At 36.9% G+C, this 202,524-nt stretch overlaps 2 protein-coding genes and 1 pseudogene across 29 annotated transcripts; 2 read left to right on the plus strand and 1 right to left on the minus strand.

Annotated features, from left to right (window-relative positions):
• The first annotated feature begins 1,264 nt into the window (after positions 1-1,264).
• On the plus strand, positions 1,265-7,543 carry LYSMD4 (LysM domain containing 4). 5 transcript variants are annotated; one of them, XM_077869685.1, is made up of 3 exons: positions 1,265-1,372; positions 2,559-2,851; positions 5,108-7,543. In XM_077869685.1, the coding sequence occupies exons 2-3, from the start codon at positions 2,567-2,569 to the stop codon at positions 5,717-5,719; spliced, it is 897 nt and encodes a 298-aa protein (XP_077725811.1). In that variant the 5' UTR covers positions 1,265-1,372; positions 2,559-2,566; the 3' UTR covers positions 5,720-7,543. The 5 variants fall into 5 exon arrangements, with proteins under 5 accessions (XP_077725811.1, XP_077725817.1, XP_077725822.1 ...); XM_077869691.1 differs by lacking the exon at positions 1,265-1,372 and adding an exon at positions 1,407-1,516; XM_077869699.1 differs by lacking the exon at positions 1,265-1,372 and adding an exon at positions 1,726-2,026.
• A 22,349-nt stretch (positions 7,544-29,892) lies between these two features.
• MEF2A (myocyte enhancer factor 2A) lies at positions 29,893-201,526 on the minus strand. 24 transcript variants are annotated; one of them, XM_077869801.1, is made up of 14 exons: positions 200,926-201,524; positions 169,419-169,505; positions 127,333-127,523; positions 99,185-99,388; positions 97,260-97,412; positions 93,447-93,585; positions 65,221-65,370; positions 62,889-63,108; positions 62,117-62,176; positions 51,108-51,295; positions 42,946-42,969; positions 38,964-39,090; positions 35,283-35,409; positions 29,893-33,965 (listed from the first exon to the last, which is right to left on the minus strand). In XM_077869801.1, exons 7-14 carry the CDS (start codon positions 65,254-65,256, stop codon positions 33,602-33,604), a joined length of 1,146 nt encoding a protein of 381 aa, XP_077725927.1. In that variant the 5' UTR covers positions 65,257-65,370; positions 93,447-93,585; positions 97,260-97,412; positions 99,185-99,388; positions 127,333-127,523; positions 169,419-169,505; positions 200,926-201,524; the 3' UTR covers positions 29,893-33,601. The 24 variants fall into 24 exon arrangements, 23 of the variants coding, with proteins under 23 accessions (XP_077725927.1, XP_077725841.1, XP_077725965.1 ...); XM_077869715.1 differs by lacking the exons at positions 93,447-93,585; positions 97,260-97,412 and adding exons at positions 161,807-161,908; positions 199,470-199,669 and having other exon boundaries at positions 200,926-201,523; XM_077869839.1 differs by lacking the exon at positions 65,221-65,370 and adding an exon at positions 65,436-65,567 and having other exon boundaries at positions 200,926-201,522.
• On the plus strand, positions 143,844-144,376 carry LOC144289863 (large ribosomal subunit protein uL22 pseudogene; annotated as a pseudogene).
• Positions 201,527-202,524: the final 998 nt, after the last annotated feature.

The raw sequence follows: 202,524 nt of genomic DNA on the forward strand, positions 1-202,524 counted from the left end.
TCTGCCACCCTTTTGTCCTACTTCTCCACACCTGATTCTTTGCAGCCTTGCTTACTCCTCTCTATAAAAGAAAAGCCCTTTCTACCTAACTCTTGAGATGCTTACAGACCTTATAGTCAGAAGGTTTTCCCTATTGCAAGCCTTTTTCTCCCCTTGGAATAATCTTTTTGAATACAATCTCTCCTAAATCTGGATTTGTAAAAACATAAAAAAATAAAAACTAAAAATAAATCTGGATTTGTTTTCATCTTTTTGTTTTGTGGTTTAATTTGATTACTACTGAGGTTTCATTTTTATTCCCTATTAACCATTTGTATACTTTGGCGAAATGTCTGTTCATGGTCCCCACTCATTTATCCACTGGGCTGTTAGTGACTTTCTCATCAATTTGATGAGGTTTGTCTCAATAAAGGATTTTTTGTGGTGTTTGTTGCATTTACTTTTCCCTGGTTACAGTTTGCTTTTTAATTTGGGTTTGCATTTTGGGTTGAAATTTTAAGCCTCTGTGCTTTAGTGTATGAGAATGTTCACCCCTTACTATTAAGCATAAGGAATCCCCCATCATCGACATTTGGTAAATTGTGTTATTTGTGCGGTGCTTGCGTGGCTCAGTGAAGGAGTGTCTGCCTTTACTCAGGTCATTATCCCGAGGTCCCGGGATGGAGTCCCTGCAGGGAGCCTGCTTCTCCCTCTGCCTATGTCTCTGCCTCTCTCTGTGTATCTCAAAAATAAAACAAAATAGTGTTATTTGTGGTCGGTGTTGTCGTGGTGTAGTGGTTTACACTGGTGGACTTCCCCATGATGGTGGGCAAGGAGGAGCAAACTCCTGTGGCGGTAAGGGCTCCTGTCGTGGAGACCCCCGGCCCACCAGGCCCAGCGCGGTGGGGGCTTCCAGCGGGGGGCCTCGGCAGGTGGCAGTCACTCTCCTGGGAACCCGCCCCCTCGTTTTACACCGTTGATAAAGAGGGCTAGGCCAAAGGCCTCTTCCACAGATGAGAAAGCTGAGGTTCACAGAAAGGTGGGGGAGAGAGGTAAGCGGTTTCGTAGCAGAAGCCAAAGCTGCCGCTGGGACGAGCGGATCCCTCGGCGACAGTCGGATCCGGGAGCTGGAGCCCCGCCCCTCCCGGCCCCGGCCCCGCCCCTCCCGGCCCCGGCCCCGCCCCTCCCGGCGCCGGCCCCGCCCCTCCCGGCCCCGCCCCGCCCCGCCCCGCGGGCCGCGTTTCCTGCGCTGACCTCTCAGCGGGCCCGCACGGCGCTGATTTCATTGGCTGCGTCGCCGTCCCCGCCCCCTGGAGACCTGCTGATTCTCGCAGCCAATCAGCAGGCGCGGTGGCGGCGGCGGCGGCGAGTCTCGGCGGATCTCGGCGCCGAGGTACCGGGGCCCGCAGGAGGGGCCGCGGGCCTGGGAGGGGGACCGCGGGGGCCCTCCGCGGCGTCGTGGCCGGGCGGCGTGAGCCTCCCCTCGGCCTCGGGGGCGGGCCGCGCTCCTGCGTCCGGAGGGGCGGCGACCGCCACGGTCCGGGGCTGGCTGGGGTTGCTGGGATGGAGGGCGGAGGGCGGAGGGCGGGGTCGTGCCTTGGCGGAATGTGGGGGTCGCGTCCGTCTAAGTCTGGGGGCGGCCGCCGCCCTGCGCGGGAGGGGCTCTGAGGGAAAGCGGCGGGGCCCCTGGCGGGCCCTGAGCCCTGACGGGGAGGCGGGGCCCTGGGGCGCCGGCCGAGAGGGGAGAGGGGAGAGGGGGCGGGCGGCGCGGTCGCGCGGGGGCGCCGCTGGCTGCTCCCGGGGCTCCTACGGGCTCCACGACGGCTCTGGCGCGGCTGTCAGTCCCTGAGCCGGAGGTTTCGTGTTCCGGAACCTCATTCGGACAGTTCCAAGGGGGGAAAGCGGGTCGTGAGGCTTTTGCACTTGGCTGGAGGTGAACATGAAAACCAGACGTGGGATGTAATGAAGGCAAAGGGACCGGTGGAAAACTGGACGAATGTCTCAGTTGGACGAGAATTTTCTGCCCAGCTGGGCCCCCAATACTACGGTAATTCAAGCTTGCCTGTATTGGAAATCCGAGTATTTTATTCTCCTGGATCTCATAAGCAAGCGCCCTCAGTCTTGACCTTCTTGGTGAGGATACTTTGCAATGTGTAAAGTATTGAACAAGAATTGTTTGGCACAAAAGTTCCGAGTTGCGAGGAAGCTGGGAACAGCCCTTCCCTCTCATTGCAAAGGATCCCAGCAGCTTCTTTACCCCTCTGAGACCAAAAAGAGAAGTTGTTTATCTGGTGGGTTTCGGGGAGGGACCAGCTATGGATGAGGGATAAGGGGGAAAGGAGGGATTCTTTGATTTTTCTCTGTAAGAAGTCTGCAGTCAGGGAAAAATGCTATTTGTACATGCTTCTCACCCTCCACCCCAACTAGCAGAGAACGCCCTTTCTGTACTGATGGTGTCTGTTGAATATTTATAATGGGTCAGGGAAAGGGGTCATCCCTAACCGGACACTTCTCTTTAGTGTAGCTGCAGAGGAATGAACGTACCTTATGTGGAATTAACCCTGGGGTTTGGTTTTCAGTTAAGAAAATGAGGCAGAAGGAAGTATTAACCAAGACCCTCCAAGGCCCCGCCATTGTCTGTAGGACTCCAACCAGCCACGTTTACATGTTTGAGAACAGTGGTGGGGACTCGGGGGACTCCTCTGAGGAAGAGTCCCACCATGTGGCTCTGCGGCCCCGGGGCAAGGAGCGCCACCAGAAGAAGGGTGCCCACCACCCTCGCCAGCCAGGAGCAGGGGACGTGGTGCTGCTGCAGCGGGAGCTGGTCCAGGAGGACAGCCTCAACAAGCTTGCTCTTCAGTATGGCTGCAAAGTAAGAAACCTCGCAGGTGAAGGTGTTCCCTGCCCCATGGTTCCTGTGTATTTCAGGAACTCACTGAAGCATGGGGGCCCTTGCTGCCCCTTCCTGGCCGCCTCTCCCCACCCCCAGCAAGGTGGTTTGGAGAGGCCTGTTGTAGCAGTAGAAGACTCTTCCCACCTAGCCAGAGCTGGAAGGCAGGTGGAAGCACTTTCAATTCTGAACCTTGGGATCATGAAAAGTGAGGGTTAGGAGTCTCATGTGTTGGAGCAGTTCCCAATCTACAAAGTACTTCTCTCCCTGTCCCTCCAAACTGAATTCTGGAATTTTTTTTTTAAGTAGGCTCCACACCCAGTGCAGGGCTTGAACTTGGCGACCCTGAGATCAAGACCTGGGCCGAGATCAAGAGTCAGATGCTCAACTGACTGAACCACCCAGGTGTCCCCCAAAGACAAACTTTTTTTTTTTTTTTCTTTTTCTTTTGAGCACATTTTATTTAAGACCTACTAGGGTCAAAGATGCCAGGCAGAATTTATCCAAGATTTGTTTGCTAGGCTTGCTTTTCTCACTACTTCTCATTTTCTGACCCTTTCTTGCTGGTTGTACCTTATTTGGTCAAATTTTACAGTCTCTCACTTAAAACTGCATGATCTAGCCTTTGTACACTGTGTATCTATATAACCCTGTTTCTCTCTTTAATTATGTTTTTAGCATTCAGAGTGATTAACATGGCAAAGTAAGTAGGAAAAGTATTTACAGAATTGCTGCATTTTCTCCTAGATTGAAACTATTTATTTCATTTTGCTAATTACGCTGTTACAACTTTCCATGGCCTCCCCTAAGGCTGTCTAACCAATTTATTTTAAAAATCTTTTCCTCCTTAGTTTCTTGTCATTTATCTAACAAGGCTCAAATGGTTAAACACATTTTATAGGATGTTGTGGTATTTCCCAGAGGAAATAAACAGGCTGGTCTCTAGGGACACATAGTGTCTCAATTGTACTGAGATTTATATTTGACTCTCTTAATAAGCTTCTGTAGGCATACTATATGGTTTATGGAACATGGGCTGAAAATGAATCTGACCCTACACTGAGTGGATGCAGTGGGCTTCTTGGAATAGTGACGTTTAATAAATCTGTGAAGATTATAATATATATATAATGCCTCTGATAAGTAACCATTTTCCAATTTAAAGTAAATTTGGGTGTCATTTTATTAAGGGAAAAAAACAGGTCTCAAGAACCTTATGCTTTAGTTTCAGGACATGATAAATTAACAATGTCCACCAGCCCAATTCAGTTAGATGATAAAAACAATTACTCAAGTGAAGTAATGGAGATGATTGATTTGAATCAAGTGCTACCTAAAGGTCTTTTGATTTTATTTACACTCTAGTTAAAGTGGGCTCATGAGTTAAAACCCATTTCTGATGCTTTCAGTAAGTTCCAAACGTTAGCTTGAGGGAGGGTTTATCTTTGACTTACATTCTGCACCACCCCTCCCTCAAGATTGTGGAAGGAATTTGTTAGTGAACTTTGTTACCGTATAAAACTCTTAGTGGTGTTCCTTTCTCTTCCAGTCCTAATATTGGAACAGAGGGTTTCAGTCCATATTTTCCAACTTCATTTGTGATTCTCTGTAGGTTTCTAATTCTAAGTATTGTGAAATCCTCAGTGTATTAACTCTAGATTGCATTTATTTAAACAATAAGTTTATATGCCATACAGTACTTCTGGGCAAGAAAACATGGTAGAATCACGAGAACATACCTCTTAAAACATTATTACTGTTAAAGTAGGTTCTGAGTGTCTGTGGAGCTGCCTGAGGCTTCCTGTTTGGAGATTGCCAATGTAATCAGCTACTAAATTGGGTCTTGTTGTGGGGAGGGAAGTCAGCCAGATGGGGGCACTGTTGTCTCAAAAGTTAAAAGAAATACAAAGGACTATTGCTTTTTCAGTGCCCTGGTTGGGTTTCACCTAAAAACATTTTTGTTGCAGTCATACTTTAAACAAACACTGTTTTCCAAAACTGATTTACGTTATTATACTTGTTAATATGTATGGAAATGTGATGATTAAGCTATGCATTTAGGCTGAGTTAAAGCCAAAAATCAGTTATTCAGCCTAAACTGATTTTGTGTATAGGTGCAGTATTCATCAGATTCCTAAGCGGGGTGGGCTTGGATTGTCTTCCAGAAAGAGCTGCTTTTTTTTTGATATTCTAAGGAGTTTACATATTTTGTGATGTTTGTCTTCATGGCTTCCCTAGGTCGCAGATATCAAGAAAGTCAACAACTTCATCAGAGAACAAGACTTATATGCTTTGAAATCTATTAAGATTCCGGTGAAAAATCATGGGATCCTAACAGAGACCCACAAAGAACTCAGACCCCTCCTGAGCCCATCCTCAGAGACAAGAGTGACCTTCGAGGAGCAGCCAGATCCAGACAGAGCGGCTGTAGGCACCGGTGCCCTGTCCAGCCCACTGACGGATTTCTTTAAGGGCATTGACCAGAATATTGAGCGTGCAGTGCAGTCAGAAATCTTTTTAAATGAAAGTTACTGTGTAGAGACCTCCAGTCAGCCGCTGCTTCCAGCTCCTCCAAAGACCTTGACAAATGGTGCAGACTGTGGAATTCAGTGGTGGAATGCTGTTTTTATCATGCTTCTAATTGGGATTGTTTTACCAGTGTTTTATTTGGTCTATTTTAAAATGCAGTCTACTGGCGAGATCCCCAGTAGCTGGAACACAACTACTGTCCCCAATGGCTCGATGGCTATGAGTGCAATTCCAGGGCAAGCCCCCAAATTAGCAGTTCCGGTGCCAACCATCCCCTCTTCAGATGGCCATTTCAGTCCAACCACCCGGGCAGGGAACTAGCTCTTGTCATTTCTAAAGAATCAGGCCAGAGTCAGCATTTGACTTTCTGATGTGTATCACCTGACTTCGGCCATCTCCTAAGGTGCTGCATTTCCTTTTCTGTGACCTATGGACACATCTCAGAAGCCACTATTGTGTTCCCCATAACACTCACCTGGGGAATAGGCTCTCCTAATCCAAGGCTGTGGGGACCAAAGCACCAGCACCCTCGGCCCTCTACATCCAGAAGGTACAGCAAGAGAGACACTTACACGTGACACATGGCATTTCTTGAAGGTACCTAGTGGACTGGCACTGCGTGGGTCCCCACATTCGATTTATTTAGAAGTTGAGGAGCAGCATTGGACCTTCAGTGTGGGAGCCTCTGGGGTTCACTTTAGTCACTTGGCTGCAAGGTCTCCTGCCTGCTGGGAAGAGATGACTGGCTGTGACAAATGATGTTCTTTGTCTCCCTGGCAAAGGTGCTGTCCAGTAGTGGTGAACATCACCCTGTTTTGGAGTATACAAATTATAACAAGCTCTGTTTCATAGTTGTCCCACCAGTTAGCCTTTTTGAGGCCGTGTCACTTCCAAAATTTCAAAAGCCCTAAATCCGAATTACTCTAATGTTGTGTAAATGGCAGTTCTGTTCCTTGTACTTCTAGAACTACTTAGCGATCCACAGGCCTACTTTTAAGCTGCTGCATATCGTGGCCAGCACTTCCTGGCCAGAACATTTGGAGGCTGTTGCTCAGTTTCACCAGAGGTGCATCCCCACCCCAGTGGCTAACCAGATTACCTGTTAGCATTTTTGGAAAGAATTCCTGTTGGTCAGTGTCTGGAGCTAAGTAGATACAAAGAGAAAGATGAGTGTGCCTATCACCGAGATCCCAACATGTGACACTTCTGGATGAACAGTCATCAGTCCAGCATTGCTGAGAGCAGCAGTCTTGAGTGTACCTGTAAGGGAGGTACAGGGAGAATGAGTGTGCTTCCTCCTGCTTCCCTGACTAATCTTAGGAAGTCTAGAGCCATTGCCCCAGAAGGGGGCTCGGTGTTTTTCCTTGGGTAAATACACTTTAGATAGTGTAGCTCATGGTGTTAAAAGACCAAACCACTTAATGGAGGTGACCCTTGCTGTGAAGGCCATAAATAGAGAGGTCAGGCTCCCATCAGCCTGAGGTTTTCCCATCTCCTACACTGCTGCAGTCATGCTGGAGGCTCACGGGGGGTGTGGGTCAGCCTCTGAAGCCATGCAGGGCAAAAGCCTGTTTGGATAGAGCCCATCTTGGTCCCATGGAAGCGTGGAAATGGGCTTACATGGCTGATGGCTGAGGCTCAGAGAAGCCTGCCACCAGGGAGGAAAACACACTGCACAAATGCTGAGCTTTGAGCGTGATTTATGTCATTCATCAGGCCTAGAGATAAATTGAGAAGATGTCATGTAAGAGGAGGCGAGTAGGGCAGAAGAGTACTTAAAATGGGCTTCTGGTTTTTCTCTTCTCAGCTATGTGAAAAGCAATTTGCTCTTGGTTTGATTAGTAAATTTAAAGAATCTTCAAAAGTAAATCTTTTCTTCAAAACCAAAATGATCTTCAGGATAAAATGACTTTGTTAATCTTTGCTGCAGGAAATGTTTTGATCATGTGAATGCTTTTCCAGCCAAATGTTTGTACTCCCTGTGCCCCTGGAGGCTACAGGTTTCTCTAACACATCACCATTAACTTCGTTCGCCAGGCAGAGCTCGGAGTCTCATGGGAAAATGGCTTCTGTCAAGCTAAGAATAAGTATCTGTATCCTTTACTTTTTAAAATGAAATAAAATAATTTCTTCTGTGAAGGAAAATTGATTTTTTTTTTTTTTTTAAATATGGAGAGGGTGGTAATTCAGAATTGAAAGATGGACAACAGTGTTGGAGAATATGGAGGTGAGGCCTGCCCAGGGCTTGTGCTCAAGGTTACCCCAACAGGTGAAGAACAGAAGTGGTAAACAGCACAGTCCTGTGGATTGCTCTGTATAATGTGCCTTAAAGTGGTTTTATTAAGTATGTGTAAGAGATACTGTGAAGCTCACTTTCTACACATTTTGCTACATTTTTGGTGTCTTAGGAGTTAACGTTTTAAATAAATAGATTTGATAGGTAGTGTTCGGTCATTTTGACTGAACTATAGTACCCAATGTTGTGGACACTGAGGGAATTTGTCGTCAGGCAAACGATGCTCCCTTTTTACTTTGGGATGGCAGAGACTAAGCAGAAGTCTCAGGTTTAGAGCAGGACTGCCCAGCCAAGGCCATGACACAGTCCTTCCTCGGGAGGTAGTTCTTTAAATTGCCTCTGTTAATAGTGAAGTAGGCCTGAGGTTGAGGGAGAATGATAAAGGTTCTTCTTTCTCTGCATCCACACCAGCATCTGTCATCTCTTGTCTTTTTGATGAGAGCCAGTCTAACAGACATGAGGTGATGTCTCATTGTGGTTTTGATCTGCATTTCCCTAATAATTATGGTAAGCACCTTTTCATGTACCTGTTGGCTGTTTGTATAACTTATTTGGGAAAATGTCTATTCAGAAGTTTTGCCCATTTTTAAACTTTATATATATACACATATATATATACATACATATATATAATTTACTGCTGAGTTGTGTGAGCTCTATATATTTTGGCTATTAACTCTTTATTGGATACATGATTTACCAATATTTTCCCCCATTCTTTAGGTTGTCTTCATTTTGTTGATTGTTTCTTTTGTTCTGCAGAAGCTTTTTAGTTTGATATAGTCCCACTTGTTTATTTTTGCTTCTGTTTTCCTTACGCTTTTGGTGTCATAATCCAGAAAATCATTGCCAAGACCAGTGTCAAGGAACTTACCACCTATGATTTTTTTCTAGGAGTTTTATGGTTTCTGGTGTTACATTCAAGTCTTTTTTAGTTAATTTTTGTGAGTGGAAAAAGGTAGGGGTCTGCTTTCATTCTTTTACACATGAATATTGATTTTCTCAGCACCATTTATTGAGGAGAGTGCCTTTTCTCCATTGAGTATACTTGGCTCCCTTCTCAATATGACTATACATGCATGGATGTATTTCTGTGTTCTCATTTCTCTTCTGTTGGTTTGTATCTGTTCTAATGCCAGCACCATACTGTTTTAATTACTATAGCTTTATAATATAGTTTGAAATCAGGAAGTGTGGTGTCCTGCTTTGTACTTCTTTCTTAGGATTCCTTTGGCTATTCAGAGTCTTTTGTCCTTCCATATAAATTTTAGGTGTTTTTTTCTACTTCTGTAAAATTTGCCATTGGAATCTTAACAGGAATAGCATTGAATCTATAGATGGCTTTGAGTAATATGGAAATGTAAACAATATTCGATTTCCCCAACCCATGAACACAGGATACCTTTCTGTTTATTTTTATCTTCTTTCATCAATGTTTTGTAGTGCTCAATGTAGAGATCTTTCACCTCCTTGGTTAAATTTATTCTTAAATATGTAATTGTTTTTGATACTGTAAATGGGATAGCTTTCTTTATTTCTTTTCAGATAATTCATTGTTAGTGTATAGACAAGCTACTGGTTTTATATGTTAATTTTGTATCCTAGAATTTTACTGAATTCATTGATTAGATCTAACAGGTTTTTTTTTATGGTGTCTTTATATAAAAAAAAAAAGGTAAAATTGTATCTATTTGTAGATACATCTATTTGTAGATGACATGATCCTAAATGGATTTTATATATATAAAATCATGTCATCTACAAATAGATGTATCTACAAATAGATACAATTTTACTTTTTTTTTTTTTTTCAATTTTCTGCCTTTTATTTATTTATTTATTTATTTTTCTTGCCTGATCACTCTGGCTTGGGCTTCCAGTACTATGTTGAATAAGCACCATTGTTTTGTTCCTGAGCTCAGGGAAAAAAAGCTTTCACTCCATCATTAGGCATAGTGTTAGCTGTGGAGTTGTCATATAGGGCCTTTATTATGTTGAGATACCTTCCTCTTATACCTAATTTGTTGTTAAGAATTTTTATCATGAGCAGATGTTGAATTTTGTCAAATGTTTTTTCTCCATCTATTGAAAGGATCATATGATTTTTGTCCTTCATTTTATTAATAAGGTATACCACATTGATTTGCGTATGTTAGACTACCTTCCATCCCTGGAATAAATCCCACTTGATCATGGTGAATGATCTCTATAATGTACTGCTGAATTTGTTTTGCTGGTATTTTATTGAGAATTTTTGCACCTATATTCATAGGGGTATTGGCCTATAGTGTCCTTTTCTGGCTTTGATATCAGGTAATGCTGGCTTCTTAAAATAAGTTTGGAAATGTTCTCTCCTCTCTTAAGTTTGAGAAGGTTTGGCATTAATTCTTTAAATGTTTATCTTTTTCAAACAAACCTTTTCAACAAACCTTTTAAAGGTTTATCTTTTCAAAGAACCAGTTCTTTTATTAATCTTTTCCATTGTTTTCCTATTCTCTATTTCATTTATCTGCTCTAATCTTTATGTCCTTCTTTCTGCTAACATTGTGTTTACTATGTTCTTCTTCTAGTTTCTTAAAATGTTAAATGTTTATTTAAGATCATTCCTGTTTCTTAAAGTAGGTGCTTGTTGCTATGAATTTTCTTTTTCTTTTTAAGATTTTATTTATTCCTGAGACAGAGAGAGAGAGAGGCAGAGACACAGGCAGAGGGAGAAGCAGGTAGAGAGAGAAGCAGGCTCCATGCAGGAAGCCCGACATGGGACTCAATCCCAGGTCTCTAGGATCACACCCTGGGCTGAAGGCAGCACTAAACTGCTGAGCCACCCGGGCTGCCCTGAATTTTCTTTTAAGAACAGCTTTTGCAGTTGTATTCCATAAATTTTGGTATGTTGTGTTTCCATTTTCGTTTGTTGCAGGATACTTTTTATTCCCTTTAATTTCCTCTTTGATCCATTTGTTGTTCAGAAGAGTGGTATTTAATTTTCATTTATCCATGAATTTTCCAGTTTTCTTCCTATTATTGATTTCCAATTTCATACCATTATGTTCAGAGAAGATACTTAATATGATTTTAATCTTCTTGAACTTGCTTAGACTTGTTTTGTGGCCTAATATATGGTCTGTCCTAGAAAATGTTCCATTGGTGATTGACAGGAATGTGTACTCTCCTGTTGTAGGATAATAATGTTCTGTATATATGTTAGGTTCATTTGGTCTATAGTGTTGTTCAAATCCAATTATTTTTTATTGATTCTCTGGATCTATATTATTGAAAGTGAGGTATTAAAAGTCTCCAACAATTACTGTATTTCTGTTTATTTCTCCTTTATCCTCTGTTTTGCCTTATATGTTTAGGTGCTCCAATGTTGGATGCATAAACATTTGCCATTTTATATCTTTTTGGTGGATTGACCCCTTTATCATTACGTAATGATCCTCTGTGTCTCTTGCCATTTTTAGTAAGTCTCTTTTGTTTGGTGTAAGCACAACTATCCCTGTTTTGTTGTTTTTGTTTGGTTACTGTTTGCTTGAAATATCTTTTTCCATCCTTTCACTCATAGTCTGTGTCTTTGAGGCTAAAGTGAGTCTCTGGTAGGCAGCATATCATTGGGTCTTGTAGTTTTCTTTTCTTTTCTTTTCTTTTCTTTTCTTTTCTTTTCTTTTCTTTTCTTTTCTTTTCTTCTTTTCTTCTTTTCTTTCTTTCTTTCTCCATTCAGCTATTTTATGTCTTGTGGCTGAAGAATTTAATCCACATATGTTTAAGGCAATTATTGATAAGTAATTGCCTATTTCATTAATTGCTATTTCATTAACTATTTTCTGGCTATTTTATAGATCCATTATTCCTTGTTTCTTATCCTACTGTCTTGTTTTGTAATTTGGAGACTTTTGGTATCAGTATGCTTTGAATTCTTTATCATATTATTTTTTGTGATAACTACAGGTTTTCCTGTTGTGGCTACCACAAGGCTTACATACCTTAGAATTATAACACCTTGGGGCACCGGAGTGGCTCAGTCAAGCATCTGCCCTCAGGTGAGGTCATGATCTTGGAGTCCTGGGATTGAGCCCCACAATGGGCTCTCTGCTCAGCAGGGAGTCTGCTTCTCCTTCTCCCTCTGTGATGTCTCTCACTCTTGCTTGTGCACTCTCTCTCTCTCTCTTTCTCTCTTTCTCAATCAATAAATATATATATATATATATATATATATATATATTTAAGATTTTATTTATTCATGAGAGAGAGAGAGAGAGAGAGAGGCAGAGATACAGGCAGAGGGAGAAGCAGGCTCCATGCAGGGAGCCTGATGTGGGACTCAATCCCAGGTCTCCAGGATCACGCCCTGGACTGAGGTGGCGCCACACCACTGAGCCACCTGGGCTGCCCTAAAATATTTATTTTTTTATTTTTAATATTTTATTTATTTATTCATGAGAGAGACAGAAAGAGAGAGGCAGAGACATAGGCAGAGGGAGAAGCAGGCTCCATGCAGGGAGCCGGATGTGGGGCTTGATCCCAGGACTCAAGGAACCTGAGTCAAAGGCAGACACTCAACCACTGAGCCACCCAGGCGTCCCTAAAATATTTTTTTTTCCTAAAATATTTTTTAAAAAGAATTATAACACCTTATTTTAAACTGATAACAATTTAACTTCCATAACATTCCTAGGCTACACTTTTACTTCTTTCTTACATTTTAGGTTATTGATGTTAAGATTTACATATTTTTATATTGTTTAACCAATAACATCATAATTATGGTTATTTTTACTATTTTTTTTAATCTTTTAGAGCTGTAAGTGAATTATGCATCACAATTACTGTTTTTTACAGAATCTAATTTTGACTATACATTTACCATTACCAGATAGTTTTGTGTTACTTTCTTATTTTTTATCATGTTAATCAGCTCCTTTTAATTTCACTAAAGAAATCCCTTTAACATTTCTTGGAAGGCAGGTTTAGTGGTGATGAATTCCCTCAGCTTTTGTTTAGGAAAGTATAGCTCTCCATTTCTGGAGGACAATTTTGCTGGGTATAGAATTCTTGGCTGACAATTTTTTTCTTTCAGTATTGTAAATATATCATCCCTGGCCTGAAATATTTCTGTCGAGAAATCTGCTGGTAGTCTTATGGGGATTCCATTGTATGTAACTTCTTTTTATTGCTGCTATGATAATTTTTTGTCTTTGTCTTTTGACATTTTATTATAATATGGCACAGTGTAGTGAACCTATTCAGGTTCAACCTATTTTTCATCAAGTCTACCTACTTAGTTTATTTTTGGGTTGTCCAACATAGTTTATAAAAATTTTTATTGTGGTAAAATTTTGTAACATATACCATTTAAGTGTACAATTCCATTTTATTAAGTACATTTAGTCTTGTGCAACCATCACCACTATTCATTTCCAGAACTTTCATCTTCCCAGACAGAAACTCATTTATTAAAGACTCTCATTTTCCCCTTCCCCCAGCCCCTGGTAGACCTCCTGTCTCTATGAATTTGTCTATTCTAGTAGTCAGTTCCATATAAGTGGAAACATATGCTCATATTTGTTTTTTTGTATGTGTGCCTAGCTTATTTCACGTAGTATATTGTCTTCACAGTTCATCCATGTTGCAGCATGTGTCAGAATTTCATTTTTTAGATGGAATAATTCCATTGTGTGTGTGTATTTATATATATATACACACATATTATATATTATATATATTATATATATATTATATATATTATATATATATAATTCCATTATATGGATATATATATCCATTATATATATTATATTATATATATTATATATACATATACATATATATACATATTATATATATTATATATATAATATATATATAATTCCATTATATGGATATATATATCCATTATATATATATAATATATAAGATATATAAATATAAATTATAAATATAAATATAGGATATTTATAAAAATTATATTTATAAAATATAAATACCACATATAAATATTTTTATATATAATTTATATATATTTTATATATAATTTATATATAAATACCACATTTTGTTTATCCATTTATGCATTGATGTACATTTGGATTGCTTCCATTAACATAGCTTTAAAGGGATCCATTTAAATAGATTTGCAGTGTTTTCTTCTTGCCCTTCATCAGAGAGCCAGAAATCTCACATTTGAATATTATTTTTGATAGAAAAAAATTTAATTGCCAACAATTGTTACCTTTCTTCCTTTCTCCCTCCCACCTTTTTTTTTAAAAAAAAATATTTATTCATTAAAGACACAGAGAGAGAAAGGCAGAGACATAGGCAGAGGAAGAAGCAGGCTCTGGGCAAGGAGCCTGATGCAGGACTCGATCCTGAGACTGTGGGATCATGCCCTGATCCAGGGGCAGATGCTCAACTGCTGAGCCACCCAGGCGTCCCCCTTTTTATTAAAGTAAATTCACAGGACGCCTGGGTGGCTCAGTGGTTGAGCGTCTGCCTTAGGCTCAGGGCATGATCCCAGAGTACCAGGATTGAGTCCCACATCAGGCTCCCTACAGGGAGCCTGCTTCTCCCTCTGCCTGTCTCTCTCTCTGTGTGTGTCTCTCATGAATAAATAAATAACATCTTTAAAAAAAAAAATAAAAAACTAAATTCACTAAGTGACTCGTTCATTCATTCATTCATTCATTCATTCATTCATTCGACTCTATGTTGACTATATGCCTGGCCCTGTAGGAGATACAGCTGTAGGTAGGGACAGTGTCCCAGCCCTGGTAGAGTTTACCTTTCAAAGAGACAGTAAACAATAGACAATAAAACAATCATTTCAGATGTGAAAAGTGCTATGAAGATGTTATCAGGGAATGTTGGTAGGTATACATGTATGGGGGCAAAACGGGGAATATACTTTGGAGTTCTGAGGACGTGATATTTGAACTGCATCCATGTCAGAATCCTGAAAGATCTCATCAAGTAGTCCATATTCCCTTTTTAAATTTTTTTAAAGGCTTTATTTACAAAAAATAAAATAAAAATAAAAAAAATAAAGGCTTTATTTACTTGAGAGTGACACACAGCAGAGCAGGGGGAAGGATAGAGGGAGAAGCAGACTTCCCACTGAGCAGGGAGCCTGCTGGGCTTGATCCCAGGACCCTGAGATCAGGACTTGAGTGGAAGGCAGATGCTTAACTGACTGAGCCACCCAGGTGCCCTTAATGTTGCTTTTTAAATGAGCAGAGAAGCTTCTACTTCTTCTCCTGGCCTGTTTTCTACCATATTTTGGAAACTTCTTCCTTTTTCCAGGAGCTCTTTGTGGAAAAGTTTGTCTTAAAGAGTTATAATCATTTGTATTTAAGACAGGGTTTTAAGTTTTTGTTTTCTTCTAGCAGGAGAACAGGGTATTTGTGCCTGTGTTTTGGCAGGTCCACCACTCCCCCATACCTAGTGTCCTAGAGGGAGTGTCAGAGAAGGCAATGGGATGACCTCCCTGTAGACTAACTTATCCATTTATTCAAACAACGTATTTGGAGCATTGTATATGCCAGACACTAGCTGAGGTGGACCTCAGAGGTGAGGAGGGTTTGCCTGGAATATATCAAGTAATCTGATAATTGCAATGCAGCAAGCAATAAAGACTGTGTCTAATAGCTCTAAGGGCTGCATCCACATGGGGCCCCCAGGCAATCCCTTCAAAACAAAGGGGTCTCCAGTTCTAGCTTTGCTAAGGACAAGCTTTGTGAGCTTGGGCAACTCACCTCACTTCTCTGGGCCTCACTTCCTCAACTATGAAATGACATAATAAATGAGTCTATTCTTTCAACAAATACTTATTAAACACCTACTTTGTGGCAGGCCTTGTGCAAGGAACTGAAAATCTTTTTAAAAGGCTAGATAGACTCCTGGTCTCAACGGGCTTTGAAGTTTAATGGGGGAAAATATGCATAACAAGGGAAACCAGTAACAATATAATATTTTTAAGCATTCTACTGGTGCAATGGAAGGACAGAGGTGGAAACAAGTTGATCAAACTTTAATGTCTGTGTGTGTGGCTTTCTTATTTGTTTGTTTTGTTTTGAGATGGTCACAGGTCCATGTAAGCCCTAGGCTGCAGTAGAAAGGAGGAAGGGGAGAAGTGGGAGGAGACATGTCTAAAGTCATTGAATTGAATTGAGACAATAGCCACTTGGCTATTGTCAAGGCAGGAGGCTGGGCTTGGCTATCTAGGAAGGACCCAAACAGATGTGAAGATTTCTCTTTGGGAAAAGACTGGGGCGCAGTGCAGAATAAAAACAATCTTCATTTAATCCACAGCACTCATTAGATGCTAGAAAATGCTCTAAGAGCTTTATACACCAACTCATTTCACCCTTACAGTAATTTGGGAGGTTGCCACTTACTATTCCTGTTTTGTTAATGGAAAAACTAAGCTAAGATCATGTAACTTGTAAATGGAGATGCTGGGAGTCCCACCTCCCAGACTGGGACCCTATGCTCTTTAACCCCTTTGCTTGGAGCCTTGCTGTTTTGTGCCTCGCAGCGCAGGGTTTTAGGACGAGGCAGACTTGAGAGAAGAGAAGAAAGAGAAGAACTGAGAAAATATCTTTGGGACCACAATGCAGTACTGGCCATGCAGTGATAAGAAGTCAGATCCACTGCCTTAACCCTAAGGAGAACTGTAGAATCAGCATTTACCTGCTGTTCTCTGGGTGGTGCCACTGAGCCAGGCTCCTTGACTATGAGAAATTAACCTCATTTGTGTTGGTAAAGTAGCCCCCCTTAGCCCTTTCCCTCAAGTACTTTGCACCTCGGGACAAGGTTCCTCCAAGCTTATTTCCAGAGAGGAGGGACTGCTGGTTTCACCAGGCCAAGAAGAGGCATGAGGGTGGCAGAGAAGACCGGATCCATCTTTTTTGCCTGTTCCCCAGGAGCCACTTGAGTACAGCCAAGCTGCTGAGGAGAGACGGGGCCACCCTCCCTGCCCTCCTGCACAGCCAGGTCCCACAGCCCTGGAAAGGACTGACGTGGTGGTGATGTGCAGATCCAGCTTATGCCCTGTGCCTTCTTCCATCCTCCTTCCATCATGCAAGAGCTGGGAGGGACTGCCACAGTAGTGCTCTGGGAAGAGGGTCTTATCACAGGGGGATTTTTCCCAGATCTTTAGGAAACACCATTGTTATTTTAATATTCACCAGCCTGAGTAAGGAATTTGTGCTACCATCCATTCATTCACAAACCTTTCAGAGCACCAATTACATGTCAAGAGGCTACGTGAAAAACAAGACATGGCCTCTCCCCTCAAGGTACTTAAAATCTGGTGAGAAAAATAAAACTTGCATAAGGGTAGTGATGTGATAGAACATGCTGGGCCCTGTGAGAAGGAAGTGGATAAGATGAAACATGGTTGATAAAACAAGAAAGGTTTTCTAGAGAAGGTGGCATTTCCTTAGTTGACACATGAAAGGAGGGGGGATATAATAATATGGTAATGGATTGCTCTCCACTGTGAGCAAAAGCCTGGAGGCTGGAAACCAGGGGGATCATAGCCTGGAGTGAAAGGAGTGTGACCGGAAATGGGGGCAAATGCTGCAGTAATGGTTGGGGCAGGTGGTTATACACAACCCTGAATTCTAAGTGATTTGGACATTGTTTGATGGGCAATGGGAAGCTATTTGGACAGCAGAGATGAGCATTGACTTGAAGAATAGTAATCCTGTAGTTTTGGAGAGGAGAGACCTTAAAGAGGCAATGTAGGTTGGAATTAATTTGATCCTGAGGAGCTTGGGAAAGTTGTTTTTTTAAATAATTCTTCTGTTTGGGGTTCATTAAGCTTCTTGGATCTATAGGTTTATGTGGTTCCATGTAACTTGGAAAAATTCAAGCCATTATTTCTTCAAATATTTTTCTTCTGATTATACCAATCCAATTACATATATTTTAGGCCAGTTGATGTCTCAACTCACTAATGCTTCTGCGTTTTTCATTGTCTTCCTCTTTGTTTTATCTTGGACAGTTTCTATTGCCATTTCCTCTGTAATATCTAATTGGTTGGGATATTCTGTACATTTTTTTATTACCAGTATTTTTCATCTGTAGAAATTCTATTTGGGTTTGTTTGTTTTTGTTTTTTGTTTTTTGTTTTTTTTTTTGTCTTCTATTTTTTCATCATTTCTCATATCTTCAAACATGTGGAATATATTTATAATAGTTGTTTTAAAGTCCTTATATGGTAATTCTTTTTTTAAAAAGGATTTGTATTTTAGAGAGAAAGAGAGCATGAGTGGGGAGAGAAGCAGAGGGAGAGGAATAGAATCTCAAGCAGACTCCATGCTGAGCACAGAGCCCAAGCACAAGTCTCAGTCTCATTACTCTGAGGTTATGACCTAAGCCGAAACCATGAGATAACCAACTGAGCCACTCTGATGCCCCTAAAGTCCTTATCTGAGAATTCTATTATTTTTGTCATTCTGGGTCTGTTTCTATTTATAGATTTCTTTTCTCTGCTTATGGATTCTATTTTCTTGTTTTTCTGTATGCTGAGTAATTTTTGGTTGGATGCTAGACATGATGAATTATATGTTGATGGGTGCTAGGTTTTTGTTATTTTCCTTTAAATATATTTAGGTTTTGGGGAACGGAATCAGAGGCATGCATGTAAATTCCACATGGGCAGGTCTAGAGTAGCCTTTAGGGCTAATTCAGCCCCACTACTATGGTGATATACTTCTGAAGAAGACTCTACTTGTTGCTGTGGTGTTGAGGTCTCACTGCTCTGGCTGGTGGGAACACCGGTTGTTCCTAGCCCTGGGTAAGCATGGAAATAGTTCCACCTACTTTTCTCTGTTTATTCTTTTCCTAACTTCTGTGATTGTCTCGGATGCATGTACAGCTCATTTCTCAGAGATTTAGAGAATCTCTTTACAGTTCCTCTTTTCCCCATACTCTGTCCCCACAATTCTAGATGCCTTGGCTTCGTTGAACTCCAAACTCCATCTCCTCAACTTAGCAAGATCACTCTGTTCTGTGCTGTGGTCTGGTAGCTCCCCAGGCAATGAGGTGGGGGTACTTACCAGTTTTACCTGCTTTATTTCTCTTTTTTCAAAAATCACTCTCCTGTACTGCCTTTTGTCCAATATCTTGTATCTTTTATTCAGCTGTTTGAGGTGAAAGAATACACCTGGTCCCCGTTACTCTCTTATGGCCAGAGGCAGAAATTCACAGGCCAGAGGAGAGGCAGGCAAGGTGATAGCATAAAGGGGCAAGATTGGTTGAGGCAGATTCAAGAGAGCTGGCCTATTGGACCCTGAATTTGTGACGTAGAATCCATCATGGAACAGGAAGTCAGGAGAGGCAGATTTTCTTGGAGGGGCCTGAAAATAAGTTCACTAAATTCCATATGCTGCAAGACAGCTGTACTAGAGGCCTGTAGTTGATTTGGTTTGAACGTTATTACATTTCCTATGTGTCAAGTGCTAGGCTCCCTGTCTTTCAGTGTGTTATCTCAGCTGAGTAGTTGGAAAGGAGAGACAATTCATTAGTAGTCCAAGCAGTGATGGTATTGTCCTTGTTCCTTATTGCCACTTTGAAATCATTGTTCCACCCTCTTCCCTAAATCCTCTTGTTGCTTTCAATTGTGCGTCATCAGGGCAGCCCGGGTGGCTCAGTGGTTTAGCACAACTTTCAGCCCAGGGCGTGACCCTGGAGACCCAGAATTGAGTCCCACGTCAGGCTCCCTGCATGGAGCCTGCTTCTGCCTGTGTCTGTGCCTCTCTCTCTCTCTCTCTCTCTGTCTCTCATGAATAGTTAAATAAAATCTTAAAAAAAAAAAAAAAAGAATTGTGTGTCATCAGAACTCCATACCTGCTACCCTTTTTTATTGCATTATCTACAGATCTTCTGGTCTCTCCCTCTCTCTCTCTCTTTTTTTTTTTAAAGATTTTATTTATTTATTCATGAGAGACAGAGAGAGAGCAGCAGAGACACAGGCAGAGGGAGAAGCAGGCTCCATGCAGGTAGCCCGACGTGGGACTCCATCCCCGATCTCCAGGATCACACCCTGGGCCAAAGGTGATGCCAAACCACTAACAAACCACCCGGGATGCCCTGGTCTCTCCCTCTCATCCACTGAAGACTTCAACACCTGTCTTTATTCTTGGATCCATGTAGATCAGTGCCTCCTCATGTTTTTTTAGGTCATATCATATAGAGAAAAGAATAAAAATATGTACAGCACCTTGAAGGAAATGGATTTGATGATCTTTATGAGCCTACTGTTATAGATAGAGGGGGTAGGAGCTGGAGAATTTAGTTCTTTCAGGTTTTTGAAATGGGTAATCAAAGGCATGCTTTCTTTCTTTTTTTTTTTTTATTTCATTTATTTGTTCATGAGGCACACATAGAGGCAGAGACATAGGCAGAGGGAGAAGCAGGCTCCTTGTAGGTTGCCCAACGCAGGACCCGATCCCTAGATGTGGGACCACACCCCAAGCCAAAGGCAGATGCTCAACCACTGAGCCACCCAGGTGTCCCTCAAAGGCATGCTTTTATGGTGGTGAGAAAGATCTAGGAGAGAGAAAGAAACTGATGCTACCAGAGAGATGGGATAGTCACAGGGTGACGACTTTGAGGAGGAGAGGGGTGATGGACTCCAATATACAACATGGAAGGCTTGGCCATAGATAAGAGCAGACAGCCCACCCATAGCTCCTGGAGGAAAGGTAGAGCTCATGGGTACAGATGTAAGCAGATTCCTGGATTTTATTGTGGGAAAAATAGGTAGATCTCATTTGTTTGTATCCATTTTCTCAATGGAAAATATGAAAGGAAGTAATAAGCTGAGAAGAAAAGGAGGTTGTCTTGGAGGTTTGAATAGAAAGAGTAAAATACAGTTGACTCTTGAACACTGTGGGGGTTAGAGATGTCAACCCCCTGCAAGTCGAAAATCCTTGTATTATGTGACTACCCCAAAACTTAACTACTAATAGCTTACTGTTTTACTGGAAGCCTTACCGATAACATAAATGGTTGGTTAACACACATTTTCTTATACGTATTAGTATATATACTGTGTTCTTACAATAAAGTAAACTAGAGAAAAGAAAATGCTAAGGAAACCATAAAGAGAAAATACAATTACAATATTGTACTATATTTATCAAGAAAAGTCCATGTGTAAATGGACCTCCTCAGTTCAAACTCGTGTTGTTCAGGGGTCAGCTGTAGTGATGTCAGAAAATGAGTATGTCAATGATACTAGGGGTTTGATGTTGCATTTCTAGGCAGTGTTGAGAGCCTTTTAAAAGTTGTGGTTATAGTGAAATAAAAATAGAAAGTGCAGAATTAAACCCAAATACATATGGAAACTTTATATATGATGTAAAAGTGGCATCTCCAATCCATGGACTAAAGATGAACTTTTTAATAAATGGCTCTTGGACAACTAGATAGTCATTTGGAAAAATATAAAATAAGACCCATACATAAGAATAAACTCCAAATGGATTAGAAATCTAAATGTAAAAGATGAAACCATACTCTTGCTAGAAGAAAACACTGGTGAATTCCTCCTTAACTTTGGTGTAGGGAAAGGATACTAAGTTTAACTTAAAACTCATATCGATAGGGGTGCCTGGGTGGCTCAGTGGTTGAGTGCCTGCCTTCAGCTCAGGGCATGATCCTGGAGTCCCGGGATCGGGTCCCGCATCAGGCTCCCTGCATGGAGCTTGCTTCTCCCTCTGCCTACGTCTCTTCCTCTCTCTGTGTGTGTGTCTCTCATGAATAAATAAATAAAAATCCTTTTTTAAAAAAAACCTCATATCAATAAAAGCTTGATAAATTTCACTATAATAAAGTAATAAAATTTTGCATGATAAAAGAACCACCGGGACACCTGGGTACTTGAGTGTTTGCCTTCGACTCAGAGCATGATCCTGGAGTTCTGGGATCGGGTCCCACGTCAGGCTCCCTGCATGGAGCCTGCTTCTCCCTCTGCCTGTGTCTCTGCCTCTCTCTCTGTGTCTCTTAATGAATGAATGAATGAATGAATGAATGAATGAATAAATAAATAAATAAATAAATAAATAAATAAATAAATAAATATTTTTTAAAAAGTTAAAAAAAAAGAACCCCAAAGTTAAAAGTCAACTGACAAACTGGGAGAAAATATTTATAACATAAATCACAAAGGGCTTATATACCTAATATAAAAAGAACTCTTAAAAATTGAAGGATAGAGACCAAAACCCCAATAGACAAATGGGAAAAAGACACAAACAGATACAGAAAAGATTAAAATAGCCCTCTAATATGAAAAAATGTTCAAATTCACTCAAATTAGATAAAGGCAAATTAAAAACTGAGATATAAAAATCTCACAAATAAATGGGTAAAAATTTAAAATGACTATGATTGTAGCATTAGCTGTTATCTCCATCACATCACATAACCATCATTTCTTTGATAAGTACATAACTTCTAAAATGTGAGAACATTTAGATTAAGATCCAATCTCTTAACAACTTTGAAGTATATAATACAATATTGTTAATATAATCAAAATGCTGTTAGAGCTCTAGAACCTACTCATCTTCTAACTTAAGTTTGTGCTTTTTGACCAACATCTATCCAATTCCCCCTGGTAACTACCATTCTATTCTGTTTTTATAAGTTCAATTCTTTTGAGATTCTACATATAAGTTATATCCTACCGTATTTCTTTCTCTGATTTATCTTCCTTAGCACAACGTGCTCAAGGTCCATCTGTGTTATCCCAAATGACAGGATTCCTTCTTTCTCGCGGCTAAATAATATTCCAGTGTGTGTGTGTGTGTGTGTGTGTGTGTGTGTGTGTGTGTGTATCCCCCCTCTTCTTTATCCATTCATCCATTTTTTTTATCTAACTTACGTTGTTACAATATCTTGGCTATTGTGAATAATGCTGCAATAAATGTGGGAGTACAGATATCTTTTTTTTTCCAGATATCTTTTTGATATCCTCTCGTTTCCTTTTAATATATACCCAGAAGTGGGATTGCTGCGGCATGTGGTAGTTTAATTTTTGAAGAACCTCCATACCATTTTCCATAGTGACCAAAACAATGTACACTCCCACCAACAGAGCCTACGTATTCTCTTTTCTCCACACCTTTACTACCACTTGTTACCTCTTTTTGATGAGGTGAGGTGATCTCTCATTATGGTTTTGACTTACATTTTCCTGATGAGTGGTGATGTTGAGCATCTTTTCGTATACCTGTTTGTCACCCTTATGTTTTCTTTGGAAAAATATCTATTTAGATCCTCTGCCCATTTTTAAATCAGGTTGTTTGTTTTTATACTATTGTATAGTTTTTATATTTTTAGCTATTAACCCCTTATGTGGTTTGCAAATATCTTCTCCCATTCTTAGGGAGCCTTTTCATTTTGTTGTTTCTTTTGCTTTTTAGTTGAATGTAATCCTATTTGTTGATTTTTGCTTTTGTTGTTTGTGCTTTTGATGTCATATCCAAAAGCTCATTCCCAAGACCAATGTTAAGGAGCTTTTTTCCTATGTTTATTTCTAGAAGTTTTATGGTTTCAGGTCTTATGTTTAAGTCTTTAATCCATTTTGAGTTAATTTTTGTGAATGGTAGTAAGATAGAGGTACAATTTCATTCTTCTGCATGTTGTCATCCAGTTTTCCCCACACCATTTATTAAAGAGACTATCCTTTCCCCGGTTAGTATTCCTGGCTCCCTTGTCAATATTAATTGACTCTCTGCCTGGTTTGGTTTGTTTGTTTTCTGGGCTCTCAATTCTGTTCCATTGGTCTATGTGCCTGTTACTTTGCTTGTTATGGCTTTGTAGTATAGGTTGACATCAGAGAATGTGATGCCCCCAGGTTTGTTCTTCTTTCTCAGGATTGGTTTGGCTGTTGAAATTCTTTTGTGGCTCCATTATAGACTTTAGGACTATTTTTTTCTATTTCTGTGAAAAATGCCATGGCAATTTTGATGCAGATTACAACTGAGTCTGTACATGGTTTTGGGTAGTATGGACGCTTTAACAATATCCTTCACATCCATGAACACAAGTTATTGTTCCATTTCTTTGTGTCTTCTTCAATTTCTTGTGTCAAAGTCTTATAGTTTTCACCAAAGAAGTTTAACCTTCTTGGTTAGATTTATTCCTATTTTCACTGTTGTAGATGCTAGTATTAGCATAGATTGTTTTATTTCTTTTTCAGATATTTTGTTGTTAATGTTTAGAAACACTGTTTACTGCATGTTTATTTTGTATACTGAAACTTTACTGAATTTGTCAATTCTGATAGTTTTTTGATCATGTCTTTAGAATTTTCTATATATAAGATCAGAGCAATATAAGCAAAGACAGTCTCACTTCTTATTTGGATACCTTTTATTATCTTTTTCTTAACTGATTGCTCTGGCTAAGAGTGGTGACAGTATGATATCTTTGTCTTGTTCCTGATCTTAGAGGAAAAGCTTTCAACTTGTCACCATTATGATGTTGGCCGTGGGTTTGTCATATATGGCCTTGGTTGTGTTGATGTGTCTTTCTCCTATACTCAATTTATTGAGCATTTTTATCATGAAAGGTTGTTGTACTTGTCAAATGCCTTTTCTGCATGTGTTGAAATGATCATATGATTTTAATCTCATTCTATTACTATTATCACATTCATTGATTTGTGTGTTGAACCACCTTGTGTTCCAGGGAAAAATCCCATCTGATGATGGTGAATGATCCTTTTAATGTGCTGTTGAATTGGGGTTGCTAATAGTTTGCAGAGATTTTTGCATCCATATTAATCAGGTATATTTGTGATTTTCTTGTCTAGTAGGCTCCCTATCTGGCTTTGGTATCAGGTAATGCTGGCCACATAAAATTAGTTTGGGAATGTTCCTTTCTTTTCAATATTTTGGAATAGTTTGACAAAGATTGTCATCGACTCTTCTTTAAATATTTAGTAGAATTTGCCAGTGAAACCATCTGGTCTTGTACTTTTCTGTGTTGGGAGATTTTTTGTTTGTTTGTTTTTGTGTGTGTGTGTGCATGCATGTGTGTGTGTATTGGGAGGTTTTTGATTATTGATTCAATCTACTTACTTGACACTTGTCTGCTCAGATTTTCAAATTCTTCATGTTTCAGTCTCGGCAGGTTGTACATTTCTAGCAATTCATCCATGTCCTATAGATTATCCATTTTGTTGTAATAAAATTTATAGTTGTCTCTCATGATCCTTTGTATTCTTGTAGTATCAGTTGTAATGTCTCCTCTTTCATTTCTTATTTATTTGAGTCCTCTCTGAGTCACTCTGGCTAAATATTTTTTTCAATCTTTGGTTTTTTCTTTTAAAGCTCTTAGTTTCATTGATCTTTTTAGTTATGTTTCTGGTCTCCATTTATTTCTGCTTTGATCTTTTTATTTTCTTCTTCTTACTGAAAGCTTAGTTCTTTTTTTAGTGCCTTGACATGTAAAGTAAGGTTGTTTATTGATGTTCTCTTTTGTGTCTTAATATAGGCATTTGTAAATAAATGATTTTCTATAGTGGTATCATTGTTTCCTTTCTCCTCATCTTACGTGTACCTGTTAGAGATATTTATTTTTATAAACTTCCCTCTCAGAACTACTTTTGCAGCATCCCATAGCTTTTGATATGTTGTGCTTCTATTTTCCTTTGTTTCAAGATATTTCCTGGTTTTTCTTTTGATTTCTTCTTTGGCCTATTTATTCAGGAGCATGTGTTTTAGTCTCCATATATTTGTTATTTTTCCAGTTTTCCTCCTGTTATTAATTTCTGGTTTCATACCACTATAGTCAGAAAAGATACTTGATATTTTTCAATCTTTTTAAATATGCTGACTTTTTTTCTATGACTTACATGTGATGTATTCTGGAGAATGTTCTGTGTGCACTTAAGAAGAATCTGTATTATGCTGCTGTTGGCTGGCATGTTTGTATATGTCTGTTAGGTCCATTTGGTCTATAGTTCAAGTGCTGTGCTTTCTCATTGTTTTTCTATCTAGATGATCTATTGTTGGAAGGTAAGGTATTGAAGTCCCCTTCTATTATTGTGTTGTCATCTATTTTTTCCTTAAAGTCTGTTAGAATTTGCTTAATAGAATTCAGATGCTCTGAAGCTGAGTACATATATATTCATGATTTTTATGTCTTCTTGATGAATTGCCCCCCTTATCACTATGCAGTGACCATCTTTGTCCCTTTTAACCATTTCTGGCTTAAAGTCAATTTTCTCTGATATTAGTATAGCTACCCATGTTCTTTTGGCTTCTATTTGCATGGAGTATCTTTTGCCATTCTTTTGAATTTATTTGTGTTCTTGGAGCTGAGGTGAATCTCTTGTAGCATATAGTTGGGTCTATTTCTTTTTAATCCAGCCAGCCAGTCTGCTTTTTGATTGGAGAATTTGGTCCATTAACATTTATGAGAATTATTGACAGATAAGGACTTACTAATGCCATTTTATTTTGGCTGTTTATAATTCCATTTTTCTTTTCCCCCTGGTTGCCTTCCTATGGTTGCCTTTTACTGTAGCAGCACACTTTGATTCCCTTCTTCTCATCTATGTGTTGCAGATTTTGTTTTGGAGTTTCCATAAGGGTTTATATGAAAAATCTTATAGATACCACAGTGTATTTTATGCTAATAACAATTTAATTTGGTTGCATATAAAAAAACCTCTGCCCTCTTCTACCCCTTTTTTACATTTTGGATGAGACCATTTACATTGTTTACTGTGTATTCATTAACAAACTATCGAAGCTATACCGAGGTTTCATACTTTTGCCTTTTAATCTTTGGTGAACTTTACTAGCATATCACCACATTAACAGTGTTAAGGTATTCTAAATCTGACTCTATGCTTATCTTTCCCAGTGAGTTATCTCCATATGTTTTTAAGCTACTAATTAGTATCCTTTTGCTTCAGCTTGAGGAACTCCTTTTAGGATTTCTAATTTAAAAATTTTATTTAAAGTAGGCTTATTAAAATAATATTTTATAATATATTTTTTAAGTTGGGCATGGACCCCAACATGGGACTTGAACTCACAACCCTCAGATCAAGACCTGACCTGAGATCAACAGTTGGATACTTAACCCTTACCTTTAGTATTTCTTACAATGTGGTTTGGTGGCAATGAATCCCCTCAGCTTTTGTTCATCAGAGGATGATTTTATTATTTCACTTTCATTTCTGAAGGACAACTTTGCTGGGTAAAACATTTTGTTTTTTGTTTTTTTTAATTTTTCTTTATTTATGATAGTCACAGAGAGAGAAAGAGAGAGAGGCAGAGACATAGGCAGAGGGAGAAGCAGGCTCCATGCACCGGGAACCCGATGTGGGATTCGATCCCGGGTCTCCAGGATCGCGCCCTGGGCCAAAGGCAGGCGCCAAACCGCTGCGCCACCCAGGGATCCCTGGGTAAAACATTTTGGTTGGCAGGTCTTTCCTTCAGCACTTCTTTGAATATATCATCCTACTATCCCTTTGCTTGTAAGATATCTGGTGAGAAATCCATAAAGCTTTATGGACGGTTCCTTTGCATGAGAGAGTAAAAGTTTTTCCTCTTCAGCTTTTAAAATTCTGTCTTTGGTTTTAGACCATTTCATTTATGTGTCTTGGAAACCATTTCAGGTTGAAATTTTGTGATGACCTATTAGCTTCATGAACTTGGATATCCAGTTCTCTTCCCATGTCTGGGAAATTCTCAGTCATTATTTCTTTAAATAATCTTTTCATTCCATTCTCTCCCTCTTCTTCTGGGACTACAGTAACACATACATTGTTTCTTTTGATTGTGTCCCATAACTCCTATAGGCTTTGTTCCTTTTATTTTTTTTAATTGCTCTTCTAATTGTTTAATTTCAACTCATCTGCCTTCTAGTTCACTGCCTTGCTCTTCTATCTGTTCAACTATACTGTTGAAACTATTAGATTCTTCAGTTCATTGTATTCTTTGGTTCTTTTCTCTTTGAGCTTCTCATTTTGTTCTTGTATTGTTTTCCTCATACTGTTAGATCATTTATGTGTTCTCTTGTAGCTCTGAGCAAAATAACTGCAGTTATTTTGAATTCTTTGTCGGGTAATGCCTGCATCTCCATTTCTTTGGGTCCAGTTATGGGACTCTTCTTTGGGGAGAGACATGGTACCCTCCCCTCTTCTAGACTTTATGGACTGATTTTGCTTAGAGAAGCCTTTCACTTGCAGGTAGGGGCACACTGAATCGTGTTGTGACCCAGGCCTAGTGGTGCAGGGCAACAAATGCAGGGGTGAGTGGTAGCAGTAGGTCCAGTTGGGGCATGAGGTCTCTTTGGCTCAAGCCACTGGGGTCCACACTATTGGTAACAGTGTATTACTTGATGATCACTGCAGGGGCCTGCAGTGCCTGTGAGGGCTCTTGGGCTTCTCAGCCATGCCTCTAGAACCAGTAAGTAGCAAGGGTCCAGGGCAGGCAGCATTGGTGGCTGGGGCCAATGGTGTGCACACACCCCACTGCATGGGGCCAGCTGTAGACACATAGGTAGTGGCAGAGGTCACTTGCAGACAGAAGTTGTAGCAATAGGTGTCAGGGCAGGTAGCAAGGGCTAGGGTCAACTATAGGCTCCCTGGCATTAGCAGAGGCCCTGAGTGTCAGCATGCTGTCCCAGGACCTCACATTCTACCCCTGAGCATGCATACTGCAGTGGAGGTCGGCAACAGGCATCAGGTTGCACAAAAGGGCATGCAGGTCCTCGGCTGGGCAGACCAGCTCTAGCTGCAGTGGGCATGGTGGTGCTGGCCAGGGACATGAGGCAGGGCTTGGTCTTGACCTGCAAGCAGTGCTGTCTTCTGTAGCTGGACTGGGGGTGTGCACAGCTGGAGGGGTAGTTACAGGGAAGTGTGATGCTGGCCAGTGACAGAAGGTGGGGCTAGGTAGTCCTGTAACTGTCAGTTTCGTGGTTCTGACAGCGGCACGGTGTTTAGGGAAATGTTAACTCTTGGCAAGGCCAAGTGAAGGGTATGTATGTGGAAACTAAGATTTTTGCAACTTTTCTCTAACTTACAAATTAGTTCAAAGTAAAGTTTAAAAAAAGCTTGAAGAGGTGGGAGGAGTATACAGTGGAAACCAATTAGTACAACTGTGATTTTTTTCTTCCCCAGCTGCCTTCAGCTGCTTTGGTACGAGTAAGCAGGCAGATGATGTCAGTGACTCCAGTCTAGGACACGTTCTCGAAGGCTGGGCGAGCTGCATGTCAGTTTGGGTCGTCTGGGAAGCAGACGCAGATGGAGTTGGAGCGCAAAAGCTTTCTCACAGGCAGGAAGGGGCGCACCCCAGCTGTGTGCAGCCATCGGCTGGGGGCTGGCGGAGAAGAGCTTGTCCTCAGCTCATACCCTGACAGCCGGAGATCAGGGCTCACTCTGGTCAGCTGTGTGACGGCCTGAGGGACCCCTCTCCTGGTGCTCCTGGGACCCTATTTGGAAACCCCTCCCTTAATGTGGGGGATGGGAAGGCACCCTGTGGCGCTCGGGCCCCTACTGAGCAGCCGGCCAGGCACAGGACGGGCTTCAAAGTGGGCTAGAGCCTAGTGGGAGCCGCCCGTGGAGCCAACTACGAAGTCACAATGAATTGATTTTAAGGAGCTGCAGCTGTGATTAGACTATTTTTAGCCACAGGACTCAACCAGCTTTCAAAACCTACTAATAAGAGCCTTGCTGTAGCTGCGAGTAAAACCGGCACAAAAATTTGGCTTTTGACTGCAAGAATCTGCTCTGTAAGAAGCTGGCTTAAGAGGCCAGTCCAAGGAAGAGAACACTTTCCACTGACAAGGTGAAGATCAACTAACACGTCTGTCATTTTTTAGAGTAATTCATGTAGTAAATCTGTCTTCTGCTGCTGCTTAGTGTGAGGTATGCCTTTTGGGTAAAACAAATCCTCTTCCCCCCCAAATGCAACTTGGTATTATTAGATTCTGCTCCACGGTATCCCCCCCACCCCCGCTCCCCAATAGTGCAGCCTGCGAGCAGCTATTCCCGGAGCCTGGAGGGGCTCACCTGACCCACACTTACTGCAGTCGAGGCCAGGCTGGCTGGCGCTGGGCCCTGGGTCCCTGCTGCGTCCTGAGGGGCCATGGGCGGCCCAGGAAGAGAAGGGAACGGAGAAGGAGGGATGGAGGGGACGACTGGCGGCAAACATGACAGAGTCGGGAGTACACAGGAAAAGCCAGTCCGTCTTTACTGTAGTGAGTGCAGGATACAAATAGTTTACAACAACCTCTAGCATTTTCTTAACCATTTGATAAAAAGTTCACTATAATATTTATTGTATAATGAAGAAAAAACAACACATTCAGGGAAAAATTGAGATTAACTTATTTTTCTTAAAAGGTTCATCTCAAGGATGGCAACAAAGTCCAGCTTGTGCCGCCAAACGGTTTACATGATCAAACCGTGTACAGCTTCTTGTGTGAACTGTTGACTACAAACATTTACCAAATACATAAATCTCTTTTTTAAAAAAGCCATTTTAAATATAGCAAAGCAGTGTCTTCTTGCACAGCAAAGTGAAGAAAGTTTCTACAGAGAAATAAAAGTTTTACATTTGTAAAATCTTTTTCACATTCTAATCATCTAGCTTCTTATGATCCAATGCCAGGAGTTTTCTGGTTCCTTATTTACTATGTATTTCTTGTGCGCATGATGGTTAATACAGAAAATGTGTTAATGCTTTATTAGTTGTCCTTAGCGTTAAAGGAAATGGTAAAACATGTATTGTTCTTTTAGAACAAACCCCTGATTTAGTCTCGAACACAATGGACATAATTAGGGCTCAAAGGATGGAGTTTTGATCGGGACCACCTGCAGACGTACAGTGGTGACTTTCACTCTCAATGTAGGACCGGTTCAGCGCCCCGCGGGAAGGACAGCTGTTGGAAACTGTACTCGAACCAGTGCGGTGTCCTCTAAGCTTTTTTTGTTTTTGTCTTTTAGTAATAAAATACTTCATCTGAAGGATAAAATTTTCTTGTGATGGTGTCATACAAAACACACAAGTCTAAAACGGTAAGAAAAGTCAGTTCTAAAGGAACACCATCCGTGTCTTCCCCGCTCTGAGCTGCTTTCCACCCGGAGATGTGCGTGTGGATGTGTTTGTACATGGAGTCTGGGGGAGGGGTGTCTGTCACGTCCGTGCGCTCCAGGTCACACTGGGCAGACAGGGAAGGGTTAACAGTCAAATATTCACTTCCTGAAAACGGAATACATTGTTACTTGGTCAGTGTAATTGAAATACAAACTCCGAGCCTCGTGGAATAGTATTTTAGAAAACAGTAGTTGTACTGATTATAAACCTGCATAGAAAGAAAGACGATTGAGATACAGTCAGAAAAGCCATCTCATAAGGCACACAAGAAAATAGACAGTAAATGCGAATGTGGTAACTCCTATTCCAAGGTACAGCAGAAGTTCATGAACGTGCATGAAGAGGAACAAAAGAATCACTTAACACTTTCAAAGCTATAAATGGTTTACAAAGTGGTAAGGATTATCTTGGAAGTTCAGTGTTGGGAGACTGTCTTGTTTCAATCAGGTGTGACCTTATGAAGAAACGTGCCTGTATGCAGTTCAGGAAAGTAAGGACATTTTAAGGAGCAACTGATCCTTTCAGAAGGAGAGCCCGACGGCCATACTGACAAGAGGACAGGGCAGGCTACCCTCCCATTTGGGGCCTCTGTCGAAATCTACTACCCAAACTGTTAACTAAAACCGAATTCCGTCTTGTTGCTTTGAATACCACAGGTTTATCCTGTACCTAATACCTATGTGTCAGTCAGGAAATCTGGCTGATGATTTGTCACAAATAGCAGATGAGGAAAATGTCAGAAGAAGGCAATTTAGGGGGAAAAGCAAAACATAAGTAAAAATTGTAGGTAGCTGCTCGACATTAAGTTGAAAATACAAAATAGCAGCAATTTTTAAACCCTTATTTTGAGTTGCTCAGGAAAGGGAGTATTTAAAAACCTATGATGAAAGATATACAGGACTTTGAATTTTGTTTGTGGCACAAGCCCACGAAACAGACGCTTCGTTGTCTTCCCGGAGGAGGAAGGCTTTTCAAAGGCTCCGCTGAGTGCAACCGGGGAGCCGGGCCAGCCAGCGATGTGCCTGTGAGAGAATTTCTCCCCACACCAAAGTGCCACTTCGATGTGCAGAGAGTTCAGATGGTAGTATTTTATAACCAGCTGCATCATTCTATTTGGGGGGTGGGGGGAGCAGGAAAAAAAGATGCCTTCCCCCACAAATATTTTTCCCTAATCATTTACCACTTATAAAACCTTTGTGCTCATCTACTATTTTGCCATGTTCTCTAATATTAAATTAGTTCAGCTTTTTCTACTATATTTTTTCCTCACAAAAGGCAAGTTTTAAGTAATGCCTTATAAAATCTGTAACAACACATTTTATATTTATGCAAGATGAACTTAACACCAGTTTTTTTTTGCCACTTTGCTATTTATGTACACATATAAAATATATAATGATGCTCAACCCATACAGCACAAAGATTACAATGTAACATCACACATTCACCACCAGTGAGGGGAGAAACCCCTTTATACAATCCTCTGAAAAGACTGGGCTAATAATTAAAATCCAAAGTACAGTATATTTAACAAAATAGTAAATGTTAAACAGTGAATACTCTACTTAATAAGGATCTCGCCTTTTCCCCCCAAATTGGCGGCAATCCACAAAAATATACTTTTTAATCTGGTGACCGTACAATACATAGGTACTTACATCAAAGGTGATAATATATTTAAGATGCTATATACACAAAAGAGTTTGGCTCAACTTTTAATTTACATATAGAATAATAAGTGTTCATGGCTTTTTTTTTCCAAGGTTCTGCTTGCAAGATATTTTTGTTTTTTTTTTCCCCTCTTAAAATAAAACTAAAAAGTTAAAACAAGATAAAGCTATTCTCTTAAAAAAAAAAAAGTTACAACATACAGCTTTGGCTTATATAAATAATTCATAGCAGAATGTGTTCAAAAGTAGTGAATATAATTTTATATATAGTCATCAATTCATAAGGGTGTTTTCTTTCATATAAAATATACATGAGCTAAAATCAGTTTCTTTAAGATATGAATGTAAAAAGAAACTTCTGACATAGTCCAATTATAACTTAATATATTAATTTATTTTGTTAATGCTCTATATTTCTAGGCTAGTATTTTCTGAATATCTCATGCGTGTTTTCTACTCTCTCTCTTTTTTATTAGCTAAAGATCACTTCTTTGACCCAATACATTTTTGCACGTGCAAAACATTTATGTGTGGGGCTTTTTTGTTTTGTTTTTTAAAATATCAACAGCCCTTCCCATGCACCCCTCTGCAACAGAGACCCATGCCAGGCTGGGTAATTAGTATAAATGACATTTTATGTACAGTATTGCTTTCTTGATTCCTGCTTTTCTACTGCTCTGTTCTACAAAGCATTTTTTCTTAAGTAACTACAGTCACTGCACAGTTAAATAAAACAAGTAGGGGCCCTCTAGGTTTCTGCAAGCTAGTGTGGGAGAATTATATATGGGTACACGTTTCTCTGCAAAAACTGGTTATCTTATGAAACAAGTAGTCCAAGGAAGTGCCAGACTAGACTCTGCCTACGGGGTGCTTTGTTTGCCATGGGACGCACATCTGCAGATCTACAAGGCAGGTAAGTGCCTGATTCTGTATGCAACACACACCCACACATACACACACTCACACCCACATACATATATATATATAAAGGGATATATATGTATGTATGTACATATAAATATATTTAACTCATGTCCTTATTTACCAATTTAGATATGTAGGGCAGTTCACTGCAGTAACACGAAGTATGAACACCAGCCTGGAAGCCTTAGGTCACCCACGCGTCCATCCTCATTCGCTTTACAGAAGGGCTTTCTCTGTCCTCCGTGTTTGGGGGTCGGCCAAGCACAATTGGAGAATGGAAGTCACCCCGTGGATCCTCCCGGTCACTACCATCATAGGAGCTGCTTGAGCTGCTCAGACTGTCCACAGGGGAGCGCCCCATTTCCTGTCGGGGCTGGGGGGGCTGGGAGGGCTGGGGCGGTGGTGGCTGCTGCTGCTGTGGCTGCTGCTGCTGAAAGCCTGATGGGGTCATTCGATCCCGGGGAGGTGAAATTGGTTCTGATTTAATGTTGATGTTTTGGTTGGTATTAATGGATAAATTCGAACCCTGAGATAACTGCCCTCCAGCGCTGCAGGAAAGAAAAGATGTTAGATGGTTTCTGAGTGCCTTTGCATAACCGGAATGATACGGCAGACACCCCCTGACTGACACTATCAGAATTCCCCCATACTGCTTTTAACGACCTCTCTGTGGAAGGAAAAAAACAGGACTGTCCGAGAGCTTTGGTGACTAGTGTCCCCACCCACCCCCTTGGCCCTTCGGCAGGTGAAGTCTCCGAAGCAGTGTGTCTAATGCTGCATATGGACCAGAACAGGAGAGGAATGACTCGGCCTCTGAATCTGGCTTCCTCTCATCCTTGCTTTCTTCTCTGCTCTCATCCTGGGACAGGCACATCTCATCTCCTCTCACAGCAACTCTAAGAAGGCAGTTAGTCGCCTGGCTGTCTTTCCCAGGTGAGGAAATGGCACAGACAGGCCACCTCATGTAGAGTAGCAGAGTGCGTGGAAAGGCTTCTCCCTCAGGCTGAGCGCCAAGCCATCTCCACTCACTTCTGCACGGCTCTCTGAGGGCCAGTGGGCAAAGAAAATCAGAGAAGGAAAATAACCTTGGCTTTCTCTGCAGACAGGAGGGGAGAACAGCAGAGGTTGGGTATCTGTGTGTGAATCTGGCTACTGGGGTCCATGTGGTTGGTCGAAACATGCTGCACACACTGTACCGCACGAGTTCAACAATGAGAACATTCCTTATGGGCAGGGTGAAGGGACAGGAGTGAGAAGACCTTATGGTGGTGCCCAGGGGGTATCTGACAGCACTAGTAGGAGGGGAAAGCAGGATGACGGAAAGCCTGCTCAGGTAGAGGACAGCATCTCAGAAGGAGGACAGAAGAGCACTCCCAGTTGGCCTCCAGGAGGGTTGGCTGTTTATTTTCCTGTTGCCTTCGTCTACTGATAATCACCAGAGGGGAAAAAAAAAAAGTGTGTGGGGTGAATACCTCTAAGCTGCCTTTGTTCCAACACTGGAATCAGGTACAGGGGTGAGGAAGGAGGGGGGACTGGGTGGCTTAGTGGTCAGCTGGTAGGTAGAAGGGAGGTGCATATGGGTGACATCTTGCCTCAGTACCCCTTGGTTACTATCTGAGTCTACCTCCACAGAAGAGAAGCCTTGCCTCCCAGATCTCCTCAGGGAATGCTTACTTTGATCAGTATCCAAGCTATTACCTAGAGTCACATAAAGAAAATATTTTCTCCAAACACTTGTACCATGTAAAAAAGAATCCTTCTCAGATCGTCACATGAAAGTAAACAGTGCAAAAGACCATAACCGATGGAAAAATAAAGTGCACAGGCTGAAAGGAGAGATTTGGAGACAATTTCTAGTTACTCACACCAGAGAGCTGAGGGCTGCTTGTCCTAAATGGTGCTGTTGCCAGGCTGACACCTGTCCCAGAGACAGCATGCCCGGGGAGTTGAAGCCCTGCAGGGCCGACAGGTCCGCACTAGTCAGCGAGTAATCTAGGACAAGGAAAGAACTGTTGCTCGTGTGTGTAAGGAAGGCTCAAGTAAAATGTTTTTCACAGAGTAGCTCCAAAGGTTCCCAAGTTGAGAGAAGCCAGGTACTTCCTAACATAAAACACACAGGTCTAAACCCACAATAGTTTTTCTTTGGGAGGTTTACAGGTCCTCACTGTATCTGCTTGTCTGGGATTATTTCACTAAAGTCAGTCTCAACTTTGTACTATATGTTTACAGTTTCATGTCTCACAATAAGTTGAGATACTTTTTCCAGACTTGTAAATAGAAATAATGACACAGCCATTGCTAAGGGATGTTCATACACAGCTGTCATTTTACACATGCCCTCTGCTACCCCCCTGAAGAAGGAATGACAGATCAGATGGAGCCTCGAGCAGCAGATCTTCTATTCTTGATGTACAAGGGGAGCAGGAAGGACACAGCACCCTTTCCCAGGCAGTGGCCAGCTCAGTGGCCCAGAGAGGACATTATCATTATCACACAACTGACAAACTGCAGTTGTTCACAGTACAGGGGCTGTCAAAGATCCTTGTGCAACATAACTTCAAGTTCATGAAAAACCTTATGTGTTTACAAGAGTATAATATAGAATATAGCTCATTGTATCTGAATGCCTCAGTCATAATCACTTTGGCCAATACTTGGGACATTACGTATCATTCACACATCGGTTTATTTCAGTTCTTCATTAACACTTATCTTTTCCATTTAGTTTTAAAGAGAGGTGGCAAAAACTCTTCTACTTTTAACTGCTTTTTCATGTCTCAAGAGACGTATTTAAAGAAGCTGGTCTTAGTGAATTAACATTAATAAAAAAAGGACTGAGTGGAAAGAACATAGCTAGTGCTCATGATTCTGCCTTCCTCTACACTTTGCTCACGCTACAGTCTCTCTGACCGTTTCATCCACTCCCACGGCAGGTGGCGCAAGGGGTCCCTCACACTGCGGCCTTCCACAGTGCCTCCTGCCACCCCTAACTCTCTACCTCTGGGTCCTCCCAACTGCCTACCCGATATATCCATTGTCCATGTGGATGTCTCTCCAAACACCTCAAATTTGACACCCAAACCAGACTCCTCTCTCCTCCTCCAAACCTGCTCCTTATCTTGATAAATGGCACCAACATTCACCTCATTGTTCATACCAGAAACCTGTGGGTGTTCCTGATTCTTCTCTCATACTTCCACCGCCAATCACCAAGACTGATCGGTGCTCCATACGGTCTCAAACCCACCCACTTCACCAGCTCTCCTGCCACTGTTCTCAGCTATGCCACTGGGATCCACTCCTTGGGCCACCAGGCTCGCCTCCTGTGTGGTCTCTTGGGATGCTGTTTTGCCATGAACATTAGCCAAAGTGATCTTAAAATAACAAATATGGTCACCAAATCTCTCTCCCTAACAATCTGGCTTCTTGGTGCTCTCAATATCCAAAATCTTCAACATGGCCTACAAATTCTTACTTACCTCTACAGTTTCAACTCTGAGCATGCTGAACCATCCCCATCCCTCCCGCCAGGCTCCCATCTCCTGGCCTTTGTACACGGTGCTCTCTCGCCCTGGAACACTCTACCTGCTCCGTCCGACTGGGTCACGTGTGTCCCTTTAGTGTAGCCTCAATGTAGCTCCTGCCACGACTGTACTCAATTATTCCCAGGGCTGCTTGTCCTGTGTCTGTCTTCCCGGGCAGGCCCTGACTTCTACTGTGAACCATATACTCTTGTGTGCCTGGCCCAGTACCTGCCACATAGCAAGTGTTCCATCTGACCTGAGTCTGACTCTCTGTACAGAAAAAGGCAGGTGACACACTACAGAAGGATGAAAAAGGACATGTGTCTAAAAAGGGCAATGAAATACAGTAGAAATAATATGGTAAAATCAAGCCAAATACACGCTTGCAAAAGAGCACAGGGACCAGGTCAGGTTAGAGACGGAATGAGACTGAGGCCAAGGGCTGATGGTTTTGACAGAATTGAACTCCATCTTTATGTTTTGGTAATTCCTTCTGGACTTCAAAAAAAATAAGTTCTTGCTAATCCATACAATAGCATTTCTAAAAACAAGCACAGTGGAACTTCCATGGCTATGGCTATGGCTACAGGAAAGCCTATCAGGAAGGGTTCAGGAAGCTGCTAGCAAATCAACACCAGGTGCAGCCCCTCACTACGCCGCTGCTGCTTGCCTGCATGTCTGTACCATTGAGCTCTTTGCTCCTGCTCCCCCAGCTCAGAGTGCACGCTGCTTGCCTCGGCCACTCAGGTACATCCTGTCCCCCGAGCTGGTGTGAATTTGGAACAAAAACTCTGTCCCTGGCCTGCTGTCACTCAGAGAGCTGGTGATCAGTGCAAGGACACAGAATTTCTATGAATGTGTAATCTCTTGCTTTACTCTAGATTTGCACTTAATAGATTTGGACATTTTTTTATATTGATTGTTAGATAAGGTAGTGGCCATTTGCTCTCTTTTTTAACAAAACCTTTTAAACTTCTGTTTTAAATGAACTGAGTGGAATTAAAGTAACAATAAAATATATCAGTGGCCTCAGGGAGCTCCAGACAGCAATTTGAAAGCACCATGCTAGAGCATTTACCCTGAAGTCTAAAATTAGATGATTATTTTTTTTATTATAGTCTACTTATAAGAATCATGAGAGAGACTGAATGCCCTGCACTGTAGTCTGAATAACTGACAAGGTATAATTTAACTATTTCCTTCTTCCTTTGAAGCATCACCCAAAAGGTCTTGGGCTCAGCTGGTGAGAAAGGCAAACCGCCCGCGCCAGCCTTCTCCCTCCCCTCAGAAAGGCTAATCTGAAAGAAACCTGCTGCACACCAGGACCCTCGGACACCCTGGATGGCTAAGAGTGCCCCTCCAACCACTCAGCAGTCATAACTCTGCCTCACAGACTCCTGAAATAGGGTATTTTAAAATAAAATGTCTACATAAACATTAACGAGTGAGAAGTTCCTCTCAGAAGTAAGGAGTGACTGGCTCTGAGGAGAAACAAGAAAGGTCCTGGTTTTGCTCCGGAGACACAAACAACAGAAACTAAAGGTGGTTACACAGAGGAAAACACACCCTGCGTGGCGCAGCTACACATCTGCCACATTCTGCAGGCCCGAGTTAAGGGGATTCTGTCTTTCCCCCCAGGGGGTCAACATGGCATAAGGAGAAAAACTTCTTATGCTTCAACAGCTGGGAGGAGTGGGATACTGTGTAATGAGAAGTGACAGAGAAAATGCCAAGCAGCATCTATCATCCTCTCTGGTTTGATGCACAGGCTGTAATTCTGGTAACAGCTACTTGTTTCTTTGTCTGGGCGGGGAGTAAAAGTTGATGCTGGGAATCATTCTACAATTAATGTATTTTTTTGTACATTTTTCAAAGCTAGCCTCTGTTTTTTAATACACCCAAATGTGGACCTAAAGAACTGGAAATAATTTATTTCAATATACTTAAAAAAAAATCACAAAAGCACATGTTGATCACAAAACAAAGAACTAAAATCCACAGAAGGCCAGAGAGCAGGCTTACCAGTGTTGTAGGCGGTTGGCATGGCTGAGTACACGAGTCCCTGTGGAGGCAAGCTTGGGGTGGTCACAGACACGACTGGGGTAGCTAGAGGCTGAGTGGCTTGAGAACTGCTTATCCTCTGGGTATTCTGTGAGAGAGCAGGAAAAAAAAGTGTCATTATTTGAGTATTTATATTCAAACTTAGTATTTTAAAAATAACATTCAATTTAAAAGTGACATTTTTCACAGTTTTATGATGTGAATATCATTATTTCTTAAAGCAGTGATGATATGAAAAAAAACTTAAAAATATAATGGGAACAACTAAATATTTAATTTCAAGGGATATAGTTTTACATTAATTATTCATTTCCCTTTCATAGTGTTTATTGATGTCAAAGATATATCCTTAAAACAGAAACTTGCACCATGGGTGGTAACACTTTTATGTGTTACCATAAATGAGGACTTGGTAGTACTACAAATACTGCCAGGCTGCCCCAAATCAAACATCTAGGTTTTAGAGACTTGAGGATAGCGAAAAGTCATGTGTATACTGGGAATGTAAGTCGTCCATGAGTTTAGGCATCAAAACTACCTATATCTACAGCATTCACATGTTAACATGCTGTTAAGTCTTGGCTTAACCAAAGTACAGTTTGCTTTCAGATTTCTTCCCTGGGATCCTGCAGTTGAAACACACACATACACACCCTATGTGCCCCACCCTCATACTTGCTCAGCCTCCCCCACTGTCAACACCACCTACCCAGTGACCTATTTCTTGGCAGCAGGTTCAGATATGCATCCCTGCACAGTCTCCCAACTCTTCTGAGAGGCTTTGTGCAGAGAGCTTGTGACTAACGTACTTTTTGTAGGACTGTGAATGGAGCAGTATTAAATGCTTGCTGACCGAGTCCATCTATACAGTAATGAATCTACACTGGGAATGAATTTTTAAAAATCATCTATTGAATGATCAAGTTAGCTTAAGATGTCTACTCCTCTACATGCCAGGGGATGACAGCAGTTTCTTACCACAGTGGCTTCAGGGGACGCTCCAAAACCAAGATCAGAGGAAGAGAACAGACTCCATGATCCATGAGATCAGCACCCAAGAAAGCCAAAGCAGAACTACTCCAGGGTTTTTACATATATAATTATTTTTTAATGAAGAAGTTACAGCCTGAAAACTGACATTTGGGGGCCTAACCCATATCACTAAGAGTACAATTCAGTGCCCTTGAGATTATAAAGAATCAGAGTATGATTCAGTTTTCTCTCTCACCACTTCCAAAGGATAATCAGATGAAGGCCTTGTGCTAGATTTAGATACTTGAATGTTGATCATCTGATAAGGATCCAAATCTCAGTTTATTTCTTTTTAGTTTGTATTTTTCACTCAATCTTAAATTTGTTTTCTTTCTCTCTCTCTCTCTCTCTCTTTCTTTCTTTCTTTCTTTCTTTCTTTCTTTCTTTCTTTCTTTCTTTCTTTTTTTCTTTTTAAGATTTTATTTTTATTTATTCGTGAGAGACACAGGCAGAGGGAGAAGCAGGCTCCATGCAGGGAGCCTGACGTGGGACTCAATCCCGGGTCCCAAGGATTAGGCCCTGGGCTGAAGGCAGCGCTAAACTGCTGAGCCACCCAGGCTGCCCAACAATCTTAAGTTTCTATTTTAAATAAGAAAGACCATTTGGAATGTGGTTATAGCACCTGGGTTTTGTCCCAAATCCAGTACTTCGTAAACAGGGGGGAAATCAGTTCACCTCTCTGAACCTCTGTCTGTACAGCAGGAAGATCGTGTATCTTATCTTATCTGTGCTGCCTGCCTTGGAGGATTCCTGTGAAGCTCTAGTGAGCCAAGAGATGAGAAGTGCTTTGGAAACTCAAGTACTACACAAACGTATGATAGTATCCTTAAATGATTATCCCAAGAAACGCTCTGGCCCAAGATATCTATGTAACCGATGAGATAAATGTATTTATTACTTCTCATCCATATGTATGCCCCTGGAGCTACCATAAAGTTGTTTTAGAACAGCAAGGCTTCTCAAGGAATCTCCATGGCCTAGCCCTTCCCAGAAGAATTTTTAGTGTAGGTTCCAAGGCACCTGTTCTTCCTCTCTTTAGGTCAGAGCCATCCAGGATTATATCTGAGAGTTCAAACCAATCTGAAAAACTTTCTAAATGCTAACAGATTGGGATTTTATTTTGGTGATCACAAAGCTTTGCATTAAAATTGATTAAGTTTCAGAGTTTGAATCAGCTTAAGTTTTAAAGAATATACATTGTTGATGGTTTTTGGTTATGTATTTATTTCATAATTATAAATATTTTTGATGTCTTCATCTTGTAGTTTTCAAAGATTTAGAAACATACCTTTGAGACTCTGAATGGGGGATGAACTTTAAGTGGGTGGAGGTCAATGTATGATAACTGAAAATACACTTTCAGCATCAAGTTAATAATTTTAATGAATTTTTGAGGTAGACCTATACTTTGGACTTATCTATCTAAGCTTTGGTCACTGGAACCCCAAGAGTCAGACAGTAGGCAAAAGAACATAGCATGACACAGTTTGGCCTGGCTCTATCCATGCCAGGATTTCATCTCCATGGCAATCTCCTGGGATTACCTCAAGAAGGGGTGGTTTTGTGTGTGTGTGTGCACGCGCACGTGCTCATGTAATAGTGAATGCCAATATATAGGTTCCATGCATCAAAGCTTCTAATCTCACTGGCATTGATTTTTCTGAGTAAGAGACTTGAGAGACCACTAGAGGGCAACATATTGCAAGAGAATTGAAAGGAAGCATTCATGACAACTTCCTAAGGGTAAGTAGTCTGAGACGAATTATTTTATCTTGAATTATAAACTTCCATTTTCTAATCATTACTGTATCAGTAAGTAAAGTATTTCCCCAGAAGAAAGTCTAAATCTGCATGATATAATCCAACACTGCAATTAATGGCAGACTAGTATATTTTAGTTTACTAAATAAAAAACCACATCTAAAACTGTGAGTGATCACAAAGTTAAAGAATGATCTCTTATTTTAAGGACAGAGCACAGACAACCTTATCTAAAAAGACACAAACTGTGCAAAACACACCAGCATGCATATATTTATATATAGCAATAAAATATAAACAAAACCAATAGATGCCTTCCCCCCATGCTCTCATGCAATCTGAACCCTTGTCCATGCTACGAACTAAACATTTTCAAGCTTTTCCCCCTTAGAGTCACTAGTTAGCAACTGACTTTGAATTTATGTGATCATTTCTGTGAATTTTGAGCTTTAGTTCCCAAAAAAGAGATTAAATCAAAGTTACTTTTAGTCAGATTTATTTTCTAGAAGAAAAGCCAATAGAAATTATTTGTTTTAGAAAAAAGGTAATAGCTACTTTTAGCAACAGAGTTATGTCCTGATAGAAAAAAGTAAATTTATGTATGTTAAATTACAGACATTCCTTTTAGCAAACAGGGAACCCCCTTATGGTTCAGATCGTCTCATGCAGTATGAAATAATTCCAACTCTGAAAAAGGTGACCTCACCAAAAATGATGTAATCTTTTTGAAAGAAAGAGAAATAACACAAGACCATGTGTTACAATCTGAGGAACTTTGAGGGTGAAGTCATTTTCTAAAAATATATTAATAATTTGGGGAACTATATAAGGTATTTTGTATCTTGCCTTAAAAAAAAATCTTTCATAAGTGTCTTACAATCATTGACAGCTATTGTTTTTAAAAACTCTGTTCCAATGTTCCCTCCAACAAACAAAATGGGTCAAGATATACAATTATAAGTAGAAAAAAATAAGATGGACTCTTGTAGGGCCAGTAGATCAGTTCAGTTATTGAAAGTGCCTGGATAGTGTTTAATAACAGCAAGAAAAACTGTGTAACAAAGGGAACACTGGTTAGATAAATACATTTAATAGAATTAGTACTTTCTAGATCTTTTGCAACTCCCTTCAAGCAGAAACACACACTCACCAACTCCAATTCCTCTTCCTCCGACTGCACTCAGCATATGAGAGGGATACGAGAGTTACTAAGACTGTTGGTACTCAAAAATAAAATATTTCTTTAGAAAACATGTCATTTGGACACTAGTGGTTGCCTGGAACCCTAAAGAGATGATTATATGCAACGAATACAAATATAAATTTTTTATAGTCTTGGCACGGGTAGTTGATTTCAGAAGATTCTTTAAATCCTCTCAGGTCAGGCTTTAAAGAAGCCCCTGTCCTAGCCTAGCCTAGTTCGCTCCTATGCTGGTCTCACCTGCACACCACCAGGCCCCTGCACCCATGTTTAAAAGGAGTTCCTAATCATACCAGCTTATATCTGAAACCTTCAGAATACTTCATCCTCCCATCCCTAGCCCGCCTGGTCAAACACGTCCGTTATTTATCTCCTAGATGTGTGCTCTTCAGTCAGCAGGAATTATTTCCGACTGCAGCTAGCACAGTGTTATGAAACAAGAACTCAAATATTTATTAACAGTTTTAAATGATATAGCATTACTGGCAATCTATAGAAGGTGTTTTTATAAGCATCAATGATACAGGAAACCCCAATCTGAAAGCCAGTTTATCTGCACACAAACTATAAAATTGGGAGGCTGGTTATCTACTCTGAAAAACAATCACCTTGCCTACAATTGCTATTTCAAATGTGGGTAAAAGGCTCTTCAGTTGTTGAGTTCCAGAGACCTTCACAGGTCTCTACTAACAAGATACACATGGAAATACAATAGGTGCGTGCTGTGTAGTTTTCCCTTGAACCTGCAGGGACAAGGGTGTAAAATAGTTTATATGGCAAATTCTGACTCTTCTACAGAGATGCTTCATGATCTCTGAAACAAAGATCAGAGATAACCCTGACCAGCTGCTAAATGCCTAAATGCAGTTTTGTCCTTAAAGTCTTCAGTTTACTAATAATTCTTATCAATATATTTCTGACCCATAAATGAAACTTTCTGTAGTTTGTATTTCTGAAAGATAGTGGCAGATATTCCACATCCCATTCCTAAAAGGTGAGCCAAATGACTATCCTGAATGCCTAAATGGTTTTCTTTTGGGGTTGTTATACCTATATCAATTTTTAACTTTGTATCCTAAAAAAATTTTACCCTTAGAGAGCAGCTGCAAAGAGAGTATACTGTCACATACCACACTCCAGCACCACTCCACCAGTTGTACATCCCCAAAAAAACATGATACAATTGTCAAAACTAACAAAGTAACAGCAGTACCTAAAACTATAGGGGATCTCACTTAGCTTTCACCAGTCTTTGACCAACGTCCTTTTTCTGCTACAGGACCAGATCCTGTGTCCTACATGCTCTTAGGTGTCATGTACCCTTCGTCTCTTCTAGTCTGTGACAGTTCCCTCCATCTTTCCTCATTTTTCATGACATTAATAACTTTGAAGAGTACTGGTTGGATATCTTATCCAATGTCCCATAATTTTTTTTAAAGATTTTATTTATTTATTCGAGAGAGAGAGAGTCCACGCACAAGCAGGGGGAGGGGGAGAAGCAGATTCCCTGCTGAGCAGGAGCCTGATGCAGGGCTCTGTCTCAGGACCCTGGGATCATGACCCAAGCGGAAGGCAGATGCTTAATCAACTGAGCCACCCAGGAATCTGCCATAATTTGGGTCTTCTATTTTCTCAGTTAGATATGCAATGATTTCCTACAATTTTTTTTTGTTTTCTCTATTTAGAGTTGAACGTTTCCAAAGTTATTGTGAGCTCCTTCCTCATCCTCTTCCATATCATCATGTCACAGACTTGAGATATAGTTACATTCACGTGTCACGGTCTATATTCTATCTTCAGTTCCTCTTGAATCCTCGTCGATTTTTAATTGCATATAGTAAAAACTAATCTTGGTATTGTACAGTCTTATGGGTTTTTAACAAAAGCACAGACTCGTATGTACATCCAAAAACACAGGATCACAGAATAGTTCCATCACCACAAAAATTCACCTCAAATTCCCTTTGTAGTCAACTCTTCTCTCCATCCCTGGCAAGCACTGATCTGTTTTGCGTTTTCCAGAATGAAATATAAATGGAATCGCATGCTATGTAGTCTTTTAGATCCAGTTTCTTTCACTTAGCAAAATTCATTTAAGATTCATCTGTACTGCTGTGAATAAATGGCTCATCCCTTTTTATTGCTGAGCAGTATTCCTTTGTCTGGATGTACCACAGTGTGTATATCGATTCATTCATCTGTTGGAAGGACATCTAGGATGCTCTCAGTTTTTGGCAACCATGAAAAAATACAGATTTCTGTATAAGCACAGTTTTAAATTCATTTGGGAAAATTCTTTAGGAGAGGTTGTATAACAAGTATATATTTAACTTTGTAAGAAGCTGATGATCTGTTTTCCAAAGTGGTATATGATTTTGCTTTCCAAGCATGAATATATGAGAGTTCTTATTGCTCTGCATCCTTGTCAGAACTTGGCATTTTAGTATCTTGGGGTTTTGTTTTGTTTGTAAAGTAGGCCAACACAGGGCTTGAACTCACTACTCTGAGATCAAGACCTGAGCTGAGATCAAGAGTCTGAAGCTTAACCAACTGAGCCACCCAGGCGCCCCTGGTTGAGTACAGCTGACACATAATGTTATATCAGTTTCAGGTGTGCAACACAGCAATTCAACAACTCTATACATTATGCTATGCTCACAAGTGTAGCTACCATCTGTCACCACATAAGGCTATCACAACACCATTGATTTTATTTTTTAAATCTTAGCCATTCTAACAGATATATCGTTGTATCATCCTGGATGCAAGTCCTTTCCCGGATGGATATGTGATTTGCAAGCAGTCCCGATCTGTAGGTTGTCTTTTTATTCTTTGGATAAGGACCTTTCACGGAGTAAAACTTTTTTGACAGTGAAACTATTCTGATAAGCATCAATGTATCAAAATTTTCTCTATCAATCATGTTTTTGATGTATTGTTTTTCCCAATGTTTTCTTCTAAAAGTTTCAGAGTTTTTGTATTTTATGTTTGAGTCTATAATTTTTGTAGGAGTTATATTGTGACATTTTATTTTTGCATATGGATGTTGAATTGCTTTACTGCATTTGTCAATAAACAACTGAATATATTTGTGTTGGTCTATTTTCTGGGCTCTCCATTTTGTCCATTGATCTATGTGCCCATCTTTTTGCCAGTACCTCTTTCATTCTTGATACTGATAACCTATGCCTTCTCTTTTAATTTGGTCAGCAGGGCTAGAAGTTTAGCAATCAAAACACTAGGCTGTGGTTTGATTGCTTTTCTCTGTTTTTCTGTTTTAAATTTCATTAATTTCTGCTCTTTCTTTTCTTCTGGTTACTCTGGGTTAAGTTTGCTCTTCTCTCTTGAGTTTAAGTAAAAGCTTAATGATTTGTTACCTTTCTCTTTTCTAGTATAAACATCTAATGCTGTAAGTTTCCTTCCCAATACTACTTTTGCTGGTCCCCCATATTTTGACAGGTTTTTTTTTTTTGACGGAATATATATGTATATATTAATTATAATTTCTCCTGAGATTTCCTCTTTGACTTGTGGGTTATTTAAAAGTGTGTTAATTTTTCAATATATAAAGATTTTTCCTTTCTGTTATGGATTTCATTATGATCAGAGAATATACAATCTGCAGGATTTCAATTCTTTGAAATTTGTTGAGGGTTACTTTGTGACACAGGAAAGTGCTATCTTGGTGAATGTTCCAAGGGCTCTTAAGAAAAATGTTATGTTCTGCTGCTGTGAGATGTTCTAGAAACGTCTCTTAGGTCGAGCTGGTTGAGTATTGCTCAGGTTGTCTAGATCCTTACAGATTTTTCTGCCTACTTGTTCTGTCAATTACTGAGAAAAGAGTGTTTTAAGTTTCCAACTACGGTTGTGGATTTTCTATTTTACCTTTTAGTTCCATCGGTTTTTGGTGTATAAGTTTTGAAGGTCTGCTGTTAGATGTGTATACATTAAAGATACTTATTTCTTGGGAAATGGACTGTGTGAAGTCCTTCTTTATCCTTGATGAAATTCCTCACTGTGAAGTCTACACTGTTTGAAATTAATATAGCTACAATAGTCTTCTTGTGGTTAATGTTTGCACTATATGTTTTCTGTATCTGTAAACCTATGCCTTTATATTTAAACTAGGGTTTCTGTATAGTATGATCTTCCTTTTCTTAATCTGACATTTTGTCTTTTAACTGTCTTAAAAGATCACATTCAGAGTGATTACTTGTATGGTTGGATTAAAATCTACAATCTTGCTAGCTATATTTATTTGTACCATCTGTTTTTATTTTTTCTCTTATATCTTGGGCTTTTTGAGCATTTTTTATAATTACATTTTATCTCCTCTACTGACTTTATACCTCTCTTTTTAAATTGTTTTCGGTAGTTGCACTAGGTTTCATAACATACTCATAACATAAGGTTAGAGTTCACCTTCAAATAGATATCACATTAGGTGTAGAGTAAGGACTTACAACACTGTATTTATAATTTGCCTGCCTTTTATTGTCATATTTTATTTTTACATGTGCTATAAGCACAAAATTCTTCCCACTATTTTTGCTTTAGAAAGCCAGCAATCTTTTAGAGCAATTAAGAAGAGAAAGATGCTCAGATTCTGGTTTCTAATACCTTTCCCAATAAAAAGGAACCACAGTTCCTTAGAGAAATGACTGATTCTAGGACTAGGGCAGAAAATATGTAAGATGAGTCTAGGGCATTTCGTAGTAACTGAAAAATTTAAAAATAACCTCCGCCAATTACTCCTCCCAAAAAAAACCCCAGAAAGATGACGTGCATGCAAGAGGCACAGGAACCAACTGAATAGTCCTCAATGGCTAACGCCGGAATATGAGCAGTAGAATAAAATAGTATTGATAGAATTATATATTAACAGAATTTAGTATTATAACCCCAAATATAAATGTCCATAACTCTGTATTAATATATTAGATAAATGAAAGCAAACAAGTTTCTTTACCTTTGCTGAAGAACTCCAAATAATTTATATAGATATTCTGCCCTCAAGGAGGGATAACCTAACTCCCCACTCCTTAAGTATGGACCTTGCAGAGGGACTTCTTTCCAAAGAGGACAGTATAGAAAGGAAGAAGCATAACTTTGCAGCAGAGAAACCCATGGAACACTACATCAGCAAGGTAACCAAGGTTAACATCAGTAATAATTACTCATAACAACAGTATCTATCTTTTGTGTGGTGTGATAAAACTGGTAATTTGCTTCTGTGGCCTTCCTTCCTAAAACCCATAACTCCAGTCTAATCATGAGAAAAACATGAGAATAAAATCCCAATTCAGTAATATTATACAAAACACCTGACCAGTACTTCTCAAAACTGTCTAGATGATTAAAGCAAGTAAAGTCTCAGAAACTATCACAGCCAAGAGAAGGAGTCTGAGGAGACATGGCTACTAATTGTAATGCTGTCCTAGATGGGATCCCAGAACAGAACAAGACATGTGGTTACAAATGAAAGAAATCTGAATAAAGTATGGACTTCTGTGAATAATGATGTATCAGTACTGACCCGTTAGTTCTAACTTATGTACCATACTAATGTGAGATGTTAATAATCCGAGAAACTGGTGTGAAGCATTAGCAGAACTTTCTGATAATATATTTGTAATCTTTGTATAAATATAAAATTGTTCTAAAATAGAAGGCTTCTAAAATGTAGGGGGAAAACGAATTGTGCTTTATTTTATTTTCATTTATTTCATTTCGATTGTTTGTATAGATCCAAGTTTTTGCTGGCATCATAGCCCTTCTGCCAAATGATTTCCCCTAGTGTTTCTTGCAGAACAGGTCTTCCAGCAATAAACTCTCAAGATTTTTTGCTTGAGAAAGTTTTATTTCTCTGTCATTTCTGAAAGACATTTTTGCTGGATACAGAATTCTAGGTTGAGAAGTTTTTTTGTTTGTCTGTTTTGAATTCCAGCACTTTGTTACTCCATTGTTTGTAGCTTGCACAGTTTCTAGAGAGAAGTATAGTATAAATTCGTATCTTTCTTCTTTTTTTCCTCTGGCTGCCTTTAAGATTTTTACTTGTCTTTTGCTTTTAGCAGTCTGAATGTGTATTTATCCTACTTCTGTTATTTCTTCAAGTATTTGTCCTGCTCCTTCTCTCCTCTTTTTGGAATTCCAATGACAAATATGTTAAACCACCTGATAAAAGTCCACAGCTCTTGGAAACTTTGTTCTGCTTTTTATTTTCACTCTTCTTTCTCTTCATATTACAGTTTGGGTAACTCTACTGACCTATAGACCAAGAGGTCTTTCCTATTGCTAGGTCTTTAGTGCATGGTATGAGTTAAATTAGGAACTGCAGCTTCACTGCTGCAATCAATGGTCACCCTGAGTGCATCTACCATGGGCTCAAATCCCTCCAGGAGGAAACAAGTGCTAGTTTGCCAGAGGTTGTTTGCTTTTTCCCCAGTGACTGCTCCACTGTCAGTCTGAAGCCTTCCCCTCTTGATGCTGTGCCCAGAGCTGTGGCTCCTTGGTCACCCTGTCATGCTTCTGGCATTGTTCCTGCTTTTCCACCATGGCTTTAGATATTTTTCCTTTTCCATTTCTTGAGATACAATGGGAGATCACCAATGCCCTAATGGTGACAGTTTTTGTTGTTCATCTCCTTACAGATTGAGGCTTCTAGTCCACAAGAGAGAAAGGGGAGAAGGGTCCAGGGAGAACATTTTGTCCCTACTGTAGTGGGTGCTCTTCCCCTTTCCCAGCCATATACCACAGCAGAGACTTTTTCAGGACATTCCCTATCTCTTCTGTGAGCACCCAGTGGGGTTTGTGGAGAAAAAGCCTATAAAAGAACTGACTCCCGCTATGCTCCTGCCAGTGAACAGCTGGCCTCTGGCAATTCATCCATCATCTGAGCTTAACTCTTATTACCTGGGTCTTACTAGATAAGCTAGTGCTCGAATGTGTCCTCTGCCTGCAGTATGTGTCTCTACCCTAGAGTCTGGGCCACTTGAATGCCATGAAATCTCAGCACTATAATCTACTCAAAGAGAACTGTGAACTCATCATTTATTCAACTCGTTTTCATTGTAAGGCTGGGGGCAACACAGTTTCCAGCTTTCTACTCCAAATGAAAAAGTACTTGTTTCTTGACTTAAAAAGTTTTGGTCCTGGCTCTCTTTTATATTACCTTGGATAAGTATTAACTTCTCCTTCAGTTTCCTCATCTCTACCTAGCCAAGGTTATAGTATAATTGACAATCAAATGCGACGATGCATATGAAGATGTTTGGGAATCTATAAAGCATTACACATACGAAGATTATCTAAAGCCTGATAACATCAACTTTCATTTAGGCAAAAAATCAAATAGTGGGTTTAGCAGCTGCACTGTAGAGAGAACACCTGGCATATCACATTGCATGTTAGTCAAGCTATGTGATACTAGGAATGGTTTTAAAACTTGCATACATAATCTAAGTTTTTTCTGTAAGAAGCTCAAGGGATAAACATATTCTCCTCTTCTTCATAAACACAGGATTCAAAAGCCTATGAAGCTGCAATTATGAATACACTGCCAAGGAATTTGGGGGAAGACCTATATTCTTTATAGAATTAAATGGGAAGGTTACTGGAGAAGGAATAAACAAAGGAAAATGATTTGGAGAATAACTCATTCAGGTTTTGATGCGTTGTTCCCTATTCTACAATGGTTTTTTTTGGTATGCAGAATTTTCTAACGACTAATATAGCGTTTCTTCTACAGAAAAGCATATGTAATCGATTACCGAAAGTATGCAAAGTAGAGACAGAAAAATATTTAAGTCAGGTTTAATTTATCAATTTGGTGATGGAATTTCTGAGCTAAGATCCCAGCCTGATAAAATTAAGCCTAACAACCTCTCCTCATTTAGCTTTAATTTTAAATAACCACTAAGCATATTAACATCCTGTTTCTCCATAATCAGATTTCTGTGTATTTAAAATGGATCTGTCTCTTCAAATGCTGACTTCAAATAGAAATACTCATTAAGAAAGGGTCTAGATTCTATGGAAGTACAGAAAATTCCAAAGAAAAATACAGACTGGCTGTATTTTAAAGAATGAAAATGAAGAAAAATTTAACATACCAGTGGAGGCATCATGCCCTTGCTTGTAGGAGGGATGACAACTCGAAGATCTGGTTTTCGACTATTCATTCCAAGATTGCCACCACCTGGAGGAGGGGGAGACTTTGTAGGCATAACTTTGCCTAAACTATTTGCACCAGTAGTTCCAATCAAATTTGGAGAAGCTCTTGAGTTTACAAATCCATTCCCTGGAAAAAGGAAGTATCATTCATTAACATGAAAACAGTCATTAAAACACTTTGGTACAAATATGAAACAAGTTTTCCCTAGTCCTAGTTTCAAGTAAATTTTGTAACAAAACTCAGTAGTTAACCATGTATCTTTAGGAATATTTTTTTTAAAAAGCAAAAATATCAACCCAATCTGAAATACACATAAAACTTAAGACTTATGCCACTACTTTCCAGTCTTACTGCTTGGAGCTACTGAGAGATACTTAAGACACAAGATCCAGGGCATCTCCTACTGGGGACCGAGATAATGGCGATATTATAAGAAACTGCCTGAGATTGGCCTATTCCTTCATTCCTGTGGCAACAGAGGCAACCTTCCTAGTCTGGGCCTGAAGGAGCTACCAGGGCAACTCCTTTACTGCAGCCTCTTCAGCACTCAGCTCTAATGCTTCATTTTCACCAAGTATTTCTTCCTTATTGCTCTACCTCTACCCACACTGTTTCTTTGGCTGCCAGTAAGGTCTTCATTAAGTATCTGTGGTCTGACTTTAATCATCTTAATTCCTGTTTTCAACTTTCTCTAAAAGAACAGTCTATAGGTTGTCGTGTATATTCTATAGCTGCAGTACTTCTGGGTGTCAGCTGGGCTAGGAGATCACCCCTATTTTCATGGATGCGGCCGTCCTTCTAGTCCTCCTCAGGTGTAGCAGTCATGTGGTTTGAGTGAGCGGACTCCACTTCAATTTATGACTGATGACAAACCCAAGCCAATCGGTACAGGCATTCTCCCTTCCCACATTGGACACAGGAATGTCCAATCGGATCCTAAGTAAAGCAGCTGTTACATGATGGTGAGGGAGGCTCTTGCATTCCTCCAAATACAACTGAGGAAGCATTTGATTCTCGACCATTTTGAGACTCAGAAGAAAGCCAGAATGAGGAAAAAGCTGACAGGGAAAGGAGAAATGCACCCTGAAAAGACTGTATGCCAAGAAGTAAAATGATGTGTCTCAAAGAATTGCAATGAGTTACTGACAAAAAACAATTATGTACTACATATTTTTCACTTTAAGAGCATTTGTACTGGGGTATCACAACATTTTAAATCTATAGAAGCTTCTTAAATGGAACAGAAATATTATTTAAAACAATCTGTATAGTAGTTGGTGGCTTATAAAACGCTTTTAGGAACAGTATTATAATGAATAGAGGCAACTGATCAATAGGAGAATCCTAAAATTTAAAAAATAGAACTAGAAAGAGAGGGATTAAGTACTTGAAGATAATCAGCTGAAGAAAATGGCTGCTTCAATATATCTGCTTCTAATATAGAGTTTGAAAAACATGTTATTTGGGTATATTATTTACATGAATAATTAAAAATGGATGTTTGACAATGTGATCTAATCAACTTTATGGATTCTAACCAGTATATTTCCAAAGGACAAAGCAAACAGTGGTGAGGTGTGACAATCAGGAACTGGCCTGCAACTCTTTGGCAGCTGCCAAACTGTCAGGATTCCACATAATCAGTTTTCCTCTTGCGCAACCTCACCTGACCCAACTCCTCCTGTTTTCTCTGAAATTTTTACCAAATGACCTACCAGTTTTAATTCATTTATGTGATTTAATTTTTTTTATGTGATTTAATTTTTGATGTGAGGACTGGTATTTCAGTTAACATTATGAGGCTATTTCCTGCATTCTGCTTCCATTATCTTGAAGCAGTATGTATTAAATCTGGGTTGAATCTCCTTTCCACACCTCAGAGAGCAATTCCTGCATTCTGTTAAGCTTCAGAAAGCAGTGCTTTTAAACAATCTCTTCACCAGGCCATCCCCTGTGGAGTAGAGCTCATCCACGCGTTGGGCAGGGGGAACTGCTAAGGCAAGTCATCTGAATATAAAATGCATATCAAATAATTTTTCAAAGATAGACTTAATAGAAACCAAAAAAATGTTGGATTAACACTAATAAGTACAGATTAATATTTCTCTTATAAGGCACAAACATATGTTTGTAATTTCTTTGATTACATTTAGAAGATTTTTATTTACTTCATTTATACTCCAATCTGAAGGGTAAGGCAGTATTTCTTCTCAAGTACATTACATGATGATGCAAAGTTGATACAGAAGAATGCCATTATCAAGAAGCTCTAATACTCCTTTCCCATGTGGAGTCTAGGATGCTTTTCAGCTACGTAGAATACCATAGTAACCCAGAGTGAAGGGAATCTAAAAGCATTGTATTTTTTAGTGTGAAGTCGGGAGCCTGCAGCAGGTAATTATTACAGGATGCTGTAACTGTCTGGTGACTTGCCAGGCTGAAAGAGGATAACCTTATATGCACTATTTGTTATATTGTGGAGTGTAGTGATATACTATCTAATATACATACTTCTTACCTCCCATTCACTTTTTTTTAAAAGATTTATTTATTTATTCATTCAGAGAAAGCGAGAGAGAGGCAGAGACACAGGCAGAGGGAGAAGCAGGCTCCATGCAGGAAGCCCGACGTGGGACTTGATCCCGGGTCTCCAGGATCACACCCCGGGCTGCAGGCGGCGCTAAACCGCTGCGCCACCGGGGCTGCTCCTCCCATTCATTTTTTATGACAGAAATATACTTTCAGTATCTCATCTTGCCATAGCCTACACATTTAAGAATTAAGTACTAACTGTAAATGAATAAACCCAATGTGATTATTATTAAAATGTATTTTCAGGTTTTAAGGTAAATTATGCCCTGACACAAACATGATAAAAATGCCCTTGAGCAAACTGCATACTGATGCATCCGGAAACCTAACAAAGGTAATCTCACTTATGGTCCTACAACTCTAAGGCAGATATTTCAATTTTATCAGTCTGGCTCATATTTCAGAATATTCTATCACCTGGAATAATGTATTCAAGTGGCTAGAAAGCTCTCCATGTCCTTAATACTACTCTTTTAGGGCTAAATTGTAGACAACGATGTCACTAATGTTTTATTACTATGCATCTTATTCAAAAGTTGAACTGACATGCAAAGGATTTTGAAAATCTCAAAGGATTCTGAAAAATCCGTCCAAAGCAAGGTTCAAGAATTGATTTTGTTATATTTGACAAGTTTTCATAAAATGTGACAAACTTTCAGCTGATTATTCAATATATTTAAAAAGTACATTTTAAAAGTCTGAACAATTATCTTTTGTGTATGAAATCAATGAGTTTCTAATGAAAAAAACCATGGTTTTTAAAATTATAGCTGATACATTTACTTGATTCAGTGGAAATTCTTGTATGACAGACAACATGGGTTCTGCATGTGTTATAATCCACAGCAGACAATGCTCATGAAATCCTATGCATCTCTTCCTGAGTAATGTATTCACCCTCTCAATCTATACCGCGTGCGCAGCCCCAAAGAGTTTCTCCTCCTTCAGAGACTCCATGCACCCCCCTGGCTTTAACCATTGCCTCAATATGAGTCTTAAATCTGTGTCTCTCCTAATTTCTAGTCCACATGCAACCATCTCATCTGGTGTCTTTTCCCCACAGATACACCCGTCATCTCAAACAACCTGTTTTATTTTTTTTATTTTTTAAAAAATATTTTATTTATTTATTCATGAGACACACAGAGACAGAGAGAGAGGCAGAGACACAGGCAGAGGGAGAAGCAGGCTCCATTCAGGGAGCCTGACATGAGACCGATCCTGGGTCCCCAGGATCACACTCCGGGCTACAGGCAGTGCTAAACCGCTGCGCCACTGGGTCTGCCCCTCAAACAACCTGTTTTACACCCCTGCCACCCCTGTCACTCCCATCCGACTTCCATAGAGCTCTAGCTTTGTTACTTTATAATGTTTTTCATTTCTTCTATCTCTCTTTAGCTGATACTGCCTCTGCTACAATGCAAGCCCTTATATATTACTTTCACTCACCCCTAGACAATTTTAAGAGCTTCCTGAGTCCTTCTATTTCTAGTCCAGTGTATTTTATTCTTTCTCAGCATGTTTTTAAAAAGTGAAGTTGCTGGATATTGGAAACTTTATTTTATGCTTGATCTTTAAACACAGGCCCAAAGTTAAAAGGAGTTCCCAAAGTCATCTGAACTACAGTATTATCTAAGTATTAAATGTCAACTTTCAACAGAGAAATTTATCTAATATGCCTTATCAGATTGCCACTATGGAAGATGTATACAACTTACAGCATGTATAAAACTGGCAGGTTTTACTTGGACAATGACAGATTGAAAATAGTCATGTTTCAAGGAAACAAAAAATGACCATGTTTCAAGGAAAAACAAATGAATGCTCTAATTTACTAAAATAAAAATGTTATGCCTGTGGAAGTACCGTATCAGTATAGAAAGTTTAAGAACTAGAAAAAGAGAGGGAAAACTATTTCCACCATCCCAACAGAACTATGGATAATCAGTTTGCGTTTCCCCTCCTTTTTATTTTCCATATGCATATTTTTTGCATACTTTCAAATCATAACTAAAAAGGAATTCAGTTGAAAATTTTTGTTTGCATAATTTTCATACTGTTGAATAGGTTTCTTCCTATTATTCACTACTATAAATAAAGCTGCAGTGAACCTTTGCATATTCTAGTTTTTTAGGAGAGATACTCAGGAATGAGATTGGTGGGCTCAGAGGCACAAACATTTTTATGACTACTGAAACATCTTGCCAAAATCTTTTCAGAAAGATTGTTCCTAATATACAATGCCATAAGCACACAGAAGATTATCAGTTTCCTCACACCTTTATCGGCTCTCCATGACACAACAGAAAGTGGTAATAGTTGCCAATTAGTGAGCTGTGGGTTTTTTTGCCATTTAAAAAAAAAAAAAAAATCTCCTGGTACACCCTTTCACTTTTTAAAATATTTGTTGGGTTTCTTTTTTGAAGTGTACACTTGGTACATTAAAAACCCATCTACTTATTAAATATTCCTCTACCTATGGCTTGTATTTTATCTTACATTTCCTGTAAAGAATGAGAAAATCTTTTATCTTTTATAAGACGACTGGGGAAAAGTGGTTGCAAACTCAGCAGCTTTAGCAGCTAAATGTGGAGGACCCAGAGCTTTTCAGCTTTCTACTCTGCCATCCTAAGCTTTTGTCAGCCAGTCTTCTTATACGGTCTTGTTTCATGATGTCAAGATGGGGCTGTACACCTAGCTGCCACATGCAGACAATAATGCCCAAAGAATCAAGTCTTTGCCCAATGACTGCTACGTCTTTTTGTGAGTGTGAATATTGTGTGTGTATTTTTCTCTCTAGATTTCGGAATTAATAGTCTAACACCTATATAATGTACATTACATTCTCTTATAATTTTAAAAATGCCTCCACATTTGTGGCTTATAATTCCTTTATAAAATCAAATCTATTTATTTAAAACCTCATATTAATGTAGCACATGATACAAAACTGCACAGAAACAAAAATTTAAAAGATCAAGGATTTAGCATAAAGTGAATATCCATATAACCATTAGACAAGGAAAAAGAATACTGCCAAAACCCTGAAAGTCTCTAACAACAGACCCTCCAAAACATTCCTATTGTCCCAAAATAACCAGTACCATGACTACTACCAGTGACTTTTCTTTATCTTTTTATCACCTATCTACACATGCATCCTTAGCACTATAATTTTATTCAGCTGTTTTTCAAGCTTTATTTAGTTCAATAGAATCATATAGGCATCCACTGTCTTTCATTCATCATAATTTGGTGAAATTCAGCCACTCTGTTAATTAATGCTGTAGTTTCTTCCTTTTTGTTGCAGTATAGTATTCCTTTATATAATAAATTATCACTTATTTCATTGTTGACAGAAATTTGGATTATTTCTAGATGTTGGCTACAACAAATAATGCCAGGCACATTCCTTTACATAACTCTTGGTGCTCATGGTACACACATGCATTTCTCTACAGTATGTAAAGATGAATAAAAATGGTGGGTTGCAGAATACATATATATACAACTTTAATGGATAATGTCAAAATGGCTACACCAATTTGAATTACCATCATCAGTGAATGAGAGTTTGGATGTTCCCATAGGCATATCAACCCTTGGTATTATGCCTGTTCTGCTTTAACCATTCTGGTAGGTGTATAATGCTTTCTGTGGTTTTAATTTTGCTTTTCCTTGGTTACTGAAATTGAGCATCTTGTCACATGTTTACTGATAACTTCTTCTGTGAAGTATCTATGTTCTAATGCACATTTTCAAAAATCAGATTTTCTTTTTCATGATGATCTGTACATATTCTTCATAAAAAGCCTTCTGTTTATAGTCTACATTTTTCTACTCTGTCTGCCTTTTCATTCTCTTCATAGTGCTTCTGATGAACAAAGTGTCCTAATTTTACACAAGCAAATCAATCTTTCTTTAATGGTTAGGCTTCCTTTGGTTTCCTACTTACATGTCTTTCCTACCCTCAGTTTGCTCAATGCTTAAAAACCCCAAAGATCTTTCTGCTTTCACGATTAGATGGGCCTGAAACATCCTATCTTTTGGCAAGAAGACTCAATAAAAATTAAAATAAGAGTAAGACCAATGGAGGGCTCATCTATAAAAAATATTATGCCTTTGAAAATTACAGTATCAGTAAAGGTTAAGTGAAACTATTCATAAGTGGCTCATGACAAATTCCTAATTCCTAAACCTAGACTGACAAAAAAAATAATACGTTATTATACAGAATATGTATTAAAAATTTATTTTAAACAAGTACCTTTGGATATTAATTGCTAGCTGAAATATTTTGTCTCCAGAGAGCTTATCTCCATGATTAAATTCTCTGAAATCTGTTGATACTTTTTTTTTTGGCCCAGCATATGTGGACAATTTTCAGGTTTTTTGTACACAAAGAACATTTTTTTAAATACAAAAGAACACAGATACTAGAAATGTTTATTCTGTCCTCTAAGTGTGGATGAGCACACACTAATTTCAAGAAGGCGGATGGTGCAAATATTGGATGTAACTACTGCAAGGGGCTATTAACCTCTGATTCATTCTACCGTTATGGTTCAGCCTTCTAGGGGCTTGACACACAGTGAAAGGAGCACACTGGACCCTCCCCTTAATTTCCCCTCTCCATCCCCCTAGGCCCCTGCGGCTATCATACTCTACCGTGGAAGTGGCAAACTCCACCGGAGGAAAAGCAGTCATAGATACTGGGCCCACCCTCTTTGAGGCTCTGTCTCAATTATTGCCTGCATCTTGAGCCAGAAATCCTTCATTCTCTTGTTAGTTTCTCAAAAGCTTTCAAGCAGATTTTTAAAATATTTTGCCTAGCATTTCTAGGTGTCTTCAGTGGAAGGGCTGGTCTCACTGACCAGATCTGCTATTACTACAGCACAAGCCTAACTGTCTTGCTTGTCTTTTTTTAAACCTCAATTTTAATTTCATTTATGGAAGTTTTCATTATTCAAAAACTTTTCTATGTATCATCTTAAGATCAGAAGCAAGATTTCTCAAAATGTTTTACATGATACTAATTATGAAAGATGCTTTTCCACGAAGAAAAAAAATAAGGGTTCTATTACAAAATCACTTTGTGTAGCCATATGTTATATACTAAGTTTAATGATTCACAAAATAGATTAGCATTTTAAAGGCTCCCTTAAGTTCTACAGTGAAGAAACCTGTTTAGTTTTGTTTAACGCAAGGTTTACCAAATATAGAAAAATCCTTCTCACACAGTTCTAAGAAACATATCTTGAAAAATATAGATTAGAAATCATACTGATAACTTTTGATTTTTTTTCCTAAATTTCTCTGGGAATTTTAACTGCTTGATCTTTTCATTCATAAAGACTATGTTTGGGTAATAATTATGAGTTTAAACTATTTTTTCCAAACTACTAAACCAAAATGGCACCATTGTTGAAATGTGCTAATATATTATCTGACTCTTCCCCACAAAAATAACATTTCTTTTTTTTTTTTTTAATTTTTATTTATTTATGATAGTCACAGAGAGGGAGAGGCAGAGACACAGGCAGAGGGAGAAGCAGGCTCCATGCACCGGGAGCCCGATGTGGGATTCGATCCCGGGTCTCCAGGATCGCGCCCTGGGCCAAAGGCAGGCGCCAAACCGCTGCGCCACCCAGGGATCCCAAAAATAACATTTCTAAAATGCCTGTGACAGATCATTTATTTTAGGGAAAATTTATAGCAAGAAACACTTTCAACCCATGTATGCTCTAAGAATGCACAGAAATAACTGCTTCTAGTTACTATCTGAATTAAGTGATATAAAAGGTCTATTCAGTTAAATCTAGATTCTGTTAAAAAGCAGTTAAAATGCACATGCCATTTAGAATATAATCCAAACAAGCAGAGTAAGTAGAATTCCACGTAGTATAGGCAAAATAGGCATATAGGAGTATGAACCAATGAAAAATCAGGACATCCAATCTTTATGTGTTACGAGATGCTGAGTCATGCCCTAAGAAGCAGGATTTATCTCTGTGTATACAAAATAATGGAAATAGACTTTTAAATAACTCGCTAACGGGGCGCCTGGATGGCTCAGTTAAACATCTGCCTTCAGGTCAGGTCATGATCTTGGGGTCCTGGAATCAAGTCCCGTGTCTGGCTCTCTGTTCAGCAGGTCAGCAAGGAGTCTGCTTAACTCTCTCTCTCCATCTGCTCCCCCGCCGCAATAAATAAATAAAATCTTTAAATATATAAGTAACTCACTAAGCACTTAAAACATATTAATACTTAGTTGAATGTTAAGTTTTAAAAGAAACTCATGTTCACTAATCATGATTATTAACACTATTTACACTAAACACATTAAAGTGATTGCCTATGATGGGGGAGGGAAGACATGGAAGTGGAATTGAGATATAAAAAGGATTGATGCACAGCATACTGAGATGCTTTGTGTAAACTTAATGCATCATGATGTACCATGATCCAAGGGGTATGACTATGTAGCCCTCTAAACATGAGGTTTCCAGAAAGGGAGAGGAGGCTTATAAAAAAAAAAGAAAAAGAAAATGAATCAAAAGAACAAAACAAACAGGGTTACACACAGAAAGTCAAATCAGGTTGATGACAAAGTCTGAGTTTCGAATTATCAAAGTCAACACCAAAAATCAAGCAGCAGAGACAAAGTCTAGATTTACAGTTGCATGGCAGATAAGAGCAGTGAAAAAGTTTTTAGGAAGTGTAGAAAGTACAAGAAAAAATAAATGAGAATTGAAACACTTCTCTGACAGGGGGAAGAACTGTGTTTATGATATGTCAGAAGGATAAAAAAAAAGTAAAGGCAAGAGGAAAATGTATTAGAAATCTTCAAAGGGTTATGGGAAGAGGAAAATGTATTAGAAATCTTCAAAGGGTTATATTCCATTAAATAAAACTAATTTTGTAAATAAACCAAGAGGTAGTTACAATTAACATTAAATGAAATAGAAATTTTTGATTCTATCCTTAACCAGGCTAGGAAGTAGAAGGAAAAGTAAGATGGACAGTACTGGGGGCGGAGGTGGGGAATAAAAGCATAAGGGAAAATTTAACACCAAAAGAGTATGTATATGGGAATGCAAATAACTAAAATGGAGCTGAAATAAACTATAAATACTTGGAAATACACATACAAGTATAGCAGCCCTAATGTATAATTATTAAGACCATTATGAATTTTTCCACAATTATGTTTTAAAAAATCCTACAATGAGTCTTATATATTTAATTCCATTAAAACAGCAATTAATACAATGGCAGACATAATTAGGCATTTATTCTACTTTAGGTCATTATGGTTTATAACTTGTCTCAGCAATTATCTGTTTCTTTCTCATCACTTTAGTATATGCGCTGCCAAGCAAGCACGTCTTTCTCATCACTTGAATTTATTCAATCATCTCTACAATTTTCTTGAGGCAGAAGCTCCTCACATTTTTATAGAATGAATAAGTTGAATAGATTAAATTATGAATTTTTCTTAAAAGTGATCTGTGTTCAGAGGTCTCCAGGAATACACAATAGCTAAAAGCAGCAGGGAGGAAATTCCTGCCCTTGTTTTCAGATAACAATGATGACAATTGTGCTTATCACAGATTAAGAGACTAAGACCACTTAATGTGATGATAATCCAAAGGAATACAGTTACTCTTATAACTCTTTCACATATATACCATAATTTTTGATGTTCAGTTTATAATCTATCTTTGCCAGCACTTCAAGGTTGGGCAGATCTTGTGTTTAAACTGGCTAGTCATCTTTAGAAAGGATCCCAAAGTAAAAACAAATAAACAAAAACAAAAACACCCAATTTGGCTGTAACAAAATGTGAATGTTCTACATGTGGCCAACAAAACAGATCTTTTGAAGACAAACTTCTCAACAATCTTTGCAGCTCTAGAAGTAGGCCCACCATATCTCTGTATTGCAACCTCTCTATAAAAACATTTCATGCTATTAGAAGATGTATCAGTCTGCTAACAATGTAACTTTGGTGAGAATAAATACAGAAAGCTTCTTCCTTAAGAAACTGGCTTGATGTACAAACCATATTAAGACAATTTTAACTTTAGCAAAGAACAATAACCGCTATTAACCGCTATAAAGGAGGCACTCAAAGCCAAGGTGTAAAAAACAGCAGGACTGTTATTAAAAAATGGTAAGTATTAGTAAAAGTATCCCTCAGAGGAAAATTAAGTTTACAAAGGGACACATCTACTCTGGTCATATATCCATTTTTTCCTCTTCATTTGGTAAAAGGCCTTATTTGAGGGACAATATTCCTTCGATCTCATAGGATAGATGCCTACAAAGTGAAACAGAAGTAATTTCACGTACCCACTGGGCTGCTTCCAGCTCCATTTGGCACTGTGAGGTCTGAAGTGCTCAACATCCCACCTAAAAACATTACAGAGAGAAAAGAAGGTAAATAATGAATATGAATGGGTTCTCTTTATCTGAATGAAGTAATCCGCACTCCTCTCCTGAAAAACAAAAACTAGCCTAGACTGAATTTGCATTACTGTGTAATATGATATAGTTAAACATACATATAAAAGCTCACCTATCAAGCTCTGAATGCATATGCCTTCCGGTATCAATATCAAATCATATATATTGATAAGAATGGGGGCAGTGCTAATGGAGTACTATTAAATTTAGGACTTAGAGGAGAGAAGACACTGCATTACAAAGAGTAAAGCCATAAATGCACTGCAAATTTCTGGATTAATGAACTTTAACTCCTGGCAGGTACATCTATTTTCTGTATTTTTCACATGAGTGAGTCACACCGAAACTTTAAATCTTTGCTCATGATATCCTAATTAAATTTTCTGTCTGTCAAAGTATGGCTTTCCCATCATAAGGAAACTTACAGATGACAGATTCTGTACATCATTCCACCATGCCTGAGAGGAAGCTAAAGTACCACAGCGAATCCTCAAAAATATTCTTTAAAACGGAGCCAATTATGTAGCAGTGACTCTTGCTCATCAAAGACAGAATCTTAAAGAGTAGCAAAATAAGAAACTGCTTATATTAGCAATTATTTTTTCCACCCTTTTATTAAAGAACCAGCAGAACGGATATATACAGAATCACTACCTACCTGCACTACCAGTACTTGGTGGTCTCTGAGGAACTCCAGGGGATACATTTCTATGTAATGTGGCTTGAGGTGGAGACAGCATGCTTGAATCTGCCAATGTTGAGCTGGCTGCCAAAGATGGGGACACAAGGGAACTCCCTGGATTAGTGTAGGACAAAGCATTAGGGCTGGTCACAGGGACTGTGACAGACATTGAGAAGTTTTGAGGTGGCAAACCAGGCTGTAAATAAAGAACAAGGAAAAAAAAAACCTGTTAGTTTCATTTTCATCTATATTAAATGTGATAACTTATGAACTTTAATTTGATTAGGTAACTCTGGTTATTAAAAGTAGAGGATGGGGATAGTTTCTTACTAAAATTGGCAGATTTAAGCTGCTTTCTTTAGAATTATATTTTAACATGAGTATGTTTGACATGAACCTTTTCAATTTTCATTTTTACATATTAATACATATATATTACTATAATGTATATATTTCAAATATTCAGAGATGAAAATTAGATGTCAGAACCTGATATTAGTGTTGTCAGATTTAGATATTACAAAATATATTATTGTTACCTACTAAGCATAAAATTAGCACTCTAATAATCCAAACATTACATTTCTATTGAGAGATTACAAATATAACAAAAGGGGAAAAATATGTACACAAATTATAAATTTAATACACCAAATATGGGACATTTTAAGTAAGCCCTGGTTTAATTGACTGACATTCTTCATGAACAAAACTAAAAAAAATATCAAGTTGTATATACACGACACAATGCAATCTGAGTATAATGAAAATGCAAAGAAACAATCTAAACAATAAAATTAACCATTGACAACCTATTTTTAAATTGTATGAAGATTAAATTACAATTATAAATGCTATCTTACTTCCCTCCTAAATATCTCATACCCCTTTAAAATAGTATTTTCTATCTCTTCTTGTATTTCTTCCACAGAACACATGCAATATGCTTGTTAATATGAAAATAACACTTCTCTTTGTAATATCTCCATCATAAAGAAAGAAAAAAGCTTTCCTCTCCCCACATTTTAAAACAGTGATTGCAAAGAGTGGTAACACTGCTAATTCAAAGTTGGAAGAATATGGTTTATGTACTCTCTTCAACAGTAGTTTATTTTAGAAAGAAAATTTATTAACATATAAAACAATGACTATATGATAAAAATGTTTTCAAAGGTAAAGCAATTTTATTTACATGATATTTTTGCAGCTTAACATTAACTACAAAGTTACCAACATCCGTGTGAGGTCAGAAGGGATTTTATTTAGTTTGCTATTGTTTTGGGATTATTTTTTAAAAATAATAAAGGTATTAGCACAAAAATACTTCCTTAAATCTATTTTTCATGAGCTTCTAATAGTAAAGGATTACTTTGGAGAAATAATCCATGATGTATGGCACAGTTTTTAAGAGAATTAATTCTGACCATGAAATAAATATCAGCATTGGAACCAATTTGTTCCATGAAGCCTGCAAGACATATATAGCATTAGAAAATCAGATCCAGAATAGCTGTTTTAAGCAATTCTTGGCCAATGAACTTCCCATGAGAACTCTTTGATGAACTCAAAAAAGTACTGGTTTTCATGACAGTTAGATGTTTGAGCATAGGAAAATTTTAAACCAACTATTTGTTTTGCAACCAATTTAAGAACATTGATTTCTTAAATAAATATCAAGCCAAGGGGCTCTTCCTCAATACCTATGTGTAAGAAAATAATAGGAGTTTGGAGGTTATTTTGCCAAATAGTTTGGGACACTTACAAAGAACCAAAGAGTAAGCTACTACTATTACAGCCACTATACAATAATAACTAAACATAATTGTGAAACACCAAACTTTGTATAAATCTAACCAATTTATATTTTATAGTCTCAAGATCTATTTACATACATGTAATACTTCCTAAAAGCCATGAGAGGGAAAGGGAAATCCTATATGCACCCTATATATTTACAATCATGGAAATTTAGAGCTAGCAGGGACCTTAAAAATTATGTAAGTCAATTCATTCACTTTCCATAGGAATAATACTGGAATCCAGGAAGGGCTTATGTGCCCTATCCAAAGGTATAGGATACAGTAAGTAGAACTTGGAATAGGATGTTTTCTCTTCACTTTCATGTTTAAGACACTGAACATGTATTATTATTAGATTGCCAACAAATTTATTTTGAAATTCTATAAATCCAAAAAAAAGACTAATGAAATTTTCTCCCCTTCTACTTATTAGTATTATCACCCACTGTGAAAATAAACAAGAAGTGTAGCCAATCTCTTCATGCACAAGATAAAAGCACAAACCATACTTTAGTACTCACTGCGATTTTATGATTCCGCATCATATTATCAAATTCCTCATTAATTTTTTTATATTTTTCTTCTGTATGTGGAGTTAGCACATATGAAGTATCAGGGTCTGGGCTGTCGCACCCTCTGTGTTCCTTCTTGTTCAGAGCCTATATAATGAAGTTAACAAAAAGGATCAACAAATAAAAAGTAGAGGTAAAATAAAAGTACTTACAGGGCCTCGTTTGAAAATAAAATCACTATCTTCATTTAGTTTGCTGAATCTGTCCTCCGAGAGTGGACTGTGCTCAAAGTAATCGTCAGCATCAGGGCTCTCACAACCATTAAGGCCTTTCTTTCTTAAAGTCTGAAATACAATTGGAAAATTCACACACAAATGATACTAACTTGCCATGAGTTTTTTTTGTTAAATTTATTAAGAGAGCACAGACTGAATGAACGGAGTTATTACAAGAGCCACTGAAATGATTTTAAATGATCACAAATGTACTCTAATCCTTCAAATAAGGTAAACTTTAGACACAAAAAAAATTAATGTTCCCCTTGTACATTAAGAAAAAAAGGAATGTTTACTTATTTGGCTTATTTCTTCCCAAACTTCCTAGAGAATATACTAAATTACTCACACCTCTGACAGTTATAACCTGAATCTGATTACAGCTTGATCAACATATCTGATAGGGCCAATGAGTGTGAGAACTGATATAGAAATGTATCAAAATGATGTTCTGGGAAGCTATCATAGTACCTTTACAAAATGAACATTTCAGCAACTTCATCTATTGAAACTGTTTTTCACCTGAGTTTATCCTAGCCACCAGAAAGAACTGGCACCATATCTGAATAACTTTATTCCTAATTTGTCCTTAAATACTATACTTTTCCTACTAACTGGGAAGCATAAAAACTCAAATACTTATTTACATATGATAGTAATGACTCTTTCCTATGTAGAATGTACATAATATTATGACTTTATTAGTGACGCTGAACATGTATTATAAGATTGCAACAAATTTATTTTGAAGTTCTATAAAACCAAAAGAAAGAAAAACTAATGAAAATTTCCCCCTTTTACTTCTTTCCAGTATTTTTAATAAAACATTCAGCATGTATCTTTTTCCCCCTTTGCTTTCTCTTTCTATAGAGCTTCGTCAGTTGATCTAATCCACTGAACTTTCTGGAGAACTTTCTTGAGTGTAACAAAAGTACCTCCTAGACCATATGTTCACTTTTTTTCCTTCTTACTTTGGGGTAAAAGTATAATGAACGGTTGGCTTTCTGTTTTTTTATATTTTTCATTAAAATCACCATGAAATGACTTGTCCAATATTTAGAAGAGTAACCTTAAAACCAGGGGCTTAACAATCTGTGGAATATTAACTTATTTGCAGAATGTCTACATTTTTAAAAACCTTGATGGATCTCTTTAAAAAGAATTAGAGTTCAACAGCTCAAATAGCTTTGGGACTTATTGATTTTCTAGCTAACCACTGAGCATACTAACTAACAAAGTAAACTAACAAAGTTTATTTAATTGGAAAACAAAGTTTGATCAATAGATTAGTACTATATAAGTATGTTAACTTATATTAATATATTAAATGATTAAATTAGATTTAAGATAAACTTTTAATTAATTCATAATAATAAATCTTGGTATCCTTTAAAATATGATTTACAATCAATTTGAATGCTTATTTCATATCTTTTTCCCCTAAAAGAATGTAAACACACAATAGATTCAGATTTGAGAATTTTTTTCTTAGTTTCTCTAAAGTCAAATTATTTTTAAAATCACTTTAGTCTATTTGATTTTTTTGTGTTTAAAGAATCATAAGAGGGATCCCTGGGTGGCGCAGCGGTTTGGCGCCTGCCTTTGGCCCAGGGCGCGATCCTGGAGACCTGGGATCGAATCCCACATCGGGCTCCCGGTGCTTGGAGCCTGCTTCTCCCTCTGCCTGTGTCTCTGCCTCTCTCTTTCTCTCCGTGTGACTATCATGAATAAATAAATTTAAAAAGAAAAAAAAATTAAAGAATCATAAGAAATCCTAAGTACAGATATGTTAACTTCTCAAATTACTTGGCATTCACTAGGAATCCTACATACAACACACCTGAAACCATCACCATAATACAATCACTAAACATAAGCATAAAGCAAACACTACACCTACTTCCCCAACACTGGCACTATGGCTCTAAGTTCCTTGGATCTAACTAATGACATAAACTTTTATGTGTACTTAGCCATAAAAGGTTCTGTTATTTAGAACTAAAGGATGGAGACATGTATTCTCCCCTGTTCATGGCAGCAAGTTCTGCTTGCCAAAACTCTGCAAGTTGCTATCAGCAATGAAGACGTTAACACTCAGAATACTGGAACACAATGAACTCTTATAACCTACACAGCCCTAGAAACAAAACAAATATAGTAAGTGCCTAACAAAGATTTCATCATGAACTTGTTGACTTATTCTAGCCTGAAATCTCTAGGTATTTTTCCATCCTATTCACATATTTTAAGACCAGGAAAATCGTAGTCGTGTTCTTCCACTAACAGCAACCAGTAAGTATGTATCTCCTTTTAAATTACTGAACAAAAAGAATATGACCTTCTAAGTAATTACACAAAATTTTTATTCTACAACAACAGGGTTAACCCTACTTGTACTCATTGAGGAAGAACAGTGCTCTGGCATCTCCAGCTCTGCAAGTCTTCACTTCAGATGGGGTTCCTGTCATTGTGAGGGAATTTAAGAGGCTCTATCAGCTCTGGAGATAACAAGCCCATGTACCTCCACTGGATATCCAACTGTTCTTCTTATCACCAGAACACGAAGAGTTGTTGTTGAGGACCCAACTACCATAAAAAGACTTTTTCTGTCTTCTTTATCGTTACCACATAGCTTAATAGTAAAAGCTTCTCCTGTGTCACAGGTACTAACAAATGGAATGCTGCAATCTATTAACAAGGCTAGGTGAGGCATGAAAGAAACAATCTAGCTTCAGTTTTGTTTTGTTTTTTTTTTACATGCTTCAAGTTAGCCACAATAAAAACACTTGTTCAATGAAGAAAACACAGTCTGAAAGGCTACCATTTTGAGGAATCTGCTTTTAAGTAGATTCCTTAAGGGTACAGGGTACTAGCACAGTACACAGTCTATGCTATTAGTGATGATTATAATGTTCCATTCTGAAGTAAACAGCACCTCAAAAGTACTTTACTCTTGTACATGCAATTGAAAGTTTTCACAGTGACATGGCAAACTTAAGGGGAAAGCTCAATTGTGCCAAAATACTTTCAAATTTCAGGGCTATGTATCATGTAAGTTGACTAAGTTGATTTTCTTAAATAATTAAATTATGAATTTAAGCTACCTTGACACAAACTGTTCTATGTTCTTTTGTACCAGTATTCCAAACATGTTTAATGATTCCAACTGCAAAGATTACTTAAATGAAATCCTAAAATGAATGCACCCACAATTTTCATCAGTGTATCTATAAAAAACAGAAATTTTATTTTTGGAGGGTCAGCTAAGCACCTTTAAAAAAGAAACATTTCTACTTCTCATAATAAAGTTAAACTGTGTTAGGAGTTTAATGTTTTTATATTTTCATTAAATATTTCCATATTTTGGGCCAATTCAGTCAGGTACTTTTTTGCATAATTTATGGTATAAAATGTAAGTTTTAAATAATCAATGAACTTGGCTAACATTCACCTTCAGCATTAGTTATGTAAAGATAAGTTTTTGAAGATTTTTAAATGGATCAAAATACAATTCCAAAGTGTCTTTCTGGAAAACTATGTATTGTTTAGGGTACATTCTTCCAAGTCAATCCGATTCTATGGGGTTTGTGCCTTTGAGCTATTTTATAACTCTGTAGAGGTAGAACTGATTTTGTTGAAACTGAGAGTAATGGAAATAATTAGTGTTTGTAGACATGTAAATAAATGCCAGCTGCTGGAGGTTCAATTGAATTCTGTCCTTACTACGGAAGAGGTCAGGTTCTTTTTGCCTCTATGAAGCAAATGTATTTTGCCTTCCTGATAGGCTTATATATTTGTCTAATCTTAGGATTTACCTATTAACTACCTATAACATTCTTTTCCAGTTCCCTCAGTCACTAATGAGTTAAAATCTTTGATTCATGTTCATTTTATATCTGAGAGTCATGACTTAACCTTTTTTGAAGATTATTGTTTAACAGTTATGAGAATAAAATTACCCTTAACTAATGATTCATAGTAAATGTAAACTCAGGGTAAGAGAGCTTCATAGTACCTCTTGTTAGGACTTAGTATTAGACTGAGTATTGGCTTTTAAAAGAAAAAACTCATGTGTTGTTAAATTTTTTGAAAATATTTGGTCAAATGATTAACGATCTGTATTAATTTATCATACTTTCAAAAATTAAAGATATATAATCAGAGAAGGCTTGTGACTTGTCAGTACTCTTCAAGAAATAAAAGAGAATAATCCTTAATTTTGGTGACAATTCATAAATTAAATGCTATTCCTATCACAGTATTGAGAGTACGAAGGTCTAAACCTGCAAACCCATGATCTCCTGATGCAGGGTCCTCTCCATCTGAAGCAACTGAGCTCTAAGGTGAAATTCAATCTGGTGGAAGGAGAGTGGGTAGTGTTTTACCTTTACGAATTTCCAAGGGAAAAGGTATGCCTATATTGCAGGATATAGGAGAGGACCTGGAGATGCCCAAATAAAAGAGAAGGTTTTGTTTTCCTTTGTTATTAAATGAGTTTTAGCTTAATGAAGAGGAACTTAAAACCTCCTGTCTACTGATTAAAGACCCCATCAATAGGAAGGCTCTGAAATTTAAAAATTTTTATAACAATTTAAGGAAAAAACAATGAAAACTATATCCTGGCTATAACTTTCATTCAGGTTTTATCTACCTTTGTTCTTTAACTAGGCTATTTTACAACTCTGAAGGGATGGATGTTGACTAACTTGCAGAAAATGAATAGTAACTGCAAATAATTCCTATTTATAGAAATTGTTTCCTGTGGGATGTCATTGATTATCGCCTTGTGAACAGTGACCTGTTTTCTTGCATTTTTAAATTCACATCAGCGTTCTTTAACTATTATTACGTGGTATTTTGAGTTCTTTGAACTGTGACATCTTATTGGTTCACTCATTACTTAAATAAAGTCTTTGATGCATGTTCATTTTATAGTTGTATGAGTAACAATTATGGTTTCTTTCACACATCTAATCTGAAATTTGGAAGACCGATACTCCCAACTGCCTGTTGCACATTATCATGTGGATAGCTGGCTACTCTATCTCAATTTAACTAAAACGGAACTCATTATCTTTCATTAAATAGATCCCCTCTTCAGACTTAACCTTATCTAGTCAACACAGCAAGCAATCTTGCTGCTCATGCTTTGTTTTCTTCCCCACAATCACACGGAATACTAAATTTCATAGATTATTATTTCCACTGCCACCATAGTCAACACAGGCCTGTGCTGCCTTATGTCTATATGCTTATTATATCTCCCCCTTTTACTTTTCTCTCTTTTCTAATATGCTCCATAAGCTGTTAGAGATTCCAGTCTCCTCAATGCCACTTCCTATTTGTCACATTTGTTTTAAATCTTAGGTGGCTATGATCTACAGCACTAGTCTCTAAAATTCAGATTATCTACCCCATCTGGAAACATATTTTATGTACAGCCTTCAACGTATGTGTATATTTTGCCATTTATATGCATAAATTAATCTTTTTAATATTAATTAAATGCATTTTAGGGTAAAAAGAATTTCTATTATTTTCTTCCTGAACCCCAGCAGATTCTTTTATATACCTTACATCCTTCTTTTGAAATAACAGATATAGAATACAAAACCATAATTCCTTAGCCTAAATGCAGGTCTCTAACAGCCTAGCTCCTATGTATCAGTTCCCTTGTTTGAAATCCTGCTCTTGTCCATATGACTCTTTCATAGCTTGCTGCGGCCTAATTTTAACCTCATCTTTCATGAAACTTTTCCCCCACTACTTACCTATGCTAAAATTTTAAGAGCACTTACTCTACAGAGAGAACATTCATTTAATATATATATATATACACATTGTATTTACCTATCTACTGTACCTTCAAGTAATCTATGAACTTTGAAATCAAAGAATGAATTCTAGATTGCTTTACATCTTCTGAGTCTACACAAGATGCTATACAGACATGAAATATGGATTTATTAATACTTGCAAGATAAAAAACATATAGTAAGAAGAATGAGATCAGGATGCTGTGACAAGTTACCTTTGAAGTCTTCTAAAACACAGCTATGAATTTGTTAAAATGTAAATAAGGCAATCTAAAGACATTAGTTTGTACTAGACTGATCTACAGAAGTTGTTGATATTTGCTTTTGAACTACAAAAATATAATTTTTTATGTATAATTTCTTAAATTCATACATATATTTAACTTACAACAGCCTATATTCTGAAAGCTGCTGGGAGATGCTCCAGTGGGCTTTTGGATAGAACTAGCAGGCAAGAAACATCTCTTACACTGAATGTGTCTAATTATTAACAACCAAAGGTTTTGATTCTGGATTTTATTTTGAGCCCAGCAGTCTTGGAGTACAAACTCCGTAATCTAAAAAAAAAACAAAAAAAAACAAAAAAAACAGCCAAGCTTTTCTAGACTAAGGAAAATATCGTACCATCTATAAACAATACAACCCAGCAATTATATTAATGCTAATATAACCTTTTCTCCTACTGAGACAAAAGACTACATAACTGAAGCTTTTTTTAAATCTGGAAATTAGAGGGGAGGAGCAAGATGGCTGAAGAGTAGGGTCTCCAAATCACCTGTCTCCACCAAATTACCTAGAAAACCTTCAAATTATCCTGAAAATCTATCAATTCGGCCTGAGATTTAAAGAGAGACCAGCTGGAATGCAACAGTGAGAAGAGTTCGCGCTTCTATCAAGGTAGGAAGACGGGGAAAAAGAAATAAAGAAACAAAGGCCTCTAAGGGGGAGGGGCCCCGCGAGGAGCCGGGCTGAGGCCGGGGCGAGTGTCCCCAGGACAGGAGAGCCCCGTCCCGGAGACGCAGGAGCTGCACCGACCTTCCCGGGCGGAAAGGGGCTCGCAGGGAGTTGGAGCAGGACCCAGGAGGGCGAGGATGCCCTCGGGCTCCCCGGGACAGTAACAGCAACTGCGCGCCCAGGAGAGTGCGCCGAGCTCCCTAAGGGTTGCAGCGCACGGCGGGACCCGGCGGGACCCGGCGGGACCCGGAGCAGCTCGGAGGGGCTCGGGCGGCGGCTCTGCGGCCCCGGGAGCAGCTCGGAGGGGCTCGGGCAGAGGAAGAGGCTCTGTGCAGAGGGGGCTGCGCGGTTCCAGGAGCAGCTCGGAGGGGCACGGGCGGCAGCTCCGCGGAGGGGGTTGCGCGGCGGCGGCCCGGGAGCGCGAATCCAACAGCGCAGGCCCCGGAGCACAGGGCGCCGGGACACAGCCCAGGATCCCGCCTCCCCCGGGACAGGCAGAGGCCGGGAGGGCCCAGGACAGCAAGGACGCTCCTGCCCCAGCTGAGCAGATCAGCGGCCCCGCCCCGGAGCCTCCAGGCCCTGCAGACGGAGTTCCTGCCGGAGCTGAATCCAGGTTTCCAGAGCTGCCCCGCCACTGGGGCTGTTGCTCCTGCGGCCTCACGGGGTAAACAACCCCCACTGGGCCCTGCACCAGGCAGGGGCACAGCAGCTCCCCCAACTGCTAACACCTGAAAATCAGCACAACAGGCCCCTCCCCCAGAAGACCAGCTAGACGGACAACTTCCAGGAGAAGCCAAGGGACTTAAAGTACGCAGAATCAGAAGATACTCCCCCGTGGTTCTTTTTTGTTTGTTTTGCTTTTTGATTTGTTTCCTTCCCCCACCCCCTTTTTTTCTCCTTTCTTTTTCTTTCTCTTTTTCTTTTTTTTTTTTCGTTTTTTTTTTCTTCCCTTTTTTTTCTCTTTCTCTTTTCTTTCCTTCTTTCTCTCCTCTCTTTTTCCCAATACAACTTGCTTTTGGCCACTCTGCACTGAGCAAAATGACTAGAAGGAAAACCTCACCTCAAAAGAAAGAATCAGAAACAGTCCTCTCTCCCACAGAGTTACAAAATCTGGATTACAATTCTATGTCAGAAAGCCAATTCAGAAGCACTATTATACAGCTACTGGTGGCTCTAAAAAAAGTATAAAGGACTCAAGAGACTTCATGACTGCAGAATTTAGAGCTAATCAGGCAGAAATTAAAAATCAATTGAATGAGATGCAATCCAAACTAGAAGTCCTAACGACGAGGGTTAACGAGGTGGAAGAACGAGTGAGTGACATAGAAGACAAGTTGATAGCAAAGAGGGAAACTGAGGAAAAAAGAGACAAACAATTAAAAGACCATGAAGATAGATTAAGGGAAATAAACGACAGCCTGAGAAAGAAAAACCTACGTTTAATTGGGGTTCCCGAGGGCGCCGAAAGGGACAGAGGGCCAGAATATGTATTTGAACAAATTCTAGCTGAAAACTTTCTGAATCTGGGAAGGGAAACAGGCATTCAGATCCAGGAAATAGAGAGATCCCCCCCTAAAATCAATAAAAACCGTTCAACACCTCGACATTTAATAGTGAAGCTTGCAAATTCCAAAGATAAAGAGAAGATCCTTAAAGCAGCAAGAGACAAGAAATCCCTGACTTTTATGGGGAGGAGTATTAGGGTAACAGCAGACCTCTCCACAGAGACCTGGCAGGCCAGAAAGGGCTGGCAGGATATATTCAGGGTCCTAAAGGAGAAGAACATGCAACCAAGAATACTTTATCCAGCAAGGCTCTCATTCAAAATGGAAGGAGAGATAAAGAGCTTCCAAGACAGGCAGGAACTAAAAGAATATGTGACCTCCAAACCAGCTCTGCAAGAAATTTTAAGGGGGACTCTTAAAATTCCCCTTTAAGAAGAAGTTCAATGGAACAGTCCACAAAAACAAGGACTGAATAGATATCATGATGACACTAAACTCATATCTCTCAATAGTAACTCTGAATGTGAACGGGCTTAATGACCCCATCAAAAGGCGCAGGGTTTCAGACTGGATAAAAAAAGCAGGACCCATCTATTTGCTGTCTACAAGAGACTCATTTTAGACAGAAGGACACCTACAGCCTGAAAATAAAAGGTTGGAGAACCATTTACCATTCGAATGGTCCTCAAAAGAAAGCAGGGGTAGCCATCCTTATATCAGATAAACTAAAATTTACCCCAAAGACTGTAGTGAGAGATGAAGAGGGACACTATATCATACTTAAAGGATCTATTCAACAAGAGGACTTAACAATCCTCAATATATATGCCCCGAATGTGGGAGCTGCCAAATATATAAATCAATTATTAACCAAAGTGAAGAAATACTTAGATAATAATACACTTATACTTGGTGACTTCAATCTAGCTCTTTCTATACTCGATAGGTCTTCTAAGCACAACATCTCCAAAGAAACGAGAGCTTTAAATGATACACTGGACCAGATGGATTTCACAGATATCTACAGAACTTTACATCCAAACTCAACTGAATACACATTCTTCTCAAGTGCACATGGAACTTTCTCCAGAATAGACCACATATTGGGTCACAAATCGGGTCTGAACCGATACCAAAAGATTGGGATTGTCCCCTGCATATTCTCAGACCATAATGCCTTGAAATTAGAACTAAATCACAACAAGAAGTTTGGAAGGACCTCAAACACGTGGAGGTTAAGGACCATCCTGCTAAAAGATAAAAGGGTCAACCAGGAAATTAAGGAAGAATTAAAAAGATTCATGGAAACTAATGAGAATGAAGATACAACCATTCAAAATCTTTGGGATGCAGCAAAAGCAGTCCTAAGGGGGAAATACATCGCAATACAAGCATCCATTCAAAAACTGGAAAGAACTCAAATACAAAAGCTAACCTTACACATAAAGGAGCTAGAGAAAAAACAGCAAATAGATCCTACACCCAAGAGAAGAAGGGAGTTAATAAAGATTCGAGCAGAACTCAACGAAATCGAGACCAGAAGAACTGTGGAACAGATCAACAGAACCAGGAGTTGGTTCTTTGAAAGAATTAATAAGATAGATAAACCATTAGCCAGCCTTATTAAAAAGAAGAGAGAGAAGACTCAAATTAATAAAATCATGAATGAGAAAGGAGAGATCACTACCAACACCAAGGAAATACAAACGATTTTAAAAACATATTATGAACAGCTATACGCCAATAAATTAGGCAATCTAGAAGAAATGGACGCATTCCTGGAAAGCCACAAACTACCAAAACTGGAACAGGAAGAAATAGAAAACCTGAACAGGCCAATAACCAGGGAGGAAATTGAAGCAGTCATCAAAAACCTCCCAAGACACAAGAGTCCAGGGCCAGATGGCTTCCCAGGGGAATTTTATCAAACGTTTAAAGAAGAAACCATACCTATTCTCCTAAAGCTGTTTGGAAAGATAGAAAGAGATGGAGTACTTCCAAATTCGTTCTATGAGGCCAGCATCACCCTAATTCCAAAACCAGACAAAGACCCCACCAAAAAGGAGAATTACAGACCAATATCCCGGATGAACATGGATGCAAAAATTCTCAACAAGATACTGGCCAATAGGTTCCAACAATACATTAAGAAAATTATTCACCATGACCAAGTAGGATTTATCCCTGGGACACAAGGCTGGTTCAACACCCGTAAAACAATCAATGTGATTCATCATATCAGCAAGAGAAAAACCAAGAACCATATGATCCTCTCATTGGATGCAGAGAAAGCATTTGACAAAATACAGCATCCATTCCTGATCAAAACTCTTCAGAGTGTATCTCCCTCTTCGCCGATGACATGGTACTCTACATAGAAAACCCAAAAGTCTCCACCCCAAGATTGCTAGAACTCATACAGCAATTCGGTAGCGTGGCAAGATACAAAATCAATGCCCAGAAGTCAGTGGCATTTCTATACACTAACAATGAGACTGAAGAAAGAGAAATTAAGGAGTCAATCCCATTTACAATTGCACCCAAAAGCATAAGATACCTAGGAATAAACCTGACCAAAGATGTAAAGGATCTATACCCTCAAAACTATAGAACACTTCTGAAAGAAATTGAGGAAGACACAAAGAGATGGAAAAATATTCCATGCTCATGGATTGGCAGAATTAATATTGTGAAAATGTCAATGTTACCCAGGGCAATATACACGTTTAATGCAATCCCTATCAAAATACCATGGACTTTCTTCAGAGAGTTAGAACAAATTATTTTAAGATTTGTGTGGAATCAGAAAAGACCCCGAATAGCCAGGGGAATTGTAAAAAAGAAAACCATATCTGGGGGCATCACAATGCCAGATTTCAGGTTGTACTACAAAGCTGTGGTCATCAAGACAGTGTGGTACTGGCACAAAAACAGACACATTCATCAATGGAACAGAATAGAGAATCCAGAAGTGGACCCTGAACTTTATGGTCAACTAATATTCGATAAAGGAGGAAAGACTATCCATTGGAAGAAAGACAGTCTCTTCAATAAATGGTGCTGGGAAAATTGGACATCCACATGCAGAAGAATGACACTAGACCACTCTCTTGCACCATACACAAAGATTAACTCAAAATGGATGAAAGATCTAAATGTGAGACAAGATTCCATCAAAATCCTAGAGAAGAACACAGGCAACACCCTTTTTGAACTTGGCCATAGTAACTTCTTGCAAGATACATCCACGAAGGCAAAAGAAACAAAAGCAAAAATGAACTATTGGGACTTCATCAAGATAAGAAGCTTTTGCACAGCAAAGGATACAGTCAACAAAACTCAAAGACAACCTACAGAATGGGAGAAGATATTTGCAAATGACATATCAGATAAAGGGCTAGTTTCCAAGATCTATAAAGAACTTATTAAACTCAACACCAAAGAAACAAACAATCCAATCATGAAATGGGCAAAAGACATGAACAGAAATCTCACAGAGGAAAACATAGACATGGCCAACATGCATATGAGAAAATGCTCTGCATCACTTGCCATCAGGGAAATACAAATCAAAACCACAATGAGATACCACCTCACACCAGTGAGAATGGGGAAAATTAACAAGGCAGGAAACCACAAATGTTGGAGAGGATGCGGAGAAAAGGGAACCCTCATACACTGTTGGTGGGAATGTGAACTGGTGCAGCCACTCTGGAAAACTGTGTGGAGGTTCCTCAAACAGTTAAAAATATACCTGCCCTACGACCCAGCAATCGCACTGTTGGGGATTTACCCCAAAGATACAAATGCAATGAAACGCTGCGACACCTGCACCCCGATGTTTCTAGCAGCAATGGCCACGATAGCCAAACTGTGGAAGGAGCCTCGGTGTCCAATGAAAGATGATGAATGGATAAAGAAGATGTGGTTTATGTATACAATGGAATATTACTCCGCTATTAGAAATGACAAATACCCACCATTTGCTTCAACGTGGATGGAACTGGAGGGTATTATGCTGAGTGAAGTAAGTCAGTCGGAGAAGGACAAACATTATATGTTCTCATTCATTTGGGGAATATAAATAATAGTGAAAGGGAATATAAGGGAAGGGAGAAGAAATGTGTGGGAAATATCAGAAAGGGAGACAGAACGTAAAGACTGCTAACTCTGTGAAACGAACTAGGGGTGGTAGAAGGGGAGGAGGGCGGGGGGTGGGAGTGAATGGGTGACGGGCACTGGGTGTTATTCTGTATGTTGGCAAATTGAACACCAATAAAAAATAAATTAAAAAAAATAAAAAAAAATAAATCTGGAAATTATGCTCTATTATAAAAATGTATAACTGAGAAGGACCCAGAACCTCAATTATTTTTACATAAAGACCACCCATGGTGCCTTCACAAAAGTCAACCTGCAAACCAGCCTTGGTGGCAGAGATGACACACCATGCAGATCTTGAGATGGAGCTCCTGATGTCAAGCCTTTAGGAAACCAGGTATTCCTTCCTGTCTTGGGTGCCACCTGCTTGTATTCTTTCAATAAATTCTCCTTTAGGGGCCAATTCTCTGGGTGGCTCAGTTGGTTTTAAGTGTCTGCCTTTCGCTCAGGTCATGATCTTGGGGTCCTGGGATAGAGAGCCCTGTGCTGAGCTCTCTGCTCAGGGGGGAGCCTGTTTGTCCCCCCCTCTCTGCCCCCCGCCATGTTCTCTCTTAAATAAATAAAATCTTTTAAAAAAAAATGATAAATTCTCCTTTAGTTTGAGTTACTTTAAGTGGATTTTACCTCTTATAATCAAAGAACCTTGATGAAGAAAACTGTCATAATCCTTTAGGTCACATATTAGTAGTGTCCTTATCTAAGTCACATAATTCCCAAAACAAGTGTGGCTAGTGCCTCCAGAACCCTGAGCCCAGAAAGGATCCCAAACCTGGAGGTAAGATAACTGAGGATTATTTAGTTTCTGGCCAAAGATAATTGATTCAAATAATGGTACATATACCAACAAAGATCTTTAAAGTCAAGTGTCTTAAAAAAAAATAAATAAAGTCAAGTGTTGTATTGTTCTACTTATAAAGATAACCTTATCTTTCGAGTTCAAGGAAGCATGTATAGAATTCTGGGTATATAACACTGCTTGGCAGGCCCTGTACTTCATTTTATAGTCTGTACTATTAAATCTGTTGGTGAAAGTGAAGATGGAAAGGACAAGGAAATGGTGGAAAGGAGATAAGAAACTTGAGGCATAAAAAAAAATAATTAAAAAAAAAAAAAAGAAACTTGAGGCAAAAATAATGCTAAGGTTTAGACTTTTTCCCCTAAGTATACCCAAAGAATTTTTTATAAACTTAAGAGCAAAAATATTTCAAAATGGATTATAAATTAAAGGTGGCTAATTTTAAATAAAATTTTTAGCTTATATTCTTATCAGATAAAATAATGTATCTAAAATTTTAGACATGCTTATGCTCCATAGACATTATATATGCACATGTGTATAGATATAAACAAATACATATATATACTATCACATATATACATATATACTACAATCTTTTGTTCTTTTAATAAAGAAATCTAGTATTCATAATATTTTTCACGTAAATAAGTTTAAATATTTAAACTACACAAAGTCTGAAGTAACTGATAAAAATCCCAGGGTTTTTTCTGCATTTTCTGAAATTTTAAGATGTGCCACTAAATATTAGACTCAGGAGTTTGTACTGCCTGAGTGTTTACAAGAGCCCACACCTGACAAGACTGTGTTTTTAACTACTGCCTACCAAGACTGAAATGTTTGTTAATGTATGCTCAATTTTATAACTATCGAATTCTATTCCAAACTAATAGAATCACAATACTGAGAAGCAAACTATGAAATTAAAAGTACTCAAAAGGTATATATACATAGTTTTTAAATGCATGAGGAGCTAATTAATCAATCTATAACTAATCACCACCCACCTTCAATCTCATTTCTGTCAAGCACCTGAGCAGTAAGTGTTCCATAAATACTGGATTAATGGATAATTAGATATAACATAAGATATGACACTTCTAAAATAAAGGAATAATATGTCTTGAGTTTTAAGGAATTTAAACTAAATAGAACTTTTAAAAATTAGGAACATTCTCCTTTTCCTTTTTAATAATAGTTGCTAATTTTGAAAGACATTTTCTTCCTAGACAATTTGGAAATGCATAAAAACATCGAATTTTTTAGAACTGTGAAACATTCACAAAGAAAAGGGCATCAAAATTTATTAAATTGAACAATTATAAAATGAATACCAGTAATTCTAACCAAATCAAAACACAGACTAGAACTAGAACCTATATATCTCTAATTCATTTAATGCTCTCCTCTCTCCTCTCCAGGAAATACCATCCTACTTCTGTGATGACAAAATTTTATGGATTTTCTTTATAGGATTACCACATATATGCATATCCCTAATTATATTATTTAGGTTTTTCTTTTAAATTTTATGTGAATGGAATATAGGTAATGTATTATTTTGTCTTGCCTCTTTTATCATACATTTTATTACATTCATTCTTAGAGTGGCATATATTCCAATTTGTTCATTTTCACTGAATGTTGTATTACGTTGCAAAGGGGAAAAAAAACTTTATTCATTCTACTGCAGACAAACACCGGAGGTGCTTCAATCTTTTGGCCATTATTAAAATGAAAATGGTGCTATGCACACTTCTGCATGCACACATAGCCTACTGCATATCTGCACACACTTCTCTAGGGTGTATTCTTGGGAATGGAATGGTTAAGTTTATAAAATATGTGGATCTTATACTAGATAATGACAAACCATTTTTAAAGTACAGTTCATCTTTGAACAACACAGGTTTAAACTATGCAGACCCACTTAGATGCTTTTTTTAAAATGCACTTTTTCTTCCTTGTGATTTTCTTAGTAACATTTTCTCTTCTCTAGCTGACTTTAATGTCAGAATAAAGCATATAATACATATAACATACAAAATGTATGTTAACTGTTTATGTTATTGGTAAAGCTTCTGGTAAGTCTGGGAGGAGTTTGGGCTCAGCGGTTAAGCTCTGCTTTCAGCTCAGGGCATGATCCTGGAGTTCAGGGATTGAGTCCCACATCGGGCTCCCTGAAGGGAGACTGCTTCTTCCTCTGCCTCTGTCTCTGCCTCTCTATGTCTCTCATGAATAAATAAATAAAATCTTTAAAAAAAAGTTTTGGGGGAGACAAGGTCAAACACGGATTTTCAACTGCAGAGTTGTTCAAGGGTCAACTAAAATTGTATCAAAGTACATTTCTACCTGCAATAAAGAGTTAATTTGCATTCCCTGATTACTGAGGAAATGAAGCACATTTCACACCTATTAGCTATCTGAATTTTCCTAGAAGTGTCTGTTCAAGTCCTTCCCAAGTTTTCTACTGAGTTGTTCGTCTTATTGCTTTATTGTCATTTTTAAGTTATCAATGTAAGTCTTTTGTTAACTTTATGCATTACAAAAATCTTTTCTCATTCTGTGTTTTTAAAAACAAACAAACAAAAAAACCCACCTGCCCCCAGATAAAAACAGGTTAATTTTAACAAAGTCAAATTTATCAATTTTTTTCCTTTATAGTTTTTATGTCTTGTGTAAGAAATCCTGCATTACCTCAAAATCATGAAGACAGAGGTCTCCTATATTATCTTCTAAAAAGCTTTCAGTTTTGCCTTATGATAAAATTATAAGTCTATAATCTTCCTGGAGGTTGACTTTATATATGGTATGAGGTAGGTTCCCTTAATTGTTTTCCTATATATCCAATTGTCCCAGCACAATTAGAGTTTGTTTTTTCCCCCTATGGTTATAGATCACATCCACTTATGCACATGATTCTGTTTCTGAGCTATTACTTCATTGATATGGTTGGCAATTGATATCTGTACCATTGTCACAGTATCTTCGTTATTACAACTTTAAAATTAGTCTCAATATATTGTACAGCACACTCTCTCACATTGTTATTCTTCAGGCTGTCCTTCTTTTCCCCTTCAACTTCCCTTTATTTCAGAATCAGTTGTTAAATTCTTAAAACAAAACAAACAAAAAAAACCCTTGGGATTTTGACTGGCAGTTTGACTCTACGAAGATTATTTTCTGTGGTACAGATGTATAAATATTGAGAATTCCAGTCCACAATAATGGGATAATTCTGGTAAATCAACCTTGCATTCCTGAGATCAATCCTACTTAGGCTGTACTATCCCTTTTATATTTTTTTTAATTTTTATTTATTTATTTATGATAGCCACACAGTGAGAGAGAGAGAGAGGCAGAGACACAGGCAGAGGGAGAAGCAGGCTCCATGCACCAGTAGCCCGATGTGGGATTCGATCCCAGGTCTCCAGGATCGCGCCCTGGGGCAAAGGCAGGCGCCAAACCACTGTGCCACCCAGGGATCCCTTTTACATACTGCTGGATATAATTTATTAGTTAGCAGAAAGTAACATGAGATGCTTTAACAAACACAAATTTCAGCGGCCTAATACAATGAAGCTTCTTATTCTTACAAAGCCAAAAGAGGGTTTCTTATCTCAGAGAGACTTGTATGAGATTATCCAAGAGCCTAGACTCATTTATCTTGTGCTTCCACACACAAGACGTCAATAGTTCCCCTCTTGGGGCGCCCCGGTGGTGCAGCGGTTTAGCGACGCCTGCACCCCGGGGTGTGATCCTGGGGACCCGGGATCGAGTCCCACGTTGGGCTCCCTGTGTGGAGCCTGCTTCTCCCTATGCCTGTGTCTCTGCCTCTCTCTCTCTCTCTCTCTCTCTGAATAAATAAATAAATAATCTTAAAAAAAAAAGTTCCCCTCATAATTCTCTGTACCTGGCTGGCAAAGAGGGAAGTATGAAGATCATGTGGGAGGTATTTTACAGATCAGACCTAGAAGCGGCATGTGTCACTTCTACTCACATTCCATTGGCCAACTCAGCCACATGGCCACTCCCATGGGGAGGCTGATAAGTCTATATGTGTGCCCAAGCAGTAGAGAAAATGGATCCATGTGAAAGTAACGGTCTCCACTAAAAAAAGATGTGAACTCAAAGAAGTGGACTGATATTCTGTTTAGGAGTTTTATAATTATTTTCAGTGAGGCTGACTTCTGATTGTTCTTAGAACTCTCCTTCCTGGGATCCCTGGGTGGCGCAGCGGTTTAGTGCCTGCCTTTGGACCAGGGCGCGATCCTGGAGACCCAGGATCGAATCCCACGTCAGGCTCCCGGCATGGAGCCTGCTTCTCCCTCTGCCTGTGTCTCTGCCTCTCTCTCTCTCTCTCTCTGTGTGACTATCATAAATTAAAAAAAAAAAAAAAAAAAAAAAAAGAACTCTCCTTCCTGGTTTTGCTATCAAGGTTAGGCTAGCTTATATAATGGGGAAAAGAGTGTTTCTTCTTTTTCTATTCTCTGGTAGAATCTGTGAAATACTGGCATTATTTCTTCCCTAAAAATCTATTAGTCCTTGCTTATGAAGCCACCTGGATTTGGAGTTCCTTTGCGGTAACCTTGACAATAAGACTTTTCAGTTTGTCTATAGTTTCATGATTCCATTTGTTAAATTGTATTTTTCTGAAAATTTGTCCACTGAGGCACTTTTGTCCTCAGTTTTTGTCCTCAAAAACTTTTGAGGCACAACAGGATCCTGAGATTTTGTGTGCACAAAAAAGTATATTAAAATAGTTGATTAAAAAAGTTAAATGGTACCTTTGTAATCTAGTTTGCTTCTTACCTTTACAGAGGAGAATATGAAGCTTAGGAGAGACCCAAGTACTACTCCCCCTTCAACCATACTACATCACATAGCTATTAAGTGGCAGAACTGGACTAGAACCTAAATCTTCTGATGTCCAGTCTAGTGCTCTTCCCACTATCCTACTTCACTTGGTTCAACAGACTGCATTAATCAGTCAACAAATGAAAGGAAGAATGCAGAGAGGCTTGTGATCAGGAACCACTTCAACTTTGGGAAGATACCATATTACTTATGCAGGGAGTTGCAGGCACTGCCTTCATGGTCCTTCTCCAGTTCCTCCATAATTTTTTTCCTATCTTCCTCAGAAAGAAGTATGTGGTATTCAAGCTATGGCTTCTCTGAATTTTAAGGCCTTATCCAGTTGTATGATATTCCTACGTTTGACTGCAGAGATTGCAGCAAATGGTAATGGTATACCTCCTCTCAGCCCTGAGCAAAACCAACAGTTCTGGGGGACCGTTAACTCCCAGAAATTAGATATTGGACTAGCCTCAGCTTATGAACAGGGATAATGCAATTCTGTTGTAAATCTCCACACATAAATATTTTTATAAACTTGGTCCTCAATGCACTGTAAAATCAGGAAAGTGTGTCTTCAAAACTCTAGGCTCCCGGTTTTCATCATCTGTTCCTTGTGTGTGCCATTTTTTAAATTGTACAAATGACTTAATTTACCTTCTTTGTTTTCCTTTTAATCCAACAAAACTTATTGAGAGCATCTACTAGGTTCTGATGTTCACTGATGACATGGACATAGGTCACTGTCCACATGAAGCTTGTGAAGGTTACTTGATGTTCCCATGGAGACTGCTTTCTTAGTAAAGCAGTCTGACTTGGGTTTTGAACCCCTTCTCCAAAATCCTGATGTGGTTTAGTTGCAAAACTGATACACAGGTATTTTGCTTTTATTTTTTAAAAACAAATGAGCCAATTTATTAACCCAGCATTTGTTCTAATGCTTCTAGGAGGCAGTTACCACCTGTCCAGTGATTCTTCCCAGATCTCTCTGTCCCTGATATCAGTCTGCAGGACCATCTTGGTCCTTTTCCATTGTTTTCAGCCCCTCACAGGGTGTGGAGGACCTGTGGGCCACGCCCCTGGAGCCTCTGCTTAAGTGGCTGGGCATGACCCCGTTTCTCTGACATCCCACATAGATCTTGGTCATGGAGCTGACCCAGTACTGCCCTGGAGGTACAGGTGCCATGCTGTCAAAGCAGCCCATGTGTAGAACCAGTTCTCATCACAGGGAGCAAGCAACTTCTTTATGCTATGGTGTCCACCCCCCACCCATTTAGGGACTTTCAGTTTCTCAGACTTGAGGAAGACTGCCAGAGCTCTGATGAACTCCTGCTGGTTCATGTCTTTTATAGTAAATCCAGCCATAGTGTGGCCTCCTCACTGCCAGCCAGGGGAAAGGGAGCAACAGGGTTTCCCGAGGACACAAGTCAATTGTCCTGTCTTCATTGTTGAAGATGTCTTCTCTGGGTATAGAATTCTAGGTTGGACTACAAATTCCATCTTCTCAACATATTCAGGGTATCATTTCATTGACTATAGATTTTCATTTGTTGCTATTTAGAGTCAACACTTCTTTGAAGATTATCTGCTGTGTTGAAATTATTCTTTTTTTGTTTTCTGTAGTTTCACTATGTCTATGTATAGTTTTATTTTTTCTTTTCATTCTGCATGAGGTTTGTTGAGTTCCTTAAATCAACTCTGGAAAATTGTAATTATCTCTTCAAATATTGTGTCAGCCCCATTCATATTCATCCTCTCTTCCCCCTCCTTCTAGAATGCCAAGAAAAATTTAGGTTAGAATATCTAACCAATCTTCCTTTTCCTCAACAACCTGTATCTACCTTTTCATCCCTTTGTGCTAAGCCTCCATAGAACTTCTTTCAGTTCACAAATTCTTCAGCTATGTCAAATATAATTCCAGCATGCCAACTAAGTTCTTCATTTTGGTTATTGTGTTTTTTTCATTGCTCTAAGTATTTCATTCAAATCTATTTATCACCTCTCTTATAATTTCCCATTTCTTGCACACGTTTGCAAGCTTATTAGAAGAATGAAATTATTTATAATCTATGAATATAATAAGAGTATCTGAAGTATTCAGACATCAGTATCTGCTATTTCTTCTGCATTTTGTTTATGCCTTATTTTCTTTTATGGTTGATCATCTTTGTATGATGAATACTCTATAGTTTTGAAAGGTTATCTGAAAGACATTTTTGATGCCTTGAATAAGATGCCTTTCTTTAAAAAGTGTGTCAATTTGCTTTTGCTTCTTCCAGGTACCTGTGGCAAATGTGGACTTCTTGTGTTAAAGGACTTTGGACAGTGATTCCACACAATGCTGGTACTTATTTTACAACCTCTGAGACACAGGTTCTCTTTCTTTTATTATTCTCCTCTTTCCCTAATTTGTTCAGTACAATAGACCCCTCCTTGCAATCTTTTGCCGTAGGGAAAAGGCAGTGGATTTTTCCCTCTTCCTAAGGTCCCAATTTGATATGGGAAGCAATCTATTAGACTCAGAAACCTAGAAGTAATGAGGTTACTCTTTGCCTCTCGATCCACCAAAACCTGAAGCTTAGTTTACAACTGTTTTATCCTGATGGGCAAATGACTCAGGGTAGCCAGACTTTAAATACTTCTTTACTTTTTAGGTTCTCACCTTGTCTTAGATTTTGGTCTGGCATGTCCTTTAACAGATCTTTGATGCTATAAAGTTTTTAAACAATTTATCTAGTATTTTTAGTTGTCTTCACTGAAGAGTTGGTCCAGACAACTTGGTCCAACACTACAGAAATAAAAAAAAAAATCAATGTTTTTGGGAAAAAAATGAACCAAATATTTTCTAACATCCACAAAGTTTTCTGATGTTTTTGCTTTCTCTTTAAGTTAAATATGGAAAAGAGTTCCACATTTTCCACAAAAATTCCACTGTCAAGTTCCTCAAATAGTTCAACAGAGAGCTATCATGCAACCCAGCAAATTCCACTCCTAGGGAGATTACCAAAGAAATGAAAGGATCTCCATACTAAAACTTGTACACAAATTTCAGACACATTTTTGTAACAATCAAAAAGTAGAAACAACCCAATGTTTATCAACTGATGAGTGGATAAACAAAATGTGGTATGTCCATACAATGGAGTATCATTTAGCCATGGCATGAAATACTGATACATGCTACAATATGGATGAACCTTGAAAGGATTATGCTAAGTGGAAAAAGCCAGACACAAAAAGAGAACATTTATATGAAATATTCAGAATAGGAAAATCCACAGATGCAGAAAAAAAGGTTAGCAGTTGCCAGGATGAGGTGGTAAGCGGAGTTGAGAAATGACTGTCAATGAGTACCAAGTTTCTTTTCAGATTCATGAAAATGTTCTGGAATTAGTAGTCATAGTGGCACAAACTTCTGAATATACTAAAAACCACAGATGTATAATTTTAAATGATGAATTTTATGGTCTGTAAACTATATCTCAATAAAAAGAATAGAACAAAGTTAATCTCAGATATGTCTATAATACCCACTGTGGTAGCCACTAGCTACACTAAGTTGCCTCACTGAACATTCAATTTCACATGATAGTGAAAGATATTGGGAGCAATGATTTATAAAGATACCAAATTGTATGAAAGTAATTATGCAGGTCATAGAAAACACTGGAAATCTTTACCATGATTATGAATAAGCACATTGGAATCCATACCTATTGAGTCCTATATCCAGGTATATTATGACCAGTGAACCAACCAAATGAAACAAAAGCCAACAGAATCTATGAAAGAGCTTTTATATACCCTAAAAGAAGACAGCAAAATAATACAACTTCCCCTCTCTGAATAATCTTTATATAGCAGCCACTTATTCAGATGAACTTTTATGTTCATCTGAGCTGAAGAATGTGCTTTTAAAAAAAAAAAAAAAAAACACTTTCTATGATTAAACAATACAGCCTGCTCTACTATAATGTGTTTTGGAATGTAAATTAGGTGCTATGAAACTGGTAAATACAGAATAGTGTCAGTATAATAAAGAAGTCTCTCTGGTTCACTGGGGACTTTTTCCTAGGCAAAGGGAACCAGGAAAGTGGCAAGAGAATTATAACCTTTAGCAGAAAGGAGAAAGTCCTCCCGAGAGCAGGAGTATTTTTAAAAAAATGAATTAACTGCATGCAATTAAAAAAAGAAAGAAAAAAGAAAATTAAAAATGAAGGCTTCAGAGTATTCCCAGCCTTGAGCATTCCCATGCTTGCTTTAACAGCAACCTCCACCACCCTCCACTGGTCTGCTACACTGCCATCTGCACTGTCCTAAGATGACTATCTCCATTCTAATTCAAGTGTTGCCAACATTTCTACTCAAGTAATGAATTTTGTGCTTTTGTAACACCCATGGTGGTAGCCACTACTGAGTTGCCTCACTGAGCAGTTCAAGCTCTCTTTTTAATTACAATTATGTTTTAGTTTGTGTTGCTCAGAACACAAAGTTGTACAAGTTTTGGAGTTGTGAGATTTTTCAGAAATGTCTAAACTACATGAAAGCAAAAGAACCTGTACTTTTTTTCTTTGTACGTCTGTTTACTTCTCTAACGGTTAGAAATAATATATACTGGGAATCATGTGGAAGATGGGGCAATACAGCAATAAAGGCAGTATTTCCAGTGTTACAGAGTGGAGAGAATCACATCCCCTTCATTCGTGAACTTCCTTTCCATTTAAACATACTCTATGCTTTTGTTCCTAATAGCTTTGGGTAACATTTGATGAAGTTTTTGCTTTTTTTTTTTTTTTTTTTTAAGATTTATTTGAGACACAGAGTGTGTGCATGAGTGTGGGAAGGGCAAAGGGAGAGAGAGAATCTCAGACGCCCTACCGACTGAGCCACCCGGGTGCCCCTGATGAAGTTTTATGGGTACAAATTTGTTAACACTGAAGTAAGCAATACTGCTTTTAGTTCAATTTTAAAGGACATTACTAAGCTGTGTGCTGATCTTTGGGAATCTACTGGGAAGAATATTCCCTCCCTGGGCCAAAGGCAGCGCTAAACCGCTGAGCCACCCAGGCTGCCCTATAAACAACTTTTAAAATGCTGACAATCTGCTGCCCGATAAATATTCTGGTAACTATTATTTGACTACCTAAGCTTTTTAGCAAAGACTTTGCCTCAAAAGTTCCACAGTCTTTCTGAGATAGACCCAGGGTCTTTAAGAAAACATTATTTAAATCTTGGTTTTGTCACTGCATACTCATAGGATCTTCGGCAAGTCCTTTGCTTTGTTTTGACTCCTGCTTTCTTATCATTTAAATGAAGTACAGAACTCTATCAGGGTTTCCAAACCTTCTTCTAACACATAAACTCCTTTTTACAATAATTTTGGTCATTTAGTCTTTTTTTTTTCATAATAAATAATAATGATTTTAAGTAAAAATACTTTAAATTGTGCATTAAATGAGATCATATTAAAGATTATTTATAAACTAATATTTGATCACATTCACATTATGGTTAAATTCTAAACATTTCCTTTTCTACAAATGACATGCTCTTAAATTTCTTATAAATCAATTAAGAAAAAGCATGACATGTCAATATACCATAATCTTTAGAACCTAGCCTAAACTTCCACTTTAATCCCCCTTACCCATTCAAACCAAGTGGAATAGCATTCTCCTTCATAAAATCTCAACATTACTAAAGCCTATTATAATTAAAAGATTAAAAGATGAAATCTTAGTCTATTTTTACAAGTTATAAACTTTTTTTTTTAAAGATTTTATTTATTTAGTCATGAGAGACCAGAGGGGGGGGGGGGGCAGAGACACAGGCAGAGGGAGAAGCAGGCTCCATGTGGGGAGCCCGATGTGGGACTAGAACTAAATCCTGGGTCTCCAGGATCCCGCCCTGGGCCAAAGGCAGCGCTAAACCGCTGAGCCACCCAGGCTGCCCGATAAACAACTTTTAAAATGTTGACAATCTGCTGCCCGATAAGTATTCTGGTAACTATTATTTGACTACCTAAGCTTTTTAAACACCTCTAAAGGCTGCCCAATGCCCATAAGACAAATGTCAAACACTCTATACTCCGGGCACCCTATCAACCACACCCAATCTGTCTGTTCTTCACCTTTATTACTCACCTATACATACTCCTTATTCCACAGAAATGGGTATGATGTGTACTAATATTGAGGTTTATTTTTCTCTATGTATATCCAGTTTTTCTAGCACTATTTATTAAAAAGATTTTCCTTTTCTTATTGATTTACCTTAGCACTTTTGTCAAACATCAATTAACTATGAATGTACAGGTCTATTTCTGAGTTCTGTATCCTGGTTCCACTGAGCTACATATCTATCCCCACCTATACAGATACAAACTTTCTGGATTACAGTAGCTTCATAGTACATCTCAGAGGTGGAACATCTAGCTAGAATAAGACAAGTATTTTCCATCTTCTTACCACCATGATTAGTGTACTACAGGAAGAAGTGTGAATGCATGTTATCTAAGCCAGCATAACAGAATTAATTTTAGAATGTTTGGTAGAAACTCTAGTTTCTAGATCACACAAGTGATCTCTGAAGCTTTGTATTGGTGCTTAACAATATGGTAGTCACTAGCCAGCCACATGTGGTTACTAATTAGTTAAAAATATAGTTCTTAGTTGCACTGGTTATATTTCAAGTGCTCAACAGCTACTACATATGACTAATGGCTACCGCACTGGATAGCACAAAGAACATTTCCATCTCCACAAAAAGTTCTACTGGATAATGTTGCTATAGATGATGCCATGTGCAGCTGTAAAGTTGGGAGCTGCCACTGTCAAAATGCAGCAGGCAGCATCAGGACAAAGATGATGCCCAAGGGAAGGCAGAAACCTGGAACCCACTTTAATAGAGCAGAGCCTAATCTCTACCATACTGCTTCATTTTTTTTGTTATGTAATATATAACAAGTATCCCTATTTTAAAGGTGAGTTTGAACCCGGTCTTTCTTGTTTGTAATCAGAAACAACCTAATTTAATTGTTTTCAAAATGCTTTCACAGGATGCCTGGCTGGCTTATTAGTTAGTAGAACATGCAATACTTCATCTTGGGCTTGTAAGTCTGAGCCCCCATGCTGGGTGTACAGATCATTAAAATAAAAAAAAAATGCTGTGCATACATTATTTTAATTGATCCTTCAAATCCACAAGATTTAGAACATTAATATTGCTCTCTTTTCCTATTTAACAGGTACTATAAATATTCAATAAATAATGATTAGTATAGCCAAGAAATACTAATTATAAATACTAAACAGCAATTACTTTGGATCATATTAAGTGAAGTATCAAATAGCAGAATTTGAGAATTATTAACACTTTTCACAAAATGTCAATCCTCATCTAATTTATTTTCTGCTGTCCTACAGAACATAACTGGTAGATTTTTTTATACCCCAAAGTAACAGAACAATTTAAAAACTTAATGCAACTATAACAAATATTGAAAATAGCACCAAAAATATTTTAATTATATCATATAATGAATGGAACTATCCTTTACGAACACTGGTAGTATGAAAAAGCAAGCTGATTTTTAAAATTCCTGTACAAGTACTAGTTGTTATTTCTAAGGTTTTGGAGAACACAAACATTTTTGAGGTTTTCAAGACAGACTTTGGAAATAACAACTCAAACCCAGAAATTACCACAAAATAACAAACCGGTTATATGAAAAGAAAATTTCTCTAAAAACATAGCATCACAGAAAAATATTCCCCAATGAATTATAAGAGGTAAATTTCAATAGGAATTCAAGTTTTGGTTTATTTTCTAAGACTCAAACTGGTAACTTGTTTATCAAGTTTCAAGAATCACTAACATTTAAAAAACAATCTTAAAACTATAACTTCTGATCTTTTACTGCTAATAAATTAAAATAAGCACTTATAGGAAATATTCTTTGAGTAAAGAAATATAATCACATATCAATGTGCCTACACATAATATTCTTCATATAATACACTTAGAATACACAAGTATCAAAACACATATCAAAAATTGGTTTAATTCACAAATCAACCCACCAAACAAAACCTACAAAATTATAAGCTCTAATTACTTTTCCAAAATATAAGAAGTTCATACTACCATTTAGAATGGTTTACAGATCAAGCACTGATTATGTAATTATAAATTTAAAAGTAGAGTTATGACTAATCTACGCTAAGAAAATACCTGTCTTTCTTTAGATTCTAGATCCCTAGGAGTTTCTCTCAAAAAAAACTTCAAAATAAATATGAAAACTACACCACTGTCTCCTTAATTTTAAGGAGATGTATGTATGAATGGCTAGCTTTTAAAAAACTGCATATCTGCATTTGCTACCTCTTTATAAGAGAATTATCACTTTATCTATAGATATAGATAGATATAGAGGTGTGTCTATAGATATAGAGGTATATCTATAAAAACAAAGCATCACAGAAAAATATTCCCCATTGAATTATAAGAGGTAAATTTCAATAGGAATTCCAGTTTTGGTTTATTTTCTAAGACTAAGATATAGAGGTATATCAATCTTATCTATCTATATATAGTGTATATCTATCTTATCTATCTATCTCACAGGCATACACAGGACATCCTAAAACATGGTAAGTACCCTGCATCTTTTGCACTAAATAAGCTTGCAGCTCTAATACTAATATAGTATTATATGCTGAATGATTAATATATGGTAGGAAAGCTTAAAATCTTGGGATTCTAACTATCTTAAATCTATATTAAAATGTAACCAACAAAGAAACTTCTGTAATAAGATAAAACAGCCAACACATCATCTTTTTAGGAAAACAGCAGAAATAGGCCAGTTATTCCCAATGTCTTGCACAATGCCTTGTACACAGTATGATAAATATCAGTACAATAAATTAAAAATGTAAAAATAATGCATTATATTCAACATTTTTACCCGTTCCTCCTCCCTCCTTTTCAACCCCTTTCAAAAAACATCACAGGGCAATTTGGAACACAATGTATTGCTTGGGAAGTGCAAGACAGTATAACCTAGACAGAGCTCTTTCAATAGCTACCCAAGCCTTCAGGATAAAGTTAAGGGCCTGGGATCTGGTTTACTTCCCATGTCAGTCATGGCTATTTCCACTCTTCACACTATACTACTACAGCTATACTTAGTGGACTTTAACTCCATAAAATAACTGTGCTGTGTCTCATTTCCTAATTTCCACATAAGCTGCCCTGCTGAACTGGAACACCTTTCTTCTACCCCTTTCCCTCTCTAATCCTGTCCTTTAAAGGACTAAGATGATGGTGTCACCTCTACAGGAAGTTTTCTCTGACCACTCTCCCAATTCTCTGTACTCTCCCCTTTTCTCATTGGCCAAAAAGTTTGCTAATGTAGCAAAGAACTTCCAGAGGAAAAGGAACGACTTATCTGATTATAACTACTAAAACACTCAATCCCTGACACAAAGGGACATAAAAAGGATATATAGGTATTCATTGATGAACACGAGAAATGCATTAGAGAAATGTAATCTGTATTATAAAGTGACAGACCTCACCCTCTTCCCGCATGAACTCCCATTTATATGTCAACATCAATCTCTGACAGGAGAAAAATCTGACCTCAAGAAAATAAAAAAATCACACGCAGAGATGCACAGTTCCTTGAAAACCATATAAATGAAAACTAATAATTGTATGATAAATAATAATATTCAAATACATAGTAAAAATAAAAAGAGTCAAACTGAAATCGCAAGAGCTACGGTGATTGCCGTGTGAGGTGATGGTGCAGGACATGTGAGAAGAGGAGGAGGGCCATGAGGATTGCGTGCCTCACCCTGTGAATCACCGTCCTGCTGCTTCAGGCTCTGTTAGGAATAAAAGAGCAGGGCAGGGGGCTGGAGGTGGAGGGAAGCTTTGTCTTGTCTTCAGATGTCTCATTATTTTTCCCCTTTCCCTGCCGCTCCACTGCAGCCCTGTAAAACATTAGGCAAGCCTCTTAAACACTCCCTGTCTGTTCCATTCCTCACCACACGGGGAGGAAAAAAAAAATGATTGGCCCAAAAAGGCTCTCTGAGAACATAATACTGTCAGAAAACTGAAGCATTGATTCTATAAGGTCAGTACTATATGATCTCAGGAGATAAAAGTCATTTATCTTTCTGTTTTGCTCAACTGAGGAACTGTAATCCATCGCCCACACATCCCCATCAGACCCCCTAAATACGTTCATGAAGCACTTATAACCATGTAGAAGCGAACTGAAAGGTAACCCCATCAGAAATGTGCTCCCTAGTTTGCAATTCATACCAAAATCGGCATGTATCTTGCACTGCTTCTTAGAAGATCTTAAAAGTTACAGTTTGTGCTTGCTCACTGCTTAAAATTATTTCAGGGGATATTCTTGGGAATAAGAACATTTAAGAAGCTGGATAACCACTGCCTAGAGACTACATGTTAACTCAAAGCTTTTAGTTTCCCTCCACTTAGGACAAGTTAATTCAAGTTTATGCAATATTGCTCAGGAGTTTCTACTTCGCTATATCTGATGTGGGGCCCAAGAGTTTAGATTTCTAACAAGTTCTCTGGTGCTGCTGCTGCTGGTCAGAGTACCACACTCTGACAGCCACCGATTTAAATAATGTCCTTCTGTTTCAGTACCAGCTATTTTTATTTAATAAATTGATAGATGCATCTTATATTGATTCCTTATCTTCCTCTTTTTTAAGATATTGATGATTTCTAAATTCCCTTGTAATCTGAAAGCAGGCAGAGATGATTAAGGCTCAAAAAAAAAAAAAAGCAGATTTTTCTCTTTCTTTAGAATCCAAATTACTGTCATCTTACTTCATTTATCATTGTGCCTCAAATTCCTCATCTGTGAAAGGGGGACAATAAGAGAGTTCAATCAGATAAAATAAATAAAAGCCCTTGGAAGAACATCAGGTTATATTAGCAACTAGATAAATGTCATTTATTATTTTACTGCAATATATTACTGCAGTTATCCTCACTCATTTTCTCTTTATTACTGAGGAAAACTCATTCATGTTTGCTACATGTTTTACATCATTGATTTATATATGAAATCTTCATCCATTTATGGTGAAATATTCCAGAGCTCCAGTGGATTCAATAAACTGGGGAGCAAAGGAAGGTTATAATGTCAAAGAACCAGGTTGTAATCCTACTTCTGCCACTAAATTGCTACATGACTCTGGGCAAGTCATTTAATGGGCTCTCAATTTCCACTTCTGAAAAAAGCTTACCTTGGATATGAAGATCAAATGAGATAATACAAGAGGAAGTTTTTTTTAAGTACTACAGTATTCCTGTTATGAGAAAAATACCTCTATCTGGGAACAGTTTATAAAATATTAACTAAAGAAATAAATGGCCACGGTCTTTTATATTCTTAATAACAGCACAATGATACGAATCACCACATAAACTATTTACTGGATATTCTCCAATATCACCTAGTCATAACTTTTTAAAATATCATACGCAGGAATATGTTTCAGGAATATTTGAAATACATCCTGCGAAGTGAAAGAAAAAAGTGGAGACAAAAGTAATCTCAGGCATTATTGAATAGAAGCTGCAAAAACTGTCACTTTGTGGCGTCAGCATAATTTTTTTTTTTCAGCATAATTTTTATCATGATGAAGAAGCCTTCTGTTGGTGCAAGGCTTTTGTTTAGCATAGCTCAACGTATATATTTATATATATATACACACACGTGTATGAATAATGGTGACCACCAACTGGTGATTTTCATTACTAGTTACTAATATTCTAAGATAAATCCAATGTTCTTATAAAACTGCATACTACAGTTCACAAGTTTTTATATCTTAATTTATTGAAAAGAAAATTTGGGAATTTCAATTAAATTACTACTTGTAGGACCAAACTAAAGTCAGCCACACATTTTTGTTACCAATACTTAATAACAAGGAAAGATACAATGTGTATCTCTGATGACATTCTTTACAGAATGTCTCCTAATGAAACATAGGAAATATAGTAAAACTCATTTTTTTTTGTAAGGAATGAACTCTTAAAAAGCATGTATAAGCATTTTCAAATAAGATACCATTAACACAGCATCAATACTCTCCATTTCAAAGAAATCCAGTTATGAAGTCTTCTATAAAATTTATCTTAATAACACTCCTAATTTACTAATGTGTAAGTTTCCATTTTCATTTATTTAGCTTTCTCAATGTAGGAGACACATCCTACAGGACACTATAAACTTTAAAATATCTAAATGCAATTTAAAATATGTAAATGTTGTTGATTTTTTAAAAGACCACATAAAAATCATTTTTATCAACTATAATTGTTAAAATTGATTAAAATTTTAAGAAATTAGTCTGAAAATATAAGTAATGCGAAGTAAGGGACAGCAAAGATAGAATGCCACTCTGTAAATGGGTTTCTAATATTAGAGATTAAAATCAAAAGTAGGTAAGTATGAGCACCATGTCTTCCTTTATATAGGTTTATCATAATGTTTAAATACCAACTACTTTTAATATATTTATGCCACTGTGTTCCCAGAAAACATACTAGATCTAACTTCATAGGCCTAATACACTCACATCTTTGCAGGTGCAGCTTTTTAGTAAATGGGGGAAACGAAAATCCTACTGATCTTAAAGACTAACTTACATGCAATAGGAAACAAGTGAATTCAGGTTAGAGGCCTTATGAAGGTTGTTCTCAAAGCTTTTGGTTAGTCTCACTGCATTAGGAAACACTCTAAAGTGGGTCACTTATAGTTGTTTATGCCTCCATTTTCAGCTACAGGAGATGGCTTTTTTTACCTATTCAGAACATTATACCAACTTATTAGAAATTTATGGATATAAAATCTTCAGTTGGTACAAATATATCTCAGTGGTTTACAAAACTATGGGTAGAAAGAATAGTCTTGGAGCCTGAATTAGAAATTTCTAAATAATGTCACTTTGCAGACTCCATGGTACATGGGAGCCCCTCGAGTATTTCTGTTAAATGAACAAATGGACAAAAATGTGCTACCAATTACTACAACTGTTTGAAAGGAAACTATATGAAAAAAATGCTTACAATGGTATTCTAAAATGCATTTATATGAGTTCTCTGTAAAGCACTTGGAAGTGCCTCGCCCATAGGAAACTCTTACATGTACTTGTCATTACTCTTGTCCTGTAAACTTAATTTGGTTCATAACAATCTTTGTAGCTGCACTAATATAAGCCATCACCACCACTGATAAAAGAAATCTCAAATATGTGCACACTATTAGTGAGGCTGTCGTTGCATTACTTTTATATGTGGAAGAAAGAATATCTAGAATCTCAAAACTGTCTTAATGAAGATTAATTCAATAACCTTAACATAGAAGTAAATTCAGCCTTATAATTTATCCTACTAACAAACTGATCCCTCATAAGCCAATGCGTCTTCTATTATTGTATTTATATAATTCAGAACTCCATGAAGAACTATTGATAATATTCGTGTTCACTTGTATCTAAGAAATTCATTTAAAAAGAAAACATCAAAATTCCAATTGACCTGCAAAAGTTTTCCTTCCCACTGAAGTAAACTGTAATATAGGAGACTGCTAAAACATGTTTGGGATTTACTCTCTTACACTTTGATTGCTGACCACAACAGAGATGAAGACTGAGGTAGTCTGAAAATTCTGTGAGGATTAAATCAGACTATATTCTTCACATTCTCTAAGGAAGTAAGCTTTAGGCTGTGCGAAGCACCCTCAACTTCCAGGGGTCAAGAACAACAACTGCTGCAATGAAAGAGCAGAGTAGTTAGGGTTAAGGAGGTGGTTGCCATCTACAATGAAACTAGCTTGAGTATCTATTTGTTGGTATTATTAAAGTCAATTCTATTTCTTTGACTTAGGCAGAGGAGCATTTGATGAGATACAGAGATTTTTAGAATAAGATGTCATTTTAAATTAAACACATCAGGGATATTTCCATTTCAAGGGAAACCAGTTATGGAGTCTCTGATAAAGATTATCCAAATTAAATAATGATCCTATAATTTACAAAATTACGATTGAAAATGTATTATGACATATAACAGGGAAAAAGTCTACTAATTTGTATTGCACATAAGTGGATAAGACATACCACAAATGCTAAATAATATAAAGTAACTTATAACTGATATAATCGTAACTGCATTAAGGGGTTTGGCTAAGATGTAACTGTCGTTTAACTGAAGTGATCAACAAAAGCAAAATCAAAAATTTCATACACATTTCAGGGGATGTTCATAGCAATGAGCCATTTAAATAAAACTGGGGAACATGCTACAGAGAGGAGTTGTAACTATAATTATGCTTCTACTTCTCACTGCAAACTGATTAACTGCTAAAAAGTAACAAAAGTTTTTTTAATTATAAGTAGCAGAGTTTTTTTTTTTTTTCAGTAATTAAATCAATTAGTATCCAAAAAGGAATGGTTAGAGAAATAGGGTATAGGGGAAATTTAAAAAGCATTTAATTGGTGGAGGCAGGTAAATTAGATTCCTACACACAAAAAAAAAAAACAGTTAAAGAATCTTTATCTTAATTACTCAAATAAAATCTATATTAAAACTTCATTTCTTCCTTTATAGCTAATTCTGCATCATTTCACATGGTTTTAGTATTTTCACCAAGGAAATTCGTAATTACTGAAATAGTTTTCTACTATTAACAAAACTAAGCCAAAGTATATATCTTTTGAAGTAGTGGGGAAAAATTCCCTCTTTTGAATAAAACTGAAACAAAATCTCTAAATGCAAACAAAAAAGACAAAAGAATTAGGCTAATTTAAAATGCTATTAAAACTATGAATGGAAAGTTATCTTTATAAAAATATTTTGCAGAGGAAGAGAATTAAAAGGGAAAGCATACAGATTCTCCTTTTTGAAGGTTTTGCTTTAAAACACGACTTCTGAATAAGATGGAAATAATGCCAAAAAATTCCTTTTATTTTCATTTTAATTAGGTTGGCAGAATTATGAGATACTGAAGGATAGCAGATAAGGGGGGAAAAAAGTGAAAAATCTCCCCCCACCCCACAACTAAAGCACTATTCACAAAATAAAAGTATTATTTATGTCATTTTCTTCCATTTCATTAATTTTAAAGTTGTGGGTAGTTACTGACCTAATGAAATGATTAAGACATATTAAAACTGTTAACTTCATACCCAATGGATCTAGTTTCTTATATTAACTTTAAAACTCATACAAAGTAATCATAGATAAAACATTATATTATACTGCTGTACATAGTACAATAGTCTATTTTGTCTCAATTAATAGGATGTTTATAGCATAAGTGGGTTATTACATATCAGTAATTATATCCTTTTAACAAATGATTCATAGAAAAAAAATATATACATAGTAGCAACAATTAGATCATCCCAAGAAATAATTCGGAGGAAAAAAAATATATATAATTGATTTATAATTTGGATGTGAAAAGCAATGATAGTTAAAGTTATTAAATGGAAGATTAATTATATCTTCAATTCAGGCATTTCTAGATATATGTGTTACCTCAACAATATCCGAGTTGGTTCTGCTTTCATGAGGTTCATTATATTCTGTATACTTGAGAAGAACTTTGTCCATGTCAGTGCTGGCATACTGAAACAGTTTGTTAGAGCTGTTGAAAATGATGAGTGCTATTTCACAGTCACAGAGCACACTAAGTTCATAGGCTTTCTTCATTAATCCAAACTTTCTCTTTGTAAAAGTGACCTAGACAATCGAAGAAAAAAAGGTACATTTTTAGCAAAAGTATTAGTAGTACTTGAATACAGGGTACCTAAAGAGGAGTCTTATTTTAATACTGAGTCAGATTCCAAAGCTGAAAAAGCCTCCTAGCCTCATGCTCCACACGAGCCTCTTATTCCCCGCTCTGCCGCAAGACTACCGTCCTAAGTTTAACTTGTAACTCCTGACAGAGCAGGTTTCCCTTTATCCCTGGCTGCCAGTGTGCTGCAGAAGGCAAAGAACCAGAGAATGACACAGTTGACCACTGGCCCTTTACCATCCAGTTTAAAATTCACAGTCTAGGGTCAACAAATTCCCCCAATGTCTAAATTCTTCTTTGAATATCTCTTCCAGTTTCTTTTTTTTTTTTCTTCCAGTTTCTAACTGGAACTTGTCACCTCAAGTCCTCTCAGAGATCAATTTTTGTTGGTTTAAAACATTAAAACGCTCAAAGCCTGAAATTAAGTCCTTTTTGCTCCTTGTTCTATCTTACAAGTTATTTTTCCTTCCTTTCCCTTCAAAAACCCCAGGTATCACCAAATAATTCTCCTTTTGATGAGCACCAAGTGACCGTCATGTACTGATAACTTTCATCTGATACTTTTCTTTCTAGCCCTGCTCTTACCTCTAGTGACTTCAGTATCTGTGTAAAAAAAAAAAAAGAAATTGCAACATCTCCCAACCTCCAAATGATCCGCTTCCACCACATGACAAGCTCCCACCTATTGTCATACCTTTAACTATACCATCATCAAGAACCACACACATCACCTCCAAAATCTCAATTTCATGTATTCCATTTTGCCTCCTATCTAGCTCTATTTTGTATTATCTCCCCAGAAATTCAGAAATTTTTTAACCATTATCCAATCCTCCAATCCATTTACCTCACCACTTTGTTACTGTCTGTTCTCATGTCCTTTCTTCCCTCAGTAGGGTGATGTGCCCCTTCAAATCACTAGGTTTTTATCCTTTGGAAAACCAGCTGATATTATTGAAACATAAATTGTATAAGTAGAAATTCAGAGCTTTTCACTGCACTGAAAGTAATATCCAAATTCATTAACCAAACAAATTATCTGGCCTCAAACTCTCTATCTGAAGTTATTTCCCAAATCTCTGATATGTGTGTACATATGTACATGTGTATGTCTTCCTTAACCACCAGCTACTTTCCTCCTTAGGAACTTTGCTATTTTCCCTCCCTGTGGAACACTCTCTACTACCTGTGCCTAATGGTTCCTTTCCTTACCTTGTGAAAATAAATCTATCATTATTTAATCTTTCAAGACAACCCTTACAATACAAATAATTTTATATAAATGCATATACACACACACACACAAATGGAATAGTGTTTTATGCTTGCCTCCCTACTTTCCCTTGCACCAACATAAAGCCCCTTAACCAGTGTTGTTTTTTTAAAGATTTTATTTATCATAAGACAGAGAGAGAGAGAGAGAGAGAGAGAGAAAGAGAAAAAGAGAGAAAGACATAGAGAGAGGAAGAGAGGCAAAGTCATCGGCAGAGGGAGAAGCAGGTTCCATGCAGGGAGCTCAACGTAGGATTTGATCCCAGGACTCAGGGATAATGCTCTGAGCCAAAGGCTAACGCTCAGTTGCTGAGCCACCCAGGCGTCCCTTAACCAGTGTTTTCAACTTAGTATTTTTCATACCACGGTTTTGTGCAAGACCATATAACCATATTCACACATACACGTATACATACACAAGGGATTTTGTTAGCATTTGACAAAACCAGACTCTATCGATAGGCTTTATTTTACTCATTTAACCACATCAGTTTTAGGCAAAAAACCCCACAAATTTTATTTTTGCTGTCATTTTATTGTCATTTTACTCCAGCACTACAATCGTTATAAAGATGGGGGTGGGGGAGCTAAAAAAGCCTAACCTAAAAAACTCATTACCTCTATAAATTGAGACAAATTTGCTTGATCCTAACTAGTTTTTTTTTTAGATTTTGTTATCAAATCTGGGACTCACATAATTCTGAGTTTAAGGTTGGACTGCAGCATCTCTAAAAAGACTGTCTGTATTTAAGATCCCAAGTGCCTGCAAAGATTTTCACATGATCTATATTTAGGCATATCTTTATTGTTGAATTTTTTTTAATTCAACAGTTATAAACATTACTCAGTGTTCATCAACATAGGTGTACTCTCAATCCCATTTATCTATTTCTCATATCCTCCCACCCATCTTACCTCCCTTCTGGCAACCAGCAGTTTGTTCTCTGTATTTAAGTCTTTTCATCTTTTTCATTTGTTTTGTTTCTTAAATTCCACAAGTGAAATCATATTGTATTTGTGCTTCTCTGTCTTATTTCAATTAGCATTTTACCCTCTAGGTCCATTCATGTTGTAAAATGGAATGATCACATTCTTTTTTATGGCTGAGTAATATTCCATTGCATATATATATACAATACCTTCTTTATCCACTCATCAGTCAATGGACACTTGGGTTGCTTCCTTATCTTGGTTATTATAAATAATGCTGCAATAAACATAGGGATACATAAATTTTTGTGGATTAGTGATTTTGTTTTCCTTAGGTAAATACCCAGTGGTGTGATTCCTGGATCAAAGGATAGTTCATTTTTAACTTTTTGAGAAGCTTACAGTTTTCCATAGTGGCTGTTCCAATTTGCATCCCCACCAACAGTACATGAGGGTTCCTTTTTCTCCACCACCTCACTAACTCTTGTTATTGCTTGTCTTTTTGATTCTAGCCATTCTAAGGTGATCGCTCATTGTGGTTTTGATTTGCATTACCCTCATGATTAGTGATGGTAAGTATCTTTTTATGTGTCTGCTGGCCACCTGTAGGTTTTCTTTGGAAAAATATCTCTTCAGGTCCTTGGCCCATTTTTTAATCGAATTGCTTGTTTTTTTAGTATTGATTTATATAACCCTTTTTATATATTTTGGATATGAATCCCTCGTTGGATATATCATTTGTAAATATCTTCTACCATTCAATGTGCTGCCTTGTAGTTTTGTTGATGAGTTCCTTTGCTATACAAAAGCTTTTTATTTTGACGTAGTCCCAATACTTTAGTTTTACTTTTGTTTCCCTTGCCTTAGGAGACATCTAGAAAATTGTTTCTACAACTGATTTCCAAGAAATTATGCCTATGTTTTCTTTTAGGAATTTTATGGTTTTGAGTCTCACATTTAGATATTTAGTTCATTGAGAGTTTACTTTTGTGTATGCTTTAAGACAGTGGCCTAGTTTCATTCTTTTTCAGGTCCAGGTCCAGTTTTCCTAGTATGATCTATGGAATAGACTGTCTTCTCCCCATTGTATATTCTTATTTCTTTATTGGAGATTGACCATATATGCACAGGTTTCCTTCTGAGCTCCCTATTTTGTTCTGTTGATCTATATGCCTATTTTAGTACCAATACCACACTTTTTTTTTTTATTACTACAGCTTTGTTGTATATCTTGAAATCTACCACTGAGATCTCTCCAGCTTTGCTGTTTTTTTTTTTAAGATTGCTTTGACTATGTGGAATCTTTTGCGGTTCCATACAAATTTCAAGATTATTTGTTTGGTCTGTGAAAAATGTTATCGGTATTTTGAAAGGGATTGCATTAAATGTCGAGATTGCTTTCAGTAGTGTGGACATTTGAACAATTTTTGTCATCCATGAACATGAAATATTTTTACATTTGTTTGTGTCATCTTTAATTTCTTTCATCAATGTTTTATGGGTTTCAGAGTATACAGGTCTTTCACTTCCTTGGTTGAGTTTATTCTTAGGTATTTATTTTTGGTATAATTTTAAGTGGGACTATACTCCTAATTTCTCTTTCTGCTACTTCATTATTAATGTATACCAATACAACAGATTTCTATAGATTAATCGTGTACCCTAGGACTTGACTGAAATCATTTATCAGTTTTAGTATTTTTTTTTTAGTGGAGTCTTTAGGGTTTTTCTACATATAGTACCCCATGTCATCTCCAAATAGTAACAGCTTTACTTCCTTACCAATTTAGATGCCTTTTGAATAAAAGTGGTGAGAATGGACATCCCTGTCTTGTTCCAGGTCTTAGAGAAAAAGCTCTCTGTTTTTCGCCATTAAGTATGAGATTAGGTATGAGTTTTTCATATACTGCCCTTATTATGTTGAAGTATGTTCCCCCAGGCCTAGTTTCTTGTGAGTTTTTTATCATGAATGGATGTTGTATTTTGTCAAATGCTTTTTCCCCATCTATTGAGATAATCATATAGTTTTTAGCATTCTCATTAATAAATCACATTAATTGATTTGTGAATATTGACCCACCCAAACTACTCTTGCATTCCTGGAATAAATCCCATTTGATCATAGGAAATGACTTTTTAAAATGTACTACTGGATTTGGTTTGCTAATGTTTTTTTGTTGAGGATTTTTTCATCTATGTCCATTCTGAGATACTGGCATGAAATTTTTCTTTTTTGGTAGTATCTTTACTTGGTTTTGGTATCAGGGTAATGCTGGCTTCACAGCATGGAATCCTTCCTTCCTCTTTTACTTTTTGAAACACTATGGAAACAATAAGTATTAACTCTTCGTTAAATGTTTGGTAGAACTCACCTGTGAAGCCATCTGGTCTTACATTTTTGTTTGTTGGGAGTTTTTGATTACTGATTTAATTTCATTGCTAATAATCAGTCTGTTCAATTTTTTTTAAAATTTCTTCCTGTTCCAGCTTGGGTAAGTTATATGTTTCCAGATATATAGAAATATAACCATTTATTCTAGGTTGTCCAATTTGTTGGTGCATCATTTTTCATAAATATGAGAATATTTTGTATTGTATTTTTGAGGTGTCAGTTGTTATTTCTCCTTCATTTCTGATTTCATTTATCTGAGTTTTTTCTTTCTTTCTTTCTTTCTTTCTTTCTTTCTTTCTTTCTTTCTTTTTCTTTCTTTCTTTCTTTCTTTCTTTTTTTTTTTTTTTTTGATGAGTCTAGCTAAAGGTTTATCAATTTTGTATCTTTTCAAAGAACTAGTTTCTGGTTTCATTAATCTTTTCCAATTTTAGTCTCCATTTCATTTCTTTCTGCTCTATATTATTTCCTTTCTTCTACTGGCTTTGGGCTTTGTTCTTTTTAAGCTCCTTTAGGGATAAGGTTAGGTTATTTGACATTCTTCTTGTTTCTTCAGATAGTTCTGTATTGCTATAAACTTCACTCTTAGAACAGCTTTTGCTGTATCCCAAAGATTTTGGACCACTGTGATTCCATTTTCATTATCTCCATATATTTTTTTCATTTACTCTTTGATTTCTTGGTTGACCCATTCATTGTTTAGTAGCATCTTAGCCTCCATGTTATTTATGTGACAAACTGAAAATCAACAACTCTTCTTAGATCCCTCACAGAATTGAGGTCAAAGAGCAATTTCTGCTCCCCAATTTGGATACAGACAAGCAGATACAAAAAATCATAAATTAGCAGAAACCTTCACAAAAAGTACAGCAGGGTAGGAAAACCTGAACTGTAATTGAGGAATTCCTCGAAGCTCAGAATAGACAATATAAAAGTTAAACACTCCACCGGGGGGTTAGGGGGGCAGGTGCCCAGGCTTAAAGCTGCATGCATACACTTTTGAGTTTTATGCCCATCAGGTTCTCACAGTAAAGATCAGAGAAAAATCCCCTTGTGCTTCTAGCAGGGCAAGTGGAAAAAGTAGCCATTCTGAAATATGTCAGAACATCCTGTTCTTCATAAGGCCTGCCTTTAAGACAAACTATTTTACCAGAGCCTAACTTAGAGGTATTTTTTTTATTTTTATTTTTTAATTTATTTATGATAGTCACACAGAGAGAGAGAGAGAGAGAGGCAGGAACACAGGCAGAGGGAGAAGCAGGCTCCATGCAGCGGGAGCCCAACGTGGGATTCGATCCTGGGTCTCCAGGATCGCGCCCTGGGCCAAAGGCAGGCGCCAAACCGCTGCGCCACCCAGGGTTCCCAGCTTAGAGGTATTAAAAGAGCCCAACTGACCTGGGGAGAAAGAAATATCCAACACCAGTTCCCTCCAGCCTTTAACATGGGCAAAGGGAAATATTCAACTTTAAACCCCTCTATCCATTTTGTCCCACCTACAGATGGGGGGGCAGGGACTGAGAAACACATAAAGTTCACAGTGCAAAGGCACAGGTTCACTAAAAGACCGAGAAACTAATCACAGGACTACAAAACACTTTCCCTCTCCCCATACCTTACTACTTCATTATCAAAGACCTTTTTTTGGCCTTTTTTATCCAGTACATCATGTCTTGCTTCAACAAAAAATTACAAGGTATACTTCATGGCAAAAAAATACAGTCTGAAGAGGCAAGGGAAGCATCAGAAGCACTCAGATATAGCAAAAATGCTGAAATTATCAGACCACCAATACAAAATAACTCTGATTAACATGCTAAGGGGGTCTAATGGAAAAAGCCGACAACATGCAAGAACGTGGATAATGTAATTAGAAAGATGGAAATTCTAAAATTTTTTTTTAAATGTTGATGACAAGAAAGGGAGACAGAACATAAAGACTCCTAACTCTGGGAAACGAACTAGGGGTGATGGAAGGGGAGGAGGGCGGGGGGTGGGGGTGAATGGGTGACGGGCACTGAGGGGGGCACTTGATGGGATGAGCACTGGGTGTTAGTCTGTATGTTGGTAAATTGAACACCAATAAAAAGTAAATTTATTATTAAAAAAATAAAATAAAATAAATGTTGATGACAAAAAAAAAATAGAAATGAAGGAAGTTTTTAATGCACTCATTAGCAGGCTGGAAACTGATATGGAACTCTAAGCTTGAGGACAAGTCTATAGAAACTTCCAAAACTGAAAATCAAAGAGACCAGAGACTAAAAAAAAATAGAACAGGATATCCAAGAACTGTGGGACAACTAAAAAAGTATAATATACGTAATAACATGGATACCAGAAGGAAATAAAATGAAAGTTAAGAAACACATGGAGCAATAGCATCTGAGAATTTCCCTCAAATTAATGTCAGACAGTAAACCACAGATCCAAGAAAAAACGCAACAACCTCTGACCAAAAAACCCCACAACAAACAAAAAACCTAGAAAAAAAACAAAAAAACTATATCTAAGTATATTATATATAAGCTAATAGAAAGTAAAAAATAAAAAATCTTGAAAGTCAGAGGAAAAAACACCTTATATACAGAAGCACAAATAAAAGAATTATATCCAATCTCTCCTCAGAAGCAATATAAGGAATAATATAGTAGAGTGATATATATAGTAGTAAGAGGAGAAAACCCACCAATCCAAAATTCTGTATCTTGAGAAATTATACTTTAAAAATACTTTCTCAGACAAACAAAATTGAGGGAATTCATGGTATGTAGATGTGACTTGTAAGAAATGTTAAAAGAAATTCTTCAAAAAGAAGGAAATTCTAATAGATCAGAAACTCAAATCTACATAAAGAGAATGAATAAGGGAAGATAAATTAAAATCTTCTATTTTTTAAATTCTTACCTAATAGATGACAGTTCATTCAAAATAGTATTAGCAACAAAATATTAGATGATTATAGTAGAATTACAGCAATGACAAAAGGAATGGAAGAGAGGAATTATGAAGACTTGTTATTATAAGGTAGTTTTACTACCTGTGAAGCTATAACTGCAGTGTTATTTGAAAGATTTGGATTCATTGCAAATTTATATTGCAAACTCTAGGGTAATCACTAAAAAATAAAATACAAAGAGAAGTATAACTGACTTGCTAAGAAAGGAAAGAAAATAGAACCACATAAAATATTCAACTGAAACCACAGAACACAGAAAAAGACTAAACAAAAATAGGAACAAAGAACTAGGGCAACTAAGAGAACACAAATATGGTAGCTATTACTCTATCACCAATCACTTTAAAAGTCAACAGTCTAAATACCCCAATTAAAAAACTGATTGTTAATGTATCAAAAACAATACTCAATTATATGCTGTTTACAAAAAAAAAAAACCTCACTTCTGGGACAGCTGAGTGGCTCAGTGGCTGAGCGTGTCTTCTGCTCCGGGCATGATCCTGGGGTCCTGGGATTGATCCACATCAGGCTCCCCGCAGAGAGCCTGCTTCTCCCTCTGCCCATGTCTCTGCCTCTGTGTGTCTCTCATGAATAAATAAATAAAATCTTAAAAAAAAAAAAAACAAACCCACTTTCAATAAAAGACACATAGAACAAAAGACACATAGAACAATAAAAGTAAAGGAGAGAAAAATAATACTTTGCTAGCATCAATCAAAACTAACACAGCTACATTAATTTCCAGCAGGGCAGACCTCAGAGCAAGGAAAATTATCACAAAGAGGGGCATTACACAATGATAAAGGAGTCAATTCTCCAGAAGACATAACAATCCTTAAAGCATATGAACCTAACAACAAAGCATAATATGTGAGGCAAACTGACAAAACTTCAAGGAAATATAGAGAAATTTACTATTATAGGAAGAAACTTCAACATAAGACATGTAGATATTAAATGTGTTTGATGTTACCAAAGAGAAGAAAACAGACATTTTACCTAAATTTAGTGAGAAGTATTAAATTAAACTACATTTTGTTTACTACATTTCTATCAGAAATGCTGAATATCAGTTCCAACAGGAAGAAAAGCAGTAAGGGCATAACTAAACTCAACAGAATCATTAAGCAACTGAATATAATTTACAGTCACTTCATCCAAAAACTCAGAACAGAAAGCTGACTGGAAAATCCCCCAAATCCTTAAACAGCATACTTCTAAATAACACCTGCATCAAAGAAGAGATCTCAAGAGAAATTAAAAACTATTTTGAACTAAATGAAAATAAAAATACAACTCAAGTTTTGAGATGCAGTGAAAACAATGCTTAGAGGAAAATTAGTATTAGGTGCATAAACTGTGAAAGAAAGATCTAAAATCAATAATCTAAGCTACTACCTTAAGAAATTAGAAGAACAAGTTAAATCCAAAGAAAGCAGACAAAATAGTAAGAATTAGAGCAGAAATCAATTAAATAGAAAATAAGAAATCAATTGGGGAAAACCCACAAGACCAAATACTGACTCTGGGGGAAAAAATAAATAAATTGATAAACCTCTAGCCAGGTTAAATAAGGAAAAGAGAAAAGACACAAATTATTAATATTAAAAATGAAAGAAGTGATACAACAACTCAATCCCAACTACGGATCCCACTGACACTAAAAAAAGATTAATAGAGGAATAATATGAATAACTCCATGCTTACAAATTTGATAAATTAAACAGATCAATTCCTTGAAAGACACAAACTGCCAAAAGTCACACAAGAAGAAATGGATACAAGCCTATTCAGACCCTCTATTATGGAATCAGTAGTGGACAACTTTTGAAAATAGCACCAAGCCCAGACGGATTCACTGGCGATTTCTATCAAACATTTAAGGAATTATACCAACACTTTACAATCTCTTCTGGAAGACAGAAGCAGAGGCAATACTTCCTAACTTATTCTGTAAGGCCAAGACAACCTTAAATATCAAAACCAGACAGACATTACAAAAAGATAAAACTACAGGCCAACACTTCTTATAAACATAGATGTAAAAATACTCAACAGTATTTAAGAGAATCCAACAATATATAAGAAATATGTATACCATCACCAAGTGGGATTATGCCCAAGTATGCATGGCTGTATCAACATTTAAAAACGATTCAATCTAAAAATGGGCAAAAAAGGGTGCCTGGGTGGTTCAGTTGGTTAAGCATCTGATCTTGATTTCAGCTCAGGCCATGATCTCAGGGTTGTGAGATCAAGCCCCATGTATGGCTCTGCACTGGGCATGGAGCCTGCTTAAGATTCGTTCTCTCCCTTTCCCCTCCGCCACCCCCTTCCCTCTCTAAAAATAAAAATAAAAATGGGAAAAAGATGTGAATAGATAGCTCAACGAAAAGGATTATACAGATGGTATAAAAGCATATGAAAAGACACTCAACATCACATGGCATTAAGGAATTGCAAATTTAACAATGAGATACTACAACATGCCTTACTAAAATGGCAAAAATGAAAAACACCAAGAATACTAAATTCTGGCAAAAAATGTGGAAAAACACAAGAACACTCATTCATTGATGGTGGGAATACAAAACAGTACAGCCACTTTGGAAGACAGAATGTCAGTTTTTTATAAAACTCAATATACTCTTACCATATACCCAACAATCCCACTCTGGTATTTACCCAAATGAGTTGAAAATTTCTGCCTTCATGAAAACCTGCACATGGATATTGACAGTAACTTTATTCATAAATGCCAAAAGGTAGAAGCAACCAAGATTTCCTTAAGTAGGTGAATAAACAAACTGTATATCCAGACAATGGAATATTATTCAACTCTAATAAGAAATGAGCTATCAAGTCATGAAATGACAGCTGGGAACGTTATATGTATTATTACTAATAGAAGAAAACAATTTGAAAACACTAATTACTATATGAACTATATGAAATTCTGGAAAAGGCAAAACTGTGATCAATAAAGAGACAAGTGGTTTCAGAGGTTAGCAGGAAGGAGGATTCTTTAGGGCAGTGAAACTACATTATACATTCAAAACCCCAAGGACTGCATAACACTGAGAGTGAACCCTAAAGTAAACCATGGACCTTGGACAGTAATACGTCAATATAGCTTTGACAATTTTAAAAAATGTACAACACTCTGATGTGAGATGCTGGTAGTGGGGGAACTGCATTTTGTGGGAGCACAGAGTGTAAGTGAACTTTCTACTTTCTGCTTGATTTTGTGTGAATCTGAAACTGCTCTAAAAATAAAGTCTATTTATAAAATGGGTAAAAAAAAGAGAATAAAGTCCACAAGTATACCATTAAATAGTCTTTAGAATTGTGAAACAATGTTAATTGCAGTATTTTCTCTTTTTACCATCAGCTATGATATGTTTTCCCTTCCATGAACTTTGTCTAATCACTGATTTAAACTGAACATTAATCATTACAATAGCTACTGAAGAAGCTGAGGATCTCTAATACGATTCAAAATAATTGTTTCTGGGGATCCCTGGGTGGCTCAGCGGTTTAGCGCCTGCCTTTGGCCCAGGGCACGATCCTGGAGTCCCGGGATCGAGTCCCGCGTTGGGCTCCCGGCATGGAGCCTGCTTCTCCCTCCTCCTGTGTCTCTGCCTCTCTCTATCACAAATAAATAGATAGATAGATAGATAGATAGATAGATAGATAGATAGATAGAAATAAACAAACAAATCTTTAAAAAAATAATAATTGTTTACAAAGTTTTTTCACATGCATAAAATTAAGTGACTGTACTATTATATTACAGATATAACCTATACGTGTAAAAGAGAAGCAACAATGAAAATGCATTTCGCTGTACAAATGAAAGATGTTCCTTATTTCTTAGTAAATTTCATTTCCTATGTAGTATAATAAAATTAAAATGTAGTATAATTTAATAGTTTTCATTCTATTTACACACAATGTCTATTTTCTTCCTTTGGTAACATCAAATGCATTTAATATCTACAGGTCTTAGCACTTAACTATTTATTATCATAATTTTATAGAGCTCTATCTCCTTAAATTCTTAAAACGTTGTAATGCCTTTATATTTCTCAGTATAAAGAGTACAAAGTGCTAACTATCATATGACCATAGAAATATCCTATTTGCTAGTGAACTAAGTAAAAGTATGGTTGAGAGAAAAGTTTTTTTTTTTTTTTTTAATTTAAACTTTCGTTTGACTGGAAAAATTATTAGGTGAAAACAATCCAGCCTGCTTATGGTACTTATTTATATAAAAGTTGGCCACACATCCAAAATACTTTTTATGAAGTATTTTTGAATACTGGCCTATGTTTGGTATTTTCAAGTTCTCAATATGAAAAACAAATTACAAGTAAAAAAAATATGTACATCTATTGAAATGTTTGTTTTTACAAATAGATTTTGGAAGCAAACAAAAAGGAAACGGAATTCAAGGGGGTGAAAACAGGAGGAAGAATGAAAAGATATTGATTACAGTTTAAGGTAAAACCATTCTGCCCAGAATATTAGATTGTAACAAAGTAACAAGATACAAAGGAAGAAAATAAGCCTTTGGAGTCTACATTTTGCCTCTACCTTAGCATTTACAATTAGAAATTTTTGGTTGTCATACAGATATTTTCCTTCTAGACATCAGTTTTCTAAGATATCCAAAAGTGAGTATCAGTCAGAGTCTAATTAGTATACACTATTAGTAATGTTGCAATACAGCTACATTTCAGCTCATAAATTTCATGTGAAGCAGATAACATAACTTACAATTAGGCTAGAGAAGACTGACTACATTAATTACAACTCAATATTCAATTTACTATCTCAAGACAAATACTATATTAAAGCTGAAGGTTTCAAAACATTAAAATGACATAAATTTATTTTTAACCTCAACAGAAATCATATTTATTTTCAATTCAAAATGGAAGAATGAAGCCATGTTTACTCCTTTTTAAAGTCACTAAAACATGAATGAACCAATGACCATGGGTTTTCTTCAAGGGAAAAAAAAGGCCTCTAAAACATAAGTTTTCCTCTGCCAAATTTGGGTTTCATCTGGAGAAATTTAAATACAAATGAGATTCTTCACAAAAGTGGCAATGTCACAGCCTGTAAAGGTTTAGAAAAAGATCCTTTGATTAGTGCTGTAAGATTCAAAAGTGTGGGAAGGCCATGAAAGAAGCGAGGAAGAAAAACTTGTAGCAATCCTGTTTTAAATGCAGAATAGGAAGGGATATAAAACAAAACAAAACAAAACATAAAAGGGAATTTTAAAGAAAAGCTTCTTAGGGCGCTTAGGTCACTCAGTGAGTTTAAGTGTCTGACTTCAGCTCAGGTCATGATCTCAGGGTCCTGGGATTGAGCCCATGTAGCGTGAGGCTCCACATTCAGTGGGGAGTCGGCTTATCCCTCTGCCCCTCCCACTGGCTCACACTCTTGAGCACTCTCTCTCTCTAAACAAAATCTTTTTAAAAAGCCGCTTTTGTTAACTTGTACCTAACATCACTGCCAAAGATACAATATAATGACCTAAAAAATGAGCTAGTATCACTCAGAAAAGAACCAGGAAAAAGAGAAATCATAACAAGGATTAAAGCCACAATAAGGAAATTCAAAGAATAAAAATTAAAATGAATGAAGATGTTGGGTATGGTCAATAGACACCAAGTATACTAAAAAAGCATGGAACAATTGGAAATAAAAAAAAATATTTGTTTAAACATAAAACAATGTCAGAGAAATTTCTGCCTGTGCTCTTTTTTGGAATTTTTATGGTTTCAGGTCTTATATGTAGGTCCTTAATCCATTTTGAGTTTATTTTTGTGTATACTCTAAGGAAGTCCAGTTTCATTTTTTTACATGTAGCTTTTCTGACACTGGTCATAGCAATATCCCTTCAGATATGCCTTCTGAGGCAAAAGATACAAAAATTTTTAAAAAAACATAACTAAACAATTGTGATTACATCAAAATAAAAAGCTTCTGCACAGCAAAGGAAACAGCTGACAAAACTAAAAGACAACCTACTAAATGGGAGAAGATATTTGCAAACGACATATCTAATAAGGGGTTAGTATCCTAAGTATATAAAGAACTTATGCCACTCAACATTCAAAAAACAAATAATCGAATTAAAAAATAGGCAGAAGATATGAACAGCCATTTTCTCTAAAGAACACATTTGGATGGCCAACAGACACATGAAAAGATGCTCAACATCACTCATCATGGAAATGCAAATCAAAACTGCAATAAGATAATCACCCACCTGTCAGAATGTTTAAAATAAAAAATGCAAGAAACAGTAAGCATTGGTGAAGATGTGGAAAAAAGGAACCCTTTGTGCATGCATTCTTGGTGGGAATGCAAACTGGTACAGCCACTGTGGAAGACAGTATGGAGGTTCCTCAAAAAACAAAATAGAACTACCCTATGATCCAGTAATCACACTACTGGGTATTTACCCAAAGAATACAAAACACTAATTTGAACGGATATATGCACCCCTATGTTTACTGCAGCATTATTCACAGATTATGAGGGCAGCCCAAGTGTCTGTGAATTGAAGAATGGATAAAGAAGATGTGGTATATATAAATAACGGAATATTATTCGGCCATAAAAAAAGAATGGAATCTTGCCATTTGCAACAACATGGATGGATCTAGAGAGTACACTGCTAAACAAAATAAGCCAGTCAGGCAAAGACAAATACCATATGATTTCACTCACAAGTGGAATTTAAGAAACAAAACAAATGAATAAAGAAAAAAATGAAAGACAAATCAAAAACAGACTAAGTTAGAGAACACAGACGGTTACCAGAGAGGAGGTAGGGTAGAGGGTTGGGTAAAATAGGTGAAGAGAAATTAATAGTACACTTATCTTGATGAGTACTGAGTAATATATGGGACTCTGAACCACTAGATAGTACATCTGAAACGAACATAACATGTTAACTGCAATGGAATTAAAATTAAAAAAAGAGAAAGTATAGCCATACCAAATTTAAAAATTAAAAAAAAAATAAAACAATATTAAGCCACAAACTTTCCAAACACATGCAAAAATGATAAGAAATCAAATGCAATGGCATATTCTGGTTCAGTTATTGAATGTCAAGTCACTTGTTAGGAAAAGAGAAAAATATACTCAGTATGAGGCTGGCAAACTTAAAGCCAGAATGCCTTGAAAAAATCTCTGCAATGTTCTAGGGAAAAGGAATGGGGTCCTAGAATGTTATACCAAGCCAAGTCATACTTCAAGTATAAAGTAATGAACATTTTCAAACATAAAAATACTAAGGAAATATAGCACCCACAAGCCCTTCTTGGAAGAAAAACAAAATAAAACACTTGCTGAAAAAAATCTAGTCATCTAAGTAAAATATAAATTGAAAAACACTGGGACTTTTTTCAGTCTTGTTTAATGCTGCATTCTCAGCTTCTAAAATGCCACATGGCACTGAGTGGTGCTAAAATATTCTCTGAATTAATTCATAAACCAGAAAACAGATTAAAACAACAAAAGAATACAAAAGCCACAGTAAAGAACCACTGATAATCAATGAATCCTTTCAATTTAGAACTATGATTAAGTAATTGTGGAAATTAGGATTAAAGGACAGAATACAACTACCAATTTTAATAATATTAAAAAATAGCAAATTGGGATTTCTAACAAGATGTTGACAAAGGATCTACCTCCCTCAAAATTAAACCAGTTGTGGGGCACCTGAGTGGCTCAGTTGGTTAAGCATCTGCCTTCGGCTCAGGTTGTGATCTCAGGGTCCTGGGATCGAGGCCCACCTGAGGCCCTCCCTCAGCAGGGAGCCTACTTCTTCCTTTCCCTTGCCTCTCCCTCTGCTCGTGCCTCTCTCTCTCTCTCTCTCAAATAAATAAAATCTTAAAAATTAACCCAGTGGAACTAAAAGTATTATGGGTCGTAAGGAATAGTGGAGAAAAGTGTGAGAAACTCCACATTATGCTGGAATATGGACTTGTATACAACAGGACTGTTGTATGTGGAGGCCTGTAGCCTGAAAAAGAAACCACTAGCAGGGCCATGAGAAGATAAATTTTAAAAAGAGCATTTTCAGGAGTGCCTCGTTTGGTTAAGCATCCGACTCTAGATCTCAACTCAGGTCTCAACTTCAGGGTCATGAAATCAAGCCCTACATTGGGCTCCATACTATGCATGGAAGCCAACTTTAAAAATAAACACAACAAAAGAAAAAGAGCAGTATCAGTTCAGTTTATGCCTCTCATCTTCTACCAGCCACCTCATAACAGGGATTGACAGCAATGCTGGTACAAACAAATGTCCTCCAAAATAACATCAGAGCATCACAGAAGCACTAGTTGGGATGGGAGTCAAAAAAAACATGGATAGGGAAATGAGAACCAACGTGAAGATGAATTGGACTTACAGAGCAGAACACACCTTTTGTATTTTCCCCCTGGTGGCTTTACTTTAGTGCTGTAAAAATCTAACTATATATGTAAAACTTGGGTGTGAAAATGTCCAACAGGAAACATGATTTTTTTCCTTTTTTCCATTATTTTATTTTATTTCCTATTTTCCATTATTCCATTATGGACCTGTGTGAATTTCTCTTTGGGAGACATGAATAGGATTTTATGGGAATATTTTGCTGTTGTTCTTTCTCAACATTCATTTTTTAAAAAATATTTTACCTCTGGCATTGGCTTCCCAACCATTCTTAATCAAAACCTCCAAGGTTGGGGCACCCAGGTGGCTCAGTCAGTTGAACATCTATCTGACTCTTGGTTTCAGCTCAGGTCCTAATCTCATGGTTTGTGAGATTGAGCCCCACATCCAGCTCCTCACTCAGAGGGGAGTCTGCTTCAAAGATTCTCTCCCTCTGCCCCTCTCCCAACTCATGCCCCCACCCCAAACTAAATAAATCCTAAAAAAAAAAAAAAAAAAAAAAAAAAATTAAAAGCCTTAAAAAAAATCTTAAAAAAAAAAAAGAGGTTGGTAGATATCCATTAGAGAAAGTATCTTCTTCCAACATTCTTTTCCTTGGGGGATTCTATGTAAAGCTGCAATCTGAGGAGTTAAGGATATAAGGAATGATATGATTGTGACATTTTTGATGCTTGTGGCCCTCAAGTTGAAATGAATAAGATGGTATAAAATAGTCCAAATATACAAACAATAACAAAGAATAAAATCCAAGTAAACTGTCAAGAGTTATCAGACTAGACTTTAAAAATTAAAATCCAGCCATATGCTATTTATAAAACATACTTAAACATAAGAACATAGTAAGGTTGAAAGTAAATGCAGAGAGCTAGACCTACTGAGAAAACACTGGATAAGAGAAAGGTATGGCTAAGTTAATGTAAAATAAAGTAGACTTAAAATAAGCATGTCTCACTGAAAATAGAGAAGATTGGGACGCCTGGGTGGTTCAGTGGTTGAGCATCTGCCTTCAGCTCAGGGCGTGATCCCGGAGTCCCAGGATCGAGTCCCACATTAGGCTCTTTGCAAAAGGGAGACTGCATCTCCCTCTGCCTATGTCTGCCTCTCCCTGTGTGTCTCTCATGAATAAATTAAGTTTAAAATAAAAAAGAATAGAGAAGATCGATATTGAAAAATTCACAAAAAAGGTAAAATAATTCAAAATATGTATGAGCCTAATTGAGATGTAGTCCCAAAATATATAAAACATTATGTATTGAACTAATAAAATGTAGAAAGAAATTGACAAATCTTCTAGGTAAGATGAAGTAACTGGTAGAAGACCAAACAACCCACTGAGATCAACCAGAAAACAGAACAAAATACAACAACTGGAAAGCTGCTGAAGAAAGAATTTAAGTTGTCAAGATTCTAGAGGGGTGAGAACCTGACAGATGTGAAATGGTGCTCTGCAGCTGCTTTTCCCCGGCAGCCCTTTACAGATTCTGGATACAGGAAGATTAAGGATCTAACCTCTGTTTGGACAGTGGGTTGCTACTGATAGAGAGCTTTCACCCTAGAAGTTGAAAACAGAAAATCCAGGGGTCAATAAACTAGTGAGAAGGGAGGAGTTGCAACAGAGGTGGTCATTCTGAGACTGAATGAGGTAGGAAGTTAAAAGAAAAGCAAAAGCCTCAGAAAAGCAAAGTAGAGTTTTCTGTAATCTTCCTGAGAAAACAAGAAATTTAAGAAATACTCCATGGACTGGGCCCCAAGAACAGACTGGGATCAATGCCAAAATCTTTGAAAGGCTACTCCTAAAAGTAGCCTCCTTGAAGGGCAACCAAAACCTTCATCAAAACTACAACCTAGCCTCAACTCAGGTCAATCCCTAGCTGGCCTAAGATATTCAGTAGGAATGGTAATTTCAATGGTAAGAGAAAGGAGTAAACCATTTCTGCAGGAAAGTACCATAATATGGAACATCTATGGTAACTTTCATATACAATATCTGATGGCTCATAAAAAACCACAAGACATGTCAAAAGAAATGACCATATAATTGAAAATGAAGAGAAAAAAGGGATCAGATATGAACCTACAGGTAATTAAATATAGGGGTTAGCAGACAAAAACTCCATGATTACTATTTTCAAAAAAATAGTGGAAAGTATGGAGAAAATATGTGGAAAAAAAGGGCAATTTCACCAGAGAAGTGAAATCTATAAAAAGAAATTCTATAGTTGAAAATATACCAGAAATTAGTAAATTACTAGGTATTTTAAAAGCTAATTTTTAAAAACCAGAAATAAGTTTACTAGAACACAGAAAACATTACTAGAAAACAGATCACCCACCATAAAACATTCAAATGGGAGAACAGAGAAAAAAAAATTAAAGAAGAAAACAGCGTAAGAAATATATGAGACGTACTCAAAAGGACTAAGTTACATGTAATTGGAATCCCAGAGGAGAAATGAATGAGCATAAACAATCTCTGAAGACATCATAATAAAAAAATTTACTAATGAAAAACTAAAAAACTTAAAAATAACGGGGAGACGGTATATTATCTTCAAAAAAGGGCAAAGAAATACTGAAAGCTGGTCTCTCCAAAGATAAAAGTGACAGATGTTGGAAGAAAATGGTTTCAAAGTATTAAGAGACTATTAACTGTCAATCTAGAATTCTATAACTAGTGAAAACAGCTTTCAGGGCACCTGGGTGGCTTAGTTAGGCGTCTCACTTCAGCTCAGGTCATGATCCCAGGGTCCTGGGATCAAGCCCTGCATGAGGCCTTCTGCTCAATGAGGAGTTGGCTTCTCCCTCTCCCTCTATCCCCCCACCACCCTACTCATGTTCACTGGCTCTTTCTCACTCAAATAAATAAAATCTTTTTAAAAAGAAAAGAAAACAGCTTTCCAGAGATGTCTGGGTGGCTGTCAGTTAAACATCTGACTTTGGCTCAGGTCATGATCTCAGGGTCCTGGGATGGTGCCGAGTCAGGTTCCATGCTTCAGGAGGGAGTCTGCTTCTTGCCTTTTCCCTCTATCCATCCCCTGACTCACGCATATGCTCTCTCTCCCAAATAAATAAGTAAAATATTAAAAAAAAAAAAAAAGTTTTCAGAATGAAGATAATACAACTCCATAAAAAACAAAATTGGGCAAGGAATTGGAATAGACAGACATTTCTCTAAAGAAGAAAACAAATGTCTAACAAACATGAAAATATGTTCAGCACAGTCATCAGAGAGCTGCAAATCAAAACTGTAAGATACCAGTTCACACCCACCTGGATGACTATAATCAAAAAGGTAAACATAACAAGTGTTGGCAGGCAAGGGTGTGGGAAAACTGGAATATACTGCTGATGGAAAGCAAAATGACACAGACAACTTTGTCTGGTAGTTTCTCAAAATGTTAAACTTTAGACTTACCATATGACCCAGCAATTCCACACGTAGGTAAAAATCCAAGAAAAATGAAAATATATATTTACACAAAAACGTGTACATGAATGCACATAGCATTATTCATAACAGCCAGCAAGTGGAAACAACCAAATGTTCATCAATTGATGAATAAACAAAATGTAGTATATTCATTGACTATTCAGTCAAAATAAAGAATGAAGTACTAATATACTCTACAACATAAATGAACCATAAAAACACTATGTTATACAAAAAAAGACAATCACAAAAGATCCATAGTATATGATTTGACTTATATGAAATATCCTAAATAAGCAAACTTATAAAAATAGAATAGGTTATTAGTGACTTCCTAAGGCTAGACATATATGGAGGAAGGGGAATGGAGAGTGACTGCTAATAACTATAAGGTTTCTTTTAGGGGTGATAAGGATCTTCTGGAAAGAGGTGCCTGGGTGGCTCAGTCAGTTAAGTATCTGGCTCTTGGTTTCTGCTCAGGTCATGACATGATCTCATGGGTCCTGGGACTGAGCCCTCTGCTTAGCGCAGAGTCTGCTTCAGATTCTTCCTCCCTCTCCTTCGCGCCCACTGCTCCTCCCCACTCACATGTATGCATGCTCTCTCAAACTTTTTAAAAAGTGTTCTAGAAGAAAATGGTGATGTTTGCACAACTCTGTGACTATACTAAAAAAAAAAAAAAAAAAAAAAAAACACTAAAGTGTACATTTTCTTTTTAAATGGTGAATGTAAGAGATGTGAATTTTAATGTCAATACAGCAGTTTTTAAAAACAGTGATGAAATAAAAACATATTCAGATAAAGATCATCAAAGACTTGCACTAAAAGAAATAAGAAAGGGAGTTCTTTAGGAAGAAAGAAACTAATCCCAGATAGAAACATAAAGGGATGCCTGGGTGGGCTCAGCAGTTGAGCATCTACCTTCAGTTCAGGGTGTGATCCTAGGATCTGGGATCAAGTCCCACATTAGGCTCCTTACAGGGCACCTGCTTCTCCCTCTGCCTATGTCTCTGTTTCTCATAAATAAATAAATAAAATATTTAAAAAAAAAGAAACATAAAGGAAGAAAGTAGTGAAAAGTGAGGCAGATCAGTGTGTATTTATGTGTGTATATATGAATACTGACTGTATAAAACTTTGAGTTTTAATTAATTTATCACATTAAAATGCTTGGTAACAGGAACACAATAAGCAGGAAGTATAAACAGAACCAAGTATGCTATAAGGATCTAAAATCAGGGAAGAGGTAAAAGAAGTAATGTGTGTTATTACCAGCTATATTGAAATAAGTCAAGAATACATGCTTTAATTTCCAGGACAAGCCACTAAAAGAAAGGCAAAAAAACATGCGTTGAAGAAAATTACTAGAAAAGAATAAAAAATGTAAATAAAAAAGTTGGCCAATGAGGAAGAAAAAGGAACCTAAAAAAAAAAAAAAAAAAATACATATATATATATATATATATATATATATATATATATATATATACACGCGATTAAATTTAAGATACTGTTTTTCCCTAAAGATTTGAGAGAAAAAGAGCACAAGTGGGGGTGTGGCAGAAGCAGTGAGAATCCTTTAGCCAACTTCCCACTAAGAGGAAAGCCAACAACAATGTGGGGCTCAACCCCAGGACTCTAGGATCATGACCTGAGCTAAAATTAAGAGTGGCTACTTAACTGACACTGAGCCACCCTGGTGCCCCAAAATACTCTTCTTAAAAAGACTACGATTATATAATGGGATAGAGTTCAAATCTTAGAAGAAATTTGCCCTAAATATAAGGATAATGAAAAGCTGAAGAGGATACAAGATATAACAAGCAAATACTAAGCATAAGAAAGCTAATATAAGGTATACTAATATAAAACACCTTGAAGGCAAACAGTAGTAGCTGTAATAAAAAAAGATATTTCCTAATGCTGAAGATGTCAATCCATCCAGAAGATATGAACGAGCTTAAATTTATATTCAACTCATAACATAGCTCCAAAATGCATAAAGTAAAACCTGAAACTCAAAGAGAAATAGACATGTCCATAATCTTACAAAGACCTCAACACAGCCCAACAACATCTATCAGTAGTTGACAGGACAAGCAGCCAAATAATCAGAAAGGTACAGTCCTTCTGTAGGCCTAAGAAACATAATTAAGATACCTAATATAGGGAACCCTGGGTGACGCAGTGGTTTAGCGCCTGCCTTTGGCCCAGGGCGTGATCCTGGAGACCCGGGATCGAATCCCATATCGGGCTCCCGGTGCATGGAGCCTGCTTCTCCCTCTGCCTATGTCTCTGCCTCTCTCTCTCTGTGACTATCATAAATAAATAAAAAATTAAAAAAAAAAAGATACCTAATATAATTTTCTCTTCTGTGGCCCTGCTCCTCACATAAGCACACTACAGTAACCAAAAACAACAACATGGTCTTTCAAGGCCAAATAAAACACCTACCAAAACTGACCAAAAGCCTGGATCCTAAAACAAGCCTCAACATATTTCAAACAACCTCAATCATTTGGAGCACATTCTCTAAACATACCAGAATTAAGCTAAATATCAGTAACAAAAAGCTTAAAAATCTCTAATTTCTTAGAGATTTTACAATACATTTCCAAATAATTCATGCATTAAAAAAAGAAATCCAGTTTAAATTTGAAAATATTTTCAGCAGAATAACAACAAAGATGAAAAATCTTCATTATGACACTCTGTGAGACACGGCTCAATCACTGCTTACAGGGGAAAACATAGTCCTCTAGGATTTGTTAGGAAGGAGAGAAAGGCTGAAAAGTCAATGATTAATGTCAAAAAAAAAAAAAAAAAACTGTCCAAGAGGAGGAGAAAAGACAGAAATAAATGACATTTAAAACAGCTGATGAGGGGATCCCTGGGTGGCTCAGCAGTTTCGCGCCTGCCTTTGGCCCAGGGTATGATCCTGGAGTCCCCGGATTGAGTCCCACGTCGGGCTCCTTGCATGGAGCCTGCTTCTCCCTCTGCCTGTGTCTCTGCCTCTCTCTCTCTGTCTATCATAAATAAACAAAAATAAATAGTTAAAAAATAAAATAAAACGGCTGATGATAAAAATATTTTAGCAAACTAAAAAGTTCATTCTTAGAAACTGACATACTCTCAGCAAGACTGATCAAGAAAAAAAGACACAAAGTAACAATATAAGGAACAGGAAGACAGAATATAAGAGTATGAGCAATAGGAAGAAAATAAGAACAGGGCAGCCCCGGTGGCTCAGGTGGCTCAGCAGTTTAGCGCTGCCTTCGGCCTGGAGTGTGATCCCAGAGACCCAGGATCGAGTCCCACATCGGGCTCCCTGCATGGAGCCTGCTTTTCCCTCTGCCCGTGTCTCTGCCTCTTCTCTCTCTCTCATGAATAAATAAATAAAGTCTTTTTTAAAAATTTAAAAAATTAAAAAAAAATAAAATAGACAATTCCTTAAAAACCCAATTTACCCAATTGACAGAAAAAGTAGAAAAATATGAATCATTTTTCTCCATTAAATAAGTTAAATATTTATTTTTAAAAAACACTCACAGCACACTCTAAGTACAAATAGATTTACCAGTAAAGTTTTCCAAGTATTTAAAGAAGAAATATATTACTATTACACAAACTTCTGCAGAAAACAAGAAAGATCACTTCCCAACCAGCATAACTTGTGATAACCTAACAATGACATTACAAAAAAAATATCTGAGACTCATATGCACATACTTGTAAAAATCCAAAATGGAACATGAGCAAATCAAATCAAGTGATATATATAAAAAGGTTAACACATCACAAGGTGTATTTCAAGAATGGTGCTTTAACATTTGAAAATCAACCAATATAGGATACCACATTAAAGAAAAAAGGGAAGAAAAATACCCAGAATCATCTACATAAACTCAGAAAAAGCATTTGATGAAATTCAATACTGATTCAGTATAAGAAATACTGGCATTAGAAATAGAAAACTTTTCTATTCTGATAAAGAGGATCCTCTTTTTTATTAAAAAAAAAAAAGCTCTCAGTAAATATCATAATTAATGATCAAATATCAAATGTTTCTTCAAAAAGTCAAGAATCAGACAAAGGATGCCTACTATCTCCATTTTCACTCAACATTATACTAGAGGTCCTAGCTAATGCAATAAAATGAGATAATGTAATAAAAAAAATCAAAGGATTTCAAAAAGAGTAAATCACTGTTTGCAGACAACATGACTATTTACACAGGAAATCCAAAAAATGCACATATAAACTATTAGAAATAAGTGAATTTTGAAAATGAATTATGCAAAACTGCTAGACACAAAATCAACATTAAAAACGTATACTATAATTTTATATACTCAACAACCATACAGAAAATAAAATCTGGGGAAAAAACATAATGACACACACAAAAAAATCCAATACCTAAAAATAAAGTAAGAAATGTGTAAGATCTGTACATTGAAAACCATCAAACATTATGGAAAGAATGAACAAAAACCAAATGCAAGATAACCATTACCATGGATTACAAAACTTAGTATTGTAAAGATTTCAGTTCTTCCTAAATCATTCCATACATTTAATGAAAAACAAAAAAAAACAACCTAAATTCCAGTAAGGTTTTTTGTTCTCTTGGTGAATATTGATTTGACACTTGGTTTTATTTGGAAAGAAAAACAGCAAAAACAACCACTAAGTCATACACAACATCATGGTAGAAAATTTGTTACCAAATATTATAGTAACTAAAATAGTGCAGAACTAAGCAAAGATATAAAATAAGCAAAGGAGCAAAACAGAGTTCAGAAACAGCCCCACAGGGCTCCTGGGTGGCTCAGTGGTTGTCTGCCTTTGCCTCAGGGTCTTGAGATCAAGTTCTGACTCAGGCTCCCTACAGGGAGCCTGCTTCTCCCTCTGCCTATGTCTCTGCCTCTCTCTGTATCTCTCATGAATAAATAAATAAAAGCTTTAAAAAAGAAAAAAAGAACAGCCCCATGTGTGTAGAATTACATGATTCAGGCAAAGGCAACCCTTGTCATGCAGCGGAGGAAAGATGGTTCTTAGAGCGTACTGGATGAGCCAAATATTTATCAGGAAAACAAATCTTGACCCCAGCACCTCAAATCATATACAAAAACAAATTCCAAATGAGTAACAGATCTAAAACATGAAAAGTAAAAAAAGCATAAAAATAATCATTATGGTAAATATTTCAACACACACAAACAGCGTTAGTCAAAGGAAAAAAAGAAGGTAAACTGGAAAACATTAACCAAAAAATTGAAAAAGTGAAAAGGCAAGCCATGATATGAGAGAAGTTACTTGTAATACACATAATGAACCAAAACATTTATAACATATTATATACAGAATAATAATTAATAAGAAAAAGACAGGCAGCCCACTATGGAAAAAAACTGGAAAAGAAGTACACAGGTTAAGTCATAAAAGAAGATATCTATAAAAATATGAAAAAGGTGATCAACTTCACCAAACATCACAGAAACTTAAAATGTTACTTTTGCTCACCTACCAGAATAGCTAAAATGAAGGGGATAAAAACTACTATCTGAAGATTTAGAGCCACTGTAATTTCCACACAATGTTAGTATAGATTGTAAATTAGCACAATCACTAAAAGTGATTTTTTCTAAAAACTCTATTGCTATTAAAGGTATACTCTTTGACTTAGCAACTGTCTACCTTGGTATATACCTAAGTATTCCTGTGTCACATGTAAGAGTATTCAAAACAGCATTCTGTAACAAGTCTCAACATGGAAAACCCAAAAGTCTAGTTCCAATAGAAAAAAATAAGTACATACATTATGTTCTCTCCACACAATGAATTATACATCAATGAAAATGTACAAAATACATCTACATATATACCCACAAGCAACAGCAATATTAATTTCATAAACATAATGTTGCCAAAGGAACATATGCTGTCCACATAAATTCAACAACAGGCATAATTAATCTATGTGTGAGAAGTTCAGTTAATGGCCTTCCTTCCCTAGGGCAGGGAGATAATAGACTGGGAGACAGGAGAGAGAGTTTCCAGGGTCGTGCACTGAAATATGCTGGCTACATGGTAATGTATTTTTTTGCCATAACTCACTCAGCCACACTTAGGATCTGTGCAGTTTTTTTTACGTTACACTTTAATACAAAATTTACTTTTTCAATAAAAATGTATTACACCAAGAAGGACAAACCCAAGATTTCACCAGAAACTCCCAAATGGAAGTGAAGTGAAAGCTTCCAAGTAGAAGTGAAGTGAGGTGAGGTGAGGCAGCTCTTAAAAGTGCATGATAGTGTCACTCCCAAGGTTTTCATTCACTGTTCTAATGACTTTTATCTTACCAGCTCAAAAAATCCAATCATCAAAAAACTATTTGCTCTTCCCTCCCTCAGTATCGCTCCCTAATACTACCCCAATCAGAGGTTGGTCATTCTTCCATGAAGTTTCCCATCACCTAAGCTTACCTTCTACTTGCCATGTAGTTAAATCTCTTCTATAGGCTATATATTTTTAATGAGTTTCCAGTGCTTAACAGTCTCTCTCAGATATAGCAGGTATTCACTTTTGGATTAATAAATGACATAAATTCTCTTCTGCAGAGAAACCTTTTATTCCCCCATTTTAATGCAAGAATAATGAAACTTTTAACTCAGAATCCACAAATTCAAAATGACAAATTATGTCCGTGCCTAACCAAACCTAAAAAATAAATTGTTCAACTACCTCTTCTGTATGTTTTCTGCATTCTTTGCCAAAATCATCTGAGAAGAAATTCAGACACCCTTGCCCCATTTGGCAGCTTGGCAAGAAGACGACTTAGGTAAATTTAACATTATTAACAGGCTAATTCTAGTTGTTGAGTTACAGTGGCCAGGTCTTTTAGTAAGATAATTTCCTTAACTTAAAAGTTCCATCACACAGTCACTTACATATTCTAGCTCCTTTTTCTCTTTAAACATGTAGGGTCTTTTCCACTGGTAGATCCAGTGTATCTATGCTGAATTTAAACACAACTCTATGAGATAAGAGAATTCAGGGAATATCATGTACTTTGCTAGTTCTCTGCTTTTATGTTACTCCCTTAATAAACCCTATTTTACATTTATATTACATGTGTTCATGAAGCAAGTCCCCCATGCCTTCTCTACCTGTCACAATCCACAGATTTATGAAAGGACATTTACTTACAACCTTGTTTAGAGTCATTCCTTTGGAATGATGGTTATTTTATCAGACTCCCCTATTTTATCCACCTTCATAAAGAATCATACTGTGTGAGCCTGACACTCTAGTTAAACAATCTTCATGAGATGAAACAGAGTTCTCTTTAGTTAGGTCCACTGATAACTCTAATCACTTCCACTAACTTCTCTACCAACTACTCGGCTTAGTTTTTTTCTCCAATTCTATCCACATTACCAAGTGAATTACTACTCAGACTGAAGAATTAACTTTAGTACTGTTCTATTCCTGGTAAGCTTTCAGAAACCAGCTTTTCTGGAAATCTCTCCTGATAGGCAACCTTTCCAGAGACACCATCTCTCCTTCCTGCATATGTTGTGACTACCAGTTTATTTACAATATTCTACAAAACTGTTTTTCCTTCTTTCCTTTAAAGCAAGAGCTTGACAAACGTTTTCTTAAAGGCCCAGAGAGTAAAGATTTTAGGCTTATGGGCTGTACTTAATTATGCTGTTATAATGTGGAAGCCTCACAGACAATATGTAAACAAATGCATATGGCAGTGTTCTAAAAATAATTTATTTATAAAAACAGTCAGCCAGCCGATGGACTATAGTTTGCCAATCTCTGCTCTAAACTCTTACAACTTCTGGTCTTCATCTATCAGTGTTATAACTATCTTGAATTTGTAAGGGTTTACTGACATTGGTACTGAAAATTAAGTTCAATATATTTTATCAATTAAAACTGAGATCAATACATAAATACTCTAGGGATATATGTGATAATGAGTTATAAAAAAATTCTCATTATTTCTTAGTTAACCAGAAAATTTAAGTGACCCAAACACATTCACTGATAACTGTAGTTAACTTAGGTATTACCTAATTATGAAAATAAAGATGATAATTTACAATAATAATATGTTAAAAACTAACAAACAATCAAATGAATGGAAGACTAAGCTTATTATGATAAATCTACACAATGGACAGTAGTGGTGGGACCACCTTTTTCTTTCCGTGTTTTCTATAATTAACAAGTATAATTTCTATAACAAGAAAAAAAATTTCTTTAAAGCACACAAGCTAAAAGTGTTAAAATTTTATTTAGTTTGGAAATAAAAATATTTAGACTTGAAATTAAATTTAAGAAAAATCCAACCATCCTCTCCTATGCTCCTCTCTAAAAAAAATTTTCTTTTTACATCAATTATAAATAAGTTAAAATTTTCATTTACCTGTCGGTTCCTTTCATCCATTATGCGTGTGATTTGTATTTTCTTCCGCCCCATTTTCAGTCACCTTTCCTTCCTTATATTCCAAATATTTAATTCAAAATTATTTTTCTTCAATACCCTAATGCATCGTACACAGCTTCTATTATTTCAGCTTCTAGTCCAAGGGCTACAGCTGAAATTTTCTATAAGATCTAAAAGAAAACACAAATTAGAAAATTTAAGTTCTATAAGTTTGCAAATCATGAAAATGTTATACAAATTTCAAGACTGCTTCTATGCTGTATATAGGCACCCTTATTAGTTAAAATTCCTGGTTATATAAAATTGGTAATTAAGTTGAAGCTTTGTTAACTTTACCTCTTAAACATCTTTTGAATCTTTTTGTGCCACTATAACTGGTTGAAAGAGTACAATTATAACCTTTGAGTTTTTCCTCAATGAATATAATAATAGCAACAACAAGAGCCAACACTTACTGGCATTTTTCTATGTGCCAAGCACTTTTTTCTACATACCTAGTATGTCTTAACTCATTCAATTCAAAGTGCAATATTTTTAGTTATAATTATCATTTCCATTTTATAAATAAGAATACTTAGGCAGAGAGATACTAAATAATATGTCCAAGATCACACACACAGTGAAGGGCAGAGCTTGGAATATGAACTCAGGGAGTCTGGCTCCAGAATTTCTCCTCTTTAACATTACAGAATATCCTTAAAAGCTTCTGATGGCCTCTATGTCAAAGGATGAACTGATAATCTGGTAGCCCCAATCAGTCTTTACAAACCATTCTTGCAAACTGCCCTAGTCGCCACCAAAATTACTATGAATCCACAAAGGCACCATATGATTTCATAATAACATCCACTTAAATGAAATACCATTCCTTTAGCCATTTAATAAAATCCTCCTAATCAATCAAGATTCATGTAAACCATATTATCTTACTTTGTGGATATGTGTATAATAAATTCCAAGTAATTTTCCTCTGAGATCCTTCAAAAACAGGATTATTTTATTCCATTTATCTCTGTAATTCAGTGACTGGCAATGATACAATTTGTCATGTTCTTAATGACAGTAGTGTTTTCAAACTCATATGGTAAAATATTTACAAGGAAGACAAATGCTAAAACATTCACAATCAAATCTCAGGACAATTTTATTAAAGTATTTTTAATGTTGTACATGTATAGTCATAAAACTTTAAAAGTACTATGCAAATCCCTGTTTGATTAAATCTGGCTTTTGCTCAAAAGCAATGAGTTTTCAATTCTTATCAGTACTATCATTACCACAAGGATGGCATTGCTTATATATCTTCCTTCATGTTTTCATTTCTTCATTCATATAAACATTAACTGAACATCTACTAACGACTGATAACCTTTTAATTGGTCACCTACTTGCAAAAAATGTACTTCCAAACACTGAAATAGGCACAGAGGGCAAAATAGTAAAAACAAAACGGCATGATTTCTGATCTCATAAAATTCACAGTTTAGTAGGGGCAAACAGACATTAATCAAACTATCATATAAGTGAGTCTGTATGAATTAAAATTAATAAGTCATTTATCTGATCTAAATTTATTACTTAGGGAGGGTTGCCCTGGGAATGTGCCTCATATCCAAACCCAAGTATGAGGGTGTATATTCTAGACAGAGAGAATAGCAAGTCGGTGGAAGCAAAGAATCCTAGAGAAACTGAAGGATAGCTAGTCACTGGTGAGAACCAATCAAACGAGCAGCTGTGCTGTAGAATGTTTTTGTTTTCTCACAAGACTGCAATATAAACCAACAGAGGGGCGCCTGGGTGGCACAGTGGTTGAGCAACAGCCTTCGGCTCAGGGCATGACCCTGGGGTTCTGGGATCAAGTTCCCTATCAGGCTCCTTGTGAGGAGTCTACTTCTCCCTCTTCCTATGTCTCTGCCTCTCTCTCTCTGCCTCTCTCATGAATAAATACAATCTTTAAAAAATATATACATATATATAAACCAACAGAGTCAGCTTATTCAAATCATGCTCCCTAACAGATCACATCACATCCAATTCCCATTATAAAAACCTGCACTATAGTAGGTAACATAAATATTCATACATTTCAATAATGACTAAAAGATATATGCATCATATTATATTTTAATCTGAAAAATTCTGAATGCTAAACCATATCTTAGTATTTCGCTTTGGACAATGGCTGAGTAGGTTACTCCAATCCTTTTAAGATTTATTTATTTATTTTAGACAGTGAGAGAGCATGAGTGAATCCAAATACAGGGAGGGGCAAAGGGGGAGAATCTTCAAGCAGACTTCACACTGAACATAGAGCCTGACTTGGCACTCAATCCCACAACCCTTGAGATCAAAACCTGAGCCCAAACCAAGAGTCAGATGATTAATAGAGTGAAGCAACCAGGCACTCCAAACCAACCTTCTTCTAAGAATGAAAAAACAACAAGAAAAGTAATCTGCTCAAAACTACTGGAGAACTTTCAAGACAGAACTGAAGCGCTGAGCTTTGGAAGAAACTGGTAAGACCACACTTCAGACTAATTTTCCCCCTCGTCATTAGAAGATTCTTAAAACTTTAGCTGAGCCCCACAGAATGTTCTCTGCTCAGTAGGGAGTCTGCTTCTCCCTTTCTCTCCATCTGCCCACTGCCAACTCAAGCTCACTTGCACAGCTCTCTCTCTCTCCCAAAAAAGTAAGATCTTTAAAATATATATATTTAAAAAAACAAAAAACATTGGCTGAGAGACTGAGAAGCTAAACAGAGTTTTTAACAGCTCTATAGGCGGGACACAAAAATAGATTCAGGACCAAGAAACAGCCCCAGTAAACACACCAGGAACCTGGAGAGAATTCAAAGGACTATACCCTAAGCATAAAGGTAAACTAGAAATAGACCAGACCAAGGAGGAGGAAAGTATAGCTTCAGATCACCTCAGTCCCTCATTAGGTTAAGGTAACCTGGGCTACCTAGTATTATTAGCCTAGCTGCATGCCAGTAAAAACTTCTGAAAAAATGTTAGCAAAAGTAAATCTTACCAGCAAAATATAACATCATCTAGAAATTCAAATGATCTTATAATTTTCATACAAAATGCCTAAAAATAGGGCACCCAGGGTGGCTCAACGGTTTAGTGCTGCCTTCAGCCCAGGGTGGGATCCTGGAGACCCAGGATCGAGTCCCACGTCAGGCTCCCTGCATGGAGCCTGCTTATCCCTCTGCCTATGTCTCTGCCACTCTCTCTCTCTCTGTCTCTGTCTCTCATGAATGAATGAATGAATGAATGAATGAATAAATGAATGAACAAACAAATAATAAACAAAATGCCTCTTTGAAAGAATTAATAAGATAGATAAACCATTAGCTAGCCTTATTAAAAAGAAGAGAGAGAAGACTCAAATTAATAAAATCATGAATGAGAAAGGAGAGATCACTACCAACACCAAGGAAATACAAACGATTTTAAAAACATATTATGAACTGCTATACGCCAATAAATTAGGCAATCTAGAAGAAACGGACACATTCCTGGAAAGCCACAGACTACAAAAACTGGAACAGGAAGAAATAGAAAACCTGAACAGGCCAATCACCAGGGAGGAAATTGAAGCAGTCATCAAAAACCTCTCAAGACACAAGAGTCCAGGGCCAGATGGCTTCCCAGGGGAATTCTATCAAACGTTTAAAGAAGAAATCATACCTATTCTACTAAAGCTGTTTGGAAAGATAGAAAGAGATGGAGTACTTCCAAATTTGTTCTATGAGGCCAGCATCACCTTAATTCCAAAACCAGACAAAGACCCCACCAAAAAGGAGAATTACAGACCTATATCCCGGATGAACATGGATGCAAAAATTCTCAACAAGATACTAGCCAGTACGACCCAACAGTACATTAAGAAAATTATTCACTATGACCAAGTAGGATTTATCCCCGGGACACAAGGCTGGTTCAACACTCGTAAAACAATCAATGTGATTCATCATATCAGCAACAGAAAAACCAAGAACCATATGATCCTCTCATTAGATGCAGAGAAAGCATTTGACAAAATACAGCATCCATTCCTGATCAAAACTCTTCAGAGCGCAGGGATAGAGGGAACATTCCTCAACATCTTAAAAGCCATCTACGAAAAGCCCACAGCAAATATCATTCTCAATGGGGAAGCACTGGGAGCCTTTCCCCTAGATCAGGAACAAGACAGGGATGTCCACTCTCACCACTGCTATTCAACATAGTATTGGAAGTCCTAGCCTCAGCAATCAGGCAACAAAAAGACATTAAAGGCATTCAAATTGGCAAAGAAGAAGTCAAACTCTCCCTCTTCGCCGATGACATGATACTCTACATAGAAAACCCAAAAGCCTCCACCCCAAGATTGATAGAACTCATATAGCAATTTGGTAGCGTGGCAGGATACAAAATCAATGCCCAGAAATCAGTGGCATTTCTATACACTAACAATGAGACTGAAGAAAGAGAAATTAAGGAGTCAATCCCATTTACAATTGCACCCAGAAGCATAAGATACCTAGGAATAAACCTAACCAAAGAGGTAAAGGATCTATACCCTAAAAACTATAGAACACTTCTGAAAGAAATTGAGGAAGACACAAAGAGATGGAAAAATATTCCATGCTCATGGATTGGCAGAATTAATATTGTGAAAATGTCAATGTTACCCAGGGCAATTGACACATTTAATGCAATCCCTATCAAAATACCATGGACTTTCTTCAGAGAGTTAGAGCAAATTATTTTAAGATGTATGTGGAATCAGAAAAGACCCCGAATAGCCAGGGGAATTGTAAAAAAGAAAACCATATCTGGGGGCATCACAATGCCAGATTTCAGGTTGTACTACAAAGCTGTGGTCATCAAGACAGTGTGGTACTGGCACAAAAACAGACACACAGATCCATGGAACAGAATAGAGAACCCAGAAGTGGACCCTCAACTTTATGGTCAACTAATATTTGATAAAGGAGGAAAGACTATCCATTGGAAGAAAGACAGTCTCTTCAATAAATGGTGCTGGGAAAATTGGACATCCACATGCAGAAGAATGAAACTAGACCACTCTCTTGCACCATACACAAAGATTAACTCAAAATGGATGAAAGATCTAAATGTGAGACAAGATTCCATCAAAATCCTAGAGGAGAACACAGGCAACACCCGTTTTGAACTCGGCCACAGTAACTTCTTGCAAGATACATCCACGAAGGCAAAAGAAACAAAAGCAAAAATGAACTATTGGGACTTCATCAAGATAAGAAGCTTTTGCACAGCAAAGGATACAGTCAACAAAACTCAAAGACAACCTACAGAATGGGAGAAGATATTTGCAAATGACGTATCAGATAAAGGGCTAGTTTCCAAGATCTATAAAGAACTTCTTAAACTCAACACCAAAGAAACAAACAATCCAATCATGAAATGGGCAAAAGACATGAACAGAAATCTCACAGAGGAAGACATAGACATGGCCAACATGCACATGAGAAAATGCTCTGCATCACTTGCCATCAGGGAAATACAAATCAAAACCACAATGAGATACCACCTCACACCAGTGAGAATGGGGAAAATTAACAAGGCAGGAAACCACAAATGTTGGAGAGGATGGAGAGAAAAGGGAACCCTCTTACACTGTTGGTGGGAATGTGAACTGGTGCAGCCACTCTGGAAAACTGTGTGGAGGTTCCTCAAAGAGTTAAAAATAGACCTGCCCTACGACCCAGCAATTGCACTGTTGGGGATTTACCCCAAAGATTCAGATGCAATGAAACGCCGGGACACCTGCACCCCGATGTTTCTAGCAGCAATGTCCACAATAGCCAAACTGTGGAAGGAGCCTCGGTGTCCATCAAAAGATGAATGGATAAAGAAGATGTGGTTTATGTATACAATGGAATATTACTCAGTCATTAGAAACGACAAATACCCACCATTTGCTTCAACGTGGATGGAACTGGAGGGTATTATGCTGAGTGAAGTAAGTCAATCGGAGAAGGACAAACATTATATGTTCTCATTCATTTGGGGAATATAAATAATAGTGAAAGGGAATATAAGGGACGGGAGAAGAAATGTGTGGGAAATATCAGAAAGGGAGACAGAACATAAAGACTCCTAATTCTGGGAAACGAACTAGGGGTGGTGGAAGGGGAGGAGGGCGGGGGGTGGGGGTGAGTGGGTGGGGGTGAGTGGGGGGGGGGCACTTGACGGGATGAACACTGGGTGTTATTCTGTATGTTGGTAAATTGAACACCAATAAAAAATTAATTTATTAAAAAAATAAATAAACAAAATGCCTAAAAATAAAAAATAATTATTAGTTTTATTTTTTATTATTTTTTATTTTTTATTACTAATGGAAGGGATAAAATTAATTAACTCAAAATTGTATTTTAAGAAAGACCAAGTCAGGTCTTGACTGAAAACTAAGATTTTAAAATGGGAATACAATCAGACCCATAGTAGATCCAGGTAATGTTATCAGAAAAAAACTTTAAAATAAGTTAATGTGTTCAAAGAATTAAAAAACAAAGAACATTAGCAAACAATGCTTAAAGTATAGAAAACACAGACTTGAAAAATACAGTTTTGAAACCAGAAAATAACAAATTGATGATGAGTTGGACAACAGGTTAGAAATACAGCTAAAGAAAGAATAGTACATAATTTTTCTCTTACCCAGAAGATAGGAAAGAGGAAAATACTTACACCAGAAGATAGGAAAGAGGAAAATACTTACACCAGAAGATAGGAAAGAGGAAAATACTGATGCCCCAAAAGATACAAATTGGGAAACACAGAAAAGAGTGTGAAAAAATTATGACACATGGATCCAAAGTACACGTAACTTTCTGGAAGTCTCAGAAAGGAAAGAGAGAAATACTTAAAGACATATAGGTAAAAACTTTTAAAACTTTTATCAGTGACATCAAGCCACAGATCCAGTATCTACAAACTCCCATGTAAAACAAATACAAAGAAAAACACAACTTAAAGCATATCAAAGAGGTTAGATAAAGGAAAAGAGAGACAAAAAGACAGCCACAGACAGATCTTAAAAGTAGCCAAAAAAGGAAAGATAGACTTTAAAAACAGTATTAAGATTTATAGTTGACTTTTTCACATAAGTAATGGAAGCCAGAAGATAATGAAATGATACCTTGTGAGTACCAAGAGTGGGAGAAAGGCCAGACTAGAATTCTAAATCTGGTAAAAAAATACTCTTCAGAGAAGGGGGCAAAAACAGAGTGGGGGTGGGAGGAGGAAACACAGACATTTGTAGTCAAATAGAATTTAACACTAAAACACTTTCAAGTAGAAAGAAAAAAGGATCCCAGGCATAGTTTGGATATTACACCAAAAAGTAAGCAAGTAGGCAAGGAAGCAAATAAATAAATAAAAACATGAACAGGATAAATATGTACCTCTAAGTGAATATTTTGACTAAATAACAATACACTGTAGAACTTAAAATATTACAATGCACAACAACAGTACATAATTGGGAAGGGTAGTAAATGAAATTAAAGTATGCTAAAATCCCTTCATTTTATGGGAAATAGAAAAAGTACTTTTTTTACTTTTTGGACTTAAGTCAAATATGCATGTAAGAATAGTGAGAGTACATACAGCTAACAAACTAATGGAAGGGGAAAAATTAATAACTCAAAATTGTATTTTAAAAAAGACCAATTAAATGCCGATTACAGAAGCAGATCTTAAGTATAATTATATAGAAAAAAAAGTAAAAGCATGGAGAGCAATATACTGTGTAGAACACAAATCAAAAGAAAGTTCTGTAGTTTTATTCTATCGCAGCACATTTCAATGCAGGAGATAAATACATGGATAGAAATACAGGAAGATACTTCATTACAGTAAAAGTTCAATTCACCAGAAAGATTTAGCAATTCTAAATCTAAATGTACTGAATAACACAAAGTCAGGAATCTGTTCCTGAAAATCAAATATTCTGTGCAAAATCTTAACCAGGAGCTTATTTTTCCATTACTTTCAATAGGAAAAATTATGCTACATATAAACTTGTAATACCCAATCATTTCTTTTTTAAAACTTAACTGAAATACAGAAAATGTCCATTTATATTAGTAATTATCATGGTTAGGATGTAAATACTACATGACTTCATATGCAATAGTTTGCTCACTGGCTTTGTTTCCTTCTCCACAATTTAATACTTTCTGAATATTTTTGGGTGTGTGCTTTCTACAAATCTAAGCAAACTTAAGAGCCAAATATGAATGGCAATTAAAACTTATTCAGACAAATACATATGCCAAGTAACAGCTCAATGGCTCATAACAAAGTAACTTCTTTCTTACTGCCAGCAGTAACAGCACATTCCTTCTGTTGACAGTATATGCTTCAAAAATGTCTACATGTGATTCTAATGTTCTACAAATTGCATCTGAAATTTATTTTTTTACTTTTCCCATACATCAGTTTGTTAAAATATTGCATTGAATTCTGCAGTGTAAAAACATACTTTTCGTTTTCTTCTTTTTAAAGATCTATGTATTTAAAAGAGAGTTGAGGGGGGAGGCAGAGGCAGAGAGAGAACAAAATCTCAACTAAAATCCCTGCTGAGCGCAGAGCCCACCCATACAGGGCTCGATCTCACAACCCTGAGATCCTGAGCTGAGCCAAAATCAAGAGTTGGACACTTAACCGAATGAGCCACTCAGGCACCCCAAAAACATATTTTTTCCAAATAAACTTCAGCCAGTACCAAGGGAACTAAGTGAAGACCACAATTCTAGCAAGATGATTTTAACATAGCTTTCTCAGTGACTGATGGAACAAGCAAACCAAAACAAGGAACAGACAGGAAGAAAAAAGTTTGAACTTTACAATTAACAGCCTGACTATACTTAATAAAAGCAAAAAACACATTCTTCTTCAGTGCACAAAAACATGTGCAAAAAGTGAGCACATGCTAGATCATAAACTGTTAACAAATTTCAAAGGACAGACATGTTTTTCTGACCTCCAATGAATTAAGTTATGAATAACAATATAATTAGAAAATGCTTATATTGGGAAATTAAGCAATAAACTTCTGACTAACTCATAGGTCAAAGAAGAAATAGTCAAAACCAGAAAAGATTTTGAATGTAATGCTATTAAAATTACATCATATAAAAATTTATGGGATGCAGCTAACCCCATGCTTAAGAGAGAAATTTATAGCTTTAAAATACATATATAGAGGAAAGGCCAAAAACCAAAGTTCTAAAGCAACCATCTGAAAGGGTTATAAAAAGAACAAATTAAACCAAAGGCAGTACAAATGAAGAAAGAAAAGAGCATAAATTAATGAGACAGAAAACAAACATACAGACACCAACAAAACCAAAAGTTTTTGGAAGGACTAATGTAAGTCCCTGGAAAAAGTAACAGTGGGGGAAAAAAAAAAAACTAAAAAACATATCTGGCCCCAAAGGTCTTAGATTTAAAAATATGAACTTGTTTTTCATAACATGTCCTACATCACATGAAGATTGATACAAATAACAAAAATATGAAAGTAAATTTTATCAAACCAAACTGGCAGGTGTAAACTCTTGAACCACTTTGCTCTCATATTTCCAGCTCAAACACACTAACAACATAATTATAACAATCTTTAGATTCCATTAGGTCCTACAATTTAAGTACATCTAGTGCCTTTTCACTGGTCCCTCACCCAGTATATATCCCTCCTTTTATCCAGTCAAGTTTTCATATACCCTCACTCCCTTGGCTTTTGCTCTCCCTCCTCCCTCCACTCATTTCCTGGGAAAAAACTCACTCTTGACTACCCGCTCGATGTAGCTGAATATGGCTGAGAATAAACCACCATGCTAACCAGTCTAATTAATCTCACTCTAAATTTAGCAATTTTCCATTGCCCAATTTCCTGGTTGATTATTTTATGCCATATTCTCTCTCCTCACATCTCCAAAACTCATCACTCATTCTCACTTTCAGCTGATGACTTTGTTCTCTATTCTACTGATGGAAAAAATAGTAATCAGAAGAGAAGTTCCTCAAATTCCTGCCATGACAACTATCCCATCACCATCAGTCCCATTATGTACTGCTTTCCTACTTAGGTCTTGGTTGCAGCAATTCCTCCTTTCTTTCCTTCAAAGTCAAAATTCTTCTATACTGAAGCACTTCCACTGGAAAAAGTTAAATAAAAGATACTATTACTATTATATCAGTTACCTAAAATGAAATACAGAAAACCAAGTGCCTTGATCCTGAAGTTTAAAATATACTAATAAACAAATTCATCTTTGAGAAGTTTCAATTTCATAAAAGATGTAAATTCTCCCCCAAATTAATCTAGAGATTCAATACAATCCTAATCAAAACACCAGGTTTCCTTTTATTATATGCAGAAACTAACAATACTACTCTAAAATTCATTTGCAAATATAAAGAGCAGTCACAACTACCTTGAAGGATAAAGCTAAAAGACTCACATACAGTCACTTAACAGACTTATTACAAAGCAATAGTAATTTGAGACAGTGTGAATTTTGCCCCCAGGGCAAACTCAAATATAACAGAAGGAAGGAAATAATAAAGACCAAAACAAAGAAAAATAGAAAAATAAGGGGGAATAAAACACAATAAAACCAAAAGTTGTGTTGGGCCAGTGGGTCAAGGGGGATAGGGAGGCACCAACAAAATGGCAGCAGACCCTCCATCTTGTTACTCTCACCTGGGAACTTTCCCATCACCAGCAGACCGCCCAAGGACACGTCATCATGGGGAGACAAGGCCTATGCAGGAAACCTGAACTGCACCTTACCCAAACCCCATATAAGGGCATAAGTTATCACCCCAAACAGACTCAGCCTCTTACCCACCCCACCCCCCTTAAAAAGCTCACATGTACTCCTTTGGGGCGCGACACCGCCCCCCTCCCCTGCTGGCATTGGGGGGGGGGGGGAACGACACCTTGCCCAAGAGCGCAACCTATTAAAAGCTTGCCTCAACCAACTTTTGCCTGGCTTCTCTATTTCATTTCACTACCAATCAGATTAAACCTGACAAGCTGATTTTCCAAAAGGTTAAAAAAAAAAAAAAAAAAAAAAGACCTTTAGTTAGGATGGACTAAGAGAAAGCAAGACTCAAATTATTAAAATGAGAAATGAAAGTGTGATCATTACTACCAATTCTAGAAATAATTATAAGAGAGTATGATGAACAACAGTAATGCCAACATAATGGATAATTTAGATAAAATGGACAAATTCCTAGAAACACAAAACCTACCAACACGGAGTCAAAAAGAAACAGAAAAAGCTAAATAGATCCTAGAAAGGAGACTGAATTTTAGTAACCAAAATCCTCTTGACAAAGAAAAGTACTCACCCTGATGTCTTCACTGGGAGTTCTACCAAACTACCACATCTTTCTCAAACTCTTCCCAAACTGAAGGGAAAAAAATACATCCTAACTTACTCTACAAGGTCAGCATTGCTTTGTATCAAAGCTAGACAATAAAATAATTAATAGCCCTTATGAAGACTGATACAGAAGTACTGAAGATGATACTGGCAAACCAAATCCAGCAGCATGTTAAAAAGGATTATATACCATGACAAAGTGGGATTTATTCCTGGAATGAAAGAATGATTTAACATACTAAAATTAAAACTAATCAATATGATACACCACATTAAGAGAAAGAAGGAAAAACCACGACCCTGTAAAAACTGATGCAAAAGAAGCATTTCACAAAATACAACACTCATTTATGATAAAAGCAATCAACCAGAAATAGAAGGAAACTACCTCAACATAATAAAAACATAATGAAAATCATTTAGAAAAAAAAAAAAAAGAAAGAAAATCATTTAGGAAAATCCCACAGCTTACAGCATGTTCAAATGGTGAAAGACTGAAAGCTTTTCTTCTAAGATCAAGAATAAGACAAGGATGACTGATTTCACCCCTTAGATTCAACAACAGAAGTTCTAGACAAAGCAATTAAGCAATAAAAAAGGAATAAGAGGTCTTCAAACTGGAAAGAAAAAGTTAAGTATCTCTGTTTACAAATATGGTCTTATATATAGAATCCCCTAAAGACTCCAAAAAACACTGCTGAATTAATAAACAAATTCATCAAAATAGGATACAAATGAACGCTTAATCAGTTGCATTTGTACACTAACAATGAACAGTCTGAAAGAAGAAAATAATTCCATTTGCAATAGCATCAAAAAATTTTTTCAAATATTTTAGAGAGTAAGTGTTCTTGTCCAAGATGGGGAAGAGGCAGAGGGAGAGGAAGAGAATCCTCAAGTAGGCTCCCCACAGGGGCTCAATCCCTGAACCCCAAGATCATGACCCAAGCCAAAATCAAGAGTCAGATGCTTAATTGACTGAGCCACTCAAGTGCCCCTACAATTGCATCAAAAATTTTAAAACACTCAGGAATTAACTTAGTCAACGTAAAAGACTTATACACTGAAAACTAAACAACACTGACAAAAAAAAGTTAAAGAAAATACAATAAATAAAAATACACCATATATCCACAGACTGAAAGACTTAATGTTAACATGTCAGTATTACCCAAAGTGAGCTACAAATTCAATGCAATCCCTATCAAAATCACAATGATATTTTTTTTGCAAAAATATGAAAAGTCATCCTAAATAAATATGAAATCTCAAGATCTCCAAATAGCCAAAACAATCTCAAAAAAGAACAAAGATGGAGGATGCACACTACCGAATGTCAAAATTTTCTATAAAACTATAGTGATTAATACAGTATGGCACTGGCATAAAGAGAGACCTATAGATCAATGGAATAGAATAAAAAGCCCAGACAAATCCATGAATGCATGGCCAAATGTCAAAGTGTCCATGGATACTATTAAAAGAGTAAAACAGCAATCCATCAAAGGGAAGAAAATAATTATAGATCATATTAGCTGACATTAATATCCAGAATATATAAAGAATCCCTAAGCCTCTACAACAAAAATAAGCAAAGGACTTGAATAGACATCTCTACAAAGCAGATATACAAATGGCCAATGAGCTCATGAAATGATGCTCAACATCACTAATCATTAGGCAAATGCAAATCAAAACCACAATGACATGCCACTTCACACCACTTCACACCATTTGGATAACTATCCTCAAAACAAATAAGCAAAAAACAAGCAGCCTTAATGTGAATGTGAATAAATCTGAAACCCTGTGCATTATTTTTGGGAATGTAAAATGGCACAACTGCTGTGGAAAACAGTATGGTGGCTACTCAAAAAATTAAATAGAGAATAATAATTTGATCCAACAGTTCCACTTCTCGGTCTACACACAAAAGAACTGCAAGCAGGGACTTGAATAATATATTTGTACATCTATCTTCACAAGAGCATTATTCACACTTAAAAGGTGGAAACAATCCCAACGTCATTAGCAGATGAAGAGAAAAACAAAATGTGTTACCTACACACAACAGAGTATTTTTTTAAGCTGAAAAATACTGTCACTTGTTACAACATGAATAAACCTTAAAATATTATGGTAAGATAAATCAGTCATAAAAAGATAAATATTAGGCAATTCCATTTATATGAGGTACACAGAGTAGTCAAAATTCATAGATAAAGTACAATGATAGTTACCTGGGATGAGAGGGAGGGACAAATGGAGAGCTACTGCTTAATGAGTACAAAGTTTTAATATGAGATGATAAGAAAGTTCTGGAGATAAATGGTGATTGTTGCACACCAGTATGAGTTTACTTAATACCACTGTACTATATATTTAAAAGTGGTCAAAATGATAAATACTATGTTATGTACACTTTACCACAATTTCAAAAAATACAAATACTAAAAAACAAAAAGCTACATTACACACCTTTAAAACAACTGTAGATTATGATTTTATTAATTTAAGCTAACCATTAACCCATCAGGTAAAACGAGTACTAATTTTTCTATACGATAAAACTAAAATAAGTTTAAGAAATGCAAACATATAAAGCCAACCTCTGAAACTAATACTTATATTTGGTAAACAGGGATGGGCATTTTTCCCACAAAGTAATGTATCTTATCCTTGGGGGAGAGAGAGTACGGGGGGAGGATGGAATCACACTAAATCCCAAGGCCTGTATCTGTATTCAGGCAACATTAAAGTAGAAAATTAGTTTAAGCTGAACTCTCAGTTAACCAAAATTCTTTCTAGATCATTTTTATAAAATCAGAAACAGATTTAAAAAAAAAAAAAGACTCCCACTATGGATTCTGCTGTCTTAATTTTAAAAACTCCAGCTGTTTCAGTCATTAGAGCATGTGACTCCTGATCTCAGGTTATGAGTTCAAGCCCCTCTGGGGGTAGAGTTTACTTAATTAAAAAAAAGAGAGAGAAAGAAAGAAATATAAAATCTAACATTCAAATTCATACTAATACTGATCACAGATGTTCAGTCTTTTTAAATCAATTTTGTTTACTGTTTTAAAGAACTTTGTTGCTTAAATAACTAAATATTTTAAGAGCATGGACTTTAAACAGAAGGTGAACTTTACTTTTTAAGGTTAGCTCTTATCAAATAAACATCAACCTTTGAGTTCATCAGAACATCTCATTTTGATGATTCTGGTAAATCTATTTTTTCAAAAACTACTAAAGAATTTGTAATAAAAGTAAAACTATGTCCAATCAATGACTGAACTTTTTAAACAAATAATCAAGTATTTAACAAGAGAAAATCTTTAATTATTCATTACTGCTTTAAAAGAAAGAAACTTAAGAGGCACCTGGGTGGCTCAATCAGTTAAGTGCCAGCTAGCTTCTGATTTCTACTCAGGTCTTGATCTCAGAGTCCTAGGATCATGCCCTCTATTGAGCTCTGTGCTCAACAGGGAGTCTGCTTGAGGATTCTTTCTCCTCCTCCTTCCCTCTTCCTCTGTCCCTCCCCCTGCTCATGAGTGTTTTCTCTCTCTCTCTCAAATAAATCTTTAAGAGAGAGAGAGAGAGAGAGAGAGAGAGAGAAGAGAATTTAATTCAATTTTGGACATATTAAACGAGATCGTCAAAAAACATACAATTGAAAATGTCAAACGGGACGCTAGATATAAGACTCAAACATCAGAGCTGAAAACATGCTTTTGGGAATCTTGGGCATATAGTCCTTATTAATATTGTGGGAAACAACATGCTCACCTAGAGACAAAACATAAAAAATAGCACCAAAGTCCCAAGGAACAAATATTACTGTTGCAAATAAATAGCCCAAAACTATCCTCTAGACATAAGGTTTTGAAACAATGTGGCCAACATTAAAGAAATAATTTAACTTTTTTCAAAAAAAAAAATCAGCTTTTCTTGAAAAATGCATTCTGCTTTCAAGAATTTATTCTAGTTTTTTTCTTCTAAAATAAATATTGTTGGGATAAGGAAAAAGTTACTACAAAAGACAAGCAATGGCTGCTTTTAAATTTAAGAAAAAAAATATGAAAAAAAATCATGAACTTTAAAGATCACTGAAATCTTCCTTCTGTTTCAGCATTTTGTGCCATTTCCAATTACTCTTTCTTCACAACTTGCTTGGAATTTCAAAGCACTATGCTTATTACTATTTGAGCAAGAAACCTAGATCTGAGCCACAGACATTTCACTAAATTAGCTGCATAACCTTTGGTACCTGACAACATCTAAAACTAACTTTTTATATTAAGAGGAAAACTAAGATTATACATATTATATGTACCACACAGGGCTAGAATAAGAGTACGCAATTGTAAATATTGGAGGGAAAGTGATTCACTATTACTACTAACAAATAGATTTCCAAGCATGATATTAATATTTATGATCAGAAAAAAATGAGTATTTACTATGATGCTGCTATTTCACATATTTATTTCCCTTGAAACATATTCATCTTTTGTACACACAATATAAATCAAAAAAAATTAAAAATATTATCTTGCAATTTATTTCCAATAATTAAGTCAAATTGGTATCTAAGATGATACCTTATAAAAAAAGCAAACTAAAACATGAGATAAAAGTATATTATACATATATCGTATATATAGTTTCTATATAGTATAAATTTTTTTCCTTAAGCTTAGTAGATATTCTGATTTCTTCCTTTTTCTATAAATAGTTTATCAATGAAGAAAAGGGGGAAGTGCTGAGTCAATACTATTCCAGGACCCATTTTAATCTACACCTTTTTTTTTTTTTTAACCAAACTTTAATCAAGATGCTTGAAAAAAGGGCTCCCTGTGGGTAGCCTGCTTCTCCCTCTGCCTATGTCTCTGCCTCTCTGTGTCTCTCACGAATAAATAAAATCTTAAAAAAAAAAAAAAAAAAAGATGCTTGAAAAAGAACAGAATCCTATAATTTTCAAATTACCTTAGAAATCATCTTGTATTGCTCCTTCTCTTCCCCAAGAGGCCTGAGGTGACCTCTGAAAATGGTTCGCTCTTCACTTGACCCAGAAAACCCTACAAATTCATGCTAATCAAGAGGTTCAAATCTTCACGGTCACTTTAAGAACACACGTGAAAATGCCCAGCCCATCAAGAGTATGAATACCTGAAAAGCCACCAAGTATCCGAAAGATAGCACTTTGCACACCCAATATGTGTCATTCTGTTACTACAACAGTGGAGTGGGGCTGCACACAGGCCAAAAAAGAGTGTTGAATTTTACTACACATGCTTAAAATTGCAGAGTAGTGCTGAGCTTAAGGGTTTAGATGTAGATTCTCTGGTCATAGAACACATCCAGGTGAACAAAGTCCCCACGATGTGGCATAGAATTTACAGGGTTCATGGTCAGATTAACCCAGATAGGAGCTCTTCCCAGCACACCGAGACAACCCTTACTGAAAAAGAGCAGATTGTTCCTAAACCAGAAGACGAGGTTGCGCAGAAGAAAGAGGTATTACAAAAGAAACTGATGAAACAAAAACTTATGACCCCAGGGCTGGTAAATTCTGCATAAAATGAATGCAAATAAAGGTAAAAACAGAAAAAAAATTTTTAAAGAAATCATCTGGTATTATAATCCCCACCCCTTCAGCAGACACGCTGGAATCCAAGAAGAAAAGTGTATCCTCCAAAGTCTCAGGTGGTTCAAACAGCCAGGACTTTTTCTACTATATAACGTGGCCCTTGTTTCTTAACTTTAATCATTCATACACTAACTTCTCAATCTTTCTCCCAAGTACCACTCTTAACACTACTATTTACCTATTTTTTCTTTACATCAGTTCCCATTTTCACTCTAATAAATTATTTGAATATAAAACTTTATTACTGATAGAAAACAGATCTTGCCACAAATGGACAATTGCCTTAAAATAATGAAAACAGAATTAAATATCAAGTAAAATAGAAGCATTTACATATACTGTTGGTATGTTTATATGGTTTCCATAATTATATGGTAAAAAAATATATATATGATATATAATATATATAATAATGGTAAATATAAGTACCATGACTAGATGGTAACTATATATATATAAACCTATGTAATATATAATATATAATAATGGTGATTATAAGTACATTATATGGTAACTTCATATATAAACATATGTAATATATAATACATAATACATATAAAATCATGGTATCAACAAATTAGCTAATTTGTAAAAATGCACACCTGAAAATCTTATCTTCAGTAATAAGAATGAGATGGTAAAAAAAAAATTAGTATTACAGAAGGATTCAGTTCCATTTCATTTAGGAAGACAACTCCAATTTTTAGCTTTAATGTAAATTGGACCAAAGAATCTCATCTCACATGTGTACTTCATCAAAAAAGATCTGGGGAACCTTTTCTGAAAGGGTTGGAATATTGAAAATTAATTCCTAATTTAGAGAGACACTTTTGTTCAACAAATTTTTGACTCAAGGGACAATCAAGAGCCTTCTTCCTAAACGTGAAAATATAATTGGCAATTTTCAAATAGTTACGGGAAACAGGTACTATTCCATTCATTTTGCTATCCAGTTTGGGAAAAATACTTTTTTTTTTTAAGATTTATTAATTTATTTATTCAGAGAGAGCGAAAGGGAGGCAGAGACACAGGCAGAGAGAGAAGCAGGCTCCATGCAGGGTGCCCGACGTGGGACTCGATCCCAGGTCTCCAGGATCACACCCCGGGCTGCAGGCGGCGCTAAACCGCTGCACCACTGGGGCTGCCCGGGAAAAATACTTTTTTAAAAAAAGTTTTCTATCAGGCCTTTCCTGTATCTTCTAATATCCACATTATGTTCACAGTCAGGTCATCAGGTAAGTTCATAACCACAGGATTCAGACAATGAGTAAATTTTCTATTATGTATTACTTGATTCAATGGAGAAATGGAAGTCTTTCAAGGGCTCTAGTACATAACAGCAAAGCACTTTACATGCATTTATCTTCTTAAATTTTACAGCTTCTTTAGGAGATATAATTATTATTCTCATCATAAACATGAGAAAATAAAAACCCAGGCCCTAAGTATCTTTTCTCCAAGGTCACAGCTGCCAAACAGCAGAGCCAAGATTCAATCCAGGTCTATGTAAACTCCAGAAAATGCTCTAACAGACTCTCCTGCCTTAGTAAGACGATCAGGAATTTAAAAGCCCTGCATCAGTTTTCCCAGAGCAGCTAAGTCTCTGGTGCCAAACACTAGCCTTGACCAGTGGACCCCGAGTCCAGGGCTACCCCAGGTCAAAAGTCTGGCTATGAAAACTCTTCATTTCACTGTTGGCAAAATTATGATGCGGGAGATGGGAGAAGCCAAAGACTACCAACACTAGCAAGACAAAGAAACCCTGCCACCAAACCCATTGCCTAATTCTTCCCTCCTTCCTTCCCTCTCCCATCCTTCATAGCCATGCCAGGGGCATCACAGCAGCCTCTTCCTCCAACTTTGTCCACACTTTGGGACACATCTTCCTTGACCTACTATACCATCCTTGCACAATTTAAAATTCACATATGCTTAAGAAAATATTTTAAAAGTCTTAGCCCATATATTAATATTTACAACCATTTAGAAACATTGTTATTTTTTAACTTTTAGTATTTTTAACTTTTTAAAAATAATTCCAAACTTACTGAGAGTTACAAAACAGCCTTCATTCTCTCCTTCATTCCTCATGGTATGACAGCGCATATGTGCTATAATCCATACATAAGTTTTAGAATGTTATGCTCTGAACCACTTGGGGGTAAGTTGCATATATCACGCCCCGTAACCCTCCATACTTAACAGAAATTCCTAAGAACAAGAATATTTCTTATATGACCAAAGTATAGTTAGTCAAATTCAGGACACACAACACTGATACAATACTTTAAAGTACAAGCCATAAACTAATTTTGCCAATTGTTCTAATAATAGTCTTTAGAGCTATTCCCCCTCCTTCATTACAGAACCTATGCGATCACACATAGTTGTCAGTCTCTTCAGTCTCCTTGAATCTAGGAGAATTTCTGGGCCTTTACCTATCATTACATGACATTTTGAAGAATACAAGGCATTTTTCTATAAAATATTCCTCAATTTAGGTTTGTCTGATGTTCCCACACAATTCCCAGACAAAATATTGCATAAGTGATCTTGTATCCTTCTTAGGGTACCACACACCCAGAGGCACCTGATGTTCATCTACCTCTTTTCTGATGTTTATTTTGATTATCTGATCAAAATGTCTTCTAATTTCTCTGCTGTATACATCTATTTCCCTCTTGCAAATAACATATCTGTGGGAAAACATGTTAGACCCCTACAAATACCCTACTCCTCAAACGTTTCCCCTGAACTTGGAATGCCTTCATGATTCTTACCTAAACCAATCTATACCACAACAATTATAAAATGATGGTCTTCCAAGTCCACTACTATTTATTTTCAATATTCCTTTTACTCAATGAGCATTAAGCCATTAATCTCCTTATTAAATATGATGCTCAAATTATTCCTGATTTGGCGAGTGGGACCCCCCTCCCCCACCCTTCCAAACTGGGTCCTAGGTCTTTCAAATATGACTCATCCTTGCTTAGAGCAAGCACTTCCTTACTTTCAGCCCAACAAGATGTTCTAGACTCATCTGGTACTTTTTTTTTTTTTTTTAAGATTTTATTTATTTATTCATGAGAGACACAGAGAGAGAAGGCAGAGACATGGGAAGAGGGAGAAGCAGACTCCATGCAGGGAGCCTGATGTGGGACTCGATCCCGGAACCCTGGGATCACGCCCTGAGCGAAAGGCAGACGCTCAACCGCTGAGCCACTCAGGTGTCCCTCATCTGGTACTTTCCTGAGCCATCCCTAAAATAAGCCATTTATCCAAGTGATTCTGGTTCCCTTCACTGGGGAATAGTATTTAGAAGCCAAGATCTGAGTGGTGGTTGGTGTGCTCATTGCTACTGTAGTGCCATTGTTTTAAGCCATTTCTAGGAAAATATAAACATATGTCCATATTGATACCTCCAATTCCCACAAGGTTCTTCTCTGCCTCTTCTATTCCCTATTTGTTCTTCCCATCCTCTAAGGTAAGAACCTCGGCTTGCAACAATATCGATACATTAATTCATTTGCTTAATCCAAAGTTTCTCTTATAGCACTACTGACAATTTAGAACAAATAATTCTTTGTTGTGGAGGAGGATGGGAATCCTATGTATCATTGCACATTTTGTAGCACAACTTGACTTCTACCCACTTGATGCCAGCAGCACACCCCTCTAGTCATGAGAATCAAAAATACTTCCAGAAACTGCAAATGTCCCCAAGGGGTCAAAAGCCCCCAGGGAGAGAAGCACAATATATACCAAATAGTTTCAGAATTGCCTCTCTTATCCTGTTACCAAAACAAAAACAAACAAACAAACAAAAATCACTAAAGAAGAGCTCTGTATTTGTTTTTATACTTCTTTTTTCCCCCCATAGAATAAGCAGATAAAGTCGAGTACTATGTTCAAAAGTTATTTGGATCAATTCTTTTTTCCCCTCTTCAGGATGGTGGTTGCTCCTCTCTATACCACTGGGTTCATTTCCACTTGCATTCAATTTTAGGACTTTTTCCCTGATACTCTTTAATTTTAATAAAATCTTTTGTTCTTATTTTTTTCAATATATAGAACATGAACATGATTCTACAATTCCAAACCATACTAAAATCTAGAATCAGAGAATGTCCACTTTTCCCTACTTCTCTCCCCGTCCTCCCTCTTACAGATAACTAATTCCAACATTTACCGTTTTTCCTATTTCTTTTCTACAAAAATAATTTTTCTTACATACAAGTAATATACTATATTTATTCTTTTACAACTTTGTTTTCACATATATTGTTTTTCATTTAACGGTTCATAGAAATCATCTTTTTCCACTGAATTTTACTATAACATCTATTATTTGTTAAAATAACACTACAAAAGACTCAAAACCAAATGCTTGAATTTTTTTATTTTACAACTCAATATTTAAAAACTCAAGTGTTGAATTTTTTTAAAGATTTATTTATTTATTTTAAAGAGAGTGTGCATGCAGTAGGGAGGGAGAAACTCAAGCGGACTCCACGCCAAGAGGAGCCTGATGCAGGGCTTAATCATGACCCTGAGATCACAACCTGAACTAAAATAAAGAGTCAGAGGCTCAACCAATTGCACCACCCAGTCTCAAGTGTTGAATTTTTTTTAATATTTTATTTATTTATTTATAAGACACACAGAGAGAGAGAGAGAGAGAGAGAGAGAGAGGCAGAGACACAAGCAGAGGGAGAAGCAGGCTCCACGCAGGAAGCCCGACGTGGGACTCGATCCCAGGTCCCCAGGATCACACCCTGGGCTGCAGGCAGCGCCAAACCGCTGCGCCACCGGGGCTGCCCTCAAGCGTTGAATTTTAAAAGGGAAAAGAAGCGTAGAGATTCTAGTCCAAATTATTTTTTTTTAGAAATCTATCTTCAAGAGAACCCTGTAAATAAACATCAGTACAACGTTACATTCAATGACAAACATAAATTGACCCTTGAACAACATAAGAGTTAGGGAAGCCCATCCCCTCCCTCCACCATGCAAACTTTTGTTTCTCTGAACTTTACTGGATAGCCTACTACTGACCTGAAGCCTTACCAATAACACAAAGCTAACAGGTATTTTGTACGTTACATGTATTATATACTGTATTCTTACAATTACAATAAGTAAGCTACAGAAAATATATTTACAGAACTATACTGTATTTTTTTTTTAAATCCATGTATTAAGTGGACACACACATTTCAAACCTGTTATGTTCAAGGGTCAAACATACATCATTTACAAACAGTGAAGGAAGGAGCAGTGAAGCGTTTACTGGTTTGATTTCAAGTTTGTTAATATGTTTACTGGGATATAGGGAACATGGTATGAAAAAATTTTGAAAAACCCTAAGGAGTTAGAATGCCTGGACTAGGGCAAAAGGCATTTATTTGTAGGAAAATGAGAAAAGATGATACTGAAGAAGCAAGCAGGAGATATATGGACTTTATTTTAAATGGGATGAGAAGACACCAATAGTTTTATTCTGGTTTTGCTATTAATTGTGTGACCCTGGGAACGTTATTTGACTTCTCTATGCCAAACAAATTAAACCGAGGATAATAACATATGTATCACAAGTGTATTCATAAGAGTAAATGCAGTGATGTTCATAAAATCCTTATTAGAGTGCCAAGCACATATAAAGTGTTCTATAAATGCTACGCAGTATTTCAGGTCTAACATTCCACAACTCTAATTAATATTTATAAAACACTTCTAAAAATGAAATCTATAGTATCATCTGAAGAGTACAATCTCTGCTGAACAAAGATTGACTGTATCTTTGTGAATACTATATAGACAACATAAATCACCACTGAAATGATAGGAAAGTTGAAGGACATCCAAAGAGTTATTAAAGATATCATTATTAAGGAAAAAAATGTAATACTTCACCATCCTGACTTCAACAGACAAATAAGATACCATTTTCTTCTGCACAAAATTTCTTTCACACTTTTAGGGAAACAATATGCTGCAAAGAGTTTTAAAAAATCCTACGTCAGGGGATCCCTGGGTGGCTCAGTGGTTTGGTGCCTGCCTTCAGCCCAGGGCATGATCCTGGAGTCCCGGGATCGAGTCCCACATCGGGCTCCCTGCATGGAGCCTGCTTCTCCCTCTGCCTGTGTCTCTGCCTCTCTCTCTCTCTCTCTCTGTCTCTCATGAATAAATAAATAAAATCTTTAAAAAAAAAATCCTACGTCAATTTTTCCAAATCCTCTCAAATCAAGTGTGATAGCTCTATAATGAACCTCTCTGCTGTCTTTCTCACAGTAATCATGGTAAATGTTTTACAACTCAAGGGATGGATATGTCCTCTCCACATAGAAAGAATGCAATAACAATTTCATAGTTGCCCAGAGGCATCATTTCTTTGCCATTTCAAAAGCCTATGTTGGTTAGTTAAAAACAAAATTAATTATAAATATATACTGAAGCTACAAAGTACAATAAAAAAAATCAAAAGAAAAAAAAAATCAAAAGAAATTTGTCAATAATTAGAGCCAAGAAAATAAGCATTATCATTTTCCAGTGACATCTAACCAGAAATATGGAGGAAAATTTCCCATCATTGATTGCATTAACAAAAAATCACCTATAAGGGTGGTGACATGACATTCATCTGCATTAAACACTTTTTTCCTAAACCTTCATTTTACTTTAAAATGCTTCATGTCCAATAGTTAAAAATAGACATGGATACCAATCTCTGTTACACGTAAGTAAACTGCAGCCAGAGACAACAGGAAGCCTACCCAAAATCCCAAAGTTGGTCAGGAATAGAAGTGGGACTGATAAAGGCATCACAATATAATATTTTAGGCAACATTTATACAAGCAAGGATCTCATTTTCAATAATATTCTCAGAGACAAGGACAATTCCCAAAAGGTAAAAACTTTGTATATTTTCAAGACAATCAGATTTCCAGACAGAGACACACAAGATCATAAGGAAAATAATTACTCAAATTCAGTGAAATTTGCCCTGTTTATCTGATAAGGTATACTGACTACCATTAGAGAGAAATGTATTTTCAGAACAGCCAAAGGTAAGGAATAAAACTTCAAGTGTTAATGATATTTATTTAGTTAATATGTGAAAAACAATAAACGTATCAAAGCACAAATAGGAAATACATACATCCCCATAAGAATATTCTAGCTCCATATAGCATTCCAGGTTATGATCAGGTTATGTCCCATAAGAATATTCTAGCTCCATATAGCGTTCCAGGTTATGATCAGGTTATGTTTTCTATAGACACAGAATGTAAAACAATCAGGGAACAAAAAGCTTTACCCTGCATTGCTTTATTAACAAGTCTGTGGCCATTATAAACAGAAGGAAGATGACTCTGAGTCTAGCCTTTCATTCTTAAATGGAATCAAGACAACAATTTATTCTTTACAGAGTAGAAAGATTATTTTACATAATTAACAAATGCACCCCAAGAAATTCTGGTATATTTCCATTGTACTTCTATCATCAGTGAGTCTTTTCAATTTCAACTAATTTCACTGCATACCCCCAGAGAATTAAGATAAAATTTAAATCCAAATCCTACCTAAAACAGTATTATGGACTTAAGAAAATGTACACTTAACATTAATTGCCAATGAGAGCAATTTATCAATAGTGTTTTTGAAAATCTCAATTTTATAAAAGAAAGGATTTTAAAGTCTAGCTACAAAAAAAAAAAATTCACTTTATACAACTTCAGCTAAGAATCTTAAAATGCCTCAAGTTAACATTGCTCCTGGGGCACCTGGGTGGCTCAGTCAGTTAAGTGTTTGACTCTTGATTTTGGCTCACGTCATGATCTCAAGACCTGCATCAGCTCCACACTGATCATGGAGTCTGCTTAAAATTCTCTCTCCCTCTGCTGCACAACACCCCAACATACAGTCACGTGCAAACATGTACACACTCTTAAAAAAAAAAATATAACATTGCTCCTACACTAACAAAAAGACTCCTATAACCTACAGAAGTAAAACTTTTCTTAAGTGTGTCAAAACCGTAAGGTTGCAGGGCAACCACGTGAATGGAATTCCAAAGGATGACAAAACTCTCCCAGCATACAGTACACATGAATTAATTCACCTGTGGCAGAACAGGAGACAAATAGGCTGCTACCACAAAAGCTGGTAAGAAACTAGTTCTTTTTTTTTTTTTAAGACTTTATTTATTCATGACAGACAGAGAGAGAGAGAGGCAGAGACACAGAAAGAAGGAGAAGCAGGCTCACGCAGGGAGCCCAAGGCAGGACTTGATGCTGGGTCTCCAGGACCACACTCCAGGCCAAAGGCAGCGCTAAACCACTGGGCCACTGGGGCTGCCCAAAACTAGTTCATATTTAAAAGCATTCATAAAAGCTGAGTGGCTAGACAGTTTAGAATCTCTGGAAAACCCAAAGGGAATGTGTTCTTTTCCATGGACCTGTTTTACATGCTCACAAGAAAGACTGGAGAGACAGTGCAAAAAGATACAAGAGAGGCCCTCTTGGTGACACACAAACAAAATTTTCTCCACTTTTTAAACATCAAGAGTTGTTTACTAGATACAGGACTGTAGGCTACAATCAGGTAAAATTATCTTACCTCTAGTTTTCAAATCTATAAAATGGTAATAATACATTTTACATAGGGTTTTATGAGAATTTGTCAAAATAAAGTAACTGTTCAGCAGTTGGCACATATCAAGTGCTTTAAAAACTATTATTACTCAACTGAATCCAACTCCAAGTACTCATTCGATCATAAAATTAATAGCAACACATGCTTAGCTGCCAGCTATGGAATATCTAAAAAGCAAAGGAGCCAAAAATGAGGAGTTGAGAAGCACACAAAAGATCAATATCAAATTCTGCTAATTTTATAAAATATTTAGAGAAATTCATCAGATATTATAAACCTGTAAGAAACTTACATTTAGAATAAAAGGAAGTGCTATTTAGGAGGAACCTGTAGTTGTCTTTTATGAAAGGAAAAATCACTTCTTAATTTTCCCTGAAAGTTCATTATTAAAATACATTGGATTTTCATCACTAGTTATTTACTCTTTTTAACCCCTTTTCATATTATACCACAGACATGGACTGGATTTAATGACAAGATTCTTTATCATCTGAGGGGCTTCTGATTACAGACAGAAGTACTTGTCAGTCTCTCTGCTTTACTTAATGATCATTTCCCTTGATATATATGTTTAACTTAAAATTAAACATCATTAGGGGCACCTGGGTGGCTCAGTGGTTGAGCATCTGCCTTTGGCTCAGGTCCTGATCTCAGGGTCCTGAGACTCAGTCCCGCATCGATTCCCTATAGGGAGCCTGCTTCTCCCTCTGCCTGTATCTCTGCCTCTCTTGGTGTCTCTCATGAACAAACACAAATCTTTTAAAAAAAAAAAAAAAAAGAAGAAGAAGAAAAAAAGGCAGCCCCGGTGGCTTAGCAGTTTGGCGCCGCCTTCAGCCCAGGGCATGATCCTGGGGACCCAGGATTGAGTCCCACATCGTGCTCCCTGCCTGGAGCCTGCTTCTCCCTCTGCCTGTGTCTCTGCCTCTCTCTCCTTCTGTGTCTCTCATGAATAAATAATTAAAATCTTTAAAAAAAAATTAAACATCATTAGATACTTAGGAGACAATTCAAATTCCTTTAGTTTCAACAACGAAAATAAAAGATGAAGCAAAAAATAAGCTAGAACAATCCAGAGCAAAGAAGTCTAGGACTAATTATTGCTTTTTTCAACCCACAGGTATAAACACAATCTAGGTCAATCATATATTGCTAATGGACTATGCTACTGGGAAGGACAACTAAATAAATTTAGAATAAAACAGTAAAACACAAAAGTGACAGAGAAAAGACAGAAGAGGGACCCAAGTTAACCAACCATGGAACCAACCTAACTTTGAATTTCTTATTAGACAAGGTGGTAAAATTCTTACTGTTTGGGTAGCTTTTCTGGTACTTGCAAAGAAAGCGTTGTACCCAATACATACATGCAAACAGTTTAAGAGTTAGTTACAATCTGTTCCCAAAGAATAAATTAGAGATCATTTTTAAATGTTTCAGGTAGGTCATTTTCATAACAGATCATAAATATTCTTTCCTTGATTTATCACTTCATTTTATGACTTTTGTTCTAGACATTAAAAAAGACAAATGTTTGTAAGATGACCAAAACCTTTGGAATCCAAGTCAAAATAACAGATGATACAGAGAAGGCTAGAAATAGAAAACATAGAATACAAAATGCTTTATAAATAAATATAGACAAAGTACATATATAATCTTAAAAATCAGAGTTTCCTATATAATTCTAAAGAAAGCTATTTCTGATACCCTAAAGGCACCCCAGATATTTCTTTACAAGAAATAATGATGTGTGAACTGAGCCCTTAATTAAAAACTGCTAAACAACAGCAGTGTTGGGAAGATAGAAGCCAGCATTCAAAAATGAGCAATCAATTCTTGTAATATACACAGATCATAATTCATATGCAAAATAAAAGGCAAATTAACAAATGACTGTGACAAAGACGAAGTAGGAAAAAGTGGAACAGTAAGCTTGGTGATTTAGTTACTCACTGCTTCCTAAAATTCAAAAGTGCCTTGTAAGACTGCTTCAAAATACTCTCACATCCAACCAAACTAATCAAACTTCAATTATCTGTTTCAGAAAGGTTCTCCTGGCATAATGAGATTTCTTTTCGTCATTGTAATAAGAATCCTATGGCCACAGTTCTCACTAGTGTATCCACTGACCAAAAGAAACTTGATTACTTTAAAAGCATTCAGTACCTAAGACATTCCGTATCAACTAATAGCACAGAAGTAAAAGTAGCTGATAGATTTTTGGTTGGTTGGGTTTTTTTGTTTGTTTGTTTTTGTTTTTAAAGAATGTGCCTCTCCGACTAAGGCTTTCTGCAAAGGGCTTAATGAAAAAAAGAAAAAAGAGTACTTACTCGCAAAGTCAGATCATGAAAAAGGAGCTAGACTTACTAAGCTTGTCTTTTGCTGATTTTTAGTAGGTAGTAACAAGTACTGGCAAGGTAAAAGTCTTGAAATCTCCAATGACTACATGGCCTACAAAATCAAAGCTGTTAAAAGATTTGGTTTGAACTCACATCTCCAGTCATAGCATGGTACTCTACTTCCAAAAACAGCTACTGCCACCTCTAGCCTAGGCTTTGCAATAACCTAACTGGTCTCAGCAGGCATTCTTATTCCTCTCCAATCCAAGTTCCCCATTCTCACTACAGTGATTTTAAAATGCAAATGTCACTACTGTTCTTAAAGTCCAAAAACCCTTACATGGCCTAGAGAAGAACCCTGTCTAATCTTGCCCCCCACCCCCGTTCTCATTCCTTGCCTTCTACTACCTGTAAGTTTCTGGGCATAGGCTTTTCTGTAGTTACAAAGCTGCTATATGCTTTCTGCTGCAGGGCCTTCGCATATACTACCTACCAGCTTGCTCTCTCTTGCTAGGTCTCATCCCAAGCACTTCCCCTTACTGTGAGTTCCACAGATCCATTATGTCTCAGTATTAGCATTATTTCATCCAAAATGTTCCCTAACATCCAAACTATATCAAGACCTTTTAATACACTTTCAGAGCACATTATACTTGTTTTATGACATTTTCCACAACTGTAATTAATTACTTGTACAATTATTCATTTTTCTCCAACCAAACTGTAAGCTCAATGAGGGAGAAGATCAAGTATGTTGTATTTGCCCCCATAACTCCAGCAGCTACCAAAGTGCCTAGTCCAAAACAGATGTTCAATAAACAGCCATACGGTTAATAAATTAATGCAATAAATCGACATATAGAAAGATTTCAGACCCCAGGCTATGAAAACTCTTTAAGAGACAATCTTTTGAAAGTAGTCAGTTGTTCTTCATTGAACTGCAAAAGGAAAGGTAACATACCCACTTACCCAATGTACCTACAGCTATGTTAGACATTAACATATGCTATATTCATTTAAAAGCCATGATAATCCTATGGGGAAGCTAGGATTTGCTTCATTTGGGAGCCAAACTGGCATGTACTCTTCCAAAGTCACAGAAGGAGACACAGTCAAAATTTTGGCTCTAATGTCATGTATAGTATAATAATACCGCATCCCTACTGTAACTATGCAGGTAGTGGCTAAAGAAAGGTTATCAAAACTATGGGACATAGTAGATGGATATGATCCATCATTAAATAAGCTGAATTACAAAATCTTTGAGGAGCCATACAGCTTCAACATCGTGAGTCTATGCTACTTTTCAGTGAATTTCGGCCAAACTTTGCATGGTTGCACAAGAGAAACTAGAGGTGTGGAAAAAAAACGACATTGCATCGTATCCTCTCCCAGTTCAAACAACAGAGAGCAATCTACCTGCCGTTACAATGGGCCACAAGCAGTTCTCAGCTAACTTAAAGTGTTCTGACCCCCTAAAAGATTTCCATCTCTCAAGCCCTCATATTTCATATAGTGATGATGATACCCTTCCCGGTCTACCAGAAATAGATTTTCAATATTTGCAAAGGAACTGCAGCTTTTATCTACTTCCCACTACTCCTCCTGCCTCAAGGTAACCTAAATAAATAAATAAGATTCCTCCCACCTCAGTGCTTGGGAGAATTAAAAGAATCACAATTTCTGGATGACCAACATACAGGGCTGGTAGAGAGGAATGGTAGGTGGGTATAGTTAGAATGAGATTCCCTCAGTTGCTACTGCTACTTACTATTTATGCACAAAACAATAATAACTGTATATTTTAATAGATCAATAAAACTCATTGACTTAAGGTAATAGTTCTCAATTTAAATGAATACTAGATTCAACTAGAGAGCTGAAACATATTTTGCATGCATGAACTTACCCTAACTCCACAATATAACTATCAAATCATAATTAAGACTAATGCCCAACCAAGAGTAACTTTTAAAAGCTCCACAGATTATGATACACATATCTAGTCAGAGAAACTGCTTTATTATATAACAACACAAAACTCCTAATTCATTCAAACACTAATTGGCTATGTGTGAGAATGAAGTGACAAAATCACATAAATGAAAAAAGTACTAACTGTATATAGCTACACGTTGCACTTAACATATATGTTTATGCTCATTTTCATTAAGAAATACCTTCTCTCCCATTTCTTTGAATTACATGACTTTCTTAATCTTCTTTTTCCCACATCTGATAAAAAAAGGATATTAGAAGAGTTTTATATTCTTCATATTTCTTCAATGAGGAGGAAAAAAGAGTATAAAAAGCAGGGAGAACATACATACCGGTTTAACTGGGACAGCCAGTTTTATGTGTATTGTGCTGGAGTAATTAAGTAACATCCCTCACTCTCAAAAACATCCTTGTTTGATAATAAATTAGATCAGAAGTAGGCCACTTTTTTTTTCATTTCTATGTGATTTTTTTTAAATTTAGGTATAATTCACGTATGTCATAAATCTCATCTTTTTAAAGTATACCATACAGGGTTTGTTTGTCTTACTATATTCACAAAGTTGTACAAACACCCCCACTATATAATTCTAGAATATTTTTGTCATCCCCTAAAGAAACTCAATGCCCATTAGCAAATCATTCCCCATTCCTCCCTCTCCGCAACGCCTGGCAATAGCTTTACGTCTCTATGGATTTGCCTATTTGAGATATTTCAAACAAGTGGAATCATACAATATGCAGCATTTTGTAACTTCTTTCACTCAGCATAATGTTTTCAAAGTTCATCTGTGTTAAGTATTATCAGTACCTCGCTGCTTTTTTGGCTGAACAATACTGTATTTTATGGATATACCATGTTTCATTTATCCATTCAACAAGCTGAGGGAAATCTGGTTGTTTCCACTCTATTCTGAATAATGTTATGAAAGTATGTGTTTGTGTGTGTGTGTGTGTGTGTGTGTGTGTGTGTGGACATGTCATCACTTTTCTTGGATATACAGCTAGGAGCAGAACTAATGGACCATATGGTAACTCTGTAATTGAATCTGTTTGCAATCTTAATAATATTAAGTCTTCTAATCCATAAATACAGTAATCTCCTGTCTTTGCATTTATTTAGGTCTTCTTTAACTACTTTCAAGGGTGATTTATAGTTTTTAGTATATAGGTATTGTACTTTTGTTAAATTTACTCCCAAATATTTTATTCTTTTGACACTGTTAAAATAGAACTGTTTAATTTCATTTACAGATTTCACTGATAACCTTCTACATTATTCTTAACTTCAAGAACTTTCAATTGTATAAGAAAAAGCAATTAGAAAAGTTAACTGCATTTAAGTATAAGTACCATGGGACGCTTGGGTGGCTAAGCAGTTAAGCGTCTGCCTTCAGCTCAGGGCATGATCCTAGAGTCCCAGGCGTGAGTCCCACATCAGGCTCCCTGCATGGAGCCTGCTTCTCCCTCTGCCTGTCTCTGCCTCCCTCTCTCTCTGTGTCTCTCATGAATAAATGAGTAAAATCTTAAAAAAAAAAAAAAAAAAAGTATAAGTGTGATCTACTAAATAATTGTGATCTACTAAAACAGGAAGAAAAAATGACCTAAACAAGCAAAAAACTCCACTAGCTACCCACTTTGCTAAAAGAGCTTTTTGAAAAATCAGAATCAAGCAATATCAAATAATTTTAATCCTAATGTCAGTACTGGCCAATGCAACTACATAACACACACACAATGCCCTATATATACTTTCCCTTATAAAATATACAAACAAAAAAAACACTTATACTGTACAGTAAGTTTGTCAGACAAACTTGGGGGAAACTATCTCACTGTTCATTTTTAATGCAATCAGAGACTTTTGACCTTACATAATTATCTTTCAGTTACTTTTAATATAAGAACAATCTTCTTTGTTCCCTCTAAAATAGGATGCTTTCATTATTGCTTACAAACAATTAAATCCAGGCACAAATTCAAATTCTAAATTAATTTAAGACTATCATTAAACTACTGTTTTATGGAAAAGGACTAAAGCATTCCATTTCAGCCAGAATTGTACATGTTGTATCTAATTACACATTTTAAAAATACAATGATATGTTGTATGAACACAGTAACGGCCACTAGTCACTATTTAAAGAAATGATCCAACAAGGAAAACAAACTTTAGTTCAAATATAGAAATTATACATTCATGGTCATTGCTTGAAAACCCAGCTGTATTGTTCTATGTAACTTTCATAAAGGCAGAATGTACCCTACAAACATTCCCACTAATTTTATTAAGTTGGTATAAATTTTAGGTAAAATTCAAAAATACTAACATCTCACTGAAGAAATAAGATCAACAAAAGTATAGACCACACTGAGAAAATAATCCCTGACCAACAAGAAAAGGGACTGCTTGAAGAGTCTGTGGGTATAATGACATATTCTGACCTGCAAATTCTAATGCTATAAACCTATCAAAAGAAAGAAATCATTATGTCTCAAGGCCACTATGAATAATGTGGAGGTTGTACCCTGCACATGAGTGCACGACCAAGAGAGAGCAAATGGGGACTGAAATCTGATTTGTTCTCCACTTTCTAAGCACTGAACGCTCGCAGAGGGCAGCATCTACCAAAAATTGGGAGAACCTTTTTCTAGCTTTGTAAAAACTAGCTATGGCCTAGCTGTGACACCTCCAAACAAGTAACTACTTGTTAGAAAGTTAAGGCAACTGAAATACAAGATATTGGTGCCCCTGCCTGAAATCATAACACAATATCACTTCTTACTATGTATTTATTTAGAATGTTATAGGGAAAATCATGAATAGGCTGGGGAGAGGAGAGAAGTCATGTAAAAATCTAAAGAGTGGTTTAAATACGGCATCTATCTAGTTTGGATTTCTTTGATTAATAACAGGTTATATATTTTTGTATGCTCTGACCCTATGTTTTTGGATGAGAGACTTTTTAAAAAAAGTTTTTATTTATTCATTCATGAGACACTCAGAGAACAGTGGAGGGAGAAGCAGGTTCCCCCCAGGGAGCCCGACGTGGAACGTGAGCCCTGGACCTGGGTATCATGCCCTGAGCCAAAAGCAGACAGACGCTCAACCGATGAGCCACCCAGGCGTCCCATGAGAGACATTTTAAAACAAAATGCTAAAAAAAAAATTTAGGAGAAGCTTAGGAATAAAATGTTAAGAGTCTATTCCTATTGGGCTCTATTCCTGTTAGAGAATATAGCCCTTGTTTTACACAACATGTAATGAAGTGCTAAAAATTATGTACTGGTTACAAATACTGGTCAGTTAAGCATCTGAAATTCACTACAGAAATTAAGTTTGAGGGAAATTGGAAATAATTTTTTTTAATGTTAATATCACTGTCTTCATTTCATTGTGCAGGGAATTAAAGGGTTTCTAAATTGTAAAACTTGCTTCCTTAAAGCAAGAAATATTATTCTAAAATGATATAAATTATTAATCATGATAAATAATCCAAATACTGACTAAAAAGACATGGTAACTTCAAAAATTTTTTTCAGAATGACCAGCCTATAAAATGTGTTTTATTTCTTTATTTATACACCCAATGCATTGTCATGTGATTTTCAGTGACTCACTTCCTCACTACTTCAATCAGTTCTAAAAGTAGAGCAAGAATACAGTTTAAACTCTTACAGTAGAGCAGCCCCGGTGGCGCAGCAGTTTAGCGCCACCTGAAGCCCGGGGTGTGATCCTGGAGACCTGTGATCGAGTCCCACGTCAGGCTCCCTGCATGGAGCCTGCTTCTCCCTCTCCCTCTGTCGTGTGTCTCTCATGAATAAATAAATAAAATTCTTTAAAAAAAATAAAAATAAAAAAAATAAACTCTTACAGTAAATTATAAGAATAAAACCAGAAGGCATCCTCAGCTCCTTACAGATGGGCACAATATTATTAAAATCACTGTTAGAAAGACTAAATTACCCTTATTAAGATTAAAAGCCCGAAGCACCTGAGTGGCTCAGCAATTTAGTGCCAACCTTCAGCCCTGGGCGTGATCCTGGAGTCCCGGGATGGAGTCCCAAATTAGACTCCCTGGATGGAGCCTGCATCTCCTGCCTGTATCTCTGCCTGCCTCTCTCTCTCTCTCTCTCTCTCTCTCCCCCCCCCATAAATAAATAAATAAAAATCTTAAAAAAATAAAAATTAAAAAAAAAAAGATTAAAAGCCCATCCACATAACCATTCATTCCCAGATTAATTACATCTACATAAGAGCAATGTCCTGTCTTCACAGGGGACATGCCAGAGAAATAAAGGACGCAGTTAAGGCAAAGCATAGAAATGAAAATGAAGTTCTAGTCTTTCAACCACCACCAACTTACTTTCCATGTTAACACTCTCTTCATTTGTAAAATGCAGCTATTCCAAATACTTTTGAAGCCGTCATGATGATTTGTGGAAAAACTGCTTTGCCAATAACTATCCTGTATAAAGATGAATTATCATTACTAGAAACCATATTAACTCTCCACATTATGATTTAAATAATAGATATATTAAAAACTTTTAATCTTTTATTACCTGAATCAAACCTATATATAAATTCTGTTATATCTTTATTTATAAAGATGAATTAGGATTTGGGGCATACCATTATACTCAGAAAATTTCTTAATGAATGTGGCAAGTAGTTCAGAAATGTGGACAGGCATGTAATGGAATTAGGAATTGGCATTTTTGGTTTTAACAGATAATTGTTCATAAACATAAAACACAGGCATTTTACCCATTATATTTTTGTGTTTTACTTTACATAAATGGAATCACAAATTTTGAATTCTCTGCTCCTGGCTTCTTTTGAGAAACATATTTGCAAAACTCGCCTGTATGGCATGTAGCTGTACTTTATTCACTTTTATTGTCGAAAAGTATTGGGTTATATGAATATATCACAATTTTATTTATTCAGTCAACTGCTGATGAACAACATAATTGAGTTTGAAGCTATTACAAAACCACTGCTACCAATGTTACTTATTAACACATCTTTTAGTGCACAAGTTCACACATTACTCTCAGGGATATACCCATGGAAAGAAATTACTAGGTAATTTCTTACCTAGTAATATATTAATATAGTAATATTAAAGTGTTTCCTAAAATGGTTTTAATAACATACATTCCCACCAGCAATGTTTAATGAGTTCCCATAACTTAACATCCTCTCCAAAACTTGTACTGTCCATCTTTTTAATTTCAGCCACTTCAGTGGTTTATGATGAAGCCTCTTTAGTTTTCACTTACATTTTTCACATTACTAATGAGATTAAACATACTTTTCACATATTATGAAGTGTCTTTTCATGTCTCTTGCCATTTTTCCATTGTCTCTGTCATCCTGATTTGTAAAAGTGCTTTGAATATTCTGATACATGCTTTTTGTCTGTTATATATTTTGCAAATATGTTCTTCCACTCTGGCTTGCCTCACTGTTCTCCTATTGGTAACCTTACAATAATAAAATTTCTTAATTTTAAGTTAATAAAATGTATCAATTGTTTTATTTATATTAGTTGTTTTTACTACTTTTAAAATCTTTGACCGTTGGAGGATCATGAACATGTTCTCCTTATATTAGCCTCTAAAGTTTTATAGTTTAGCCTTTCATACTGAGATGTACAAATCAATCTCAATTTGATTTTTGCATGTGGTATGGAGGATGTCATTTTTTTCTGTATGGACAACCAACTGTTCTAGTATCATCTGTTAAATAATTCTTTCCTTACTATTCTATAGTGCCAGTTTTATCATAAAGCATGCATCCATGCAAATACACATTGGCCCTCTTCCAGGCTCTTTATTTATTATCCTTGTGGCATTATTTCATGAAACCAATTACTGTAGATTTGTAAGTTTTTAGTAAAGAAAATCCTTCTGCTTTGATCTTTTCTTGCAAGACTATTCTTGGGCCAAAAAATTTCCTTCAAAACACAAAACGAAAACAAACTAATGAAAATTTTATAATATTGGATAAAAATAATCCTCAAGTGGGCATGGATTATAACCTTCAGAAAGATATAACTTTAATGGGCAACTAAATTAACCCTACATAAATAATGTTCTGGACCAATGCTGACAAAGCTTTAAAAACAAAAAAAACAACACTTCAAAAGGATTTAGTTGGTACCAAGTAACTTCTATGAATACAAAGTTGTTTTTTTTAATACAAAGTTTAACACTACATAAAATAATACAAAAAAATTCTTCACTTAACAATCTCACACCATAATGTCTAAGATCCATACAAAAATTAGAGGGAATGAAAATAAGCAGGAAATGTACCCCATACTAAGAAGAAAAGTCAACTGATGTAAAGAAACTCAGGAATTATCAATCAAGTTAGTGGAATTAGCAGATAGAGGGCATTAAAGCAATGATCATCAATAAGCTCTACATGTTAAAAGAGGTAAGGGAAAACAGGAACATGATGAGAAGAGAAATAGAAGAAATAAAATTTCAGAGATAAAAAGTAATTATCAGAAATAAAAACACACTAGATAAGATTAAAAAGAGAACATATTGCAGAAGATCAGTGAAACTAGAAACATGACGATATTAACCATTCAAAAAGAAAAAAAAGAGGGAAAAAAGTACAAGTGCTGAGGCAGTATCAAATGTATAAAATTCCCTCCCTCTCCTCAAAGAAAAAAATAAAAACCCACACCTGGGGCAAGTGAGCTATTTGAAGAAATCATGCCAGTATTTTTCCAAATTAGTTTAAAAAAAAAACAAAAAACTCAAGAAAACCTAAGAGAGATTTTCTCAGAGAAAACTGTACTAAGGCACATCATAATCAAATGACTAAAACACAATCATTGAAAAAGTCTTAAGACCAGTCAAAAAAAACAGAAAAATTACTGGGAGTGGGGGTTCGGGGGGAGGTGCAGAAGAAGAAAAACAGCAAAAGTGTCTATCAGAAACTATGCAAACTTTTTCAGAAAGGATTTCACAACATTTTATCAAGGATAAAAGAGGGCGATCTCAAGATACAGAACCCAATTCATTAAGAATATAGAAGAAAATTAAATATGCATGTAACTAATAGTAGAGCTCCAAAATGCATGTGTGAACCAAGAAGTGAAAGGAGAAACAGACAAATCCAGTTAAAACTGAAGATTCCACACTCCTCTCTCAGCAACTACTGAAACAGAAAATCAGAGGAATAAATTTTGAAAAACACTATCATCCAATCTGACCTAATTAACATTTTTAGAAAGTTCTACCTCAACAACAGCACAATACACATTCTTAAGTGCATACAAAACATTCACTGACAAAGACAACATTCTGCACTTTATAATAAATATACAAAATATGTTTTTGGACCACCACATAATTAAAAACTTATTAGAGAAATATATCTAAAAACCAAATATTTGACAATAGGTCAAAAAAATCACAAAGGAATTTAAGAATTATTTGAACTCTATGTAAATGAACACAAAACAAACTCTGTAAAATGAAGAGGAAAATTTTAATAATTGCTCCTTTAGAAAAATGAAAATCTCTAATACCAGAACAAGAGAGGGGATATCACTATAAATCCTTCAAACATTAAAAAGAGCAAAAAATAGAATATGCAAATTTATGCCAAAAATAAGGCAATTTACCTGAAATGAACAAATTTACTTGAAAGACACAAACTGAAAGTTATTCAAGAAGAAGTACTATAAATCTGAATTGCCCAAATCCAAGAAATTGAGTTCATAGTCTAAAACCTTCCCACAAAGAAACTCCAAACACAGAGGTCTTCATTATTGAATTCTACCAATTAAAGAAGCAGTAACACCAAACACATGGAAACTTTTCCAAAAGAAGAAATCTTTCCAACTCACTCTGTTATCCAGATACAAAAACCAGACAAAGGGACACCTGGGTGGCTCAGCAGTTGAGCATGAGCCCTTCGGCTCAGGGCGTGATCCCAGGGTCCAGAATAGAGTCCCACGTCAGGCTCCTTGTGGGAAGCCTACTTCTCCCTCTGCTATGTCATAAATAAGTAAATAAAATCTTTAAAAAAAAAAAAACAGATAAACATTGTAGTAAAACTACAAACCAATACCTACTATGAGCAATGATGAAATATATAAAGTATACACTTTAATATATAAAGTATAACAAAGTCATGACCAAGTACAAACTATCTCAAAAATGCAAATTTCCTTGGTTTGAGACTCAAAAAAAAAAAAAAAAAAAAAATCAATGTAGCTAACTATATTAACAGATAAGAGAGGGGGGAAAATGTGATCATTCAACAGATGTGAAAAAACTGGTAAAAAATCAATAACCATTCACAATAAGAAAAAAATTCTCAGCAAGCTATGAATAGAATTCAATCTCAGAAAAGGTATCTGTTAAAAATCTATAGTTAACATCATACTTACTGGTGAAAAACTGAATGTTTTTGACCTAACATCAGGAGTAAGTCAAGAATGTCAGCTCACCATTCCTATTCAACGTTGCATTGGGACTACTACTGCAATAAAGCAAAAAAAAAAAAAAAAAAAAAAAATTAAGATAAAAAATTTAAAGGAGTCTTTATTCACAGACAAGATGATGGTCTACATAAAACATTTGAAGGACTGGGGATCGCTGGGTGGCTCAGCGGTTTAGCGCCTGCCTTTAGCCCAGGGCATGATGCTGGAGTCCTAGGATCGAGTCCCACATCAGGCTCTCTGCATGGAGCCTGCTTCTCCCTCTGCCTGTGTCTGCCTTTCTCTCTCTCTCTCTGTCTGTCTCTCATGAATAAAAAAATCTTAAAAATAAAATAAAAATTAAAAATAAAAATAAACATTTGAAGGACTATAAAAAATGTCACTGGAACAGGGAACCCGGGTGGTGCCAGTGATTAAGTATCTTGACTCTTGGTTTCAGCGCAGGATCATGAGATGAAGCCCCACATCCAGCTCCAGATGGAGTCTGTCCCTCTTTCCCTCTGCTCCTCCTGCTCGTACCCTCTCTTTCTTTCTCACTCTCTAAAATAAATAAATCTTTAAAAGAAATTTACTAGAACTAATAAGGAGCTTGGCAGAATCACAAATTACAAAGTTTAATACAAAAATCAATTATAAGCCTACAAACAACAACTGAAAACTGATTTATCTTTACATTACCACTTACAATAACATAAAAACACAAAACAGGAATCAACTTAACAAAATAGGTGCAATGCATTTACACTGAAAACAAAACGTTAAGAAGAACTAAAGACAACTTAAACAGAAAAAGGCACTAAGTTCATGTATCAGAAGACTCCATGTTCTTAGCAGGTCAATTCTCCCCAATGTAGTCTCTATGATAAAAGCATTCACAACTGAAATAACATTAAGCTTTTTTGTAAAAACTGACAAGCTGATTCTAAAATACACAGAAGGAGGAGCACATGGGTGGCTCAGTGGTTAAGCATCTGTCTTCAGCTCAGGTCATGATCCCGGGGTCCTGGGATTGAGTTCCGCATTGAGCTCCCCACAGGGAGCCTGCTTCTCTCCCTCTGCCTATGTATGTCTCTGCCTCTCTCTCTGTGTGTGTCTCTCGTGAATAAATAAACAAAATCTTTAAAAAAATAAAGCTACAGTAATCAAGACAGTGCAGTACTGCCAGAAATAGATACACAGATCAATAAAATGAAAAAGCCCTAAAAAACACTCACATATAATTGCAAGTTGATTTTCAACAAAGGTACCAAGGTAATTCAACAGGGAAAAATATAATCTTTTCAAAAATGCTTCTGGAAAAATTTGATTTTCATATGCAAAGAAATAAATCTTATCCCTTACCCTCATACTATACGCAAAAATTAACTCAAAAGTGGATCACAGACCTAAAATATAAGAGCCCAATGCAGTTCCCAAGACATAAGGGAAAGGAAAAAAGGTAGAAAACTTTTTGCCCAGAATTTTGCCCAATCTCTAACCCAAATTAGGGCAGAATTATAGGGGAAACTAATCTGAAGCTCTTCAGTCAACATATGAATCCATTCAAAAGGAAAGCATTTCCCATTTAAGTACTCAAAGTAACTCCTAAGCAAGTGGTTATTAACTCAAGCACAACCCTCAGAGCCATAGAAGCCTGCCATGAAGAATAAGACATTGTATACATCCATAGAGCCTAGTTGAAAAAGCATCATAAAGGATTCCCTTAAGTTTAAACAGGACCCAAAATACAACAGTTGAAGTTTATGCCCACAGCCATCCCTGAGGTTCACAGAAGGTGCAGAGTTCTGCAACTTTGGGCATCAGAATGGTTAAATTCCGACAATGCTTTAACTCGAATCACTTAGTTTTGAGCCATTAGTAGACAAAAGTGTAAGTAAGATTAAAAAAAAAAAATTCAAAGATTTACAGGAGACTAACCAAGGTTTATATTTTAAAATGTGAATTAGACTCTATTATTCCCATCCTGCCTGTGTGTTATACAAGTTCTGGACTGAAGGATACTTTGCTTTCATTGAAAAAATAATGTCTGTTCTCCTAGTTCCCCAAACTGAAAGATATCAGAAAATGGGCTCTTCCTCTGTCAATGTTTAACAAGATAAATACATAACAAGATAAATATAATGGTATCAGTCAGTTAAGTGCCCAACTCTTGATTTCAGCTCAGATCATGATCTCAAGGTTGTGAGATCAAGCCCTGGATTGGGCTTTGCACTGGGCGTGGAGCTTTAAGATTCCCTCTCCCTCTGCCCATCCACACCTCCCTCCCCTTTTCCTCCTTTTCCCCCTCCTCTCTCTCTCAAAAAAAGAAAGAAAATTTTAAAAATAAAAAAATTTTAAAAAGAAACTGGTATCAAGATAAAATACTTTAACAAAGAACTCATTTAAGTTTCTAAGTTGTTTTTTTTTTAAAGATTTTATTTATTTATTCATGATAGTCACAGAGAGAGAGAGAGAGAGAGAGAGAGGCAGAGACACAGGCAGAGGGAGAAGCAGGCTCCATGCAGGGAGCCCGACGTGGGATTCGATCCCGGGTCTCCAGGATCGCGCCCTGGGCCAAAGGCAGGCGCCAAACCGCTGCGCCACCCAGGGATCCCAAGTTTCTAAGTTTTTAATACCGCGTAATACTCAAAAAATGTACACTTTATGTTAAATAGCAAAACTATTCTTAAAACAAATACAAAAAAAAAAAAAAGTCAAGTACTACTCCCAAGCTTTTTACTGATATAATCATCAGGCATGATCGATGATGTCTAATATTTAAAATGTTAATTTAAAATACACCAAAAACTATTCCCTAATATTTTTCAAAATTATATTAATTCAAAATACTCTAATATAATTAATTTCTTTTCCATTTTGAATAAAAGGAGAAACTCAGATGAAGTTTTCAGTCATGAAAACTTCTGAGGAGGACTATATATCTTGCAAATTGGAACCATTAACCTAGACCAATGTAAGTCTTTAAGTCAAACAGCCTACTCCGGGGCTCTGCAAATATGGGCCTAGGATTTAAGGTAGAAAATTCAAAGTTACACACACACATAAATCTACATTTAAAAAAAATCTCTTAACTCTGATTTTTTCTCTGACCCTTCCAAAGATATTTCAAGAAATATTTGTCTACATCATCTTTCATTTGAAAATCTTTCTCAGCTTATGTTTATTTCATGTACTCAAATCCACCCTTTCTCCTATGTATTATTAGAATAAATACAGACTACTTTAGATTTTTTTCTTTTAAATAAGGGTAATTGATATGGAAGATGAAGTGGGAAAGATGAAATAGGATTATCTTAGCAACAGCAGACAAAATATGTAAGAAACTGTCAGTATACAAGGCACTTCAAGTAGACTTTATAAATTTCTTTAATCGACATTAAACCTCAAAATAAACTCCAAAAAGACTATTATATTCAAGCTCACAAGACAGTCTGATTTTTAAAAAAGGAAAAAATTTCCATTGTGTTTACTTCATAACATAGAAAAATGAAAGACGTCTTACTAGAAATGACGTTATCAGCAAAAAAGTGCACTTAGTATGACCCTTGCAGAAAATTCTTCTTTGCTCCTTTTTCACAAAAAGCAGTTCCTAAATAAAGAAAAAAAGATATATGAGATGGATTAGTGAATGTTCTTAACTCTAAAACAGAATTAAACATATGTTTTGTCATTATAAATTCCAATTTTCAATACTATGTGTGGCAGATAGCTCCACAACTACCTGCTGAATAACAGGAAAATAAATTTTTAAAAGTCATTTGTGGTATATGTCTAATAAAAATATACTGTTAGCCGACTGACCCATTTTCTCAGGAAGTATTACTTAAATGTTCAGTAATATTCTATGTACTCTTAGATTCACAAATTAGCTATCTAGTCTCATTTTTCTGCCCTTTATTATCACATGATATGGTTTACATTTACCTGGTACATACTATACAGACTACTTAATTTATGGTTTGCTAAAAGAGTTGAATGTATTCACTGTATCACATTCTCCTTTAGAAAATTGTCAAAGGGTCAGTGATTTTCATTGCCATAAAATATGTTTGTATTCAAATACAAAGTATATACTTGTAGCTTTTACAATCTTTTATAGGGAACAATGACATGAAAATAATGAACGTAAAATGCCCAAAATGGACATTAAAATGATCAATGTCAATAATTCATATTAAAAAAAAACCACTGGTGAATACTAACCAATGGATTAGTACATAAAGAATAATCCAGTTTGCTTGGAATAGAAGCAATGCACTTAGATAAAAAGGAAAGATGGTAAAAGCACCCCCTCTTCCTCACCCAGATTGGCCAGGACCAACTACCATGTTAATCCAATAATTTAGAACTGCATGACTCGATAATTCTACCAACCCCTAAGTAAATCTGTCACATCATATAAAAATAATTTTTCCATGGAAATTTTTAATCTGATTCAGCAATATTTCTTATTGTGATATTGTAATTTTATTTCTATTTCAAATGAATACCTCCTCTAGAGGGGGGGAAAAACACAAACTGCCAAATATTTTTGTATTAATGAATTAAGTATTAAAAGCCTGAACTTTAAGACATACGTACACACAAATAAGCTTTTTTTGCAAGGTTAAAAACAGCTTAAAGACTGAATTTGGTTTTTAATCTAATTATACTAAATGTAGAAAAGTTCCCTAACTATAATTTCACTACCAACTTCTAAAACCCAATAATTCAAAGTGAAACTGTTTTTCAAGGGTTTTCGATCTAAACAAAACTCAAAATGTATTTTAACACCAGCTCTGTGTCAGTGTCAAGAAAGAAAGTTTAGCAATGTGACCTACAAGTAAATAACCAATTTAACACAAATTTGATACATCCTGGTATTATTTTCTTACATCAAAAATTCATTCTCAGTTGTATAAAGTAACTTGACAACTTGTGTTTTGTACAAAGTTCTCAAACAGTGTCTTCTAAGAGGAAATAAACTAAAAATCAAACTCTTTTATAATAATCATGAAATATACTCTCACCTTCAAACTAAAACCAAAACTAAAATGGTGGTGCTGTATCCAGTTATTAAATTTCACATATTAAACTTCCAAATCTCATTGCTTCTGTCCAGGCTAGACAATCTGTACCTCCAACTGCTATTACTCCCAAATCTGGTTCCAACCAACCTCCTCACTCCCTCTATTTTTTTTTTTTTTTTAAGAGAGAGAAAGTGCAGGCATGTGTATGCACAACCAGAGTTGGGGAGGTGGCAGAGGGAAAGGGAGACAGAAAATCCTAAGCAGGCTCCACATCCAGTATGCAGCCCAATGCAGGCTGATAGGCTGATCTCACAACCCTGAGATCATAACCAGAGCCAAAATCAAGAGTGGGATGCTAAACCAAGTGAGCCACCCAGTGGCCCACTTACTTCTAATCAATCTACATTGTTGTTAAACTGGACTATAAGCCATTTGCCCAAACTATCAAACTGTGTAATTCTGTTCACATTTTTACCTCTGCTGGAAACCACCTTCCCCAGTTTAATTGCACCTTCCATGATAGCAGCCTCAGGAATACTCTTACTATCACAATCACTTCTGGGGGGTAAGAAGGGGCAAATTATCACTCTTAGTTTTGTTAAGTATGAGTCTCTTCTATACTATATGCTTTTCTTAGAGAAAGAACTTTGTTCATTTTTATATCCCCACTATCTAGTTAATATCTGGAGTAGAATTCAATATAGTACATTCAGAAAATAAGCACTAAGCATTCCATATATTCTAGATACTCTTCTAGGTGCTAGGGATAAGTCCCTATAATCTATGGCTGACCTCATGGAGCTTACATTCTAGGAGGGAAGACTTACAGTGAATAAAGAATATGCAATATGTACAGTGGGTTATACAAAGTCCTTAATAAAAAAAAAAAAAAAAATAGAGAGATCCCTGGGTGGTGCAGCGGTTTAGCGCCTGCCTTTGGCCCAGGGCGCAATCCTGGAGACCCGGGATCGAATCCCACGTCGGGCTCCCAGTTCATGGAGCCTGCTTCTCCCTCTTCCTATGTCTCTGCCTCTGCCTCTCTCTCTCTCTCTCTCTCTCTCTCTCTCTGTGTGACTATCATAAATTAAAAAAAAAAAAAAATAGAGCAAGAAAGTAAGTATTACCATGGGAGATTAAGATTTGAGAAAGATCTGTTAAGATGGTAATAATGAGAGCAAGTACACAGCAGTATTTATCATACGCTAATCAGTATCCTAACTGTTTTACATGCATCAACGGGGTAAAGCCGGGATCCCTGGGTGGCGCAGCGGTTTGGCGCCTGCCTTTGGCCCGGGGCGCGATCCTGGAGACCCGGGATCGAATCCCACATCGGGCTCCCGGTGCATGGAGCCTGCTTCTCCCTCTGCCTGTGTCTCTGCCTCTCTCTCTCTCTCTCTCTCTCTCTCTCTGTGACTATCATAAATAAATAAAAATTTAAAAAAAAAAAGGGGGTAAAGCCAACAATAATCTCACTATTATCCTCAAAAGGAAATACTAAGAAGGTACCTGCCAAGGTCACATAGCTAAGTTAGTAAAGTGGTACAGCCAGGATTCAAACCCAGGCATGCTTTTAACTATGCACAACCACCATCAGTTCATGCTTTTGTTAAATGAATAAATATATATATTTAAAAAATGAATGCACACTAAAGCAATGGATTCAAAAGCCAGAAAAGCAAATCTCAGTCTCAGAGGACTAATACATTTAAGTAGTTTCAGTACATCAATGCCTATGTATGACAGATATCCTGACAATTAACAGGTGGGTGCCTGCTGTGAACAAAAATGATAAACACTGACAATTTCTCAATAACTCTTAAAGTAAGTTTTAAGTTTCGATATGATAATTACCAGAACTAAAAATTAGACAAGGCAGTATCATAAAAACCACATGGTTATGTCGTTTTTTAAAACTTTTGAAGAAGTACTCTGAAATAAATGAAAACACTGAAGACAGTATCATTTCAATAAGAGTTAAACGTCAAATATCATAGTTTACATTGTGGCACGAGTTACTATCAACTTTCAATTTTCCATATTAATAAGAAGGGTTAAATGAAATGACTGGGATTCAAACTCCTCTTTTCATATATCTCAACTACATTTTACAAAGCAAACAGACAACACCTAACACAACTTGCTGATAACTGAAGACCTGAATGACCCAAGGTAATTTGCTCCCTTAATGCCTTCTCTCACTATATTAGATTGTTAATTATGTGCTTAAACAGTGAATGCCAATAAATTAGAAAGCAAAATGAAACAAAGTGCCTGATGTAGTATTAACATTTCTAGTTTCAAGTCTTAAGGACCTAAAATCCTAAACATTTCAGGTCTTGATAAAAAGAACTCAATATAATTATGAAGAAAATTTCTGCTTTATGTTTGAACTTCCTGAAATTTCACTGTATATACCTCTGCCCTGAGCACAATGCAGTGTCAAAGAAAAGAGGTTTCTATATGAAAACAGCTTTGGGGATCCCTGGGTGGCTCAGCGGTTTAGCGCCTGCCTTCGGCCCAGGGCCTGATCCTGGAGACCTGGGATCGAGTCCCACCTCGGGCTCCCTGTGTGGAGCCTGCTTCTCCCTCTGCCTGTGTCTCTGCCTCTCTCTATGTGTCTCTCATGAACAAATAAATAAAATCTTTAAAAAATAAAAAAAAAAGAAAAGAAACAGCTTTAAAATCAATCCAGATTAAAAGAAAAATGAAAACAGGCCAAAGAAATTTTTTTTTAATTTTAAAATTTTAAAATTAAAAATTAAAATTTAATTTTAAATTAAACAATAAATGGTGCAAATTTGCTCAAATTCTAATTCTGTTTTGTAATAAAAACTTAGGTTAACCAGCAATGGTGTTTTTTTAATTCAAGAGAGGGACAGCTCTGACACACAGGCATCAAACTACTCATGCCTTAAAAAGAGTTTTGGTACCAGCTATGATGTAGTAACTAAATACCAGACATGCTCTTCCAACGAACTCAACTAGAAAACTATTCAGATATATAAAGTTATCATTTTAAAACATTGGACACCAAACAGCTAGCTGAGCACTGTGATACCTGAGAAAACAGAAAAGTATCCCCTACATACTCTTTATGCAGTCAGGAGGGCAATGCAGGAACGGGAGGCCAAGCAAAATATGGTGGATTCAGTGAGTAAAAGAGACAGATGCTGAAATTTAGGGAGGCTAAGGTAATGGGAATTTGTAGGGCAGAGGAGCTGAGAACACAGAGCTCAAGAAGAAAAAGCACTCCTGAAATTTGAAGAAAGGGTTCCAGAGCAGCTCTGTCTAAAAGAAACAGCATGAATCTAAAATAGAATTTAAAAATTTTCTAACCACATTGTAAAGAAAAATGAAGCAGGTAAAACCAATTTTAACATAATTCATTTAATCCAAAATGCTCAAAATATTATTTCAGGACAGGACTGACATAAAAAAAAAAAAAAAAAACAGGTATTTTACATTCTTTTTTTCCCCACAATAAGTGCATGACATTCAGTGTGTTTTACACTTAGGGCATATTTAAATGCAAACTAACCACAAATCAAGCTCTCAATAGCCACAATGTGGCTAAATACTACCATGTACTTGACAATGCAGTTTCTTGTTGAACATAAAGCTGTGCATGGGTAAAGTGAAACTCTACAAGGCCAGGCAAAGAATTAAGATCAAGCAGGCTCAAAAGGTCCCAGAGATTTAAAAGAGAAAGTCCTCATTGAAACCTGGGGAAAACAGTAAAAACTGAAGCAGAATCATCACTTAGTAGCTGTGCTAAACTAGTTCTGGAGTAAAAGCTACAATAGACTTGCCAAAACAAAGTTTAAAAACCAGCCTCAAAAGGTTTAAACAGATCCACAAGAAATGTAACATCCTGCCAAAACAAAATTAAAATCTCTCCAGAAGAAATCAACAAAATCCAGACAACAGTGTAATAATGAATGTCCAAGAGTCAATCAAAACTTACTAAACATAAGAAAATAGAGAAATGATGACCCATATTGGGGGAAAAAATCTGACAAAAGAAACAGACCCAGAAACAAGAGAGATGATGTAAAGACATAAACTTTAAAATAACAAATATGTTAAAGGATTTAAAGAAAAAAAGGACAAATAGTTTGAAAAGAATCAATGGGGGGTGGAGGTGTGCCTGGGTAGCTCAGTAGTTAAGCATCTGCCTTCAGCTCAGATCATGATCCCAGGGTCCTGGGATATGTATGTCAAGCTGTATGTCAGGCTCCCCGCCACCAGGGAGTCTGCTTCTCCTCTGCCACTGCCCCTTCCCCCACTTCTGCCTGTGTACTCACGCTCTCTCCCTCTCCCTCTCAAATAAACAAATAAAAACCTTTTTAAAAAAGAAAAGAATGGATTTTTAAATGAGAAATGTACTATTCAAATAAAAAAAATTGTATAGACTTAGCAATTGTATACAATTGTATAGACTTAGCAACAGATTAAAACAGTACAGGAAAAAAGAAAGATCCCTAACTTGAAGATATAAAAATAGAAAGCAAAAAAAGAAACAAAGAACAGAGCATCAAGGACCTGTGAGAATATCAAGGGCAGTCTAAAAATGGTGAAACTGTAGCCCCGGAAAGATGGGGAGACAAAAAATATCTCAAGAAATAAGGAGCAACAAATTTCCAGATTTGACAACTAAACTCATATATTCAAGAGACTCAGTGAACAAAAAACAGGTTAAGCATAGAAAAATCACACCAAGTCATATATTTAATAATCAAACTGCTGAAATCCAGTAATAGAGAAAATCTTAAAAACAGCTGGGGGGGGGGGGGGCGGAACGGACACACGGGACATTATACATAGAGGAACAAAGATAAGAAATACCAAGCTCCTTGTCAAAAACAATACAAACAACTTTAAAACAAAGGAACAAAACCTTTGAAGTGCTAAGAAGAAGAAAAAAACCTGCAAATCAGAATTTACACAAAGCAATAATATTCTTCACAGATGAAGGGGAAATAAAGACATTTTCAAACAAACAAAAGCTAAGAATCTGTCACCAGCAGGTCTGCACTACAAAGAACGCTGAAAGAAGTTCTTCAGTAAGAAAAAGGACAGCAGAATTGTACAAGAGTGGAATCTCATGTAAACTATAAACTTAGTTAATAAAAATGTACCAATATTGGTTCACCAATTGTAACACATATATATCACACAATTAACAATGCAAAGTGTTAAATAATAGGGGCTAGAGGGGGCCAAAGTGAGAGGGAGAACAGGTCGAAGGGAAAGAAGAGAGCATATGGGAACTCTAAACTTCCTGCTCAATTTTTCTGTATATGTAAAGCTGTTCTAAGAAATAAGTCTATCAATAAAAAAAGACATAGAAACCCACTTCTACATAAAGAACAATAATGGTCAATATGTGAGTTTACCATCTATTTTCTTACCTTTAATTTTTTAAAAAGATAGTGATTGTATAAAGCAAAAGTAGGCAATAAAATAGAACAATTCATAGAATAAAATGACAAACAGCACAAAGAATGAGAGGGGAAAAAACAAAGTAAACTGTAGTAAGGATCTCTCATTATTCATAAAGTAATGAATAAAGTAATAAAATCTGACTGTATTAAGTTCAAGATGCATGCTGTAAGACCTTAGAGCAACTACTAAAAAATAAAAGAAATAAAACTAACAAATGAAGAAAAAGAGAGGTAGAGACTATTAGGCTAGATTAGAAGCAGATATTGTCAGATTGAGTAAAGATACATACCCCACTTTAACTACAATTATATAGGTAGATTAAATATGAAATAGAGGGACATCTGGGTGGCTCAGGGGTTGAGTGTCTGCCTGCCGCTCACAGAGTGATCCTGGTCTGAGATCAAGTCCTGCATCGGGCTCCCTGCAAGGAGCCTGCTTCTCCCTCAGCCTATGTCTCTGCCTCTCTCTCTCTGTGTCTCTCATGAATAAATAAAATCTTAAAAAAAAAAAACATGAAATAGAAAAAGTTATACCATACAAACATTAATCATAAGAAAGCTGGAATGCCTGTATTAGATCAAAGTATGACACAAGAAAAGGAGTATTATCAGGTATAAAGGACCTACTTATCAGAAATACAAAATAATCCTAAATGTTAATAAAGCCAATAATAGAGTTTCAAAACATAGAACACAAATAATGACAAAACTAAAAGGAGAAATAGACAAATTTACAATTTTAGCTAGAGAATTCAACTGTCTCTCACAATAATCAGTAAAACAAGCAGAGAAAATCAGTAAAGATACATAAAAACTGAACAACACTATGAACCAGAGGAGTTTTTTCATGTCTCTTAGTACAGTCAACAAGAGAGAGCATATGCTGGACCATAACACAGGGCACATATAAATTTGTAAGGGTGAAACCATACAGAAATGTTTTCTTTTTGAACATCAAATTGACTTTATTAAAGGATTCATGAATCAGGCAGCATCTCATCTTGCAAGTAGAGAGGCATTCCCCAGAAAGTGTTTTCTGACAACATAAGAATGAAAGATCAGTAACAAAAATATATTGGAACATTTTCCAAGTATTTGTAAATTGACGTTTCTAAATAATCCACAGGTTAAAGAACTCATAAGTATAATTTAAGAGCACATGAAACTGAATGACAATAAAAACACATTACCTAATTATATAGGTGATACAAAGATGTAAGGATGCTTGGAAATTTTTTTAAAAAGAGCTTATGTTAGAAAAGAATAAAGATTTAGCATTTGTGTTCTAAATTAGCTTCCACCTTAAGAAGCAGAGGGGAAAAACCCCACATTAAACTAAATGTGGAGGTAAGGAAATGATAAAAGTAGAAATTGGTGAACTAGATGAGAGATTAAAAAAAAAAAAAAAAAAAGGTAAAACCAATGAAAACAAAAGCTGGTTCTTTGAAAAGAACCCCTAGCTAGACTAGTCAAGAAAAGAAGAAAGAAGACACATTAGAATGGTAAGAGAAAGCATACTAGAGATATTTCAAACATTATATGCGTATAAGATAATGAGTAGTGCAATTCTATGCCAATAAATTTGATGACTTAGACAAAAAACTTCCTTGCAATATGCAAATTATCAAAAGACACACAAAAAAAACTCTGAATAACCCTCTAATTCAGAAAACTTTTTTAAGATTTTACTAATTTGAGTGAGAGAGTGTGCACACACTCAGGGGGAGAGACTGAAGGAGATGAAGAGAGATCTGAAGCACACTCCCTGCTGAGCTGGGTGCTGACTGTGGGCTGGATTCCACAATCCTGAGATCATGACCTGAGCTGAAATCAAGAGTTAGATGCTTAACCAACTGAGCCACCCAGGTGTCCCTAATTTAGAAATTTTAATTCAAAATCAAAAGGATTCCCACAAAAAGCACCGCAGACTCATGTGGCTTCCCTAGTGAATTCTTCAAATATCTAAAAAAGAAACATTATCAGTCTTACACAAACTCTTTTAGGAAACAGAAAAAGAGGAAATACTTTCTAACATATTTAATAAGGTCAGAATGATCCTGCCACCAAAGCAAGGCAAGGAGACCACAAGAAAAAGGAAACACATACTGGAAACACACTTGCTTATATAGATGCAAATATCATTAATAAAATCTAAGCAGCTCAAATCCAGCAATATGTAAAAAAGTTATATAGCACTACAAATGGGGTTTGTCTCAGGAATGCAAGGTTGGTTTAGTTATGTAAAAAATCAACGTAACTCACTATATTAACATACTAAAAAGGAAAAAAAGATTGATTTCAATAGATGTAAAAAAGTATCTATGTATGATTAAAAAAAAAAAAAACATCTATAGAGGGAAGGGGGAAAGGGACACCTCTCAACAAACTAGGACTGAAGGAAACTTCTTCAATCTAATAAAAGGCATCTACTACAAGAACCTACAGCTAATGATAAAAGAATGATTTTTTTTTTTCCTGTACAACTGGAAACAAAGCAAGAATGCACACTCATTATTTATATTCACTATTTTATTAGAGTTCTTAACAACTGCTATAATGCAACAAAGGGGAAAAAAAGTATCCAGGTTGGAAAGTAAGAAATAAAACAGCTTCTACTCACACATGACATGACAATATACACAAGAAACCCTAAAAATCTACAATAAAGTGGCTGGAACTAAAAAGTGCGTGTTACAAGGGTACAAAATATAAGATCAATATTTTTAATAAAGATTTTAAGTATTTTTTAAGTAAGCTCCCTGCCCAACATGAGGCCTGAACTCACAGCCTTGAGATTAAGAGCTGCATGCTCTCCCAACTGAGCCAATTCTAGATCAGTTTTTAAGTCAAATTTCTATATACCGGTAATGACAAACACAAAGTTAAACATTTAACTTTAAAATACTCATTTTAGCATGAAATGAAAACAAATATAACAATATATGTGCAGGACTATTATCCTGAATGCTGGAAAACACTGAGACAAATTAAGGAAGACCTAAAAAAAAAAAAAATTATGTTTACAGATTCATACATTCAAATCAATATTATTGTGATATTGATTCTCCTCTAATTGATCTACAGATTCAACACAATCCCAATCAAAAATCCCAGCAAGTGTTCTTGTAAAACTTCACAAAAGTATTTTAAAAATTTTAATACAGCTAAAACAATTTTGAAAAGAAAGAAAATCAGAAGATACAGCATGCTGTTAAAACAGAAACACATACACATGAGTATACACACACACCCCTCTAAATCAAGGGAAGAGAATAGAGAATGCAGAAATAAATACACACACACAGTCGTTTGATAGTCAACAAAGACACTAAGGTAATGAAATGGGAAGAAGCCTTATCAATAAATGGTACCAGAATAAATAAATGAATCTTGATATCACCTCACCATTCACTAAAGTTAATTCAAAATGGATCACAACTCTATGTGTAAAAGCTATATAAAACCTCCAAAAGTAAACATGGGACAAAAAAATTTTGCTGCCCCATGTAAGGCAAAGATTATCATGCCACAAAAAGACAAAGTTGACAATATTAGAAGGTTGACAAGCAGTACTTTATCAAAATTAAAACCTTCTGCTCTTTGAAAGACAACATTAAGGAAATAAAAATCAAACCACATACTAGTAGAAAATATTCAAAATATAATAATGAAAATGAAAAAGACTTCTATCTAGAACATACAAAAATCTCTTACAATTCAGCAATAAGGCGCCAAACAACCCAATTAAAAATGGGCAAAAGATCTGAACACTTCACCAAAGAATACAGATGCATACCCACTAAGCAAATGAAAAATGTTTAATGCCATTACTCATCAGAGAAAGGCAAAATGGCTACTAAAATGGCTACTACTAAAATGGCTACTCTTAAAAAGGCTAACACTGCAAAGTGTTGAAATTATGGAGAAACTGCAACTCTTGTTGCTGGTGGCATTGTAAAATCACATTACTTTGGAAAACAGATTCACAGTTACTTGTAAGGTACACTTATCATATATACCCGAAATCTCATTCCCTGGTATTTACCCAAGAAAAATGGAAACATATGTCCACACAAAGGCTTGTACTCAAATACACAGAATAGCTTTATTCACAATAGCTCCAAACTGAAAACAACCAAAATGTCCATGCATGGTGAATAGAGAAACTGTCTAGACATATAATGGACACCAGGCAACACTAAAAACCAGGAAATGCTAAAAATGGATGAACTGCAAAAACATTCTGGTGAAGAGTAAAAAAAGGTTGATACTGGTATCATTTAATATCTGATACTAGAATTGAAAAAATTACTACTAAGGCCTTAAAAATAGATTTTTAAACACATAGATACTAAGTCACAAGAAACAATATCTTTACATCAGTAAAACTTCACAGAACCAAGCATTTAAGGAAGAAAGGAATCTTAGACACACATGAAACTAGGAACTGTTCCAATTAAAGAGCTAAGAAAGATGACAAAACTTGAGTAGGTGTGAACAAAAAGAGCAAAGCAGAGTGTAGGATGGACAGATGGGCAGAACACAATTATGCACTACCTTGAAAAAACACAAGTACTTGATTTTAAGAAGGCAAAAAATGCAAAGATAAGACAAAGGCAAGACTATCCTCTCAACTGGAATAATGCACAATTCTAGCCTCAGTGCTAGGTAATGTTAAAAAGCTGGGTTCATATACAATCCCCACTAAAACACAACCTATTACATTCTTAACTAGTGGACTAAGAAGATAGCAGTGTCATAATGTAGCAGTACACTAATGCCAAGAGAGTCCCATTTTCCCCCATGCCTCTTCATCTTCATTTAGAGCCCCCAAACTACCTATAAGAACCAAAATACCTCTTCATACAGCTTCTGCTCTTTTTAAAAAGTAAATAAGAAAATAGCTTGATAAATAATATACAATTCACCCATTTAAAGTATACACTTGAGGGCACCTGGTGGCTTAGGGGTTAAGCATCTGCCTTTGGCTCAGGTCATGATCCTGGGGCCTAGGACTGAGTCCCTCTTCGGGCTCCCCGCATGGAGCCTGCTTCTGCCTCTACCTATGTCTCTGTCTCTATGTCTCTCATGAATAAATAGTCTTTGAAAGTAAAGTATACACTTAAATGTTTTATATTCAAAGGAATGTGCAACCACGGCCACTATCTAATTCCAGAACATTTTCATCACCCTAAAAGAAACCTAATACTCTTTAGTAGTCACTCTTCATTCCCTATCGCCACCCACACCTGGAGCATCTATTTTTGTCTCAACTATAGATTTGCCTATTTTGTACATTTTACATAAATGAAACCATATAATATATGGTCTTTTGTTGGCTGACTCAGTTCACTCACATAAGATCTTTCCACTTTATACCATGTGTCCATATGTCATTCCTTTTTACTGTCAAATAATATTCTATTGTATGGAAATACTACAATTTTATTCATTCATTCATTGCCTGATGGACATTGGGTTATTTCCACTTTTTACCTATTATAATATTACGAACACTGGTACACAAGTTTCTGAGTGGACATATGTGTTTCATTTCTAGCGTCTGCTCTTATAATAAAAAAAATTAAGAGCGTCTTTAGATTGTCTTTCTATAATCTCATTTCATTATGGTATATAACATCTTTGCACAGTGATACACAAATCTGCTGCTATGCCACAGATATAAATTAGGCATTTTAAGTAAATTACCAGGACCCATTTTATTCTCCCAAATAATTTACCAATCCCCTCAATCTACAATCAGCAAGATTACTCACAGTTTTCACATTAATATTTAATATTCATTACATGTTCTGATGATGCTGTCATTCTTCAAGTAGAGGATGTGACCTCTGAAATGTTGAAGTTCCATTTATTCTACTCCTCAACCTGACCTTAAGTGCTAATACTCCCAATATTCCTTCTCAGACATGTAGTTACTAGAACCAATAGTCCTCAACTACCCAACCTCAAATAGCAAGCACACCAGAACAAAAAAAAAGTCTGAAGATGGGCACACTTTAAAACATGACACTACGCACCTAACATAATGACCAAACACACATCACTCTGGTTAAATAGTCTGGTAAACTGGCAAAGTCTGTCAAACATATGAAAATACTCCCTATTAATAAAGATGTTGCCCAGAATCTAGAAAAGCTTGAACATTGAATTCGTGAAATTCTGCAACTTCCTACAGTTTTGAACTGGAAGAATCCTTAAAAAGGTCTTTTTAGGGACACAAATCTAAAGTTTACAGAAATCAAATGGAATCCAGGAGTAAAATCCAGACTACCAACCTAATTCACTAAAATAGGGTTCTACCTATTTAACACAACAACAAAACACCTGAACAAATGGAAAAGAAGTACAGAAGAAACGGGTGAAACATGTAAAGGAGAGCAGGAGATACAAATTTCTAGTTACAAAATAAGTCACAGAGGGAAAAAGTACAGCATAGGGAATAAGATGTTGAGAAGATGGTGTAACATTGTTTGGCGACAGATGGTGATTACATTTATGGTGAACACTGAATAATGTACAAAATTGCTGAACCATTATATTGTACACCTAACGCTAATATAACACTGTATGCGAATTATACTTCATATAAAGTTTCCTTAAAAAAAAAAAAAAAAGAAAAAATCCAAAAGGTCTTAAAGTTATCTCAAAAGATGGATACTGTAACTTTTGATTTCCCTTGCAAGTTATCTGATACTTCTAAAGTGCCTGAATAAGATACCTCTTTCTTAAGCTAAAGAGAACTGGAAGAGTTAAAACTACAGCCCTAAGAACTGCACATTATTTACTACTTGTTACATATACAACATATCCTAGGACAGCTACGGCAAATTATGAATTACTATAATACTTCTGTGCTAAGTAGATCCATGGTTGCACCTGTGTCAAAATTTCATCTCACAGCAGAAAAAAAGTTTAAGAACTACTGAGTCAGACCAGCAGGGGTAGAGATGTCTTAAAGTCATCTTTTGAAAACCCTATTAGCTCAGTCCAGATCCTAGATTATGCATTTTGTAAAGGGTCGTCTGAAAGACAGTTATTTAAAGATTCGTTTGTATTTACCAAGAATCTACAGGAAAAAAATGCAAGAACTAATACACAAGTATAAAAGCCTTCAATGCATTGTGCATGCATCTACTGCCTTTAGCATAAGGTCAAACATGGTCACTAAGATAAGACAGATACAAAGTACTACTGGATTTCAAAACAAAAAGCTTCTAATTGGAAGGAGTCCATTTTTTATGGCAAGCACAGCACTGATCTGGCCTAGGAAAGTAGACTAAGAAATGGGATATAGAGAACGAGAAAAGGATATCTATATTCATGCCTTTACTTGAAAGGTATGTATTCCCCTACAATTCCCTTCAAATAATCAAATTAAAGAATGAACCTAACACTATGCTTTTTAAAAAGCGGTGCTGAGGAGTATTCTTTAAGGAACTAAGTTTTATTAATAAGAAAAGGACATACACACCATCTTCATTATTGTATGGGCGGGCATACTGAGGCAGGCACTGGTCACTTTCAAGCTTAAAAACTTTCAATAGCTCTTCCTTACCTGAAGAACAAAGTCTGTTCAACATTCAAGGTGTATTACAATCTGGCCTCAAGCTCTCTTTCCCACTTCACACTGAAAAAGAACCTCCAATCTAGCCAAACTCTGTCCATGACACACCTCTCACTTTCCTGTCTTAGCTCTTTTGCTCCAACTGTATTCTGTGTCTGGAATATCTTTGGCCTCTCTGACAATAAAATTGACATTCAACTCAAATACCAATTCCTTCATCAAGCAGCCCCCTTATCACTTGTGAACTCTCTAATCCATTCATTATGTCTAAGATTTACATATCACTTGGTAATTAGTATAACATAGCAAATAACAGGAATTTTACCCTCCCTAAGCTATTACCTGCTAGAAGCAAAAAGCTGTATTCATAGGTGTTTTGATTTCAGAACCAATTATTATAGAAATAGTGAAAGCACTGAGACTAGGTAAGGGATAGTCCAAAAGAGGGAAGAAGGGAGCACAGTCTTGGACATTGCTTTGGGGCTACCGTATAAACCAGTCAAAAAAAAAAAAAAAAAATAGGAAAGCAATAAAAAGAAAATGTATCGACAGCCTGGGAAGTCATTATTTAAGACTTGCGGAAACTATGAAAACTTACAAATGCGGACCCAAAAACAGATAGGCCTAGATACTTAGTTTTAAATACCATTAGAAAGCCAGGTAGAGAACTCCAAAGATGTATCATTAAAAGCAAAAAAATCAAAAAATAAATAAATAAATAAAAGCAAAAAATCTTAATTTATATTATGAAAGATTTCTGATGTTTGAAGTCAACATACCTTTCAATCCTGGTTGGTATTTTTATTTTTAAAAACGTAACTGTTTTTAAAAACATGACTATTTTATACAAGTCAATTTCTACTGCAACAACATGAAACATGACAAAAAACTTAATTCTAGGGCAAGAAATGTTTAAGGCAATAAATATTTTAAACAACTAAATTCTAGAACCAAGCATAAAGAACTTCCACACATAATTCCAACTTCATGTTAAATTTCTTATGTTAACCAGACAAAAAGCATAAAAGACAGAGAACCAATTAACATTAGTTACAGTAAACAGATTTAGTGCTATCTTATTAAACATAATAATGAGCATGTAGCCAAGGAATAATGCCACAAACTACTATTTACTGCAATTGAAAGACAATTGTCAAGGTCATAAAACAAAGAAAACCAAAAGAGTAAAATGAAGAAAGAATGAAAAGAGGTACATGTAGTTCAATTTTCAAAGAAGTTATCATCAGGTCACTTCCCAAGTCTAAAAGTTACCTTTTCCAAAAAGTTCACATACTAGATTGCCACTGGAATAAACAAATAACAAGAAGCCCGTGGCTAAATGTGGGCCTGTAACTCATTCATGTCGTAATAAAACCAAGGCACTTCTATATACATTCTAGAGAAAAAGCTGTGAATTAATAACTTTGCTTTACAGAAAAAAAGCGCTTAAGACCCTTCCAATGACCCAGAAATTGCATTTGCATGCTAACCGAATGAAGTAAGAGTATTTAAGTTTAATTAATTTCTTCTACAAGGTATTTTCTGGAGTCTCCAAGCTCACCCATGGAAACTGTCTATGTCTCTTCCTAACTAAAGGCTATGTAGCACTGACAACATATTTCTAGATTCCTGCTTCCCTCCCCCAAAGTAGAGACTTCAGTAAGGACAATGGTGATGGTAGATCTAAGTAACTCTAAAAATATCCCCCCCAACCATATGAAAAGAACAAGAAAAGAAAAGGAAATTCTACACAAAACCATGCTTTCAGTATAGCCTTGTAGACCAAAGAATGCTGATAGTGCAAAACAACTGTGAGTGAAAACAGAAAAACCACCAAATCCTAGCACTTCATCTCTCAGGCTGTTACTCCATTCCTACTCCAACACAGAAGGCTAGCAAAGAAGCATCAGGGGTCATTTGCAAGGACAATGAAAGCTATGAAACCCACCCAAAATCTGAATATACTGGAAAAATGGGCAGATCAGAACACTGACACTAGGTAGGAAAGTTCAAAGTTCTGGTGATTTAAAGGAACAGATGCCATTTAAGGCACTAGCTGCCACATAAGGGGGCACAACTCTGAAACATATAGGTTCTAGGAAAGAAGACAGGCAAAAGGAAAGGAAGCGTATCCTTTGGCAACTGGATAGTGAAGGGAAAAAGAAAAAAGGATAAAAGTTAGGGTCTTACAAGACCAAAGAGAGATATAAAATTGGAAGTCTCACACAACCCTTCTACAACCATTAAAACCAAAACCACTGAACAAGACTATTCTTTACTGACAGAAGAGGGCACCACTAAACTAGAAATACTGTAAAACACCCCAATACCATAAAAACAAAAGAAAACTGAAATTCAGAAAATCAGGAAACCGAATTTGACACATATCAACTGAAGAAAAACCCCTGCCAAAAACAACTTCAAACTACAAAGCAGAAAAAAGGTAAGTCAATACTCCAAACAGAATTAAAGATATTCAAACACTTAAGGATATGAAAGCCACTTCAAATCAGAAATTCAAAAACTAAAAACAGAAATTAGCAAAATACAAAGAGAAATTTTAAAAGGTGAATGAATTAAAAAAAATAAATGGAAAAAATAAAAAATTATTACAGAAATACAGAATAAATTGCAAGGCCTCCAAGAGACAATTGACTCAAATGAAAATGAGGTAGCAAAGTCTGGCACAAGAGTTATGAGCACCATCCATCCATATTTGGTGTTATTTTTTCATCTGATTTCAAGTAACTGTCTACCTACCACTTCACAATCACTAACAAGCCTCAACTCTTCCAACACTCACATAAGAAAACTTCATGTCTTTTTCATAATGAAGTGCCATATTTGCTATGTATTACACATTCAACATATCTAAAACTATGCTATTGTTTTAAATATATTTGGTCCCTCTTTTTAATGTGTCACTGACAAAGTTTTTGAGTATCATTCCCCTAACTCCCATGAACCCCATGGTTTTTACTGCATCACTTTGCATAGCATTAGATTTTTATGACCACGTACACTGCGTTATGGTAGAACTGACTGTAGAAATGTATGTGTGGGTTAGTATTCACATGTATTTCTTAGCTCTGCTGAAAATGCAGACAATAACACCCCAATAGTAATGAGCTCACCTAGCACCCAGATCTCAGATTCCAAATGTCATCCTCTAATAAACAGAGTCAGGGCTGTTTGGAAAAGAGGTTAATTCCAGGACTGAGACAGGGAAAATATAAATTGAGCCTGGAGTTTCCTGTAGTACCAGAAAGTAAGTTCTTGAAAAAAGGATGAAGGTATGTCAAAAGAACACAAGAGTCAAACAGGAGGAACTTTCAATGGCTAAAGCTGTATAATCATCTGAGCAATAAAATAACAATAGCATCAGATTATAACCTACAAAATAAATGCCTTTGAATCTATACTGATATAAATAACTAAATAGACGTGACATCTCTTCAATACAGAGGAATTTCAACTGACAAGTGAGAAAGGGAAAAAAAACTATAAGATTGCTATTAGATAACTACTACAGTAATACAAGTATCCCCCACTTTTTGAAAATATATATTAAGGCACTTCACTTTCATGAAAGATCCACAATAGTACCTGTTTTCTAACTGAAAGAAATATGGAAAGGATTCTCACTTTACTAAAAAAAAAAAAAGAAAAAAAAGAAAGAGGGAAGGAATGAAAGAAAAGAGAAAAAAGAAAAAAGGCAGAACTAGCATTCAGCTTTTATTTTGTAATAAGCCATTACAGAGGCAGTACACACCCTGAGCAGCACCACCAAGCTCCTTCCCTGGTAATTATACTCAGCACCTCAGTGTAATCTCAAGCTGCCATAGCTCTGAATTTTGTCTGTCAGTATCTGTGCCTTATCTCAATTTGGTCTGTGTGTCCATTAACATGATGTGTCCTGAAGTATCAGAAAAGCCTAAGGAGGTTTTTTTTTAGTCAAAAACCTCAAAAATTTTCTGTATAAATTTAAATTAATGGTAAAGGCTTTTTTTTTTATTTTTATTTATTTATGATAGTCACACAGAGAGAGAGAGAGAAAGAGACACAGGCAGAGGGAGAAGCAGGCTCCATGCACCGGGAGCCCGACGTGGGATTCGATCCCGGGTCTCCAGGATCGGGCCCTGGGCCAAAGGCAGGCGCTAAACCGCTGCGCCACCCAGGGATCCCTGATAAAGGCTTCTTTACACCAGTTAAGCTTTTGGAAGGTTTAACAAGAACACTATACGTTCAGATAATGGGGGAAATCTGGAATCGTTGCAGGTTAATTCCCACTCATGAATGCTAAAGACAAGTGAAACTTTGAGAAGAAACAGAAAATTAACATACTCTCAAAGTATCTCCAAGATATTAATCATTTTCAAAGAGGAAAACTGTGACTTTACAACGGAGAAACCGGCAGAGACCGGTTAACATCACCAACAATAAGATACTGATATCATGTACCCCTCATATAAAATGTACCTCTTGATATGCTACCATTACTTCAGTGTTGTCAGAGCAAAATTCCAAATTAATCCTAAGAAAGCATCAGAGAAATCCAAATCGGAAGACATTCTACAAAATAACAATCAGTACTCCTTAAAAGCATCCAGATGAGAAAGACAAGAAAAGAATGAATTAATATCACAGATATGTGGAGACTATATAAAACAAATAAATGCAATGTGGGATCCTGGGTTGGATCCTAATCAAAAAAAAAAAAAAAAAAACTAGGAAAAAAGCGAATGAAGTACAAACAAGATAGTTTATACTGTGTTAAAATTTATTTCCTGGTTTTGATTATTATACCACAGTAGTCCAACATTAAGAAAATCTATACTATTTTTGCAACTTTTCTCTAACACTATTCCACAATTCTTTTAGTGAAGTATTAAAAAAAAAGAATAGCCACAAAATAAGTTTAGTTTTTATAAAAATTTACTGAGTACATTATGGTAATTCCCATTGCAATTCAAAATACATCAATGACATAATATCCCCTCCTTTTGTTACAATGTTAATTTGCTACTCTCGGGGCACCTGGATGGCTCAGTGTGTTAAGCATCTGCCTTCAGCTCAGGTAATGATCCCAGGACCCTGGAAATCAAGCCTTGCGTTGGGCTCCCTGCTTAGAAGGGAGCCTGCTTCTCCCCCTCCTGCATGCCACTCCTCCTGCCTGTGCTCTGGCAAATAAATACATAAAACCTTAAGAAAAAAATCCAAATCATTAATACTAAAAGAACAGATAAAAGCTGCAATGTGATAATTTGTTGAGACATAAACTGCAGAAGGATATGCAAATTTGAAATCATTTTATAAAGTTTTAAAACATGAAAAACACTATATATTGCTTAGTAATATATATGGATATATACTCTTAAAAAAATGAATGAATGAGAAAGGTAAATCTTTACTTAAGATAACAATTACCTCTGCAGAAGAAAAAAGGGCAACAGGATTGAAAAATTCATCCTGCTAGTATTCATTACATTATTCACTCAAATTTTTGTATCCTGATATGTTTCATAATTTTTAGCCACCACTGAGAAGCACTGACATTTTTAGCTATCTGGGACAACAGTCTCTCACCATTTACCAAAAAAAAAAGTTTTCATTGTTATGGGGTTTGTTTTAATAAGACAATCTTAACTCATAAAACCCTATTTGAAATTTTTCATTTATATTTTCAAATCAAACAATGAAAACCTTAAAATCATCTAAAATAGGGTTGTCTGGCCTTAGGACAGACATATTGTTTGGCTCTTTAATATATATACAAATCCTGTTTCCAGATCACTTCATACCTTCACTTCCACAGCCAAATCCCAAGGCCTTGTTATTACCAGGAAGTCTCCCATTTCTGACTACACCTCCTTACCCTTCCAGGGACTCTCATAAGTACATTCATCCTAGTCCTCCCAAGCCTACTCTTCTTCCTGTGCTTCCTATTTCAGTAAACTACCCATTCATTCCCTCAGTTATCCAAGCCATAAACCTAATCATCACTCTTAACACCTCTTTCTTTCACCTTCCATATGCCCTCCATCACAGAATCCTTTCATTCCACATGCCCTCCTATATAATCTCTCAAATCCACCTATTTCTTCTATCCTCACCCTACACCATATTCCAAGCTATCTTACCTCTTTTAACTAATTTGTTGTAACACCCTCCTAATTATTCTTCCTGCCTACTACTTTTAACTCTCCAAAGAATTCTCCCAATGCAATCAGTATTATCTTTTAAATTAATTCCCTCCCAGGGTTAAGATACTTCGATTTTTCCTAGGATAAAGTTCAAATTCCTTAACACAGGCTCAAGGGCTCTTCATATATGGCCCCGATTTATGTCTTCAACCTCATCTTTCACTACTCCTAAGTACCTGCCCGATCCATCCTGAGTTTCTACAAGCAATCCAAACTCTCTAAGTTATCTCCTGTCCCTAACACAGGTGGTAAACACAAGTAGTAAACCCTCTTCACAAGGCTAAGTCCTCTTGAGGCTTCACCCTAAACTGAAGGTGTCACTTCTCAGAGGTAAATTTTCCTGGCCTCCCTGCAACTTGGGTTAATTGCCCCTTTTGTATGCCTCTATAGCACTCTGCATGATACACAACAAGCACATAGCAAAGTGGGTGATAAACACCTATATGCCAAGCCTGTTCACTGTATTCCTTCGTACCAAGGCCAATGAACTGAATGAACAAGGAAATAAAGACCAAACTGCAAAATAAATTGCCGAACTAATACAATACGAACGAAGACAACTCCTGGCCCAGGTGCACAATATTCTTTCCACTATACTTTGTGGCACTCAGTTTTATGTTCATAAACAATTCAATGTTAATTAGGTATATGGCATGTAACATAGAGTTAAAAAGAATCTAGATATCATCTCATTTTATAATTAAAGAGATGCCCAGAAAGGTTATTACGTGCTGAAGAACAAAACACTATTAAACAGTAATGTCAACATTAGGTATTTTGATGTTCTTTAATTATATACTTTAATCTCAGGAATTAAGTTTTTAAAATTTTAAAACTGAAAAACTAAAGTTTTTCATTTCTTCTAGGATAGCAATGTTATTAAAAACAGAACAAATGAATCACCAACTTACTTAAAAGTTTCCACAAAATTACCTAAAATGTTATAACAAACAGAAGAATATTTAATTATGATATAAGAGTAATAAAGATAATACTGAATCATTATAATTATACATTATAAGCAACACATGGGTACCAACTGTGTTCAAGGCACCATGGAACACATTCACTAAATATACAGAGAGATATAAAACAGGATTCCTAACTCCCAAGAGGAGTACAGTATGTTTTGGAAAACAAGAACCATTATAGAATTAAATAGAAAAATTAGGTAAAAAGCAATCACTTAAATTAACATTTTCAAAGGAAAAGGCTTCCTTCTAAGGAGTTTCAGGAATGTAAAAAGAAATAATAATCTGGGGATCCCTGGGTGGCTCAGAGGTTTAGCGCCTGCCTTTGGCCCAAGGTGCGATCCTGGAGTCCCGGGATCGAGTCCCACGTCGGGCTCCCTGCATGGAGCCTGCTTCTCCCCCTCTGCCTGTGTCTCTGCCTCTCTCTCTCTCTCCCAATTGTATCATGAATAAATAAAAAAATTTTTTTTAAAAATAAAAGAAATAATAATCTACTGCCTGAGAAATCAGCATAAACTCAAAATTTCTCAGATTGGTCAGCTGACAGGGCTCTATAACAATAAAGGTCCACTATCAAGGAGCATACCAACTGCCCAGTCCTTGGTTTCTAAATAGTTTCACCCAATAAGAGAAACCAGGATTCCTTGTAGAAGTGGCTGATTCTAGGACAGCAGCAGGAAAAGCAGATGATGAGACTGGAATATCTTATTGTCCCAAAAGTAAGGAAGTGCTCCAAATGATAGAAACATGTCAAAACAATAAGTTGAAAGATTTCTCACTGACCAAATCGGAGTTAATTTGGAACATCAAAATGAATACTGATAGTAATCGAGTATAATCTGCTTAATAAAAAAGAATCTATTAAAAAAAAGAATCTATTAATTTATATTAAGTAAGCAAATGAGATGTAAAGGCACTTCTTTACAATAGATTGCCAACTAATAAGTGCAGAAGAATAGCTAGACAAACATCATTTTGGAACCACTATATAATAATAACGGACTCAGGCACGAATCAGAAATGAATGCTAAAACCATTGTGAACATTTTTAGGAGGACAGAGTATTTACAAGTCAGAAAGTGCCTCCCCACAGATTATTCAACAAAAACGAGGGCAACGATAACTTTTACACGGAACAAACAGGCAGGCAAATCTTAACTAAGTGATCCAAGTAAACATCACCAACAAAGGGTCAAAGTGACATCATACTGCCTCCTGTTGTGATGCACTGAGGGATATATCATCACTTACTTAGTTGTCCTGCCAAAAATGCATAACCTGAATCTAACAACAATGAAGCAATATGATACACCCAAACTGACCGACATCGTAAAAACAAAAGGCCCGTACTCTTCAAAATTATCAGTATCAGGAAAAAGAGAAAAAGTTGAAGGACTGTCTGAGATTAAAGGAAACAAGATATAAAAACTAAAATGTAATAATATGTTATCTATATAATACTGTATTAGGAAAAAATGCTATTAAAGGATATTATTGGCGCAAATGAAGAAGTTTCAACATAAACTACATACTAAATTACAGTATCAATATTAAATTTCTTAAAATCATATTGTGGTTATATAAGAACATATGACTATGTAAGGAAGTATCAACTGAAGCATTTAAGGGTTAATGATCATGATGTATGCAATGTATTCTCAAATGGTTCAATAATAAAAGTAATCATAATAGTAAGAGGAAGAAAGGGGAAAAGAGATGAAGAAGAGAAACCAAAAGAATGAATTCCTGCTACTACAATACATGCTAAGTTCAGTAACATTACATAACATGCTTAATATATGGTTTTACTTGTAAGCAAAGTACACAGTATTAATGCATCATTTCCATCTATTCCTCGTACACATCTGGAAGGGTCTACCTCAAATGATTTGCCTCTGATTTTAACTGAACAAACCTACATCTTTGGCATACTCCAGAAGATGTAATCAAGGAGCTTCAAACTATAAATAAAATAGTAATATTTATTTTCAGATTTTGGGGCCACTCTGCAATACAAAAAAATGATAAAGCAATTGTGCCAGACATTAACAATAAGTATATCTAGGTGACCAATAAATGAGAGTTCATTCATTGTACTTTCCTGTAACTTTTAAGTTTTTTCCAAAACAAAATGTCTAAACAACAACAACAAAGAACCTGCCAATGCTGAAACTTTACATTGGGGAAACTGAGCCATTTGTGAAAAACAAAATCTTAACTCCTAGATTCTTTTCTGCTTTTTCCCTTCATAATCCACGTCAAGTTAAATCCATTACAAAAAAGATTTTCAGTATTATAAGCATTTTGCTAAAGAAGTCCCCAAATCTTTAAAAAGTCCATTTGCAAGTCAATTGTATAGAATGTGGAATGATTTTCACTATTAGAAATAGTAGTTAAGTTCCTAATGTTGGCCACAAAAGCTCTTTGATAAATCTTAATTAGCAATACACTTAAATTAGTACTGTACTTCATGTATACTGTGCTAAACTGCGTATCACCCTAGCCTTTCTGAAATAACGTGAAATCAGCTGGATAAGTTGAAGGGAGGGAATGTTAGTTAGTAAGGAACAACCAGTAACTATAATTTCCAACACTGTTTTTATTTTTACTAGGTTATGCATTTCAAACTGGAAATACAGCTCTCAGACAAGATGGCTACCCGCTGCCCAGAAAGAAGGCAAAATGGAATCTCAGGAAATGCCACTTGGGCTTAACACCTCTGACATTCCTGTCCTGATCCAGAATGCTAGTTACAACATGTTAATATGTATAGAAAATGCAAAAAGTCTGAAAAATAACTTTACAATTTTTAAAATCTAATTTGGGTAGGGATCCCTGGGTGGCTCGGCAGTTTAGCCCAGGTGTGATCTGGAGTCCCAGGATTGAGTCCCACATGGGGCCCCTTGCATGGAGCCCACTTTTCCCTCTGCCTGTGTCTCTGCCTCTCTCTCTATCATGAATAAATAAATAAAATCTTTAAAAAAAATAAAATAAACCTTAAAAAAAATCTAATTTGGGTAAACTGGTTTGTGGTTAGTCATTTTAGTTGGTCTGGACATCTTCCATTCAACATTTACTGAGCGATTCACTATCGGCACCAGGACAGATTGGTAGCTACTAAGCATACACAAAGAACAAAATAAGTCTTTGACACTGGAACTCTGAATAGCTGAAGAAAATGACATCAATTACAATCCTTTAATATTCTAAAAAGGGAATTACTCTTCAAAGAGAGTCTGTATCAAGAGAAAGAGACAAATTTTGTCTAGAGACTAAAATCGGTATCATACAGGACACCCGGACTACAACTTAAAGGTAAAAGCATTCCAATCTCTGGCAAAAATATGAACAAAGATACAGAAGCATTAGTTCAAATATTTCTGTCTTCGAACTGTCAAGCAATGTGCTAATACTGGGGGAGACAGTTATCAAAACAAGATAGACAAGGCTTCTGCCTTCATGGAGTTTACATTCAGGTAATGGAAAAATAAATGAACAATAACTAAACAAATAAGATGTGTACAAATTACAGTGTCTTGAAGAAAATAAGATGCACAACAGAGTAATTAACAAAGTGCAACATTAAAAAGGATGGCCTCGGGCAGCCCCCGTGGCGCAGCGGTTTGGCGCTGCCTGCAGCCTGGGGTGTGATCCTGGAGACCAGGATCGAGTCCCACATCAGGCTCCCTGCATGGAGCCTGCTTCTCCCTCTGCCTGTGTCTTTGCCTCTCTCTCTCTCTGTGTGACTATCATAAATTAAAAAAAAATTTAAAAAAATAACAAGCTCAAGACTTCTATAAAAAAGAAAATTATTAAAAAATAAAAATAAAAAAAATAAAAAGGATGGCCTCAATGAAAAAGTGAGATCTGGGTCAAGTTCCTAAGGATTAGGTCGGCCAGCCTTGTGAAGAGCATCTCAACCAGGTAGGGCAAAAAGTGCAAAATAGGAAAAGATGTGAAAAGTTTAAAGAACAGTTAGAGGACTGTGTGGCTCCCATACAACAAATGAGAAGAAGAATGAGAAGCAGAAATATTATTCAGGGCCATGATTTTATTTCAAGAGAAATGGGAAGTCACAGGAAGATTTTAAGCAGAAAAATAACATGATTTCGGATCTTACAATGATCCCTACGGCTGCTCTGTGAAGGACTTCTGAGGAGCAAGAAAAGAACAAGCCTGGTTGGTAGCTACTACAGCAATTCATACAAGAGATAATGCCTTGAAATAAAGAGGTGGCAGTGAAGACTAAGAGAGGTAGACCGGCTCAAGATCAATTCTGAAGGTACAAGAGAGAGTGTGGATGGATTGGATTTGAAAGAAAAGAAAAAGAATCCAGAGTGTTATCTTTAAGTTTCTGGCATGATTACTGCCATTCACTGAGATGGGGAAGGGCCAGTAAAGACAGCAGAGTTCAGGGGTAGGAGAGAGGAAGAAAGTTGGGGGAGAGGAATAAATAGCTAGATTTCAGTCATATGGCTAATATTATATTTGGGATTCCAACTAGATTTCCAAGTGGATATCAAGCTCAGAAAAATTGTGGGCTTAAAAAAAAAAAAAAAAAAGTGGTAGTCATCAGCATGAAAATACATGGTATTTTCAGGGAAGACCAAACAGCTGGCTTAATTGGGTCACAGAAACTGAAGGGTAGTGGCTAACAATGAGTGAAGATATCAGAATCATATTACAAAGTGAGCCATGACTAATAATGGCAATAGCAGAAGCAACAGTGATAGTATGGTAGGGAACAAAATTCCTTCCTGCATTTTAGGTACCAAGCACTGTGCTAAAGGCTTTATGGTATACATCTCATTTAATCCTCTCAACAACTCTATGAAAAAGACAGTATCACTATTTATACACCAAGCCTCAAGAAGATTGAGAAATTGCCAAAGAACACAGAGCACCTGAGCATTCTAACTTAGGCGGTCTTGATTTTAGAGGTTAATCTCTTAACCCTTCAATTATTGCCTCTCTACTGATTTTGTGTCTTCAAAGTTTTCCTTAAAAGAATGACATTTACATGTGAATCTTAGAATTCCAGTCTCCATGTAAAAGGGATAAGAGGTGAGACCGGTAAACAGGTATTGTATTAGTCAATGCAACAGCACCTTGTTTTACTAAGCCAACAGGTACAAATTATTTTACCAGGCTGAATGAAGAGTATCCCTTTGTTCCAAAGATCACAAATCATACCTCGAAATCCAAGTCAACATGCATATGCATGCTGTTTGTAACAAAAATAACCTGGTAAAAAGGTCCAGCTTATGTAGTATAAATTTACTACCCACTACCAAAATATTTCTCAAAACATATCATTTTATTAATGGTTGAATTCTTTTTTAAGTTCATAAAATTTATATTTTTGTATAAGAAAAAAAACAAAATTAGTATTGACTCAAGACAACCATAGAAAGATGTGCCTTGGGGTGCCTGGGTAGTTCAGTGGTTCAGAGTCTGCCTTTGGTTCAGGTCCTGATCCCAGGGAGCCTGCTTCTCCCTCTACCTAGGGCTCTGCCTCTGTGTGTCTCTTATGAATAAATAAAAATCTTAAAAAAAAAAAATGATGTGCCTTCACTGATATTTATTAGAATTCTGATCAACTAGTATCTGGGTTTTCACCCATGTTAACAATTCCTCTGGCTTTCAGCATTATCAGTTATTTCCTGCTGTCGTACACCAATGTTCAAATATTTGGTATTCTATCCACCTCACAAAGCTAATTTTTTTTAACTCATAAACTTGTGATTTCATTGATTACCAAGACAATTTCATATATTAAGTTCAGTAAATATCAATTGTAAGCATAATTATTAAAACCAGTAAATAACAAACATCTGTATAAAAATACATTATTTATTAAACATGTGCCAACACATATGCTATGCATGAGACTAATAAATGGGTTTATACTCCTTATTATAATAAGCTGGACACAGGGTCCATTGATTATAGATTACACAGATAAAGCATACAGACAAAAACATTTAGTTCCATACAGCAGTAAAATGACATATAAAAACTCAAAGATTACCCACTAAAGAAAAGCTATTTTTAAAATATACCTATTCCAGATAGGCAATAAAAATATTTTTCTAATTTCAAATTTCAAATACTGTATGAATACAACTTCCTTTAGTAATTTAGATAATTACTAAAAGACATATTTCATTAAAGAGTAGGGAAAATACTTACATTTAACTCTAATTTTTTTTTTTAACATCTGGAAAGACTGTTGGAGGTTACAATCAATGATTGCAGAAAAAAAAAAAAAAACCCTCATGTAGAACAGCCAAATAAACATTTCATGTATAATCTGAAATGAATTTAAAATGCTGGAATTTTTACGCCCCCAAAATAAATGAGCATTCGCCTATATTTATACATTATATGAAGTCCTTTTGGTCATGACACTAAACATTCAGGTACTGGGCAGAGTACTTACGTAGTCTTCATAGAAAATAAGGGAATGTATAGAGAAATGGATATATGGAGGAAGGGATGAAGGGAGATCAGGCAATATGCATTTTTGTACATTAAGCCTCAGGAGTGTGCTAGGAACTATCACACCCATTATTTCATTTAATGCTAACAATTCCATGGGGCAGGTAGTATAATTCCTTCCCATTTTATAGATGATGTCTCATAGCTTCATAAGTGGCAGAACCGGGATCTGAACCAAGATGTGATGACAAAGTCTTGCAAACACAGCAGGACGTGTCAAAGTGCTCTTTTGCAGGAGGTTATCTAACTAGAAGATTGATGTGATTTTCCAAATTTATACTTCTCTTATTACTTAAACATTAGAAGGCACTCACTTCTCAATTTACTAAGAATGTTCACAGGTTTTCTTTCTAATCTAGAAAAAAGCAATACTGATCATTCTCAAGCCATAAAGCAGTATTTTCAGTGCTCTATCACAAAAAAAAAAAAAAAACTTCAGCAATACTCTGTAGCATCCCTATATACCACTAACACTTCTTCAAAAAAAAAAAAAAAAAAAGAGTATGGTCTGATTAAAACACAAAATATATGAAAGTGGAAACGCCCACAGAAAATTCAAGACCATCATTCATTGTATATTAGACTAAATTTCTCTTGCCAGACTTATAAGCGGCAAAGGGAGGGGGGAAGAAAAGGTGGCTTTTCAAAACCTGACTGACAAGCATGCTACTTCCCAAAACCAAGTTTGTTTATAGTTTCCTTTTCCTAAATCAGAGCACAAATCTATTGAAAGATTTAACTGAAATATTTCAAACTTCAAAATCATGTTCTAATAAAAAAAAAAAACACTTCCATAATTATTTAACCACCCTCAGAATACACTGGTATTTCTCTCTTGATAACCAATTAATGAGTGACATTGCTATTGCTTGAATAGTAATAAAACTAATATTAATCTGTATTGCATTCTAAATGGAAAATACAAAGCTATAATGCAACTGCTTTGAAAAATAAAACATCACCATTCAAAACAACTCAATATGTCCTTCAAAGATTAATTCCGGTTGCATTTACAAAAAACAATCTTTAACACACATACCCATTAAAGAAACACTGAAACTCAGAGAATTTGGAAGGAGATTATTCTCAAACTATAATTCAACATAGTGACATTAAAATTATTATTTCTGTGGCCCAATGAGCTATTTTCCTTCCACTGAACACCCTCCACCTCTCATTCCCTCAACATTATAAACTTTTGCTGGGAAGTAATTTGAGGAGTTAAATAAAATTTTATCACGTTTGATCCAATATGAATAAAACCATGGCTGTATATATAACAATACTGTGAATTAAATGAAATAGCAAATAATTATGTTTAGAAAAGTCATTATTACTTCACCATCACTGACTGCTTTAACAAATAAGTTTCTATTGGAAGCACTCTTCCAATAGAATTGTTAAAGACTGGGTCTGCAAAGTAAACCACTACCTTTAGCTCTTCACAGTGTTTTATTATAACACCATTATCACAACCGTTTACAATGCTCACTAAGAAAAGTAATTCCAGAATCAATCTTAATATTTTGTAGGACACATGTGTTCCTTATGTTTGTTAAGAAGTCTAACTAAAACTGGCATCCACTTTAATGAAAACACTTTTGACTTTTTTTCTCTAAAAGAGAAGTTGCCATTCACAGGAAAAAAAAGAGTAAAGACTGAACATATACCAAACATATACCAGAAAAAAAAAAAAAAAAAGGAACCCCAAACAAAAACGTACATACAAAAGCCGTATTAGCCCAACACAGCTATTTCATCCTCACCTTGTAAATTCATATTAAAATAAGTGCCATTTTTGTTTTTAAAAAAAATTTTTTTAAGCGATTTTGTTTACCTTTTGCACAGACTGTTCAAGTGCTGCCAAGGTAACAGATTTTAAAACTGACAACTGGAGTACTTGGCAGTTGCCAAAACAACACAGCTGGATTCTTAAAGGGAAAGTACTCTTGTGTAACGTACACCTAATTACGGCTTTGGAGAACCTTCTCTTCACATAGTAATGGATGATAGGAGACATAGGGGGAACATGTTGCGCTAAACAAAAACAAAACAAACAAAAAAAAAACTTGAAAAATTTTAGACATCTGTTTAAAAATACTTATACCATGATTAATACATCACACACAGCAGGCCTTTCTAATAGCGAATTGCAATACCAATCTTGTAAACTAAAATGCAGGTCAACCCTATGCTGCACTTCTTTAATCTACCCACCGTTTCCCTACTGGACCATGACAGGGGACTCTCGTCGTATGCCAGGGATCACACTTCAGGTCTGGAGAACATTTTTATAGTTATACTTTCACGGGGGCGGGGGCGCGGAGGGGAGGCTGTTTTTCTAATTCAGAGATGCTCACCGCTTCCAAACTTGTCTGCACTATCTCATCTACGAATTTAATCCTCACCGCTCCAAGACAGAGAATATTAGAGCTAAAAGGCAAAGTTTGTAGCACGTAAAACCTTCCCCGCGAGCTGGGCTCTACTGGGACGTGAGGGCTGCTAGCTGTTCCCCCGCAGGCCCTCCTTCCCCGCGCCGGCTCCCTGGCTCCCTGCACCGGAGGGCGTCCGCGTCCCGCAGGTGCCCCCAGCCGGGCCGCCTCCCTGCCTGCCCCAGATACCCCCCCGGCCGCTGACATTTCCACACACGCGCCAAGAGTTCGGACCTAAACGTTCCGCCCGCTTCGACCAACCTTCTCCCAAAGCAGAAGTGGGGGAACTTCTTCAAGTCCAGCCACAGCGCAGAGGAGAGCGCCCCCGGCACGAGGAGCCGATCCCTTTGGGGGGACCCGGGCGCGGGGAGCAGGACGGAGGACAGGGCCTTCCGGCGTTCCGCCCGAGAGGGGCTCCGGGCCCCCAGGGAACTCCCTCAACTTTCAAGGAGGCGTCGTCCACCACCGCCCCCCAGCCCCGAAGGCGGTGCGCGCACGGGGAGGCTCCTCGCGCCGAGCCCGCGCCGCCGAGCCCCCCTCCGCCGGCCCGCGACCCGGGTCGGACCCCGGGCCCGCCCTCCAGGCACCCCGCCCCCACCTCCGCGGGCGCCTCGCCCCTCCGCGCCCACCCCCCCGCCCCGCCGCCGCCGCCGCCGCCGCCGCGCGCCCGGGACCCCGACCCCGGCCAGCCGGACGCCGCCCTGCCCCGCCGTCCCCCGAGCCCCGCGGGCGCCCCTCCTCGGCTGCGCCGCCCCCCCCCCGCCCCAGCGCCCCCGAGCCCCTACCCGGCCCCTCGCCGAGACGCCGCCCCCTCCGACACCGCCGACCCCGCGGACGGAGCCCCGCCGACGCGGCCCTCACCGTGTGTCCGGCGCAGCTGGCGAGCGCGCACACGCCGCAGCCCGGGCCAGCCACCAGCGCTCAGCGCCGCCCGGAGCCGCCTCCTTCAGCCCGGGACTCGCCGGGACATCCGCGCACGGATCCCCACACCGGGGCTATTTTTAGGAGACAGGCCCCGGCCAGACCGGAACTCGTTCCTGCCGCCGCGCATGCGCGCTAGGCCGCGGTCCTCGGTGTCCCTCCGCCAGCCTCGCCTCTCCCTCCCTTGCCCTCAGCTCCCTCTCTGTTTTCCCCCTCGAGGCCTCTCTTCGAGAGCTGACTTATCCTCTCGGTGCGTCCTAGAGCACTTGGGATGGGAAAGACGAGGGTGCGGGCAAAGAGTCACAGTGGAAGCGAGCCCTGCTCCACAAGGACGCGAGGGGCGGACTATGTTTTTCCGGGTGGGTGAGGAGACGGATCACCCGGCACAGGAAGGAGATGACGGCGGTTTGGCGCCGGGGCTGCAGGCTGGAGCTCGCTTCCCTCTGAAGGACCGTGTTCTCCTGGAAGGGATACTGGTCACTTGATGAGGGCCCCGGCGCCTCCCAGGGCGGGGCGGCCCGCCGGCGTCGCGCCCCGCGGCCCCCGCCCTCCCCCGCCGCCTCCCGGACCAGCCCGCGGGGGCCGGGGCCGGGGCCGCGAGCCGCTTTAGTGACGCGGCGCGTGGCCAATCGCCGCGCGAGGCCGCCGGCCCCAGCCAACCGGGGACCCGGAGGGGCGGAGCCCCCGGGGGCGGGGCCGGGGCGCCGGGGCGCGAGTTCCACAGACGCCCGGAGTGCGGTGCCAGGCGCAGCCGTAAGGGCCGGCCCAGACACCTCCCGCCGAGCGCCCGGGGCCGCGGCCAGCCTCGCTCTCCCGCCGCCCCCGCCCCCGCCCTCCGGACGCTCCGGCCCCCCGCAGACCTCTGCTCGCCACGCACGCGCCCACGCCCACGCCCACGCCCTCATTGTGGTCGGGGCCGCACCTGTGCTCGCGTCGGGGCGGCCGCCGGGTCACCCTCGCTGAACAGGCACGATGCGGCTGCCGGGACCCGGGCCCGGGGCGGGCAGCCCCCTTCAGCCCGGCGAGCCAAGCGCCCCCACGTCCCGGGAGAGACCCAACCCCCTCGTCCGCAAGAGCGAATTAAGCTAACAGGCGTGGCTGGAGTGTGCCCGGAGCGCCGAATCTGTGGCGAACGCTTTGCATATGACAGCTCCTGCATTCCTGACAGCACCCCGTGAAGTAGATGCATTCGGTTTCTATTCCCATTTTACAGAAGAGGAAAGGGAAGCTGAGCGCTACAGTGACTCTTCGAGGTCACAGTCTAAGGGGAGAGCACTGAGCACTCCCAACCACACTCTGCACGCCGACTTTTCTGAGAGGAGTGCAAGGGACGTGTGCTAGGGACCGCCCTTCTGTTTTGTGGGGTCATTGGTTTTGTCGACAAAGGTCATTGGGAGGTGAGCCATCGTTGGCCCTTGCGCTCTGAAGCCTGCTAACCTCGACAAGAGTTTCTACAGCCCCACAGCCCCATGTGCACCCAGAGGTGCCTCTGCAATGAACACAAACCCGAATGGTTATTTTCATTGGAAGATGAGAACT

This window comes from Canis aureus, chromosome 2 (assembly GCF_053574225.1).
Source record: "Canis aureus isolate CA01 chromosome 2, VMU_Caureus_v.1.0, whole genome shotgun sequence".
Classification (NCBI taxonomy): Eukaryota; Metazoa; Chordata; class Mammalia; order Carnivora; family Canidae; genus Canis; species Canis aureus.

What these genes read in the sequence shown, in the direction of transcription:
- LYSMD4 (XM_077869699.1), top strand. Translation starts at nt 1,942, where the DNA reads ATGAAGGCAAAGGGACCGGTGGAAAACTGGACGAATGTCTCAGTTGGA. An exon ending in GCTGGGCCCCCAATACTACG is followed by an intron (nt 2,027 to 2,558) that starts GTAATTCAAGCT and finishes TTTGGTTTTCAG; the next exon opens with TTAAGAAAATGAGGCAGAAG. An exon ending in CTCTTCAGTATGGCTGCAAA is followed by an intron (nt 2,852 to 5,107) that starts GTAAGAAACCTC and finishes TGGCTTCCCTAG; the next exon opens with GTCGCAGATATCAAGAAAGT.
- MEF2A (XM_077869850.1), bottom strand. Translation starts at nt 127,386, where the DNA reads ATGGGGCGGAAGAAAATACAAATCACACGCATAATGGATGAAAGGAAC. An exon ending in GCCAACCGCCTACAACACTG is followed by an intron (nt 35,410 to 38,963) that starts GTAAGCCTGCTC and finishes TCCTTGTCCTAG; the next exon opens with ATTACTCGCTGACTAGTGCG. An exon ending in GCAGCCCTCAGCTCTCTGGT is followed by an intron (nt 33,966 to 35,282) that starts GTGAGTAACTAG and finishes TCTTTCCTGCAG; the next exon opens with CGCTGGAGGGCAGTTATCTC.